This window comes from Notolabrus celidotus, chromosome 15, assembly GCF_009762535.1.
Source record: "Notolabrus celidotus isolate fNotCel1 chromosome 15, fNotCel1.pri, whole genome shotgun sequence".
NCBI lineage: Eukaryota > Metazoa > Chordata > Actinopteri > Labriformes > Labridae > Notolabrus > Notolabrus celidotus.
The window spans coordinates 17,362,701-17,606,689 of record NC_048286.1 but is presented as its reverse complement, the minus strand read 5'-3'; the positions used below and the strand labels follow the sequence as shown (position 1 = coordinate 17,606,689).

The following is a 243,989-nucleotide window of genomic DNA, read 5'->3' as shown; positions in this document are numbered from 1 at the left end:
CCATGCTGCTAACATAGCCATTGGAGGGGACACTCTGTATTCTTGCTTGCAGGACATCTAATTGCCAATAAAAGGGAGCCTTTTTGCAGAGCATCGCGGGAAATGGTTCCAGTCAATTGGTTAACAGGCGTGGCGCAATACACACAGCTCTTACTAATGTGCTTTATTACTATTACTCAGCCACATCAAAAAGTTTAATCACAATAAACATGTCTCTACTGAGACACATTAAAGGTGATCTCTCTATTAGAACATGCAATCAAGCACAACAGCTCCCGTGAGTTGTGTGTAATTAGTCCTGTGAGTGTGTATCCCCTACTGCTTACACACGCAAGAGCCAGGAGGTAATTACATGATGATGTAATCTGAATCTAGAGGTATGTTGTCATAAAGTTGTGATTCTGCAAAAATTTGTTTTGAACATTTTCAACTATCTATATTGGTTAAAGTGGGAACATGTTATGCTCAGCATAATTTTGAGAGAGGCATTCAATATGTCCTGATACAATATCTGCAGAGTTAAAATTGCTATTTTCAGTGTTTGGATTACCAAAAGTGCAGTTTTATATTTGTTTGACACATCTAAAGCATAGATATCTAACCTGGATTTTGAGACCCACTGGAGACGGAAACACATTTAATCCGGCAGGTAAATGTTTGAAATTGCTGCAAGTACAGGTCAACACATTGAACAGGGTGTGTATGTGTTCGATTATGCGTGCGTGGGGTGTGCATGTGTGTGTGTATGTGTGAAGGATACAGTTTGAAACACATAAGTTAGGTTATATCTGTGCACTACATACTTTCCCGGCTGCCGTCGGTTGTCTTGTAGGTGATGCAGGTAGTTGTCAATTTCAGCGATTGGCGGTTGCCAAGAGATGAGAGCACTGCGGTGATTCACTTCACTGGCTGTCAGGTTCAGTGGTGCGTCCATTAGCTGCCAGAAAGAGAGAGCAACTTCAACTTAAAAATCAATATAGTGGCAAACATGGGAGGATTTTTTGTTGGTGTTCTATTCTAGACAGGACTTAATTTCAAATATTCCACCTTTGCAGAAGAGTGTCATGTTCATTTAAAGTGTATGTTCTTTGAGGTGCGCACTTGTCAGATGGAAAGCCTTATGTTTGAAATAAGAAAACTGCTAAAATTTCAGTCACTCTGCAAGAACAGGTATAAGTTGTATATGTTTATGAACAAAACATACTCTTACTACTTGATCGACTTTAATAACCAATATTGCAATGTCCCTTCTTAAAAAATGCTAAATAATACAGTTTTGATATTCTAGCATAATACTTTCATGTCCCTACAGATATATCTCTCTTACTGCTCAGGTAATAAGGCTGGAAAAGTTCTGTTAATTTCTTGGAATATTTTAGTGAGAAAGGTTTCAAAAATTCACAAAGGTTGAACTTAAAGTTGATGGAGATCAAGGTTTGCAGAAAATGGGAAATTGCAAAATCTGAGAAAGATGACTGGTTAATTTATGACATTGCATTACTCATGTGAGTTCCACATCAGTTAAGGCAAGAGTGTCAAACACATCTCTAACCTAAAGTAATGAGCAAAGTTGCAAAACCAGTCTAAAAATGTGCGGTTCTCTCTAAGAAAAAGATACCAGCTCATGCATTATCCTCTTTCTCCCACACAGCAGTGAACCTGTGAAATAGTTCACATCTGAACACACATACAGTATGTTGTATCCTGCATGCATCTATTATGTACATTTGGACATGATTTACTGTTAAAAAGTCAAACCAGCTATATTTATCTGTTATATTGACACTTTTACATCAATTTTAAATGAATTCATTCCTTTCAGTTAAGCTATGTGTCTCCAAGGGTCGAGGCAAAAGCACCTAGAGCTATATACTTCTGAGGATACTCAAAAAGACAAACTACTGGTCTACTTCTACTGCTGCTCAATGGAGAGTGTGCTGAGGCACTGCATATCTGCTTGGTACACCAGTAGCTCTGATAAGAGGGCAATCCAGAGGGTCATTTTCTACAGCCCCAAAAAGTCATCTGCTATAGAAACAGCTGCCCTCTCCACTTCCTTTCAGGACATATACAGCACACACTGCCTCAGGAGAGCACACAGCATTCTCAAGGACTCATCCCACGCGGGAGTCACCTGTTTAATCCGCTATACCCTCTGTAAAGCCTTTCAAGGCAATTAAAGCATGAGCAGACAGGCCAAAAAATGGTATTATGCAAGAGTTATGGGAGCAATAAATGCGAACCCTTGAACACCTGAATGTGAAATATCATTTTTTTGTTTTCTCAATATAGGTGGTGTGGGAGTGCAGTGTTAAAGAATGTGCGATACCTCGTTTAACACAATATTGTGTTTTACATGCATTAGGGCCTGTGTCCACCAACAGCATTTCAGTGCCGATTTACAATATAAAAAGAATGCAGTTGTGCTTTCAGTGCTCAGGGTCCTAGGCGCAAAAACACCACACCAGCTGTTTTTTATTGCTGTGCTCTCAGTTGAAAATAGTTTAACTTTTGGACACTGCAGCACTCATCACTGTTGCTTCTCCCAACCAATCAAAATAAAGAAGGGACGGCAGGACATCTGACATCTACTCTGCTAACAGCAATGGCAAAGGTCTGTACTGATGAAAACAACAAGACCAGTTTTTTTTCAAGGGTATACATTCAAGGTATGAGCTGCAGCTGACACCAGGACACACTGCCTTTCCATTGTTTTTAGTTTATTTTGTGCAGTTTCTTATAGAAGCAGTTAAGCATACAGAACAAATTCAAACTGACTCAATGGCCTGGGATGTGGAAATTCCTTGTAGCAACTTTCGTAACCTTGCAAAAGTGAGCATCGCAGAGGAGTAATCTGAAATTGAGGTTGTGGGCTCTGCCAATGCAAAACACTGTGTTAATAGAAACAGGCCCTTATTGTGTTTTATGTGCCATATTGTGTTTTATTAGTTGTTTACAGTATAGTACAGTATAATTTTAATCAATTTATACCTAATTTTGTTTTTCTGTTGTTTTTTATTGTTTTATATCAATATTATTATTATTATTATTATTATTATTATTCCTATTATTATTATTATTATTATTATTATTATTATTATTATTATTATTATCAGTAGTAGTAGTAGTAGTAGTAGTAGTAGTAGTAGTAGTTTAGATTTTTACCTTTATTGATAGGACAGCTGAAGAGAGACAGGTAATATGGGGAGCAGAGAGTGGGGGAAGACATGCACCAAGAGTCGAACCAGCGACTGCTGCGATGAGGACCACAGCCTCTGTATGTGGGGCATGTTTAGACCACTAGGCCACAAGTGCCCCAGTTTTTTAAAAACATTTTTAATGCTATTTGCACTGGGTAGGGATAGCCATCCATTTTCACTGTACTTGTACAGCACAATAACAATAGAGGTTGGTCTGTCTGTCGATAACACCAGACATGAAACAAGAACTGTATGCAACGTGTTATTCATTTTCTTCCAGGTAAGAACAGACAGGGCAGAAGTATTTTATTAGATACCTTATCTAAAAGGCTTCATAAAAAAAAACAATAAACTGTGCTGAACTCAAGGTCTGGCCTTCTGCAGGCTTCTGATTATTTAAGAGTTAATGAGAACGAGCTGTGGCTGACTCACCATCAGGAAAGAAGCAACAGCAGCAAAATAATAAGGGCTACTGCAAAGCGCTGAAATCTGAGCTTTACTGATAAAAAATAACAACTTAGAATTCAGAACTTACATAAATGGTCAACAGGTAATATGCAGAGTGATAACGTCTGTTTTAACCACACAATATTAAAGCAGTAGGCCTGTATGGAGCTCAGCTGGCTGGAGAGACTTGAGCAAATCAGCATGTAGCTTGTTTCTAAGGTTGGCCTTTTTGTTAGAAAGTGGTTATGACCCGATCCTTAAAAAAACTCAACGGATATGTCTAAATTCAATTCAATCCAAGTAACTGTATTTGTTAGAAACTTTGCTTACAAGCATCAGTGGGTGTACAGTTCACATACCCAACAGCATACCACGCACACCACAAGAACACCGATCACATACAATGTGTAAAGATCTGTTATGTCAGTACTGCTGGAGGCTTTTTTAAAATAAATTATTTTATTTTCTATTTTTGTCAGTTGGACCAGAAGTGTGATACTGACATTTTTAAGCCATATTCACAGCGTGGGCAGCTGATATTATATAGTTCACTTACGTTAACAGATTACATGAGCAGATAATTGCTCCCTGAGTCATTGCTGGAATCATACCAAGAAAACTGAGATCAAATTATCTGCATCCAGTCTTACATCTGATCCATAAGGACTTCCACATCTAACCCAGGACTACTAGTATATGAATGTAGTCTTATTCCCACAAACCTACAATTTGTGTTCAGAAAAAAAAATATCATATCTCCTTGTCTTTCTGCTGTTTCTCCTCTGCTTGGGGAACCATTAAGCCCCTTAAAATTTCTTCTTGCTACTCCTTACAGTTTTTCACCTTAGGAGCTTTCTCAGTGCTTTGAACAAAACTTTTATCTTACCAAGATCTAGGCATAACTGAGGGTACATTTTAATGAAAACATTATGAATTTATGAATTTTCTAAGAATTCCGTCACTAGGAGTAACTCTCTCTCTACTAGGTAGCTTGATGGATATGGCCACTGGAGTGACTATTATATTTGTTTGGAATACTGGGCACATTTTTTAATTAATGCATATTTGATGCCGTGTTGGGAACTCACAGCAGCAGGAGATGTGACTCAAAACAATAAAGGAACAGCTCATCAAGTGCAATGTTGTGGCTAACTTGGGTGCTAACAGTTTTAAACAACAACACAGGTTCATGACATAGACTGTATAAATTATGGATGTAGTATCCGTGACGTCACCCTTCTGTTTATGAAGTGCTGTTTTGAGGCCAATAGGCGGCGGCAGCCATATTGCTGCTGTCGAGCGATTGTGACGGAAAGAGGCGGGCTTTGAGCCTCCTAGCCAACAGCTACAGTGTTCCTGCCTGTCAATCAAGTCAGCTGTGCCTCTCATTGGAAGACTGGTAATCTCAAAACCAGAAAAAATTCACCCCCTGTACAGTGTGTGCGGATCGAGAAATTAGCTATCCAGACAACACTCGTCTTTTGTACCAGCCTGTAAACATGTTTATTTCTGCTGTAAAGATCAGCTTTTTTGGATTGGTGTGTATGTGGTTTCCTGTACTTCCCGAGCCAGCCTCAAGCGAATCCTTGATGAACTGCAGTTTTCAGCACTTCCGCATTGGACTCATATTTTTAGACCGGAGATTGCCGCTTGGTTCATGACACCAACTGAAGCAGGCTTTGGCTGTACTAGGAAGTACAACAGACAGATTTTTGCCTTTGATAATTCCATATGATTTGTTAATGATCAAATGTTGCCAGACTAATAATTTAAAGCATGAAACCAGCTACACACCAGGCAATTTGTAACCTTGTAAGATACAACACCTGGAGACTGAAAGCATGACCAACAGCTATACAGTTAAGAAATCAAAAATATCTCAGCACTCTCTCCAAACGTTAAAGTGGTAGAAAAGAGAAAGACCAGGTAAATAAGAACACATGAGAACCAGAAAGATTCAAACTTGTATTCCATGAGGTGGGTAAATGTCCATTTCAGTATTTGCAATCCCCACAGGACTCAAGGCGCAGCCACCGGGGCACTTGGCTTTATTTAGTCACAGAGTATCAGAGTCTCTAAGCATTCAAGCCCTTGATCATGGAGCCCACCCAAGTTTGACTGCTCATTACATCACATCCTCCAAGTATAATCTTGGTCCCTGCACGGCTTTAAAACAAGGCTTGATAACGGTCCCTTTGTTGATACTTTAACCACATCACAAGGAGACTCACCTCAGTTTCCTCACCTTACATCACCCTTTTTCAGTCAATATTTGATCTTCTGACATTCTAGCAGACATACCGACACTCTGCAACCTCATTTTAGTGCATGATAGAAAATAGATGACCTTCTATTGGGAAAAATCTGTTTCCTTGAGTTACATCATGACTCAGGGGCCCATTGTCAGCCAGTCACCCAGCAGTGCTCTGAGTGAGAGAGGCACGTGTGCTGAAACAAGTAAAGTGCTGCTCTCTGTAATATGAGACAAAGATATCTACCAAATCTCATCCCATTTCTTTGATTCCCTCTGTTTTTTGTTCCACTCTTTCCTTCAAAGGGAAACAAACATTCACTCCTATAAACAGCTTGAACTTTTAACTCCTCCTGAGGGCCTGGGGGGCTAACGGCTTAAGTGTTAGCCAAACATCTAGCCTTAAATTGAACCCAGACCTCACACACAACTCGGCACACACTCTCGTCTTGTGGTTTAAAACCTCTGGTGTGAATTGAAGGATCAATGACAGCTCGGTAATTAACAGCATGTTCCCGCCTTGATAACCTCCTAAAACATGTGGGGAGCCTTCACTCAGAGACAGTGATAGGCAGATCCACATTGTGCAATGCAGGGATTGAGAGAGAAAGGGAGTGAGAGAGAGAGAGGGTGAGTAAGAGTAGGAAAAAAAGGACCAGAGAGTGGGTAAACGTGACAGATTTTGTAGTGTGGTTTTAAACAAACAGCCGTTGCAGATTTTGTTTCGGCTTAATTTCCCTGCCTCCTCCTCCCCTGCACCTTCTCGTCTTTATTGACCTCTGCATCTCATTTCCTCTTCCTCTTCCTCAGCCTGTTTCTTCATATTCTCACATCAACCTGGGGTCTTCCTCTCCTTCCCTCTGCTCCTTATCTACATTTGTACTCGCTTCTCTCTTCTGCTCCTCTCGCCTCCCCATCCTTTGTCCACCTCTTCCTCTCCTCCTTATCTGACAGGCTGTCATTCTCACTCAACGTGCCAGAGAGAGAACAGAGTTTATCTTTTGTTCTTGTCCTCCCCCTTGGCATGATGAACACTTTTGCTGCATCATGTGCATGTGCGGGAAGGAAAGAGATTGAAAAACAGTCAGGAGGAGGGAGGGATACGAACTCCAATTCACAGAAACTGGTTCCAACAACCACCCTCATCGGGCCTGTCTTTCTTCTTTCTTCTTTCATTCTGGATTTTAATCAGCCTCCTTGTCCTCCTCTTTCTCTCTTCCTCCAATTATACCTTTGCACAGAGCGCTCACACGCAGGTGAGCGAGCAGGTGTCATCGCAGTTCCTGGCTGCTCTGATGCTCTGTCTTCAATCGGACGTGGTTTGAACAATGGGATTGAGATGAATAGGTTTGGCTACATCTAATGTCTCATTAACACTCGGTGTAAACAATGCGAGGGGGAAGACAAAATGTGCTCACACAGAGAGAGAAGCAGATGGGAAGGGCAACATGGGCAGCAGTAATTTGTTGTGGGAAGACAAGAGGGAGGAAGTTATTCTTTTGGAGTGGATATCACATCTCTATGCTCATTTGCAAGTGAATGATTCTGCCTGCATGATGTATAGGTGATTCTTTTGTTTTTATGAAGTCCATCACCAAATGGTTTTTGGATGGATATCACAGGCAGAATAATGGACTTGAAAAAACACCTTGTTATTATGTTTACAGTCAAAATAAAAGTTAGTTGCATTGTTTTATCCCCGCTACTCCAATATCTGCACTGTCAATCACTGTTGCTGTGTTCTTCATGAGAGAGAAAATCAAATCAATGTGTCTGATAAAGTTTGTTTTATGATTCAGCCCACTAGCTTACATTTATTCATTAGAATAAATGTTTGAATGACAAACCGGGTTTGATTTTGTGCTGAAGTTTCCCTACTGTGTCTTATAAAGTTACTTTTCTCACTTACATTTTTTTTTTACCCCAGAAACATGGACACACATCTTTCCCCTGCACTTTTGCTTGTTGAGTTTGCAACCACTCATCAAAGCAATTTGATGTCTTATGGCAAGTTTGCAGGCACAAGCAGTAACCTACGCCAGTGGTTCCCAAAGTGTGGGTCGGGGCACCCCGGGGGGTCGCAAGATGCCTTCCAAAAAAACCCAATACAACTTAGAATGGCATATTTATCATTATGGTGAAAATATATACAAAAAGTGTAGCTACATTTAAGATAAAACCATGTAAATATAAAACTCCATCAATTTATGTTCTTACTTTGATGCCACATGACCCCTGAGAACATCATGCTGCTTGTAGCCTTCTTTAAAGCTAGGGTTGATAGTCTCGGAAAACTAGCATGCATTTGAATGTAGCATTTCCTCAGGACTCCGTCTAACCCCTCCGCCCCTCCCTTCGGAGCTCCTCCAAAACGACGCCCCCGCTCACATACACGAGCGCAGCTGATTCATGACCATATGATATCATAGTGAAAGTTAAAAACACAAACAAACATGGCTACTGTTACTCACAACTGTCATGCTAGCATTATCCAGTTGTACTGGTGACACGATATCAGGAGAAAAGTTATAATATATATAAAACTGTAACAGCTCTCCTGTTTGTTAAACGTGTTCAGTGTAGATGTTCTTAATTCCTACAGTGTTGACAATTAGAGAAGGCATCAGGAGAGGTGTAGAGTGTGCGAGCAGGAGAGAGGAGAGACAGGCAGGAGAAGTTTTTCATTCATTCAAACATTGATTGTTGCTTTGTTGGTTGGCGTGCTCACGGCCGACAGGGACCGGTTATTAAAGCTCAACGTGTTCACAAACGGCAGGACGGGATTTGATTGGTTTAAAATTTTGGCTGGTGTTTTCCCAGGTTTACTCCGGCTGTAGATAGCAGCTTTTTTTTGCTTTGTTTTTAGGAACACATTATGTATTGATTGCCATCGGGACATAAAGATCATTTTAACCAGTATGACAAAAAGTGTATCTAAATCTGACTACCAACCCCAGCTTTAAATGGCAGAAATATGTAGTTTCTTAGATTGGCCAACTAGTTCTTTCATGTGGCTGTGAGCAACCTTGAACCACCTCAGGACAATGAGGGTCTTCTGTCTCTGGTACGTTTTGTTTTTTTTGCGGTCATGGAATAAAAAGTTTGGGAACCCCGAAACTACACGACTGAAAAATCAAGCCAGAGCTTGAATACTAAAAAAGGTAGTACCTTGAGTGGCCACCTGGGGCTGCCTGACTCCCAATTAAAAGCAGCTTGAATGCCATATGGTGCTGTAAGGAACTTTCGGTTTATGCTGATTTTGACGCCCCCTGTGGCAAAAAAAAATCCAATCATTTGCTGATCTTGTCCTGTACATGCCAATGTATGACTGACAAAATGTCTGGCCCTTCTTCTTTTAGCCGTCACTTACTTTGAATGAGTACAGTTTAAAATGAAAAAAAAAAAAGCTGCCTGGTCCGTCACTTGCCCCCTCACAGCGATTTCAGGGACTATAATTTAAATAAATACATTTTCAAACGTGTCTCTGATGCTCTTGTTTGCTTCTGTAAGTTATCATGAGGCATTAGTTTTTATTTAAATATATTTCACACCCAGTTAAAAACTCCTCACATGAGCTTTAAAATGCCAATTTTTAGAATTACATTTGCACAGCCTACAAAACATTCTTATTAACTCCATGGCTAAAATCTCTAGTAGGGATGAGGAGTCAGTTTCAATATAACTCACTGGTGTCATTTATATAAAGGTTTTAAGTTATGAATTATAATGGTGTGGTTTCTTTGAGTTAAGGGGGTGCTGCTGGCTGTTAGCCCGGTGCCACCTCAGCTTACTGAGGTCTCAGCAATCTTCTTTTATGCAAATAATGCATAAATAATAATGCTTGCTGTGCAGTTAATTGTACAAAAATGCAGTCCTCTTCTGTATAAGTTCTTACATTCCAGGTATGTTACAGCTATACCCGGGCTGTTCTATTTTTACTACTGTTTAAAAGATCATAATTGAAACTTTACTAGTCGGAAGAGGCATACAACCCCATTGTGATAACTGTAGAATCTTTACATGTGACATAAAATCTTACAGCCCTGGTGCTTAAAGTAACAGATGTATTTTATAACTGCATTCATCATACTATAAATACTACATTTAATATCCCATGATCAATATGTTTAATATAGCTGCAGGAGTTCTAAATATTTTGCCACAAAACAATTAACAGCATAGATTTTATGGTGACATAAGTATGTGAAAGTACATTAAAATGTCGAAGATGCCTCAATCGCCTGAAGAATGGAGTTAATGTTTCTGTAATGACGGCACTCTCAGCACTTGGTGAACAACTCTCAGCCAGAGCTCAGTGAAGCTGCCCGCAGCAAGGATCTCTGCTGCTTCAAAAACTTGCCAAGCACTTCTCAGCAAGTGGGCTCAGCTCATATCTGTGGGAATAAAGTCTTGGTGCTGCATACTACGGGCTTATAGAGACACCCGTAGCAAAATCCCTTATTTTCCACCCTGTAGCTTAAATATCAGCCTTTAGGGTGCTGCCTTACTCTGTGTTGAACTCTTGAGGCATGGGGGCCAGACAACAAAACAACTCTGAGCTGTGGTTAAGAGGCTTGGGAATCAAAAAAGAAATGCCACCCCCCCCCAAAAAAGACAGTGTAGTGGCTTAATTTTAGAAAAATAGGGCTAACTCCTCCCTCTTTCCTTTCCTCACCAATTCAAGTGAACTTATGGTTTCCATCTTAAGCCTTTGTCTGCTGAAGGTAGCAATGCTACAGGGTTGCGTTTGTCTTGACTAAAAGCTGTGTTGTAGGTTATGTAACTAAGCAGTAGTGCATTAGTATGGGGATGAAGGCGCAATGATAAAAGTATCTTGTGTGTATTTCAAATAAAAGACTAAGAAAGAAAAACCAGAGAGCAAGAGCTGTCACTAAATCTTTGCCTCATGCAGGTTTTTTTTTCAATCTGATCTTGATCTTTGTATTTTAGGTTATTATATTTATATTTTTTTGCTTTAAAGCCTTTAATGAGACAGTGAAGTGGATAGAGAGGAAGCTGGTAAGAAAGACTGCAGAATAACATGTGTCAAAGTGCTGTGGGTTGGAATCAAACCCAGGCTGTAAGCTATGAGTGCTATAGCTTCGTGCATTGTATGAGCAATTTAATCTTCTTTATTATCATTTTCACTCTATAGATGAACGAACTGAGACTCAAAGAGTCAGAGGCAAACAGAGGGACACAGAAACAGAGCAGCAGACACAGGAAGACGAGACGAACCAAAAGCTGGTGTAGGTGGCCAATCCAATCAATGGTTTCTTCCACACTGCTGTTCACAATGTGACACTTTACAATGGAGTGGACTATTTTACTGGTTTAACAGAGTGTACAGTTTTAATGAGCTTGAATGGTAAATGCATGTAGGACTGCAGCTCTTCATGTTTGGTGTGAATAAATACACAACAAGATACCTCTTGACTAAACAATATCTCTAACTGTGAGGATAAAACGAGACTAATTCCTTAAGACTCTTTAAAAAAAAGTAGAAAACATAAGTACTTTCAAGGCCAAGATACAAGTGTTGATTTAAGAATGACTCACAGGTTCAGTTATGCTTAAATGTTTGTGATGCTTTACATGTTTGTTCTGTATAAGTGCAGCATATATTTGAATAATATTGGAATAATCCTGAATTAAACAGACACAGAGCTCTGCAGGTGCCGCTTCTCGTCTACCTAGGAATTTGATCATCAGAAGAATAATTTCCCTTTCTTCCACTCAGAAGAGGACAGCGCAAAAGATTTGCTCCAAACCATTTGCCTGACTTAACAAGACGTGTTATGAGAAACAACAACATATCTGTCCTCTTTGCTCTCGACATGGTGTTGCTTATATCAATGAAATTTCCACATTTTTGGTTTATATTCGAAGCTAACCAAAGTAGAAATGCTTGACGAAAGTGAGGTACATGACGTACCAGGCAGAGCATCTGTTTCCAAATTAGGATTACCTAAAATTGCCACGAACATTTGCTTATGTATGAGTTACTGTATCCCTGCAGAGTGTTGACATGGTTGTAGGTGCACCTCATCCTCCTAAGCCCGATTTATCTTTTGAAGTGTCTGCAGCCCAGAGTTTGTTTCTGTTTTGAGCAGTTCATCTCTGCTGCAGAGCAGGACAGGTAGCTGAGGTACTCCTTTGGGGATGTGAGCTCCTCTGCTGACTGAAAACTTTTTCCTTTTTTTCCTGCATGATCTCAAGAAGAAAAAAAAAGTTGGTAGAGCTGCAACTCAGCTAAACTGGGATGTTTTCTTCACCCCTGACTGTCCTCTGGATGGAGCAGCGGGTGAAGGTGAAAATAATTACGGAGGTGGGTAACCTGGAGGTGAAGCCGGGAAAAGTTGAGTGGTGGGAGTTCATGAATCAAATCTTCTTGACGGCTTGTGTCAAAGGTCTCCGGCAAGATACTGACCCGTGTAGTAAGTCCAACTTTCAGTGTGTGTCACACAGAGATAAAAAATCAAAGCTCTTAGTGCACACTTTGTAGGAGAAGCACACATCTTAAGATGTTCTGTTAAATATCTAAGTTTAAAAATAATGCTGTACCTCTTACTGCTTGTTTTTAATGTATCTTCCTGGTGTGACATTTAACTGTAGATAAATGAACAACCTATATCAATGATATCAAAAGCTAGATAGCTAAAGGTTAAAAAAGAATGCTTTGTAGCAGTAGAGTTCATCATATCAGCAAAGAAAGCAACAGTCTCAACATTCACAACACTGAACAGAGAGAATTACTTCAGACAAATGAGGTAACAAGACGTGGGTGGTATGCAGATAGACTGGACACAAAACAAATCAGACATGTGTAGTGTACTGTTGATTAAGAAGAAAATCAGTGCTAACAACAACAGCAATACTACAAATTATGTTTACTGCCTGACATATTACCATTCAAGCGTGGTCTCTGCCTCTAGCAATTAGACCCATGCCCTCACCACTGAACCTACTAAACATGAAGCTTCACACAACAAACAGAAACAGTAACTAATTTTTTTTGGGACTTTGTCTCAGTAGCAGGTTGTGCTGGAGAAATAATTGTTTATAAATCAATCTAACTAACTAACTAACTAACTAACATTCAGGTCATATCAGCAGGGAATCCATCAATGCTTCACCGATCGTTCACTTTGACTTTGTTTTAGATCATTAAGTGGACCTTTAAAGACAGACAGAGACTAAGACAAATCCATTCTGAGAATTTGATTCATTTTCTATTGAGGTCTTTACAGACTCATTTATATAGCATTTCAGAACTTATCCAGCTAATGGTCAAAATGACAACCATGTGGTATTGACAATTTAAATTATTCTAATGCTAATTAGTGCTAATGCTTATGCTCCAAAATCTGTTTGTTAACATCCAAATGCAAACTAAAATCCATGCAATCATGAGCTGCAACTTTTAAATGTAAGTCATAGCGATGGTGTTTAACTGTATGGTGCATTAACACTTGATTCATCCTCTGTTTTAGAGTTATTCTAACTACTTTACAAACATGAGAATGGCAGATTCAATTGCATATTAATACAGGCTGAATAAAACCAAGCTCCCTGAGGTATCCCCCCTCCTGTGAGGCAACAGAGCCAAATGCTGAGTCACTGTGTTGATAACTGTACTGAGACCAGTTTCATAAGAGCCGCACATACGTGTTTGAAGGTTGGTGATGATGGTGCCGCTGGTGAGGGGTCCTTTGGTGGCATAGAGGGACACAGAGTAGGAGGTGCTTGGTTTCAGGTCGGACAGCTGGTGCTCCTGCTTGTTGCCTTCCACAAGGAAAGTATCAGCTGTGACTAAGAAACAGAAGAAACAGATATACATTCATAAATATCTACATCTTGAAGTGTTGAAACACTTTAAACTGATTGGCTCTGTATTTAAATAAAAACACATCGGCATGAGATAAATGGTAGCTGCTGAAGACAATCTGCAAAAAAGAAAGTTTTGACTGTTAATGTTGCAGTAGACAGCTAGGCAACAATACATATAATTATATATTGTTTTAAAAATGATAAAATACTCAGCATTAACCTGAAATACAAGACTTTAGCACAGATCCTATCATAGTGCATATCCCAGGCCTCATTCGAAGGTATTTTCATGACTAATATTTACCAGTGAATATGGACCAGTGAATGTGGATGTGCACTGCACCTCTCCAAAACCAGGTGCCCTACTTTCCAAATATGTAGACTGTTTCTCAAACTGAGATATCTGGCTGCCACTCACTCAGGTTGTAGTTCACACAATGACCCAGAGTGCTGAGTAATACAAATTTATCTGGATAACTTAAGGCATGGTTTAAACTGTAGGGTCATGTGCAAATGAGAAATATGCTTCTTGTAATGTTTTCTCTAGAGCGTTTATTACATTCAGTGGAGACTATAATGGTGGAGATCAAGTGTTAAATATCTGACTGCTGAATTTAAGAAATCTCTCTGCAGAGGCTAATGACCGCCAACACTGGGTTATGTTTGTTGGAGATATAAGATTCCTTTGAAACTTTTTATACTTTCATATCTCAGCTCTCTAACAGTGGATGTCAAGTTGAATCAGTGGCCGGCCTACGTACTGTAACTTGGCAGTCATCCAATTGGTTCAGGGAACAAATTATAAACCGACTCTGAGGGGCCGGGCAATATGGTTATCTTTTACCCATCTGGATATGGCTGTCAGGAGAGTGAAGACACGCGCTGCATCAGAAAACATATGCTGCGACAAACTGTAATGTTTGTGTCAAGGCTTAGTTGCTCATCCAGGCAGTATTATCTGATCTGAAAGCAAGACAAATGGATCCATACAGCCGCAAAGGATCACACTGAAAACCTTGATGGTACCTGATGGAGACGTCTCTGCTGTCAGCACTATGAGTCAGTGAGGAATCACTTATTTGATGGAGCAGAATGGATTGAGAACTGTTTGCAATTATAAGCAGGTAAGAAATTATTCAAGTAAACACTGCCTTTCATCCACACAAACTGAGTGATCTTCACAGCTGCATATAATGAAAGATGTATTGTTTGTTATTAACAGCTTTGTGGTGAACTTTATCTAAAGGAAAAAATAAACTTTATCATACAATCCCAGCCTGCATTACCATTATGTACTATATCACAGCAGATGAAACAGTTCAAGAGTAAAAACAAAAAAGATGAAGGGATGCACCGATTGTGAAAATCAGGGCTGAAACTGTTTGTTAAAATAAAATACCAGTGTTTTTTCATTACTTCACTGTAAATCTTGGTGTCTGTTTTTCTAATTAGGTGTGATGTATCTAAATTGCTCATTGTCTATCCTCTTATAGTGTCACTAGAACATGTCCAACAAACTGCATGTTGCTCAGTGATGGTGCGGATATTTTCTTCCATTTATGACCACCTCAATGAAAACCTCCTCTCTGGATCAGAAGTCAGGTGTATTAGCAGAGGTGTCAAAAGTATTCACATTCATTACTCCAGTAGAAGTATAGAGACTTAGGTTTAAAAAGACTCCTGTAGAAGTTGAAGTATAAACTCAAGCTTTTAGTAAAAGTGTAAAAGTACTGGTTTCAAAACTACTTAAAGTATAAAAGTAAAATTATTGCAAGGGGGGAAAATGCCATTAAGGACAAAAGCTTAGGCTGCATCACAGGGTCCTATAGTGCACTACTCACCTCCAAAAAACATGTTTCTAAAGGCCATAATGACTATAATGCTATATTAATATGTTAATGTTGAAATATAGGGTTGCACCTGTTTCAGCCACATTTATGCCCATTGAAAATGAATACATTTTCGTACAATGCAAATACATTAAAGAACCATATATATGTACTACTGAGCATTAACATGCTTCATGGAGCAGAAGATATGATGACTAGTTGCCTGTAAGTATTTTAATGGTGCAAAGAGTCAAACTTCACAGGCATGTTATCCCTTAAAAGCCCTTATTAGAATGTCAATGTACTTCAATGTGTTTTTTTAACGATGACAAGCCGGAGTGAAAACAAGCCGGAGTGAAACAGGAGTAACGAGGCTGTTTTTAAAATGTAAGGAGTAGAAGTAAAAAGTCGGCTGAAAAATAATTACTCCAGTAAAGTATAGATACCCCAAATTTCTACTTAAAGGCACAATGAGGAGTTTTTAACTGCCGAAAAAACAGACTGAACCTGATACTGATGCCTCTTTATGACCCTCAAAAGCAAACAAGACCATCTACAACAACACTGATACCTTCTCTGTTGTCATTTTATTGCCTGAAACTGCTCTGAGGGGGTAGGTGTCAGAACAGGTGATTGACATCTCGCTTTAGAAACACCCTTTGTTGGCTGTTTTCATTCTAAGTAATCACATTGTGTGATAAATCTAAATGTCAAAAGACAACAGGATGAGGTAATTGTCTGAAGACACTTTTTTTGCATGTACAGGACAAGAGATAAGAGGTATCACTTTGTCCACAAGGGGGTGCCAGAATCGATACAAGCTAAAAAGCTCCTCACAGCAGCTTTAAGTAAGGTAACAAAGTATTTGTACTTTGTTACTTGACACCTCTGTGTATTAGCGTGCTAGCATTAAACTGATGCTGCACATAAAATAAACATTGGTTACTGACATCATTGTGGCACATTATTTGCTGATGGGTTCTTATCTGCCAACAGGGCATATAAAGCCCACTATATATGCTCCCATGTGCATCCCAAGACTATCAAAAGCACTGTAAAAAAAAGTTGCATGATTGATCAGTTTAAAAGTGTGCTACATTTTGTACCTGAAATCCAGCTTGTATCCAGCTCTATGCTGGGATCAGGATAACCCTGATCAAAGTCATCCCCTTACTGCTTCAAATTTCTGAACAAAACAAATTGGTGCTTCAATCCAGATCAAAACCATAATTGGATTACCTGATTACCCATAATCCTATTTTTCTTTTGAGCAAACCATTTTCAGGTCTTGATCCAATCTGATAGTGCTTATCTGATCAGACTATGTTTCAATAGCTGAAATAGTAATCAAAGAGAAAACAGCATTGATAATTTTATCTATCCTGATATTTGTTTCTGAGTGGTGATTAATAAATGCATCCGGTCATTTTCTCTGAAGAGCTCTATAGTTGACAGGTTTTACATCTCACCTTGGTTCTGTGTGAGGGTCAGCACGTAGTTGTCCACGTTGGAGAGAGGGGGATTCCACCTCAGCAGGGCTCCTTGTGGAGTGATGTTGAGAGCTGTCAGCTCAGATGGCATGTCCATTGCTAGGATGAAAACCCAGAACAAAAAACACATCAGCACAATACATGGACATGAATACAACGTCAGCTGTAGAACACAAAATATACAATCTAACAATAAGCTATTGCTTCAGGTTTACTATAGATTTATCATCATTAGTTTGTTTCTGTCTTTTTTGATAGAATTTTCGAGGTATTTTGGAAAGCTTTTCTTTGGTCCACAAAACAGGATCCTGTGTGATAGCTGCTTTTAAATACAAAGAGGTTGTCCTTTTGTACAAACTGGGTTGTGGCACGATTCCAGAGGATTGTGAAATATGAATTGCTGCCAATAAATCTAGATGTAGTACAATTCAAATGAAAAACCATTACTCAACCCACACCTCTCTTACAATCACAGAAACTCACACACAGAAAGGCTTTGCATTCACACTGATTAATAATGAGTCTCTGTGCCGTTTTGATCACTGTTTCTTCCATTCTCACACACTTCAAAGAGAAATTATGCAAGCAGAAAAGCTGTAGAAAGGCTACAATATCCTCCCGAGCCTACACTTTCCCCGCCCTCTTCCTAATTTCATTCTCAGACTGCTGGACATGCCAAAATTGAGTTTGAATTTAATTATACCTTTAACCTCAGTGTTTCAACCCCAATTTCTCCTCAGGCGTGTTATTTTGGCACGGCAGAGAGCGTGGCAGGAGAACACAGAACACCGTGTGTGCTCCAAAGATCTGGCCAGATGAGGTAATTAATATTGTCCTGCCCTCATCAGAATAAAAAAGGATTGAGCTCATTAGGACAGCAGAGTGAGTTTGAGTCTTTCTTATCACTACGACAGATGAACAAACCTGATTAAAATCATTACTTTAAATGCAAAAAGGTTTAAGTGAATTTCATGGACGCTCGCCAAGTCAATTAGATCGGCAGTGGAGATGGAGCAAAGATCGGATAAGGAAAAAAATAAACAGGTTACCCTCCTTTATCAGGCCCAGTGATAATCCAATCATCACTCTCCATCTCCTGATTGCACTGCTGAATCACGGGCATGAGCCAACTACGTCATTGTTTTACCAGGATCTGTATCTGAAAGTCAAGCATCAGTACTTAAGATAATGCTTGGATTCAGGACAAGACTAAATGTTTTGAAAGGAAGAAAACAAAGGCTGCTCCAGGCTGTTTTGCTGTAACACGCTGATGGGAAGCACCGCACAATTAAACCTTCCTTGAGTGCCAAAAAAATACTGCATCTGCATTGCCAACATCTTTTCAGTAATTACAGGGAAGCCTAGAAATGTAGATAATGATCATGTGAATTCTCTTGCAGTAAAATACAGTCGTACATTACAGCACTGACTACAGAGAACCAAGAGGAGAGAATACTACAAACATAAGCATAAACACTGGTATGATCTTCCATATTGTTGTTGTCTTTTTAATTTGATGTTAGTTTAATTGTGCCTCTTATGCTAACTGAAGGTATCTGTCAGTGTAGTCTTTAAGAGCATCAAATATGCTGCCATTTAAATGAGAATTGATAGAAACATTATGTTTACATGTATAACTTTGTTTCATGTATTAAAAAGAACTTTGTGGGTAATTGTAAACCCCATATTTAAAAAGTGTGCTGAACAACATCTCCTTTTTTCACTAAACTTATTCTAGCTTGCGCAATAGGGAAAAAACACTTGATCAGTGTTTCTCTTTGGGAAGTTATCTCCAAAGAACAACATCTGCTACCTAAAAACCTGATGTACTACAGTTTACTTTCAGTAATAGCAATTTTACTGTGATGCTTAAAATAGCTTTTTCTATTATCACAATGTTACAGTTTCATTCAGCAGGCACTTTTGTCTAAAGTGACATAAAGCAGCATCACCAACAACATGATCATCATCTTCATGAAATCTTGATATCATAATCATCCAAGCCTTTGCCATCAACATCATACCAAGCACCAAACTACCAAGTGCAGATATGTTTAAATAGAGTTGTGACAAAGACTTTCTCAGAAGTAGGATGTGACCCTGTGGATCAAATGTAGCTGAGTAACTCATTCCACTACTGGGGACTGTAGAGGAGCAGGGTCTAGCCGATGCGTTTAAGTGTTCCCAAAAGAGCTGGGTCTTTAGAGTTTTCTTAAAGGTAGTTCAACAATCCAGGAGAAAACAGAGGAGAAGAGTCTGGTTTATGACGTAAGGCACTGTTGATATGGGGGTACCAGGCTAGTTTCATTGACAGAGTTGAGCGGGTAAGAGAGAGTGAAGACCTGGATGAGGGATTCCAGGTAGGCACGAGCCATTTTGTTGCTGCAAGAAGTGGGGCTTTCAATTTGATGCTGAGCGGCAACTAGAATCCAGTGAAGAGATATGAACAGTGGAGTGACTTGCTGTTTTGAGTTATACCAGACTTGCTGCAGTCACCTGCAGAGGTTTAACATATTCAGATCACTAAGATGAACTACATCTTTCGTGATATTGCTAATAATGAATAAATGGTAAGTTATTTTTGATAAGCTGAAGATATCAGATATTATCTCACTGATTCTGGTGAGAGCTCCAAGTCTCCTCTTTATCTGCTAAGCTAATGTTAGCCAATGCTAGCTTACCAGACTGACAAAATAAGCTGCTTCTTAACTCTGAATGCAAAATAACCAAAAGATTAAGATAAACATTTTTTTAAGTATACCTAAGCGATTCCAACTATGACTCAAACTAGCTTGAGCTGCTAGTTCGTAATTAATTTAATTAGCATTATTAACATACTTATTTTTAATGTTAGGTTGAGCAATTAAAACTACAGGGATGACTCGCTGATGGAGCCAGCTTGAAGAGGCTATTTAAGGAAGTGCAGTTTTTTTAAACACTTTCAGGTTGGCTTCATTTTTCTAATTAAAAGGTTGTGGCTTTTTATGACAGGAGTCTTCTTTATTCCTAAAAATACATATGCCATTTAAAAAAAAAGAAAAATCTGGAGATGTTTTTCTCTGTAACAGACCAGTTTTTAGAGTACTAAATTAACAGACCAACTTGATTTCATGGGAGAAAATTGGGTACAGGAAGGTTGTTCTGATAGAGCATTACCTGTTAAAAGACTTGCAAACAGTCAACTTCCCTTCTTCAGGTAAAAAAAGTAAAAATAAAAATAAAATCTGCAGACATTTTTCAGGTTTTTAATGCCAGAATCACACATCAGAAAATCTTCAGGAATAAATTATTCACACTGCTAAAAATGGCGATTTTAGAAACATCTCAGCTATGTTGGCCGGCCATGAGCTGAGGCTGCTTTGTGCAGAGCCTGTGGCCATTATACAGACCAGACTGTAGCATACTGTCAATTAGAAAGACTAACTGGCACATTTTACTCCCCAGTCTCTCTCTCTATCCCTAACCATTATTGTAGAAGGTGCACTGCCTCACTGTTCAAAAAGAGAACAGGTTATCAGTGTTAGTGTGTTCCCTGCATTAACCTCATGGCCCCTCTGAATGTGTTTGTCACACAATACCAACACGAGTGTAGGGCAGATAGAGCCATGCAAAAACATTGTGCCTGCTGAAAAGGCACAATGTTATTCTATCCCATGTAAGCGGTGCTGCCACAAAGCTACACCTACCAGTGCTGATTTTTTATTGTGAATGTAAGTAGTGGTTCTTTGTGTAATGCCATTAAGCGCTTGAACCTGAAGGATTCATTAAGTGAATGATGTGGAGATTCTCAGAGTGTAACCATTAGTGCAACATTAGCAGGCAGTCTGCTCCTTAAGTGTAAATTAGAATAAGCCTTTAAGAGAGTAAACTCTGGAGTCACTGGATTTTTTACATTATTGTAATTATTTGTTCAAAGTTATTCAGAAAATATGTTTAAGCTACAAATGAAGACATTTAGCTCGTGATTTTTTACTTGCTTGTACTCACTGAGCCAAGACCTTTTTGTTCAAATGAGCATTATTGCACCTTCTAGAAATCCTAATGTAAGTGGTCTCTTGCTGTCCCTAAGTCGACACTTGGACCTGAGACTGTGACATGTGTAGCAGGTGCCAGGCTGCTAATGTAAAAACTGCAGGGTTCCACACACCAAGGAGAGGTTCAGTCTAAACTGCCATGCTGTTTTTGGACAAGAAGAATAAAGGGTTTCAAAGAAATAAGCATACAGTCCTCTCCCTTTACTATTTTTCCATTTGAATACAGATCTTTATATCCGCTGATTTACTATTGTTGTTTTCCTGTTTTGCATTCAGCCATTAAATCTATACACCAGTAGGGAATTATTGCTAACCTGTAGTTCCATAAATCTTTTATTTATCAGGCTTACTTACTTTTCACTCTTGAAACAATGCTAATTATGATTTTGTTGACAAGTTTAATGTCCCATGCATTGGACAGGGAATTGTACTTTTCCTCTTCTATCTTCTTTTGACATAGTTTGAGGAAAATTACAGACGGGCAGGGACAACTCTAATAGCCTGTCTCTGAAACTACAGTTTGGGGAAGAGTGATACTTTACTAGGGGTCCTGACACTTTGCTAATGAGCACCCTCATTAGCCCTCTATTTAACAAGCCTTCATGTAGTCCATTTATTGTCAACCCTTCCAAATATATATTAAACCTGCGGCAACTGCTGTGTTGGAAAAATGAAATAAGGCTCCCTACTTTCTTACCCCCCTCTGAGGATAATTGATTACGGAGGTAAAGTAAGTAGTGACTGCAGAGTTATTGAAGACATTACATACTTTGCCAGGCAATGCTGGATAACTCTTGCAAATCTCCTGTTTACACATTGTTGTTGAACGCAGTACTGAAATGTCCCTGGTCAGACATTGTTTGATGTAAGAAAATCTTATTTACCATTTCTAACAAGCCTGACTTCGGAGTTGTGCTCTTTTCAGGGTTTCACAGCACCAATGGCTGTGCTCACTGTAAGTACACTGGGATTGTTAGAAGGGGAGCTGATAATAAGAGAAAGAGAGTAAAAGTGAGAGAAAGAGACTCATTTGGCTTCTTTTCGCTTCTCAAAGGATTCTTGAACCTGGCGGCTCCTGGTGACTCGGGTCTCATTGGCATGCAAACACGCCTCCTGCTCTCCTCTTTTCTCCTCTTTCCCCTGCTCCCTCGCCTCTCCCTAGCTCACACACACTGAAGATTATGCATACAGCGCTGGGAGAGTGTGTTAATCTTGGGTTAGTGAAATTCTTTCACAGAGAAGAACATCATCCTAAATTTACATGCATATGTGCAAGTGAGGTTTTTTTTGTTTTCCTTACTTGTGATTCAGCGCTAAGTTAAGAGGTGGAAAAGCAAGAGAACTTGAGAGTTCTCGCATATACAGAGAAAGTGGGGACAAAAAGTGGGGATAAACACACACAGAGAGAAGATTAAAGAAGGACAGAATGAGGCAGATAGGTAAGAGAAGGAGGACATATAGGTAGAGTAGAGAGGAGAGGAGGGCACAGGAGGAAAAAGGATGAGAGAGACCGAGAAGTGTGATGCTTAAGAAGAACAGAGGTCAAGCAAAAGTATAAAGAGATAAGCAAGGCAGGGAAGCAGGGAGAGAGAGAGAGAGAGAGAGAGGAGAGAGAGAGAGAGAGAGAGAGAGAGAGAGAGAGAGAGAGAGAGAGAGAGAGAGAGAGAGAGAGAGAGAGAGAGAGAGAGAGAGAGAGAGAGAGAGGGAGGTGGTGGTGGTGGTGAGGGGGGGACATGCAATTGGGAGTAGGTTACCAATTACAGGGTCTTAGAGAGGACAGTTTCATCTGTTGCAGCAGCAAAGATTGCACCTCAGCAATGACAGCTGCACCCTTAGATTTCCTCTGACATCTGTTTGGTGGGTGTGATTTAGTCTTTTTAGAACACATCTTCCAACGCACAGCTGTTATTGTTTTTGGGAAGTGTTCTGATAGTCCAGCAGAGAAGGTGAAACTCTTTATTCATTTTAGTTGGTTTTTTTGTAGGTCACTCACAGAGGGACGTTTTGGTTGATAGGAAGGGATGATTTCATATCAATACGATCAAAAATAGTCAACAGCATTTAGTGTAAATGTTGAATGTACTCTTAACACTAATGCAGTCTGATACAACAGTCTTTTAATAAACCATAAATTCATAAAGTTCATTATGCTCAGGTTTGTTTGAGAGATGTTTATGATCACTTGTGAGATGTGCACTGTGGTGCTGTTGAGTTACATGGCATCTTACTGTCATGTTTCAAAATCTTACCCAACCAATGTACGTCAGTGAGGGAAAACTGATCTGTTTATCACGACACTACAAATAAAATGTGTGCACTAGCCTTGCAGTGGTCATGGTTATAAAAAGCAATTTAGCTTAGAGACTGCAGTGGTAGGCAGACAATCTAATTCTAACACAACAGAGGTGAATTTCTAATCAAATCTTCTTCTCCTCCAATCTGCTACAGTCCATGTGACTAACAAAGCACCTCTGAGGAGATCAGAGATAGAGGTTTGTTGCTCTATCTCTGCAATGGGCATAAACAAGCAGATCCAGACACCTAAAATCCAGAACTATATCTACAATTTCTTCAGTAGTTCTTTCAAAAAACAGCTTGACAAATGCCAAGCAAAACAAGTTTTAATAGTAATAACACATATAGACATTTCAACCAGGCATGTGCACATTTAGTCGAGCAAACAGTTGAATATCTTCACCCTCACCCTGGTTAATGGTTATTGCCCTAATGCTGTAATGCTCTACTACCTGGGTGTAGGCAAGCACAGATGACAGATGGCATATTGTGGTGTGGCTCAGTTTGGCAGTTTTTCTATATAGAATATGAACAAAAAGTTGTATGTAGGCTATGTCAGGTTAAACTGGCATATGACTACTTGATGAGACATGGACATTAACCTTCAAGGAGGACTGAAGGCTGGGGGTGCAAGCTCTGCTAATCATATCCACATTTGATAAACCAATTTGACATGGTTCTGATTCTGTGATCCGTTTCTAGCTGTGATAAATAAATTGTGCTTAATTTGAACTGTTTTTCAAATATATTTTTTTCCTTTACACCTTCAACAACTTTCAACAACTAAGAAATCATCAATTATTTTCACCAATCTCCTGCTGAGATTTCATCAAATGACTTGGAGAGTGATGATCCTAAGAGCTAAGGAAAATAAAAATCATAAAAAAAAAGTATTTCTTGCCCATTCTTTTTTAGTTAAGTGGCCTAGCGATCTAAGCATGGCCCATACACAGAGGCTACATTCGTTGTTACAGCGGGAGCTGGTTTGACTCCCGGGCCTAGACCATTTGCTGCATGTCTTACCCCGCTCTCAATTGCCCATTATCTATGATAGGTAAAACATTTCCCTTACGGACTCCTACCTGTGAAGACTGCGGTGGTGACCACTTTGCTCTCTTGACTCCCTTGCACGGCGTTGAGGCTGATCTCGTACTCTGTTGCAGGAAACAGACTAGACAGGGTGAAGTTTGTCACATCGCTGTCAATCACCACGCTGTCGACTCGACCTAGAACAAAAGTAGAACCAACATCAGAACAGTGGATATCTTTTTGAAACTCACAGGGGAGGATATGGTATCCCACTCATCCAGCTGTAGAGCGTTTTGCATCACAGAGCAAATACTTAATCAACACAGAACTTTAATTTAAAATTCAATTAAATATAAGTGATAAAATGTTACAAGTGATTAAGTAAAACAGGGTGTGCAACAAGGTTCTTTGCTCCTACATCAGGGAGAGCTGCTATATGAAATGCCATGCTCATTTAACTGTAACATTAAAATACAGTGTGTTGGTGTGTCAGCTGATATAATTAACAGTGAATCATTCTACTGCCATGAACTGCAGTACCATGAGTTAAGAAAATACTACCTCTGGATGACTGGTAAGACAGTTTGTAGTATTCAAAAGGAGCCAGTGGTTTGATCCAAGAAATGGTCACAGAGTCTTCTGTAACATCTGACACTGTCATCTCCTTTGGTGGGTCCATGCCTGCAAGAGAGAAGACTGGTAAGAAGGTGTACAAAGGATCAATATACTCCACATTGGACAACCATAATGACTTCAAATGCTAAGTAGGGGCACATTGTCGGGTTTGTTATCAAGGAAAGTTCAGCAATTTGCAGAGAAAAACAAAAATAATCTCTGACCTTGAAAGCCAGCATTATTCAGTAATCCTTTATTTTTGTATTTTTAATCTCCTTTTCACTTTATTTCTATAAACAGACCTGTCCTTGGTCCATGGAGGCTTCTTTCATGCAAATTTGTAAAATAAATAAACAACAGATATTCCTAGAGAAATCTAACTCCGTCCAGCCAAAGAGCACAATGAGCAGCACTAGCACTGAAACCGAGCAGGGCGTACAGAGAGTAAACCCCCTCCCTCTCACTGACAATTTGTTTTATGTGTCTCCTGAGACTATTGAGCTGCCACGGAAAAGGTTAGAGCAAAAACAATGTGGTGAAGGAATTAAATTGATCAAATGTCTTCAGCTGCTGAAGAAAGAAAGAGATGGATAAAAAAAGTAGGAGATAAAGAAATCTTTTACATGTCTTTGTATGGAGAAAGGGTAAAACAGAGAGTGCTTTTAAACTAGCAATTCTTCTTAAAAAGAACAATGGCTGTTCACAAACTGAGAGGGCATTTATAACTCCAGGCCTTGAACTTATTGAAATTCAATGTGCATGGTTTACAGCAGGAGCATCTATATAAGTTGGGATTATTTATGCAGGCATATCTTGCTAATTATGTTTGTTTTGGAAAAGGTGGTGCCCAAGAATAATGGCTGAACAACTGCATTTTCTCTCAAAGGTTCCTTTGGGTCTGAACTAGGACAGTAATAGTATTGATTTAACAGAGATATCTACTGCTATTGACTTATCCCCCTGGAAGATCCCAATTCAATTTGCACTGTGTAAGCTAATAAAATAATGTGGCCCTCAGGCTGCGCTGCATCACAGGAGTATCAGAACTGACCACAGCAGCAGAGTGAGCAGAAGCCACATAAACCAAACCACCGACAGTGGCATCATTGGTTAAAACTAGAAACGCTGAACATTTCAAATGCAACAAACCTAATGCGAGGAATACACATAATTATACATAAAGAGAAAGAGTGCAGAATCCTCATCAGTGCTCATATTCACACATGAAAGATCAAAGCAGGGCAGATAGAATACTGCAGTCTAAAGACAGGTGCAAGAAGACTGTAAATCTTTCTGAAAATCCTCATTCAATTTAGCCCTCAAAATCTGCTTAGCATCAGGTGTGGGTGAAACAGAAAGAGAGACAGTGCTCAACGCTGCCAAGCTATTATATAAAACTGGCACAGTAATGAGATGACAGCATGCAGGTGTCCCTGGTACCAAGGCAGAGTTAATATGTCTATTGTTCAACACTGACTTTTGTCTTCTCTCTATTTGTTTTCATCCCACTATTATTTCTCATTTAATGATTTTCCTTTTGTGTCCGTTACTACAAGCAACAAGAGAACAGGTGATTTCCTTTTCTGTATTTGCCATTGTCTCTTTTTGAACAGCTCATTATACCAGACCTCTTCTCTCATTCATTCGTTGCCTGCACTTGAAAAGCACAATCACAATCAAAAACAAAACAAAACAAAACAAAAACGTTTCTGAGAGTTCCTTTTCACAATAAGCCAATTAATGAAAAATGTCATTTTAAAACTGTATGAAATGCTAACAAAGACAGAGAAAGGTGTGAGGACTCATTACAGCACAGTGGGAAGAAAAACAGTGTGAACAATAGAAATGAAAAGAAACAGAATGAGAACAAGTGTCAGGAGATGAAAGAAAGAGGAAGGCAACATGATTCACAACAAGAAGACAAAAAAACAGAACAGAGCAGAAAGCAGGAGCAGGCTGCTTTTCTCACACAAAATGATACAGTGCACTTGTCCTCCCCTTCTTTTACTTCTATCCCTTTGTCTTTGTATTTATTGGTAAACTATTTGCCAGCAGTTTCTCAAATAGCCTCAAAAGTCACAATTATGTAGGAGTGCACAACAAAAAATGAAACACACGGGCTGGTAGGGCTGCAATGTACTGAAAAAAAGATATTGTAATATTTCTCCTTTCTACAATATTTTTTACAATATGAGACAAAGAAGGAATTCATCCCAGCTAAACGCTCTGTGTTTTTGTGTACTTCAAAAAAACACAGAGAATGCAAAAAATGCACAGATAAATGCAACTTCTTACTTAACACATGATCAATGATCATGTGTTAAGTAAGAAGTTGCATTTATCAAATTATAAGTGATCGTCTTCTGCTGCTGATTCTCCACACAACACTGCCCATGTGCTCCAGGCAAAGACACTACAAGTAAACACTATGGTGGTGTTATCGGCGCAAGAGTACACTATCTTTAATTCAGTGTCATTTAATTAATCATGGTTGCATGCATGTTTAAATTTCCAGTCATGTGACAAAGATACAGACTGCATACACAGTGGTCTGTCAGATTAATTGAAGATTAATCTGAAATGCTAACAGCCTGACATTTTGCAGGTCATGTGACTGACATCCCACATCCTGTGATGTGATTACTGCACATATGCACATTGGAACTGCAAAGGTCAAACAATATGTTCAGTCTTAATGAGGCTAGTGACATAAAATGTGTCTATGTGGTGAACCTCAGTCATCTAATACCATGAAAACGTAATTTTTTTTTACAACAAACATGAAACCAAAAGAGCGACCTGTGTGCCTTTCCCATTCAGTCAATTTGCAGACAACACTGCAGTCTGTATAGACTCTAATAGTAATGATAGTTTTCATTGTACTGTCACATATGGTAAAAGATTTCCAGAGAGAAACCTTTTATCTTGAGTTAGAAAGTAAAGAAGACCTTAACCTTTGCGATCAAAAATCAGACAATTCATGCTTGAGTCAAAGAAGTCATACCAAACTTAAATGAATTCCCTTATGCTCACAATAAAGGGACTGGCAACCTGAGCACATGATACCTCCGGCCACTGTCAGCAGAAACATAAAAAATAAAAGGCAAACCCTCAAGACAGATCTCTGATTACTAAACTTATTCTGCTGTGTTTCTGTGCTAAATAAATGCAAGAACAGCATTTCTGCCAAAAAAATATTGATTTAAAATCACTTCATAGTTCCATTTCATATCATGATTTTACTCATTTAACGTTTCTGCCTCAAGGTACTGAAAAACAACCTGTTCCCAACCTCTACTTCTTTCAAGTTGGCGTTCATGGGCATTTCAGTGCCTGTAACTGAACAACCCATCCACAAATGTGATCAAGAAGATGACCGCTGAAACACTGAGTCAATGAATATGGTAGTAAATCAACCGGGAAAAGTTCCTGACAGCTATCATGCTACTAAAAGCTGCTATTGGTAGGAATGGTGTAAAAAACATTGCTTTCTTTCTGCTGAGTTTGGAGAAAAGGTTATAATGCCCATCGGTTCCTCATCGGTAAGTGGAGTAATTTGAGACTATTGTGAAATCTCTGCGTTTTCCAATGCCTTTGTATCAAGCAATGTTATTCCCCTCGTTCCCGTTATGACAGACCAATCATAGCTAATCTCAAATCCTCTGTCCTGATTGGTTAAGGGGTGGCCCCTACTACATCCTCCGATTGGTTATGACTGCACACGCCGATCTGTGTTGGTGGGCTAAGATGAAATCTGGCTGGGAAGGATAGTGTTGACATTTGAAGTCCCCCTCTCTGAACAGATGTTTACTCTGTGACTACCAACAGCAGCTTTAATCAATCATATGATTCTAAATACGACCTAGTTACAGCTTCTGTAACAAGTGTCATTATTCCTTTTTTCACCTTGAGTATTGGTAAAATGAACACTGTTGGTGATATGACATGCAAACTCACGGAAACTGTGATGATTAGCACTATTTTTGGACATTTTGCGACCAATTAGTCTTCATACTGTTAGGTTTATTTGTCCCCTTTCTGCATCATCTCTCAGTTACCTTTTACTTCAACTTTTCCATGAAACAAGCTGCTTACTTGTAGTGAGTGAAGCCAGAATGGGCTCAGAGGTAACATCCCCCTGTATTGTGATTAGACTGACAGTGTATGCAGTGGACGGCAGTAGACCCTGGACCAGTGACCTCGTCTTGGAGCCTTCCAGCGTCACCTTCGAGGTGTCGGTCCCGTCAGCAGAGCTGTAGCTCAGGATGAAGAGGTCAGCAGGCGGTGCTGGGGCGCTCCAGGCCACAAACACCGAGTCTGAAGTCACCTCTGACAAGTAGAGGTGTGTAACGGGCCTGATTCCTGGAGGAGCAGGGGGGTTTAAAGATCACTGGAGAGTTTTCAAGGACGGATAAAAAAAAAAGGCCAGCCACAAGATGGAAACAGTGGTGGAAAGAGAAAAATGAAACAGCTGCCGCTGTTATGAAGATGACAGACAAGCAATTCAGTGATGGATGAAGGCAGTCTTGGATGGTATAATAGATCGTTTATAATGCAGTTGAGGAAATTAGCCTTGGGTGTATTCTTGATGAGGAAGGTGAGTGTCGGAGCAGACCACAATCATGTGGAAGTAATGATTTAATTGGTCGTAAAAAGAGGGAGAAACTAATGAGATTAATCGCCATAAAAATGAAGATGTGATGGGACTGTACTCGGTAAGAAAATATGGGAGAGACGATGATGAGAGCAGATGCTGTTGTCAAAATGTATGACCTGGACAGGCGAGGATGTAATGAATATGAACCAGCGTAGCCGCTGACACAGCAACAAATGCAAGAAGATTTGAATCTAATTAGCCCTGTGAGGATGAATAAGTAGAAGGAGGACTGCAGTAACACCAGGCTGTCTTTTTTGGGCATCTTGGCGAGCTTTCTCTGCCATCAATCTTCTTTCTAAATATTAATTATAAAGTCTGTCATGTTTTTAGCTTGCATTGATTTTGAAGGTAGGCATTTTTATTGAGTGAACCATACTCCACTGGTGAACAATTGTCCTTGTATGGAGTAGATGTGACTGAAATCACATTAAACTACATGAATCCAAACATTGCTTTTTTAGCATATCAGGTCACAAAGTTCAATCTTATGCATGATACGTTATGATTATGTAATAGGGGCAGAAAATAGACCCTTTAAAGTTTGAATGAATATATAAATGTGCTACCTACCTAAAGTCATTTTTTTTAACCTGGCTGTAAATGAGATACATTTTGTTTTTTCCAAATTACATACAGATACATTTTGTTTTTTACAAATTTGTTCTAAAAGAAATTAAGCATAACAAGAGAAATTCCTTGGCTTTTGCAGCCAGCCTCCAGCGGACATTCAACGAACTGGAGTTTGCACTTCCACATTAGCTTCAGAGGCTGCAGCTTGGTTCCAACAAAAATAATCCCAGGGTTGCTTTAAGAGCCGTGTTTCTAAAGTCTTTTGTATTTTTTATGTTCTACAGCCATGTATCGTTTGTTGCAATAATACCATAGGTGGAACACAGGATCACTCTGCATTAAAGAAGCTCTACTTATACAAGAGATACAGAGAGGGAATGTCTCTGCCTCTTCAAAAACACTTTAAAAAGTTGACAGATGGAGTGAAACTTCAAAACAAAAGTGTTCACTGGTATGAAGATAATAAAGATAAAGTATCCCTCATTCTATGGAACTGTTCTGTTACTCTCGCAGCTGTTTGCATTATGTTTATATTAATACATGTTTTGCAAAGAAAAATATTGGTTGAAAAAATTAATACATTATTGAAAGGAGCTGTTAAAATTATATGTAAATGAAAACACAACAAAGGGATAGTCCTGTGGTGCTCCCTGAGTAATGTAGTGTGAAACATGAGTGTAGTGATAAATGAATGAATAATTAATGAGAGGTTCGCAGATATATTATATATTTATATATATATCAAATATACAAACTAAACTGGAGGACATGTACTGTAGTTCTTTAAAAGCAACTTATATTTGATCATAAATCAAGATCAGACTTTGGATTATTCTCCACATTTTTTTTCCTCCTGACAGGTTCACCTGAGCGCAGGCAGACAGATGTTGCCAATATGGAAAAGTGAACAGTGGATGAGAAGATGACAGGTAATTAATTATTTTTTCCTCTGGTTCTCTTGATCTGTCACTTTATCATTCTCTCATCTCTTTTCTCTCCAGATGGTGAGAGCGGTGTTACTGCAGGAGCCACAGATAACAAAAAAAAGATGATGAATGCGGTGATGATCACTGTGATGACGACGATGATGGTTATGAAGGTGACAAGTGCCTCCATGGTTAAAGTGACAAGGAAGGAGATGATGGTGACGATGATGATGACAGCGGTGGAGATAAGAATGACAGCTTTGACAGGCAGGTAAGCGCATGTCCATCATTAGGACAACATCTTTTCTGTAACTGAAAATCAGATCAAGCTTTCCTGTAAAAATAACACAGAACCAACAGTGTTGTGAGGCGACTGACAGACATCCGGCATCAAGTTGGATTGGTGGATACAAATGTGGACTTTGAAGTGATTGAAACATCATGCTGAGAGAGGGGTGAAAGCAGACAGCCTCAGGTGTGACAGCAAAACTGAGAGAGTGTGTAGTTGAAAAAGAATTAGAAACACAAATACCCAATTACTGAACACTTGTAACAAGCTCATTAGCTGACTTCAATTATCTACCTCCGCTGATTGCTTCTTCAAAGTCTTTAAGGTCCTCCATTTTTTTGGTTTGACTCACCTTAACTGCTGCCACACTTTACTTCATTATATTCACTGTTCACCTTCATTACAAACCACTGTTGTTTAAAGCAGTTCTCTAGCTCGATGCAATAATAATTTGATCTGTCATGTTTTTATCCGAGCACAGAAAACACTGGAGAAGGAATTTATCTTGGTTCTGTCTGATAATTGAGTGGATTAAACGGATGCCGTGCTGCAACCTTGATACGTTAGAAAAAGTTTAAACCCAGCTGATAAAAGCAAAAGATAAGAGAGGACAGCTCAGCATAATAATGTTGTGAAATAAAGTTGAGTATTATCTCTACCTGTGAAAGCATCTATAGTAGCTGCTGTGCTCTGCTGTCTTCCTCTTCTTGCTGCTACAGTGATGGTGTACTCAGTGCCGGGTTCAAGGTCTGTCAGGGTGGTGGTTGTTATATCTTTAGGCACTGTCAGCTGGAACAGAGAAGGAAAAAAATCCATCAACATTTTGAAGACATAATTAGTAGGATTCTTTGGTTGCAGCTTGTGAACACTACATTCACAGTTGACCTCTTCTCTGCAGCTCGACAACACCAGTGGTGCCCTCTTTGTTGTGTGCATAAGATCTACCATCTATGCTTTTTTGAGACCTGCCCTCACATCTGTCTTTCTTTAATTGGCTGGAGAATACATTAAACTGACTAAAGGTTGATGCCCAGGAACATCTCAGGACAGCAAAATAAGAACAGAGAGCCAGAGGGCACAATTTCTGCAGATACAAACACCATCTCACGCAGCTAATATGTAATAATAATGGGATGTTTGAGAGGGATTCCTTTTTAAGCCTTAGTTTCTACTGGTGTTCTTAATATAGATGGTTGTAGAGACGTGTGTTCAGTAAACACCTATTCCTGTTAATATGTGATATGCTGTATCTAGAATTAAGGACAGAGATCATTAATTCTATCTACTATCAATACTTTTCTATTATTGGGTTGAAAGACAGAACTCATGTTTCCAGTGATTGGGACATTATTTATTGTATTTTGAATATGACATTTGCTGTGAAAAATCTAACATCAGTGGTGTTAATGATATATCATAAGTATGGCTGTTAGTCTTAAAGTGTTTCCAGCTGTGCAAGTTTCTGTTATTTAAATTTGCATGCTATTTTTTTACTTTCAGAACACCACTGCAGCAACTTCCTCATTCCTACTGTTGCCATTACGAAATTACCAACACCACTGCACATTTGAATGTGCAATGCTTTTTCCTGTAACCCCTACACCCCCCCAAAAAAGCTCAGTTGATGACTTAAAAGTAATGTTAACTTTCTGTCAAAGTACTTTGAGTTTGAGATATCACCTTCCAGCTAAGCATGCAGATGCAGCAAATCGGTCAGCATAGCACTGTTTTGGAGTTCACAGATCTCTGTGGATCTAACTAAATAAAATAAATGTGTGCAATATTTTGTACATACATTCCAGCATATGTCTTAATGTGCAACAGTGTTATCCTTGATAAAGAAAAAAAAAGGAGTCTGAAAATGCAAAAAAAAACAAACAGTATAGACCCATATATAGTGTAATCCACTCAAGGTCAATAAATCTGATTCTGTACCTCATTGGTGACACCAGAGGAGGATGTGAAGGTGACCTTATAATGGTCAATGGGGCCCTGGACTACACCCCACACCAGAGTGATGGTGTTGTCCGTGGAAGCTGTTACAGTCAGGTCCAGAGGGACATCCAAACCTAAAAAAAAGAGGAGAAAAAGCTTGCATTAAAGCACAAGAGCTCTTTAATTATTTAAAATACATGTAAGAAGCAATAATGGAACTGCAGCAGGATAACTCAAAATGTTATATGGCATTTCTGATATATATTTCTTACTCATCTATGACAATTATGCAATGACCAAGTCCCTCAAGGTTGTTTGTAAAAACAGCTGAATGAAAACACCACATACTTGGAGAAAAATAAATCTGAAGAAAAACCCAGCAAATTGGTATTTACCTTCTTTATGTATTACTATTTGTCCAACATAGAATGTAAACTACACACAGGTTTTTGTTGGCTGCTGAATGTACAATCATGGTATTGTGTTCCTTGTAGTTTATATCACCTACTCATAACATTTTCCACATTGATTTAGTTGATGGAAACATGGACTGATTTACATTTAAACATCTCAAGGACCTGATTAATGATTGTGCACTTACAGAAATGTCACTTCTGTTCATGATTAATACCGTTGCATTTGTTGTGTTTTGATATTTGTCCTCTTTCCTCGACAATAACCAATTGATTCATTCTCATCTCATCCTCTCTCCCACTGTTTGCCTGAAGCCTACATGTTTTTAACTCTCCTTGTCAAATGTAGGTCTTTTTTTGAAATATACAGGCAAAACTTAAGCCATCGTTAATGGACCTGATGCTTTCAGCTTTCAACACCTCACACTTACATGCACATTAGCACTGCAGTGCACAATGCGGGACAGGAGGTGTTGTCATTTTATTTAAAGCCATTTTGGAAAATGTGATAGCTGTGGTGCTTTTTCAAAGTTCAAAGAGAGTGCACAAAAAAGTGGAGAGAAAAGAGCTTGTTTGTTAAGAAAATGGGGGTGTAATTTTGCAAAGTGCAGAGCACCTTCAGCCATTAAACACATTTTAACAGGAGGGAGTGTGCTTGACAGTCAATTTGACTGACAATTTGCATAGCACCTACATGCAGGAACAATTTGAAATGGGGAGTTTTTTGTTTTTTCTTTCAGCCAAACAACTCAAAACACAAAAAAAATTCAAATGGCTGATCAAGTACTGAAACAAAGTGAGGGATATTAGTTAGGTGATATGCGTTATTACAGCGTTAAAATTCTGTGGTGGGAACTTTGACCTTAGCTGGTAATATAAAACAGAGGCAAATCTCACTCACTAACACAAATCAAAACCTGATGGGTTAAATCCACAAGAATGGAAAGGGATCACGGACCAACAGCAGGAACTAAAATAACACGCAGCCCACTGAAAAGCTCACGTTTTGGGTGCAACACTGCTGTGTTTCACAAAGAGTGTCTTAGAATATCACTGTTTGTCTACAGTTATGTATTAACATCCTTCACTCACCCGTCCTGGCGTTCATTGTCGCTGGTGTACTCTGGTTGCTACCTTTCATGGCAGAGATTCCGATGCCATACTCTGTGCCTGGAAGCAGGTCTGAAGCACAAAGACAGACAGAAAACTCTTTGGTAACTTAACACACTATACAGCAGCATCTCATAGATAGTTTCCAACTCTCCTTCTCACGAAGTGCATGTCAGTCAGACTGAGTTTTTCATAACAGCCCAATTAGCTGTAGATCAGCAGATCAGTGATAAGGTCTTGTCAAATTTATATGTTTATCAGATGGATTTCTGGAGAAACCGCCTGTATTTTCAATCAATTCATCACGACTATGAGAAGTGATGAGCGATGGAAATGAGCAAGTGAGCGACAGAGATTATTGGGCGAGAGAGAGTGAAGGAGAAAGAGAGAGAGAGTGATGGAGAACGAATGAGACTGGAAAGAGCATCGATTGCAGAATAGCACGTAGACCTTTTGCTTCTGTTCTAACGCTTGCTGTGCCCTTTGCAACATGGCTTTTCAGGGGAAAAAAATAACATCCCGACCCACCCTTCCTTTTCAGCCTTTCAGTATGCCCACAGGACAACAAGCATTTCTACAGATATAATCAGCAGCCTGTCAGCTGAGTGTTTGCTCTGTAGATAATCCTGCCTTGTAAAACACACAAACACTCTGTGGCTTCTTCAGAACACATTAGATGCACAGGGATAATAACGACGGCATTAGGAAAAACATTTGGCCGAGCAACAGACTCATATAAGTGATGAAGAAAACAAGAAAAACTGACTACACAACTTATAAATAAAGAAAAACATCATAAAGCTCTTTCTAGTTTACCTGTGAGAGTGGTCTTAGTGCTGGCTCCCTCGTTACGTGGGACGATGACTTTATCATACAGGTCTCCTGCCAAAGTGCTGTACACCACCTGGTAGCCCTCTACCTATATCCAGAAACATATATTCAAATAATTTCAACATTAAACTGAAGGATTTTTTTTTAAACATTCCTAAAATGAAAAAAGACACATTGGCATTTTGAAAACCAAAAGACACTGTACATTTGACTTTGCATTGCTGATGGGATTAAGCCTTTATTATTTGCCACTGACTTTTTTTAAATTTACTTTTAATATATTTCTAATTATCCTTTTATTTTCTATGTTTTCTTTTATTTGTCATTTAATTGTGCTCTTTTATGCTTGTCTTAATGTTTCCTATGCTTTTAATGTTTTAATGTAAAGCACATTGAGTTGCCCTCATGTATGTAATGCGCTATACAAATAAAGCTGCCTTGCCTTGCCCAAATATCGGTCATATGATATGTCTTGCTGGAGCTTTACCACCCTTCACCAGCCAGGGCTGTAGCTTTGCTTAATGGCTACTTAACACTTTAATGCTCTGCTAACTAGATGTTAATAAGTACAGAGGGTATCTTGTAGCACTGAGCGGTTTGGCTCTATTTCATCTAGAGAATGGAGATAAAGTTGTGTGTAGGCTGTGATTGTTTAAACTGGCATAGAACTACTCGACAAGAGCAATGTAAGGACATGTGGATGTTAACCTGCAAAGAGGACCAGAGGCTTACTAGTCAGTTAAAGCTGGGGTTGGTAATCAGATTTAGATACACCTTTTGTTATACTGGTTAAAATGATCTTTATGTCCTGATGGCAATCAATACATGATGTGTTCCTAAAAAAGAGTGAAAAAAAAGCTGCTATCTACAGCCAGAGTAAACCTGGGAAAACACTAACCAATCACCGTTTTTTGGCTCCCCAAATTTTAAACCAATCAAATCCTGTCCTGCCGTTCTCCCCTCCTCCTGCGCGTACATTTCCCCGGCGTGCACTCCGAGTCCCCGTCTCATGCCTCTGCTTCCCCTGACTCTATTTACTGCCCCTCTCGCTCGTCCTCGGGCCTGTCCCCTCTGACCTGATGAGGTGCTTTGCTCAGGACTGTAGTCCGGATCAGTGTCTAAAAAGCTCTCACCAACAAGCAGAATAATTAATGACGTTAAGTAAGTCCTACAAAAAATATATATTTATTGTAGCGTCTGTCCGGACGCTGTAATGATGACGAGCCGATTCGTGAACACGTTGAGCTTGTCGGCCGTGATCACGCCAACCAACAAAGCAACAATCAATGTTTGAATGAATGAAAAACTTCTCCTCTCCTCTCTCCCACTCGCACACTCTACACCTCTCCTGATGCCTTCACTGACTGTCAACACTGTAGGAATTAAAAACCTCTACACTGAACACGTTTAACAAACAGTAGAGTTGTTACAGTATTATATGTGTTAGAACTTTTCTCCTGATCTCGTGTCACTGGTACAACTGGATAATGCTAGAATGACAGTTGTAAGTACTAACAGCAGCCATGTTTGTTTGTGTTTTTAACTTTCACTATGATAATGTTTTGGTGAGGACCGGTTTTGAATCAGTCACGATCATATGGTCGAGAATCAGCGGCGCTCGTGCATGTGAGCGGGGGGGGCGTCGTTTTGGAGGAGCTCTGAGGGAGGAGGAGAGGGGTTAGACGGAGTCATGAGGAAAAGCTACATTCAAATTCATGCTGGTTTTCCGAGACTACCAACCCTGGCTTTAATCAGAATTTAAATATCAGCTTAGAGGACTAGGGAGTTAGTCGCTTTGGAACATCAATAGTGCTAACATGCATTGAAGACAAGCTCTGTCAGTCTTGTTATGTAGTTAGTGAGGATTATCATCCTGAGCCCTGAGAGAATTATGATTCATCACTTTTTCAGTCAGTGTAAAACATTTTGAGTTCCTTGCATCCATTTAATCTGTTACTTTCTGTGACTGTGACGTTCCCATTATTGGCTTTTTTTCCCCTGCTCAATGCAGACTCACCTGTGTGTGATGATAAGGAACTCAATTTAACAAGACAGAAGTGAGAAAAGAGTAAAGAATATAAACCTGTTTAAAGAGGGGTGTATGCAAAAAAAGGTCAAGGAGGAGGAAATAAAGTGAAGGGATTGAGGACAAATTAGCTGTTATTGCATGAAAAGGCGGTGATTAACAATCAGTCTGTGAGATGAGGGGCACCTGAGGTTGTGTTGAGACCCTGGAAAAGCTACTTAGTATTCAGGTTAGTCTGCTACTATTATTCAAGAAACATACAAATAAAAAAAGACTGAGGATAGAGGAATCAACGTTTAGTGTGAATTCCTTACAGTGGTGGAAGAAGTGTTCAAGTGCAGTAAATTATCTTCTGCCAATCAGATTACAAAAATTTAGAATATATTTAAAATCCTTTACAATTTAAATAAAGTAAGAGTACCAAAAAAACCCACATACAGGTATGATAATTGAGTGGGCTGTTACTCTTTCACCCATTGATATCTTAAAACTAAATACAAACTTACTATCATTCATTCTTTGGTTTAAGACAAAGAATCAAAAGCAAAAAGAAAACTAAAACTTAACCCTCCTGTTATGTTGCAGGTCAAATTGACCCATTTTAAAGTTAAAAAATCTAAAAATAATTGTTAAAAGTATTATTTCACATTTCTAATGTCACAGTGGATGAAAGGCTAGTGGTATTCAGAGGTTCCTTCCATCTTAGGTAATATATGCCTTCCAAACCAGCTAAATACAGCATACAAATCTGGGCAGCATGTGACAGAAGAGGTGTCTCGTATTAATTTATCAACATCAATTCATAAAAAACAATAATAATAACAGGAAAATAAAATAAAATAAACAAAAATCTATGTCATGTAAAACTATTGTATTTATATTAAGGGCTTTTCAATGTACATTAAAAAAGGTTTTAACATGAATTTTAATGAAAAACGAGTGAGTTATCCTCATTGAACCATGATCTGTGAGAATTAAAGAACACCATTGCACTAAATATTGATTTAATGGTTAGTAATGGAGTTAATAATGAGATTTAAAAAATATTTATTGGGATTTTTTGGGTTCGGACACTTTTGGATCATTAAATATGCCCTGGTCAAGTTGACCGAGGAACATTATTGCCTAAGAAACGAACATAATAGGAGCTTTAAATAGCCACACTGTCGTTTGCTGTGTTAAGATGTATATTCCACTTCATCCAAGATGTGTGGAAAAAACAAAAAGTTAATAAAAATGAACACTTAATGCAATTTCGTTGGCATTTGCTCACCTCAGCCTCACTGTTATCCCATTCAAGCTCTAGGGTGGTTGAAGACTTGGTCACAAGCCGGAGGTTCTTTGGGGCATCAATCTCTGAGAAGAACGATAAAGCTGACAATGGTGGAGAAACTGAGACCAATTCTAAGGGATCGTGAACAAGCAAACATCTGCTGTACAGAAATCATCAGACACAGAGACACATACAGTTTGCTTGGTGTGCTCATGCGTATTACTGTAATGATCTAATGATGTAAGATCCTAAATGAACAGTATATCTACAGGTACTACAATTGTCATTCTTAATAATAATGTGATAATATATGCATGCCTTTTACTTTGGATGTAGCTTCAAGCAATGTCAGTAAAACTTATGAGAGTAATATTTCCACAAACAATGCAGCTTCTTCTGCACACACAAGAACAAAACAGAACAAACAGATGCTCTCTCCCAAAGCCAACATAGATAAACAGTGTGGTATACATTAGCCCATATGTCACCCACTGTTCTACCCTCACAGACAGGCACAGGACCACACACACCACCATCACCACATCTGCTTGCTGTCAGACCTCACCGGTAGTAAATTCAGTGGAAATAGATCCGCTCTCATTTCCCTTCCTCACACCGCTCACAGACACCTCGTATCGTGAGCCGGGACGCAGAACCTGAAGAGAGAAAAAAAACAAGCATGGACAGTTTAGTCTGTTTAATCTTTTAGCACGGATTTTTCTGTTTGCTTTTGTTTTATCTCCAGACACAGGAGGCAGGCAGAGATTAGATAATTTAACAAGCATGACAAGCGCACATAGACACAAACACTCTAGTAACACTTTACTTGGGAGTACAATGCAATAACACCACAGACATTTCACAGCCTAAAGATAAATAGTTTAAGCTGAGGGGACTAGCTGCTCTGTCCCCAGATGGCAGGTGAGTCTACATAATGTGTCTGTGTGATCAGATCTGTGATAACACAACATGATGAATTGAACCCACACCAACACTCACCTGCAGGGAGTACTGGCTGAGTGTGGGCTGCAGGCGGAAGGTGGTCCGCGGGCCCTCTCCTCCCACCAGGCCATAACGCAAAATGATCTGATCGATCTTTGCTTTAGGCAATGTCCACTCCACAAACGCTACGGTGTCTGACACATCCCGCACGATCAGCTGAGTAGGGCTGTCAATCACTGGGAAACAAAAACAAAGACATAAGACAAATAACGGAATATGTTGCTCATGTCAAAAAAAAGCACAGTCACACTGCGTGGTCTCTGTTTGTTGGCTGCTGGCACTTGATTCTCTGCCCATTTAAAACACAACCTGTGTTTACTTCCATTACTTTTTGAATTCACTGCAACTTGCAGATATCATTATCAAGATAGTCTGCAGATGTTTTTTCTCTATTACTTATTTGATCAGTAAAATTTTAGTAAACTCTCTGTGACATTGCCCTGAAGCTCAAGATGATGTAACCAATTATGCTTTTTGTTCAATCTGCAATTAAAAACCCAGCAATAGGCCCTAAGTTTGGCTAAGCTGGCAGAGTATGCACCCCATGACACAGGCTATAGTCCTCATTGCACTACTCCCAGGATTGATTCCTGGTCCCTCCACGATTTGGTGCATGTCTCGCTACATTAGTTGGTAAATGGAGTGTGCTAATCACGATTCGCCCATAACACTCACCATGTGTCAGCAAAGACTGACTTATAAGTGGATTCTGTACCAAACCACATTTGGGTCGCATTGATGATCTTATTCTAACATCTGCAAGAGTTTGATCTTGACCCTGAAGTGTAAAGTGGGACGGGGCTTCCAGCTGACCACCACCTCCTGATGAATTGGATCAGATGGTGGGGAGTCTGCCGAACAGAGCAGGAAAACTGCTGATCCTGGCTTGAGATGCCGGTGAACATTGGAGGAAGCCATTTGAGAGCCAACCAACACACCAAGACAGAGTTCAAAGAGGAGGGGAGGGCTCATTGGCTCATTGAGAGGTCTCTGGGGACGTTAAGAAGCTCCTCAGTAGTAAGGAACCAATTTAGGATGAGACATGGTACTGAAAAGGGGATTCTGACCCACTGTGAAACCATGGATCAAGAACAGGAATGCTGGTTCTCATCGTGGCACAGTGTGCTAGTTGTATTGCCTTAGCAGTGTTACTTAACGCGCCATGACAGTTGGCACATCCAGTCCACATGTGGACTCAGACAATATTCTCTGAGGAGTCCTATAGAGCATATAGCAACAGTTTTGGGTTCCAGCACCTTTACGACTAGCCATCCCATCCTAACATATCTGTATTTAGAGTGTGTCTGTCTGCTCCTTAGAAGAATATCACACACATTTCACTACAAATTTAACTCCGCCAGGGTTGTCCCCTTTCAACGTTTTTATCTTGTTCATGGTCTGGATCTCAAAGCACAGCCAGGGGGAAGACCGTGTTTAGTTTAGGGATCTCAGAAATGCTCCTCTGATTTTCAAAAGTGATGTGATTCTGTTGGCTTCATCAAACAACACACTCTCTCTGGGCCGATTTGCATCCAATGAACTGATGGTTCCCTGCCAGAAAATGGTTCATTGTTTTATTCTGGTTGGTAGTGAGAGGCTCCCAAGTGAATCAGTTCAAGTGTCTCAGGGTCTTATTCACAAGGAGCTCAAGCTGGATACACAGATACTCAGTCAAGGTAAAGAGGTGTTTGATAATGTGATCATTAGCCTTTTTTTACATCTTAATTACTTCTTTCCAACAGCTAGTGTGTGACAGCTGTTGCTTGAGCAGATGTCTCGGAAAGTCTCTTAGTCTCTCAATCAACATGTTTTCAAACAATGCCTATTCAAATAGACACAAGACTGAGTCAAATATTCATGTTTTAAACCAAAGCAGTACACTAAGCTGTGATAGTATAATTACCCTCTGCAGATGGCCTATGAGGAAAATGATGCAATGATACATTTACCACCTTGAGAAAAAAGGGTCACATGCTTATTTAAGACATTTTTAAGCATTGAGATGTACTAAATCTCAGAACAAAGCCTATATGTACTGCAAGTGCACTTTTATTCTTGATGTATTCAAAATTGGCCCCTTGGGTCCCCTCTTAAAAGCCTCTTGAGGAAGACAGTAACCAGTTGATAACCAGTTTCTACATCAGCTCTCCTCTCCTTCTGCTGCTTCCTCCCACTCCTCCTCCTGTTCCCTCGTCTCCAAGGAAGGATAAATCTTTCTTATGAATAATTGAACAACTTCAAATTTGTCTTTTCCTCCTTCTTTATCCAATAAGGTGTCCTGCAGTGGGCCGCCATGAAAAATTAATGCGTGTCATGAATTATTTATCAATACTTAATTACAACCTACCAAATGTATGAAGACTTGACAAGAAATTGATGGTGTTTTGACTGCAGACATCGGAGTTTAAATTGTTATGGACGAGGTTTGGATTGGATCTATTACAGCTGTCCGGATGGTGTCAGCTGGGTGAGGAGTTGGGGTGCTACCTCAGTGAGGTTTGCAACAGGAACATAAATACGTGGTAGAGAAACAAATATGTCAAGGTGACAGTGCCTCTGACTGGTTATTTAGCCCTGTGTGTGTATATGTGTGTGTGGCAGGTCTTAAAATGCAGGGAATAATACTCTCATTCAGTATTTAGACTATTTCCTGATTTAGGGGCTGACTGACAAAAAAACAATAGCTAACTGTTACAATCATTCCTTAAAGCTCCTGTCAGGAACTTTGAGCTTGTGTTGATTTTGGCGCCCCCTGTGGACAAAGCCACAACTCTGTTTTCTACATCTTTTGAATTGTGTTAGTATTTTTGTTGTGTTTTAAATCTCATCCTGCTTTCTCCAACTGTCAGACATATCACTTAGTGTGAATGTATGCTGTGGAAAATATAACAAAATAGCATTTCAGCACCCTGCACCACTTCATCTAACACCTATCCACTGACAGCTGTTCACAGGTTTTTTAATGAGATTACCCTTTGATCATGCAAGAATGACAAACATTTGTTTTTTTCTGACCTCAATTATAAGAACTGTCTGCTTTTCTATGAAATGTAATCACTGAAAATGAAATGGGATTTGCACTGTTGGTTAGAAAAACAAGCAATTTCGGGATATCACACAGGATAATAATGACTCGGTAATGTAGTAGAAAATAATAGCGGGTTGAAGTGCTAGTTTATTATCATCTGATTACACTTCATTTGTTGTCTTTTGTGGTATCATACGAGCAGTAGCAGTAACTGATTGCCTGTGTCTTTCTCAGTAAATGTATATGCAACTTTTCTTAAGGACCCTTAAAACTTGGTATCAACTTTTTACTTCTATGTTGCATTAAATGTTCAAGACTTAAGGAACAACAACTTGGTTACGTCTAAATTAATATTTTGACGAGTTCAACACCTTTGAAATCTAAGCTGATCTGTTTCTTTTGGACTTTATGGGTTTGCACAATAAGGTTAGATGGACAGCCGTACATCAAATTTAATACATATAAAATAAAATGGGATCAGATTTTGTTTCAAGTATTGTTAAATTCTAAAACATGTGAACCAATTACTTGCCTTTGTTTTTTGAGATCGACTTTTCACCAATGAGACGAGTAGAAGAACAAAAAATGCAGTTTGAAGTATGCAAAAGTGTTTAAACCTAAAAGTTCTTAAATGTTTGTGATGAGGAGGAATGATTTTGCTCTTAGTAAGAGAATGGCACATTCTGGTCTTGTCCCTTCACACTGGCTTTCTTTTCATCCGTCTGTTTCTTACTTCTGAACTTTTTTCAATCTGTCTGCAACTGTCAGAGAGATACAGTATGCTTTCATATGTTTTCATTCATATACCTAACGAAATCACCATTTATTCATCAGATAGAAGTGTACATATATATCAGTAATATTTGCCATATTTTATTTTATTATATTTTTATTTTATTCTATTTAATTTCATCATTAATATTACTATTGTTATATTATTTTTAACTAGGTAAGTACATTGTTGTATTCCCCTGTCCCGTGTTGTAAGCTGCTGTAACAAAAGAGTTTCCCAATGGGGTGTCAAATAAAGTATATCTTATCTTATACCCTAGTGTCAAGGCTTATCTGTACAGTTATTCAATAAAACGTACATGTTGAAAACGTAGCAGTGAATGGCTGGCTTCTGCCCACGTCTCGCAGTGCCACCAGGTTAACTGTGTACTCCTCTCCTGGTCTCAAACCGGTCTGCACGAAGGAAGTGATGGTGCTGGGGAGCTGTGCTGTCATCCCGCCATCATTATCCTGGTGAAAATAAAAAAACAGATTGAATTCATTCAATTGAAAGCAAATTTTTAGAGCTTCTCTATTGTTGCATAATTCAAATAAATGTCAGCTACTGTGTAGGCTAAACTTTTCTCAGTGGAGATCTAGGAAGTGATGGAAAATAAGTCCCAACATTAAGACAAAAACAGTGACTCATACAACTAAATTGCATGCAGTAGATTTTCTGAATTGTATGCAAGTATTCTTTGATGAATTTGTTACCTTGTTCTGGTTTAGCACACTATACTTCCAATGTATGTTTGCTGAGTCAAAATGGATATGAGTGTTTCAATTATACTTCTCAGGCCTTATTCTGCAGAGGCAGCACTCTGTACATTTCCAAAAGCCTGTCACTCATCCATATGGAGCCCCACTATTCCCAGCTGTTCTCAGAAAACCAGTGTTGCACATGCACTTTCTGCCAACAGACAGATGTTGCACCTACTGCTGCACCAAGATCCCCACAAGCCTGTGTTACACAAAAGCTCATATTACAACAGAACATAAAATAGCTTGCTACTTTCCAGAACTAAAACTGTAATTAGAGATGTAATCCATTTAATCACCTCCACTGAATTACCGGGGTGGGCAGTAACACATAACAGTTATGTTCCAATAACAATTGCTGTTCAATCTCAATAATGATACAGTGAAAAAGAGGCAGTGATACATTATTCAAGATGAATCACCATAACAGTATATTCCACTTCCATCTAACGCCAGTTTGCTCGTAATTAGTCATCTCTTCATCAGTAGACAAGGTCGCTTGGATGAGAAATGATGAAGGGTTTTGTTTGGTCCCTGTAGAGGTATTTTATAGCTGTCATTTTATTAAGCAAAGGGGGGACTGCAAAATGAGAATGTTTGATTATCTATTCAAGCTTCTTGGTCTCTGGTGTACCTTTTTAGGCAAGAAGAAGCATTATTTTATAGACCTTTTCAGGACTGTCGCAAAAAAAGAGCTCAGATTATTCCCCCATGGTTCATAGGCTGTAATAAAGTATTTCACATCTCATATGTGCTTTGATTAATAACTTCATAACTTTGCTACATTTAATTTTTATTATAATTTTGAAAATGAATAACACTTAAAGGTTAAGTTTGATGTAAAAATGTTCCTGCTCTTCTCTTGACCCAGTAACAGCACACTGAATGTATCCACTCTCTGCACAAGTTATTATTCACACATTTCCCAGAGAGACAATTGGAAAAATACAAAACAGATTATTATTTCTGTCTCCAAAGAAACTGTTGGCAGTAAGTTTTGGCCCATGAAGAGGGACAAGAGTGGAAAATTATTTCATTGTTTATTATTCAAAATAAATCTTCAGTGAGCTGTGAGCGCCAAAAATGGAATTGTGCTAAAAGTCGGTGGCAGACATGTGAAAACCAGGACAAATAAAACACCGGCACTACTAGAAGTAAGTGAGGAAATATATTTAGTAGTTTTGGTTTACTAATAAGACAATAGTAAATATTTTTTAAAGTCTAATATGCATTTATGACATGCCTGTCTGAAGAGCATGTGGTTTTATCTAATTCAGTCGCCTATTTTTTTCACTTAAATGCAGCTCAGAGGCTCAAACGAGAAAGAAATGTGATTTTAAATGGTTCATGAAATCTGCTTTGCTCCGTCTTATCTTCCCAGGGAGTGAAGAAGTAAGTGGCAAAGTGCAAATTGAACAATGAAGCAACACGGGAATGATTCACAACACTGATGAATAGTTAGCACATGGTAACTTTGTATGGACTAAAGCTTAATCATAAAGAAGATTCTGCAGATTTGCCTCATCATGTGTCCTGACCTCTGAGCACTGAACACTTCATGACTATTCAACATGAATCAGAATGGTGAGCTACTTCTGGGAAATCATGATCATTATGCGTGGACATGTGCATATTCCTGTGTGTGAATTTCATTTCATATGAAAGCTACAGCAGATTGTCCAATGGTCAAACTTAATATTTCTTAACAGACATGCATGCATAAAAGTGGAACAGCTATGGTGATAAAATAATAATCATCCATACAGTTAGAGTACTGTTTATGACCTTGACATGACCGAGAACGACACACACAAAATGTATAAATGTATTACTACCACAGGTCTACTGGCAGCAGTATTGATTGACTGATTGCTCTGTAGTTGTATTGATTTATAATGAAAAGCACATAAAATGTATTAGATGGTGCTGCAGGTATGTGCAGTTGCAGTATGCTATCATATGGGGAAGTCGGTTACATACTGGAGCTGTATCTAACGATGTTAACGTCAGGCCGCGAGCTCACCCTCTATGTCTCTCCCTTTGTTTCCCTTTTTTTCAGAGTAGTGAGTTTCCATGTTTGTTCGCATGGGCCAAAGCTTTCATGCCTGCTTCCATTACGAGATTGTCAAAATTCACAATCCCCATTGCTGGATTAAACCCACAGGGGGCGGGAATGGCAACTCATAATATGATTTCCCCCGTGGCTGGAGTGAGGGAGGGAAAAAGGAGAGCGATCGAGGGAGGAACATATTCGGGGAGGGAGATGGAGGAAGAGAAACGTGAAGGAGAAAGAAGGAAAGAAAGGGTACCTTCGGGGGTAAAGAGGAAAGTGTCAGCCACCAATTGGTAAAAAAAAAAAAAGAGAGAGAGAAAGAGAGAGAGAGAAAGATAAGAATGGGAAGTGAAAGAAGAAAAGAGATGACTTTGAGACTTGGAAGATTGGGAAGAAAGACAGAAAAGGCAGGGCTAAATTCAATAAATGCAATTAGGTAGCCAAGTGCTTTATATGTTCAGAAACTTTAAACTTAAAAGGGCCAAAAGGAATAAACACAAAAGAAGCATCTTAACATCAGATTTGAGACTTGATGTCAGGGTGGACCAAAGGATATTGCCCCATGAGAACACCTTAAAGGGGAAATCCAATTACTGTGAGAGGGCAAGAGATTAGAGTGCAGAGGGACCACAAGTTTACAGCGAGATTTAGAAAGAGAAATGTTTTGGCTCTCTTGCTTTGAACCCTGCCTTGCTATGGTTTTAGAAAGGGTTATTCTGGAAAAGGGTTTATTGGCTGATCCACCTAATAGCCAATAAGCTTAAGACAATCCGTCTGTCTAATTTTCCATGGCCCTCAAGTTGAGCTTACCCCAAAGAAAACCAAGTCATTTTTCTTCCTGTTTCTTCACACATGTTCAAAGTCATACAGAGTTGGATGGTGAGGAGATTTAAAAATAATTATTTTCAATCAAGAGTATTTTGCTCACTTAACAAGAAAAAGGAAAAAAGTACTGCTTTGTGTGTGGAGAATGAGCTTGTCTGTCTCCAGCTGATGATTCATTAAAAGCTTAAAAACTCTGTCGATCTTTTTCCCTCCTGCTCTCGTCACACAAGGACGGTGCACTTATCTTCCAGCGTGCTGTCCTGCACTCTTTCATTGGGACTGACAGCAAGCACACACACACACACACACACACACACACACACACACACACACACACACACACACACACACACACACACACACACACACACACACACACACACACACACACACACACACACACAAACACACTCAGTGTTAACACAGTTTTCCTCTACCTTGGGGATGAAGCTGATCTCCCATCCATCGAAGGAAAAGTAGAACGGTTGCCACCGGACCTCCACTGATGTCTCTGTGATGGATTTGAAGACTAAACCATCTGGATTGGAGAGATCTGGAGAGGAAGCCAGAGATATATTGTTGTTCTTCAGTGACCAACACAGTGTGTAAATCACTTCTCCAGCTCAAGTTCTTAAGATTTCTCTTTTAGTTTATGGTTTTATCCCATATAATGTATTGTTGTTTGTTTACTTCCATTATACAAGGTTAAATGTTTTGAGCATTTAAATCATCCAAAGTTATGACGTGCTCATGAGACGTTAAACATGAACAACTGCTTTACAGTGGGAACACTTTCTCAGCTTGGATGTGCAGCCACTTCGACAAAGCCTACACTTTAATTCAATAACATGCTAAAATGACTTTTTTCACGGGCAGCCAGGTTCTCATAACTCTTTCCAGATAATCAAATACTACACTCTATAATCAGGTTTAGCAAAGACAGCCCAACAAATCATACCATCACTGAAAAATGGTTACATAGAGCAAACTGCCCTAAATTGACTTTATTACTTTGAATTCTGCAATCACTGAAATTAAATTCACGTCACAGTGAAATGGGGTATTTTTTTTGCCAGCCAAGACTGAACTAATGGAAACACTGAATGCAGCCTGCTGTTTTAGAGTGGATGCAGTGTTACATTTGCAGAAGGAATCAGGCTGTTACTTTGTATTTGTGCTTCTAAACATAAAAATAATCATCCCAGGTAAATGGACTTAACAGTAACCCCAACCAGAGGTACACATTCAAATGGAGTTTAGTGTGTATTGGAGTATAAGTGACATAAGGCAGATAATACTTGTAGACATCCCTTCCAGCCAGCACGGAGGATGAGATGGTTAAGATGAAGTGAGAGACAGTGTGTGTGTGTGTGTGTGTGTGTGTGTGTGTGTGTGTGTGTGTGTGTGTGTGTGTGTGTGTGTGTGTGTGTGTGTGTGTGCATCCTTATGAATGGCTGCAACCACGTGGGAATGCTTTTACAGCTACATCACTGTGTGACATAGAAAGCAATTAATATAATGCTGAACTGATGTGCTATATTAATTCTTATGTTGGCCACGGACCCAACATGCTGTCAGGTGAGCATCCTTCAGGCTCCCATGAGGACACTTTGTCAAAACAAACCCAGAGGACTGCACTTACAGGTCGAAACAGTGATGCTGGCAGGGACGCTGATACTGTTGTTAATGACAGCGAACACATTGATGTTGTACTCTATGCCGGCTCCGAGGCCTGAGATAGAGCAGGCAGTGACATTCCCTGGAAGCCTTATCTCTAGCTGCACACCTGACAGAGAGAGGTAAAAAAGATACATGAATACATAACTTCACTTAATAGAGGCTTTTTAGGCTTTCCAGACATTTTGAATCGAACAAAACTTATATTATAACAATGAATGTTTTAACCGGCCAGCAGAGAGTGTACTTACCCCCAGGACTGCTTGGTGTGTATGTCACTAAGAAGTCTGTTAGCACAATTGAACCCTCCCACTCCAGGTCAATAGTGCCATCAGTCACGCCTCGTACTTTCAGGTTCATAGCGGGAGCCACTGGTGAAACAAAATGAATAATAAAAGTTAAACAAAATAAACAAATGCTATCTTAATTTAGACTTATTTCCAACCAACATAGAGCTGTACTGACAGAACCTTTGAAAAAAAGTCCCAAGATAACATGGTCACTTAACTAATATATGTTCAAGCTGGAATGAATGCGCTTGTTTTAGTGGGCACATCAGTAGATTTGAAATAAGCTTAATAGCTTCATCAACACAGTTTTGTTTCATTATATTGAAGTTGTTTAAATTCGTCTAAACATCATAAGTATTCAGGCAAGTGCTGAAACTCAATTGAATTGTGGTGAAGTTTTGATCATCTTAAAAGTCTCACTTAAGTCCAAATTATTGATCTGTTTAAGTTAAGATAGTATTAATTACTTCAATCCCCTAGTTCAATTATTTACTGTTTATGTAAATAAGAAAAAAAGAAGAAGACAACTCTACATATTTTACTAGTCAAATCTTGGACTAAACCAAAATTTGAATTAAGTTGAGTTCTTAGATCATCAAGTATACAAGGTCCAAGATTTTTCCCAGTGGTCCTTTTAGTCAAGAATCAAATACAATTCATTTTTCATAAAGATGATGAGCATGGCGTAAGTTGAAAAGGTCATCTTTGGAGCACCACACAGATCTGCAGTTAAATGGTTCAGTCCTTGAATATAGAGTAGGAACATGAAGGGGCCTGGAACGCTCCCCTGCGGGACTCCACGTTACAGACCGATGTTCAATAAAGACCTCAACACTCTTAAATACTTGTGTTAATTATTCAAATCTTTGGGCAGAAAATACTCAATGCTGTCCAACACCCATTAACTTCTTGAGAAGTGTGTAGCAAATTGTTTGTTTATTGTTTATAGATTTCTTGGGCTTTTTTTTTTATTGTTGTGGCCTAAAATGTCTGATTCTACAGCAGCTTTTCACAGTTTTTGTGAGTCTTTTTACTGTGTATTACTTTAAACATCAATTGCCAGCGACTTGAATAAATGCTCCCATTGGCTGATTGAGCCGTTTCTCTTCTGACATGACTTCCACTTGGTTTTTGTGTCAAAATGCAAAATAAAATGAGTTTAAATTAAATAAAACTACAGCAAAAATCCAGGAAGGAAATATTTGACACAGTGCATGCCACTTCAATGCTAAGCTATTTAAGCAAAAGATAGTGTGTCAATTATTTTTACATTGTCTTTTCTTTTTGGGGGGGGGGGGGGGGGATTCTGTGCTGTTCAAAAAACCATTGATAAAAAGCAACAAGGACATGTTCAAAAGGTCCTCAGGTTAATGGTAAGTTAAGAAGACAGCCTCTGATTGGTCAATTTTCTCTACACAACAAGAGTGTTCTTACATATTTGATACAACAAAAAGATACATCAAATATTCATTTTAAGGGTCTAGAATATGGAGGAACAACTCTTTCTGCTTTTCTCTCTGGTGCAGGTCCTGGTTCTTTATTGCATGTTTTCAGGTCACCGGTGGACCCTTCCATATACACAATATCAGGTGGGCTCCTCTTCACAACCAGAACCTGGCAGAGCAATTATTGCTTCTACAATGGACACCCCTCCTCCCAATGGCCCCTTCATGGCTGCAGGCACATAGTCCTCTGCTCCTGCAGCACCTGGCAACCCATTCATGGATGAAATCATGCTCCAATATTCTCCCATGGCATCAGGATCAGGGGGCCATGACAGAGAGTTATCATGGAGCCTCTATCTGCACCAACAGTGTGGATGGAAAATATACAAAATAGGACACCAATAAATGTCCTCAACAATAAGAGGCACACTTCAGTAATGTTTGTTTAATATTGTTGCTGTTTCAGGAAGTATCCCTACAGATTTAATTCATTATTTTTCATCCAGGCTTAATGACAGCACAGTTAATGGTGAAATGACTCTTATCAGTGCTTGAAACTACTGCAAATGCAGACAACATGGCTTCATCTGCTATCAACTCGCTCACTAAAAACAGTCTCTAAATTAGTAATCTTTAGACCAAAACAACAGGTTGGATTGCTCTTCAAATGTGCATTCAATCCTACACAACATACCAGTCTTTGAGGTAACAAGAGGCTGAGTGTTAACATAAGAGGGAGAAGCACTGTCATTCAATCCAGCTGAAGTGGAGATAGTCGAGCTATAAGCCTGAGAGGTGGAGTTGAATATAAATGTGGAGGCATAAACAAGAGTGTTTACAACCCCCATTGTCAAAAACAATGACGAGTAGGAGGGAAGACAGGTGAAGGACATCAAGAGGAGCAGATGAGAAGGCACAAACAGTTTAAGCAGGAGAAAGACGATACAGATTTACAGCTAGAGGACAGCATAGAAGAGAAAATGACCAGAGAGATGTGGTTCGGGACAAAACAGATGGTTATATGAGAGAAAATAAGCATCAAACTGCACCGTTACAGACGGAGAACGGAGTAAAGAAGCAGGCAGTGTGATGGTGTAATAAATAACCTCTCACCCCTTCATCATCTCTACATCCTGGGATACTGCACAGCACTGAGTCCTCCTCTGGGGAACCTTTGGACACTCTAGTAGCCATTTCAGCTACTTCTCTCACACAGTCGACAGATGGGCTCACGCTGCTCTGCAATTTGCTCAGTGAACCTGCACTGGGGACAACTCCTGCGGCATTCACTTAGCTGGATTTATTTTATCAATTAGACTTAAATAAGAAGGAAATGACTAATGAAACACATGAGTGATAATCCATGGGCAGTGATTCCCAAAGTGTGGGCCAGGTGGGCTGGGAAAAGTTATTTTTGTTGTCTCAAATGTTGTTCCTGTTGTTATCAGCCGGATAAAGGGAACATTTGGTTTTAATTCATTATTCTAATAATACAATCTTCTCTATTTCATGGGCTAGAACAATCTATACTGTGCATCCCTAATAAATATGTATCCTTGCTTTGTAATGTAGAGGACAATGCAGATTTTGATTGCGAAAGGTGGCTGTTAGAATGATATCATCCCCTCAGTTGAGATCAAAACTACCAATGAACACATAATGAGATCTAAATGAATGAAACAACATCCTCATAATTAGAAACCCTGCCAGGAAGGAGGGTGTATTTGGTTTGTGAATCAGACAAAGTGGCAACATTAAGTCAGTTAGTTGCATACATAATTGTAAATGGGGTTCTATCAGCTAATACAACCTCCTGCTCAAGGCACTGTGGCAATCAGTCCAACCAAAGACATGATAGGCCATCGCTGAAGTATTTTTCTTATTATGAGATAAAACTGTATCAGTGATTTACACACATAACACTAAAGTATATTTGCCAACCAGTTTTTGCATTTTTCTTTGTGGATCAGCTAAAGAATATTATCCAGGACTGAAAAACTGGAATGTACAACTCCCTGCTCCCAGAGAGAGAGAGATCCTGTGAACGCAGAGACTGAGTTGCAACATTTCATGTTCAGCACAGACCTTTTTTCTTATTTCAAGTGCATCTGTCAGTGTCGAAGTCAGTGTCGAAGTCATTTAGGACCGCATCAGTCTTGATAGTTTTGATACCTTGTCAAAAACAACCTGCTCACCTGCTAATGTTGACAAAGGACCACTGGATTAATGATGCTAATCCTGTGATCTTGAATTTGACATAGAGAATAACTCTGGGGCCATCCAAACCAATTAAAGTTTGGAGTGGGCCCCAGAGTAATTTCTGTATTACAGTGAGGTTCCTGTGGCACACTTAAGTTTTAGGAGAGACTGATCTAAGTGGGCTGATCTAGAAGTGGTGTGACTAAACCAGGTCTCATTTACTCCCATATAAAGTTAAGGGTCAGCTCTCAAGAGACCACTAAGAAAAGGGTACTTATAAAAAAAGTTTCATTTGAAACTTTTTACTGCAGATCCAGCACAGATGAAGAGGCACTGAGTCCCTCACCTTGTTGTTGTTATGTGAAAGGTCATCAACAAGCAGTTAATTTGAATGCAAATCATTACTCTATTGAATTTGTCACACAGGACTGGTTCAACCTGACACCCTATCAACATTTCCAAATTGCAGAGTATCAAGAGAGTCTTTGACCTTTGTGACTGGGACAGTGCCCAACTTCAGCAGTAGTTTCCAGCTTGTAAACTGACCTCTTTTTTCTTTTCTCGTACAGATTCAGTTTATTTTGCTCTTGGGAAGGCCTTGAGGTCTCAAAGTGGGCATTGCAGTTCATGTGTCTACCAGGTACAATATTGAAAAGGAGCAGAGGAAATGCAGGGAAGGAGGGGATATTTATCTTTACACCTGTATACATGCTGCACAAATATTCAATACATCATCATAAATGTGTTACATGCATATCTGCATTAAAATTACGAAAATACTCTTCATACTTCCAAGTTAATTCAAATTCTAAAGGTTCCTATCCTCTTTACTTATGGAATATCCCGGGGATTCACAGGCATGTTACTCTCCCAAAGTGTCATAAGGGTAACTTGCTGAAGGTTATTCATGATTCTTGCCTGCAGTCTCTAAGTCTCATTAGGTCTAATCAGTATGCTATCATATGCAGGTACAGCAGTATCTACTGAACCTAACCTGAAAAGGTAAAATTCAGTTTGACAATGGAGGTCAGTGCATCATCAGAGGACTAACTTGCCTTCAGGCTGATTTTTGTAATGGCATTTCTCTTGTTAATTTGTGTTGAAAGTGACTCAGCTGAAACTCTCAGTGTGACGTACAGTACTTTGGGGTTCTCATGTGAAAGAAAACAACTGATCTGAAAAAAAAACATACTTGTAATTTTTATGCAATTCTTGTTTCCCCACCTGCTCCTGACTGTTTACCTCACTTTTATCAACAGCAAACTCATTTCTCTGTTATGCTTTTGATTTAGTTTGAGTTTACACAGCCTCGTGACAAATCAGACAGTATCACAGAGCAGGTTAATCTGGCTGGATAATCTGGCTTTATGCTGCCCAGCATTGGTGATACTTAGATGTATTTTTGTCTTAACTGTCTAAGTGATGACAATGTTGTTGGGCACAATGACTTGAATATTTTATGTAAAGTTCCTTCAGGTCACCGCAGGCATCCTCCTGCTGTGAGCATTCCGGACTCCAGCTGATACGGACGTGCTGGACTCCAGCGGCAGCGGCTTCTACTACTCGTCTCATCACTATCACCGCTCCCTCTGTCTCTTATTCTCCTCTATCCCTCTTTCCAGACCCAACTCGGTCGAGGCATGATGGCTGTCTAACATGAGTCTGGTTCTGTCTTAGGTTTCTGCCTGTTAAAAGGAAGCTTTTCCTCGCCACTGTAACTAGCTAAATATTGCGATGTGCGATGCTCAAGGTGGATTCAGATGGGGTAAGACTGAGCCTTAGCCTGTCTTGGTGTTGGGTCTCTGTTCATAATTTGACATAGAGTGGTCTAGACCTCCTATGTTTGTAAAAGCGTCCTGAGATAACGTTTGTTGTGATTTGGCGCTATACAAATAAATATTGATAGATAGATTGATTGATTGATTGATTGATTGATTGATTGATTGATTGATTGATTGATTGATTGGCTAAAGCAGTGAGTTAAAGTAACAACATGCAAAGAGTGGAAAATAAGCACAAATGCACTGTACAATAACTACTAAAAATGATTTCACAGTATATTTAATATAATGTGGAGATAACATCTTGAACAACTATGGTAAACTGAGAGCTCAACATTACAGTTTATTGCAGAGCTGTGTAATGAGCTGTTCTCTGATGGCCATTAAATTTAGCAACAGTCTTCTGTTTCCCTAATGCTAACTGTGGCTATAACAAACACACCGTTGCTTTGGATGAAACTCTAATCAAAGACCTTAGTGGACAAACTGTAATCAAATCAATGCACAGAAAGAAGTCCGGGACATCTGATGTTGGTTTGTTGACGGTAGGCAAACCAAAACAGAAGACTAACAAAGCTGAGAAAAGGCAGGAGAGATTAAAGAGGCACAGTGAGAGCCTCGACAGAGAAATGTATTAAACTTAAGATGGTACAGTATATGAGGTACAGAAGCACAGAATGAGATACAGCTGTGTTTCAGGACTGCTCAGTAGGAATACCAATTTAAGTGACTGCCAGTAAGAATGCAGACAAACTCGATCCAGTGCTGTGCTGAATAATGTGAACCTGTTCACCTTGTTTTACTTCAAGTTGAAATGTTCAGTTTAATGTGAGTAATAAGAGCTCGCTTAGCTCATCTGAAGAAGCCTTTAAAGTGAACTGTTACTGTGGTTGAGGTTAGAACTGTTACTGTAACAGATCATTTTCAATACAGGAAATATAGTCATCTTAAAATCATAATATCAATAAAGCAATTTCCAAATGAATATTTAAAGTACAGTTGCTGACTTATTTTAACCCTCCTGTGATGTTCGTTTCTACTCTGGAACAGCAATAATGTTCCTGGGTCAATTTGACCCGGGGCATATTCAATAAGCCAAAACTGTCAGAACCCCAAAAAAAACCCAATGAACATTTTTTATTCTAATTTTGGACTCCATTACTAACCATTTAGATCAAGATTTAGCCCATTGGTGTTCTTTAATTCTCACAGATCATGGTTCAATGAGGATAACTCATTCGTTTTTTCATTAAAATTCACGTGAAAAAAACGTTTTTATTGTACATTGGAAAGCCCAGTAGTTTTACATGACATAGATTTTTTTATTTTTTTATTTTACAATTTGAATTTTTTTTTTATATGAAGTGATGTTAATAAATTAACACAAAAACCTCAGATCTACTCACATAACATGTATGGGGTTTCATATCGTTGGTTGACATGTACACTATTTTCAATGGAAACAAAACATCCACAGCCCATGCCACCCATGCTAGTCCTTTTATGTTTATTAATATCCTAAGAGAACAGATGTAGAGTCTCCAATGCTAAACTCTTCTAAGAAGAGAAAAAAAGAGAAGCATACCCAATACTGTTTAAAACCAGGGCTATATTTGGACAGAACAAAAAACAAAGAAACAAATAGTGTCATGGATGATTTGTCATGCAGGAAAAATTTGTTTCAATTGCTATTCAGCACAGAGGAATGGATCTGGATATTGAAGGACAGAGTTTCAGTGACAATCATGATAACAGTACGTGTGCTCAAGCTGCTGAGACAGACTGTGAATGGCAGACAGAAATATGTTGTATTCTTTGCCTGTACGGCTGTCAGTTTAAGTTTATGTCTGTGTTCGTCTGTAAAAGGAGCAGTGGGTTGTGTGATGTAGTGGAGTGCCACATGTCTGTCAAAGCCCTTTCCCATCACAGTTAAACACTTACTCTGCCTGTAATACAGCTGAACAGCTGACAGAAGCTCAACTACTTTAAACTGTAGGTTTTTAAATTGCTACTATTGACTGATCCCATGTTAAGTCAAGCTTGATTGACACAATTCAGCAGAAAAGAGCCATAAAATAAGGTAATAAAATCCTACATAAAAGCAACGTTGAGATACAAAGCTATGTGAGGAATGTAAACGTCAGTTATCGCCGCTGCCGGGCTCAGGGGATGTCAACAACGTGGAAATGTCAACCCTACTTTTCCACTGTAGCATCAGGAGTTATGGAAATGATGGTGGAATTCCTCTGCTGTCAAGATGAAATGACTCCTCAGCACAAGTTGATCTCTACTTTGTGGGTGGATTTATTTTCATGTAGAGATATACTGTATCCTATCCCATGCCTGAAATATCCCATTTAAATTCCACAGTCTCCATTATTCTCATAGTAGGGAAAATATAGGCCTCCATAATTGAAGCAAAAAAATACATGCAGCTTGGTTCAGCTTTTGATAACATGGAGCACTTAAGCCTGTCACCCTACAGGTCTCTGGTAATTGAACTGCTTCGTTTTGTATTCAGCAAACTATCCCCTACAAGCGTTGGCTATTTTAGCCTCTAATTGCAAAGAAATACGAATTTTGGACTCCCTCATTTAGTAAAGATATTAGAAGGGAGGGCAGAGAGGGGAAATCAGCCTTTGTAATATGATTTGCCATCCCTGCCTCTCTGTTGCTCTCTCTTCTGTCCATCCTCATCCTTCACTTTGTTGACAGCTGCCTCAAATGGCAGAGGAGGATTTGATAGTTTGGCACAGGGAGCTGAATCTGAACAAAGGCAGACACGGCTGTCTCAGCTGTAGCTAATGTGACAGTCCTCCCCCACCACCACCCCCCGTGCGGTGAATGTGACTTTTGACAAATGAATGCTGTTACACCTTCTGCTGTCCAGCGAGTCACGCTCCCCGCCACCTGCATTTGAAGCCCAGGGGGGGATCTTTTTTTTATTTTTCAGGGCTGCATGTACACTTAAAAATGACTGGGCTGAAAGCTAACCGCTCCAGCAAAGAGAGGGAAGAACTTTGCATTTATAAATCTATGGGACAAATTGGACCTGTTCTCTTGTTCTGTATGACTCCCAGAGGAAACCATATGTCATGGGGCATCAATAAGAGGAAACTACACCAGCTGTAACATGAATAACTTCCTTTATTCTTTGTAAGACTTGGATGATTAATTAAATCTTCTGCTGTATTTTTTATCCGTCTGAAAACTCTACACACACTCCCTGGCCAAAGAATTACAATCACTTCAGAGTGGGTAAATACAGCAAGCTTAATGTTTGATGTTTCTGTTAAGCTTTGTTCAGTTTTAAAGATTAGTCTCTAAATCAAATGATCAATCCAACTACCGGGTCAGATTTTGTCTTCTTTTGGGATTGTTTTCATTAGTGTGGTGATGTTTTGCAACTTTAAGTGCCAGTACATAGGAAAGAGGTGCAATACAGCTAAGCTTGGAGCTTATCTGCTGCTAGAAGCTGGCTGTCTTCAGACTACCTTAATGCTGGTTATCTGACTATTGAGAGTGAGTCATCATTTTAGTCTGTCTCTGGATGAGTGTATTTTTGCCTTGTAGAGAATCCTAGCATTCTTTTTAGCACTTTGATTTCAATTTAACAGATGTGACAAGAGTAGCCTTAGACTAGCTCAATCCTATCGTTTAAGGATGCTGATATTTTAATCCAGCCTTTGTATCATCTAGAATGAATTATTGCTTTGTCCTTCTGTCAGGTTTGCCAAAGAAGAGATGGTTCAGAACAGAGCGGCTTGTACTTTGACTGGACTATGTAATTATGAGCCAGTGCTCATATATTGTCCTCTATTCATTATCTCCTCATTCAGGTTAGAGCAGTTTTAAAGATGGTGCTACTGACTTACAGAATAAGTTAGGTTGAGGTATTTGAAGCAAAACTAAAAGCCCTACTTGTTTACCATTGCACATGACTCTGGAGGATATCAGTTAATTTCTCTGATGTCTTATCTTGTGGTGTGGTGTGTTTTTATTTTTCCACAGTGTTTTTGTCATGAGTTTCTTTTGCAAAGAGATCTTGGGATTTTCTTTGTGCTGTAATGCGTCATTGATTTCCTGTTTATTTTGTAGATTTGCCTTGTGTTTCATCACTTGTTCTCTTCTTTTCTCTCTTCCCTAAGAGTTATCGTCATGTCTTCCTTCAGTTGTTTATTAGTGATCCTGGTTTTGTATTGTACTCCTTGTGTTTGTGTATTTTCTCTCATTATTTCTCAGTCAAGTCTTTAGTGTTTTATCTGTTTTATTTTGTAGTTCTTGATCCCTGTGTGTCTGGTTTGGTTCTGCTTCCTAACCTTGTGTTTCCCTCTGCTTTGATTGCCCTAATTAGTTTCACCTGTGCACTGTGTCGACACCTGTTGCTCGTTACCAAGTGTGTATTTAGTCGCTTTGTTTCCTCCCATGTGTTGTTGGATCATTATGGCTGTTTCCGAAACGGCCTGCTACATACTACTTACTAATGTAGTAGGCAGTAGGTATTGCCTACTACATACTGCATTTGAATTTAGTATGTAGTATGACTGTTCTGTCCGATCTGTCATGCAGCATGCTGAGCCAGACTTCGCTGGATTTCCGGTTTCGGAAAGCGGAAGTAAACAACGGTGAAGCCGATAAATAAAAAGCTTATTTAGCATCCATTTATGATTTAAAAAGTTAGGAAGTGGTTTATATGTAATTTGATAACTTTCACAGCACCCAAAAACAGATTTCCTCCCGTCAAAAAATGAGGAAAAAGAAAAAGCAGAACGAGCGCTGTGCATTATGGGAAACAGTACGCGAGGAAGACTGGTCCGATGCACACTGAGATATTTTCCCGAATCAGTAGACATCCGGGGAGTTTTGGCATACTGCAGATTTTGCTCTTGTTCACATACTACTTACTACATACTGAATTTTGGACATATCAGTACGTACTGCTAGTATAGTAGGCGATTTCGGAAACAGCCTATGTCTCTGTTCCTTGTGTCTTCCTGCCCTCAGTATTCCTTGTGATACCGTCTTGTGCTGCCCGCAGTTTCTTTGTGTTTGCTGTTAGTTCTTGGACTGAAATGGAATCTTTATATCTCTGCAGATGGGTCCCCTTCCTTTGTTTTTAAACCAATGTGACAATTTTATGTAGGGTTTAACAATTTTATTACTTACCTTTTACTATAATATTGATTTAAATGTTGCTTTATTATTTTAGTAATTTTAATTGTTATCTTATTCTATTTCTATTTATTCATTCATTTATTTATTTGTATTTATCTACTCAGTTTTATTGATATTTTTACCCTTAGTTTGATGTTCAACTCTTATCCATACCCTTTTTAAATCTATTTATTTTAACTACTTGTGTTCTTAATTTTGATGCTTTAACTTATTTTAATTACACATGTTTTATTTTTTGTGTGCATTAGTCTCTATTTTATTTTATTTTATGTTATTCTTTTTTAAAATTATTATTATTATTATTATTATTATTATTATTATTATTATTATTATTATTATTATTATTATTATTATCATCTTCCCCTAATAGGTCTTGCCATTGATTTATTTCTGGTTCTTTCTTGCTTTTCAATCGCTGTAAAGCACTTTGGGTTTCATTTGATTTGTATGAAAGGTGCTATATAAATAAAGCTTGATCGATTGATTGATCAAATTTTAATGGTTTTAGTCATTTTTTTGACATTTTTAACTTATGTAAAGCATTTATAAATGTATTATATCATCATTTTTTTAATAATCCATCAAGTAATTAACTAGTAAATGAGCCAAGTAACAACCCTAAGTGTACATTTTTGTTTTCACTGTTACATGTAACAGTGTGCTGATTATTGACGCAAACATCTTCATCTTTAATGCACACATGATGTTTCAGGTGGACAGGAAGTGATGGATGGGGTGCTTCAAGCAATGATTGGCCAGGAATTGAATAAGTGTCCACTTCTTGAAACAGAGCAATTCAGTTTCTTGTTAGATTACTTGTGGAAGGGAGGCTTCCAGCGTGCCATCCAAAACAAAGGTTTGTTTTGACAGGATCCAGGTCAGCCACAGCAATTAAAACTAAATATAGGATGCACTCTGCCTTGAACAGAATGTTTACGGAATCAAAAGCTAGATTTCTAGCTCCAAGAGTAGTTTGAGGGTGCAACTTTAACTGTTTATTGGTGTTATTTATCAAGTAGTACGATCTTTTTTTTCTCTTGTAAGTAAACAGAAAGGAGAGAAATATCTTTCTGCCCTCTCTGAGATCTCGCTGGACTGTAATCTGGAGAAGTGCCAGCAATTCATGAACAGAAAATGTGCCCCCATTCCAGTGAATCAATCTCGCCAATAGAGGCACTCCATCTAATGTGGCAGCTCTAATTTCAAAAGAAACCTGCTTCTGCTCGAGAACTCTGACCAAACCATGTGCAGGTCACAGTGTGTCGTTCTGAGAGCTGTTCAAGCTGGATTTCTGCTTTTTGGACCTGGTTGCACTGAAAGCAAGGGTCAAAAGAGGACAACGTCCAAGTTCAGAGTTTCTGATTCATAGAAATGAAGCACATATTGCAAAAACTACTTTTTGTACAAGAGGTTGAAACTGACGTGAAGGAGAAAAATTAAGTGCTTACCAGAGTTGCAGTCATCTCCAGCAAAGCCATCCTGGCAGATACAGAAGCCATCCTTGCAGATTCCCTTCTTGCTGCAGTTGTTGGCACAGTACACCAGCGAGCAGTCCTCTCCCACATACCCAGGCCGGCACTGGCAGGTCCCGTTGATGCACAGCCCCTGGTCAGAGCAGTCATTGAGGCACCTCCCCACCATGCAGTCTTCCCCGGTGAAGGACTCTTCACATACACACTCCCCGTCGATGCACAACCCGCGGCCTGAGCAGTCTGAAGGGCAGCGCGGCTCAGAACAGTTGTCGCCTCCAAAGTCACGGTCACACACGCACTCGCCTTCCACGCATACCCCCTGGCCAGAGCAGTCATCCGGGCAGCGAGGTTCAGAGCAGTTTTTGCCGCCCCAACCTTCCTCACAGATGCAGCCGCACAGGTCAAAGCTGAAGCTGCCATGGCCGCTGCAGCCTGGGACAAAGTCTAAACGACCTAGAGAAAATAAGTATTCAGTACTATCTGACATAATGGTGCTTACATAAAGAGAAAGCAGGGAATCAGATCCTTCTCTATGCTGTTAGAATAGGTTGTTAACATGTTTCCATATTAAATTAGTGCTATATGAAGGACACCTAAACAAATCAGTTACAGAAAAAGAGTTAAGAGTCCTTAACATGTTCTTTATTGAGTTCCAATATCCCCTTGAAACCCAGAAGTGTTGCATTATACTAAGAACTTATTATATTAAAAACTTCCACTTTACTTCAAGAGACATTAATTAAAACTTGTACCAATACATCTGTTAATACCAATAAAATATAGGCTTATCACAGATATATAGATAAATCTTAGGGGAAGTTGGCAAACCACCATTACTGCAGTAGTATCTCCCTGTAACATCTGCAAGCTCTCCAAAGAAGTCAACTCATTTCTTCCTCTACCATCACTTTCCATGCAACATTACTTTTGACAGTGATGTAAACAACATCAAGAAAAACATGTAGAGCTCTCAGCTGCTCTCATTTCTTATTACAAAATCTAACTTTAAAAAATAATAAACTTTACTTCATAAAGATTCTGAGAGATGAGACTTCACAAAGATTCCCTGGCTGCAAAAGGGACTAAGATATTCATCCGAGGTGGATCAAGAATATTGTAATTAATATATTATCAGCACAGATCAATTATCATCACAGTAATTTCTCTCTCTCAGAGTGACCTGTGGATGTAGCATGTTGTTATTCATCACTGGAGGATTAATGACATGATCTCAGATATGATGTTCCTTTTCTGGCTGGCTGGCTGGCTGGCAGTATCAGGTAAGAGCTGCATGTAACCAAGGTTACTAGTGATAGATGATGTGATGGTTGAAGGCAAGTGTTGATCAGTTCAGCTGACTGGCCAGTGGAATTGCACTCTATTACACAGTGCTTTATCACAAATATGTGGTGGAGGGTCAAGTTACTGAGTTGCCTCTGCAGTAGTGGCGAATACACTTGAATGCAGAACACAGAAGCTGGTTGCTGTGTGTATCTATTGGCGTGTATCTACTTTCCGAAGAGCATTGATTTCCCAAAACTTAATAATAATATAAGCTCCTCCCAAAAAATGTGTAAACTTTATTTTGGTCAATTATTTCTCCTCTTTAATAATACCAATATGTGTTGTAATTGATATTGCTGGAAAGCCTGCTTAGTCATCTTTACAATGAGGTACAACTTGTGACAATTGTGGATTTATGGAATGAGCATCACAGCTAAACGTGTGGGTAGCGCCCCAGAAAAATGTGCAAAATGCTCCTGTTGGTATTCACTCTTCACTCTCTTCATGAAGCATTGGTGAAGTTTTTCTTTTCAGCACGGCCTTCTTTGACTCATTGTTTACAATAATCTCAGCATTCTCTGAAGCCCAAAGCAGATAATAGTCTTCTCTACAGTGGGTTGATAATGCAAAATGATGTTGCATATTTTTTAACATAGTTTTTTTGTTTGTGAAAGGAGCTGTCTTTGTACCTTTGCATAGCCATATTGGAGAAAAATGGTGCACACAAAAATGTTCTGTGGTATCATTATACCTCAGAAATTCACAACACAGACAGTGAGTGTTATGTCAGACCCATCCTAAATGGGTGGGTCCCTAATTACACCTGTCTCATTTTGCGCATTTGCATCTAACAGCTGACTGTCTGAGCTGAGCTTTTCATACTGACTCAGATCATGATGGCTGGAGAAAATCAGTCTCTTCACAGAGACGGAGCGTTTTCAGAAAATATCTGAACAGGTGATGGTGTCAATGGGGCAGATCCTTTAGCCATAATAAGTCCTATAACTATCCATTTTTGTCTCCTCATATTACAATGGCAGCGTCTCCTGAATAGTGAACATGATTTTGAGCTGTAGCAAAGGTTTCTCCACACTGCTTAGACCCAGACAGTGAAGCAGAAAAAAAGTCATCCTCCAGCATCAATATTCTGCTGTTGTCTCTTTCCTCTTCATTCACGGTATAAAGTGTTTTTCCTGCCTGTTTTACCTTCAGTGCTTTTTTAAATCTTTTTGACACATGAGACAGCTTGTTTAGATTTATTTTTTCTTTCAAATATTTTTTTATACATTTGCTTTCAGAAACCTAATGGTTTATGACAGAGGAGTTTTTTGTGCAAATACTGTTGGTAAAATGGCTTATTTAAGCGTAAAAAAACAACATCCACAAGATTCATCCTTAGGAGTTTTTGTCATTCATAAATGTAACTCACCCATAGCTGAACTCTCTCCACAACATCCAGATCCACACTGAGCTCTGAGCATGGAGACTTCTTTCTCCAGCATCTCTACTCTGGTGGCAAGCTGCTGGATGGTGGTTGAAGCTGGACAGCCGCACGCAGCTTTTGGGATGTTGATGCGGTGAGTGAATGTCATCTTCAAAGAAATAAAAGATTACAAAGTTATTCTGACATCAATAAAATATGTCAGGGAAATTAATAATACAGCTGTGGGAAAATGTGCATATTTTACTTTTATCTAAAATGTATTTGTTCCAAGTATCAAACACTCATTTATAGCCCTGAAGTCTGAGGAAGTGTCAGAATAAACAGAATTGACACTTCTGGTTCTAAGGGAAAACAAAGGCTGTGATCAGTTTTCATTATATAATAGAAGGTTTCAAAATCATTGAAAACCTCTTACAATCCTCCCGCTGCATAATCCAACTCTCCTTAAATGTAGTAATGAATTTGTGTGACTGTGTGGAACATGCTTGGTATATGTATGAATAATGGAGGGTTGGATGTTGTTTGTTGCAAATGAATTAATTGTGTACAACAGTGCTTGCTATAATTATTCTGTAAAGGTATTTAACTTATATTCCATATGTGTTTTAATAATTTACTTTTGTAACCCTGGAAATCCATGAAGAAGAAATTTAACTCTCATTGACTTCAGATTTTGCTCTCAGTGGTCCTCATTTATGAAACCTGCGTACGACCGAAAACAAGGTGTACGACCATTTCCACGCTAAGGTCGGCATTTATCAATCTGGCGGAGGATACGCTCATATACCACGCCAGGTCTCAGCTCGTGTACGCAAGTTTTCATTTCAGTGTGGAGCGCGGTGCAGCAAAGTAAATCTGTCTGTGGCGGAGAATTAGAATGTATTAGTACAGTGCATTTTCAGACAGACAAACAGAGGTTCATAGATCAATATTTAGTTAGTTAAATTAAATATGACAACTAAAATGTATTTTGCATTTCGCTCTCGATCGATCTCTGTAAAAATGCTTTTGAAATGACGTTCAGCTGCGCGAGCTGTCAGCTGATTTCTTCCTATAACAAAGGTGTGTTTTCTTTATCCATCCATCCATCAACACTCCCATGTGCACCGTTACCTCTCTATAGAAAATATTGTTGGTGATTTAAACAGATAAACAAAATATTGTGAATTCAGCGGAGGAAACTGAATTAAACTTTTAGTGTTTAAAATAGGTTGGGTTTTTTTCCAAACCTGTCGGCACGTCTGGCTGTTTACATGGGCCACTTCTAATAGGAATAAAAACCTGATCAGAATCATAATACTTCATGTAAACATCTCAAACACAACAGGTTGGTCCAATCAAGAGGGGTGGTTGAGGCTGTTGGATATTGAGAACGTTAACCATGTAAACCGTGTTCTTATTGCTGACGTGACGAGTTTACACTTTTGTTATTATTGGAATCAATAGAAACATAGTGGGGGCAAAGCAAAACTGATATGAACTTTAAAAAAAAGTCAGGATTATTGAACTGTGGTCCAAAAAGTAAAATAAATAAATTAAATGGAAACATCCAAAATCACAGACCTGAGAGAGGAGGAGAATGTAATCTCTGGTGCAGGGGTATCAGATGATCAATATATAGAGGTGTGTAGCGATGATTATTTTTTTAAACTTCACTTGCAACACATTTGGTACAATGACGTTGGGACAGAGGTGCTTGTTGATAACAGGACCAGATGGAGGAACTGTTTCTTCTGCTATTTTTGTCACTTAATATCGGCAGAACAACTTTGTGCATGTCAAAATGGTTTCATTCAGATTAAATGCTTGATGCATGAACACATCTTAGTCAAATCACTTTATTAAACATCCAGGAAAACATAGCTAGAAGCTCCAATCAAAATAATTTCAAGCAGATTGAAGAAAATCTGCACTTGTTACCTTATTATGTAATTTATGAAAGGGAGATGTGTACCATGTATATGTCAGCCACCAAAGACCAGGAGTACAGAATCACTTTGATTAGTTGTCAGTAAAACAACTTGTCACTATAAAAATCAGCCTAAATGTCTGTGTGTGATTTAACAGATGCTGTCTGTTTTATTTGCCACATAAAGGATTCTAAATCACTCCTGAAAGTCTCTCACATCTCGCTCTGTGTGATCTGTAAAACTTTATCACCAGCCAAGCTTAATTTCTAATTAAACCAAATGAAACAGCAGAAAAATCCACCTGGCTATCAGCATCCAGTGTCTGCTCAGTGTACTCTGTTTGTCCAGCTGGATCCATCGGACCCTCCATAGGCGGTCTGGATCCCAACTCACCACGAGAACCTGTGAATCAAAACAAAGAAGTCTTTTGAGCTTCTGAAAACAGCCTGCTTGTGTGAACAAAAGATACCTCCAGGACAGAAGACAAGACGGCTACAGTGAGCTTGAATCCAAACACTCAATCGATTAGAGGACCTCACCATCACCTGGGTCAGGCGGTGCCGAGCCGTCCAGGTCCACAGAGCACAGAGACTCAAAGGGAACATTGATGTTGTAGACATGGTTGAAGACCAAGGGTTGCTCCCGCAGTGTTTGATTGGCTGGGGAGGCGGAGGGGAGCTGATCCTCCCCTGAGGTCTGTCTCCTCACTCTAGTGGTGCGAACCAGCTTGTTGTCTCCTGATGGAGCAGCATGTGCGGCACCCTGGAGTGCCAGACAGTATGAAACACAGACAAAAGGTGCACATGGTCGCGTATTAAGAGTTTCCAGTTGATTTTGTCCTTTATGTTTCGTGTTCACAGAATGATGAAGTGAAGCCTCAGAGAAGAAGCCAGGGGGCTGACACTAATATACTGTAAATGAAGGATTTTCTCACAGAATGCAAAGCAGACAGGACAATTTTCACATTAAAGTGACAGTAATTTGCTTAAAGATGGATACAGTATTAATGTCAGATGTTGAGAGGAAAGTGAAGAGAACTCCTAACATTTGATAATGCGTGTTAATTTAAAAGAAAATTACAGATAGATTGAAAAACACAGGCAGAAAACACAGTAGTATCTAAGAACTGTATTTATGATATCTACTTTTATATGAAATATATATATATATTAGGGGTGCAACAATACGTGTATCTGTATCGAACCGTTCGATACACGGTTCGCCCTATGAACCGAACGATACGCAATTTTATATTCATTTTATCAACTTCAGAGGATCTGCGCTCGACTCCTCCAGGCTGCATTGTCGAGCGCAGGTCCACTGAACTGCGCGCTCCTCCCTCATTCATTCAGTCCAAGCTGGTCACGTTTCTTTTCACTGTGCTTCATCTGGAAAAATATATTTCACCATAAGATGGTCTGCTGGGTTCATATGTTCACGTATGTGTGTGTGAGCGCGCGCCCGAACGAGAGGGAAGCACGAGTGTCCTCTTTGGTTGCAGAGCAGAGTTGTTCCGTGGTCCTGTAGTGATGCTAGACTGGGTGATGTGGTTTTAAAGTTCGTATATGCATTACTTGTGGTCTTATACTGCATGCTGTGTAAGACTTCAGCCTGATACCAAACAGTGTTTTCCCTGCCGTTATATCGGGGGCGCACCCGCCGGGTCCCGCCCCCCCACTTGGAAGTCAAAGCAGAAGTGATTTAAGGTTCCCTCTCTCATAGATCAGGTCTATACCTTGTTCTTTTATTTAACAGACTAAATATCCTTATGTTATTTATCTTATTTACATGATGGGATGTCATTTCTGTCTCTACATGGTTGCGCGTTCACAATTCTCCTCTGCGCTCTATCGCGCACGGCAGATGCGCACGCAGACAGACAGACACACAGACACACACATACACACGCAACCTCCCCATGTACAGCAGAACATGTGTCAGGTGTAGTTGCCCCTGATACATTTAATTTAATTTAAAAACTGCTTTTGAGCTGAAACAAATGTTGGTAATATCAATAAACTACAAGTAAAAAAAGGCATGGAAATTTCTCTTTTTCTGTATCGAAAACGTATCGAACCGTGACAAAAACGTATCGAACCGAACCGAACCGTGGATTTTGTGTATCGTTGCACTCCTAATATATATATATATATATATGGTAGATTTGAGTTACATCTGCCTAAAATAATGTGTTGTTTTTTAAAAAAGGCGTTTACAACTTTATCTGTAATGTTGACAGTCTAAAGTATTATTAAAGACTAGGCTGACCTCAGTTGCTCTGCCTGGCTCTTGAACGTTACTTAAGAAGTTCACGCACCTGCAACCACAGCCAATCTTACCCCAGCTTTGGTTATGTTTAAGAAACACTTCCGTAAGCTCTTTATCCTAAAAGCCTTTCCTCTGGTATTGGTATAAGTGAGGCATCAGGGGTGCTGCAAACTGGACCTACTCAGGTCGTCAAAAAATTTAGTCTTAAGCACGTCGATTCAAAGAGATTCCTCAGGAGGTTCCTCGGTTTCATTTCAACTGGGCTAAAAAGCCACAAAAGCTTCTTCAGGCTGAAACAAACGCACAAACAGTCTTTTAATTAGGAGATGAGTGGTCAAAACAATAAGGGCTCACAGTGCAGAAAGGTGAGTAAAAACAGAGGTAAAGGACTGAAGTATTTGCTGCTGTTTGAACTCAACTTTGCACTATGAGCACTTATTGTTTTGACCACTCATGTCTTAATTAAAGAGACTGTTTCTGCATTCGTCTTTTGTGGCTTCATCGCCCAGTTGAATTAGTGTTTGGATACCGCCTCTGCTATCTCGTTGGTATAAGTGAGACAACTGAGAATAAAAAAGGCTGTGCAAGAGAAGCAGACGACTATTTCCATGTCAGAACAATGTAACACTTAGTTCCAACTTTTTTCAATTCATACTTTTAATACTGAGTCAGCTGGCTCTACATTGCAGAAGAAGAACACATCTGTCCAGTGATTCCCACACAGAGATAATACCTGGGCAGGACAACCAAGCATATTTTGACCGCTCAGGTATAATGCTGACTATCGTTCCATTTTTATTTTGTTCTCCATATAAGACAGCTATCTCTTGTGTTGCTCTCTGCTCCTCACTTCTGATTACCTGCATCCTCTCCAGGTGACCACAAAGAGAGAGAAGAAAATAAGACATCTCATGTAAAATATAAACCTTCTCATACCACTGTTTTAAAAGTTAAGTGGCTGCTGCTGCTGCTGCTGTTGTCCTGAATTACTTTTAGATTGCTGCGGAACTTTTTGTCATTAACAATCTTGTCCACACGCTGATCACCTGTTGTGCTGGCATTATGTTGGGGCGAGACAAGCAATTTAGACACCCCCTGCTGCCAACCCCCTTCTACAGGTGCAGTGTGATTCTGTAGGAAATAGTGCTGTCTCTATAAATCCATGTGTTTGAGGCTCATCAGCGGGACGGACTGGTGGCTTTTTACTTGAAAGATGCAGACTTAGCCTTGGTCTTTATGTTGTAGTCATCTGTTACAAGCTTAATAAACATAACCACTGTTTTTTATTATTCTTTTCATTATTATTTTATTCTTATTTTTTTTATTCTTATTTTATATTATTACTATTTTTTATTTTATAGTTGTCTTTTTTATATTTTAGAATAAGAGTTTTGACAGATGAAATGTAAAAGTCAGACGGTTGGGTGAATGAACATTGAAATTCTGTGATTGGTCATAACTTTGTGTGTATAATGTGATGAGATAATAACACTGTAGAAAAGGAGGCATGGGAAAATAAGGTAGGCAGTCCAAACAAACACTTTGTACTCAAACTGGCCAAGATCATGAGTGGACTTGTGCCCGGACTCAAGTGATTAACATGGCAGCCAAATTAGCAGATTGGAAAATAAATAATTGTCAAAAAAGCCCTGGGCGGCTTGTCACAGTAAAACATTTTTTTTTAAAAAGGACAAGAGTCCTCCGTCATAACAAGCTTTACCTGTAGAGCCAGAAACAGAGCCAAAGCCAGGATCCAGCCTGTTATGGGCACAGTGGCCCTGAGACGCTGCTGTTTCAGTGCCATGTCGGGAAGAAACCTCAACAGTCCTGTCCACTCACACCTGCTGAGAAGTGAGAGAAAAAGAAAAAGGTGTAAGGAGGTAGTTTAAATGAGATTTCAGAAGAAACAGTCAGTGGTGGTTTTATTGCATGAAAATGTGCCTTTTGAGAGTAGCTGTTCCAGTGTGGATGAAAGCTTGATAAATATTATGATGCATCTGCTCAAATGTGTCTATGTGTGTTTCTGTGTTTGTGAGGCGTTCCCCTACAATCAGCTTATCCTCTGTAAATGGTAAATAAATGGCTGTGTTCTCGTGTAAAATAATTGCCTTTACAGAGGAAAGGAAAATCTTGAAGGGATTGTGGATCTTACTAAAAACCTTTGAATGTATTTCACTGTGCAGCAACAGATATTTGATTTTCCCACTGGGGAGGAATACAGAATTATTACTCAGGGAGAGAGTTGATAGATGGATTTCAGAGGAGACATGGTTTTGACTGATGCTGCTGTAATCCTCTCTCTGTTGAGAGGGGAAGAGAAAGTGGAGGGGTGGTGGGGGGGCAGTGAAATAAAAGCTGCGAGAAAGAAAAAGTGATGGGGATCCTTCATGCTGACTGTCACACATCAGCGGAGGGAATACGCTGCAGAGCTGAAGTTTGCTTTTAATACGGTTATTTGAATGTATTGAGTTGTGTCAGTACAAGTGAAATCAAACATCTTACTCGGCCTCTAAAGATGTTTTATAACACATGTGGGGACAGCTGGTTACACAAGACTGCAGCACAAATATATGAGTGGTATGTTCAAGAACAGTTCCCTCTGGTTATAGCATGTTGATGTGTGTGTTTATGTGGGCAGAAAGGGTTTAAAAAAAACATCTCTCAGATGAGCCTGCATTCAAGAGCCTCTTTTATCACAACAATGCACCTAACGTCGGCCGAGCAGGCTATTGCGCTCAGCTGGTGCCTTTTGTGAGAGGCAGATGGAAGGCTTCTTATCACACCTAACTGACTCCTTTCTTTTCTTTTTTCTTATTTTTTTGATCATTTAGGGGGAAATGTTGAGACATCAGGGTATTTGCACATAAATGAGAAACTGAGAGACTCTCAGTGTTCGAGTCACGTGTCCTTTTAGGTTCATCTCATTGCTAGAAAATAAAATGGCTTTGAAAATTGATGCATAGTCAATGTCCCAGACTTTCCGCTCACTTTCTGAAGATTCTTCACAAATGCAGTCGCATTACATTTTTTTTTCTTTTGCACAACAGAGTGCAGCCATCATTTCAGGACAGAGCCAAACAACCTGTGTATGTGTGAGAGTGTTTGTAAGCTCATAAAGGTTGTTGACACTTACAGTTTATCATAAAAGACCAAAAGGGGAAAGATAGCAGGTCATATGTTACAATCTACGGCATGCCTCACTTCAGACAGTGCCGCTAATGCTTTTAAAAATGGCTCTGGCCTTGCTGGAATCGACTCCCAATGCTACTCCAAAGAAATGGAAAATGTTCTACTTTGAAAGCTCCCCTGAAGCATGCAGCTGCTGTCTGACACGACACGAGCCGTTTAACCGGTGAACGAACGGAGGAAAAAGCATGCAGATGATAAAGGAGCGAGAAAAGCCGACTGGAACCATCCTGTTCACAGTCATTAGCTGAAGGAGTGTCCCTTTAGCTAGCTTCATGGATCACATGTCTGCTTCTAAGATGTGATGTTGATAAATGGCATTACAAATATGTTTCACTTCATGTAACAAGCATGATGGAAAACAGCTCTGGAGATCAACCACTGCTATAAAACTGTTTTTCTCTCTAAAGTCAAACCAATAAGATTCTATTCTTCTAGAAGTCTGTACAGGTGTTATCATTTAAAGCTCTATGCTGTTCCCATGCCTGACTTCCTGTCCTGATCCATGTGCTCTGTTGAGCCCGACACGTGCTGAATGTGGGCCCCGTGGGTATTTTTGGGGGAGCACAGCTGAGAGACGCTTCAGGGACAAATCTGGGATGCTACGCAGCACTTTCTGTGAAAACACGAGCATTGATCAGAAGGGGCACATATCAGCTCTTGAGTGTGAGGTGAACACAGAAAACTGTGAGAATCAGAAACTTAAGAATGGCTACTATACAGATCTTGCACATGAAGTTAAAATTTATAACTAAAAAAAGTTGAATATCATCTTTTTGGCTAGCATCGACACATGTGCACTCTCCCCGCAGAAATCAATGAATCTGTTATAACCTTTAACTGGATCACAATGTCAGCTAAACTCAGTAAGACTCTATTTTGTACCATTGTTTAGCAAACTTCTTCTCTATGTAAGGGCAACAGAGGTAAAAATAGATGTATCATGACATTAAAGTGTCATGCAATCTTTTTTATCTCACTATAGAAAAGAGATAAAGGTCTCTTGCTGTAAGGCATACTGCTTTTAAACATCCACCAAATATAGACCCGTACAGCCACACAGCCCTTTGCATAGTCTTACACTGGCAGTGATAAAAGTTTGAAAGAGGTTCAAAGTCACAGGATTATACTTAAGTCATTAGGTCACGGTGCAGGCTGATGCCCACGAGCATTTCCATGCACGAGGAGAGGAGGTTTTTCATGGAGGCTCAATTAAAGACAGACTTTCTCACTCAGAGTGAAGAGATCCGTGTGCTTCAGGCAAACTGGCTTCGTTTACTCTCTTTATTTCCAGGAGAGGGAACACTCACACTAGCACGTCAAGCACTGAAACCAAAGAGTGATGATATGCCTTCAAATCTAGAGTACTCTTGCATATAGTTTTAACCACAGGTGATGCAGAGAGCAATAGCAGGTGAGCACAAACACTGACACTGTGTCGTGTATCAAGTGATCCAGCCTTTATTTTAAAATGAGTCCAACCTGCACTGATGGTAATTACATCTGTCAACACGCGGCCTCTCGATCTAGCAATGATACTGGAGGTGTAGATAGAAAAAGTAAACACAAAGGAGTCATTTCTGTGTGTTCATGCCCCCTTGGTATTAACAGCCAAATATGAAGAACATCCAAAATATACATTTAATGACTCTCAGACTATCTTCTGAGACAAAACTGCCACTTTCTGTATTACCTGGTGATTTTCTTGAGAGGAATTGTATGAGCTCAACTCCTGTGGGGCTGAAATGAAACTGCCTGTTCCAATTATAATAAAAACCATCAGGGCCCTTTATGCAAAGAAAAAAGGGTAAAACACTGAGCTCGCACAAAGGAGGCCACTCCGCAGAAATATCTCAACTGTAAAAGAAATCATAAAACCAGCATGCTTAAAAGTTTGATGTTTAAAAAAAATTTACTTTGATCTTGTACGTCTAACGTTTTCATCTCCGTTAGATTACATTTCTCTGTGAGATGAGCTCTTGCTTTTTTTTTGTCCTGAATCTTTGTAAATCTTTCTCTTTTATGCACAATGTGGTTTACGGGCAGGTGAGTCGATATGAAAGGAGAATTGAATTTAAAAATGCACAGTGTAATTACACCGAGATACTAATCCAATCTCTGTGGATGCTTCAAAAAGAGTATTTTTTATCACGCACATCAGAGGTGGTTTTGGTCTGTGGACTATCAAGAACTCATTAAAAAATGCAAACTGCAACTAAGTTGTATTGTCAAAAAAATATAGGCTGTAATGAAGGGGAATCAGCTGTTCACAAGAGCTGCTACATTGTATTTAAATAACTTCAAACAAACACAGGGTACTTGTACTAGTGTTTATCTGAAATAACTTCAATAGGCTGTAGCTTTATTTCACTTGCTCATAATATTCAGTTCCAGCTCAGCCTCACTACGCTTCCTGTCTAAATAAAGACGATGTCAGACAGTGAAATAAACATCATTTCACATTGGCTATTTAATACTAAGCTGCTTCCTCTTTTCTAATGCTCCTCCAGCCATAAATACATTTACAGTCTATTACCAATACATTTGTGACTCCTCTTTCTCAAATATCCCTCAAGGTACAAGAACAGTAATGCCTAAACACAAACAAACACACACACACACAAAAATACATGCCATGCCCAGAGGGATGTTTTTGATAAATACACTAAAGCAAAAGTGGAAAAATAGAACAAACATGTAAACATATTGAAGACGAGGTCAAAAATATGAAGCTTGATTTCAAAGAGAGTGGAAGAAAAACGTCCATTTATCAAATACATCTTAAATGCATATAAAATATCAATCTGTCATGGGGATGATTCTGTCATTAGTGACTCAATTTGAATGAGAGAAAGTATCAAGACAGACATGGAGGGAAATAAATGCTGGTGCAACAGCATTATTTTCAGCATAAGTGGCAAATGCTTTGGTTTCTTATCCTGAGTTAAAGCTGGGGTTGGTAGTCAGATTTAGATAAACGTTTTGTTATACTGGTTAAAATTATCTTTATGTCCTGATGGCAATCAATACAAAATGTGTTCTTTAAATGGAGTGAAAAAAGGTGCTATCTACAGCCTGGGGGAAAACCAACCAATCCCTGCCATCAGGAGCCAAATGATGAAACCAGTCAAATCCCGTCCTGCCGTTCTGCCCGCCTCCTGCAAAGTGTACATTTCATGTTTGTTTGTGTTTTTAACTTTCACTATGATAACGTTTTGGTGTTTTCTTACTGCTGAGTGAGACATGAGTTGACGTAGTGCAAAACACAAACGATGTGCTGAGGGATTGTTTTGAATCAGTTGCGAAGCAGCTGCACTCATGGGGGCGTCGTTTTGGAGGAGCTCCGAGGGGAGGGGGAAGGGGTTAGACGGAGTCCTGAGGAAACCCTACATTCAAATTCATGCTACTTTTCCGTGACTACCAACCCTAGCTTTAAATGCTACATAATGATGCTGGTTGGAGCTCTCTCTTCAACATATTGTGTAACAGTAGTAAGAATGTTCCCAAGTGACTAATTTCTCAGTTGTTTGAACAGAAATTTAAATCTTGACTCATCGACCAATCTAGAGTTAAGAAAACACTCATAAAACAGTCAAAACTGAGCACAATTAATTTAACATGGTTAAACACAGGATCACAGTCTGCGTTCAAACAATGTCACATTGGTTTGCAGAGAGTGGCTAACACTAGCAGTGCTAGAACCACCTGCCTTTAGTCCTTCTTGCAGGTTAACGATGACATATCTGTGCTGGTTACACATTGCTCCAGTCAAGTATTGTTAGCCAGTCTAAACAGTGCCCAGCAATGAGATGCCATCTGTCACCAGTGCTTGTTCTATGTAGTAAAGCATCAGAGCATTATGGCACTAGCCAATAGCTGGAGCTACAACCCTGGCTAGTGGCGGGTAGCTACTCCACAACTTAAACCCAACATTTGATCGGCATTTTGGGCCTGAATTAAAGGTGACATATCACACTTTTTTCATCAATATATATTGGTCTAAGAGGTCCCCAAAACGTGTCTTTAAAGTTTATGTTCAAAAAACCACTTTGAAATCAGATTTTGGCATGTCTGAAAAGCCCTCTTCTTCAGTCCTCCTCAGAACAGTCTGTTTTCCCTCTGACCACGCCCCCTCAGGAAGTGGATGTGCCTCGGCTCTCCAGCACGTTGATCTACTGTTTACATGTTGGCTGAATATACACACTGCTAACAGACCACGCTACTTCAACCCTCTGAATCTGATCCAGAATCTGATCCTGACGGAGAGGCGCCTGTAGCAGGACCTTTCTGAACGATTGGACACAGATTTAGTGTTTCTTGTTGTTTTGTTTGTCAGTACGTCGACGTGTCTTGGTACACAGCTACGAACATGTAGCTATGTGGCTATGCTAACTAGCGCTAGCACTTATCCATGATACATAAAAATCAACCACTAGATTTTCAAATCTGCAGACGTGGGGAGTAAATCCGACCCCTGCCAGAAAGGCAGCAGGACCTTTCTGAAGGATTGGTCACAGATTGAGTGTTTCTTGTTGTTTTATTTGTCAGTATGTCGACGTGTGTCTTGGTACACAGCTACAGCTACGACATTTAGCTATGTGGCTATGCTAATTAGCGCTAGCACTTTTCCATGACAAATAAAAATCATCCACTAGATCTTCAAATCTGCAGACGTGGGGAGTAAAACCGACCTTTGTGTTTATTAAGACAGCCTACAACTAACATGCCTCCCTCCTAAGCTCACATGTGTGCAGGTAATGAAAAACGGAGGAGAAGTTGAGTTGTATTTTATACAGTCTATGGGCTGAACAAGCTCCGAGCTCTGACTCTGCGACAGACTGGATATTGTTGTTTCGTAACAAAAACACGGAAGTCTGAAACGGCTCGTTTCACACACATTTACAGAAAGATGGAGAAATCAGAACAGGGGCAGAATGGATTTTATTCATTCTCGGGGGGTTTGTAGACATACCAGGGAAACATATTTCAGGTAGAGAACCATTAAAAAGTCGATTTTGCATGATATGTTACCCTTAACAAAAATAATAATAATTTAACTGACTCGTAATTGCTGATTTCAAACTCTGTTGTACAACCAATGGGTGATGTCAATGAGATTACGTCCATGATTTACAGTCTATGGACAGACCCTTTAAAGGTCCCTGCTATACCAGCTTTCATGTAAAATAAGGGATATACTACGACGGACCAAATATTGAAGTTTTGGTACAAAGCCCTGTGAGGACAGCCAGCTGCCACCTGATGTTTAACTACTCCATAAGGATGATATGAACAGACTCTCTAATGTGCATAGGGACAACATTTTCTCCCCCCCCCCCCCCCCCCCTGGTTCTATCTCTGTGACCTCTGTCCAGGCTAAAAAGTGAGCTCTTTTGAGTAGAACACACCAAATAAACTCCAGTGTCATACAGAACTGTTTCCATGGTACACCAGGGAAGCTTCATTTTTCTATAAAGAACCTGTTTGGTACTATAGAAACTTAATATAATCCTTTACTGTACTGAGAGGCTGAGTAGGAAGGGCTGATGGTAACAATCAGGAGTGCGATACAAATTTCACTTTGGGGATTACTGGGATTTGTGGTAGCAAACACCAGGTCAAAAGCTCACGCTGCAAAGGGGTTTACACAGCTTTGTGGCTCTATCTAGCAATGCTCATGCTTATGAAAATATCCTGATTTAAAGACTTACTCATTCTTTTTTGTGGATTATATACTGGTGTACTTAACCTTAAGATACGCTCTGTAAACACTATTATACTAATGTGTGAGAGAGGATAAGACTTTTTTTTTCTACAGGAAAAAAACATGCTCTTCTAAGTATAAATTCAACAATGTGCTGTGGATGGTGGATATATGATTATCATATTTCTGTTTCAGTATCTCAGGTCTGAACGTACCGTGGATGTCACTGTCAGGTTTCTTCATTCATTCTGAGATGACTCAAAGCTGTTTCCTTATATGTGTCTCTTCCTCCCAGCTGCTTTCCCCTGACCTTTGTGCTTGAAAGGTTGTTGTTTTTATAAGAAATAACATTTAAAAAGAGCTGTCACTGACCGCGTGACCACTATGTTCCCTGCAAAGTCAATGCCATGGGCTGCAGCAATAACAGCTTGTCTGAGTATATCCCCATATTGCTGATTTTAATCTTTAGTCAAGCACTTACTGAACCTTTTGACCCTGTCTGCATACTAAATATATTCAGCTGTAGTCACATTACTCACTGTTTAGTCGGGCCGGCGGCTTGAATAAATAAGTTTAGCTCATAAAGTAGCCACTGACTGTAGGTGCCCTGTTTTTTTATTTTATTTCAATTCTGACTCAGTATAGTGTGGCTGCTACTGTCACTCAATAAAGTGCAGGGAATGACCAGGTTTAGAAGTGGCAGCATGTTCTACAGAATACATTGTCAGTTATTTAAAGAGATAACAATACAATAGTCCATTTGTCAGTCACTACTCTCTAAATCCCTACACTGTCTGTGACTCAAAGCTCTTCAACTAATGGTTCTTACTGAACAGGGATGGGACAAAATATCAATATGGCAGCATATTATCAACCTGACACATGTAATGCAGTAGTTATGTCCCTGGCCACACGTATTGATATTTCAATTGAAAATAACACAACACTTTCAACAGATCTTCCTTCCAATTAAGATTTATCCCATCACTACTTCATGACTACTCACGGTGACGTCAATGACACAGTCTTGAACTTTTCATTTAAGAGGCAGTTTCAGTTCAAGCTCCAGTAAGAATTCTTGTTTTGTGTTGATTTGGGCACCAAACATCTTACCTCTTTGATAAATTTGGTTTTGTCTCACTCTGTAGGGCTTCTATTTCCCATGACCACCTGCTAACCATATATTATCCCTTATGTATCATATCATATCACATCACATCACATCATATCGTATCGCATAACATTGTATTGTATCATACCGCATTGTAGTGTATAGTATCGTATCATATCGTATCGTACCCATAGACTGTATAAAATATGAACGTAGTATCTGTGACGTCACCCTTCTGTTTCTGAAGAGCTGATTGAGGCAAATCGGTGGCGGCAGCCATATTGCTGCTGTCGAGCCAGTGTGACGTAAAGAGGCAGAGTTTGAGCCTCCTAGCCAACAGCTGCAGCGTTCCCGCAGTCAGCTGTGCCTCTCATTGGAAGACTCGTAATCTCAATATCTTCGAAATTGCCGCATTAGAAAAAAATTCACCCCCCGTACAGTGAGAGCAGATCGAGAAATGAGCTATCCAGACTACACTCATCTTTTGTACCAGGCTGTAAACATGTTTATTTCTGCTGTAAAGATCATCTTTTTCCCATTCATGTGTATGTGAATTAAGGTACTTCCGGAGCCAGCCTCAAGCGGATCCTCGATGAACTGCAGCTTTTAACACTTCCGCATTGGACTCATATTTTTAGACCGGAGGTTGCCGCTTGATCGTACTGTATCGTATTGTATCGTATCATACCGCATCGTAGTGTATAGTATCGTATCGTATCGTACCGCATCATATTGTATCGTATCATATTGTATTGTATCGTAGAGAGTGTGAATGCGAGAATGTGTATTCAGCCTGCCCTGTCAAACACCATAGAAGTACATTGTGCGCATGTGTGTTGAGCATCTTCTTGAGTTGACGTTAAGTGTAAACAGCATTCTTTAAACTGTGTACAGAGTGACAAATTAAATACTATTGAGTGTAATATATTTGTACACCCTCATGTCATGGTATAATGATAAAGAACTGAAAGGTCTCCTTCTAAAAATCTAATCGAACCGAATGGTACCACCCAGACTTAAACAAAAACAGTAGCCTGCTGTCTTGACACTTGCGCAATACATATAAACAACAATCGCCATGCTCAGGTACGTCTGCATTTCCCAAAAGTTTGTTTTTGCTGTCCACACAACAGAACAGTTTCAAAAACCTCTGCCTTGGAAAGCATTTTTGAAAATCTCAGTTTACAGGGATCTAAAACCTACATTTTCTGAAATATCCACATACATGTGAACGAGGTATAACATTGCCTGTACTAAAGTGAATGAAGCCTCTGAATCTAAAAAGTAAAGCCGATCAGGGAGTGTTATAACCATGCAGTCTTTGCAATGGGCAGCAGCAGGGAGGGAGACCCGACAAGCTGCAGAAATAAGTCTTTAGAGTCCAATAGAAGATAAAACAGGGTGTGATTTACTTGTGACTGACAAGTTGTTATCACCATGACCACTCGTCAGTAAATGGGTGTAATGATGCTTGTCCTCCCCCAGGCCCTCCCTCTGGTCCAAAGATGGTGCCTTAATAAACAGGCTGGCTCGCCAAAAAATGCCAAACCAAGATGGTGTGATCCAAATGCCAAACTAGAGGTTTAAAGATAGTAGTTCACAAAAAAAATGAATGATTTCAAAGTTTCCAATTCATCTTAATATGAGAATATTGACAACTATAGAGCCCTAGGGTGTGCAGAATGTGTTATAACAGGAAATTGATTTTATGGAATTGAGTAATTGCTTTCTTTTACCATTAGGAAAATAGTCACTAGACGGAAAACACAAGTGTGGAGTCTGTGGCTTTTATTTTTTCCAAGGGTACTAATGCTTGAGCATGCATGAGTTATTTCGAAGACTTGACTTCAAATTCAGATGTTTTTTTGTATTATGTTGTGTCAGTTAAAGCTACTTTTTGCACTTTCTCAGCAGGTTACTCTTCCGATTTCATTGGTGGTGTGAAGAGAAGTCTTTCACGTATTTTTGTACCAAGCAACAAAAGGATGACAGCTTGTTATTACCACAACAGTATTAACAGCTGCTGTGAGCGCTACCCCCTCCATCATCCGCAATGATTTTCTCACCACGGATGAGTGAAAGGACCCATGACTTGTGGGAGTGAGTTGTGCTTGCAGCTCTTCAGTGGAGCCCAGCCGATGGCAGAATTCACAATGGGTCATGATGTCTCTGCACCTGTGGACTTTTTTTTTCCCACAAAAACACATTGTACAGCCTGCAGTTACACCTTGAAGAGCAAATGTAAATGGCTTGGGAGATTTTGTGGAAGACAAATTAAACAACAAGACCAAGAACACAATAAAACACACAAGGAAAAATCCACCAAAAAGAAAACAAAATGTGTGCAGGGTGTGCTACAAAAAAAATATTCCAGGGGTTTTAATTAATAACCAAGTAAACAGGAGAGCTGACGAGTGGGTTCAAGAGACAGAAAGAAAGCTGAAGACGAAACAGCCAAATGAGCCTCTCTAATCCAAGCAGCTGCATCATGAAATCGAGAAGCAGCCACTGAATGCCTCCCTGCCCACACACTGCTTATGATCACAGACTATCTCTGGATAAATGTGTGTGTGTAGGTGTGTATATATATATGTGTGTCTTAGCAGTAAGGGGACCCATAGGAGATTAGCATCCCCATTGGATTATGGAAGGGATATGCGAGGGAAAGCTTCATTAACTTTCACTATGTGTGCGTGTTTGCGTGTGTGTGTGTGTGTGTGTGTGTGTTTGCTTGTGTGTGCGTGTTTGCGTGTGTGTGTGTGTGTGTGTGTGTGTGTGTGTGTGTGTGTGTGTGTGTGTGTGTGTGTGTGTGCCCATTACTTTGCATGGCCACAGGGCTTTTTAGACTGTTGCCTCCCCACTAAGTGCTACTAGACAGTGCTTACAGTCTGCCCTGTGGAAACATGTTTCGCTGCGTGTATGGGGTCTCTTTCCTTCCTGCAGCCTCGGCTTTAGGGGGACTCGTACTGTGACAACAGATAATTCAGTCTCTGCAGAAGCTCTGAGAAACTATTTTTTCATACGTATGCAGATGAGAATGTCCTTTTTTTACACCTGACACATGACTGTGTATCAAGATGCACGGCATGTCTCCACGTCCACCTTGTACTTAAGTAAAGCCAAAATGCCCCCTGACATCTTACGCTGGTGACTTTGGCTGTTTTCGAAACCACCTACTATACTAGCAGTATGTACTGATTTGGCCAAAACTCAGTAGTATGCAGTATGTGAACAAGAGCAAAATCTGCAGTATGCAAAAAACTCCCCGGATGTCTACTGATTCGGGAAAATTTCACAGTATGCATCGGACCAGTCTCCCTTGCGTACTGTTTCCCACAATGCACAGCGCTTGTTCCGCTGACGGGGGAACTCAGTATTTTGGTGCTGTGAAAATTATTAAATGCCAAGTAAACCACTTCCTAACTTTTTAAATCATTAGTGGATGCTAAAGAAGCAGTTTCGCTCTCAGCTTGTCCGTTGTTTACTTTGGACCGGAAATCCAGTGACATCTGGCTCAGCGTACTGCAACACAGATCAAACAGGACAGTCATATTACATACTAAATGTAAACGCAGTATGTAGTAGGCAGTTTTGAAAACAGCCTTTATTTTGAAGTTGAAGGTTGAGAGGTAAAGATCAGCTGGTGGAGCCAGGGTGTAAACATCACTTCCGCTAACTGTAATGCACATGTAGCTAACGCACTAGCAACATGGCAAAGATCCCTCAAGTCCACCGTCCCCAGCAGGATGGCTTTTTGTATCTTCAAGCCAACACAGTTATGGCAGTTACGGTACCGTTGTGTTGGTGTTCTTTGTCTCCTCTCCACTCTGCTCTAATATAGCACGCACAGTATCCCTGGGCCACATTTGTCAAAAGAGGTGTCATGGTGTTACTCCTCTTTTTACACAATTAAATAACTGATTAAAACATAAACTAGCATGTTAGAGCTAACTAAAATGAAGAACCATGTTTGAGAAAAATGTTTGACGTGTATTATACTTTTTAAGTTTGACCCATGTCCCATCTGTTTACATAAAAGAGGCAGGCTTTAAGATCCCTACTGCAGCCAGTTAGTAGGGGGAGAGCCAAATACTTTGCCTTCACTTTTGGGGAGCTGCCATGTCATCCATCTTTCTAAAGTCAATGGTGTAAATGCAGCCAACAGGCTCTGAGGATGCATTGGGATCAGGCCACATTCAGGGTTGGTCTGCTAATTTTGTCTAATTACTGTCAGCAGTGTGAACACAAATATGTCTCAGGACTGCTTACTCTCAGCTTAATGTAAAGGGCGATAATTAGGCCCTACACTTGATGTTTAATTTTGTGTCATTTAATGATTGCGTGTTGTACAAATCTTTTTATTTTCTACACATTTTATGTCATGTGCAAACATTGAGCATGCCCAAAACACAGGACAATCAGGCCCTGTGTTGATTCAATAAAGGAGTGTGCATTCAACTTCTCAGATTGTCTTCCCAAACATGGACATGGAAAAGTGTGACAAGTGTCTTTGCACTTCATTTTATCAGTTGTTTTTTCTTTAGCAGCCAAAAAAGTGAGATAAAGCAATGTGTTTATTTGCTTACAGATCAGGAAAGTGATATCTGATCACAAGTGGTTGCACGAGAAGTATTTGGAGATGCATGTTGATACCAGGAGAGAACACCCTTCCAAAGAGCTGTTGACATCTGATCAGATCCCCAAGGCTATATTTTAATACCGGGTATAAACAGGCTCATCCAAAGCACTTTAAAACATTTGCCTTGTGTAATCCAGCTGTGACTGTGATCTTCAATACCTCTCCAGCTGCTGAGACACACAGAGAGACACTGTGATCTGTATACTGAAGCATCTAGCACTGCTTGTAGTTGAAGATGCTGCAGGCTGGATGTTGGTCTCAAGCCTGAATTCGTACCTTGGGGGCTTGAAAGATCCATCTGCTCAGATCGTGCCCTTGCTCTGTGGCATCTCACAGCTGTGTCATAATGTGGGAGCCAGGAGAGAGGAGATTGGCAAAGTGGACACATTTTTTGCAGTACTCGCACTCTCTTGTCTCCTTATTCACCTCTTTTAGAAAATCACCTTTGCTCTCTCCCGGTCCATCTTCTCTTATTTGCAGCTCTCCTTTTCCACTTTCTCTAGTTGTCATTTTCACCATCTTCTTTTATCTCTCTGAGAAGGTTTTCATCTACTCTCCTTCTCTTCGGATTTTCTTTACCCTTAAAACACATTTCTCCATTCTGCAGTTTAAATCTGTTCTTGTGCACACGTGCTGTTTAACGACATTTCAAAGGTTAAGCTCCCGCCTGAGCTTCTTACTGTACAAATGGACATACTGAATGTGCTTACTACTGTGAGTAGCTTTCTCTCTCTTTTTTTCTGGCAGCAGCCCTGTTTTCCCTCCTTACTTGCCCTATGGAAGTAAAGCCACAACCTCCATTTGCACAGGTTAATGTGCAGCAACCTCAACATGACCAAAGAACCAATACCAGGCCTTCTTATATTGACGATCTCTCTCTCTCTCTCCATCCTTACATTCCTTTTTATTCATACTCTGTCCCTGTTTCTGTTAAAGCTCTCTCTGCCTCCCTCCCTCCCTCCCTCCCTCCCTCCCCTTCCACCCTGTAAATTGGACTCTGGCAACATTACGATGCTTTTCTCATTATTCCCATCACTCTGGCCAAATTGCCTTGTCTTTCAGGACCATTGGACTCTGTTCATTGGCTTCCCCTCCAGCCAGAGAGCTACACAAGTCTTTTTCGTCTGTTTCAGGGCTGTTTCTGAGTAAAGACGGGACCAAGAAATGGATTCCATTGTACAGCGAATAATACAACCTCAGGCTGCCTGACGACTGTTTGTTTCATGCTGCACACTGTGACTGATTTATCAAGCACTGTGTAAACTAATTTTCACAGGAAATGCTGAGATCACAAGCAGTTAAGAAGTAACAGAAAGTATTGGATCCCTTGAAGGCACTTTTTTTTAATTGTAATTACATTTTCACAAGGAAAGCACGTTGAGGGCAACCCCCACACTAAAGTCAGAGGAAAAATATACACATTATTTTGCCTGCTGATTAAATAATAATGTCCCCTGTCTGGTTTTCAGTGTTTTTTTCTTGTATTGCTTGAATTATAAATCAAGAACATATTGTTAACATCACCGTCCTTCAAAGGACCTGCTGATTAACCAGAAGTAGCCTCAACCCCTACGCAGCATGGGCAGATGCGGACATGAGCACCACATACTTGTGCGTGGATGTGTCCGTGTCGCGCACCTATATTCTCCTCCGAAATGCTTGAGGGCAGTGCGGTCTCTCTGATAGCCGGTCGCCTGCTTCCAGTCCCGCTACGATCTCTGTTTACTTTTCCACAGCGATTCAGAGCGTGTTAAGTTAATCTACAGCTGATACATGTTGCTGTTTATCATACAGACATGATTACATGAAGAATAGAGAGGAGGAGATGAAATACACGGCCGATGTGCGGCAGATGAGCAGGGATCCCTGAAGTGCTGTAAATGCGGGAAATACAATGCCGCCGAGCGGACCAATCACAGGGCTTGCGGTCCGCAACGATTCTACCCATAGTTACATTTTAGAGGAGGTGCATGTCAGCAACGTGCGTAGGCTTCTGCATAGGTACGGCAGCTATGCTACGCCGTCGGTTCGACGCAGAAGTGTAAATCAGCCTTAAGACTCAGTCTTATCTCATCTTAATCCACCATGAGCATTACACCTCGCAGTATCTAGCTAGTTACAGCAGCAAGGATAAACTTCCTATTAACAGGCAGAGACCTTGAGCAGAACCAGACTCATGTTAGACGGCCATCTTTTGTAAGGTGACCTTGAGTGCTAAGAAAGGCGCCTATAAATAAAATGCATTATTATTATTATTATTATTATTATTATTATTATTATTATTATTATTATTATTATTATTATTATTATTATCTGCCTCGACCCAGAGCACACTCTTGTTTCTTTTTCTCAGTTTGACTTTGTTGTTTTTCTTTAAATTTTCTGTTGATGGACATCCTTGAGTTTGAACTTTGTTAGAGTAAGTTTAGTTGGACCTTTTACACTTTTTGTTGATTAAATACTATGTTTGAAATCTGCATTTGGGTCCTCTATTTTGTGTTTTTCTAATCGTGAAGGGTATCTTTAGAACTCTATTGGTAAAGTTTTGAACTGAGAAGGAAGTTAGCAAGTGGGAGAAGCATTTCTTCTTTTCTTTTTACATGTTTTGTACTGGCTGATACTAGATTATCAGAAAGGTGAATGTTTACTATTGAAATCATACTTTGGACAAAGAAACTCTTAAACCAATCTGTTACTTGTAGACAAAAGAGTATTACCAAGTGCATATTTACAAGAGGTGTGAAGATTCACTAATCCAAATCGCTAACGGTCTTAACGTTAAAAATCTGAGTGCACACGCCCATGGAACCCTGGATAGGCAAAAATGGCATATGAATCTGGTTGACTGAGGATTTGCGGTGCAATTTCTCCACACCGTGCTCATCATCTTCAATCTTTGAGACTGGGTTATTGATCTTTTATCTTTCAGATGTAACCTCGACCCAGGTGGCTGGTCATATAGCATTTGTTAGCTCAAGCCAAGAAATCAATAAGGCCCAAGTTAGGCAAACAGATTTACATTCCAACCCTGAGAAAACTTTCTGAAAGTCTGCTTGTCAGTATGCTTTGGAGAACAGCGATTATTGGCTCTGGCTGCAAGACAAATTTCCTCTGATGAAGACCCAATGACAAAACCAGTCCTCCAATGCTAGCATTAGCAAGCAGCAGCACAATCAGACCCCTATATTAAACACTTTTTCCTGCCTGTCTACAGTCTGTAGGTCAATAAGTCAGTCAATACAACATGGCCTGTTTTGTTGCGAAGGTTTTTATGACCATACTGTGTAATTCGGGGTGATGGCTTTGTGACATGTTTTATACATCAGAAAAAAACAAGTATTAACAGCATTAACCAGGTAGTAATTATGCAATCTAAAGCTGTATAAGTAGTATAAAAGCATGTCAAAGAAGCATGCCGTTGCTCTTTTATAAAAAATAAATCTTCTGTGGTATACATGGTCAGTGAACTGAGCCTTGAACTACTTTTTTCTCAATAAAGGCAACGAAAAAGAGCTTTTTATGAAGGATAACGTTGTGAGATGAGCAGCTGGCATGTCTTCTTTCTGTATCATTCTGTGAATGATGACAAGTTGATTTTAAAAGTAAATGAATAAATAAAGGAAGTTTTATATTTACTAGAATATTCAGCCATCAGTAATTGTATGAAAAAAAAAGTACGGTGCAAGATTGCTATTTAAAGACTGTAACAGAGCACACTATGGTTAAGGTCCTGTTTGATAACACTTAAAATCCACGAACTGATGAAATAATAGAACAGAGTAATGGAATAATTTCCTGAAATTCTCAACTCAGATTACATGTAGCAGATATTCTGTACCGAATTGCACGCTCTGTGGAATGAGCGTGAGGAACAATCGTCTTAGCTTTCTGTGAGGACAGGGTTAAGATACGTGTTTTATGATGTGCTTAAGAGAAGAAGTGATGTTCAACATTTAGATGTTGATTTTTGTGATTATGTATAAGGAGTACACTTAAGGAAGATTTTGTACTCATTCAGTCAGGGCACTTCTTGCAGCCTGTTTTGAGTGACCAATTACAAGTGCTCTGACTAGTGCTGTCAAGCGATTAAAAAAAAAGTCAAATTCATTACACTTAATTGAAGTGCTAATAAAAGCAATTTGTTGTCTGCAAATTGCTAACCATGTCCAACTCACCAAATCATAAGGAATGCAATGGTGAGTGAGGGATTTTGCGTTAGTAATGAAGCAAAGAGATGTATGATACTCTGAATCAAGGGGCTGTAAAGTGGATGAAGATGCATGTGTGCACATCACCATAATCAATCCAACTTAAATGTAACCTAAGCGCTGAGAGTAAAGCAGGATTTATTTCTAAAACAAAAGCCAGTCTTCACTTTGAGCTTTTTAATTATAATAATAATATGTACGTTAAACAAAAGCTTGTCTATCCGCATACCAGAGTACTTCAAGTAGTGTTACATTGTTCAACAGTGTGATAATTACATAGTGTGATAAATAAATTAAAACTGCAGTGTGCAAATAAGTGTGCTTTACACATTAACTGCATTTGCAACACGTTTGTCCTGATTCCAAAATAATAAATCATCAGGTTTTTCCCTGCACTACATTGGCGCCAAATAATCTTAGGGTAGTCGATAGTCATTAAGAGCTATATGAAAGCATGGTCAGTGTACTCAGGCCTCCATCAAAGAGGTAAAATGTAACTATGTTACAAGAGAAGCTGAGAGGTGCTTGTTTACATAAAATATTTGCTCTTATTATTTTGATAAATTAAGAATTTTGCGATGTATTTATTGTGAAGGCTCATTTCATGGTGATTGTGAAAAACAATGAATTGCACAGCTCCATTAGTTCCATCCCAAAGGATGAACAGTGGAGGTTGGGATTTTAAAAAGATGTTGACTCAGAGCCATTAGTCTAGCCTGATTCAGTCTACTTTAGGGTGGTCTTTCCTGCATCCCTGGTTTGTCTTGGCAGGAAGATTATTGGTGTAATTCACATTTAGAACAAAGGGATTAAAAGAGAGCGGACCTAACAAAAGAAGCATTCAGACAGACAGAATAATGGGATACAAGTGAGTGAGATAAAAAGAAAAGACGGAGACACAGAGAGTGGACAAGAGACTTTTAGATGAAGGCCATAGAAAACAGAGGCAGGGATGGATGGATGGATGGATGGATGCATGGATGGATGGATGATAGAGCGTGAGTGGACGCTTAAAAAATTCAGACATAGAAGGTAAATGCTGAAGTCCTTTTGAGCTCAACCAGCTATGAGTCAGGAGGAAGTGAATGGATCTTTTTTTCTCGCTCACTGTCTGCTGCAGCTGAATACCCACTGCTCTTCTATTCTCTCTTGACACAATACATGGCTTTTAGCAAACTCATTTTCCATTTCTAAGCTGCCCGCTGGTCGTTTTGGAATGGACAGAAAGAATGAAATAAAAATGAAATATAGCAAAGCTTGAAAAGTATTTGTAAAGTAAATCAAATGTTGCTTTGCATTTCACAAAAAAGTACTTACAGCCCATGCAGGGTGCATAAAAATATGTTCCTTTTCTCTTACTATCTGAATATGTGCACTCTGTCTCTTACTGTTGAGTGTTTCTTAGGGCCACCTGACTCACCGGGAACTTCCACCAGATGTGTGTTTGAGCTGACACGTTGTACTCTAGTCAATGTGTGTGCATCCACTGGCTCTGCTGTGTTGCGTATCTGCCCCATCTTAGCTCTGTCATTCCAGAACCCTCTGCAGCCAGATGCCTGAGCATGGTGCGTCATTTCAGACACAGACACAACATTAAAACATCTGGTTAATTTATAACTTCCACTGCATCAGCAAATCGTCATAATGAGCAGAGCCAGGCCTGGAGTCAGCAGGTCAGAGGGTTTTCAGAGGCCATTGACGACAACGTGGACGAGGAGAAGCTCATCATGGAGGTGGAAAACAATTGATTTGTAATTACGACTGGAAATCCTCCCTCGTGTGACCTCTGAATATGTAGCCAGTGGGTGTTTACAGTAGCATGGAGCTGTCATGCAACCAGTGGATATATCTGTTCAATAACCCGTTTTGACTTTTTTTACAGTGTTTTATTGGTTTAGCATCAACATCAAGGTCCTGTATCAGCCTCCATGAGTCTTATGATGCAGCTGTAAGAAGCTGTTATGTTGAAATGTTAAAATACATGCACATTTTTCAGAACTTAAAGTATTTACTTGACTTTTAAACATTTCAGCCAACAGTTCTTAAAGCATATCACCTTTGTTTTAGCTACATCACATAAGCAGGTGAAGGATTTTCAGATAATGAGTAAAAGTCGAAGGAAGCTAAACTTGCGGGCCCTGAAGCAATGCCAAATATTACTCAAGAAACACCTGTATTTGAAGGGAAACTGCTTTATTCATTGTTTTTATCAACTCTAATTATTGGGTCAATTTGTGAAGGGGTAGACAAGTCCTCTGAAGGTAATCCAGCTCATTTTACAGCCAGTACATATGCACTGTTGCAGCTGGAGAAGGTCAGAGGAAAGCATGAAACTTCTTTATTTGTTGTTTACACATGAGGTCATTTCTAGGTTGCCTTGTTTAGACAGAAAGAGACCTCCCCCACTACTTTTCTTAGTACACAGGGAAACTGACGGAGCGCTGGATTACCGCATGCAAGGGCTGAAGTCCTCACCTCAGTGAGTTTGAATCCCACCCTCGGCCCTTTGCTGCATGTCAGCCTCACTCTCCTCCACAATAATGCCTGTCTGTCTTCAGCTTTTATTTACTATCTACCTATTTTTATCTAAAATTTATTTTACCAGGGGGAAAAACAAATAAGCTGGGTTAGATAAAAGTTATTTTTTCATGAGCCTACGGGCCAAGACGGACATCAGCACAGTTAAAGTTTTCGACATAGAATGAGCAGCAAAATAATAACATAAGGTACAAGCCAGATGTGCCTGCCTTCAAAATATTCTAACCCATTTTAAAAGCATCCAATGAGACCAGTCAATCATGTTTCTGGTATTTTTGTAATTTGACCTGAAGATCTGAAAGAGAAAACAAAAAAAAAACAGGAAAAAACAAAAAAGATTAAAGGGGACATATCACGCTTTTTTCATCAATATATATTGGTCTAAGAGGTCCCCAAAACATGTCTTTAAAGTTTATGCTCAAAAAAACACTTTGAAATCAGATTTTGGCATGCCTGAAAAGTCCTCTTCTTCATTCCTCATCAGAACACTCTGTTTTCCCTCTGACCACGCCCCCTCCGGAAGTGGATGTGCCTCGGCTGTCCAGCACGTTGATCTAATGTTTACATGTTGGCTGAATATACACGGCTGCTCAGAGATCGCGTTACTTCAACCCTCGGAATCTGATCCTGACGGAGAGGCGCCTGTAGCAGGACCTTTCTGAACGATTGGTCACAGATTTAGTGTTTCTTGTTGTTTTATTCATCAGTATGTAGACGTGTGTCTTGTTACACATCTACGAACATGTAGCTATGTGGCTATGCTAACTAGCGCTAACACTTATCCATGATAAATAAAAATCATCCACTAGATCTTCAAATCTGCAGACGTGGGGAGTAAAACTGACCTCTGCCAGAAAGGCAGCAGGACCTTTTCTGAAGGATTTGTCACAGATTCTGTGTTTCTTGTTGTTTTATTTGTCAGTATGTCGACGTGTGTCTTGGTACACAGCTACAGCTACGACATGTAGCTATGTAGCTATGCTAACTAGCGCTAGCACTTATCTATGACAAATAAAAATCATCCACTAGATCTTCAAATCTGCAGATGTGGGGAGTAAAACCGACCTTTGTGTTTATTAAGACAGCCTGCAACTAGCATGCCTCCCTCCTAAGCTCCTTGTTAGCACACATTTGTGCAGGTAATGAAAAACGGGGGAGGGATTCGGTATTATTTTATAAAGTCTATGGGCTGAACAAGCTCCGAGCTCTGACTCTGTGACAGACCGGATATTGTTGTTACGTAACAAAAACACGGAAGTCTGAAACGGCTCGTTTCACACACATTTACAGAAAGGTGGAGAAATCAGAACAGGGGCAGAATGGATTTTTTCATTCTCGGGGGGTTTGTAGACATGCCAGGGAAACATATTTCAGTTAAAGAACCATTAAAAAGTCAATTTTGCATGATATGTCACCTTTAAATTACAAAAATAAAAGTAGAGGAAGTTTTGAGCATTTGGGTTAAGAGTTGAAGTTTACAGCCTAGTGTTTTTTGTTTTTAGAGGTAAAGAAGCTAAAAAACTTGCATAAGAAAGTTTCATTTTCCAATTTGTCTCTGCTCTGTGCTACCTGCATAAAACACATCAAACAGCTTGTCAGTGCCTGGATTTGACATGCACTCTCTCCTCTTCCTCTTCACTTTTTTTTCTGCTCAGTCATGACCTTAAACAGAAAATGAACAAAAAAACTTCAAAAACCTTCTATCCGTCACCTCATGAGCTGTTGCTGTCTGTTGGTCCCCCCTCCTCTCTAGCAAGCCATTCCTCCCCTTTCATCTTCTCCTTTCAAAGGCTTCAGCTGCCCGTCCGAAAGTAATGACAACACATTCTCCTGTTCATTTCATACACACAATAAATACATGGAAAAAAGAAAGGAGCCTGCCTCTTTTCACCTGTGCTGGATGTCTTTCTCTCTGTTCTGTAAAATAAGGTGGGTTGAAATGATATGAAAAAAAAAAAGAAGCAGTCACAATTCAATACCATGAGCTGGGTTGAGACGATAAAGCCGCCACGGAGGATCAAAAGGATTGACACATTGTTCTGTGCGGCTGTCTGTTCGATGCTGCGACAGCGAGGGAAGAAGTGCTCCGGGCGCTCAGGAGGGATTGTATTCAATTACCAAATAAACAGCTCAATGGCACAGAACCTCAATAGGTGGTTATTTTAAAGCCTGCACAACATAATGCTTTATTGACAGGCATTATTATATGAATCGGCTTGTTTCCCTGTTGCCATCATCCCCGACTTCTGTTGAAGCTATTCTCAAATGTTGAGGTGTTCTCTGACTAGGGGAAATGTTTATTAGATTCTGCAGTGACATGATTATAAAACGTCACCAATTCTGCAAACAGGCTTTTAATTGACTTTGATTTTAGTAAACAAAATCTGTATCTACATCCCCTTCGTTGTCCTTTCTAATGAAGTTGTTTGCCCTCAATTAAATAAAATGAAAGAGGGAAAAACCTTCTTACATACATTATCTGTCAAATACTTCTACTTGTTTACCAAACAGTAACACACTCAACAGACTGTAGCAGAATACAGACTCACTGCCATCAAATGTGTAATCAAAGCACACTGCATCAGGTAAATGCCCACAATGAGAGGGTACAGAGTAGTTATATATCACTAAATATGTTTCAGGGATTAATGTTATATTGTTATTAAAAACAGTTAAATGTCTCACCCTTAAATAACTAAAATACTGTATTTCAACTTTTACATAATACTCAGTTTTTCCCAGATAGAATTGCCTGAGCCTCCAACTAGTGAACTACAGATACATATATAATTGGAATTGTAGGGCTTGTATTATTGATTAAGATATAAACTGCAAGAACAGACCGTTAAGCCATTCAGATAAATATGAAGAGAGATTGAACATACGCAAAATGAAAAGTTAAAGATGTGAAATGTGTGGCAACTAATCTGACTGGTCAAGTGTCCAGACAATCAAATCAAAAGCTGTTTGATAAGGAACATTTACACTTTAGATCTCAATTGTTCTCAAAGTGTTTTACCTCATTCGCTCAAAAGCTAGATCGTGTAGAGGACCTGACCTTATCTGACTTGATTGGCAACTAGTGCAAAGAAGGAATGATCCAAAACTTTTATCCATCAGTCTAAAGACACATCTTGGATGGGTGCCTGGCTGAATGTGAGATTTTAAGCCTTTATAAGCCAAAGCACAGCTTGAGATCCAGAGGTAGTGTTGGTTTGGTCCACAGTCTTGACAGATGACTGCGGATTATAAAGCTTTCTTATTCAGAGTCTCAGCAGATCCTTCAAACAACCTGTCTGATGAGATCTGTGATGAGTTTCCACCTGCTTTTGTGGATGCAGCGATGAACTGCTTTCACAGACGTTGGTTTATGGAAGTGGTTTGAGTCCATGCTGTGATTTCCACGACAGAGTCATGTCTATTTCTAATGCAATGCCACCTGAGGGGCCCGAAGATCATAGCCATCCATTAATGGTATTTGGCATTGTCTCTTTTGTACAGAGATGTCTCAAGATGCTCTGAGTCTTCTAATGATACTACTTTAGATGATGAGATCCCCAGGGTTAGGGTTAGAGTTAGTCTTTGCTATTTTATGCTCGGGAAGATTATTCTAAACTGATGAACTATTTGCTCACACTAATAGTGAGCAGTGAACTTCTTTCCATATTTGCTTCTAAGACACTCAGCCTCTCTTAAATACCCTTTTTATACCCAGTCATGTACCAAACCTGTTGCAAATTGACATGACTAGTTAGGAGAAATTCTCACAGGGATTTTTTAAAATGTGTTTTTAGCATTAAACAACTTTTCATCTTGTTTGTTTGTTTTTGTTTTGTTGTTTTTGTTTGTTTTTTCTTCGTTAGTTTATCTGTATGAATATGTATATACATATCTATATGTCTATACACAGTTAATCTATGTTTAATGCCAGGTGTTGGCAACACTACTCTTGTTATAAAAAAACTTTTCAGTGTGTTGTTGCCCCTGTCCCAGTGTTTTTGAAACGTGTAGCTGGCATCATACATGACATGACCAGTCGGTTGCTTGATTAGTTGGTCGCTCAGTTATTTTTCAACCAAAGCATTATTCGTCCGACAATCGCACATGTTATTTGCATAGGAAAGAAGAGCCTAATCCATAATGTGCAGGGGTGGAAGGAAGACCTAATGTATGAGTCAATTTTTATTTCAGTAAAACGTAATGAGGTTGAAAATAAAGTCTCATGCTTCAAAAAGCTTGTTGTATTCATCTTTGAGTTATTTTACACTATCAGCCAGGGTGTGCTAATTACACTGTGACTGATAAAGTAGATCAAGAGATGACGTGCTTCCTTTTTTTCCCCAACGCCCAATCGATTGGTTAATGAGTGGGTGTAGATTCAGCAAACCTCGTTTTTCTTTTTCTTTGTTGACTAAAGCCCAAAAAATTAGCATATCTTTTTTTATAAAAGATAAAATGTTTCAGTTTCAACATCTAATATGTTGTCTTTGCATGGATTTGAATTAAATATAGGGTTACATTATTTGCAAACCATCAACTTTGTTTTTATCAAATTGTATATAGCTTTCAATTTTTTTTTTAATTGTGGTTATGTCTTTTGTTAACATATTTTTTAAGTTTAACTTGTATTTCATGCAAATGTTTATGAAAAATATTTATATGTACTTTTTTTTTTTACAAACACATAAACAAACTATGTTTACTAATAGTGTAAAATACCAGTATATCTTCTTGTGGTAAAAAAAAAAACAACAACTCAGGCTTCCCTATTTTCTTTTAAAGGATAGTTCAGATTTTCTCGAGGTTGGGTCAGGCGATTAATACATCCTGTATTGATCGCTCTAACTCAGGGTCAAATTGAAAAAGCTTCCAGTACAGAGGGAGGTAAGGTCAGATTGGATGGGTCGTTTGGCTGAATCTCTGTACTGGGACATCAGATGGTGATGCTATCAGTTCCAGGAATAGCCTGTTGAGGTGGAGAAACAAAGGTCTGCATCATTAGCAGAAATTCTGTCACAATGACAGAACGCTCCAACACTTTTTGGCAGCTTGGTCTTAACAAAGCATTTTAAATAATTAGTAAAGGAAAAGCTATAAATAGTAAACATATTTTGGATCACAGCTTGTGTGCATTAGAGTTAATTGGACCTTTCTTTGACACAGGGAGATGTTATGGGGAAAAAAAAGTGAGTTGTGTGGAAAACCTAAAACCTCCTTGATGGTGTGGCACCTTTGATAGCGGAACTGCTCTCTACACAGAACCATAGTTTCAAAACAATTAATGTTTCAAACTGTACATTTTGAAACTTTAACAACACCCTTCAGTGCTGAAGAACAATATATTTTCAAGGTTCATTTCTAACTTCTATAATCATCCGCTGAAGCCTTAAACACCCAAGTGACCTCCCAGTGACATGCTTTGTTCTACATGAAGATCCTTGTTTTTTTATATTTCATCTCCTAATAGGTGCTTGTTTTGCTATATCTTTGAGTGTGCATTAAATATATTCATGTTTTTTTCATAGCTTAAATTTGTATATAATGGATGCAAACATAAATAGGGTTTGCAGGGAGTAGGGATCAAACAATACAACAGGCGTAAGAAAATATGGGAACAAATAAATAATACTTTGAATCGGTGAGATGAAAAATTAATATCTTCTTTGAACAGCAGGGGGCACTATATGTCCTTGAGTTCTGTTGGTCAAATGTATTACGTCTTTTATGTCTGGAGCTGAATAGAGGTGTAAAAAATGGCAGCAAAGTAAAAGTGTTTTTACCGCCTTATAATGCGTTTTTTGTAGTCATATAGGACTGCCATCCTCTATCAATAAACACATGGATGATCTCTCTCTTTTGTAGCGAGGACAGCACATGTGAGTTTTTCAAAATACCAGGAAAAACTTTTATCAAAATGAAGGATTGTAAAATCCTTTCTTTGAGGTGACCAGACTGAGTACGAGACTGATTTTTATTTGGTCAATCATAATGTTCAATTTTCATAATTAATCACTGTGATTGATCCTCAGGTTTTTGACCCTGAGTGGTGCCCCATTGATTTATACAAGGAAAATTATATGAAATATTAATTTCATTATTAAAAACAAAAAATATAGATTTTTTAAAAAAATATATGAATTTCATATTTTAATTACCCATACAAACTGCTACACTATCTCTCTTTTTTTTTACTTACATCAGAAAACATATATTCACACCTGATTAGTAGATTACGACACAGAAAGACACTTACAGTTGAATTTTCTGTTGGTCATTTAATTTACTCCCCTTTAAAAGTAAAAGTATGTTTGTTGTGTAAACAGGAAAGAAAGCACCCTATGTTTACAGCAAAATAAAAGCATCACTAATTACAGGTTTTTGAAGCAATCTACTCTAAAGCTTGAACATAAACAGGGTTACTTACATTATAAAATTGTATCATAAACTCATCAGCATGAGTGGTATCATATCATAAATTCAGTGTATAGCTGACTCACTACAGTGGAGCATTGTGCTAAACAACTCCACAAACAACAAACAACTCTTTCTACACAATGCTGATTCAATATTAACACGATTTCAATGTCAAAGGCTGAGATATTGTTTATCATCTTTACCTTATGTTTTTCCATCCTATGGAATGTAAAAAATGAATAAATAACCTCACATACTTCACAATGTTGTCTGTGGAGAAGAGGAAAAACTGTGACAACAAGACGTATAATCCATTATAATCAAAAAGCTGTCTCTGGCAAACGTCAGGAAGAATCGTGACATCTTATCTCCCAAGATATACACGATGAAATCTGTCTGCTGTCGAGCAGAAGAAAGAACAAAGTAGCTATATGAAAGAAGTCACATTCAAAGGTTTCAAGTGGGTCTCCAGGGTCTGTCTGTCCTTGCTTTGCAGTTTATAGTCTTCTGTTTCGTCGTGTTTCAGATGATTTCTGTGTTATGTTCTCACAGTGTTTACTCCCAACAGTGGAGACACTCTCCCAAACTGCTAGTGTATTAGAGTCACTATGTAACACTTTGGTTTACTATGTGTGACAGGGCTGTCTCTACAGAATATGTCTGGGTGTGACCAAGTTTTACACAATTCCTGTCAAAAAGCTCCCATTTCTGATCACATGCATCCAGGCAAGATCGTGCAGGACACTCCTTTTTACATGAGGAGCTGTTTGTCTGCTCCTCTTCTGGATGCATCGCTGTCCCTCTGGCTTTGCTGCCGTAATCAGGACTGACACAGGCACAAGGACCATAATCCCCATTGATTAGAAACCTGAGATCAAAGGCTTCCACTGCTGTCGCTCTCACCTCCTGTGTCTGCTCAGTTTATGTTGCTTCTTCCTCTGCCTTTTCCTTTCTCTTCCATTTCCTTGGTCCCTGTTCACATGTGAAAGTCTCTGTGTGTACATGAATCTCTTGAGTTCACAGTGTCACCGCCATTTGCTGCCATTTCCATCATGCAGTCATGTTTCCTTTTATCTCTTGCACCTGTTTCAATAGCTTCTGCATGTTGACACAGAGGCTTTTACTCTTGTAATAACCAGAAGCTAAGCTCAAGCAAAACACATCAGTCGGAGTGAACCGGCTTATTCAGAGATAAATATTCTTCTGCATGCTTGACCACTTCATGTTTAGTACTTTAGTGGATTCAGAATCATGGCTGGAGCTGCAGGGAGCTCGATTCCTTGTGTTTAATGACTGTGGGGGACTTTTAAACAAACATTTAAAGCATTCAAACAAGAACAGTGCCGCAGATTTGGCATATCAGTTTTCTTTCTCTGCTTTGTTTGGCGTCACTTCCTTTTTGTTTCTGCTGGAGTTGCTCTTCAAGTGTTCCATTTAGGGAAGAAGATCATACACCCCAAACCAGCGTGTCTTATTCATTCAATTCTAAATCCTTACTGGGGAAAGCAAATGTATTTGCAGACATACAGCTGGAAGGATGTGCTCTTTTGTTAAAACTCATATAATTTATATCAAAACATACACAGGGCACGCTCTACCTGAAGATCTGAGGGCTGCAGAGAGCATAAACATTTTTAAAAACAAAATCAAGCCCTAACTTTTTAGTCTCACTTTTAACTGAGTTTTATTCCTAGCAGTTTTATTTATTTATTTCATTATGTATTTATTTATTTATTTATTATCTAGTTCAAATTTGTGTTACTTTTATTCTACTTTATTTATTTATTTTCTTATTTATTTATCAGTTTTGATCTTCTGATCTTATTTATTTATTTTTGTATTTATGTATTTCTGTATTTATTCATTTATTTATTTATTTATTTATTTATTTAAAGAATAGCCTCTTATTTTATTTTAATGGTTTAATATTTTAGTGTTTTATTATCTTAGAAATGTATTTTGTTTTAGTGATTTTAATTTCCTGTGTTGAGTTTTAACATCTTACTTTACCTCCAGTGTTTCCTCATTAAGATATGAAGAGTTATTTTTTATTGTTTTTATTACTGTTGTTGCATATATTGTGTTCTTAACCTTAGGATTGTGGGGTGAGTTTGGGGTCAGGGTCGGGGCTTGGGATGGGATCTTTTTCTTAATTTATTCTATATTAGGTTGTTTTTATGTACAACACGTTGTGTTACAATGTCATTGTATGAAAAGAGCTTTATAAATAAAGTCTGATTGTTGATATCTGATCCTGCATCGAAGCAGGCACCATTACAATGAAACTCAGTGAAGCCTGCTCATGTCTCCAGGTCAAGCACTCTGGACAATGGTTTGATGGTTCCACATGTTAAGACTCTGTTGTGTTCCTTACATGTGAAAAAAGTGGTGCATAAGAAGAGAACTGGATGCACACAGGTATCATATAGGTTCTACTAAACTGTGCTGCGGTAATTTATATGCACTCTGTGATGCCATTACTTCAAAGACAGTGTGACAAACAATGGTCATGGATAATAAACTGAGAGCTCCTCATCATAATCCTGTTTAAACAACTGGCAGCTCTGCAATGATAATAGGAGTTCTGAAGCATGGGGAGTACCCCAACGACGACACCTGCTCCTCTCCTGATAAACACTGTTCACATTTACAATCTGTGGGAGCTATCTCGCAGGTCCAGTGTCTCAATAAGCACAGAGGGTCGTTGACCTGTTTCCTCAGATCCCAGGGCTGAAAATGTAATTAAGTGATGAGCATAACCTTGTTGTTTCGCCCATAAGTAATTAGGTGGTGAAGTGCAGCGAATTCCTGTCTCAGACAGTGTGGATGCAATGTACAAAGGCTGAAATCTATTCCTCATGAAGAGCTGAGACATTGTTTCTATGGTAATGAAATGGGTACTGACATGTAATCCTACATGTGCAGTATACGACATGTAAGGGCTGGCAGCAGGTGGTTATGCAAATTAGAATCCGAACAGGCTGAGCAATTTCCCGGTGCAGAGCGTGCTTATTACCTCGCTACAAAATATACAGATGATAGGTTGACACAAAACCTGGATGAACAGGTTAAAGATGAAGATCTTTGCCAGATCACTGACATTCATTCTAGGCTGTGAAGGCCAGCCTAACATTTTTTATTGTGTGTTTACCAGTTTGGAATGCTAACAGAAACAACCATTTTTGCCCCAGTGTCAACAGGCAGAGGCAATGGTGATAGGATGAATTCGAAGTCTTTCTTTGTACTTTTATAATACATTTCTAACTTTGAAGTCCGGTATGCATTTTCAGCAGGAAGCAAACATGTGCTTGTGACCATGAAAAGGAATGCACTTGACCAAGTAGTAAACTTAAATGTCGAAGTAAAGAAATGCTTTGATGAAATAAAGTTGACTCTTCTCAAGTTTAAAGCTTGCTCCAAACAGTTTCAGTTAAAATTGTCATTCGCATTTTAGGATTGTAGGTGTTTCCTAAAAGCGGCAACCTCCAGTCTCAAAATATGAAGCCCATGCGGAAGTGTTATAAACTGCAATTCATCAAGAATCCGCTTGAGGCTGGCTGCAGAAACACCGGAAACCACATAGACACCAATTCAAAAAAGACGATCTTTACAGCATTAATAAACATGTTTACAGCCTGGTTCAAAAAACGGTTTGGCTCTACGTAGCTCATTTCTGTATCGGCACACACTGTACTGGGGGTGAATTTTTTCTAACGCGGCGGTTCAGAAGATATTAAGATTACAAGTTTTTGCCCAAATAAGGACATGACTGACTTGACTCTCGGACGGGAACACATAGCTGTTGGCTAGGAGGCTCAAACTCCGCCTCTTTACGTCACACTCTGCCTGGTTGAGTTCCGAATTTCCACCGCCGTCGATGGGCTTCAAAACAGCGCTCAGGAACAGATGGGTGACGTCACGGATACTACGTCCATTATTTATACAGTATATGGTTTCCTCACAGTCTTGAAACAGTAATTAAGAGTGCTGTTAACTTACAGTCTTTGCCATTGCCATGATATCCCTCTTGCAGTTGCCATGTCATTGAATTGTCATTGCCGGGCCTTCTTTGACCCATCTAGTAAAGCTCAGTGTGTGCCTCTCTTAGCTTTTATTGAACATCAGAAGAAAACATCTCACTCTATTGACTGGGGTTTTACAACTGAATATCAGCATGAACCACTCTTAAACTTTAACTGATTTAATTGATTCACAGTGGACCAAGAAATTATGAAAACATGGGTAAAAAAATGTTTTGACTCATTTGAGTTTAGTTTGATGTGAACAAAGAAGAACAATACTCATTTTTTTGCAGGAGGAAGGTGTGGGGGTATGTCCAGTTTGTTTGAATATATGCGGTATCAGTTTTTTTTACCTGTACAAATGTATGTTTAGCAGTGCACAAAATAATCTAGCTGTTTGTCCAAATCATCAGACCTTTTGTGTAGACACGTTGTAGACACAGGGGATGCAGAAAAATGACAAAAGCCCGCCTGTATAGGTAATTTCTGACTCATCTTAGGGAAAAGGAAAAGAAATGTCTTCATGACTTTTGTTTTACATTTAAAAAAAAAGTTTTTTTAGTCCAGAATGGCAAGAATCAGTCACTGAAGTCCGCAAAGTATTTGTCTTGGTTTGATGCTACAAGCTCGACTCTACATTCAGACACATGTACTGACAGAAAGATGAACAGAAGTATGTGTGTATGTGTGTGCTCGACTCAGTGTGTGTCTACCGTGTGACAGAATAGTGACAGTCCGTTTGTGTTCCTATCAGACAGCCAGTTACGGTGATGAATACATACATGGAAATTAGTCCGAGATGAGGGCTAATTGTCTGATTAGATGTGCTTCAGGTTGATAGATGCACAATAAGCCCGTGCACAAAAAGCAGTCATTAAGGGACATTAGACCATTAAATTGAACATTAGAATATAGCCAGGGGGAAAAATATGGATGTTCATTAATGCGCCTCCACACGTAGGAGCGAGTCTGTGTTTGTCTGTGAGCGCATTACCTTTGCTGTGAGTACTTTGTTCTCTTGTTGCCAGTCTCTGTCAGACTCTGCACCTGTCCAGGAGAAGAGAGGGATCAAATTAGCATTACAACAGTTTTACTATTCAACAGCTTTCTCTTGAGTTAAGAATGCCTGGAAAGAATCTGAAATTCAAATAGCTTAGCGGTAAAGACACTTATGTCTTGAAACCTCTAACCTGGCAGAGGTGCTTATAACACCCACACAATAGATAACACGAACAGGAATATGTACAAGCCACAGGTGGAAACATACACAGGAGCCTTTTTTATTTTTTTCTAGCAATGGACAAAATTATTTGCTTTGGGGGCAAACACCACCCCCAAAGCTTCTTTCACCGCTATAAAGGAACAATGGGGCACTGCAAGCAAACTTTTGGTGCATACCTGCAGTCACACAAACAAAAGCGCACACATGAGTGTTCAGCGGACTGGCTGCGCTCACTTTCCCCTGTTGGGAAAGAACAGGAACACATCGAGACTCTTCAATCCACATGTGAAAAGGGAGAAAAAAAAAACATTTGGCTTGTCTGGTGTGCTGCCATGGCCTTTTTTTCCTCAGTGCAGCACACCTCCTGAGGCAAGCTCACACATGCACGCCCACGCAAACACTATAAAACCAAGCCCTGTTTGCTCTGGAGGGTGTCTCGCTCACCCTCTGAGAGATGAAATGACATGCTCTGCTGGCCGGGTTGTTTTTGACTCAAGGGAGATGCAGATTTGCTGAAAATGGTGTCATTTACACTTGGGCTTCCTCCAACAAAGACGGCTGATTAAATAAACAAAGGAACTTGGCATCAAAGTAAGACCTCAAAATAAAGTAAAAGAAAACGATGCTTATCTCTGTTTGTCCTCTTTGTGATGGAAATCAGCAAGTAAATTCACACTGTAAACACATTCAAGCACAATATTTGATCAAATATACATGGCGATGTATTTATGGAGGATTTTACACTTTTTTTATGAAGTATGCAGACTATTTACTGCTCAAACAAACCCCAAAGGGACAATTTTGGACTGTGATTACCCTATACAAACAAAACAAATAATGCGCTGACTCACTTATATTGCAGGATTAAATGTGTTATTGTGGTTTAGGAATAAGTAGGATGACATGGCTTATCAGTAAAAGCAGTAAGCTGCTTTTTTCATATTTGTTGGTGCAAGATTAACAAAGAATCGTAACTGCATTTAACGTTTGATTTTGAAGCTCCTTCACACAGGGAGAGGGGACAGAGGCAATCCTGACAACAGGAAGCAAAACAATTAAGCTGTAAAATTCAAACCAAAACAGCCTAAAAGAGGCTGAAAGGATATTGATTTCAGAGCATTTAGAACATTTTAAAGACAGAAAACAATCAAGACTCAATTTGGAGGAAAACATTGTATCTGAAATATGTTGAAGGAAACAAGAAACTAACCTGTATGAGAAGTTTTCCAACAATAACAATTCCCACCTAAAATTCCCCATGTTTTAATAAATGAGAAATTCAAACACCCTTATTTCTACGTGCTTCTTGTGTTACATCATGAAGATGTAAAACAAATACTTAAAGATAGAAAAAACACTATGAGCATTCTCATTTGATTTGTACCATCTATACACATAACAGATGTTCCATGAAATCATCTAAACATCTGTTGTCTCTCCAAACTCTCGCAAGCCTTCAAAACTACTCCAACACTCTGATATTGTCTGCATGACAAACAGCAACATGTATCAGCCGTAGATTAACATAACACGCTCTGAATCGCTGAGGAAAAGTAAACAGAGATCGTAGCGGGACTGGAAGCAGGCGACCGGCTTTCAGAGAGACCGCACTGCCCTTAAGCATTTCGGCGGGGGAATTGTTGCACATCACAGACACAACGACACACAAGTATGTGGTGCTCATGTCTGCGTCATGCCCCTGCTGCGTAGGGGAGATGCAAAAGTATAAATCAGCCTTAACAGATGCTCCTGTTTCCTTCCTCAGATGGTTGTGTAGCTTTAGAGTAACACAGAAGAATGTTGCTCTAAAGAATGCAAATCATATTATGTTACTTCAGTTTATTTGCTTGCCCAGCATTAACTAAAAAGTGCTGCTTTGGCAAAAATCTGAGCATAAATAAAAACGTTGCATTACAGAAACAATGAATGTGTGTGATAAATGATTTTCATTTTGGTTTGATTCCAACCAAACAAAAAAACTATGTTTATTCAGCATGTGGGAGCTGGGATCAAACCCCCAACCTTTCAAAATCAAAGATGACCCACTCTACCCCTGAGCCACATCTGCCTGTCAAAATGGAATGGAAGTCAATTAGAGAGCTGACATTCTCATTTATGGAGAGTTCTATGACTCTTGTGTTTGTGCTCATTATGTTTTCTCTTCTCGCTGTCCCTTGTCTACTCTACTATTACGATGCACAGTCATTATCCATCCACTGTGGTGCTATTGCATCAAATAACTTATTAAAGCTTAACTTATCTTAAAAAAATATAAATTAGAAATAAATCACCATGATAAGAGATAGCTTTAATGACAGAAACTATACTTGAGACACATATTTCAACGTATATTTTGGTTTATAGATTGATCCAGGTCCCATCTGTTAACATGGAGGATGCTTTATAAATTGCTGTCTATGGCAACCAGTCAGTAAAGGGAGCTCTTCATCTTTTGCTTCACTTTTGGGGAGCCGTCACACTCCTCATCTTTGTTTACCATCTATGTGATGAGCTCACCACTTTTCAAAAAGATGCCTCTTGCATACAGACTTTTTGGGTATAACAAAACTATAATACCATCTCCTGAGTCTCCAACAAACATTATGCTAATTATTATGCTTATTCATAAAGCACCACATTCATCTTTACAGAGGCTTCCTGGACTACATAAATCACGGGTTATTAAATCATGGCTTATTGGCTTATTGAATTGAGGAGTAGTGAAAAAGTGTATAGATCAGTGATAGATTTAGTTGGGATGGCCCACAGCCGTTACACACACTCACACAGTGACTCTACAGTAAGTTTTGGTCTTCTGTGTGTGTGTGTGTGTGTGTGTGTGTGTGTGTGTGTGTGTGTGTGTGTGTGTGTGTGTGTGTGTGTGTGTGTGTGAATTAGGCTCGTCTATCAGTGTGCAATTTTTTTTTTATCAGCGGACCATCCCATTTCCGTTGTGTTGATGCAGCAGATGGATTTCCTCCCACTATCCATTCATCACCTGCCACACCAAAACCTGCCTTTGCCCCCTTTCCTCCAGTGAAAAATTGGTGTTGTACCATCTTATTCCCCTGGGAACTTTACAGCCATTTACTGTGTCATCAGACAGGTTTCATCCAACTACATCAAATAAGCTTACTTAAGGATACATGTGAGTGGAATTTAAAGGAAACATTGAATAAACAAAAAGAGGATCATTTAAAAGAGTTGTTGAGTTTAAAACAAAAGAACATGATGATCCAGTTGTTTTTTTATTATAGTGTACAGAGGTGACATACATTCTCTGTACGTTTTTCAACACAGACAAAGCCCCATGTTATAAATTATTCCATGCATAATTATTTACTTGATAAAGAGGGATTTAATTCAGGGAAACAGCATTCATAACTCATGCGCACAGCAATGAGGGTAAAGGGACAAACATATCTTTCCTTTCTCGTGAGGCAATTAGTCAACAGTTGAATTAATGTAGATATATTTCAAACGCCAGGATTAATTTAGAAATTGCTCTGCTGTGTCAATAAAAATAATGAAGCTTACACTTTTAGTGACACTGTTGCTGCAATGAGCTCATTTATGGCTGTGAGGGCAGCTGAATGAAACATTTGTTATCTGTGCAGGGAAGGAAATGAAATTCTAAGTTAACCGCCCTCATAAGAGAGCTACTGCTGCTTCCATCAGTAAGTTCAAACTTGAGTTATGGTTGAAAAATGTACCTCTTCAAAAAAAAGGAATTACAACAATTCTTAAACTCTAAAACTTCTGGTTTTCATCAGTTTGATGATTCTAACTCTCTAACAAAGCCCAATACTGCCTCCTAAGCAAGAAGTGCTTCTTTCAACATTTGTGAAATACATTTATTACACATAGCTTCAGGCCTGAAGAGTAGAAGAGCTTCATCTCACACATGTAAAGGCAGGGGTTCTCTGACTTTTTTAGCCTGCTACCCCGCCAAAAAGCTGCCAAAGACTTGAGACCCCCACCATCCCTCAAAGTGATTAAAAATGTTGCTTCATACTTCATTTAGCTGGTCTCCTGTGCTGCTATAAATTACCTGCTGCTACTGATGCTTTTGTTAATTAGTTGTTAAATAAACCTTACCTTAGGAGTCATCAAGTAAAGGCAGAAAACTAATGTAACATTGTTTATTTGCAAGGTTTTATTTAAAATTGAACTACTATTTTTGTTGATAATTTTATAAGAATGGGTAAAATATGCCATTTTACATTACTTAAAGCTGGGGTTGTCACTAAAAACTAGCATGACTTTGAATTTAGCATTTCTTCAGGACTCCGTCGAACCCCTCCCCCCTCCCCTTGGAGCTCCTCCAAAACCGCTTCACAGCACATCGTTTGTGTTTTGCACTACATCAACTCATGTTTCACTCAGCGGTAAGAAAACACCAAAACCATAGTGAAAGTTAAAAACACAAACAAACATGAAATGTACGCACAGGAGGCGGGCAGAACGGCAGGACGGGATTTGACTTGTTTCATATTTTGGCTCCTAAAGGTGGGGATTGGCTGGGGTTTTCCCAGGTTTACTCTGGCTGTAGATAGTGGCTTTTTCCACTCTTTTCTAAGAACCCATTAGGTATTGATTGCCATCGGGACATAAAGATAATTTCAACCAGTATAACAAAAAGTGTATCTAAATCTGACTACCAACCCCAGCTTTAAAAGAATAACCATTCTGCATGACATCTCACAACCCCCCAGTAGAATCTCACGACCCCCACCATCCACACAAGTTAGAGCACGAGGTCACAGAGATTGATCAATGCCATCATACATAAATTCCATTCATTACGAAGCATCACATCTTAATGAGGGACAAATAAAACCTGCATAGACCTGAGCACAGCGTCACAATCACATACTGTATAAAAAATGGACGTAGTATCCGTGACGTCACACATCTGTTCTTGATAGCTGTTTTGAAGCCAATTCTCAGTGGGTGCCATATTGGAAATGCTGAATATACAATGAAACTTCATGAGAGCTAGAGTGAGGTAAAGAGGTGGGCCTTTAGCCTTTTCGCTAACAGCTAAAGAGTGCCCGGCTGTCAATCAAGTCAGCCGTGTTCTTATTTAGGCCAAACTCGTAAGTTTAATATCTTTTAAATTACAGAGTTTAATAAAAAATCCACGCTGATTTAATCTCTACAATTTCATTATGTCATGATACAGATACTACATTAACACACACACACACACACACACAGACACACACACACACACACACACACACACACACACACAAACACACACAGTAAGAAGACTCTAGATAAACTGCCACAATGACACATACAAAACAAAGTAGACATACACCACGCTTCAGGTCTCTCAGGGTTCCCACTCTTTTCCAGAGATCATTTTCAAGGACATTTCAAGGACATTTTCAGTGACGATCAAGCTGGTATGACAGTCGAAATTTAGTTCCTAATTTAGTTCCTAAATAGTCTAATAAGTTCCTCTCAGTGGAAGTCTACATTGAAAGACATGCAGTCTATGGCTATCCATGAAATCACCTCTTACATTCTTAAAAGTTATGGCAAATTGATTATAGAATAATGCAACTGCAGATGTACAGCACTTCATTTTATTAGTGCAACCAAGCAATAATGATGGGGAACTCTCATCTCAGCTTTCTCTCTTCTCAAAAAATATAAATGAGCTAAGTAAAAAACAAAAGAGCCAGCAAAGGACTCTGGAAGCTGCCTTACTGAAATAAATAAATAAGAATAATAATCAGAGGATCAGAGCATTAATGACCTAAATAGATCTGAATGACAAAAAAGGCCACAAATGTTGAATGGGGATGTGTTTTTTAACCTTGTTAGATCGCACACAGTCATGTTGGAATCATTTTCCAGGACAATCTGTGATTTTCCAGGAAATTTTACTTTTTCTCCCATTTTCCAGGTGTTTTCCAGTACTGGAAAACTGGTCAAGTGTTTTCCAGGTTTTCCAGTTTTTCCAGGACGCGTGGGAACCCTGTCTCTAACACAACAAACTTGCTGAATCATTTCTCCTTCATGTTCTTCATGTTCGGCTGTTAATTGTGACAGCTATCGATCCCACAGAGACAGACAGGAGTGAGAGACATGCAGGGAAACAGAGACAAGGGGACGGACAGCCTGAGAGAAAGGCGACAAGAGAGCATGCAGATCAAGAAAATGAGTGGGAGTGTTAAGAGTGTGGATTCACAGGCTGTCAGATGAATCCCCGTGTCAAATGACAAATTAAAAGCCTTTAAATCAATTTTTTGCTTCGCAGGTTACAAAGTAAAAGCTTTGTGTTGGTGATCGATAGAAAAACACACGCTGGTGCTGTGGTAATGGAAGATCCATATTGATCTAAGAAGTAACTACTTCCATAATGCACCTGTAAAGATTAACAATTTCTAAAATGAGTGCTCATTTTTTATTTTGTCATATTAAAAATAACGCAGCAGTACATTTGCACAATCTAACTAAAGAATGTTAATCACTCTTAATTATGTGATGCATTTATCTTTAAAAAAATGTAAGTCATGTGTAGGATATCATTTCTCAAAACTGCAATAATACCTCAACATCCTGTTTAAATCATAGAAACCACAAGTAGCTCTAAATGCAGAAAAAAGCAGCGCTTGAGAAACAGATGGATGACATCACGGATACTACAGCCATTATTTATACAGTCTATGGTCACAACACACTCTGCATCGCAGTTTGTTGGACATGGGGCTGCATTGTGGCAGACTAGTCGTAGTGGCCATGCTGCGTGTAAAATGGGCATCAGAACTGGGCCATGGACCAATGGAAGAAGCTAGCCTGTAGAAACAACAAAATCAACTGGTTGACTTTCCCCCTGATCTCAGTCCAATCAAGCTTCTGTAGGATGTGCTTGACAAGTCCCAACTCACAACTTCCAGGACTTAAATGGCATGCTACTAAACGCCTTGGTGCCAAACACACCCTCTGAGGTCCAGAGGAATCCATCTCTCATCAGTTCAGGGCCAAAACAGTCCTGAGCTGATGAGAGGGGGAGGCTCCACAATACAAGGCAGGTGGTCATGATGTCATGTACACTGCAGCTCTGGAAGAACCCCACAGCATAGGACGAACACTGCCTGTTGATTTGTTGTCTTTCTTTTCTCTCCAGGATCCGCTCTCTGAAGTTTTTTTAGTTGTGTCTGTTGGTGTGTGCAGGACGTGCAGGATGAGGAGTAATTATGATTGTGAAAATATGTATTTCTGTTGGCTGCTGTTTTACCACACCACTTGCAGGCAACAAGACACTTCTACTACTACTTTTGTTGCCAAAGAAGCACAGACATTGATTTCTCCATGTGCCTGTAGCTTGGCAGTTACATGGTATCGATCATTTTGTTTCTATCTTTCTACTCCATATATCCAGTGTTTATATAGTCTAAACCTCTGTGGAGTGATTTCAGTGAGATGTGATGACAGTTTTCTCTAAAATGTTCCTCATATTACAGGAAGAATACTCCTTGCCCATGTTTTCATGCAGTTTTCCAGTTGTGTAGTAATAATGATAAAGAGGACACTAAAAGCACCAACTATAGCAGCACATATTGATTATGGGCTTTACTTATTTTTATGGATGTAAGGATTCACTCAACCCACGATTCGATTCGAATCCCGATTTTTGGTTCCTGATACGATTCACTCACGATTCTCTAACGATTTTCAAGAAAACTGGAATGAACTCAAAGTTTAAATAACTATTATTTCATTTCAACTCTCAGACATGGACAGTTGCAATATATATATTTTTTCTCTTATATTTATTTGTAAACAAAGTAATCCCTTTTCATTTTGAAGGTGTGTTGTAACTCAAATAAAACCACTGCACACTTCTTTTCAGTACCTTGCAAAAAAACTAAAAATGACCGTACAAAAATACCTTGCTGGAAAATTTCAGAACAATTATAGAGAAATGGAAAGTGAACAATCCCCAAATGAAAGTATTAAATATTAAAACAAATAAATCTCTTTAAATTAGGGACGTAAATTTCAAGTATTCTCCTTGATCTATCTTTGGAAATTTTAACTATCAATTATCGTTTAATCATTAAAAAAACGTAAAGGTTTTCCATGTCAAAAACAAAGCCAAACGCGTTATTTCCCCTAAATCAAATTTTCTTTCATGACACAATGTAACTGACGGTAATAAACAGCTAAGGATCATATTGAGGTGTTCAAAATGTTAAAACGCAGAATATCAACATGAGGAGCAGGATTATAAATAATCTCTGCGGACGCATGGTCACATGTGAAGACTCAGACTTCAACATGTGGATTTACTGCAACAGGACAACTGAACACAATCATATTTTAGACTCACAGTGTCCAGATTTCTGTCTACTCGTTCTTACCGAGAAAAATAAGCATGTAAACGCGGTCATGTGTCAGCCGTTCGTGGAGACCTGTCACTCAGCTGCAGCCCCCAGCTGAGCGTCTCTGCTGTGTGCAGTCAGCTGATTCACATCGAAACATGCTTTAAACTTAAAACACTTCCACTCAGCAAGTGAAGAGAGAGCAGCGCAAGAGACTTAAAGGTGACATATCACGCTTTTTTCATCAATATATATTGGTCTAAGAGGTTCACAAAACATGTCTTTAAAGTTTATGCTCAAAAAAATACTTTGAAATCAGATTTTGGTCTGCCTGAAAAACACTCTTCTTCAGTCCTCCTCAGAACACTCTGTTTTCCCTCTGACCCCGCCCCCTCAGGAAGTGGATGTGCCTCAGCTCTCCAGCGCGTTGATCTAATGTTTACATGTTGGCTGAATATGCACGGCTCCCCATAGATCGCGTTACTTCAACCCTCTGAATCTGATCCAGAATCTGATCCTGATGGAGAGGCGCCTGTAGCAGGACCTTTCTGAAGGATTGGTCACAGATTTAGTGTATCTTGTTGTTTTATTTATCAGTATGTCGACGTGTGTCTTGGTACACAGCTACGAGCATGTAGCTATGTGGCTATGCTAACTAGCGCTAGCACTTATCCATGATAAATAAAAATCATCCACTAGATCTTCAAATCTGCAGACGTGGGGAGTAAAACCGACCTTTGTGTTTATTAAGACAGCCTACAACTAGCATGCCTCCCTCCTAAGCTCCTTGTTAGCACACATGTGTGCAGGGAATGAAAAACGGAGAAGTTGAGTTGTATTTTATACAGTCTATGGGCTGAACAAGCTCCGAGCTCTGACTCCGTGACAGACCGGATATTGTTGTTACGTAACAAAAACACTGAAGTCTGAAACGGCTCGTTTCACACACATTTACAGAAAGGTGTAGAAATCAAAACAGGGGCAGAATGGATTTTTTTCATTCTCGGGGGGTTTGTAGACATGCCAGGGACACATATTTCAGGTAGAGAACCATTAAAAAGTCAATTTTGCATGATATGTCACCTTTAATGATGTTGATCAAGCAGAGTTTAATGCAGATAGCGCCTTCTACTGTTTAAAAATAATATCCTGAAACAAATTATGTTGAATCGATTTTAATCCACCCTTATTTGTATCGCTACGTCCCTACTTATTTACAAAGGTATGTGTTTTAAATAAAAATGTGTGCGATGTAAATAAGTCATGCTGGATTTGAAATATAACATATGTTTGACCTACCACTGCACAGGTAGCAATGAGACCCCTAAATGGTCACAGTGCTCTCTGTACTGCTATCGACACTTTATATTATTCACTGGCATGATAAGTCATGTGTTCAGTGTTTAAGAAATACATTGTTTAGATTTGTGGTAAATGGCTGACCAGCAGAGAAAAGAAGACAGGAAAACATTAGACACTAGTGAGGGGTGTTAAAACCATAGACTGTAAATAAAAATGGACAGCGTTGCTCCGCCTTTTCCCGTTGTACAGTTCTGAAGCCAAAAGATCCCTCTCCTGGGCGCAGCCATTGTGCAGCCAGAGCCTGTGAAGCCTTTGTAATAAGCTCCGCCCTCAAATGAATGGGGAGACAGATGTTTTTACCTATACTGCAGCCAGCCACCAGGGGGCAGTCACACTGCTGAAAGCCTCACCACCAGGGCCGTATCCGGCACGCTTGGTTAAAACACACAGACAGAGCTGAGTGAAAGAGACATTGACCAAATTGAAGAAAACAGACACGATGCAACCACAAGCCATAACCTGGTATGGCCTTTGGGTATGGAGGAAAATATGTTGCAAAATGCATGAGCTTGTAGACTTGATGTGAGAACCTGCAGAATACAATTTGAGAACTTGTGGATCAGAAATCTGAACCTGTATGTCTCATTTTTCACTTGTAAAAAAAATCCACACACATGTGAGCTGAATTTGAAGTTACAGAAAAAAAATAACTACATGGGAGTTTGAGGAAAAAATGTGAACTTGTATTTTGAAAATTTTCATTTGTATAAAATATTCATACAACCTTCTTCTGAATGTGAAGTCACACAAAAAATATTCACACGTGTAGATTGATATTTACAACATCAACTCTGTGATTACAGCCTCTCGAATCGATCCATGTAACTTCACAAATGTGCTTTCTCACATTTCAAAGTGATGAATCTGCATGCTTGACTTTTGCAACACCATTTGTGATAGTGTGGTGCAAAACAAATTTGCATTTGTAGCTGTGGGGCAGTGGTAGGGGGTGGTTGAAATGCAGAAACAGGTTTGAATAGAATCCCCCCCCCCCCCACTGCAATGACAGAAACTCAATCATTTGACATAAATACAATATTTCCATTGTGATTAACCTTTTTTTTTTATTTGTTTGAGATTTGACAGGCATCTATTGGCCAGTATCTCACATTGCAAATAATTTCTGCCTACATAGTGGCAAAAAAGGTGCATTTTCTCTCATCTTCTCTGGAGGTACAGTAGGGAAACATTAATCCATACAGAAATCTTAGAAACCAGAAAAGTAGTTTAACAATAAAAGGCTCGTCAAATTAGGTCAAGAAAATGTCATGCTTACAAACAGCTCTTTTAAAAGCACTCCAAGCACAAAAGCTTTTGTGTTTTTGGTGAGACCTGATCTCACTGTGTCTCATCCATTCAGCCACATATGATGCATATCACACACTTTACAATACACACAGCTTTCACACTTTTCCACTCAGTCAATCTCTCTCCGCATCTACCTCTCTCTCTCTCACACACACACACACACACACACACACACACACACACACACACACACACACACACACACACACACACACACACACACACACACACACACAGATTTATCTGCCTTTAAAGACAGCCCAGTCCAGGTCAGAGCAGAGTAAAGAGGTTAGAGCTGCAGGTCTGGAGGAAATCCAGGAGGATGATGAGGATTGTGAAGAGAGCGTGAGAGAGAGGTGGGCACCACTCAATCAATTCCTATTGACTCTCTCTCCAGTGAGAACATGATAAGCTATGCGGACTTGCGGGATATAACAAGCCTGCACATTTCTTTATATTGAAGGAAAACAGCCAACTGGGGTTACTCTAAATGCTGAAATTGCTCTATGGTGTGTTTTCTGACTGTTGGAGCATTTGATTAAATAAAGATTTTATGAAGCAATGAGATTCTTTTACAAGCTAATAATAATCAGAATCATTTCAAAGCCTTAAATTATACTCAGCTAGATGCGAAGTGCTGTGCGATATACGCACAGCTGCACCCTTGTTATGCCCTTGATAAACACTTTGACATACTGAGTCAACATCGCTTCAGTTTAACTGTTTTAGTCAATTTTCCTCACCACAGAACTTTTATTGAGAGCAGTGATTCAGGAGGAAGAATAAACTGGACCTCAGCAGAATCAGGAGTTAGAGCTCTGTGGGGATCAGGGTTTACGCTAGCCGGTGTTTACCTATTAGCCCGTTTCACATGCAGTTGTCTAGCATATAGAGATATCATCAGCCAAAATGTCCGGTGGTAAAAATATCAAATATAAATAACCATATTGCTCATAAGTTGTTTTTTTTTAAAGTTGTATTTTTGTGCGTTTTGCCTTTATTTGATAGGACAGCTGAAGAGAGACAGAATATGTGGGGAGTAGAGAGCGGGGGAAGACATGCAGGATATGCCGGGAATTGAACTGGCGACCCCTGCAACAAGGACTGTAGCCTCTGTATGTGGGGCACTTTTACCGCTAAGCCACCAGTGCATAATTTAAGTTGGGGGTTTCCCTCTAAACTGCACGTGAAAAAGTGGACTAGTCTTATATTCAGAGTCTACATTTTTACATATAACATTTGGTCATGACCGGGCCTTGAAGCAGCAGATTTTTTGGAGTGTCACCCAAACACCAAACGTCACGTTTACTGATTAACGGCGGCACAGAGAAAACAGTCGGACCTGAATGCTAAAAATTCAGGAAAACGCTTCTCTACTGATGACGGACGAGCAAAAATTTGTTATGATCATATGCTTTATGAATGGTTTAATCAAGTTCAGCCTCCTGGCATGATGAGATATGAATATCAAAACATATTTGGTGTTGGCCACCTTCCAAAACGCTTGAAATGGGGACAGATTGCGTGCACGTGGATTTCTCCCTTCTGCGAAGTGTGCATAGGACATTACCAAACATTCACCCGTTAATTGCATGTAGAATTCGGAGCGGAGTTGGATGCAGAGGCGCACGGCAGACACCGGACAGACATGGCAGGTCACGCCTGTTGGCACCGGACCAGAGGAGGCTCAGGTTAGAATAAAAGATCTCACAGGATGACGGACAGAGGATGCTCTGCTGCCTTACATCTTTACTACAGAAATGAGACTAAAATAAATAAATTCAACATGCTGCTCTCACACTGCCCCCATTTGACAGCTGCACAACATTTTAAGGTGGAGCCTTTTCTTATTACTCAGTGCATGATTTGACGTCGTGAATCAATCAAACCACCTTAAAGGTCAAAATGATTACTGTCCAGTGTTCGTTCGAATCATCTTTCGTCTTTCTTGTATGACATAAACTTTAGTGCTCATTAGATCATGAAGCGCTCTATAATGTCCCTGTGAATGTAAACCAGATTATGCAAACTGCACTTTGAGAAAAGAAAAGTCCAGGTGTGCTGGTCCGTTGCACTACAATACAGTCTCTCTCCCTCCCCCTCTTTCTCAATGCAGCAGGTTGGCATTGACGTGCTGTCCCCCGGTGCTTGATCATATCATTTATTAATGGATTGATTTCAAATTTTAAATGTGATTTTTTAGGTCACCAAGTCAGTGTTTTTTAGTGTTGTATTGCTGGTAAATGTAAGTTATTAAGAAGATATGGCTATTCAGAGTGTATGTCTGACAGTTGTTCTATATGGGCGCAATTCTGGAATATCACCGGCCAAACTGGCAGACGTAAAACAAAGCTTACCGTAAACTCTTAAAGACTCTTTATGTGCACAGTAAGGCAAGGAAGCCAAATGAAGCTACAAGGAGGCATTTCAGTGTTTCAAATGTGTTAAAAGTTATGTATGCAAGTTGAATTTTGAGCAGGTTAAAATGTGAAACCCACAACAAATCTGGCAATAATTTTATAAATTAGGCCCCAGGAAGGTTAATGGTATTCTAAATGAAGCATGGAGAGAAAAAAAAAAAAAGAGAAGCAGTTTTGCATTTAAGGCTTAGAATATAAAGTTACATTTAAAAATCAGATGGTTAATAAAACATACCTCTTATTAAATGTTTTATTAACCATCCTTGAAAAATATTTTAATGTTAAGGTCGTTGCCAATGTGACCAGAGAGGGATGGTTGCTCATTTAAGTTTAAAGATGGCTGACTTAAACATGTGACTTGAGCTTTTGACAAACTTTGTGCTGCAGTTTCATGTGGTGATTTTCACAGTAAAAGTATATTGTATTGAGAGGTAATGATTGACAATGTTTTTTATTGTTCATGGATGCCAGATACACAACAATAAACCGGTCGCCCATTTCCTGCATGTCTTCCCCCACTCCCCACTCCCCACATTTCCTGTCTCTCTTCAGCTGTCCTATCAAATAAAGGCAAAAAGGCCAAAAAAAATATAACTTAAAAAAAAAAAAAAAAAGATTCCTATAACGTGATTTTATCCAATAAAAACAAGCGATAAAAGTTGCTTTCTTTAAATTATCAAAAAGCCTACACAGTCCAACATAGTAGGTAGTGATACGCAAGCAATCATCAGAAGTCGTCAACACAACTATTATGTACTGTAGGAATACGAAGCAGCATTAGCCACTCTTAGCATTAGCACTAATAAAATGGTGAGTGCCGCAGCGATTTGAAAACTGCAGGAAGTATGCTAGAGACAACCCAAAGCTTTAGCAATTAATGACAAAATCACTGAAGTTACAGCACTTGATGACTCTTCTCAGCTAATGGCATATTCGGAGCAGCATCCCTAGTCACCGCTAAACATATTCACAGTCTGATCCAAATTAACATCAGTGACATAAGTTTTACCACTGCCATATGGACTTCTGATGTTACACTGGTGAGTATGCATTCAGTAGTTTTACACCCCGAGGGCTGGATAAAGACTTTAAACAAGGTTGCATGCACACGACTTCCCTAGTTTGCATTCAAAGATTTAAAAAAGATCAAAGAGTCAGAACTGTTTTTGTAAGTGTCTACAGTAGTGACCTCAGTCAGGATTGTGAATATAGAATTTGCAGCTTTGCTCAGAGTTCCAGTTTTGCTCAAAGGAGGAGAGGCTGGGACGGGTGACAAGAAAAACTGATGAACTGGTGGCTCTATGGAAGAAATGTATAACTTCCTGAAAGTGCAACATTACTAAAATGATATTAACAATATTGTTCTTTGAAAACTCGATATATCTTCAGCTCTTTTATTGGTTTTAATCAATATCATGCAGTCCTATCACTGTTGTATATGTATGTTGTATTTTTACTGTGTAGTTCTGCAGCATAGCTTGAAACTGTTAAGAAGCTGTTATGACTCTCTGATTTGAGTGCAAGGTACTTCAGAAAGACAGATGCAGGTTTGGTTTTGGAGAGTGCTGCAGATGAACTCTAATCTTTTCTTTTTGGGTAACAGACTTTCTTATAATCTCAGGAGATGGCTCTGCTTGCTGATGAGCAATACTGCTTTTGGAAAGTAAGAGGAGGCTTTGATAAAAGTTTTTCTATTACCTCAGTTATTCAAGCACAGCCAGTGAATCAACTCTGCATGTTTCATCTATTTCCTGGCACCTATTCATACGTTTAACAGTCCTCTGTTTGAATCCTGATTCATATTTAAGCAAGTCAACCGATGGCAGGTTCTGTAAGAGATGTTAAAATTACAGCGATGTGAGGGTAAGATGTTTGCTCTCTAACGATAAAACTATACCGTGTGAAGAGATTGTTGAATACTAAAATGAGAGAATACTATCACATGTCTAAAAGAGAATAAGCTTTAAGCCTGCTGTGGTCAGTGTTACTACTATTAAACAGTGTTAAGACAAACACATTTACATTACCTCCCCATGGCTCCAGCTGTCACTTTACTACTGACTCAGTCAGGCCACAATTATGAACATGTAGTTCATGCTCTGTAATGTGGCCTAAGCAATAAAGAAGAGTAACCCAAGACTGCCACCAGCTCCTGCTTGATCTTCTCTGTTGAGATTTATGCAACATGCTTGCATCTGGCAAAAACAACTGATCAGGAGGGCTCCAGCATGCCGGATCAGAGACGCAGTCAGAACGCAATGGAGCGGATCCCGTGGAAGTTAACACATTGACTAGAATAGAGACCTATTAACTCCGGTGCCGTGACGGATCAGAGACGGATCGGAGACAGACCGGACATGGATCCGGACTCTATGCCATAAGATGAGTTAACCCATATCAATGTTAACAATAAGAACCACAGACAGCACAGATATGTTGGAATATGGATTAAGTCTCAGTGACGTCACACATTAGTCTCTGAGTTTTGAAGCTGTCTCCATATTAGAAATGCTGACTCCACCCGAACTTTCAGTTGAACTAGCAAGAGTCAAAGAGGTGGAGTTGAGGGACACCTTTGGGAGGTTTTTGATTCTCATGAGTCTTTCCCTCTTTATCTAACACAGCTATGACGTGCTATTTCTTAATATAAGACAATTGCCATGAAGAACACACCCTTGCCAGGGATGTGGCTCTAATCCCAGGCTAACTGATATCATGTCAATGCACAGGAAGAAGTCCAGATATTCGAACTTGGTTTGTTTATAGTGGAAAACCAAAAAACACAGACAGAGATAACAGAGAAAGACAGATCAAGATGTTAAAGATGCAAACAAAGTAGGCTATGACGGAGAAACTTACAAAGTAGAAGATGTGGTTTGAAGTGAATGAAGGCCCTTGAAATTATCCTCACTCTTCTCCCCTGGATATGTCACTTTACACTATGTCCTATGTTATATAAGATGCATTGCACCTGGTGGACCCCTCCATTCTATAATGTGGTTTTAAATGCTGCAATAACTTCATGTTCAGTGCAACATTTTCTCTCATTTCAGCCACAAGTCTCATAATAACATACTTTCAGATACAGAACATGCAGTGTGACTCATGACTCTTCAAATACCATGAAATGTTTTTCTTCCATGGACGTGATGTCAGACAGTCTGGATGAGTTACAGAGACATCTCCGCTCATGAATTTGACCCAACAATTTAGCAAAGAAAGCAGATTCAAAATACCCACATGTTATCTTGTGAGAAACAGATGAAAAATATGGACCTGCTTCTCTTCTGCCTTGAGTTTATTTTAGCTCTTCCCACATTCTCCTGAGCTGCCTATTTCTGTGCCATCATCTTGCTTCAGTGGTATTTGTAAGACGGAGAACAGAGATCAAGAGCGCGTCTGCATTGATTCTTTTGCTTTGTTATGACACTAAATTTTGCTTCAGTGCACTCTGCTGAATGAACAAACCACATGTGCTCTCTCTCTCTCTCTCTCTCTCTCTCTCTCTCTCTCTCTCTCTCTCTCTCTCTCTCTCTCACACACACACACACACACACACACACACACGCAAACAAACTATGATAGATAGCTCTGAGCACATAACTTGATACAAGATAATAAGTTATTTTGAGACTATTGATTCCTGTGTTACGTAATGAAACAAGTCTCTTTCAGAAGCATCACTGCAGCAATCAATCTGGCTATGCACCCCATTCATTGCATCCTAATGAAGAGATCGATTCATCATCTGAAATGCTGACTACACATAAATACAGTCATTATCCAGAGAAGAATAAAAGGAAAATAAGACAAATATGACAAGATAACTACTGTGGGATGAAAATGTTTTCTATGCGAGGTTTAGGAAGCACACAGCTGCCCTGAATATCATCCATCATCCCAACATCTCGAAACAAAGATGAATACATTATTCTATTTTTGGGGATGTTTCTCTACATAGCGGGGTCACAGTATGTGCCTCCATTATATTGCAGGAAAATAATAGTCTGGTTCATATGTAAGGCAGTGAATTATCCAATCAGCAGGGAACGTCATTTACAGATGGGGTCACAAGTAATGGAAAGTCATTTTCACCGGGGGCTGTTTTCCATGTAGGATAGCAGCGTTACCGCACTGCCAGCTCAACTAGGACAAATAGCTGCCTCTTGCACAAATCACTTCAGTAACCTAGACTAAGAAGCCCCAGATGAGGGCTTTGGATGCTTAAATGTTTCCCCTGACCATAGACAAAGTACTGTGAGTGGAACATAGTGCAGTGCAAGACAAGAACATCCTGTTTTATACCCCACTGTATTTCTGATGAATCGGCTGCTTTATTTTTTTTTTCCAGTCAGGTGGTTTAGTGATGCGCAGGTTTATTGATTTAACATTCATCAGATGTCAGCGGTGATTCTATTTAGGGCTAATGTCCAATAAAGGAATAACCTCTCAGTCAGAAAAAAAGGACCCAGAGGTTCCCGATACGTAGGGATGGTTGTGTGTATGTCGGAGGCGGACTTTCATACATCAGGGTCCGGAGTTTGGAGATTGTGAGGGAGGTATACAGTTGCTACGCTATAACCTATCAACAGAGATCCAGCGTACAGTCTGCAGGCATATGACACAAGTTTTGGAGCAGGTTTCTGTTTGTAGCCTGTGTGGTATTGTCTACGAGTGTTTAAGCAGACTTTAATTAATGCCTGGGAACATACTCTAAGTAAGTGCAGCTTACTCATGCCAGCTGCTCTCAACTTCAACTCCCATCTTGCTTGTGAAGTCACTCAGATTGTAAACAAAGGCAACCCCAGGAAAAGGGAGTCTTCATCGGTCTGCCTGAGCTCTTTTTACTTTGTCAGGATGTCCAGTGAACTTGAAATTTGTGTTGCTATAATATTTTTTTGATTTTTTGATTTGATGTCTTTATTTCACACATGTAAAAGTAAAATAGAAAAAAAACATACAAGTAGAAAAGAAGAAATAGTTATGCAAAAGAAACAAAATCAATCAGTTCCATTAGGAAGCAGTGAAACAATTTACTTTACATGTGCGAAAAGGAGTATGAAGAAGTTAAAAGTTATCTAATGCTACCCCTTCATTACCAATTATCTGGCAAATCTTCATATTTACACCGACAATCAAAAGTAAACCCTTCATGATTATCAACACTTGTCTTCCTCCTTGAACCTCATGAAAATCATTTATTTATACTTCTTCTTGAACTGGATTATGTTCTGACATTGCTGTAGCTCCATATTGAGACTGTTCCACAGCTTTACTTTAATCTTTAATCTTAACTTCCCTCTTAAGTTATAACCCCGCTCTCTTTCAAAGAATAATCTTTGAATATTTCCTGGAAGGAGATTTTTCCTTGCCTTATACACAATTTGTGCAGTTTTAAAATCTACAAGGTCAAATAATTTCAATATTTTTTGATTTGAGGAAAAATTAATTTGTGTGTTCACGGAAATCAACACTGTGATCTATTCTGATGGCTCTTTTCTGTAGTACTGACAGTGCATATGTTGTTGTTGTTTTATTTTGGATTGCTGAGTCACCCAGCTGCACCAACCAATGTACCTTCTTGGAGACCAATAAAGAAACCTTGAACCTTGTCAGGGAAAATGTCATGCTGTGAGAGGCATGTGTGAACAAGCAACTTCAAAAAAATTGGTGGCGGAGCGTATTTGAAAGAGGCTTTGGTCTCTGTTGATGAAAGATTGACAGGAGGACCGTTATTTAGATGATGACTTTAGGGGATAATGTGAAACAAAATAAAGTCATTTGCATTGTAAACTGAGCAAACTGCAGAAATCAATAAAATGTGTGAATGAATCGTACAAGTTAGAATTTGGGAGCATTAAATAAAACAACAGGAAAATCAGGAGGCAAATTAGACTTTCTTAATCATGTTTTGTTCTACTTGTCCTGAAACTGCAGTTCCCTATGTTTGCTGCTTGTTTGAATCATTTCACTTGTGTCATTTACAATATCCCACTTATTCTGTGGTGGAAAAATCAAGGTTTGGCTTTAATTAGCTGAGCAAGTGATGACCTAAATCACTGATGAAGACATTTTAGAAACAATGCAAACAGTGATTCATTGAATTCCAGTTCTTGTTCTATCAGTCAAGGCCCTTGTGTAAGTGGTGCTATAGGAAAACAAGGGGGGAGAATCTATGTCAAGACCCAAGAGGGCCGGAGGAGACCCACAGTTACAGACCTACAGCTGCGCCTTTAAAGTCTTTTCTATTTCTGTGTACATCCTCTCAAATATGATCAGCATCAATTAGCATTTTACTTTAGCCTACGTCAAAGCATGTCATTGTTCAGAGTGAAACTCAAGCTTGGTCATTCATTAGCACTTTCACTTTGATTGTGGAGAGATTAACAGTTTAGGTAATAGAGTGCGTTTACTGTTAAAGTGATGCAGGCTAATGAGCTTTTTCTTCCACCTCACAAATGAAGACAGTGCTGCATTAACAGTATACTGGGATTTTAATTAAAAAGACGAATTAATCACATTTATGTAACCTGAACTGTCAGGTGTTCATATTACTGACAAAAAGACAAACCAGAGATAATTTTGTCTCTGGGGTCTCCTCCTTGTTGATGCCCAACTTCACATTCTTTCATGTTAAACGTCCCCTTCCTATTGGCTATTATAAGCTATTTTAGTTTAATTACTAATCACTTTGGGTCATTTTTTTGTATAAAGTAGTCTTTTAAACTCAATCAAATTAGCTAACCAGCTGCAAAAAGGCAAAACAGTGTTTACACAATATTTGAGTGGTTTTTTTCTTATTTGTCAAAAGCGCCCCACGAGTCTTCATGCACCTCTTATCCACAGAGGAAAAAGAATAAAGTGCGTGCAGTGTGTGAGTAAATAAAGCAAATTAAAGCTTCCGTTGAATCAAAATTGTGAATGGCTTTAACTAGATAATGAGAACCTCTTAACAGTTCAGCAGTAAAGCAAGTAATTGCTTTTTCATGGGCTCAAGATTCTGAATTTATATCATGTGGTGAGACTAACAAAATCCAATCACATGGATAGCAATTAAACTCTTCAGTGAACTTCTGACATGGTTCAGTTCCTAGGTAATCACATAACTTACTCTGATCCATACTTAATTACCTCCCTGGAAGTCCATGATGTTTTTGGGTGTGTAGCTTTGTCAAGGTTTTCTTGAAGCCATTTAAAACTGGCGTGTACAGCACCTGCAACTGAACATCTGAGTACATTTCTAATCAGTTGTAGTTCTTTCACTTGTAGTTCTGTCTCTCAGGAGTTATTAGCAACCAAGGCTCAATGTGCTCTAAAAGACAACTTTCTTTAACAACTCGCACTTACTTTAGAACTGAAATGACACATTCACCTTGTAAAAAGAGTGTCACACATTTTGAAAAGAAGACGACATTCTGCAGTGTTAATGGTGCGAAACGGTTTTATTTTGTGCTCCTCTTTCCAGCTTTATTCTATCTGTGTTATTCATTTATAACATACATAATGACTGATGAGAGACTAACACCCTGCATAATCAAACTATTCTAACATTCCTACTTTGTGTTGTCTTCTGACTCCTCTCTGTCTTGACTGTAACATCTACATAATTTAAGTCTGTCACTTGAAATACTCCACAAGTATTTAATCACAAAGTCTTAGTACTTTGTACCCCACGTATGTATGTTTGTTTAACCGTCTAGAAGGAGAGAGATATTCAACTAAAAACTGATGTCTCTAATCTACAGAAGCAAAAGAGACTAACAAGTCATGGTAGAATGTTAAAGGTGAAATATTATGCTCTTTTTCATCAAAATATATTGGTCTAATAGGTCCCCAAAATATGTCTTTAAAGTTTATTGCTCAAAAAACACTTTGGCAGATTTTGGCATGCCTGTAAACCCCTCTTTTTCAGCCCTGCTCAGAACAGGTTGTTTTCTGTGTCTGTGCCTTTAAATGAGAATGAGCTCTCTGACCACGCCCCATCAGGAAGTGGCTGTGCCCTCGGCTGTCCAGCACGTTGATCTAATATTTACATGTTGGCTGAATATACACGGCTGCTCACAGACCCGCGTCACTTCAACCATCTGAATTTGATCCAGAATCTGATCCTGATGGAGAGGCGCCTGCAGCAGGACCTTTCTGAACGATTGGTCACAGATTTTTTTTGTTTCTTGTTGTTTTATTTGTCAGCATGTCGACGTGTGTCTTGGTACACAGCAACGAACATGTAGCTATGTGGCTATGCTAAGTAGCGCTAGCACTTTTCCATGAAAATTAAAAATCATCCACTAGATCTTCAAATCTGCAGGCGTCGGGAGTAAAACTGACCTTTGTGTTTATTAAGACAGCCTACAACTAGCATGCCTCCCTCCTAAGCTCCTTTTTAGCACACGTGTGCAGCTAATGAAAAACGGAGGAGGGGTTGAGATGTATTTTATACAGTCTATGGACTGAACAAGCTCCGAGCTCTGACTGCCGTCACAGACCGGATGCCGTTATGACGTATGAAAAACACTGAAAACTGAAACGGCTCGTTTCAGCACACATTTACAGAAAGATGGAGAAATCAGAACAGGGGCAGAATGGATTTTATTCATTTTCAGGGGGTTTGTAGACATGCCAGGGACACATATTTCAGGTAGAGAACCATTAAAAAGTTGATTTTGCATGATATGTCACCTTAAATAAAAGGTAGCTTGTAATTTGTTTTATGAACACAGAAGATGCAGTTTGGGACACAGAGACAAATGGAGCCAATGTTTACCCTTTTCCTGGCAATTTTTAATATTATAGCTAGTTCATAGGACATGGGGGTAGGGGGGGTTTAATGCATGACAACTCCAACTGCATGTAAAGGGTTTCGGTTAGCATGCTAAATCATCAGGCTATGGATGTTTACATATTGGATCCTGTCCAGCAATATTAGCAATGGCAGCAGAGCAGGTGAGAGCCACTTTAAGTTACCGGTCTCTACAAGGAAACTTAAATGAGTCAGTGAGCTCTTTTAAATCCCTTCTTAAAACATACTTTTATTGCAGAGCCTTTCCAGATTTTATCTGATTTTTTATTTTTTATTTTTTTTATTTTAACTGTCTTAAGAAATAATTTTAAAATAATTGTATTCCTTTAGAGTTCTTTTGGAGGAATTATATGTATTTTAAAATATGTTTTATTTCTTTATCCTGTATTGTGTGTTTTTATGATCTGCCTGTTTTATTTTGCTGCCCATGTAAAGCACTTTGTAACTTGGTTTTTGAAAAGTGCTCTATAAATAAAATTATTATTTTTATTATTATAAATCATGAGTGGTTGTGATGATAGCAGCAGGGTTTAAAGTTGTGACATATGTTTATTTTCAAAGGTGTGTGAACCGCAGCGAAGAAGGAGAGCTGGATGAGGACAGTTTCACGTTAAATCGACCGCAACAGGCAGATAAGAATACGCCGCCATGGAACGCTAATAGCCGTGGAATGACTGGGACTATTTAAAAAAACTGTGTGCATAAATCACTTTAAATCAATAAAATAATCTCTTAATCAATGTTTTTTGACAACGTGTTTGTATTCTAAGACAGTAGCCGGGTAATAAGCGTTCGCATCGGGGTCTTGTCTCACCCTGTCTAGATTATTTTTCCCATAACAACCTGCTAACCACACATTATCCCTTACTTAGCATCTATATATTGGCATATTTCAATAGTGTCTTTATTGAGCATATTCATTAAGAAGCCATACCACCATGAGACAAACAAAATACTGAGAGGTTAAGCTTTGTTTAGAAGTAAGTTGCACTGTACATCTATCGAAATGTGATATAAACAATGCAGACATCACAGTGTTGCTAAAATACTCGTATTGTTCCACAGAGGTAAAACTGACGCCAAAAAAAAAAAAGAAGATTATCATATGCTGTTTGATGTTATGAGTAGTAGAATACTGACATTATAAAGTGATATTTGACTTTTTAGGAACTCTAATGGTCAGGGTAGCCTACTGCACAGTGGGACATGTGATTTTAATGTTTGGGGCTTGGGAAATAATAGCTTTCTGTCCTCTGTGTATCGCCAGAGCAGGGCTGAATACCGGCAGGATCCAACAATCCTTTTGTTTCCTGCTGTGTCCAGTTTTGATTCGGTCTGAGTCACCCTGCGACCGCTTCCGTCTGGTGGCCTGTTCAACAGTGAGAGCAGATTGCATTATTGGACTGGTCACAGCAAATGGTTGCTGCTAACAAGTGGCTGCCCCCCTCTGACCTCATCTTTGTGAGTGTGTATTTTCCTGTATTTGCCCGTGTGTCTATTTGTGTGTTTTTGTGTATCTGTGTGTTTGAATGTGGTAGTGTGCGTGACCCTGAGTGACTTGTTTCCAATAAGGAAATGAAATCCATTGTGGGCCCACCCCCCCCTTTCCTTGCAAACCATTTTCCTTTATTACTTTACCTGCACTTCCTTCAGCCAGTGGGTGTGCTCCCACGCTGCAACCAACTCCCAGACAAGCACCGGCAGCATCTATCTTGTCGACAGAACTGCTGAGTGGCTATTACTTCTCAGCCGACCACATAAAAACCACAGCAATTAAACGCTATTGGGCCATTCGACTTTGCCTTCTCGGAGAAAAAAAAAGGGAGTGAGCGAGCGAGAGAAGAAAGGGAGAGAAGAAAGTGGGGGTGAAAGCAAGAAAAAAGAGAGACCTCAACTGAAGCTGCTTAAAAGACAGACAGATCTTTATGTGGGTAGTTTGAAGTGTAAAAGAAGATTGTGAAAGTAGCTGTGAAATTAAAGTTGATGAATTACAGTACCTGTCCTCGAAAGGATATGAGAGATCTCCTTAACTAAGGTTTAATGGGAGGTAAAAGTAGACAGCAGCATGGGAGTTTCAGAAAGGTCTCCACTTTTAACTAGATTTATAGTTAAAGTGATTCTGCCGGAGCTGCATTGTTATTCTGCCCTCGAGAAGGAAGCTTAAATCATATTCTGTGCTCCTCACAAAACTCAACCGAGAAACAGTTTTTGAGTTACAACTTTTTGAATCTATTTAGTAAAACTGGAACAAATGGCTAAGACAGGCCAATGCTGCTGGGGAACGAACAGTAGTATGATGTGCGTATTGTACCAAGTGAACAAGGGCACGGATACAATTGTATTAGATGCCAACTTGGATTCAAACTGATGTCGTCCATGAGGCTCGGAGGGGATTCTGATTATATTTCAATGCAGCTTAGACCTCTTTGAGTCTTATAAAATAACTCCAGAAAGTTCTATCCAACTTTCAATAAGTACCTCCCAGGCATTTGAACTCTGTCCTGACTACAGAGCTTCATAGTCAACCACTGCAATGACCACACTAGCAAATATGACATGCTAATGTGACACTCTGTAATCTTAAGAATTGATTATTTGTGCATTAAAGCTATTGCAACATACTGTAATTTGCCATAATAAACAGTGGGGATTGTATGAAGTCATAGGCTTGTGATATAATGTCCTTTACTGATTTTTGCAATAAATCGGGGACTGGGAAAAAGTTGCTAGGGAAAGACCATAGACTGTATAAAATATGGACGTAGGATCCGGGACATCACCAATCTGTTTCTGAAGTGCTGTTTTGAGGCCAATCGTCGTCGGCAGCCATATTGCTGCTGTCAAGTGAGTGTGACGTAAAGATGCAGGCTTTGAGCCTCCTAGCCAACAGCTACAGTGGTCCCGCCTGTCAATCCCATCAGCTGTGCCTCTCATTGGAAGACTCGTAATCTCAATGTCATCGAAATTGCAGCGTTAGAAAAAAATTCACCCCCCGTACAGTGAGCTATCCAGACAACACTTGTCTTTTGTACCAGGCTGTAAATATGTTTATTTCTGCTGTAAAGATCAGCATTTTTGAATTGGTGTGTATGTGGTTTCCGTTACTTCCGGAGCCAGCCTCAAGCTGATCCTTGATGAACTGCAGTTTTTAGCACTTCTGCATTGGACTCATAGTTTTAGACCGGAGGTTGCCGCTTAGGAAACACCCTGGTTTTGGGCTACATGTCAAAAAAATGATCTGGTACTTTTAGCCTATAATGGCTTTTTATCATATCAAAGTTCTACAGAAAAAAAAGTTGTTAACGTGCTGACGGAAATGGGTGTAGGAAGGAATCCTAATAAACATTCTTAAATAACAATCAGGCTCTTTGACAAATTCAAAAGGTAAATAATCTAAAGACTCAGTTAGCTCTGGGGTACCCGTAGCCTAGAGGTCTAAGCCCATGCACCATATACAGAGGCTATAGTCCTTGTCGCAGAGGTCGTAGGTTCGATTCCAGCCACGACCATTTGCTGTATGTCCTCCCCCTTTCTCTGCTCCCCACATTTCCTGTCTCTCTTCACCTGTCCTTTTCATTAAAGGCAAAAATGCCCAAAAATACAACTTAACCCTCCTGTTATGTTGCGGGTCAAATTGACCCCTTTTAAAGTCTATTTTGGGAAATATTTGCCTTCCAAACCAGCTTAATGCAGCATAAAAATCTGGGCAGCATTTGATAGAAGAGGTGCCGTGTTAAACATCAACATAATTTCATAAAAATAAAAAAATAAAAAATATAAAATAAAATAAACAAAAATCTATGTCATGTAAAACTATTGTATTTATATTTAGGGCTTTTCAATGTACATTAAAAAAAGTTTTAACATGAATTTTATTGAAAAACTAGCGAGTTATCCTCATTTAACCATGATCTGTGAGATTTAAAGAACACCAATGGACTAAATCTTGATTTAAAAGGTTAGTAATGGAGTTAAAGAATAATGTGTATGGGAATTTTTGGGGTTCTGACACTTTTGGATAATTGAATATGCCCCCGGGTCAAATTGACAGAGAAACGAACATAACAGGAGGGTTAAAAAAAAACTGAAAAAAATTAGCCTGCTATAAGTTAAGTGATGCTATACAGCAGAGTTTCAGGAGCAGGACCACACTCCCTCTACATTTTCTTTCTATTACTTTCTTTCAATCTATACATACAGCTCTAACGAGGGGATCATCATGCCCTGGAGCTATTGTGGATCCCCTAATAAGCTTCCCCAAGCTAGCAACAGCCAAAAGTTCAATGTCAAATTCAGAATTACTATTCCAATAAAATCAATAAATCACTGTCACATAACATCCTGTTGATGGTGTGGTCCTTGCTAGTGAAATAAAGCACTGAAGCATTTTGTTCCCTCCTCCCCGTCATGGAAACTAGTGCCTTTTCCTGCCATTATTTTTAGTTCACCATCATAAACTCAGCAAATCCTTACTAAACTCTGAGCAAACAAAGCTGTTGTTTTTCTCACTGTGATGTAGTAGGAGCATTACTGCCAACAATACAGTCAATCCTGCTACTGTTGTTGCTGCCACAATGGTGGACTGTGCCCATTCATCACGGCCTGTCTACATATTCTCCAAACAACTAAAAATAAACGTCTCCAAACTCGCAGTAATCAGGACGGGGATGTAGGTGCACGGCACAGAAAAAAGCATGACGAGCGCTGAACTTACACTGAAAATTACAAATGGCCGCCTGTCTTATTAAGCAAAGCAAATTACATTAGATTTCCTTCAGAAGCCTAATATAGATGCTGCACTGCAAGGCCCTTTCTTTAACAATCAGCCCTTCTATCCATCTTTCTCTTGACGTATGCCTTACTTTCTCTGTGCACCTTTTTCCACACTGTCTTTCCTTCTTCTTACCCCTCTCTCACCTTTTGTCCCTTTTCTTTTCTGCACTTCTGTTTCCGCCTCTGACTGAGTCGCTCTGTCTTTGTCACGTTCCCTCTCTGCTGACCAGACAGATATATTCAAATGGAAGTTAAGGACAGAGCGTTGCATTATTCAAACCTCCCACAGGAACGAGGGAAGGTACCAATGACAGGCAAAATTCCCATTAAAGCAGTCCATTTGCTGAGACAACAAATCAAAAGGCTGCTGTAAGCAGGTAGCAACAGTAAGAGCAGAAGTTAACACACTCACAGGTGTGAAAGATACTCCTTTAAATTCATATTTACTGACTAACCAACTTTTTTTTTACCAAAAATCATCCTGACAGTGTATCAAGAATGACACCTTTGAGTAGTAAACATCCAGCTCAGAGTTACTGGAGGCTAATGAGGGCTGTGAGATCATGGACCAAAACTGAGCATCCACTTAGCTGACAAGCACTGAGCCTGTGCTGAACCCAGAGAAAATACCTGTCGCATCACAAAACAGTATGTGCAAAAACTGAAACTGGAACCAACATCCCCGGTAGTGTCAATCTTGCCCACTATACTCTGATAGGCGTCCTCAAAACATATAATTTGTTGTGTTTTAATCACAAAATCAGAATCAGGCTATTTTTTTTTCTGAGTTGGAATTGCATTTAACCTGAAAGAGTGAGTGTGGTGTTGCCTGTTTGAATAAAGTCTTACTTTTTACACCAACTGCATTCTTTTTTCTACATTTAAATAACAGAGTGACTCTTTGGGGTACACAGAGTATCTCCTATGCAGCACTTCACGCTTTTTATTTTTTTTGCCAAACAGCCCTTTTGCAAATAATAGTCAAATTTAGATGCTAAAAGTTTTATCACTAAAGTTGTAAGTTGTTGCATTACATTGTAGAACAACAAAAGAATATATGCAAAGAGCAAGAAAGAACTTTGTACTTTTAGTTTCATGTCCAACTGGCCTGAAGAAGCACTTTTTAGTGAGTGTTTACTTCGCATTCTTTTGCATTTGACATATTGTAATCTCAACATTTGCAGCGTGAGCATCATTTATTAATGGATGATTAATGTCCTTATTGAATCACGGCATCAACCAGCATTTTGTTACTAAAACATGGAAGGAGTCTTGCTGATAAATTGTAGCACTCTTTCTGACCTTCTGACATAGCGATCTGTTTAGACCGCAGAGAGGGAAATCTTGTGATTTTTATCCTATGAGAACAAACAGTTTGCCAATAGCCTTTGGCTATCTCCATGTGCAAGTAAGCACAGTGTTGCCCCCAGCCAGATCGATGTTTCTCAATTAAGGTTCCTGGGCCAAAAGGAAGGCAGGCACTTAACTATTCGTCAGCAAACCAGACCAATTCTCATTTAACCCAGGCACATATTAATATGCAGAAACACACACAGATACACACACACCTTAACACAAAAAGACAAACTGATGTTACAGACGTTACCATCACACAGACGTCAACAGCCCCGTGGCATTTAGCACAGACGTCAAATAGTGTAGGGCCCTGCTAGAAATCAATGAGCATTTGCAACGATCAATGGAAGGTTTCCTATGAGAACTAATTAGAAAGGCAAACATGCAGCGCCGCCTCCTTCCTCCTCTCTGCCCACCGCTGTGAGTTACAAACCAAGTGCTTCTCCGCCACAGGGTCAAAACAGAGTTTGAGAACTGAGATATTTGAAGGGAAGGATGAAACACTCCTGAGGTAAACCCAGGGATACTGTGTGATCAATAAACTTTGATGCTGGGCAGGTTATACACAATTCTGAGAGTTCTTTTCATAAAGACCTTGGTAATAACTGAAGAATGGGCTTTGAGACGGCCCTCTGATGATTATCACCAATCTTTTTGTTGCTTCATATCCTCCTGACACTTAAAATACTTCTGATAAGTCTGTTGACAGAGACATAGACTTCTCCATTCATTTAGGCTTGAGTTTGAAAAGTTTTTAATATTTTTCATTTCTGTTTCCTTCCTCTGAGTTATTAGTCTTTCAGCAGAACAGAGTCATATGAATTAATGAAGATCACAGAATAACACAGGTAATGAGTAATCTTCATTTCATTGTGTATCACACAGCTGTCTCTACTGTTTGAAGTGTGAAGTAGTTGTTTTTTTTACTGTGTTGGATAGATGCTCACTTTGACAGAATTAAAAGAAAATGCCTACACTACAACATTTCTTCCTCTGTCTCTCTTCACATGTCTTTAATATTCCCAAATAGCTTCTGATCTCATAACTACATTTATGACCCACCCATGCCAGACAGAGGATATCTGTACAGTAATATGAAGTGGCATTACCTTATCTGAGTGGGCTACACAGTAAATGTATCACATGAAGAGTATCAGAGCCTCTTCATCATTGCGATACACTGTGCAGCACTCAGTAACTATCTGCTTTGGTGCTAATGTTGCTTAAAGGGGCATCCAGGGACACGGACAGATACAAAACAGACCCTTTCTTATGGAAAATTAAAGAGCTTCACAGAGGAAACCCAGACTATGATAGTGTGAACTGCTTTCAGAGGACATTAAAGACGATCATGACTGTGTGCAACGAAAAGCAAGAAGGATGGGTCTTCTTTTCTGTCTCTCAGTCTCTTCGGGTGTCATATTGTGAAGGATTTTGTTTGCTATGTTAATACATCACCTGCATGCACTGTTAACGATGCAAAATGAAGGCATTTCATTAAGGACAGGAGTAACCACCATGCACAAATGAACACACACATACAGGATACATACCAGAGCGTATGAGTACGAGGAAGCATGAATCTAAAAAAATGCAACTCACCCTGAGAGCACCTGAGCCGATCCTTTTGTTGTTACTCCTCTGGGCTGCAGCTGTCAACAGAAGGAGAGAGGTTTGAGATGTTTTAAACATGTGATGTGTTTGGTGCTTTCCCAGGTATTTAATTTCAAGTCATCACACAGATGTGGAAAGAACAAGGATGCTGAAGTATGTTACACTCTATTTTATCAAAGTGGTACTTCATTTGGTTACAAGCTCCAGAGATACTCAAAGAAACGAATGTTAAAGAGTGATCACACAAAAACTGCATCCTCTCCAGACACTACAGTGTGTCTTGTAACGTATCCCCTAATGACCTCTAACTCCAATGGTGCTATGCAAACAAAAAACACACTTAGGACTTCATAAAACAGTAAGAAGAAACAGTTAAAGACCCATTAAAAATGGGGGTTGGACAAAAAGAAATGCATGGTAATGCTGTATTTGTTCACAGCTGCCAAGTCCTAATATTTTAATATATCAAATGCAAATAAAAAGTAATGCCTTAGGTAGCTGAGAAATATTTTTCAAATAATTTTTTTTCTGTGTGTAAATTAAAGAAGTTGACTTATTTGGGATTTTTTTAATTAGAGGTGTGGCATAAAACTGAAAGAATCAGGGAATATGATGTACATGAGAGCTCGCCTCACTCGCCACCCTCCAGGGTGGTATCAGCTGATGCTAAGCTAATGCTAAATCCTCTCCGATTTATTTTTAAGCAAATGCTGGAAACACCCAGGTTGTCAAAGCCGAAAAATATACAGAAATAACCTGATCCATCACCTGCTTCTTGTGCAAACACTTGTGGCCATTAAGTGTCATGAAAAAAGGGCTAGTGTTACATTATAAAGAGAATTGAATCCAGGTATATGATGTTATTTCACTGACAGCCGCTCTGAAGCTCTCTTCAGAAATATGAGTACAGCAGAAGGTGTTTGCTTTAATTTGGGACGTGGAAACATTATGTATTATGTGGCAGATAACTGGCAGCTGCTATCCCACGTCCCCCAGACGAGAGCAGTCACATCACAGAAGTCACACTGGGGCAAACTATTCCTGTAAGAGTACAGTCATCCTCACATGTTTGCACTCAGTTAAGTTCAGTAATACGAATTGTTTTTCATGTGTTTGAAACGTCTGTTACAGGGTTTTATCCCAGTGTCTGTCAGTCTGTGTGCTTGACTCGTGTTGTTTAGAAACTAAAATGAGTTTGCCTTTGTGGGTGGACATCATAGTTCAGTGCAAAAATTGGAGAAATCGCAATATTATATTGCAATACTAAGGATACCGGAAAATATCTAAAATTGCAACAAATTTGTGTCATGATAAAAGCACTCTGATGATATCATATCATGGTGCTGCTGATCATTCCAGCCTCTAATATAAAAGCATCAGTATTAACTCCAGTCTTTTTCTTAACTGGCTGAAAACATCTTACTAGAGCTTTAAAATCCAACAAACATACTCTGAAATAGGGATGCACACAATTAATCGATTATCGATTAATTGATTGTTAAGAAATTACTCGAAACACGCATTTTTGTTTTAAATTTTCCATCACATGGAACAAACATCATGTGGTCTCATATTACACTCAGCTATCAGGGAGGTGTTTTAAGTTTAAAGCATGTTTCATGTGAATCAGCTGTTAAAGATGTTGCACACAGCGGAGACGCTCAGCTGTGCGTCAGGTCTCCACATACTTTTTAAAGAGGATCAATACGCAACTGCTGCCAACAACGACACAGACAAGAAGGGTTGACAACTTTAAACAGGACATCTCCCTACCTTTAGATACAAAGCCAACAGACTGTTGGGAATTGCTAGTTTACTATGTTTGCACACCAGCAACATCAGAGCCGTCTGGGCTTTTCTGCCGCTGGACTGATTATGACCCAGTTGTGTCCCGACTGACACCTGACTGCATACACGTGTTTATTTTTCTCAATAAGAACGAGTAGACAGAAAACTGGACACTGTGAGTCTGAAGTACTTTTCTGTTAGTATTATGAGCCTTCACTTTATAAGACTATGTCCACGGAGAATATTTTTATGAACCTCATCTTTGATAATCAATGTTAAGCATGTACCCGTATTCAATACCGTCAGTTATATGAACTTTGTTGCTGTAGAAAATATAATTTAGGGGGAAAAAACGTATTTGTTTAATTATTTAATAATAGTGTTTTTTTATTGATTAACCGATAATTGATCGTTAACATTTCAAAAAAATCGATCACGGAAAATACTTAAATGTACATCCCTACTCTCAACCTTTTGTTTAATCAGGACATAATCTCTGTATATGAAGAACATTGGAGGATGCAATGATCTATGTTCAACTTGTTTTTTTGTAGCTCCCACACTCAACAACCTTAGCATCACATTCCCTGCGAGGTAACACTTGTGTCTGACGACATGCAAGCACACTCTGTACTCTAACATGTTTCATTTTCTGAAGGACATTATATATGACTCTCATCTTACATTTGAGATATGATCAAGCCCTTCATACAGATTCTTGATAAAAGCAGGATGTGTGTATGGGTGTGTGGTGGAGCTAGGATTGCAGGATATAACCTTTCCTGTTGCATAATGCACTCGTCTTAGGCGCTCCTCTCATCATCCTAATGAGGCTGCCACATTGTTCCGGCGCTCTGACTTCCAATCAGTGTTTGCTTAAGTTCAAGTGTTTGTTAAATACCAGTTAGAACCGCCTGTGTCACTAACTTTATGTAGGCAGGTAAACACATGGGCACACGCGTAAACAGCTGCAGCACTTATCAATCCCCCTGAGTGGGTTTAACTGAGCCTGAGGTCACACTGTGGAGATGAATTCTTGTTCAACTCTGTGTCCTCATGTGTTCTGAAGCGACAGTCAAAACCTGACAGAGACAGGTTATATTCTGCATCAACATAATATGTGGAATGATTGCTGGAGCATCCATTTTTCTATGCCTCTGTGTATTCACAAGGTTAGACTGAAGTCAGAATAAAAAAAAATGTTTTTCTCTCATTAAACAGAAAAAAAACACAACCAAGAATAATTAAACAAGCTGTATATTCACAAAGAGAGACACAGGGAGGGTATTAGTTTGCATTAAAGCAAGAATAAACAGATCATTCAAATCAAGGTCAGCAAGATGGGAAGTTTTTCAGCTCAATGCTTTGCAAATATGTGGAGGTTTTTGCAAGAGATGAATACAGGTGTGCTACAATTGCAAATAATAGGCTTTAAATGAGAAAACAAAGCAAAGCGAGGCAGACAGAAGGAGGTCCATATTGAGCGCATCTGATTTTATCAACAGTATAATCTCACCAGAAGATGGGTAGGCGAACACGTCCAAGAAAGAAAATGCTGTAAAGAAGCCAAACTAAAGGCGACAGGCTCTGGGTGTTCAGGAAAAACATACAGTTTTTTGAGAGTTCACACTGTACTGAGGTTGCTCTTTGAGTGACAGCTCCCTTTTTATTTTTTTTAAAAGCAAACGAAGCCAACGCGTTAACTCTGCTGAAAGTAAGAGTTTGAAAACAACCAAGGCTTATTCAGAGGGATGAAACCAAAGAATGTATTTAAAGCTAGATGGTGATACATTTTTTATAATCTAGGTGCTTTTAAACGTCATTTAGGAGTCAGTGTTTGAAACACTGTCTGTTATCAGGTATCTGTGTCTTCTCTAGCATATGTGAATTTCCATTTCATGTTTTCAGAAGGTGGGAAGTTGCTTTGTTGATTGTGTTTAGGGTGTAGTGCTCTAAGTGCCATCAGCTGAAGGTTTGTACAGCATTTTAGAAGCTTTTCCTGTTGAATTCATTATACCTAAATAAACATTTATAGATCCTTGAAATTGTGAGTATAAATTAAAGGCACAATAAGGAGTTTTCATGTTGTGTTGATACTGGTGACCCCTTTTTACAAAATTGGTTCTGTATGGGATAAAGACTGCATTTCCCATGAACGCCATGACCCACTAAGATATAGCTCTAGACAAAATGTGCATTTGTTGTGAAAGCAGGTGAATGGAACAGATATTGATTGTGGTACTACTTTTCTTTGTTCCTTAACTTTTACAGGATGCAGAGAGATGAGCTAAGATTTTGTTTTTTTTCTCACAAGAAATGACCACACATACCAGTTTAACATTACACCTAAAAGCCCAGTGTTTGGAGCCTGTCATGTCTTTTAATGACTCATTTGTTGTCCATGGACACCACACTGGCTTTGTTTACAGTGGTGTTTTAACTATTTTTGTTCCTGTGTGTGTCCAGAGATCCTACTTGTAACCATGGTCGCATTGTTTACATACAAGATCAGCTGTTAGCAGCCTGTAGCATGTTGATGCTAAACGATGCTAGGCCCGATGTTCCCTGTGAGCTGAGGAGAAGGAGGCAAGGAGGACGTGCTGGTACTGAGGTGCGAGCTGAGAAAAGACGAAATCGACCTGTCCTTCCACCCACCGTTATGGGGAATGTAAGATCTATCTACGATAAGGTGGACGAGCTGACCCAGCACCAGAGGGAATACTGGCAGAGTAGCATCATGCTAACAGAGCTAACACCGGACACAAACGACACATTGGAAGGATTTCACCTGCTGTGGGCGGACAGGATACAGGAGAGGAAGACTGAACTAACTGGTGAAGGCCAGCTCAGTCCTGAACCCTGTGGAGGTGGTGGCTAACAGGAGAATTATGGCCAAGCTAGTCTCTGCTGGACTTCTTTTATATATAGATATATAGATATATTCTTGTACTGTACACCTTCTTGTTTGCTGCTGTAACTCCATGAATTTCCCCGTTGTGGGATGGATAAAGGAGTATCTTATCTTATCTTATCTTATAATGCGTGCTCCGTTGTCCCAATAAATGCCCATGTAAGGTAAATGTAAGTTGTCCTCAAAAGCAGTGAAGTTTTCACACGCTGGCATAAACATCTGTCTGTTTAATATGTGATGTTTGACGTTTTTGCCACTATTACCATAAAAAAGCTCTGCGTCTAGAGCTTGATTTATTCCAGTTTGGTGACACATCAGACACAAATGGACTTGTACTCTTATAGCGGTTTTCTAGTCTTTCTGACCACTCAAAGCACTTTTTACACTACTCATCACATTCACCCATTCACTCACTGATGGTAGAAGCTGCTACAGTAAGGGACCATCAGTGTTAGCTAATCTCATTTGTTCACATTCACACACCTCTGAACAACAGAGGGAGCAATTCGGGGTTCAGTGTCTTGCTCAAGTACACTTCGAACCGCCAACCTTCCAAATTGATAGATGACTGACTCTACCCACTGAGCCACAGCCGCCCACCGTCTGTCCAGTGCGCCTGTCACTGCAGGTACATTCAATGACCGTCGTAAATGTGAAATACAGCCCTTTCATGGCATTTTTCTGTGAATCAAGAGAATCAAAATAGTGGTCACATCAAGAATGCTTCCTACAAACAACTGCCAATAATTTAGCATATTTACTTGCCCCTTATATGTTATTGGGGCTTTAAAAAAATCGCAACTTTCCCTGCAAATTTTTTCAAAAAGCTGTCGCAAAATCAGGCTTTTTGGGCTGCAACAATCACAAAAAAATCCTGCAAAATCCTGGACAGACTGTAAAGAATAACCAACCGTGTCTAATAATCTCATTTAACTACAGTATGTAGGTCAGGAACAATCCCAGTGCCTTTAAAATATGAAAAATAAAGTGTCAAGGATTCCCTTATACCCACAGCAATAAATGTACATTTGTCACTTATTTCAGCAGCTGTACCCCAGGCTTTCTGTGGCTCCTCTCTGAAACCATTTATTTGTATCTTCTGACAGCCAAACACTTTTTATTTAAACGACAGCCTGGCTTGCTGTTAAAGCGATAAAATCCACCTGTATCCACCATCATTTCAAAAAGTGTACAGTTTGTTGACACTGAAGCGTTTTCTTATTTAAGCACCTTAAAAACAAAAAAGTCAAATTTTCCAAACTTTCCAGATAGACCCCGTCTATTGTTCGGCTGCATGCAAGATGGCATTGTTCCCAGCAAATCTGTCCCTGTCTCTTTGTTTGTTGAGTTCTAAGAAAGATTAAGAAGAGCGTAAAATATGACTCGGGGAGACAAAGACATGAGGAAGGGAATTTACAGATGGCGGGTTTAAATTATAAATTCCTTTAAAGAGAGGGAGAGAAGATGTGACAGTGCTGACATACATCGGCTGTCACAGCAGACTGTACCTTTACAGGGACAGGGACAGTGTGGGTGTGTGCGTGTGCGTGTGCATGTGTGTGTGTGTGTGTGTGTGTGTGTGTGTAAGGTGGGGGGTGGGAGTATTTTCACGGCTTTCAACGTATCACTCATTTAATCCTGCAGACGTTCGACAGCTTGGAGGAGAGACAAAGACAAAAATCAGAGATAAAAAAAGAAGAGGGTTGGCAGTGGATGATTTTCACACCATCAGAATCACTAGAAACAGAAAAACGAGTGACACGCCTGAACCCGGGGATCGTACAACGGCGCTTCTTTTGGCTCCATCAGAATCTGGCACTGGAAGAGGACAGCAGCTGCTACATGTGCCACACTTTACACATGTACTCAGTGTGTTTGATAGCTGCCAAAATCACACACTGGCACACGCTAACACTAACAGCTCAAGTCACAAATTGCCTACAGGACAGTATGTGCTCTGAGGAAAGGAAAGAATGCTACCGAATCAAATGATCATACACACACAGTCCACTCAGAAATCCCCTGCTTTGGTCACTGGATGAACGGTTTGAGTGTGAAGAAAAATATTAAGAAAGCACCGATGTGATCTGTCCCTCCAACAACTTGAGGACAATTTGTTTAAAGGGAGGACTTTTCTTCCAAAACCTGATGGATAAACAAATTTATCAGGAGACAAATTTAAAATCATCTTAACCATAGAACACTATCGCTAAAATGAGTAACACCATAACTAACGCCGGGTGTCTTTTACCCAATATAATATACCCAATAAAAATTACTTGTCATCAAATTATACCGAAAATTCCTAAAACGAAAACGATGAAACTGGAAACTTGGTGTTCGGTCCACCCATTCCTGGGACATTTGAGACTTCCCTGGTGAAGGCACAGTCTCCTTGACAAACAAACAGCTGCAGGAGAGAGAAACAAAAAATAACTATTGCCGGGTGAAAATCACCCAAACACGTGCCTGTAGGAAAAAGCAGGTTTTGGAATAGGGAAACACTCACGCCTTCAAAGAAGTCAAAGACGATGCTGCAGCTACCCAGGGACCCATGACACTCAGACAAATGCAACATAATGAAAATCATGTAAATGTGTTTGCTCGTGTGAAAATCACCCGCTGATAGTGTTCTGGGGTTAATGTTTTATTTGCACTACCTCTGTTGGCCATAACACTTTAATCTTGATTAATGTGTTAATTCTTTAAAATCTGGTACTAATTTTTTTTTATCCCATATCCTACTTTTAGCCCTTTTTCTTTACTCTAGTCCAGGTTTTCCCAAACTTCTCAGCCAGTGACCCCCAAAATATAGGTGCCAAAGACTTGCGACCACCACTGTCCCTCAAAGTGATTTAATGTGGCTTCATTTAGCTGCTCTGCAGAAAATGAGTCTATATGTATGAGCATGTGGTTGTGTTTCCTGTGCCGTTATGAATTGACCTACTGCTACGGATGCTTTTGATAATTCACTGTTCACTAACCCTAAACTTAGGAGTCATCTGGCAAAAAGAAAGGCTGAAAACTCATTAAATTTTTTTTATTTTCAGGGTTTTATTTAAAGTTTAGCTACTATTTGTGTCAATATTCTTTACTATAATGGGTAAAATGTATTATTTTTAAATAACTTAAAAAAAAAAAAAAAAAACATTCTTGAAGACGTCTCACGAACCCCCATTCTTGTCTCGCAACCCCCCAGGGGGTCCCTACCCACACTTTGGGAACCCCTGCTCTAGTCCACACTCCAATTCAGTAGAGGGGGGTTATGCACCTTAACACTTGTTCTCACATGTCCGAAAACAAGAAGTCCCTTTTTGCAACAAGTAAGATAAACTTTGTACCAGACGGAATAATAACATCACTTAAGTACTTTGAGTTTGAGCTACAACCTTCAAGCTAAGCATACAGGAGCAGCTAATCAGACTGATGTCCGCAGGAAACTGTGTCACACAGGCCAGCAGAGCAATACTTTGAAATGTGCTATCACTAAAGGAGTTTATTACAGCACTTGTTAAATGGGTGGCAACTGACTGTCCAGTCAACATTGTCGAAAGACTCTGGTCTATGGGACATCCTCAGGTTAGCCTGCTGTGGTCAGTCATATACCTTTCTGTCTCAGGTTACAATAGTGTCATGCATACATGAAAAAGGGAATAAGTGAATAACTGCACACTATATTGACAATGACTGGATATTGCATTCCTCTGCATTAGCAGTTCAACATACAGAACAATACTTGTGAAACATGTACCCAGCATTTCACCGACGTTGCAGAGCAATGGGCCCATGCTATTGGCACAGACGAACAAATGCTGTGCATTGTTCAAAGTTTACAGTAGTCTATTGTTACATCAGTCTGTGACAGTGGTTATGAGAATACAATGACAAAATGGCTCAAACCGGTTGAAGCACAGTCCAGCAGCAAAAATGCAACAAGTACGAGCAGAGAATGAACAGCCGGAGCCTCTAACCCAAGACGTTTCCACCAGATGGAACTCCAGTCTCTATGTGATCACCCGACTGCAAAGAAACAAAGATGTACTCACATGCACTTGATCTCAATCAGCCACGAAGCATTCAAACCACGCTGACGGATGCAGAGTTAGAAAGAAGAAGCCTGAGACATTCCTGAAGCCCTGCAGGTATGCTATTTAAAACAATCACTGTAATATCATCTTCTGAATCTGATGCAACAACAGGAGGCTCATCTTTTAGGCAGCTGGTGAGCAACTGGTAAGACTTGCTTTAAATTGTTAATATCATGAACTTAATGGATTTTTAAACGTGATTAAAAATGTGAAATTTTGGCGATTTATCACGATCAGTTGACTCACAGTCCTAAATTGCGTTCATTATTGCTTTTGTAAAAGCCACATTGAGTTGAACTTATAACAGTTTGTATCGTCTCAAAGATAAAATGAGCTCACACATTGCTGATAGAAATGAGAGATGTCACAAGGTTCTCCATCTGAACTGAATCCATCTATTACTGTCATTACCTGGATATTGTATATAAATACACAAGCACAGGGATGTAAGCTACTTATTTTGCTAGAATATATCTGACTTTAAGTGTGACGACTTGCTATGTCAAAATATGTTTTATTACATTTATCTAGAAATAGGCCTTCAACTGATAATGCATCCCATATGCCACAACTTTACAGCTTATGGTCTAACACTGTAGAACATAAGCTGCAGATTATGCTGCAAATCAGGCACCTAAAATAGAACACTACATAAGTTTTGCACTAAATTCTACTAGATCTCTCACTTTCTGTCTCTTTTTTTTTAGTCACTTTCTCTGCCCAGCCAGTCACAGCAGATAGATATCCACCAATGAGTCTGATTGAACTTAGGATTTCTACCTGTTTAACGAAGTTTCGCCTTTCCTCTGTTGTATTGCTTGCTCATTGGGTCTCTTAAATTAACATAACAAAGAGAAAGTCTAGACCAAGCGGCAACCTCCGGTGTCTCAAAGTATGAAGCCCATGCAGAAGTGTTACAAACTGCAGTTCATCGAGAATCCGCTTGAGGCTGGCTGCAGAAACACCGGAAACCACATAGACACCAATTCAAAAAAGACAATCTTTGCAGCTTTAATAAACATGTTTACAGCCTGGTTCAAAAAACGGTTTGGCTACAGTAGCTAATTTCTCTATCGGCACACACTGTACGGGGGGTGAATTTTTTCTCGGACGACGGTTCAGAAGATATTAAGATTATGAGTTTTTGCCCAAATAAGGATATGACTGACTTGACTCCTTGACGGGAACACATAGCTGTTGGCTAAGAGGCTCAAACTCCGCCTCTTTACGCCACACTATGCCTGGTTGAGTTCCGCATTTCCAATATGGCTGCCGCCGACGTTTGGCTTCAAAACAGCGCTCAGGAAAAGATGGGTGACGTTATTTATACAGTCTATGGTCTAGACCTGCTCTATAACCTGCCCAGTAGCTCAGTTCTCACAATAGCAGCTCAGTCTGTGGGAACCTTAAATTGGGAACCGAAGAAGTGTCACCAGTTAAGTCCCAGTGCAGACAAAAGTGTGAAAACTTAACTGCCAGCTGTAGAGGTGTTGGTTCACTTCTTGGGCACTGCTAGGTTGTCCTTGAGCAATGCACATAAACCCCAACTGCTTGGGGCTCCCTTCCATGAGCCCCTCACTCAGACACTCTCATCTTTATTTAACTCAAGTGTCGTCTGGGGCTATTTAAAGAAAAATAAACTGATTCTTGAATTGAATTTCTTCTTAACTACTGATTTCCAACATGGCACTGACACATCTTCACAGTGACAAAAAAAAAGAACCAAATAAAGGTCAATCCTTGTATTATAGTGGCTTTTATTTGTGCTTTTTCACCTTTCTTGCTGTTACCTTCCCGGCCTTTCCTCTTCTCTAACTAAAGAGCACAGTGCCGCTGAAATGTCACGGAGCTGAAAGTATACTGCACTGTGCATATTTCCTCGGCCAGCTCCGGACCTTCTGACAGACGACAAACTCCTCAGCTATTTGTCCTCATTACAGAACAGCCTCCGACTTTACACCTTAATTCCCCTGCCTGTCTCTCAGGGGTCCCTTTTCTTGCCACTGCCTGGCATGAGTCATTTTTACGACCGTTTCTTTAGCCCCCGTCGGCCCGGGCCGCCTATGCTTAAACCCAGCTAGGCGAGTAAATCTGCCAGCTTTAATTAAAATAGCTTCTTTTGTAGCGCCTTCTCTCCCTCCGTCCTCTTGTTCCTGATGACATAATGGTGCTGGGAACTTCCTCTGCTGCTCTGTCGCAAAAGGCCTGACCCTTCGTGGAAAAAAATGGAGGTGTTTAGCACTATTTTATGATGAGTTAGCAAAAAGTAGGCCACATCTCATCCTATCATCTCATCTTTGAGCTTCAACCTGGTTTCCTGAGTGATAAGATAATTATGCAGGGTGCAAGGAGAGGTTCCACAGATAAAAAGGGTGCACATTAAATCAGTTATAAATATGTAATAGAAATCAATGAGCAAACACACTCAGAAAGGGGTTTAATCTATATGAGGGCAACTTTCCATAAGAATAAGTTTCCTGCGGCGTGAAGTGACAAATAACGACCTTGTTGTCTTTCAAGGTCAGCCTTTCTTGGCGGAATAACGATTTGTGAAGCTGAATCAATGAGGCTCACTCAAGCCGTTTTCCTACAATATTGTTCAGGGACCAACTTTGGGGCCATTGATTAGCCGATTTATAGCTCACATCTGTTCTGCACTCTCTAAGAATGTAGAGCCGCTCATTACGGGAGGAAAGAGGAAAAGAAAGGACGGGAGAAGAGAAAAGATAAGAGGGGCACAAAGGTTTCCTGTAGCAGATATTTTTTAAATACTAAGATAGATATTCTGCTCTAAAGTCTAAACATGTAGGTACTGCAGCTCTTTTATTTTCACTGTTTGCATAAATATTTCTGTTAGAAAACAAGAAATAACATGCTAAGTCATAAAAAAAAGTGCAGGGTTATGAGACCTTTTTTTTGTTAGAAGTCACAGTAGAAACTGCAGGGTGCTTGGCAGACAAAGTGACTGTCTGTACTATCAAGATCTGATTCATTATTCATTCATTAACCCTCCTGTTATGTTGCGCGTCAAACTGACCCTTTTTAAAGTCTATTTTAGGCAATACATATGCCTTCCAAACAAGCTCAATGCAGCATAAAAATCTGGGCAGCATGTGGTAGAAGAGGTGTCGTGTTAATTTATCAACATCTATTCTATTTTTTTTAATTAAAATAAATTAAACAACATTCTATGTCTTGTAAAACCATTGTATTTATATTTAGGGCTTTCCAATGTACATTAAAACAAGTTTTAACATTAATTTTAATAAAAAAAGAGTGAGTTATCCTCATTGAACCATGATCTGTGAGATTAAAGGACACCACTGGGCTAAATCTTGATTTAAATGGTTAGTAATGGAGTTAAAAATTAGATTAAAAAAAACTTGGATAATTGAATATGCCCTGGGTCAAAGTGACCCAGGAACATAATTGCTGTTCCAGAGAAACAAACATAACAGGAGGGTTAATACAATGACTCTGTATAACTGTGTGGAAGACATATCTCAACTCTTTCCTGATGTACAAAAGTGAAACCAAAATACCCCCATGATGGGCGCTGAAATCTTGGACTGGTGATATGTATGTTATAGGAGTCTGAGTCTGCACAGAAGAGATCAGCTGTTACTGTTTCACTTCTTCTACTAACAAATACACACATTTAACTTCATGAGAGAACAAAAAGTAGTCTTCTTGTGCTGGTTTGAAGCAGATGTTACAGTTATGAAAAGTTTGAATACTTATGTGTTTGTGTTTGTTACGCTGTCAATCAGTGCGTTATACCTCTATTTATAGCGTCAAATAGCTTCTTAAAGCTGAACTCTTTCAGAAGTAAAACTCTTGGACATAAATCAGTATGATAAGCTCTAATTATAGACAGAAACCATGTTGGAGAAAAATGTATTTGACGTGGGATTTGATTTGAAAATTGAACTCGTGTCATATCCATTAACATCAAGGAGGCTGACTTTGTGACCTATTCTGCACTCAGTCTGTAGGGGGAGCTCCAAATGGGGGAGCTGTGATGTCATCCAGCTTTTTATATAGTTTATGATCCAATATAATAAAAGGTTGAGAGTAGTGGAAGTTGTATTATAACTATGCATGCACTTAAGGTTCTTTTCAATGAGCCATGTCTTAAACCAACAATTTAGAAGACCTCAATTAAATTAAAGATTTTCATAGAGTTAGAGGTTATGTCCGAAAGCTCTCTCTCAAGTACTGATTGAAAATTCTCACCATCCCCTTTCACTTCATTTCTTTCTCCTCTCACAGCTCTACCTTGCTCCTCTGCCTTTCTTCTATTTTCTCTTCTCTACTTAAATCAAGCTGCATTAATACACCAGCTTCCCTCTGCCTTCTGTCTTCTCTTCCCTTGTCTTATTTCTTCTCCTTTCTTATCTGCACCCCTGAAGGGCTTGTCTGTCTCCTAGCCGGTTGAAGCAGGGCTTCCGCTGGTCCGCGCCTGGCCCCTATTATCAGAGCATGACAAGAGGCCGCAGTGTCAACTTGTCAGCCTAATAAACATCCTTTATAGCCCCCGCCTGGGTGTGTTTGGAGGGGAGTCAGCCAGCCACCAAGCAGTGGACGATTGATTTCATGGATTCCACATAGTGCTCACACTTCCACCCGTCTATTATGCAGCAGACAGGCTGCAATTGTTTTGCCATGCACGGCCATACTTATGACACTCATACTCCTGGAGGCTTTCCGTTTAGTTTCAGTCATGGTTGCAAAGAGAAAGCAGAAAGAGAAAGAGAGTTAGAAAGCAAGAGAGAGAGAGAGAAGGGGAATTAAAGTCATTTTCAGCACAGGTCAAGTATGGCAGCACCCAGGGCAGCAGGGCATTTAATCACACAGGGCCTCTCAGACCTTAAAGGAAGACTTTTTGTAACCTTTTGTTTTCCAGGTCGAGGTCAATAAGGCTTTCATATTTCCTTTTTCTCACCAATGCAATTCCTCCTTTTTTTCAAGAGGGGGAAAAGTGAGGGGTCAGACAGCTGTTGAGCAAGGCTTTCAATCTCCAACAATAGCAATTACACTTTTTTTTCCCTCTGTCCTGAAGCACTTCAGCCATCCTGAGTAGCGGACAACATTAACTTTTCCTGGACTAAAATGAGAGGGACAAAAGGTTTGAGAGAAAAAAGGAGAGAAACAGAGAGAAAAAGAGGAAGGTAAAAAAAAAAAAAAAAAAAAAACTGTGACTCTTGAGATTAAGTGGATCAGCAGTTCAGCACCATGGACAGCGACATTTCTTGACTATAAAAAAAGAGCAGAGTTGGAGCCAGACAGCCCAAATCAAAATGTGTCTCTTTAACCTTTGTCCACTGGAGTGTTATAAATATTCATAACAGGTGAACAGGGAGATATGTCACCTTAGCAAGCAAGCAGCGTAGGCTCTGACTGAAAGTTCATTTATACCAAATATGGCTGTGGATATTTTTTTAAATATGCATCTGATAGTTCACACATAGCATGGAGCAGGTATGTGCTCTTGTATGTTTCACGCTGTGAATCAGACAGCAGATGTTTCCAGCGTTTATTATAGATGTGAAAGCCTTTGATAGTCTTTTGTCTTTTTATAGTGTTATTGCATTTGACAGTAAAAAAGAAGAATATCTCTGCTAAAGGCATAATGCATTGCAAGGCAAGAGCTCTGATTTAGTAAATATTTACAAAGCTCATTTATTGATCTGTGGTCAGTGACTAACAGATCACCTTGGTCTTCTGTTTTAAAGAACGTGGATGACAAATAGAATAAATATCCAGTGGTTTGAGGAATAAAATCTATGAGACAGGCCTTTTGGAGCGAGTGGTAAGCCACTCAGTATCATAAGCAGCCTATCAGGGACAAGCAAGCGGAGGTCAGACTCAGTGTAATGCAGCTTTGATTGTATTTTCCGTCTTTTGAACTGGCCGTCTGTCACCGTACAATGCGATCAGCAGTGCTGCAGGAAAAAAGCATTACAGAGCTTTGTGAAGCTACAGCAGCAAGGCGGCAAACCTGCCAACCCGTAAAACTGTCAGAGTGACCTTCACTCACCCTCAGTATTGATGGTCCAATCATATGGAGAATATGAATTAGTACCTTCAGGGATTCCTTAAAACAGGACATAATTCTTAAAAATGTCTGAAGAAAGAAGAATAAATCATGTTGTGACTTCACGGCGTCACCCAGAGAGCCGGAGAAGATGAATTTCAAAAACATGTTTTCCTCACTTATCCCCACTGTACAGCACGCTGTGGTCAGAATTGTGATTAGAACATCGACAGCTAACACTGAAAGCATAAAAAGTGTGTATGCATCGTCTGTGTGTGGTTAGACACTTTAGAATACAAATGTTAGGCGTTGGAGTGCTGGTTAAGATCGTAAGCATTTTTCTTGTATGTCCAAGGCTCCTCAAATTATTGGTGCTCCTCTGAGAAAAGCACAAACACAACTTTGCACTTTTTTTCTCAGCATATTTTCAGCTCCAAGACCTCTGAATGATCTGTTCTTAACCCCCCTTAAGGCACTCTAAGGTTGAGCCTCTTTTTCTCACATCTTTGTTCTTGATCCAAAACCTGCTAGACAGGTGGAATACCAAATGTTTGAAATGTACCTCATTTCTCAAGTCTGTCAGACTGAATGCCAAAAGCAGTTTTGTTTTGGGCAAATGCATGTTTGACGTGGTTCATCCCATTTGGCTATTTTTCACTCAAATTTTTGATTTGCACACAAAAACCTGAGTTGAACAAAGACGTGATGTGTTGATGAGAACAAAGATGAAGAAAAAATTGGACTTCCAACTATACTCATCTTGACATCACACTAGTGTTTTTATGACGCAAACCTGGCCACAGTTTGGTCAGTTTTTTAAGAAATGTAGAATTAAAAACAAAACAAGGAATACTTCAAGTAAAATCAGAGCATGTCTCATGCTGCATTGGATTATGTGCCCTCCGCTGTATGAAAGCTTTCTAAAAACACTGCCGGTGGCTCTGCTCGCTCTGCCTCTTTGTTCTGCTTTCTATTCACCGTCTTTCGCTGTTCTCACTATAAATAGATGTCAGTGCCCATTACTGTTCCTGGACTCCTAAAAGACCCTGTTGTACTCTCCAAGCTCTCTGTGTCCATCAGTATCTCTGCTTTCAGACATGTATGTACCCTAAAGACTACAATATTTTACTTTTATCATTTTGAGTTCTCTAAGTAGCGTCACCATCACTTAGGAGTGGAAGAAATGTGATTTTTTTTATTTAGAAAAAGTTGATAGAAATGAAGAATAGGCAGTTTCTACGGTGTAAAAGATACAGGCGCCGTTAGATTTTATTGAAGAAATCTGTAAAAGTCAGTGAGTATGAGGAATGTGGCTGTTTTTAGATGGAAGTAAATCCCCATCTGGCAGCAGCATCTGTTATCTTTATGAGCAGGTCTAAAGAACATCCATAACTAAAGTCACTCTAAAGATTTCTCTGCAATAAAACGGAACAAAAGTTATTTCTGACTCTGCTGATTGAGTATTTCATGCATATACATACTTTCTAACTTCCAGTAGCAGCAGGCATTTCAATGTCCTATGTCTAAGCAGGAAACTTCAATGATGTGGAGAAAATAGTTGCACATTTAATTCAGATTTAAAATCTCATGAGTCTATTCCAAACTGATCCATTCTACGTACAAGATATCTTTGGGGATATTTCTCATATGTTAAATGCAAAATTAATACTATTGTTGAAATTAAATTACCCTCAGATTGTTTTAGCAGTCGTACTTTATATAACCAAAGAGTAGAGGTGGGAGATATGGCCCCAAAATTACATCACCATATTTCCATATTTCAAGAACATTTGTGCTAACGATATATCTGATGATAATTTCTATCAAAACATTAACTTTTCTGTTCACTTGTCACTGTCTGTGGATTCAGAAACCTACAAACTACTCATTGTTTTTACCAGCCAATTATTTTAAACAATAACATTGTAGTAATAATAATAATAATAATAATAATAATAATAATAATAATAATAATAATAATAATAATAATAATAATAATAATAATAATAACTGATATTTATATAGCGCCTTTCAAGAAACCAAAGGTTGCTTGACAGGGTCAGGTAGGGGGTCTCGGGGGTAGGTGGGGATATCTAATGGGGAAAGGCTTTGAGGAAAAGGTGCGTTTTGACTGCTTTCTTAAAAGTGTCAACATTGTGTACTTGCGTGTACTATAATAAACAAGGCTTTTAGTAATGAAGTAATATTTAGAATTTTAATGATAATATTTCAACTTTTTAACAAATTTCTGACCTGCTCTTTGCTCCGCTCAAAAACAGAAAAACATTTTTTTTTATTTTGGTTTATTAGTTTGAGGCTGGTTAGTGCCTTCATTGCAGCCATGTTCTACAAGGCTGATTTATCTGAAACTAAAGCTTGACTGGGAGGATACAAAATCATTTTATTATCTTAAAATGATGTCACATGGGTCGCAGCTTGAACCCAATATCATTGTGTTAAGGCTGCTAATGAATTCACATATAGTGCGAGTATCTAATCTGTTTTGAAAGTTGATGGCGTTGTTGTGTAAAGTTCTTGCTGCTGAAAACATTCAATTTCCTGATGTGGCTGTTTCATAAAAGGGCACTAACACAACATACTGAATGAGGACTTTTATTGTGAAGAATTGTCAGAAAAAGCATGTGTGCATCAACCCGAAGCTACTTTCAGCCATTTTCAAGAACTCCATAAAGACTTTACTGTCGCTCCTACGACTATGAGTCACAGCCACTGCCTCCTTCTGCTTCTTTAACCATCAATGGCTTAAGAACTGCAGGTAGAACAGTGATAGTGGGGATATTAGTCCCTGCTGTGTTCGTGTGGTGTCAAACCGAGTTGAGTTGTTCCAGCACAGAGCCGATGTTAAAGCCCCAGACAGACCCAAAGAGAGTGCAAGCGAACACACCTACGTATTGCTGCTGTTATCAGCTGACATGAAACTTCGAGCCGAGAGGAAACAAGCTCTTTCACTGTAAACATTAACATCAGCTTTAACACAAGGAGGAGGCGGTGCTCTTTTGTCAGAGAGCATGTGGGTCCTTCTGGCTCTGCTCTGGAGCGTCTTTCTTCATCTCGTCACTCTATCATGAATACCACGATATGACACTTGTTTATCCCATAAAAATGTATACCTGTATTATCATGGACGGTATGATATGGAATAGCCCTACCACAGAGAGTTCAGAAATGAGTCTATTCAGGAAGATTTACTAATATATGCCCAAAATAAACAGATGTATAAGGTTCTAAAGCGCCCATGTGGATTTAAAAAGCCTCTCTGCTTTATGTATTTACTTTTCCAGCTCAAAGTTGTTCTTCTATGCTCTTTGTCACAGCACGATGAAGGGACAGCAGGCAGCGAGCCTGCATGGCACAGTACTACTCAAAACCATTTGCTTCATCTCCTGCACAAAGGCCGGTCTCTTATGACTCACATAATGAGCTTTGATTCTCTAATAGAAAAGAAAAGATCAGACCATGACAACAGTGGATTTGCATTACAGTGTTGAGAGGGAAAGCAACAGAAAAAAAAAGGAGGGGTAGCTGCAGTGGAGAATGAGGAAAGGCTTGGTGGGCTGCGGGGTGTGTTCCTCTTGTAATTGATTCTGAATATGGTGATGCATTAGCTATGATTCCAGGGTACATGGGTTGAATATAAACAAGTAAATAAAACATGGGAGTCAGAAAAGCAGCACATGAGTCACAACACAAATGTGGGAGTGAGTAGTGAGAAAATTGAACACAGGAAAATAATCATCATGTAAATGTTTTGTGTACATTGAATTTGTATTTTGACAGCGTGTCAGTGTGAAATGTCAGCGTGACAGTTTGGTAATCACAGTGACAGGGGCAGGATATTGGATTTAAGTGAAATGCATATTAATTGACATACTCATCCATCCAGTTTGTTAGCTACTCCTCGCGTGATTTAAATCAATGTGTAAACCAAACACACACTCATGCACACATATTCTCACACACTCTTGCCTGCTCATCAACTTGGAACTGAAACACAGAATTTGCCTTCAGTAAAAGAAAGATTCTCTCATTTCTGCCAAATATGCAGCGGCGACGCAGTGACCGCAGGTTCATTTATGTTTAATCAAATGGAAAAATCTTTGTCTGATGCTTTTCATGTTCTTCATGACTTTCTCCCGAAATCCAGATGTGCTCCACTTCTACGTTTCACCTCTCTGTGGTGAAGAAGTGACAGCGCTGACATCACTTATTCACCACACAGCAAGAGGCCTCCCATCACAGCCGTGAGTCTTCAACAGGGTGGCCTCAGGTTTTCACTTCATCCAGATTGAGGTCTTTTAAGTTTAAGCAATTCAAGGGAAATGCATCAACATCTCATTAAAAAGTGAAAGTTCAAACCACAGAGAGGAGGACAAAAACAAAAGGATGAACACTAAGAGTCGGTATCATTATTGTTTAGGAAGTTACGGTCTTAAAACAGTTTAACTTTGACTTATGATGAAGTTCAGGGTGTAAGACGAGCTTTAATGCATTTTTTTGCCCCTCTATAAAGTGAGCTTGAATTTATGTATAGACTGTTGCTAACATTAAACTAATATAAAATGCTGAAAAAGTTTTTTTTTTTGCCTTGACTGAACAGTGATACAATATGTGCAAGGTGGAAAGTCAGGGGAAAATGCAGCAACGGGTTGTGGCTTTGAGTCGAACCAAGCAGCAACCTCCGGCCACTAGAATTGAAGCCAATGCGGAAGTGTCAAAAACGGCAGTTTCTCCAGTGTCTGCTACTTTGTCAATCGAAAGACACTGTACGGGGGGGTCCATTTTTTCATAACGCTGTAGTTTCGAAGATATTACGATTACAAGTTTTCCATTTTGGGAGGCACAGCTGATTTGATTGACAGGTGGGAATGCTGTAGCTGTTGGAGAAGAGGCTCAAAGCCTGCCTCTTTACCTCACACTAGCTCGACAGCAGTCAGGTTGAGTTAAGCATTTCCAATATGGTTCCCACCGACGATTGGCTTCAAAACAGCACTTCAGAAACACATGCTGAAGCTTCAAGGCCAACTGGCAGCTCACAAAACCATGGTGCTCAAGTGACCGCTCTACTGTGCATAGCATGCTGGATATATTGAAAGTGTACCAGTCTATTGCCTCTTCTTGACATCCTTTCACCATGTTGGTTTGACTGACAGGACTTCACAATGTCAGGTAAACAAGAGACCAGTCGACATGGTTAGCACAAGTCTAGAGGAATAGGCAATGTGCTGTGGTTCTGTCTGTACCTCACAACCATCAATTCTACTACTTATAGATCAGGGGCTCCCAAAGTGTGGGTCAGGAACCCCTGGGGGGTCGCGAGATACAAATGGGGGGTCCTGAGATGTCCTCCAGAATGTTTTTTTTTTTTTTTTCAAGTTATGTAAAAATAGTACACTTTACCCATTGTAGTAAAATTATATCGTCAAAATAGTAGCTAACCTTGAAATAAAACCTTGAAAATAGAAAAAGTAATGAGTTTTCTGCCTTTCTTTGTTGCCAGATGACTCCTAAGTTTGGGGTTATTGGCCAGTTAATTATCAAAAGCATCAGTAGCAGCAGGTTAATTCATAGCAGCACAGGAAACACAGCCTACCTATGTAGCCTCATTTTCTGCAGACCAGCTACATGAAGCCGCATTAAATCACTTCAAGGGACAGTGGGGGTCGTGAGTCTTTGGTTCTTATATTTAGGGGGTCTCTGGCCGAAAACTTTGGGAACCCCTGCTATAGACAACAGGTTCAACCTTCTTCCCTTAGAGACCCCAAAATAAACTGTGTTTTATATACTGATGCCACTCATGTTCCAGATTTGATGATTAACTCTCTCCAAAAGTGACGTTCTCTACTTCTTTTCATTGAGTTACATTTATTCTAATGAAAAGTCAGCAATGTGTCAGACATCTGATGGGCATGCCTCATGTTTATAAAGGTTAAGTCGACATTGATCAGTGATTTGTCAACCAGTCACTTCTTTCAAAAAGGGTACGTGAGGTGTATCCATTTTAAATTTACTAAAGATTGATGAATGGGTCTTCTGACATTGTTAAACTAGTTTTATTGATCTGAACTGTTGATTTCTTGACTGACAGGATGATTGATGGCTACAGGGTTGAATCAGGTTAAGGTTAAATTTGGCTCTGCTTTAGGACAGAAATACAATGAAACCCTGCCTTATGTCAAAAAACAGACATTTCCTGAAGAAACAACACTCTACGAAACAATCCCTGAGCTAGACAAGACAGAACTTGATTTGAAAAGTACTGTCTTATGTTTGCAGTTTTACAATCATCAGTGTTATTAAGGCCTGTGTATTTCACTTAAGCCATCTGCTTCATATCCTGCAACTTTCTCCAAAAAAATGCAGCAAAATACAATGAACTAATCCTGAACAGGCCACCTCTGTTAAGAGCTTAAATTAACCAAAGAATGGCTTCAAAGCTTTATTTTCTACTGCCTGGCTAATTATTTGTGCCACAGGGACATTTTAATCACCAATTCTCCAACAGCATCATTTTAAAGGTCCTTTAAAATTAACTACATGTATCTGGCTCAAACCTCAACCACCAAGTACAAAAACAAAACAAAAAGGAGTAACCAGAGTGAGGCAACACGGACTCTGGTCACACGTGGATCCTCTGAGAGCAACACTGGATCAATGAGAGTGCTTTTTGTTTTTTTAAACAGCAGGGCCTGTCCTCCAGCCAGGGGGAGAAATGATCTATGTAGATCTCATTAGCCCCCTATGATGACAGATGTACGACCGAATGATTAATGGCCGGCTGGAGGAACAGGGAATTATTGACGTGACCTTTAGGGATGCCTCTGTTCAGGAGCGAGCCGACCGACACGTCTTCCACTGAGATGATCTACTTTGACATTTCCATCTTTTTCTCTTTTGCCTCTTTCTGTCTCACTCTCTCACATTCTCTTGAAAGCATTATAATCCGCCCTGTTCTCTTTAAATTTGAGAAGAATATGCCTCTGAATTGTTCAGAGTTCTAATGCTCTGTTCAAGAATTGATATTACTCTCATCTTATAACAGTGCTCTCTCTGTATTAGTCCATATTCATAAAGGTCCATAAAGTTGTTAAATTCAGCTTTAATGAGACGTCGCTTGAATAGTCATCTGGCAATTGGATTTTACCGACACATCCTTTGTTGGGGAAAAAAGAAAGGAGTGAAAGTCAATAACGGTAGCCTGTGTCATCTCAGCTGATGAGGTTTTAATGATGGGGAGCCACACAGTCACCTTTTCACAACCCCAAGAGATAAAGGACCACCGACGGTGAGCAGGAACGCTGAAGGAATTCATTTGACATTCATTGCATGCATGCGTGCGTGCGTGCGTGCGTGCGTGCCTATGTGTGAGTGTGGTGGAGGCAAGGAGGTCCGGTTAGGTGATAAGGAGCTGAAATGTAAAGAAAGGTGGAGAGGTGTGTGAGGAGGAAGCAATGAAAAAGGGAGGACACAAGAATACCATGTCTTTTTTTTCTGAATGTTTCTATTATGTACAAGAAGAAATAGGCAGTGATGGAGACTTGAGTAAAGAGGTGGAGTTGGTGAAGAAAAAGTAAGAGACAGGGGAAAAGATGTAAGGGGTGAAAATAAAATGTGAAGAGAAGGTAACAGATGGCGGAAAAGAAGGGCAAAAAAGATGAAGAACTGTGAAGCAGTGTTAATAAAGGAGGAGTGGAGAGTGGGAGTGTTCACCGATCAAGGCGGTTAGGGCCCTTGAAAGTAATTGCTACAAAAATACGCAGATGTTTGCATTTTGCCTGAAGCTCATGCTTACTTCAACACTTTTTTCTGCTCCTCTGGAGGTCCAGATCATAATCGATTGTGGGAGCTGCTGCCTTGATTTATCCAGCTCACGCTGAACATCCTGACCTGTCTGCCTTACGAGGAGAGACTCAAGAGCAAGAGGGACATTTATTTGGCTTGAGATTCTTTCAATACTTTTTAAAAATTCAATGTGTAGAACAGATGTGTGATTGTGGATATTTTTACCCACATTGCATCAGCTCTGTGTGTTTTCATGAGCACGAAATACATGCTAAATCTGAGGTTACTGATGCACACTTGCTTATTGATCATATAATCCTAACTTTAACATGATGCTGATTTTAAAAGGTTGTTTTTTTGCAGCTTACTTCGACCGGTTCCAAAGTTGTGTCTTCATTAAAATGTTGCCTTTTTTTGCTCACCACAGCTCTCTTGTAAAGCTTTTGATCATGCAGCACAGCTTAACAAGCAAAGAAATGTCAAGGTTACAAGGAAAAGGTCTGGGACAAGCAGATACTGGGGGAGCATGTCAAGGGTGCGGATCACATTTTTGCTCATCCTTTTGTGAAACCAGGTGAAAAATTAAACACAGCAAATGAAAGAGGGATGAAGAGGAGGAGAAAACCTTCCCCACACGTCAAGAGGAGCAATATCAGGAGTGTAGTTAGACAATCCCTGTTCAGACATGCTTTTTTTTAAAGACTGTTAATGCAGGTTTAATGGTGGGAAATTGTAATGAGGCTGTGTGGAAGATGTTCTTAACTCTTTTAAAACTGAATAAAAATTAAATTAGCAAGTTCATCCATCTGTCTCTTACAGGAAACAGATCAGAAGGATGTCTTTCACCGTTAACTTTAAAGTCACTTGATTGTTGACTCTTCTGTAGGCAGTTTACAAAGTTGAAGTCGTGATTGTTTTTTTTACTTTGTATATTATTTGCTCTGCAAAACAATGCACACTATTCCCGTCATCGTTCTTTCAGACAAAGTGTTGTCATTGTTGTCTGGTCTCACAGCTGTGCACGTGCATGGAGTATGAAAGTCTTCTCAGTGATGCATTCAAGGACATCTGGCAAATGGAGGGCTTATAATGATGATTACACAAAAGAAAACTTTGCTTTGCTTTTGCAAAAACAATATAAAACATATTGAGCCGATGATGCTCAGTGAGCTGACTTATAGATTTAAACATCCAAAACCTTAAAAATGTTAAACGGATGTTAAACTAAATGTTTGAAAACTGAATTTGAAGTTACTGAAAGGATACTTTTGTGTGTCGCAAAATTCTCAAGGCGTTCTTTCAGAAAAACAAAAATTCAAGCTCACAGAAGAAAGGGTTTATCTGATTGATTTCTGCAGGTGTTGCTGTGATGTATTATGGTTGTAAACTTTATTTGAAGTGTATTTCTATTAAGCTCTTCTCATATCCAGTCCCAGTGGCCATCGCCTTTATTGACAAGCGATACAGGAGTGATATGCCATGTCCTTCAATATGATGGGAGGCCTGGGGTTTACAGGAACTCTGCCAGCATGGACACGCATCACAATATTTCTGATGTTGTGCAATTGAGTGCAGGTCCCAGCTGTGTCATATCAACATCCCTCTCCGTCCATCTATCTTCTGCCTCTCTTTCATTCCCGATTAAATAGAGACACAACAACAAAGCACCGAGGAGTTGGTTTCATCCGCTCAGGTCTGGAGAGTGCAGCTTGATGCGGCGAGGGCTTTCATTTTCCAAATGGCCCTAAGAGCAAGTGTTACTGTAGATCCGCTGTCAAGCCTTTGAAAAGAGCCAAGATAACATCAGCAGAGCTGGTTAGTTGTGCGCTCCCAGTAGTCTTCAATCAAAGGACCGCAGTATGTCAATAATTCTCAGAGAAATGTTTTTATGTTCTATGTTTCTTTTATGTCTTTGTTTACATGTGTTGTGAGTCACTGTGCGTCTGGGGGTTAAGGGGCTTATTGAGAGAGGATTCTGATCTTTTGCTGATGACAGGCACACACTAAGAAATAAAGACATAGAAGGTGGGAAGTGCAACAGAAAGATCCCTCCTCTGTAAAATCCAATAACCAGGAATGGAAATGCAGGGCAGAGAACAAAAACAAGTTGTCCCAGTCAATTCTTTTCAGACAAACAAGAAACAGCTTAGAAAGAAAACTGGTCAGCTAAGTGGATCCTGTAGAAATGCTATATGTCTACTGCAGGACTCCATGGTGAGTAAGGCCACTTAGAGGAATTGAAGTCATGGTGAAAAAGAGTATATTGACCTAATTGGTAGGTAGGCCTAAATTTAGCTATTCCATACATTTTCAAACTATTAATACATAAAAAAATATCAGCATATTCTTGTGTTGTTGGTAGTTGTAATTATAATTTAAGGATTGAAGCCAAACCGCTCTAATTTCATCACCATTTCTGAGACTTGACCAACAAACTACAGCGCAGAAAATGACAAAAACATGTTCTCTATAGAGGGGCTGGGTATTGGTAAAGACCTCACCGTGATACGTATGAGGATAAATGGGCCCACGATATGATCCATGTTGTATACATAAAATTGCACTGTATATGATTTACTGAAAATTAAACAAAAGGCTGAGAAAATGACGTGCTGCTACTTTTTGATGGAGGTTGGCTGATATTATAATTTCAAGATACGATGACGAAATATAATACCGATATCTTGTTGTTGACGTTTCTTTGCATTCGATAGAATACAACAACTTAATTATGATAACATAAATTCTCCCATGCACATTACAATCTCGTGAAAATGGTTACATTAGCCAGTAAAATGATTTAGATCGATATTCAATAAATTAAGGAAATAGAAAAATATGGGTTTTGCTATAGATTTCAGAAAATTACTGATATTTATGTTAGAAGCAATATTAAACTGCATTATTACATACACAATAACAGAATATATATAAAACTGTAATGTAATATGCTGTCATTAAGCACAGATACACAAAGACATCAGCTCATGGTGTTTATTTTTAAATGCAATTAATTGGGCTACAATAATCTGTCTGTCTGTACGATTCAATTCAAAATGTCCATTCAAACTTATTTAAACATAGAGTAGTCAAAATACCAGAATTTTAAACTTTGGTTTGATCCTAGTAAAAATCAACAACGACAACGACAACAACAATGATACCTCTTCAATACAGCAGCATCAAAAAAACAAGTCCTGAGCTCCCAAAATTGGGACATAATCATTTTTAATTAGCAGCCTGGTACAGAAAAAGTCTCTAAACACAAACCAGCTCACCTGAAAGACTGTTAACAGTAACAAAAGACAGAATGGGGAGATTGTTCCAAAAATATGCCTTTCTAAAAACTTCCTTCTGTTATCCAGTTAGAAAATCTTAATATACAGACGCAGACCCCCACACACTTCTCTCTTCTCATGTTATTGTGTTTACGTCATTTGTCTACATAAGTCATCGTGCAGAGCTCTGAAGCTCACAGCTAATAGTCAGAGAGTCAGAAGGGGATCAGGGGACATCGCTGTCCCTCTGCTCTTTGTCCCTCCACTACAGACACAAATGTAGCTTGTTTATCTTAATGATGCACTAAATAGACTCTACAAACGCCAGTGTCTGTCTGTCTGTCTGTCTGTCTGTCTGTCTGTCTGTCTGTCTGTCTGTCTGTCTGTCTGTCTGTCTGTCTGTACGGTGGTTGTGAAAGCTGTAGGAGAACCGCAGGACAGTGTAGATTGACAGCACATGGGGTGCAGCACAGTTGCATACACGCAAAATCCTGCTCTGTCCTGCACATTTGTGTGAAGTTGTTAGTGCCTTAATTGGTTCTTTTAAAGCAAAATCAATGCGGAAAAATATTGTAAGCAAATACTGCAATATATTTTGCTGAACAATATTTTTTCACAGTCCTTCGTGTTGCGTGATCACTGGCTAACAGTTTAACAGTATGTAATAAAAACATTCACAGTGAAAGCAGTCCCTTATTTTCAAAGCAGCAGCATCAGGACATGTTCATTTTGCATTAGTAACCACTTGTGTAGGAAATAAGAATCCTACAAGTGAATGTCGAACTACTATTTACTTTAAGACAAAGGACAAAAAAAAGTGCCCTTAGTTTGTAAGAAGAGCTCTATAAAAAAAGGTGACAGAAAGAGCTCAATGGAAACAGATAATGTATCATATTTTTATAAATCTAATTATGTTATTTAATACAGCCATTAATGTCCATCTAGTGCTCTGCCTCCTTTGACAATAAGCGAATAAAAAGTGGACGTTGGGTCGAAGCAGATGATGAATGGCTCATCTGGCTCCCGTGAAAGGTCAGAGCTCTCATTATTTACAACAGTGGGTCTTTGTCATGGCTCTCTGACAATGACCTTGTACATGCAGGCCTGTCCCTCCTCCTGTCTATATAACTGAGAGTACAAGTCTTTATTTTCTCTGTTCACTCACAAACACATGCTATGTCTAACACATATGTAGGCTATCTCCATGCTTGCACATATGCAAACCGTTAAAACACTGAGTAGTGAGGTTCTAAGGCCAGTGGAGTGACCTTGGTCCAGATTAGAAATGGTCCTGGAGGAACAGACCTCGTATTTAAACCCTCTGGGAGAACCTCAGTGTATTGTTGTTATTTCATGAGTGCACTCGGGTAAACTACAAAGGGATTTTTCATTAACATTAAACTATGCATGTTGATTGACAGCAGTTAAAAAAATGACATACAGTAAATCTTTTTTTTTAATGTGCAACTGACCTTTAAAGTGATGCAGCTAGGTGCCACTCCTGCATTTCTGACATATTAATATCTAAGAGGACACAGTAAACTCACAATCCATGTTTCCCCGTGACTCGCCTCATAATACAGGGAAATTTACAGCTCTTCACTACGCCCTCGTGTGTCACACAACAAACACTTGCACAGTTGTGTACAGTACAGACAGCTGGAGAAGCAGCGTCACTTGCACACAGGCTCCCTCTCTGTCCCTCCTTCCATCAAACATTAAAGCAGGTGTGCAGTGGAATAAAATGCCATTTATTAAAGTTGTATTTTTGGGGCATTTTTGCCTTTATGGAAAGGACAGCTGAAGAGGGACAGGAAATGTGGGGAGCAGAGAGAAGGGGAGGACATGCAGTAAATGGTCAAGGCTGGAATCGAACCTGCGACCTCTGCAACGAGGACTATAGCCTCTGTATGGCATTGGCTCCCACATGTCCATCACCCTCTGAATCCTTCGTCGTTGTTGTGAGGTTGTAAATACTTCCCTTGGAGTCTGTTTGGCCTGGCTGGACTTTTTTCCTCACATCTCTGTGCATCTTTCTGGGTTGACGATATGCCAAGTGGCTTCTCATATTCCTTGACGTGTTGGTCATCAAGTATATCAAGGTCTGGAGAAACCAAATGCTTACATTTTTCTGGTTCTAAAGCTGCTGGAGCATCCATAATTTCAAAATCGTCTCTCTGTCCTCCCTTTCCACCAACGCCTGTGTCCGCCATTTTTGCTGTGCTAGATCTGAGGTAGCGAGCAGAGGATGATGGGCACACATGGGAATTTGGTGTCCAGCTAGTTCCAGCTTCCTTCTACTCTACTCCCCTGCGGCTGAAACAAAACTACACATTTTTTTTGAATGATCACTCACACTGTCCATGAGAGGGTAATATCGAGACACTTCTGTTTTCAAGATATCTTGAAATTAAGAATACCATTATGAGAATTTGTTGTGGACTCTACCATCCTGAGGGATCTTTATTTAAATTTTTTTAGTAAGTTGTATCTGTGTTTAAATTAGCAAAAGGGGTGTGACATCAAAGCTCCACCAGCCAGATGGCCTCTGCGCAGGCCATGGCTCCACTAGCACAACATGTTAGCGCACATTGAGACCATCTTTTGGCTTCATATCTAGCAATGGGGGGAGATAGAGGTTAAGTGTGTATTAACATACAGTTAATTGTTATGGTGGAAAGAGTCTTCATGAACGCCTCAGTATAGTTCTTTAATAAAGTCTAATCTGTTCGGTAATTTTGACATTATAATGAAAAGGGATTCTTTTTGTTTTTAGAGGCTGTTGCAACCAGGGGTGCAGCTCGCTCGGCTGGAAGTGAGGCTGCCACAAAAACTGCTCCCCCTGGTGGCTGGCTGCAGTATAGGTCAGAAACTCCATCTCCCCCATTCATTTGAATGGGGCTGCAGTCAAACTTTAAAAAATAAATACATGTCGTACAAATCCCACATCCATATGCTGTGGTGATATGTAGTTATTATTTGACTGTTTTGTGTTCAAGGCTTCTTTTTTCTGAAAAGTTTCTTTTTCGTTAGTTATTAGAGTTTAAAAAACGGGGTTTTACTTCCTGATTCACTTTAATTGACAGCTGTCCTAGAGAGAAACTCCGTAGGACCTCGTGACGGTATGCTGTAGGGCGGAGCTCATTACCATGGCAACACAGAAATGACCTTGGCAACCATGGTGGCAACAGAAATTCCCTACTGCGCAGACTCTGGTTACACAATGGCTGCGCATTCTAACAGGTTTTTTTGGCTTCAAAACCGTACAACGGGAAAAGGCGGAGCAACACTTTCCATTTTTTTTATGGTTTCTATGGTTGCAACTACAACAACCACAGACCCATTGGGCTGAAAGTCGCCAGCTAACATGGTCATCGTTAAACCAAAACCCTAGAATAGTTTTAGAAACCACAGCATCTTCCAACCCGAAGCTTCGCATCTGTACCCACTTTGTGCTTATTAATAAAATATTAACAACTAGTTTAACAAACCAGTAATTCCTGTGCCAACTAGTAAGGGTGACAACATTTAGTTATTTGACTAAACAACCCTAATTGAAATAGGTTTCATAATTTATATTTTGCGGCAACAGTAGCAAGATGAAATGTCAATCAACAGATAAACAGCATAGTGTTTACTCTAGATCAGCCCTATTCAATTTGCGGCCCGCGGGCCCGAAAGCAACTGCTGAGTGATTGTGACTTGGGTCCAGCAAGAAAAACTTTTATTTACTGTTTGTTTTTTTGATAATATGTGACTGTCTCAGATGGGACCAAATATGGACAGGGACAAACTGTGTTTTCTGTTATTTCAAAAGAAGATAAATACCTCAAGTTCAGAAAAGCTGCTGTTAAGTTACTTTTTTATGCACTTTCAGATGTGACCAAAACAAAAGATGGTGCTCCTAATCTGCAATTTGTTTTTTTTTTTGGTTCATATGCACCTTAACATGTGCTTGCATTTACCTGTCAAAATGTGTTGAAGTTATATGTTTGAAATGTAAAATTTAAAGAAGCAATATTTCAGCATAGGTTTAGTTTAAGTACTGCTCTTTTATTATGTTTATGCCCTTTTGGATGTGGCAATACGTTAATAAATATCCAGTCTGTTTGTTATCTTATCTATTTGTTTTTCTTTTAAATGGTTAACTGTGCTCACCGTCTCCTAAAAATGTTCGTTCCAGCTCATGTCCTTAGTCTGAAAATCCGGCCCAATCAAATATTTAATTGAATAGCCCTGCTCTAGATGTTCCCTGCATCCAAGGATCCTGACAAATACGTTGTACAACAATGTGTCAACATGTTTTAATGAAGAATGACATTTAGGGGTAGCTTTAATAGAGAGTTATTAAATGTTATCAGAGGAAGAGCTTTCTGCACGGATGAAAACATGTATCACTTCTTGTATAAAACCACACCAAGGGACAATTCTGATTAAGGTCAAAGCCACTTTTTGAAATCAATCTAACTCAGGACAGTAATATGGACCTTGGCTAGTTTGAAACACAAGGTATCAATCATTACTGCTGTCATCGCTTTATATACTGCGGCTGACGACTGCTGATGATTCATGATAATTTGGGGATTTGTCTAATGATACTGCTGAAACAAGCAATCTCGGCAGACTGATGTGGCTCCCTGTCATTGTCTCCAAGGCCGCCGCGGTTCACATGGGCTGAATTTTCAATGTCAAAACGTTAGCTGTTGTTTTGATTTGGAACAAAACATGTCCTTGGCGAGTTATATCCTGCAGCGGCAACCTTTGGATTTATGGGTTGCGTCCTGCTGCCTGCAACACTGAAAAATGGCAAATCAGCATATAAATGACTGCGTTATTGAGAGCGCTAAGAAAAACAGCAACCCACAAAGTCCATTATATTAATTGGAATCGCCCTTGCCATTGCAGGGTAAGACTCTAGTCGGACTGGGGTCGAGCGGTGATAAATGAAAGGCCGGACCATGAATACAGCCTTGGCCAATGATAGAGCAGAACGTGTGAACAACTGCTCCCTTTTGTTTATGCTGACCTTGTAATTAATCAGAGGGGGGCAGGGATGAAGGAAAATGTATAAGAGTCGAGAGGGAAGAGGAGGGTGAGGTGGAGGAGAGGGAGTTAAGCCCTCATAAGAACAGACTACACAGGGAGATCCTGAGTAAACACAGACGAAGTGCGCAGTGCTTCAGAGTGATGTTGATAGAGACATGGAATATCACAGGGATCAAGGGTTTTTCATTTTAAATCTGGGCAGCTAAGAGGGACGGGGGTTTAGCTCGAGTTTGTTTGTTCCCACAGAAAAAGGCAACTGTGTTTTTTAGACTTACTGGTACAGACAGCAGTCTCACACTCCAGTATGGTGCAGATACCTTTCAGCTGTTTCCAAAACAGTTTACCTGCCCTTTTAGGGATTAGTTCAGGAATACATTAACATTTATACCACGCTCACTCATTCATTAAAACGCTCAATGAAGGGTAAAGTGGACCCAAATTTAAAAATGTACATACTCTAAGCAACAGGCAGAGCAAAGCTAGTCACAACTCCAACAAGTCATCCAAATAATACCACTAAAGGTGCATTTCAACCAAGAGTTCCAGGGTCTTTTAGCCACCAGAACTACTTTCCCCAGAACTAAAAGGTTCCTGTGACCCCATTGTTGTCTGCGTTTCGACCGCGGGCTGAAGTCCCAGGTAGATTGTGTGAATCAGGCCAGTGACGTATGGAAAAAAAAACATGATATTAAATAATATTTTGAAATCTTAATAAAAAAATAAACTAGTATGCATTCCCAGGAACTCCCTCTGTGTTTCAACAACTGTGTAAGCTCCACAAACATCGTAACGTTCAACCGAAAGTCACAGGACCTTTAAAAAGTACTACCCTCCAAGCAGGGGTTTTTCAGGGGGGGAGATTATCTACCCCTGGTTCCTCCAGTCAAAACGCACGTAGTCTAGGGGTAAAGTCCCTAGTCAGGGGGGAAAGCTCCTGTGGTGGAAAAACGCCTAAAGATGTTTGTGTTACTGATTTTTGTTCATCTTAAGAGGTTAATCTCATTGCTTTAAAACAATAAGTACTGCAAAATCACAAACATAAGTTGCACCAGTATAATAAGACGCATTCTGTTTTTGGGGGTCTTCCAGAGGGAAAAGTGGTTTTGTTTGATGATTCCATCTCATTCAGCAAAGTCCACAACAGGCAGTTTTAGTGAAGCTGTGTATTTCTGTCCGGTACCATCTGTTTTTGCCATGTGGCACTCACAATCCTGCTAGTTACCAGTACAGTAGTTGAGCTCACAAAGCTGTGCTGTTGATAATTCTGTCTGGGACTCGTTCACTTGGGGTCCGCCCACCTCTGCTCACTTTCATGAAGTTTTTCATCAATCAAACCAGCACTCCACAAGGTTTGTTTGCATAGTTAGTTAGTTAGTTAGTTGACTGTATGATTATGACATAATGAGGGGAACAGCTTTTTGCCAGCCTGGCCTATGTTGATGTGTGTCTTAGCATGAATAGGGGTGAATTATGAATTAAAGAATGTTCAAGTTTATTTCTTCTATTCTGCTTTGAGGTGTTGGGTAGATATGTCCATTTTAGAATTAATTTTAAGATTTTAATGTTTGTTTTTAAGTCACTAAATGGTCTGGCACCTCAGTACATATCTGACCTCATACACATCTGCGCCCCCTCTAGAGCACTGAAGTCTGCTGATCAGATGCGTCTTGTCATACCAAAAAGCCGACAAAGGGCGAGGGCTGATGGAGCTTTTCCAGAGGTAGCTCCTAAACTGTGGAATGAGCTACCCACCCAAGTCAAAATGGCCCCCACCCTGGATACTTTTAAATCACGTCTTAAAACTTGTTTTTACTCCTTGGCTTTTAATACAGCATGAGAGTTTGTGTTGGTCTCTGTTTGTCCTTTAATGCACTGTATTTTAAATTGTACTATTATTTATTTCTACTGTTTGTATTTGTTGTGCAGCACTTTGGTAACCTTGTTGTTTTTAAAATGTGCTATATAAATTAAATGGATTGGATTGGATGTAACTATTAGTCTTAATTTGAATAACAGGTGAAGGAATGGGTGAAAAGTTACTGGGTGGTTTTATTCTGCACTTTTTCGACTGTGTCCCTCCCTCACCTTTGAAATCAATATTCCACGTCTGTCAGGTGATAATCCCTCCTCACTCTTTCCCACAGGTTACAGCAGCCTATCATTAATTATATACTTGCTTCATTTTAGGTTTAAAATAATAATAGTTCTTGGAGGGTGTAACATCAATTTTTATCAGTTTTTAATTCTCAGACCTCTGCTCCTGCTGCTTGAATATGCAAAAGGCAGCGTCATCTGTTTTAACTAATCGTTTTTTTTCTTTCCACTACCTCAGTGAGGAAATATGAGAAAGCTCCAGTGGAGGACAGCCTTGAGCAAATCCAGCTCACAACATCAGACTCCCAATTAGACGTATTAATGTGACCCAGAAACATATGAGTTTAGCTTATAAGTAGCTCCTTGTACAGTATCTTCAATATTCAGGGTTATGAATAAAACAAACACAGAAAAACAAACCGATGATGTATGCAACACAAACCCTACGGCCTGTTTATTTTGAGGCCTCCATAATAAAATGCATTAACTTACAAGGTTAAACATTGAAATATAGCCGCAGATCATTTGCATGTGAAATAATTGGATATGGCTTTGCAATTCTAAAAGTTAATGGGTTGTTGTTCTGTGACCTGTAGACTTACCACCAGACTACAAAACAAAGAGAAATTAAAAAGAAAGTTTAAAAAAAGCAAAAACAAACAAGCTTATTACGTCTGTGTTTTTATAGTTGCAGGTTTTGATGAGCGCTCTAAACAGATGACAGCCATTCTTCAAAAAGGTACAAAGAGGAAGATAAAGGTTTATTCAGCAAACAGATTTATTTCATCTCTAGTGAAATAAAAAAAAACCTGAAATATGGCATGGCTTTGCAGCAGGGCTATAACTCAGCCACGAGGAAACACACTCATGCAAAAATCGGATGCATCACAAGAATTTATAATCAGCCACAGAACACCGGTGATTGATAAATGTAAAAGTTTTGTGAGAGCTGCAGTGTGGTTTCCAGCACAGACGTTTGACAAACAGTGTGACGGTGATAAAGTTGAATAATTGTGCTCGGCAGTAAAGCAAAATGTCACCCTCTGATTAACTTTTCAAAGTGCATCTGGTAAAGAGAAGTCTCCACGCAGGGCTAAATCAGCACACTTCACTTTTTTCTTCTGCACATTTGAACAGTTACTCCACGTCATGCAGAATTCCGACAGTTCTTAGAAGAACTTGTGCAATTTTAATGCATCATTTATCATTCATTTTTAACTCAACGGCAGAGGCAATCACATTTCACCCTCATGCATTTAATAATCTAGCTTAACATTTTAAAAGGTACTTATAATGGAATCAATGAAATCAAAGATACAGCTATTAAATCAGTCAATCTTGGCAAGAAGAAGCCATTCCTACACCCCTTTGATTCAAGTTATTTGAAGAATCTTTATTTTCCAGTGTACAGCACATAACTTAGGAAGAGCAGACATTTATTTGTTAAGACACAAAATCTTTTTTTTTTTCATGAGACCGTGATAACAAAAGTCTCATGTCCTGAGGGTCAAAACTTTTCTAATATGGTGAACTGTTAACAATAAAAACTTTATTATTTGTATTGACAAACTGTCAGGGAGCCACTGCTATTGCAACGCTATTAACAATTTACTGGCTCAGTGAGTTGGATTCCTACCTCTCACTGTTTGCAGTCTCAGTCAAAATTAGGCTCAACTCTAAGGCGGACTTTGTTTCAGTTCCCCACAAAACTTTGCCAACAAAAAAACAAATCCAAGCCGCAAATGCTGGAACAAACTTCCGCAGGTTTTCACATTAATCAAACTTTGTCTTGAATCGGCAGAATCCATTTCTGCAGCCACTCGTGTGCATGTGCTTATTCTGTGTGTTTCCGCATTCTTTGCCAGTTTGTCTATATGAGTGTGTGAGTGTGTGTGTGAGTGTGCCTGTGTGATGTCCACTCCAGCCAGAGTAATGGATCAGCCCCATCTGGCCCTAACACATGGGCCAGACTGTTGGACCCGTCAGGGGATGAATGTGCTCCTGAGACGGTGTCCGTGTGTGTGTGTGTGTGTGTGTGTGTTGTATGTGTGTGTGTTTGTGGTTGTGTTTGAACCAGAGGCACAGGCTCTGAGTGGTCAGCCAGGATGAGAGGCTGAAAACTTGCACCTGTTACTGCTCCCAAGAAAGTCCAGTGAGAGATTGCAGAAAAAGAGGAGAGCTCCAGCAGAGCAAAGGTGTGTTGAGAGAGATAAACGGAGAATAAGGTGAAAGCAGAGTGAAAGATAGAGGGAGAAAGAGGAGGAGGAGGATGGGAGTGTGAGCAGGGCTTGTTTGCCCGTCTGTCTGTGTACTTGCCTCTATCTCCCTGTTGTGTGCTTTGTGGATCACAACAACATGATCAAGGCCCAACTTTATTATGGTGGCAGCTTCTGGCTACAGTTAAAAAGACTGATCAATTTGGCTTCTCCCTCCAACGTAGCCCCGCCATGCTGCCCATGACTCCGCAAAACATTCAGCTGCTTGGCAGCATGGAGGGGGCTGGCGGGGACAAAAAGAAGCGAATTGTAGCTTTGCAAAATGAGGACTGTAGCCCAATGAATGAGCTCATTTTCTGCCCCCTCGCACCGTCTCATCTGCACTGGCACAATGCAGCACTCTGATGTATGCTCCAACACAGACATATCCAACTTTTCTGCAAAATGATTACCAATTTCACTTTGTAATATTCATAAATTCATAGAATAGGGCCTATAAAACAGAAGGAGGACTAAATATTCACAGCTTTTCTCAGATGATGATTTAAATGTAAATGTCTCTCCACAGCATAGGTTATCCCGGCATTTTTGGGAAGAGCGGACTCGCTTGAGAATGCAGAGCTCATAAAACTTGGATGGAAAGAGAATCACTGCTCATTTCTCATATCAGGAGTACAGCAGCTGACAAAAATAGCCAGGTGGCACCACCACTTTAATAGACTTTCTGCCATTAAAATACAGCATCGTGTTAAATGTTGCTTGCACAGAGCAGTGCGTCACTCTGCCTTTCAAAAGCCTAAAAATACACAATGCATCACCTGCAACAAACGCAAACTAATCTCAATGCCTCAAGTCTCTGTGCTCCAAGTCCTGCTCTCCTTTCCCTGTGCTAAAAGGTAATGAAACTTACACGATCGCTTTAAACTTACACTCATGGCTGCACACTCAGACACACGCACAGCTCCTCCTGCACATCAAACAACCCCCTTTGGGCAGACTGACAAAATGGAGCTGCTCAGGTGGAATGATTTACCTGTTGAGCAGAGCGATACGGTTTTGAGAGCTGACATTTTTCACTGGGGACTGACACCATCTCCCAAAAAGTCATAAAGAGACCCAGTAGCATCCGGATAGAGATCATAGCTCATTTCTACGACTTCGTCCAGACGCACTTTACGATGTTTTCTTTAACACTGTTGGAATAAATTGCCCGACATAAATACGTGTATACTGCAGGGTGAACGCTGTCAAAGGCTAGGCAGGAACAACAACAGTTCACACTTAATGTTACATATTTAATGATGTTTTTCTCTTAGAATATGGGGCCCTCACAATCTAGTAGCACTCTGTGATGTGTGATGAATATTGCTTTGGTAATATTTTGTGAAAAAGACTACAACAAACCATAATCATGACAACCTTGTCACATTTAAAAGACACAGTTTTATCCTCTTACCTTAAGTTATTACAGACCCGAGGCCCATTTTGACAAGATGCACTAATAAAATATGAAAAATTCATACTTTGCATCGGCATGCAAGTGCCCTGAAGGCATTAATCGGCAATGAGCAATTTGTAAAATGGGGTGCTCCCCTTTTGGCAAAATGCACATTAGAAGTTCTCAACAATATCTGATACTTTTATTTCACTGCTCTGTTAATTGCTACAAAAACACTTAGATTTATTTTAGGGGTCATGGAAATGGCTACAGTGGAAAAAGAGAATTATAGTGTTTTATACTTTTTGTTTAATTAACTGATTTAAATTTTATGACCTCTGAGCATAAGAAAGCTAAAAATGCGTCCTGAGACGGGCATAAAATCCTCTTTGATAATAGAGAAATGAATTATTCATTTTCACTGTGGTGAAGATACAGACTCATCTCAATAAACTTCACTTGGGAAACTCTTTGAAAACTTTAATTAATTCAGTTAATTACTATTAAACTAATGTATTCCTTCTAAAGCAACTTTTTGAAATTATTTAAAAATCACAGATGACTTAATGTAATCATCAGCCAAAATGTTTTTCTGTACCGCACTGCTTACTGTTCCTAGTTTGTTACATGGTTTGGGTTTGGGAGGTTTTCAATGAAGCTGAGAAAAAAGTAATCTTTTATACTGAGGTATTATCTATCTGTATTTAATACTTGATTCTGATTGGTCAAAGCCCTCTTAACACTGGTAATTAACTCTCTACAGCAAAAGTGATGCAAGGAACAAGCTGATCATGAACGTCATATCGAATCAATTAGCAGAAAGGAGTCAGACACATTTTACCTCTGCCTGTTGACACTGGCAAAAATTCTAGATTCGGAAAGCATCTGTAAAGAATATCACAGATATTTTTGAAATTACTTTAATTTATTTAACACAGAACATTAGAGTTGGTATTAATTAGGGATGGGAATTTGCAGTTATCTTTGTACTCGATTACTCAAATTATCTAATTAACGACTACCCGAGTACTCGCAATTATAATTTTTTTCCATCTTTTCCACTCTTGTAGTTGTTGTTCTCCGTGATGGTAGCTTGTACTCCGGCTTGACAAACGCGATCATCTCTTTGAAGCTTTCTCCTTCCACAAATATAATGGGATCGTATCTCCAGTTACCATTTTGGTTATTAGCAGGCTAACCTTCTCCGCTCTGGTTTCGTAACAAGGACGTGTGCTAATAGGGCGAGCAAAAGATGTGATGCGAGACTGCCTGTTATCTGTCTCCGCTGTTTTCTCCTTGTTCTTTAAGCGTATGTGATTAAGCATCAAACCAGTATTTGTTTTTGATTAAATCTGACTCGGTGTGTACAAAAGCTGAAGCCGTGGCCGGCGAAGTCAGACGTTTATATCCCATTAAATATGTTCCTACCTAGTATATTCAGTTAGGCGGGAAAAAAAAGCACATGGTCACACGTGTAACACTGTATGATATCAAGTTATGTTGCCAGGTGCGCAAGGAGCAAAATGCTACTTGAATAATGCGGTCAATGGAGAGTACTCGAGTATTCGTACCCATCCCTAGTATTAATGGCTGACTAGATAAAATTAAAGGGGGGAAACAGCACAAACAGAGAGTGAGGTTAGACACGATGTAGGTTTTGGCAGTGTGGAAGGGAAAGTGACAGGGCAGAGGACCTTCATCAGGTGCTGCAGTCATTTTATGCATAAGCTTATAATGAAATCAGAAACCGTGGATGTTTTGACTTAACAGCGAATGAAATGTGGACTTTCGCTCGGCCCACAAGTAGACTGTTTAGAACATACCTCTTCACATTGGGGTCTTACTCACCTTGTTGGTATTCTAATTAGCATAACTTCACATTATCTCCTGCATAATAACTCCAAAAAGAACCTGATAGACTGAACTCCTACTTTTCAGACGTTTACATAAACATTATGTATTAAATGCAAAAGAAAACAATATTCGTGCTCAGATTAAATTTTAAATAAAACACACACAAAGGACTTAAAAAGCCTCGAGCACTTTAAGAACATTGTGTGTAAATCCTGTCGCTTTGAGAATTCACATTAATTTACGCTTCACAAGCTTTGTAACTTTTATTGCAAAAAAACTAACTGTGAAAAATGTATATCCCCCTCGCCTGAATTTATCTCCAAAACCTAAAGAGCAAGGTTTTTATTTTCCTGCAGCTGGACCTGACTTTGTGCATCAGCATCAGGATGTCTCCTTACTGCGGTCCTGGCCAGTGAACTGTATTCAACTCTCATGTCTCTCACTGGGCTTCAACCTTTCCACTTAACCCTCCTCTTGTGCGCAGCCTCATGACCACCACACCGGCTAAATTGTGTCTCCTTTAACCCTTCAGTAACCGCACCAGTAGGAGGTGGAGTGCTTTCCCGGCTCCAGTCCCAGCCAGAGACGAGACAGGAAGACAGTCAGAGAGAGAGAGAGAGAGAGAGGGAGAGAGGCCTGGGCACACTGTTGCTGTCACAGGGCTTTAGAAAAGGGCCAGTTGGACTTGCTGACATGACTTGGCAGTATCTGATTTGTTACATGATTTGGCCACCACGGCTGCAACAGAGCCTCATTTAAATTTGTGTGTGTGTGTTTTTGTAATCCTCTCGCCATCCTGGTGTAAAGTTCAGGGAGGGTTTTTTTCTGAGTTCGTGGATGTTTCTAGGGATGAGCTGACATGTTTTTCTCCTGGCAAGTGCTCTCAGTCAATCTGGAGAAATGATGTCACAAGTAGAAGAGTGTAATGTTTTCAGAGACAGTGCACTGATGCTGTGTATGAACCCTGAGTGTTAGAGTGTTAAAACCCTTTTTTTTTTCATTTAAAACCCTGTTCAAAGACTTTCATTGAAACATATTTTTTGTTCATTTCTTTCCTCTTCACGACCAACTGAGGCCTCTGACATCTGAGTGGTTTACTAAACAGATAACTTTTCAATGCAAGAAGATCTCAAATATACAGGTGTGACTTTTTAGGAATAAAAGAATGAACATCACTTCTTCAACCAACGCTCTCTTTTCCATTAGCACTTAAATGTTACACAAAGTGTCCCGCAAAGATGAGCCTGACAAAAGTCTGAAGAGTTCTTATGTCCCTTTTCCTAGCTCGGGTAAGATTCTGAATATTTCTCACTAGGGATGGGTACGATTACTCGAGTACTCGAGTACTCGCCATTGACCCTATTATTCGAATAGCATTTTGTTATTCGCGCACCTGGAAAGATAATCATACAGCGTTACATGTGTGACCATGTGCCTTTTGTTTTCGCCTAACTGAATATACTAGGTAGGAAAATAACAAACGGGATATAAACGTTTGACTTCTCCGGCCACGGCTTCAGCTTTAGAACACACCGAGCCAGATCTCAGTAAAAAAAACTGTTTTACAGCAGCTACGGCAACACTCTAGGGACACATTATTCAACCCAAAGCGAAAGCACAACAAACACAGAACCGTCTGCGACACCTGCGGCATGTCAGTTATAAAAATGAATGTCTGGAAGTGCTTCGAAAAAATGATGAAGTTAATGAGCAGTGCAAGATATGTGGCGTTAAACTTATAGTCATGGCCAAAAGTTTTGAGAATGACACAACTATTAATTTTCACAAAGTCTGCTGTTTCAGTTTTTATAATGGCAATTTGCATATACTCCAGAATGTTATGAGGAGTGATCAGCTCAACTGCAATTAATTGCAAAGTCCCTCTTTGTCTTGAAAATGAACTTTATCACCAAAAACACATTTCCACTGCATTTCAGCCCTGCCACAAAAGGACCAGCTAACATAATTTCAATGACACACAGGTGTCACACACATTAACACAGGTGTGGGTGTTGATGAGGACAAGGCTGGCGATCAATCTGTCATGATTGAGTGACTGGACACTTTAAAAGGAAGATGGTGCATGACACCATTGTTCCTCATCTGTTAGCCATGGTTACCTGCAAGGAAACACGTGCAGCCATCATTGCATTGCACAAAAAGGGCCTAACAGGGAAGTTTATGGCAGCGAGTAAGATTGCACCTCAGTCAACCGTCTATCGAATTATCAAGAACTTCAAGGAGAGAGGTTCAATTGTTGCCAAACAGGCTCCAGGGCGCCCAAGAAAGTCCAGCAAGCGCCAGGACCGTCTCCTGAAGGTGTTACAGCTGCGGGATCGGGCCACCACCAGTGCAGAGCTTGCTCAGGAATGTCAGCAGGCAGGTGTGAGTGCATCTGCACGCACAGTGAGGCGAAGACTTTTGGAGGAAGGCCTGGTGTCAAGGAGGGCAGCAAAGAAGCCACTTCTCTCCAGTAAAAACATCAGGGACAGACTGATATTCTGCAGAAGGTACAGGGACTGGACTGCTGAGGACTGGGGTAAAGTCATTTTCTCTGATGAATCCCCTTTCCCATTGTTTGAGGCATCTGGAGGAAGGCTTGTTCGGAGTAGACGAGGTGAGCGCTACCATCAGTCCTGTCTCTTGCCAACAGGGAAGCATCCTGAGACCATTCATGTGTGGGGTTGCTTTTCGGTCAAGGGAGTGGGCTCTCTCACAATCTTGCCTAAAAACACAGCCATGAATAAAGAACGGTACCAGAACGTCCTCCGAGAGCAACTTCTCCCAACCATCCAAGGGCAGTTTGGTGATGAAGAATGCCTTTTCCAGCATGATGGAGCACCTTGCCATAAAGCAAAAGTCATAACAAAATGGCTCGGGGAACAAAACATTAAGATTTTGGGCCCTTGGCCAGGAAACTCCCCAGATCTTAATCCCATTGAGAACTTGTGGTCAATCCTCAAGAGGCGGGTGGACAATCAAAAACCCACAAATTCTGACAAACTCCAAGCATTGATTATGCAAGAATGGACTGCCATCAGTCAGGATTTGGTCCAGAAGTTGATTGACAGCATGCCAGGGAGAATTGCAGAGGTCTTGAAAAAGAAGGGTCAACACTACAAATATTGACTTATTGCATGAATTCTGTGTAATTCTCAATAAAAGCTTTTGATACTTATGAAATGCTTCTAATTGTATTTCATTATACCATAGAAACATCTGACAAAAACACCTAAAAACCCTGAAGCAGCAGACTTTGTGAAAATGTAATATTTGTGTCATTCTCAAAACTTTTGGCCATGACTGTACATACCATAGAAAAACTAGTTTGATGATTAACCACATACGCTTAAAGCACAAGGAGAAAACAGCGGAGACGGATAACATGCAGTCTCGCATCACGTCTTTTGCTCGCCCTGTTAGCACATGTTGTTGTGATGAAACCAGAGCGGAGAAGATTAGCCTGATAATAACCAAAATGGTAACTGGAGATATGCTCCCATTAAGTTTTGTGGAAGGAGAAGGCTTCAAAGAGCTGATCGCGTTAGTTGAGCCGGAGTACAAGCTACCATCACAGAGAACAACAACTACGAGAGTAGAAAGGATGTCTGAAGAAAAGGCAGCAGAACTTACTACAATTCTGGTCTGGTAGGTCCGTGTCCGACTGACTTTTATTTATCTATTTTTGTTTATGGTTAAAAAAAAATAATAATTGCGAGTAATCGTTCATTAGGAAATTCGAGGATTACGGTAAATTCCCATCCCTATTTCTCACTGAACTAATCAGGATATTGTTGTTATGTTTGAACAAACAGAACACTAGATAAACAAAGAAAAAAACATGTAAATGCAGTCGGCAAAAAATGACAAGTGGGTGTAAATACATGACACAAATACCACTCATGCTAAGAAATAACCGAGGTCTGAGCATTTAATCTGAAGCTTTTTTAATCTACTTCACACAAAAACAGGGCCAAGGCTTCACACACTCACACACTCACACATACACACACATACTTGATGTGCCTACATAGCTAGCTAGTTTACAGCTAACATCTGGCTGTTTGCTGTGAGTAAACACAAATACACACAGTCTAGTGGTCAAATTTGCACAAATAATTCAAGCCAACAAAAGATAATTGCATGCACCTCACATGAGCTCACCCTTCTTTCACTGCGGGAAGGCTGTAAAGATTCAGCTGTATCCAAGACAACAAGATGCTGAGAAGTTATTCATGCATTTATCTCAGCACATCCTATAATATGCTGCATTTCCAACTGTTTTAGCCATTGTGCATGGCTCAGAGTCTTTGGGGATTGTATAAGTTCTTTTACCATCACATGATTTGTAACTAGTCCTCTAATTAGCTTCTTGGTTCATTTGCAGCTGGTTTCCATAAAAATAAAAAAACAGCCCAGAAAATGAAATCTAAACTCGTTTTTGACAACACACCTAAATATTAATCCCTCCAACCAAAGTTGGAAGAGATGAAAAATATGTGATCACTTTTAGGAAAAAGAAAGACAATCTATTCATCACTGAGTGGTGGACCAATGTTGGCTTCTCTTTTCTTTTTCTTTTTTCTTAACATTTCAATTTACAAACAATAATCATTACAACAGGTATATACTGAAATCAAACTTGACTTTTGTTTAGATAAAAGCAGCATTTTTTTTTTTTTTTAACTCCTTCAAACTTCCCCCATCTCCTCTGTTGATACAGAAATAAAAAACTTACAAAGAACCGTACAATCCTGATTGAATACCATTTTGGCCACATGTTGAATCAGGGAGCACAAAGAACAGCCCAATATACATTAAATAGTTGTATAGAAATATAAATTATTGATAAAACATCTAACAAAAGTGTGTTCTGGTGCCATGTGTAAACAGTCTAAAAACTGCAGCCACAAACTTATGTACAGTCAACTCTGGTTTTAAATTATTAACATCAATGTTGGCTTTTCAATGATCAATACCAATACCGATGATTGAGAACAGGTTAGACGATGGTTAATGATATCACATATTGCTGTTTGTGTTTTTTTGCATTTAAATACTATGAGATCAAATACAACATTTTAAAACAAATAACAAACAAAATTGCTGAACTTTAATAAATGGTGTTGGCTCAGTGACATTTAGCTGCAAAGGACCTCCAGATTTCTGATCATATTAAGCTTTGGAAAGCTCTAGAAAAGGCGTTAAGTCTTACCTTTTTCACTGTGGTAACATCACAAAAAAATCAAGCATTTCCCACAATTCCACAGCAAATGAGATCTGCCGGTAGAATGCAGAACTGCCAAGACACAAGGGGGATCGCTAACATTGCTTGACAGCAGCCACACTGATGAGGCTGCAGCGGGCTGCCTGCAGTGTCTGCAGACATTAGTTTATTTATACATTCATTTATTTTATGAGTCAATCAATTTCTAAAACCACTTCCTATAACTAGCTCACCTTCCTCTATTTGATTTCATCTTTCACACTATATATCGTGCTCATATGTTTTGTTGTTTTATTATCCTAGACATATTTTTCTGGTCTAATCAGACACCTACTTGCTGTTTTGAGTCTGCAGTGATTGCCTTTTATTGTTTGCACTTGTTTTAATTACCTGTTTTGATTTACTGTCTCTTCAATGTATTTTAAAACACCTTGAGAGGCCCCACAAATAAACTGCTTTATACGTAAAGTTTTAGTACATCATTAAATTTGCATTTACATCTCTTTTTTTCTGGGTACAGTAGCAGCAAAAGAAAACTCCACGATAGTCTGTCATACAGGAAGTGTTGGTGGCAAGTGTGTGTGTGTGTACATTTGCATTTGTGTGAGTTCTGAGCAAAACAACACCACACGGATGTTCACATCAGCGATGACAAATGACAAGACTAGTGGACATTCGGGTCACTCACACTGTCTGCCACACACACACACACACACACACAGACAAACACAATTTTCAACCTCCACTGCCCTTCATCTGTGCACTGACACCTGTTCCCATGACAACACTATCAATAGAGGGCAGAGCGGGGTCATGAAGTCACTCTCTCTCTCTCTGTCTCTCTTCTTTGTGCTAAGGTCCTGACATTTGGAGCTCTGTCTTGCTGTGTACCTGTCCATTCTTAAGCTGCTCTTTACAGTTGTGCGTTTTCTGATTCAATAAGTTACTCATGCTCGGTCTCTTGTCCAATCATACTCATGCAAAAAAGATTCAAACCATAGATAGAGTTTTGAAGCCAGGCGGTGGCGGCGGCCATATTGGAAATGTGGAACTCAACCAGGCATAGTGTGACGTAAAGAGGCGGAGTTTGAGCCTCCTAGCCAACAGCTGTGTGTTCCCATCCGGGAGTCAAGTCAGTCATGTCCTTATTTGGCAAAAACTCATAATCTTAATATCCTCTGAACTGTCGCGTTAGAAAAAAATTCACCCCCGTCCAGTGTCTGCTGATAGAGAAATTAGCTACGTAGAGCCGAGACGTTTTTTGAACCAGGCTGTACACATGTTTATTAATGCTGCAAAGATCGTCTATTTCCCATTCATGTCTATGTGGTTTCCATTTTTTCTGCAGCCAGCCTCAAGTGGATTCTTGATGTATTGCAGTTTATAACACTTCCGCATGGGCTTCATACTTTGAGACCGGCGGTTGCCGCTTGGTTCAAACCAACAAAACTACAATGAAAATAGGAGTTTCAAAAAGTTGAAGGACATCATTTAATTAAACTAGGCTTGTTGACCCAAAGCTTGGTGTGAAAGTTGAAAGTTTAATCCTGAAAGAACAATTTGAAAATTGACTAGAATAATAATTACCAAGCATGCACTGCACAAAAAACTAAACTCTTGTTGCAAATTTATTTCTAATCACAAAAATCTCCACTAATTAGAACTAGCATTTTCCTAATAGCATTACCGCATACTCATACACCATGGATTCAGTAAATGTCAACCCAGCCATGAGCAACGAATTAAGAGAAACATGAAGGGATTTATTCAACTGGAACTCGACTTATTGAAATGAGTTAGTGGATTAGCAGAGATGGGCATAATTATGAAATGAATGCAACAGCATAATGGGCTCTGGCATTTAGGACAATGCACCGCCCCTCAACTAGAGTCTGTTAATTAAAAACAAACTTTGTGACAAGAACTGAATGCTCTGCTCTGTTTTCTATATGACCGCGTTCTAACTTAGCGGTGGACATTTTTTCAATCAATCTCATAATTACAAGATACACATTTTCACAGTGCAGTCAGTATTCTGAATAGCTGCATCTGGTAAAAAAAAAAAACTAAAGGGGAGTCTGAATAGTTTCAGCATTTGGAAAACAGCATGTAATCAACTTTCATTCCATGGAAAATGCAGATGGATAAAACTGTTGGGGCAGATCTCCACAACGTCAGCAGAGTCAATCAATCTCAATCAGCCAATGACAATCAGCACAGGAGTGCCAGCTTCATCCCATGCAGTATGCAAAGTGTGAGCCATAAATCTAGAGATGGTTAGAGACTTGTCAATAATAATGTCACTTTTTCTTAACAAGGAACCAGTGGTGTGGCCTTAGCTAACCCAATTTAATACCATTCCCATCGGTATACAGCACAGTTGATCTGAGACACACACTTTGTGGGAGAAAATGCCAAGGGCTGTCAGACAGCCACCATGCCTGTGTGTCTCTGCCTGGGGAAGGGCTGCCGGGCCAAACCTCACTGAATGGGTTATTTCTGAATCAGATTTTTTCTCCACTTCCACATTCTCTAACTTTTTTAAAAAACAAGATGAGTACGGCTTGTTTACAGAGGAGAATCAAAAGAAAACCTTCAACCGCTCCTCTTTTTCCTCTGTATAATGTGTTAATTAAAGTGAAGTGGTTTGTTCTAAAAAGGATAAAAACAAATAGCTGTGAAACAAATGACTGATTGTTAATATTTGGTTGCTGTGCGATAACAAACCCTTGTTTGAAATGTCTTTGTAGTCTAGCATTATCAACGTTGTTCAAATAAAGTGGAGTAGTCTGTGCATTTACTGATTATTTGATCTATCTTTGTTATCTTTTAGTCAAAATAATTGATGGAACCATCACTTTAATTACAAATAAACATATGCACAAAATGTTTGAAGAAGATTCATGAAAACAAAAAATGAGCACTAAAAAGAAACTGCTTTTCTACAAAGGAGGCTTAGGCTATCTTAATTATTTCCTTTTTAAAATGCAGCTTTAATGTGTTTATATGCAGAATGTCAGTGGAATACAATGTACAACATTTCCCCCAAAAAGAAGTGAAGTTGAAGTTCGAAGTAGCAGAAAATGGTAAGAACTAAAATTGAAGTGTCCTTGATCACTTTTTGTGATGGGCTCTTTTTATGATGAATTCATCCTTTTTTTAAAGAAGAGGTTATTATGCTCATTTTCAGGCTTTGTATTGTCTCTCTGATACCTCTGTAGCAGCTTAAAGCAGAAAAAAACGAATTGATTAATCTCAGAGTGGTGTTTTTAAAAACATTCCCATTTCAGCTTTCTTCTAAAATGCTTAATTTTAGCTACTGTCTCTTTAAGCCCCCCTCCCTCACTCCCTCCTACAAGCTCACTTTCTTCTGATTGGCCAGCTCTCCAGAAGCCTCCTCCATTGTTACCATGCTACAGAGTCATTGCCATTGAGTTAAAAATCTGAAATATAGCCATAAATTTCAGACCTCAACTCTGACCCAGAAAGTTCTTCTGTATATTAAGTACTTCGTTTTTTTGCTCTTTTACAAAGACTCCCCAATGAGTGACATCACAAATTGAGGGAATCTCGTATCCTCCTCCCTTAATTAATAATGTATGACATTTTGAACAAGTACTTGTGAGAGGCCAGCAGTCACATCGTAAGAATACTCGGATAACGAATAACCGGAGCTGGGCACGCGTTCATTAATCTGTTAATCACATTTTCTTTTAGTTAACATTTAACATGGCCGTTATTCGAAAAAACAATTATTAACATATTTTATTAACATTATTTTTATTTGAAGGATAATAAAGTGATTAGCTTTGGATTTTAGGACGTCGTTAGGACAAAACGAGACAGTAGTATCCGTCAGATGTCATCAGTTGCTTGTTTTGGTTTCAGTAGATCCCCATCAACACGTGACTTGAATTAGCTCACTACAAATCCACTTCATGAGCAGGTTCGCCTCAAATTCAGGTAGTAATCCTAATCCAAATTTGAGTGTTTGATGTCTACAGAAACCAGAATGCTGCAGCAGTAATCCTGCATCAACTTTTAAAATAAAACTGGTTTTAACGTGACCTCTCAACTTAGTAACAACTCTTCTCCCCTCCTGTTGCTGGCACTGTTACTCATTTTAGTAACAGTTAACATATTTTAATTTTTGATTACATTTTATCAAACTTTGTCCATATTTAGCATAGAAATCCAAAACCTTCATTTACTAATTGTTTTTAAAATTTGAAAAAGCAATCTCTTTAAAATAGATGTTTTTTTTGTAAATATTTACTCTAATTCCAAATGTACCATATTACTTTCTGCTGTTTGACATCTAATGACATTATTATACATTTTTGGAAAATGTTAAGAACTGCAATTGTGTTTTTTTTTGACATTTTAAAAAACCATCAATCAAATAATATAGAACACAAACCACATGCTTGCAAGCTGCAGCTCTTATCCATTTGTAGAGATATTGAAAACTTGGATGTTGCAGTTTGCCATGTTGACTTTTTGATTATATATGGATCAAATGTGTGGCTCTGGTATAAACTTGTATTTGGTTTTTCAACATGGCAAAAGAAGATTCAGACGAAGAAGTGAGCATCAAAGTAGACTAGAGGAGACATAATGATGGCTCAAATAAAGCTCTTGACAGAAGAGGTGTGCTAATTAATGATGCATCCTGCCTTAAAGGCTCTCTACTAACAGCTGAGGAACACATCAGATGGCTGCCGTGTAATGTCATGCTATCATCCAGCTCTGCAGCACAGTTTGATTATCTATCAGTGTGAAGACTCAGTTGTTTCAATGACATGACTGCCCCCCTGCTCCCTCATGTCTGCCAAATGAAAACAGAACAGTGCCATCCCCAGAGGAGCTTAATGATCCACAAACACACACACATCCACACGTGCAAACACAGCAGGGCCTGCACACACACGCTAACCCACACACAGACAGCAGCTTATTGATCACTGTCAGATCTGTCTATAGACTGGAAACAAGCCTCTGAGCAACACAAAAATTAGGACACTGATGATTTGTTAGTTAGCACAGTCAGGGCTGACACCCACCCACACACACATTCACCACAATGTCCCTCATTTTGGCACACTTACACATATTCAGAGAGAAGCCCCAATAAATACCCTCAAACACACTCACACACACACACAGAGAAATGCAGACACAGTAATTGACTGATATGGAACAGTGAACAAGGAGTTTTTGTCTGTTTTTGAATTATGTCTGGTGCTGGACAATTCTGGATGAGTCTCTGGCAGGAGACACAGTGCGAGCTGTCTCAGAGAGAAAGACAGGAAACAAGGGAAAGAAAAAATCAAGCATGGCAACTAGAAAACATTCAGGCGGAGAGGAGTGAACCGTGTGAACCTCACAGCTCTCGCCCCAGGTCTCTATTGTGCCCCACATGAGTCCAACGGTCGGACAAAGCCATAAAATATGAACACACAAGCAGTAAATGAAGCGATTGGTCTCAGCCAAAGTGGAACCAAACAACTTCAGTAGTCTGGACGAGGCATCTCCAGTTATTTGGAAGGGAGCTGGATGAGCCCGCCTGCCGGTCTGGGCAAAGAACTTACTGTGACACTCAGTGTGAAAGAAGGCGCCAGAGAAGTGGAGAGAGAGAGAGGCACAGAGGCAAAGAGTTAAAGAGTGAATGAGAAGAAGAGGGTGTGAGAAAGAGAATAAGGACAGATGCTGTCTCTGTGACTAACACTGGTTGTAACTAACAGCTAAATGGCACAAAAGAACAAGGGAATTAGTGTCTACGTTCAGAAGCACTAACAGGTTATTTCAGGTGCATGCGTGAGTCAGACAGTGTGATTAAAAAAAGACAAACCAATTATCTAAATTGGCCGACAGGACTGAGCAACAAATTATTACATTATCATTACTCTTTTTTCAGTTCCTTGCTTTTGCAGTTTACAGCAATCTTTTTCCGCTTAGTTTTTAATTCCTTTTTTTTCCACATAGGGTTGTTAGCTCTCCACTCTATGTCTCTAATTTTGTTTTTTGACCTTAATTAAAAAAGAATAAATTTCACAGCACAAGGGCATTAACTCAAGTAATGACTTCTATCCTAAAAAGTGTACAGAAGAATAACAAGTATAAATCTTAACGCCAGCCAGTACTGCACAAACAACTCACACCGAGCCGCTCCGTACTTCAACCTCTACTGTTGAATGAGTTCAAGTCTGCTATCATGAATCACACTAATCATGTGCACTTTGGTAGCTTTATTTCAAACTAGATGTTATTTTTCACTACTGTAAGGGCTAACTACTTAACGTTGCTATGCCAAGAGATCTCATCCCCGTTCAACACAAGTTAGTAAGCTCGCCAGTTAGCAGATAGCGGATGATTCAGATTGCTTTTTGGCATGTATGATACATCTAAGGTGTCACTTTTGTTGTTTTATGGTAAATGATCACTGGTATCTTAAGCCTGCAAAGACTAGTTGATTGCTGGCTTCAACAACTGCCTGTCAAAGAGGAAATCTTCAGTTGGGGCACCAAAAGATATGTACTTTCACAACATGCTTGCTCCAATATGGCTTTGTGATCTCTTACAAACGGGCAGTATTTGTGGGTTTGAAGTGTATACTGTATAATCAATGGACGTAGTATCTGTGAGGTCACCCATCTGTTTCTGAAGCCCTGTATTGAAGCCATAGACTGTATTAATAATGGACTTAGAATCCGTGACATCACCCGTCTGTTCCTGAGCACTATTTTGAAGCCAAACGACGGCGGCAGCCATATTGGAAATGCGGAACTAAACCAGGCATAGTGTGATGTAAAGAGGCGGAGTTTGAGCCTCCTAGCCAACAGCTATGTATTCCCATCCGGTAAGTCAAGTCAGTCATGTCCTTATTTGGGCAAAAACTCGTAATTTCAATTTCTTCTGAACCATCGCATTAGAAAAAAATCGCCTCCCGTACAGTGTGTGCCAATAGAGAAATTAGCTACCTAGAGCCAAGCCGTTTTTTTAACCATGCTGTAAACATGTTTATTAATGCTGTAAAGATCGTCTTTTTTGAATTGGTGTCTATGTGGTTTCCAGTGTTTCTGCAGCCAGCCTCAAGCGGATCCACGATGAACTGCGTTTTTTAGCACTTCCGCATGGGCTTCATGAGACCGTAAGTTGCCTCTTGATTGAAGCTGATAGTTGGCAGGTGCCATACTGGGAATGCTGAACTCAACCCAACATCTATCGAGCAAGTGTGAGGTAAAGAGGCAGGCCTTTAGCCTTTTCGTTAACAGCCACCCGTCAATCAAGTCAACCTTCCCCCATTTCTGCCACAACTCGTAAGTTCAAAAATAACGAGTTATAAAAAAATTCACCCACGTTCTGTGTGCGCCGATAGAGAAATTAGCTGTTCAGACACAAACCTTTCATGAACCAGGCTGTCAACGGGGTTTATTTCTGCTGTAAAGATTGGCTTATTTGAATTGGTGTGTATGAGGTGTTCCGGTGTTTCTGCCGCAAGCCTCAAGCGAACGCTCAATGAACTGCAGTTGTAGGCTTCATATTATGAGACCGGAGTTTGCCGCTTGGTTTTAAGTTGTTACATTATGAAATGTTTGTTGTAGAGTGACGGATGTTTCACTCTTGGAAGCCATCAGCAATAATGGTTTATCATCACCTAGCAATACTCACCCATATACCTCTGGGAACAGATGCCAAAATCTCTCTAATCCCACTGTGGCAAGTGGTTGGCGTCAAACGATTTCTACACAAGACTTCCTTTTCCGCCCGGTGTTTACGTCTTCAAAATCAATGCCGTAATTTCTTGAATTGCTGTGTCCCCCTGGAGTAGTGCCCGTTTATCTGTTTCTGGTGAGTCTCAGTTCAACAGTGCTCAAAAGGCAGCACACTGACATCAGCAGTATGAAAATAAAATAATGGTTTGTTTGTGACCGGAGCACTTTCCATGCTCACAAGCACAGATTCTACATAGGATCGGTAAACAGAGATTACCGGTTCATAACCCTAGCATTGTACTATTAACCTAACCTTGTGTGTCTGAATTCTATGTCATGTTTTCAATCCATACATACACACACATTAGGCTGGTGGAGGGTGAGTCCTGTTTGTCGACCTGATGGGGATTCTTTGCAACAGACCATATGACACAACTGTCAGAGGTATTGTCTGAAAAGCCTCCACAATTTTTTATACATTTAACTTCTATAGTCATTTTCATAATGTAATTTGAAAGTTAATTCCCGAAATTATACTGTGCCTGCATGTTTATCATAAAGCTTCATTTCGTGATCCTGTGAGGGAGGAAGAGGGGGATGTGTTGGGGATGCAGGGAGTAAGAAATGAAACAGATCAAGATAAAAAAAAAGCTGGCCCTCGAGGTGTGTGAATCACAGCTTTGAACAGGAAAGATAGAGATAAAGCAAAAACATGTGAGTTAAAAAATACAAAAAAGATGACTCCATCCTTCCAGAAGGCTCTCTTTGCTGTAACATAAGATGAAGTTACAGAAACGGAATAAAAGGAGAGAAGGACATCTATACTGTACATACAGAGAGAGTGACCAAACACTATGTGTACCACTGCTTTTAAGAGCAGTATGCAAATTCAGGAAAAGTTGGTTGAATTTCTCTTTCTCTTTATACCCTTATATCAAGGCCTTTTATCTGTCCACCTTATTCGAGAGTAGAGTCTAACTGTTGTGTAAAATCCTGTTAAATAAACACTGTGAAGGCTCACATTCAAGATCTGGAAGGAGAATGGAATGGATGATGTGTTCCAAGTGCTCCTCTTGACTCTGTTGCATCAGCCAGAGCGAATCAAAGGCCCCTAAAGTGTCTCTGGAGAGGGAGTCCAACACATAATCCCTGACAGGTGATTTTCCGGAAGAGAAGTTATGCAACCTTGAAAAACACACACTTTCCCTCCAAATTTCATTTCATTGTCTCCGTGCAGCCATGGCCTTTACACCCCAGCAGGTTTTGAATGCTCCCTGATTGCACCTTTGTGCGGCTATATTGAAAATTACAACTGGTTCGGGCAGAATCAGTGACCTTTGAATTAGTCTGGAGTGCATGAAGGATGAAAGGTGGCAGGGAAAAACTGTATTTTCCCGGGCATGCGACTGTGAATGCACGTGTAAACAACCTGTGTGTATTATGCATGATCCAAATCCACAACAAATAGGTTTTAACATGCAGAAACCCACATGGGAGACAATGGCGGGGGCACCATGGTTAACAAATGGAGAATGCAGGATCTGCCATGTTCTGGTAATGTGTGATTTCACCCAATTTCAAGCATGGCTGCCTCAATAAGATTCCTGCATCCCATTTAAACGTTCCTCCAGAAATAACATTTATCCAATTTGTTTCATGGCTTCCTGCTTCCGTGCTCTCGTCTCACACATGCCCGTGGCAGCCAGCTCGAGTAGCCCGGATTGTCAAGAGTAAAGGCGGGCTTAGAAGAAAGGGAATATTTGGTCCACTTTGGGAAACTTATTTGTAAGGTAATCCAGCATGACATGCCTGGATAATGGCAGAAATAGGATATTTATGATATGTAGAGACTTGAAATTAAATGTACTACTCACAGAAAGTATTACTCAGTCATGTTTTCGGTTTATCTTCTAGCAGTGTGAGGGCCGGAGCAGTTTGTTTTCATGTGTGGCTTAAAGATTTTAGGCGTCTTCTTGACTCTAATGAATCATGCAGGTAATGGTCATGCTCAGGTTTTTAGTCGCCTCTGGCCTGCTGTTCATCCTCCCTGTGAGAATAACACTTCTCTGCGCCAAACACCTTTTTATTCAGCATTTTTCTCTGGCACTTCTTCCTTTTGAATGACCGTGGATGGTGCTGCTGGATGCTTTATCCAGGCACGGGGCCTATCTCAGCAGCAGCACACGGCGGAACACACAATCCATCCAGCTAACAACTGCACGTCTCCCTATTCTGCTCAACTCGCTGCAGCGCTCACGTTGCTAATTAGAAATGAACTGGGTAATTAACCACCTTGTCTCATTGTCTGGAGATGGAATATTTTTTCTCCCACCATGCATTGCTTTTGTTGTAAACTTACAATGACAGCATTTAGATTTTTTTGTTTGTTCGTTGTCGTTTTAATTTTTTGGTGCATCCCTCGGTCCAATTTGCATTACCGACAAATCAAAAGACCCGACAGTCAGCGAAGTCTCAAACTCGGGATGGATGGAGATGAGGCAGGAAGGAGACAAAAATGTGAAAGCTTATTATCTGTGATGGTCGTCTGGCTTATCGCAAAAACACAGCGCTCTCTTCTGACATGACTACGTATCCATCTGTTTACTGCAGATATTTTACCACAGCATGGGAAACAAACGCAATTCTAGTGCATAACAATGCGAGAGAGACAAAACGAGCGGATACAAGCCTTGGGTGCGTTTGCCATGTGAGGGAATAGAATGGACTATTATTAATCCCACCCACAAAGGCAACAGGTGAAATAAAGCATGTAAAGTTTGGAAAACTTTCAATTTGGTCTTTTTTGTTTGGCTGCTGTTCTAAATAAAATCCTTTTGCAAAGTTACAATACAATTCAAGGGTTTACGAGGCGCTGGTGGCCTAGCAGTCTAAGCACCCCACATACAGAGGTTACAGTCCTCGTTGCAGGGGGCTCTGGTTCGATTCATGGCCGGTCGACCATTTCCTGCATGTCTTCCCCCGCTCTCTACTCCCCACATTTCCTGTCTCTCTTCAGCTGTCCTATAAAATAAAAGGCAAAAAGGCAAAAAAATTTTTTTTTTTAAATGTAAAGGGTTTGGTTTCAAGCATATCTTTAAAAGTGGTTAAAAAGACAGCTGTCGCCATTTATCGTGTATGTTGAGGAACTGTCATTCGAGCAACTTAGCCTCACAACTTGTCTGTGTGAGGTGGTAATTCAACCTGTCTTCCAATGTAAATGTCAATGTCCCTATTTCCCAAATAACCTGTGTTTTCTTGTTCTAATAATGAGTACCTTAAAGCAATTTTATTTATTTATCAATTATAATTAAACTTATGCATTTTCATTAATATTTTCTTATTTTGTGTAATTTGTTTTATTTTTAAGGGCCAGTTGCAGTTTTGGCAATACTACTGTATTGTTATAAAGGAATATGTATAAATAAATTGTTTAAAAAAATAAGAAAGAAAAGTTTTATGTTCATGAACACTTTTGCCTTTGATGCTGTTATAGGGCTGGGCGTCTGCTTGTGGATGGTTTACCTACTATGCACTTGATTCTTTTGTAACCATACAGACTTGCTTGTTATTATGGATAATGCTCACCGATGCTCACCAGTAACGGGAGTGTAATGAATTACATTCCTGTTACTCATTTTTTTTTACCTTGATATGTCACTTTCTTGTCTTGTTTTACAACCTTTCCAAGTGTCAGGTGGTTTGGTGGATGTTGGGGATGTACCAAGCGGCAACCTCCAGTCTGAAAATATGAGTCCAATGCGTGAGTGCTAAAAGCTGCAGTTCATCGAGGATCCGCTTGAGGCTGGCTCCGGAAGTACTGGAAACCACATACACACCAATTCAAGAAAGGCGATCTTTACAGCAGAAATAAACATGTTTACAGCCTGGTACAAAAGACGAGTGTAGTCTGGATAGATCATTTCTTGATCGGCACACACTGTAGGGGGGTGAATTTTTTTTCTTACGTGGCAATTTCAAAGATATTGAGATTACAAGTCTTCCAAAGAGAGGTACAGCTGACTTGATTGATAGGCGGGAACACTGTAGCTGTTGGCTAGGAGGCTCAAAGCCCGCATCTTTACGTCACACTCACTTGACAGCAGCAATATGGCTGCCGACGACGATTGGCCTCAAAACAGCTCTTCAGAAACAGATGGATGACATCACGGATCCTACGTCCATATTTTATACAGTCTATGGGATGTACATGTACTTACTTGTTCAAACATGAAGAAAAAAGTATAAAGTTAACAAAATAAATATCTTAAAAGACAGCTTTCATCAGTCAGTATGCATATAAAGAAGGGCTTTCAGAACACAGAAACATTGTGGGATAGATAAATCTGATCATGCAATCATAAAGGACAAGATGTCAGTCTTTGGAGTTTTATGAATCTAGTTTGATGTAAAATAAGAGAAAATAAAAGAAAACTTCTTTTAAAAAAAGGATAATCATCTTCTAAAATCAACTATGAGAAATAAATGTGTTGTATAGATTTTTTGAAACTATTCACTTGCTTTTAATTTCACTCACAGGAGATCAGGGCCAAATGTTTTCAGCAGAGGACTGGCAAAGCAGAGCAGTAAAAAAAGGTTTGTATTTTGAGAAGTGATAAAATGAAGTGAAACAATGCCAACAATAGTTTCGATATAAAGCCGGCACAGCGATTAGACGGGTTGCTCTAACGATGAATGTCTTTGAATTTGGCTGTCTTTGGTTTGTGAAGAATCAGTTTAGAACTGCTATCTTTTTGGACACATTCTGAATGTGCCACAGACTCTCAGACAAGTGATTGCAAAAAAAAAAAAGTGGGGGAGATGTCTGTAACAGTACCAAAATAAAATGTTCAAGCAAAAGAAAAACATTGAAAGACTCAAAATGTACTATCACCTAGAAATATCACTGGATATGAATTTTCAAAACACAGCACATCCTGAGAGCAAGTCTTATCAGAGCTCAGGCAAACAACTCGTATATCATTTCTGGACTGCCCTGACCTTGAAAATATTCAATATTGTCCATTATATTTTGAATACTTGAGTTCTCTTGCGTCCATGCATTGCTGTTTTTGAGAGGGAAAGTATCATACCATCGACTGGCAAACATATGTTTAAAGGACACACATAATAAAACATGGGCTATGGTTGATATATAGGGATATGCTGCATATATTGAAAGGATGGTGACACCTTCTACCTATACTGAGTTACTTTGTGTGGTTGGTGTGGAAAATTCAAAGAGCTGTAAATAAAGTACAAGATCTGCCTCATGTTTTTGCTTAACTTTAAGCATAAAATTACTACTGTTTTTAAGAAAATGTAATAATCAAGCATTCACAGATTGTCTTTTAAAAGTCACTTAGAGAAATGCTGATGAATTTCTTATAGACGTTATGTAATCAGTGTTTTGAAACTTTGTGTTATTGATTTTTGGTTCCATGTGTTTGTGAGAAATTTGTTTTTGTTACCATTATTTTGTAGTTTAATGCAACTTGTTTATTTCTTATTTTTTCTATAGATATTCTTGTTAAATTCTTGTACTGTACACCTTCTTGTTTGCTGCTGTAACTCCATGAATTTCCCTCTTGTGGGACGAATAAAGGAGTATCTTATCTTATCTTATCTTATCTTATACCTCGTTGATTTTGCATTTTACATTTTATTGCATTTTGCATTTTACTTTTATTTGGATAGGAGAGGACAGGGGATAGAGCATGAGACTGGTGAGAGAGTGTGGGAAAGACATGCAGGAAAGGGGCCACAGGCTGGAATTGAACCAAGGCCAACCGCTATATAGGCATGCGACTTAACCATTAGACCAAGCCTGCACCCTCATTTCTGATTTGTATAGCTGGCTGCTATTGTATTCTGGTTTTATGGTTTCTGTGTGATTTTAAATATTATTATGTATGTTTGTTTGTTTGTTTGTTTGTTTTGTTGTTTGGACCCCAGGAAGACTAGCAACCACTCTGTGGAAGCTAATGGGGATCCTAATGAAGAATAAATAATAAAGAATGTTTACTTTTCTTTCCTCCTAGTTGTTTTTTACCCTTGGTTGATTAGCTCTTAAAAGGTTCTTTGGGGATTTAAGTGATGAGGCTTAAAAAGTAACCAGCCAACACCAGCAGCAGCCTTTCACAACTCAACCCCACACTGCTCAAACTTCAGCTTTGTTTTGCCATGATCATCATCATGATCACATGGGCAGCTGTAGCTCAGTAAGGTCAGTTATCTATTCATCACAAGGTTTGTGCGGTTCGATCCTAGCTCCCCCGGTCAAATGCCAAAGTGTCTTTGGGCAAGACACTGAACCCCAAATTGCTAATGAATGGGATGAGCCAAGTACTGGTGGTTGGTAATACTAATGGTCTTCTACAATAACATCCTTTGCAATCAGTATTTGAATGTGGTGTGAATGGATGAATGTGATGAGTAGTGCAAAAGCGCTCAGAGTGGTAAGACCAGAAATTAGTTCTATGACTTAAAGTCTATTTGCCATTCTCCTAATCTTCAATGGTTGACATTGATATTACAAGAGTATAGAATCAAGTATTTTTTTATTATCTTAGTGTTTTTAAAGATTTGTCTTGTGAGGTTTTGGCCTTATAGAGCAGTTTTTGTACAAGTTAGTCACACACTCAGGCACCATGCACACATATGCAAGCAGAAGATCTTTTCCACAATCCTGTCAATCATTTCACACTGTCATGTTGATCAACTAGCAGAATGAGAAGCTGCTTTTCTAAACATAGCTATTAAATGGCTGTGTTGAGTACTTTATTCTGATTGGTCATTCCATAGCAACAGTTTACAGCAATGGTCTGTTATTTGTTAATAATTGATTGATTCACTGAGTATAAAAAGTGGGATAATGTATAGCAGACAGCAACAATAACTTCTTGAACTTTAACTGTTGAAATGACCGACACAGAAAAAGCTCTCATCAAGTCTTTAATTAGGAGAGAAAGAATATAAAACATTTCTGCCTTGCATTCCATTCAGACTGTCACAAACCAGTGAAGGATTTTTCAATGAGCTTTTCTGATCTGTGTCCAAAAAGCTTGATTAGAACAACGTTCTTTGCCAATTCTGTGCGGCAGAATAAAAGCCCTGAAAAGTGACTGTAAACTGTGACAGAGGGAAGAGAAAGAGGCAGGAAATGTGCGGGACAGACAGACAGACAGAAAGAAGGAGAAAAGAATACTTCATTGTGTTTGCTCTCGCTGGGTGGACAGTCTTGTGTAATGAGAAATATTGACACTGCCAGTCTTTTGGTCTTGTTAAAAAAGAAAACCATAATGCTCACACAAAGAGTGCCCCTAAAATCCCTCCAACCAATGAAAGGCCTTTACAAGAAAGGCAGCGCACAGAGAGAATGTGTACGCATACACTTCGGTTAATCCCACTGAAAGGGAAAATGAATCATTTCACCTGGAACGTACACGAGTATAACTCAAAATCATCTCCTAATAAGTCGGTATGTAGTTCAAAACAAGAAAAGGAATAGCAGAGAAAAGGATATTCTCCTGGGGCTCATTCTCCTTTTTATGGGTTATTATGTTGGACAAGGCATTTAAAAACCTGAAGTAAAAGTTTCTTCACCTCATCAGAGAAAAATAATTTCAAATCAAAGTCCTGCCATTTAAAATATCACACAGTAAAACAACTGATTTATCAGAAAATCGTCGGCGGGAGCCATATTGGAAATGTTGAACGCAACCTAACTGCTGTCGAGCTAGTGTGAGGTAAAGAAGCGGGCTTTGAGTCTCCTCGCAAACAGCTACAGTGTTCCTGCCTGTCAGTCAAGTCAGTCATGTCCTTATTTGGGCAAAACTCATAATGTTTATATCTTCTGAACTGTTGCACTATAAAATAATTCACCCCCCGTACAGTGTGTGCCGACAGAGAAATTAGCTACGTAGAGCCAAGTTGTTTTTTGAACCAGGCTGTAAACATGTTTACTAATGCTGCAAAGATCGTCTTTTTTTAATTGGCGTGTATGTGGTTTGCGGTGGGGGCGCTCCAGGAACTGCAGTTTATAACACTTCCTCATGGGCTTCATATTTTGAGACCGGAGGTTGCCGCTTGATTGCAACAGATCACAAATCTAACAATTCTGATTGAATCATACACCTTCTGATCCTGTAAACACTTGACGTTCCTTAACTACTCGCTGCATCTCAAGGCTCAATGAATCACGCTGTGTCCATTCATCTCTATTCTATTTGTTTTTTCACTCTATGCACACTGCCACAACTCCAATACATAACACAAGCAGTTGCATGAACCCAAATTCCCCTCTTTCTTTCGAAAAAGCTTTTGTCAACACGTAACATGCACATTCATTAGTAAACGTGTTCACTGCCTGTTCATGCAGACATGTGCTATATGTGCTATTAAGTCTAAGCCAACAAACAGGTAGCTTGTTGAGAGGCTGTATCTTCAATTTTATAACTGAGTTATACAGAGCTGAGCATACGGCTATGTTTACAGCTACAACTTACAGCATGCTGTGGTACAATGTTAGTAATGATGAGCAACTGATTGTTGTCACACGCAACCTCCAGCAGATTCTAGCATGATATGTTGTCAATGCAGACTCAATGAGAGTAGAGGAGAAAAATCAAGACATACACAATAAAATATTTACATTGCATGGCTCAATTCAGCACGAAAGTCAAGCAAAACTCACTTAACATCATTGCATTAGTACCACCTCCACTGTGCCAACGCGTAATACACTGCTTTCTTTACATTGAGACCAGCAATGGAATTTATTGGCAATAAATGTTCAACTGTGATCAGATGCACCACTAGTACTGATGCTTTCAAGTAACTAAAATGTTGATTACAGACATATTTTTAAGTAGAATAGCCAGGATTCTTTTTTTTTTTTAACTGAGAACTTAACACTGATTATGAGATATTTTTAAATGTGTAATGATGCATGTCCCATAATAAAGGAAAGGAGAGAAGACACATACTTCATTAATCCCCATGGGGGAAATTCATTTTTTTCCACTTGTTTTATTTTGATCATGCTACACACGTAGTTTGATATATACATACAATCTATGCAAAATGTGCTATGGACTTGCACTTAGGGAGAGATGTCAGAGTGAGGATGCTGCCAACAACCAGCGTAGCCCCAGCAGCTTGGGATTCGGTGCCTTGCTCAAGGTCACCTCGGCAGTGCCCAGGCAAGTGATCCAGCACCTCTCCAGCCACCAGATCACTTGCCAAACTTTGTCCATACTGGGACCCTCCGGTTCCCAAGCCAGGTCCCTATGGACTGAGCTACTGCCGCCCCCATCAGCAATGAGATATACATATCTATATTGTAACTTTTAATGGCTAGAACCACAGCACTGCCAGATGATTGACAGAAGGTTAAAAATGGGCCTTATTTCACTTTTACCATAGCAACGATTTATAGTGAGTGATACATCTGACTGTGAAAAGAGATTTATCGGAAAAAAAGATTATTTTCACGAGTGAAGAACAAGATCAATCAAAAGAAAAGAGGTACTTTGTTGAAAGGGGAATTCAGAATCAACATTAAGTCCAAGTTCCTCTCAGGAGCTTAAAATGATTTGACTATCAGATGTACAAAGTGAAATATTTATCCTCACATGAACTACTCTCTACTTTCTTCAGATAAATGCAGTACAGTTTCCCTCTTTAGTTTGAAGAACTCAAGTGGGGAACATGTGCCTTTAGAGAACAACATACCTTGCTTTGTTTATCCCCTATAAAGCACATTGAGTGTACATTTGCATGAAATAAAATGAATTGAAATTAACTTCAATACTTAAATCACACCACTCCACAATTTTACATCTTTATTCTTCAAAAATAAACACTTGCTAAAACAATGATTCAAAATAGTGTATTGTTTTTTGGCTGCAATAAAAGTACACTTAAGAACTGAAAAAGAGCCAAGGACTCGTGAACAGAACGTTCTGGCAACTGTGTATTTGTTCGAGTTTTCGCTCTACGCCTCAGAACTTCGTTGCCTAAATTTAGCATTGGTATTTTAAATCGGCCTGACTCTACCTCCGATCACGGATTAGACACTTAGTAATTTCAGCTTTATATCCCTCTGAATCATCGTCCTTTCCTCAAATAAAAACATCTTCTCTGCCACTCAGCACACGTGGTGTTAACTGAGTTTTAAGTTTCTCTTGCTAACAAAATATCACTGCATTATTCATCCCTTTTCCCCCACATAGCTGGCTTTCATCTTGAATTTTGTTCTGACTCTCTGTTTGTGAATGGTAAACAGAAACTACACAAACAGATTTGCTTTTAGTGAGGTTGGCATTTGCACACCAAAACTCAAACAAAGAAACATCTCTGAATGCCAAGTTGCATGCGGATGAAAATAAGGGTCTGTTTCTGCTGTGGTTCAGCTTCGGCAATCTTCAGTTTGCTTAAGGGGAGTGGCCCTGTTTGGACAGATGTATACTTTTTCATTTTAATGCAGCAGAATCTCTCATTTCAACAAGTTATCCTTTGGAGAGAATGTATTATTATGTATTGTCATGACTTCTATGCTGAATGTTATTTCTATTTTAAAAGAAATAAGAATGCTAACCTTCATTGTAAAAAGGTCAGGACCAACAACTGTTTCCAATCTTTTGATCTCAATAGATAGTGTTATGCTAGGGTGCAAATATGCAAGTCATGGTCAAGACTGTGAACACCTTTTCTGAAAAGTTTGGGGAAGTCTTATTTTGTGTTATGCTTTACAAAAGAAGCAGCAAGCTCAAGGTTGAAACTCTTGCAACACCTACTACCATTTTATGCAACGATGAGCCAACACAGCAAATCAAAGTCTGCATGTTATGCCAGTGAGTTCATTGTTGTAAATCACAGCCACTATGAATGAAGCAAAAAAAATCCACTCTCATTCTGTTAATGAAAACACTCCTATTCACCGAGCCAAAGTCAGACTGAATATTACGAAGCAAAAGTTTGGAAGGCACAGTGTGTCCATCTGTCACTCCATGCTTCAGGGATGTTCTGTTTTTAGACCTGGAAGCTGAAGGAGCTGAGAGCTGTTTTTCAAAACCATGTGGCCTTAAAAGACCACATTGTTTACAAGAAAGGATAAAGAATATTCAGTATGAGAACGTTTTTTTTTTAATTAGTTCAAAGACTACATTTCCCAACTGAACATGGTAACCTTGTTCTTTGTTCTATAGACAGGAACCCATGAGGAGGCCAGAGACTCTCAGCAAGATGATTCAATCCTTCATGACACGATGGCACAACCATTCTCCAGTAATGAACAGGAGACGTGTTGAGAACAAGTCAATGAGATACGTTTACCACACAAGTATGACCACACTATCATACAGGCAGAACATGAATCAATTAAAAATAACATGAGCTTGTAAAAGATGTGCGAGTACAGCTGAATGGTTCTGTGTCGCCTGTCATAGAGTGTTTTTTAGCCTTGAGTGTCTCCACACTTTGAGAGATGTAATTTACCGTTTTCAAATCGCAAAAGCTTCAACATCAGCCATCACTCAGACTGAACCGTTAACATCACATCCCCTGATAATTAATCATTTACCAGTAACATGTGGCACTTTAAAGCACTGGACTTGTACAACAGGAGTTCAGCTGTCACTGTGAATAATTAGGTGATGATCCGTGATGACTGTGGACAGCGACAGTGTTGAATCACAGCGTTCATAGAGGCGCTCACTGCTCATTTGCTGCGTTTAAGATGGTTACCAGCAGGGGTTTATCCTGCTATGGCAGACTTATGAGACATTTTACCGACAATAGACTTCCCAGGAATCAGGTGTAGTGGTTATGATCTTTAGAATAAAACATTCTCTAAATTGAACTGACAGAATTACCAAGCAAAAAACGATATCTATGGAATCATGTCTTTTCAATAAGCTGATACTTTAGGTGGATTTATCTTCTACTATGAGACTTAGCTGTTGTTGCTACATAAAGAAACCTGTATGAGTAGCAACAACAGAGCTGCAGCATTGAAAAACCTTACATTTTCCAAATCTGTTCAAAATTCACATTTTTTATTTCTATTATAAAGCTGCTGTTGGTAGGAATGGTGAAAAAACTGTACTTTTTAAATCAGAAGTATGGACGCATTTTGGTTTTGCAGTAGACAAAAACAATCGAGGAGAAAGCATGACGGACATGCAAAAAAAACTGTTTGCAGACACTGCCAGACCGTGATCGTCTACAAGTTGGAGAATACAAGTAATATGAGAAGCCACTTGATGAATCATCCTCCTGCAGACGTTTTCAGTGGTGGACAATAAGGGTGAAGGCGCTTGAGCCAAGTTACAAAATTCCAGTCAGTTTAAAGACACTCAAATGAAAGTTATTTTTTAATTTGCTTGTTACTTGAAACACTGGATGTGCCTGCACTGTTCTTTGCACTTGAAAATACCTGTGATTAGAAAATTTGAACATTATGTTTGTGTTCAATTACAGTAAGTGTGTTTATCCTTATCATTTCTGGCACTTCATTTTCCACACTATGACATTTTTTCAAAGTCATCTTATCTTTTGACAATACTGCAATAATCCTGTACCATGGCCTTAAAGGTGACATATCATGCAAAATGGACTTTTTAATGGTTCTCTACCTGAAATATGTTTCCCTGGCATGTCTACAAACCCCCCGAGAATGAAAACAATCCATTCTGCCCCTGTTTTGATTTCTACACCTTTCTGTAAATGTGTCTAAAACGAGCCGTTTCAGACTTCCGTGTTTTTGTTACGTAACAACAATATCCGGTCTGTCACGGAGTCAGAGCTCGGAGCTTGTTCAGCCCATAGACTGTATAAAATAATACTGAATCCCTCCCCCGTTTTTCATTACCTGCACAAATGTGTGGTAACAAGGAGCTTAGGAGGGAGGCATGCTAGTTGTAGGCTGTCTTAATAAACACAAAGGTCGGTTTTACTCCCCACGTCTGCAGATTTGAAGATCTAGTGGATGATTTTAATTTGTCATGAATAAGTGCTAGAGCTAATTAGCATAGCCACATAGCTACATGTTCATAGCTGTAGCTGTAGCTGTGTACCAAGACACACGTCTACATACTGATAAATAAAACAACAAGAAACACAGAATCTGTGACCAATCCTTCAGAAAGGTCCTGCTACAGGCGCCTCTCCGTCAGGATCAGATTCTGGATCAGATTCAGAGGGTTGAAGTAACGCGATCTCTGAGCAGCCGTGTATATTCAGCCAACATGTAAACATTAGATCAACGTGCTGGAGAGCCGAGGCACATCCACTTCCGGAGGGGGCGTGGTCAGAGGGAAAACAGAGTGTTCTGAGGAGGACTGAAGAAGAGGACTTTTCAGGCATGCCAAAATCTGATTTCAAAGTGGTTTTTTGAGCATAAACTTTAAAGACATGTTTTGGGGACCTCTTAGACCAATATATATTGATGAAAAAAGCGTGATATGTCACCTTTAATACTGTGACGATATCGTACTGTGAGATTTTGATATCGTTGCATCCCTACAAATGAGGGCTCCAGCCGTGTTCTTTTCCGTGTGGGCAAAGTAAAGGAGGAACTCAACAGAAGTGTTACAAACACAACCTAAAAAGAGTCCTTGAACTTTAGCCATGAGTGTCTGCTCCACATCGACACAAGAATCTGTTCTGCTGTGGACTTTACCGACTTGAGGGGTCTATGACTGTATGTTAAAATGCCTGTGGTGGTAAGCAACAGGAGTATGATGTCAGTTCCCCGGCCTCCACCAGCCAGATTGTTTCTGCACATGCATTGGCTCCACCTGCACAATATGTCAGGGGCTATTGAAGCGGTATTATGGCCTTAAATCTCACATGGAGGTGCAGTTTCTATATTTGTATACAGTCAATGGTGACAATTTAGTGGTGAAAAAAAAGTTTTTTAGTTTTATTTTGGATTCAGGAGGGACATGTTGCAAACACAAGTTCTGTGAAACTTTAACTTGTACCTTGTACAAACTCTCTCATATCTAATAGTGCCATAACAAATAACATACACACGCATTTTATAATGTGATGCCGGCTTATTTTGAGGGTCAAAAACAGAGCTGATGCCAGACTTCAAGCAACAACTAGGGCAAAGCACAGCATACATGAATCATCCCGCTATTGATTTTAAAATGACTCTGACTGAGATGACACATTTGCAGGCTGGGGTAACTCTGGTAGCCAGGTGTGGCAGCACAGAAATATACTGTCTAACTAAAATACAAGCACAAGCACCAAAAGTGAAAACAGCTTCCTGCTTCTTCAGCTCTCTGGTGTGTGTTTGTGTGTGTGTGAGATGCTTGGTGTTGTCTGCCCACACAAGTGTGAATTACAACACTGGCAGAAATAGAAGAGCACCTACACAAGCACATATTTGCATAGATACACTCACTACTACTAACAGCATTACTGCATTTATTAAAGAAGACACTTGTGCTGCTCTTGTTGGTGGGATCTTGTTACTGTAAAATAAACCAAATTTTAAGCCTGATTATTACAGCTATTGCTTTAGTTCTGAAAGTGAGCCCAGTGGATACAAAAGTGTCCTGAATGGTTTGAGAAGTATGCTTAGTTTGAAATTCTTACACACAACATTACACCGGCACACACAGTCATAATCTAGGACACACTTTCTCATTCCCTTCGATCGCTCTGTCAATTACACAGAGGAAGCCAGGGGAGGAAGAAAATGAAAGGAGTCAACAATGCATGAAACATCGATGTGTCCAACCACCACTGTCTGTTTAAGTGGAATTGACTTCTGCTCATTTCCCAAATTACGCATATCTGACTGGCCCACCGCTGCAGGGGCTACAGGAAGCACGGGGACAGAGAGGTAGTCTCTCTCACACACACTCTCTCCGTTTCTCCAATTCTCTGCAGGGAATCAATGGTGTCTGCTTAATTATTGGGTGAATTTAATCAGCAGCACAGCAGTACTTACTGCCTTGTGACCCAGTAGCTGTCAGAATGTCATTCAGTTTCCAAGCGTTAGTGTTCAAATAGCACCGTAATAATTAAGGCTACGACAATTTAATTGTTCGGCAGGTGTGGAGGCAACAGAAAAACTCCCCTTACATCACGGTGATTCTGTGCTCAGCTATTCACCAGCAGTTCTTTTCACACACACTGCACATGCAGTCATTGTTTAGGTGAATGACGACGCAACAAATTCGACAAATCCCTATGACCTCGACAGCAGTGCACCGATTAATGATGCGTAATGTCTGGATTAGCGTCTCAAATCACAGTTAATTAACATGTCTAGCCTGCTGAGATGTATTTTGATGTGTCAGGGTGTTATTATCAAGATAAAAGGTTAAAATAATTTGCTTCAGCTCATGTATTATACCCATCAGAAGTGCTTACTGCAGTTCAGAATTTTGGCTCATGACTTTTTCCTCTGCACTTGCACATCTGTTTGTCATGCAGAGACAACAGTCAACACTGTTAGAGCACAGAGCTGCAAAGGTCATGCAGCTACGTGTTACATAAAGCTTCATTATGATTGAAGAAAATATTTTCTTGGTGTGAAATCATACACGTGCAGGGCGTAAAATTAACACCCGCCAAGTGCCAATGGCGGTTAAAAAAGTAGTTTGGTGTGTAAAACCAAAACACACATTCGCCAATGGAAAATGTTATATTGCATGTGAGGGCTTGTTTTCGTACTTTCACCCATTTCTGCCGACTGTCAGGCTATTTCGACCATCGCGAAGCGCTGTACTTGTGTTGTGATTTGGTACATCGGGAACGGTGTGACGTCAGCTACTGGAGTTCTATTCATTCCCTTTGCTTGAAGAAGCACGGCGGGAAGAGTGTTTCGAGGAAGATGTGGTGGCACATTCCTGGTAAATTTCTGGAAGTCACTAACCAATGGCAGATGAGGTAAAAAGTAAATTATACGCCCTGTACACGTGTATTCAGATGCCCTCAAACTTGATTCCTACTTTAAATTGAAGCTTAAGGTGTTGGCTTGAAATATGTATCCCTCTCATTTTCCAATTCTTTGTAACAAAAAGGCGATTAACTATCAAAGACACTCTGACACATTGTGACAACCAATCCCATCACGGGGTTGGTTGTCACACACTATGGGGTTGTTTGTCACAATGGTATTTTAATGGGAAAAATCTTTTAAAAAAGGTAAGAAGGCAGAACTAAATTTGAAAGTTTAATTGCAAGTGATAAGCCTACATAACTTAATGCATTTTAACATAAAAGGAAGGAACATGAACAGGAAACACATCTTTAGGCCAGCCTATATAACAACATAAAGAACAAAACAAACAGGCCTAACAATAATGGTCTTCTCAAGTAGGCTACATGCAGTCACTGTCTGAGTTACAGTGATGGCAAATGTAGGGTCTGCACATTCCAACTAGTTTCAGCATGCATGATTTTGCCAACATAGGGGTTGAGAATGTGGCGACCAACCCCAACTGGAAATTTTTGCCAGCATCAAGGCTAACAATCATCTAACAACTACTGAGCTAGCTAATAAAATCTTAAACTAAAGCTTTCCCCTCACACTTTGTAAGGGTAACGCTTGTTTTGTTATAAACCCGTCGTTTAAAAGCCTAGAAGAAAAATACTGAGGAGCTGAATATTTACAATTTGACATGAAAAACACAAAAAGTCCTCTCACCTCAAGTTCAGCTGTCTTACTCCAGAGAAGACTATTTAGGTGAGCTCTGATCCTAATTCTGGAAATGTCCATACCCCAATTTGAGAGACAGTGCCCTCTGGTGGCGAGATATAACAAGTGTGCCAACCAACCTGTGTGACAACCAACCCCGTTCTCCCCTACTGTCACATAGCTCAACAGGTTAAAGGCATATTTGTTCTTTTTTTAAGTGAAGATGTGTAAGGCAACAGTAAGTGTTTTACCAACAGAGGATCAGCTAGGCTACCAACCTCTGCAGCTGGTGTCAGGTGTACTTCATAATTTGGCTAATTTTAGGAAAGTCAAACTCAAAGATTAATTTCAGTGAAAGTGTAAACTCTATTAAGAAATGTTCAGTATTCACTCATTTGTTTTTGCACTTTTCACATAAGAACCTCATTTATGTTCCTCCACCTGCAGAGCACTGATAAGCTGCTGAAGTTTATGATCCGCAGTAAACAGCACGCCTTCATCGCTGTCAACATCGCTCATTTTTTAGTTGGTTGTAATTTTTCGTCTCTTTCAAAGCCTGCAAACCTGAACAGCCAATCAGTGTGCTGCAGGCAGAGGAACACATCTTGTGTGTGCACATAGTGTAAAAACAAATTAGGAGTATGGCAGCAAAGTGGAGCACTGACATTATTCTGAATACGGAGGAAACGCTGACACTGATGTTTGGGTCAGACTTGCTTAAAATTAGCTAAATAATGTGATTTAAAAGGCCTTGCTGGAGCGGATGATTGGCTGGCTTTTCTCTGCCCTGGAGCAGCTGAGCTGACTGGGATTCCCTGTTGGTGATACACCTACTATTGAGAAGTATCTGTCCATCAGGAAACTGCAAATAAAATGAGGGTTGAGGTAGAGAAGGGAAACGACAACTGATCCATTCTCCCTACAATTATTAACAGAATGCCATCATTTCTAACCCATTACTCAGCTAAATCAGTCAGAAACCTGCAGCTTGAACTGAAATCACATCATCATGAGCTCAATATTTTTGTTTTGAGCACAAAGTTGACAGTAAATCTTATCGCTATTTTCAGGAAATTAATAGTAAAGCATAGTATGTAGGCAAACAGTCAAAATAAACTGAAGTGTGGCTTCAAGTTCCATGTAGATATCTGTGGCTGGAATATATTGCACATGAGTACCTGAAGAACAAAAACTTTTCCACTGAGCTGCAGCAGCCTCTTCATGACACATTTCATCTAGACTCCAAAACACTCAGCTCACTCCAGTGGGGAGCACTGAGATTCTTGGTTCTGCCTTCAATGTGGTTCCATTTCTATTTTTTACACAGAAAAAAAAGAGAAGCACTCTGTCCAACCCGAAGAGACACATCAATCCAGGAAAAAGTTGCTCTAAACTGAAAGCCCAAGACCTACCCTACTTCAAGCTGAACTCTCTATCACTATTTTTTTTAAGCTTAAAGATAAAGTTCTACAGTTTGGGGAAAAAGCTGAATATTTTTGTATTTGGTAAGCAGGGAAATGTAAAAAAAAATCGGCAAAGGTTGAATATTTCTTCATAACCAACCCTCTGAAAGAAAGCGAAAAGGTCTGTTTCTAAAAATGCTCTCTAAATATGATACACCGGTTTTCTGGGTAGCTAGAACTCTGCTCAAAACAAAATATAAAGCATATTTGGACTTTAATAAAGATGTTGGGATGAATGTATTCTCAACATTAGCAAGCAGCCTCTTAGTTTGAAATCATGTCTGAAGGGGAGTCTACTTGTTTAAACTTGTTGCTTTCTTTCAAAGTCTCATCAGTCAAACTTTCAGGGGAGAAAACAACAACTTATTTTTTCCTACAAGCTCTATTGAGCTCTAAAAATACTTTAGAAATGTTTTTCCATCATGCTTCAATTTTTAGATGTAGCCTCAGAATCCAAATTCTGATGGTAAAACATGGCCTGACAGTGTGCAAAGGAAAAAAATACTGCATCCAAATCATGTATCATGCTTTAATGGTTACAAAGCCCCCAGGGCGCCTTAATGGATTTCATCTCTATCCTATGAAAGTAGGTTGAAAAATGGTTCTCATCACTCTCCAAAGGGATAGATATTGATTGGAAGAGATCAATAAAAAGTCTGTAGAGTATGGGCGCAAACAACAATCAAAATCCAGAGTATGTTTTTAGTGTGAGAACTGAAACTCTGCATTGATTAATGTCAGTTCATTTCTGATTCCAGTCTTGAATGTGAAATTCTTTGAGAAGCCGCGATAGAACCAAAGCAGGGGTCATATCTTCTTCTGTGAGCCAAACCACAGCAGATTGCACTGGCCATGGAAGCACATTGTGTGCAAACGATAAAGTTGAATTTTGAAATGAATCTCCCCATTGATAGCACTCCACACATTGGGCAAAAACTGTTTGACAGCCAGTGACATTACAGCCTTCCTTTTTGTCTCTTTTAATCAAAGCTGGGCAATTCTGTTGTAAAATAAACTGAAAGAACATTTCAGAGCTGGCATATCACCATGCAACACAGTTTGTCCAAAATAAATATACTTGCAGACTTCATTCACTTTCATATTTCTTTTGAAATCTTGACAATCCACAGAGCTGGGTTATTCTTTTTTCCTCTATTTTATTTAAGAAAGTTATTTTGAAACACTGGAAAGCTACATATCCACCCTCACTCAAGCACTGGAGTAATGAACTGCGGTATTATTTGAAATTGGAAAAATCATAAGCCTTTGAAAAAAACAAAATATTTCATTTTGAAAACATATGGGGTAAAGTATTACACACACTTAGCTCCTAAATAACTATTTTCTTTCTTTTTTACAATCCTTATAATTTAAGTGTCTGTTTTTTGTATTCAATGCTGCTCGTACGTGCCTTAAATTGCCCCCCGGGGACTAATACAGTTTTTTGAATTGAATTTGAATTGAATTGAATAAGTTCTAGTGAGAGTAGTGCAACATTTGATTTGTGATTGAATATTTTTGTTATTTAGATCTATTTTTTTTTTCTTAACAGCTAACATTTATTCAAAGAAGAAAAATATGAAATTATAAAGGTTGAGCTTGTCGGTGTGACGAGTGAGTTAATGTCTGTATAAGTCCTTTTTTTTTCTCTCTCTGTTCAGTTTGTGGATCTTGTTTTTGTTTGCTTGTTGTTTTGTGTTACTGTCAATTTAATTGTCCCCTGTGTTTTATTGTTCATTTGTTTACAAAAAAAAAAAAAGAAATCTTGACAATACTGATGCTCATGTTTGATGAGTAATTAGCATCACAGACATCCTCCTTCATACCTGTGCAAAGCCCAGTGCCTCTGTCTGCTCCCGACCATCCCTGCATCATTTGACTGTTCTTTCCCTCATGTGACCTTTACATAGTGTAGCTATAAGGTCCTTTGCTGGCTTTGTGTTGGTGGTTTTAAGGTCATTTTTGATGTTAGCTGAGCACAACCCCTTGGGCTATAGCTTAGCCTAACGATGACAGGGCTGGGCATGCTACCAGGGGACATTGCTGCAACCTTTTGGTAAAGGTGAAAATTCATGCATCGAATTCAGACTGTTTGGTTGTGATGGTGACAAAATATTGATAAATAAAATGTGTATCCCTGCCATATGGTATTGAGCACAACTCTGTGTTGCTTAGCTGATTCAATTATAAGGTATATCTTGTGGAAACCAGCCCATAAAAGCTCTGTTTTGCATATTAAGTGGAAAATCTAATATATCTGAATGAATATTCTATGGAAGTATGCAAAAGGGACAACTGGAGCAGTTATAATTGCTCTGTGTGTGCTAGGAATGAGAAAAGCTTTCTGTATGAGCTATGGACAAATTAAGTTAATGGCACTATTTTAGTAAATGGCAGACAGATGGAAGGTTCACAGTGACAAATATCTATCTCAGTTCTTCATCACATGTGCAATTAGCTGCCATGTGAAGATGGTGGCGTAACTGTTTTGTTTTAGCCATGTTTTATTTAAAAAGTTTATTTCTGGGGTCAAATCAGTCTGTATCCTGGAGCGACAGCAAGATAAGAGCGATGTTCCTTTTTATGAACAAAGTGAAACCTGACCACAGAACAGCAGAGGGGTTGTGTTGTCGCCAAAAGGTGGGAAAGAGGCCAACATGAACTGTGACACCTCAGGGAGTAGAAGTCAAAACAGGACAGTAAACGTTGGATAAAGCTGCCTGTCTACTCTAGGATTTAATTTCCATGATATGAGTTTAGCGTGATACACGGTTCACTCTGCTGAAGAGCTGCCAACTGCCCACAGTCTGATGATGACATAGTGCAGAGAACCTGCACCAATTCCTCAAACTACATGTCATCCAGCCCATGCACATATGTTCCTCTTAAAAGAGAAGGCTTAAAATGTCACAACTTCAGACTGGGTTTTTGGTGGAATCAACAAACAGGATTACTTAAATCATAAAGGAACACTGCAGCAAACACACAGCCTAGTCGTCTACCTGGAGAAAATAAATGTTGTACCTTGAACACTGAGCTCGGTAAAGATACAACTTGGAGTCAACTCAGACTAAGTGAGAAAAATGACTTGAACATGAATTCTTAGCTTCAATGAAAGCAAGGTTTATGTTCTAGAGCAAAGACAGAGAAACTGGTACTGTACACTGAAACCGCTTGCTAAAAAGGATGTAAAAACATAGAAGTATGAACCTAACAAAAAAATCTTGACTCATGGTGCACTTAGTGTTTTTTTTTTTTTTGGTAGACTTCCATTTATAATTTTGCTGTCAAAGAAATTGAGCAAGAAGTAACTTTCAAAGTGAAGTATAAACACAGCTTTTTATTTCCTTTTAATAAAAAAGATTTAGAGACAAAAAGGGACTGGGGATGATTTGCTATATACTCATGAAGACTTGACTTTGCTTGAAGGGACATGGGACAGTAATTGTTCTCAAATCACTTTAAACCAAGATGCATTTCTCCTTGACGCTCAAGCATACACCCCATGTATTGAGGCTACAGTCCTCGTCACAGTGGTCGCTCACTTGACACCCAGCCAAGACCCCTTTGCTGCACGTCATCTCCCACTGACCCAGAGGCATCTTTACTCATTCAAGGGTTTGCTTAGCCCCAACCAGTTTGGGAGAAAAAAATGCACAGTTGTATTCAATTTTTAACCCTTCCATCTGTTTAAAATAAAATTTGAACACTAAGGGAACAGTTTAATAGTGCAATTTGTGGGTTTTAGTTGCCTCATGTATCATGAGGAGGAGTAAAGACGGCATCTCCCAATCAAAAGTAAGAATGTGTTTATAGGTACAGCGATATCTAGCAGTCAGATTCTTGTTTGAAAACGTCCCCTGCTCACCCCTCCTATCAGTGAAGCAATGGTGGACTTCAAGGACAAGAAGCTCCTGTGATGCATGATAAGTATGATCCTCCGTTTGTCAAGTTTTTACCATCAAAAACGTCTACCAGTACAAATTATTTTGCACACAACAGCTCCTCTTCTTCATCGTTCAACCAGTGCATTTTGTACAGCCACTCACCAAATACAAAAATGCGTATGTTATAGTTTTTCCTTTCTGTGCCACTGTAGAAAGATGGCAGTGCAAGATGACCACCTCCGTGGAAGGGGACTCTCTCCTTAGCTCTTCCTTTGAAGTTATCGAAAACAAAATTATATTTAGTTTCTACCATAGACTGTATGAAATAGGGACGTAGTATCAGTGACGTCACCCATCTGTTCCTGAGCGCTGTTTTGAAGCTAATCGGCGGCAGCAGCCATATTGGAAATGCGGAAGTCAACCAGTCACAGTGTGACGTAAAGAGGCGGAGTTTGAGCCTCCTAGCCAACAGCTATGTGTTCCCGCCCGGGAGTCAAGTCAGTCATGTCCTTATTTGAGTAAAAACTCATAATCTTAATAACTTCTGAACCGTCTCGTTAATAAAAAATTCACCCCCGTACAGTGTGTGCTGATAGAGAATTTAGCTACGTTGAACCAAGCCGTTTTTTGAACCAGGCTGTAAACATGTTTATTAATGCTGCAAAGATCGTCTTTTTTGAATTGGTGTCTATGTGGTTTCCGGTGTTTCTGCAGCCAGCCTCAAGCAGATTCTCGATGAATTGCAGTTTATAACACTTCCCCATGGGCTTCATACTTTGAGACTGGAGGTTGCCGCTTGGTTTCTACCAAGTGTGTTGTGCTAAATGCCACTAAATACTGCACACTGCCCCTTTAAAGGATGCGCACATGTTGGCTGAATATCAGTTTTGGCTGGTATCGGCCCCTTGATCTTATATTGGGAAAATACTCACAAAATAAGGTGCTATTGACCAATGTCCATAGCTAATGTTTCTCTACTGTTGATCGTGATCAAATGTGAAAGAAAACGTTGACATTGTGGGAGTCTCTGAGGGAGATCAGCATCATGCAGTTTGTCAGACATGTTCCAGAAACATTTCAAGAGGAAGGACTGCAAGTGAAAGTTTTAATACATAAAAAATAAGACGCATTATGATGGACAGTGACCCCTGTTCACATTTCTTTCCATATGGATGATCCTTTGAGCTTTGACCTTTCCCCTCCTGTATAACAGTCAAACAAAGCCAAATCGTATTTTTCTTTAAGGGCACATTTATGTGTGAATTTTCCCCCTGTGTTCTTAAATAAAGGTTACATAAAGACAGAACATTTAGATAAGTATCAAAATTATACCGTGTAGCAGCCTGGACTGTACAGCTGCAGATAATCCCCCAGTCAGCCAGGTATCAAACATTGTCAGCCTCTTACTGCTGCACAGTGTGTGTATAAACAGAGCCAGAGCATATTTACCCTTCAGCTAAAGGTGTCTCTTGAGCCGACATGTTTGTATATCTGAACATCCTTCACAGGTTGCCTGGAGGGGGCTCACGCCTGAACTTTAAGCTTTTTACTTCACAGCAGGGGGAGAAGAGGCAACTAGTATCGCAGGTCATCTGGAACGTTTCCTTTGCTCGCAAGACATGCACGGCGCAATGTGCACATATGTGATCACACACGGGCCCATCCAAACACACAGGTACACACCAGTACCCAGGGACCTGCACTGAGCAGTAAACATCATGAAAAAATACATCTGAAGGAGAGGTTGAAAGAGATGGAAGACCTTTACAGAATATTTCCCAGTGCAGACACTCAGGTGGGAGAAGCAGGGGAGAGAAGAAGAGAGGGGGGAGACAGAGGAGGTGTGCTGAGAGAATGTGAGGAGAAATAGGGAAAAAGAAAAGAAAGGGAGAATCCCAAATGTTAAGCAGCAGTTGAGGAGGAACAATTCCAGTTTGCATTCAAGCTCCTTGGCTAATGAGGATCATTAGCATGGCCTGCCTGGCTTCTGTAAAAGCTGTGGAGGGCTGGACGATGGGGGATAAAAATAAAACCTCTCAAGCATTTCCCCACAAGATTCATGAGGCAGGCGCATGTATTAAAAATATAGCACATGCCGGCTGCAAAAAGGTGCTTCTTAATGCAACACCAGAACGCAGATACTTACCCCACAAGAACGCAGGGCTGAACTCTGACCTCTGTGGATTCTGTTTGAAGCACAGTGGTAAGAGAGCCAATTTAGATGCATGTGATTGCACAGGTTTGAAATAAAGACCATGGTGAATATGAGTCTCCTGTGCTCTATGATATGTTATAAATCAGAGGCTATGATCAGTTTAAGGATGCTGTCCCATGTGGGAAATTTGCTTTACAGGCCAGGAGTTGGAAAGAAGAGAAGAGGAAAAAATCCCCCATTCAGCTTAGATGACTGTAAAGCTCTCCTATCTTACACATATTTGCTCCATTACTTCAAGCGGGCAGTTCACATTTCTTCCCATATTTATGATCCTTTGAGCTTTACCATTTTCCCTCCTGTTTAACACACAGTCAAACAAAGCTCCCACGAGGCTCAAAAACCAATCCAAGCTCCTGTCCTGCTCCTGTAAATCATTCATGATAAACAGTACACATCGTTCTCCAGCACTTCCAACCACTTTTACAGCATGAGTAATTGAGCCGTTAAATCAGAAAGCATCAAAACAGTCTGAAGAAACAAAAAAAAAATCTTCATGAGTGGTCCAAAAGACGGCAGAGGCTTGCTTGCTTTCTTGGACATCCTGCCATCGATCCCAGTTTTTCCTACCTCAGCACTGTCAATCTACACTGTTGGCGGGGCTGCGTACGTGAAATTTTTCACCATCTCGCTGTATCAGGAATTCCAAACAGGCTAATACTGCAAACCTGCTGTTCCATCAGCTTTCAATTCAGAGCGCTACGGCTTTCTTTATCCATTATATTCCACTAAAGAGGAGAGAGACCCTCGCACACTGCGCTGTGTGAGACTCAAGGCAGTCAGACAGACAAGTGTGTTGATAAGATCAGCATAATTGCCACATTCATCCGTCTTCTGTTAATAAAGTGCTTTGTGGCTGAAAGATCAACAGTGGAGAGCTGTGATGTTCACTGATGGTATTGTCTCCGGCGATCTGGGGTTATGATAAGAGCCTCAACAGTTAGTGCACAATATAGATTACTTTTGACAATCATTTTATCCCAAATGGGCTTCAGTAGCTGTACTCTAGCTCAGCCTAACAGATGAAGCAAGGCCTGAAATTCGTTTTTTCAGATGGGGGGAAATACCTCCCTGGTTGTTAGTTACTCAAGGCAAACACAATGACATCACTTTTAGAGTTCAAATAATCCATTCTTTAAATCCTGATAATTTGCTGAATTTCAACTTTTTTTGCACAATTAAAGGTGCTGTGAGGAACTTTTGTTTTGTATCGATTCTGGCGCCCCCCCTTGTGGACAAAGTGATACCTCTTATCTCTTGTCCTATACATGCAAAAGTAGTGTTTTCAAGTAAAGCCTCATCCTGTTGTCTTCAATAGTCAACTTTATCAGGCAATGTGATTATTTTCCATGAAAACAGTCAAATAAAGTCTGTTTCTGAAGCAAGATGTCCATCATCTGGTCTGACACCTACCCCCCCAGGGCGGTTTCAGGCATTAAAAATTACAACAGAGAAGGTGCCAGTGTTGCTGCTGATGGACTTGTTTGCTATTGAAGGTTATAAAGAGGCATCGGTATCATTTTCAGTCTGTTTCTCAGCCAGTTCAAAACTCCTCACAGGGCCTTTAACTACATATTAATCGTATTTTTAAATGTTCAAAATTCCCATACTTTTAATTTCTAAACAAATTCTGAGAACATATTAACCATGTAAAGCAGGGTGTCCAAACTTTTTTCAAAGAGGGCCACATTTGATGTTGTCAGAATACCTCAGGGCCATTGGCTCCTACTGAGACTCAGGAATCATAAAAGTTATATATGAAATCTCTATTTGATAACAATTATTTTAAATTTTCTCTCAATAAATCAGTAACTAGGTAGTCCTCAGTTCTCCACAAGCCACGTAAACATTAGAAAACTTTATCTTCTTCTGGAGAAGAATGTTTCTCATTAGGGTCGGGCAATGTGGGAAAAATATTGTATCATTATTTTTCTATGGCAGGATCATGATCTGGATTTCATCACACTTCTTTTTCATGTTTTTTTTAAGACTTTTCTGACCAACATTTTAAGAACTAAATAATTATTTTCCTGCGTTCTGAACAATTCTTATGCACCAAATTTTACCTTTTCTGCACAATTTCATAAATTTGATTTTGTCTTCTGCCCTCTTTAGTGTTAATGGAGACCATTTTCACATCATGATAAAAACCTTAATTTGAAAACCTGTCAACTTTAAGAGTTCTTGTGTTTGTTCTTTATTGCCGACTTGCAGAATTCCCAGTGCTTTGGCTTTAGACAAGTAGTCCATATGAAGCTTTTTGAGATGTTTCTGGATTGACTTTAGTTTTGTGTGTGCGCTTTAAAGAAACTGCAAATGTACAGATGACTCAGGATGTGATTCATTTCTGTGCTATAAATAACACATTTTAAAGGTGACATATCATGCAAAATGGACTTTTTAATGGTTCTTTACCTGAAATATGTGTCCCTGGCATGTCTACAAACCCCCCGAGAATGAAAAAAATCCATTCTGCCCCTGTTTTGATTTCTTCACCTTTCTGTAAATGTGTGTGAAACGAGCCGTTTCAGACTTCCTTGTTTTAGTTACGTAACAACAATATCCGGTCTGTCACGGAGTCAGAGCTCGGAGCTTGTTCAGCCCATAGACTGTATAAAATACAACTCAACTTCTCCGTTTTTCATTACCTGCACAAATGTGTGGTAACAAGGAGCTTAGGAGGGAGGCATGCTAGTTGTAGGCTGTCTTAATAAACACAAAGGTCGGTTTTACTCCCCACGTCTGCAGATTTGAAGATCTAGTGGATGATTTTTATTTATCATGGATAAGTGCTAGCGCTAGTTAGCATAGCTACATAGCTACATGTCGTAGCTGTAGCTGTGTACCAAGACACACGTCAACATACTGACAAATAAAACAACAAGAAACACAGAATCTGTGACCAATCCTTCAGAAAGGTTCCGCTGCCTTTCTGGCAGAGGTCGGTTTTACTCCCCACGTCTGCAGATTTGAAGATCTAGTGGATGATTTTTATTTGTCATGGATAAGCGCTAGCGCTAGTTAGCATAGCCACATAGCTACATGTTCATAGCTGTAGCTGTGGCTGTAGCTGTGTACCAAGACACACGTCTACATACTGATAAATAAAACAAGAAACACTAAATCTGTGACCAATCGTTCAGAAAGGTCCTGCTGCAGGCGCCTCTCCGTCAGGATCAGATTCTGGATCAGATTCAGAGGGTTGAAGTAACGTGAACTCTGAGCAGCCGTGTATATTCAGCCAACATGGAAACATTAGATCAAAGTGCCGGAGAGCCGAGGCACATCCACTTCCTGAGGGGGCGTGGTCAGAGAGAAAACAGAGTGTTCTGAGGAGGACTGAAGAAGAGGGTTTTTCAGGCAGACCAAAATCGGATTTCAAAGTGTTTTTTTGAGCATAAACTTTAAAGACATGTTTTAGGGACCTCTTAGACCAATATATTTTGATGAAAAAAGTGTGATATGTCAGCTTTAAGATGGAAGCTTGCGGCTATGAATAAATGGACCTTGGGCCGCTATTGGCCCCCTGGCTGTACTTTGGACACGCATGATGTAAATCAAATCTTTCCAATGTCTTGATTTTGGAAGTCTTCAATATTCAAATTTCAAAATCAGCTGCACTGCATCTGGAAAACGCTGTAGTTGACTTTTTTGATTTAGTTTCATCCTCTGGTCTGTGGTGATTTGCAAAAACAGTGCTCTGGCAGCTCTTGTGATTAGGCTGCCCACTGACATCAGTCTGATTAGGTGCACCTGCATGCTTAACTCATAGGTGGTAGCTCATATATAAAATACTTTGAGGAAATTTTACCACAAATTTAATTTTCCTTCTGACTTTTCAACTGAGCCATCTGTACGTTTGTACAGTGAAATGTGTCAATATGCCATTGGAGTGCTGCACAGATTCACAATTTTATAAAGTAACACATTTCTCAGTAAGTGGGGAGTTCACTAATGTGAAGTTGTTGTGGCAGAGGGACCTGGGGACAAATATTTCACAGGAGAAATGGCTGGACATTTTGGCAGAACGAGCTCCTGGGAACTTTTTTGGAAATATTCAAAAACTGATAAAAACACTGGAACCAGAGACTAAATGCAGTATACTTTTATTTAATGGACTGGATTTCTTATATTTGGATTTCTTTTTATAAGTGATTATTTTTTTTTGACTGTCTAATCTCATTTTTTATATGACATTTAGTTTTTCAGGTGATTATTCACTAATTTAAACAAACTTAAGGACATTATATTTAGTTTCCACCATAGACTGTATAAATAATGGACGTAGTAACCGTGACGTTACCCATCCGTTCCTGAGCGCTGTTTTGAAGCCAGTCGGCGGCGGCAGCCATATTGGGTATGCCCACGCCAAAACAAGACTCAGTCTTTGAAAACACCCTGTACTTGTTCATATGTTTATATGTTTCTTAAAAATTCAATAGAAAATGTTAATGAAAAGGAAAAAAAAGTGAAATGTGTCAAAAGTGCAGTGGCGTCGTTATTTGCCATCACAGGGGAAGCAGGAAGCAGGAAGACAGCTTAACTACCGTGTGCTGAAGGGGACGAAATTGCATGCTGTTCAAGAAAAATCAACCTATTGTTTTGTGGACTTTCAGACAGCTCTAGTTGTTCTATAAAAGTTAATGTTTCAGAACAGATTATTAAATATTTTGATGAAGTATTAGTATCATATTATTAATTTAGAGCAATTCTCCATAATGTCATAAGAAGTGTGATAACAGGAGGTAAGAGGACACAAAACAAGTGGGAGATAAATTTTAAAAAGCAAGCAAGAAAGAAAGATGGATGTATAAAAGCAGAGGAAGGTAAGAGTTCAGACAATTGCTCAGACAAATGCCTATGTCTGGCTCCTCTACTTCAAAGCATAAATCAGAGCAGACTGCTCAGGATTCATCACACAGACTGTATGATGGCAGAGGAGGCCATTGAGGTGCTTCTTTAAAAGATGAACCATGGGTAGAAGGACAGGGAAGTGCTCTATTCACTGTTTTCTCTAAGGTTGAATCCTCTATTATACAAGCATGATGTTTAACTAGTACAACAGCAATAACAACGCTCACAGCCGACAGGAGTGAGAGTTGTTCTTATGTTAATTAACGAATAAGGAAGAAGACTTCGCTTGGGTGATGAAAGTGAGTGTTTGAAAAACAACTGGAAGAACAACAACAAACTGTTCAACTTCTCCCTCCTCCTGCAGTTTCTCCACTGCTGCTTTAAGTCTGTGCAGTATGAGATGGATGTTGCAGCTGCTAATGAGAACTGGATATGTCCACATTTAACTGTCTCCCTAACGATAAGTAATGACGTAGCTTAGCTAACACAATTAACACCAGCGCAGGGGAAAAATAAAATACCCCCAGAATAGTGTATTATGTAAATTATTAATTACCACAAAGACGATTCCAATCTTGCTCAGCTGCCCATTGGCACTTGAATAAATGTGAATGATTTGTAAAGATAGAGGAACATCCAGGCGCCGAAGGAATGAGACAAACTCAACAGATAGCACCTACACCTGAAGCGATTTATAGAAACAATTTGCATTTGCAATTCAGCCACTAAACAGGAGCTCTTATCCAGAGTGACTCATAGCCAAAGCAAACAGGCGTCTCAGAACAATGACAGCAAAGATTTGAATAACTTTGCATTTGGTTTTAGTCAGTAAGTTGTCCCTACTATTGCATTTCCATAAATCTGATGTATAATGTTAAACTGTTATGCATGTCCCGGAGAAGATGCGACTCTCTGGAAAAGACTGGATGTGTCTCTGCACCGATACATGTGGTTAAACATCTAGAGCCACGGTATAGTAATCTGTGTTTAATTTGAATTTCAATCATCAGATTTCTGCACACTCCTGCACTGGATCCACTGAGGGATGCATGTTTCATGAGCAGCCGTTTCCACAACTGCAGTTACACTTGAACAAATGTCTCCTCTGTGTATTTGTGAGTGTGTTTCTGCATATATGTGAGGGAGGAAGACAAGAGTGTGAGTAATGACCAGAAAAAAAGAGCCAGTGAGAGGTAAAAGACAAAGACGGAAAGGCAGAGAGAGTCCGGTGTTTTCCATGAAGAGGAACAGAGACGGAGAAAGAAAGCGATCTCTCAGATTCGGTGTCTCGGCTTAATGACACAGGAGCCACATGGGAGAGAGGGAGAGCCGGAGCTCCGTGCGAGAGATATGATGAATCCAAAGACTGATAACCTCAAGTCTACCCACTCACACCCTACACACACACACACAGTCATGGAAACACTGCCTCTGAAATTAACTGCTCAGCTCCTCTGTATACAAGGAAACTGAATTGGTGGTTTTCTTTCTGCTTGTGTTTCATTTTTTCCTGCATTTTTCTGCCACTTTGTCATTCTCTGTCTCTCTCTCTCACTCTCTCTCTCCTCTCAAGTGAGGAGTTATCTCTGCAGCTTCCAATATGGTTTCAATACCTACCACTGAATCCCCCACAACCTGCTCCCCTGCTGTGACCATGGACAATACGTCTGGCTGACTTTGACAAATTAAACCAACTGGATGTATGGCAATAACCTTCACAGGATGACGTGGAGGGAAATGGGGATTGGGGAGTAGGGAGAGGAAGGGAGACTGAAAAGAGGACTCATACAGATGGATGATGGGTCATATCGAGCATGGCATGGTATTTTCCAAACCAGGTGCAGCATGCGTGTATAGACCAGTGATCTAAATGTCACCATACTTCATTATAAGTCACTGAGGCTGCTGGAATACACTGATCCATCTGAATCAACAGAGCAAGAGCGAAGTTTTTTTTTCTTGTGTAAAAATTTGCATAAATCCACAATGCTGAAGGCACCAACTGTGTTTGGATGTGCATATCAATCAATTAGATATACACAGTATAAGACAGAAAGAAAACTTTAAAACTATCACAACTTTGTTTCCTGGAGCAAAACAAGACTGAAACTTCCACAGTGTCCTCAAGAACCAGTTTATTCCTGTTATTTTGGTTTAGTTTTTTAAAGTGCATTTCTAAAAAAAAAAAAAAAAGTCAGCAGCATCAGCACGAGAAGATAATCTTTAACTGCATAAATAACTCCCAGAATATACAACACATGACTTAAATAGATAAATATCACTGTTACTACAGTTGTGATGAATTGCCATGCCCTGGCATCAAGTACTCCACTTAATTCTCTCAAAGTGAGCTTTTATAATGACCTCCATTAATTCGCCCAAGTGGCTACAATTCAGACATGTATCACCTGTTACTACAACAACACATAGATTCTACCTACAAAAGCACATACACAGAAACACACAAACCAGCAGGAGGGGGGGTCGTTAAGCAGCTATTGTTATGTTCCTCTCTGCTCAGCATGATAACGGCTTGATTGATGCTAAGGTTCCCCACTTATTCACCTGGCAATGACTACAAATAATAAATACACACTGCCTTGCAAATGTTACACAAACTCCATCCTTAGAAAAGCAAGAGAATACATGTACAACTCTGCAGGAGTAAAGATGCAAGGCTCACACACATATAAACGCACTCTTGTGACAAAGCAAATTGCACCTGCTGGGCGTCCATAGACGGAGCACAAGTTGACTCACCTGCTCTGAGTGACCAGCTGAAAGCTTTCAAATTGGCCTCAGGTAATCTTCTTCCAGTCTCGCTCTCCTCACTCTCTCTGTCCCTTTGGCTTTTCTCTCTCTCTCGTGCTCGCTCTCTCTCTCTCTGTAGCAGTACACGGACGTCCGATGGGCTGCTCACCCTTCCTATGTGGCTTGGCGTACGCACATCGATCTCTCAGCCAAGTGGTACGTGGTCCTGCTGTTTCCAAAAGACTCAGATGTGCTCTCTCCTCTCTGCCGCTCACTCTGCCTCACACGGCTGCAGAGGGAAATATGAGGACGGGCAGCGTGGCTGAGTGCTGCTGCTGCTGCTGCTGCTCCTCGCTCTCTCTCTCTCTCTCTCTCTCTCTCTCTCTCTCTCTCTCTCTCTCTCTCTCTCTCTCTCTCTCTCTCTCTCTCTCTCTGGTTGTCAGCTGGTCTGATGCTCACTCCTACTCTCTCTTCCCTCTGTCACTCACATGCTTGCTGTACTGAACTGCATGGTATTTCACTGTCTCTTTTTTGCAGTTTCTCCACTCACTCCCGTGTCTTTCTCTCTCTCATTATTGATCTAGGTATCCATGTCTTTGCTAGTGCAGCCTCTAGTGGCTGCTTTCTCTTCATCCTGCTCACATATAGTCAGCATTCAATTTTACCCTGAGAGAACATGACGGTGTGCTGTGAGGGCTGTGCTCCTGGATATAAGTACACACCAACATCACCTGGAAGAAAAAAATACACATGCACAAAAATTACCATACAGCAATACAACTGAGAGACTGCATGTCATGATTATTCTTATCGTACTCTGAGGAAAATTTCCATTTTTATATGCAGTACCCTCTGATGACTGAACTATATTCTATACTCTGTGCAATACACTGTGCAATATCCCTGACACTTAAACATCCTGTATGCAATACCTTCATTCCTAGTGCTTTTGTACATAGCAAACTTTAACTATTCTGCGTTTCTGTATATACTTATTATTAATCCAATTTATATTATCTCAATTAATATTTTGACTATTTTATACTGTATTACTATTATTACTGTTATCCCTGACCCTTTACCCCTCAAAAGGCTGTGCCTTTTGCCAGGTCGTCACTGGAAATAAGAATTTGTTCTTAATGACTTACCTGGTTAAATAAAGGTTAAATCAAAATAAAAAATGTATATATATGAGCATTCTGATTTGTAATCATTTATAGATTATACAAATTTTAGTTTCAATTTTTCATATAAGACTTTAATATTAGTATTAATACCTTAATACTATTTTCTCCCACTTATTTATTATCATTATTATTTTATTTTGTTATTTATTTATGAGTGTATTTTCTGTTATCATTATTATTGTAGCCCTGTGATAGGTTGGCGACCTGTCCAGGGTGTACCCTGCCTTCCGCCCGAAGCCAGCTGGGATAGGCTCCACTCCCCCGTGACCCCTAACGGGATAAGCGGTCAAGATAATGGATGGATGGATTATTATTGTTATTTTTTGTAGTTGTTGAATGGGCTTGTAATGGGTGGTGGGGAAGGGAGTTGGCATTCAGATGTGACAACTGATGTCTAGGTTGTATATCACAATGTCAGTCTAAAATGTTGAAAATGTTCTATTAATAAAGTTGAAAAACAATAAAATAAAGTTTTCGTATAATAATTGATGTGCTATACATTGTAGCAGAAATTATTTTATTTAAAAGGCTAGTTTAAATGGTCAGTAGTAATACAGCTAATAGTGTGCAAGTGACACATTTTGAACTGACTGGTGACATTTTATTTAAAACTTTTGAGGTTTTGTGCACTGAAGTATTTTATTGTACAATTGTGACATAACACCTGATCACCTGTTTGGATGTTAAGCTGAAGATTGAGAACAGCTTTCCAATGCTTTTTAAGTTAAAGGCTCACGTCTGCTGTGTGAAAACAAACAATCTAGCTCTCACCTGAAGCTAGTCTAACCCTTATCAAGGTAGTGGTGTTTTAGCCTTAGCTAGCGAGGTCAACAAGGCTCGACAGTGTGCTAAAGACAGATGATTTATTAAGTTAAGGAAAGTTTAGGTTTCATGTTCAATGTCCGAACAATTACAATACCATGGTGAAGTATGACGCTCTTTGTGTGTCCGTGGTAAGTAGAGGTAATAAAGGGCTTGAAGTGACGTAAATTTACCTTACTCACCGACGTAAGCCAATTAATTTCACGCCGTCTATATTACTTCAATTAATTAACACTGAACGGTGTAAAATGTGAAGAAACTCACCGTGCACAATTTGGATATCTCGTCCATCTTTTGGGAAACAGTTCGATAAAAAAAAATACAACACTACTGCTCTAGTGTGCGAGTGATATACTAAAGAGAGGTGAGGTGTCAGGGAAACTTTGAGATGAGACGGGACAGTGAAAGGTATGGTGGCCCTGAAGTGCAAATCACAGGAGGCATTCAGAAAACACAACAGCAATTAGGAAAACACTACGGGAATTCAGGAGACAACGGCAATTCAAAAAACACTACAGCAATTCAGAAAACACTACAGCAAGTCAGAAAACACTACAGCAATTCAGAAAACACTACAGCAAATCAGAAAACACTACAGCAAGTCAGAAAACACTACAGCAAGTCAGAAAACACTACAGCAATTCAGAAAACACTACAGCAAATCAGAAAACACTACAGCAAGTCAGAAAACACTACAGCAAGTCAGAAAACACTACAGCAAGTCAGAAAACACTACAGAAAGTCAGAAATAACTACAGCAAATCAGAAAACACTACAGCAATTTAGGAGACAACGGCAATGCAGAAATAACTACAGAAAATCAGAAAACACTACGGCAATTCAGGAGACAACGGCAATTCAGAAATAACTACAGAAAATCAGAAAACACTACAGCAAGTCAGAAAACACAACAGCAAGTCAGAAAACACTACAGCAATTCAGAAAGCACTACAGCAAGTCAGAAAACACTACAGCAACTCAGAAAACACAACAGCGATTCAGAAAACATTACTGCAATTCAGAAATAACTGCAGCAAATCAGAAAACACTACGGCAATTTAGGAGACAACGGCAATTTAGGAGACAACGGCAATTCAGAAATAACTACAGAAAATCAGAAAACACTACAGCAATTCAGCAGACAACGGCAATTCAGAAAACAATACAGCAATTCAGAAAACACTAAAGCAATTCAGAAAATACTACGGCAAATCGAGTCATGTCCCCTGAGGGTACCTAATTCTTCCGGTTTGGTCAATGTTGTAGTGTTTTCTGATTTGCCGTAGTGTTTTTTGATTTGCAGTTGTGATTTGCACTTCGGGGCCACCATAGAAAGGGCATAGTCACAGTGCTCAATACTGCTACCAGTGACTGGAAGCTGAATTGCATCAAAACAGTTGTTCCTGTGCCTCTTTATTTCACCAAATGATATTCAAGACTGCTTAGTTAACGAGTTTGAATTCTATTTGCTTGGCATCAGGGAGGGAGCTAGACTCTCAGCGCAAAGGAGACAGAGCATCCTCAAGGGGCCCTTCTGATAGTCAAATTCACAAATGTAAAATATCCGATATATTATCTCCCCTACCGATCAATAAAAGCCCAAATTCTCACTTATTGATCCAAGACAGCCCATAAAATCTCCTGCTGTGACCTCACATCCCAGCTGATAAAGGGAAAAGCCCAGACCTACACCTGCTGAGCTAAAGCCCGAGCTTGAGCGCACCTGTTAGGAGCGAGAGTGACGCAGTAACATGCAGGCATAGTTCCAACACCGATTCTAATAAATATAGGCACCAGGATGTAAATTTTTAGTAAAGTATTTCCTGTGATCGATCTTTGGAAATGTTAACGATCAATTATCGATTAATCATAAAAAAAAACTTTAATGTTTTCCATGTCAAAAACAAAGCCAAATGTGTTTTTTCCCCTGAATCAACTTTTCATTCATGACACAATGTATATAATTGACAGTATTGAGTAGCTACGGATCGTATTGAGGTGTTCAAAATGTTAAACACGCTGAATATCAACATGTGAAGCAGGCTCATAATCTCCATGGACACACAGTCATGATAGTGAAGGCTCAGACTTCAACATGTGGATTACTGCAACAAGACAACTGAACAGAAACATATTTTAGACTCACAGTGTCCAGTTTTCTGTCTACTCATTCTTATTGAGAAAAATAAGCAGTGCTCAGGTGTCAGCCGGGAGCGTGGGTCAAAATCAGTCCGGCAGTGGAGAAAAAGAACCCTCGTGGAGATCTGTGGGCATATGTTGAGCATGGTTGTGGTTTGCCGAAGCTTAAAGCATTTCATGGGTCCATCTTTAAACATAAGATAAATAATTTTGAATGGTCATGCCATATGCGTTTTCAGGTGTGTTAGTGTGTATATGGATTTCTGGGGATTATTAACTGAAGGACAACGAGAGGTTGCTTTAAATTGAAAATAGTTGCCTCTGTGTGTGTGAATGTTTTTTAATTACACTGACTGTGGACAGGGACAGACATCGGCTGTTCCAGTTCTGTCAAAAAAAGGGGCTCAGTAGGGGGCCCGTGCTGAACGTGGGACCTGGGGCCGCCGCACCCTCTGCCCCCACGGCTGCTCCGCTTATGCTTGGCATATATCTGTCCTGGAATGGTAGAGCTTTTTTATTTTGTCACCCCTGACTGACGAGTGTATTTTGAAAGCTTTTTGGCTTAATGTAGTAGTGTTAGTTGTCCTGTTCTGTTCTCAGAGAGTATCTTCACTAACATATAAATCAATATTCATAGCATGAAATCTATCAATAACGTGTACATTTTTGAGAAAAAACTGTCTTCCAGAAAAAATTTAAATAAAAAAAACAACACTACTTCACATAAAACAATGATGTTATGATCCTTTGAATCATTTCATTTTGCTAACATGTTTGTTGATGTGTCTGCCAGATTCATCAAATATATAATATATAAAAATACAAAATATAAAATAGCAACTTATATACTTGTGTGCACATGCATGTATATTAAAATGTGTGCTTACAACCATAAAAACCATACAAAAGCCAGAAAATACTCACACCACAGGAGATTAACAAGAAATACCTCAGGCTTTACTACAAACAGTAGAGTAATTGTGAGTTTTTGCAGTGAAGAACAATGTGTGGGCAGAATGTTAAAATGCTGGCCTAGATAAAGATCTATAGGGTTGTATTATCCAGGTATAGAAAAAAGAACTGATAACTTCTGTCACAGATGATGATCACGCATCAGAGATGATTGCAGGGATCATCATTTTGAGCTAATTAGAAATGCTCAGCAAAAGATGAAGACAGTTATATACTTTCACCTTCAGACCCAAAGAAATGTGAGATAGGTCAAGTGTTTCTATCTGTTACAGTGCTCACATGTGTGTTTCATTTTCAAAGCTCTATTGTTTGAATTCAGTAGGAGAGTCTTATACATTGGAAAATGTGTTTCTTTCATAGTCCTTTAAGCAAATTACCTTACAGTAATTATGTTTAAAAGTCTTTTTTGCCCCTCAAATGACCACCAATATGTTTTTCATTTTTTTATAATAGCTTTATTGAATAAAATTCCCTCTAATTTAAATGTTTTTCAGAAACTATTTTGAAAATGGACACATTTACAAAGCATAATGATGGTAAACATCTATATATCTAAAACCCTCGGTCAATAATTCAGTATGGGCATATTTAAAATGTACAAATGTGCAACAAGTCATAAAGAAAGCGTGATAGTGATACATAAATGGCTGTTTTATCCATGCCTCAAATAATGAGAAACCCTCTTCAGGTTTTTTTTTTCAATTGAACATCATTTTTTAGCAAGATAGGGTTCAGTGTTTTGCTGCACATGTTTGCAAGCGGATTGAACCATCAGAGATTTGCAATAGTATTTAGTTTCAACAACCACACCTCAATTAAAATTCACATACAGAATTAACTTTATCTTTGCAGTATTCAAATATTAAGAAAACGTTCTTGCAAGGAGATACTGAACTTGCAAAACCCAAGACAATTTTCTTTGCGTTCAAAGAAGTGTTTACAACTTCAGGAGATTTTCAGTACAGCACGTGATAGGATGATAGAAAGAGTTAACTCAGGGACTCAACAACACTCCATACCGATCTCTAATACATCAGATTGTAATGTGATGAAAAAAATGCAGGGACAGACCAAGCTGCCAGCTTTTTTACACAGAAAGTGCAGAATACAGTTTTTAATTTGAGAGTAAAAACTCAAAGTTATTCCCAACATTTTAACTGCGCCCATACATTATCTGTAACTTTTACCCTGTTCGGGGCCCAGTGGGGCAGGACAGATTGCAATTCAATCACAGGGCTGACACAGACAAAAACCCAACAGACCTACAGGTGATTCAGAGTAATCAGTTAAGCTTACAAGCATTTCTTATGACTGTGGGAGGAAGCCAGAGTACCTCGAGAGGTCCCAAGCAAACACAGGGAGAACCAGGACAATGAAAGACCTCTGCATGTGACAATCCAGGAAACCTTCTTGATGTAATGTGACAGGCAGTACCATCTTGCTCAAAACAGAATAAACCTGTTGAATCGCTAATTAAGCTGCTGGATGAGGTGCTATCAGCGTATCAAATGACTGTTATCAGCTCTTATCAAGAGCACAGATATTAGGCCGCATAGGGTCTACACTCTATCTCTTGAGTAAGCAATTATCATCTAGAGATATGGAGAAATGACCTGTGTTTACATTAAAGCTGGTATGTCTAGAGGCTGGTATATTTATAAGGAGAATAAAGGAGCAAGGAAGTCCATATCAGGAGATGGTATGGGGAGGTCAAACATACAGAAATTCTAGCCAGGAGACAGGAGTTCACGTCTTGTATGAGATCAAAGATCAGAGTTTGGTTACTTTAAACTCTTACCAAGAAGTCTGCTGCCAAAACCAAACCAAAGTAAACAAGTTACACAATGTTCTTGGTGCATGCAGCTGGTGCTGTTTGAAGAATTCTAGCATTTTAGGGTAATGATAATGATTGCTGTCATTTTAATAGTCAGATAGAAATCATTTCTAAATGTTTATTCAGATAGCATCTGAATTGGGTGTGTCGTTTAATTTGAAAAAAATAATACATCCGTCTTTGTGAGAAAATTGGTATGCCCAGGTTCTTTCCTAGAGCATGCTGGTCCTTTTTAGTAGTTTGCCTCATGATTTTTGGGAGATTATTTAGTGTGTCAGCTTCATCCACCCTCAAACCCTTCAGTACAGGTCGTATATCAGTTTAATTTCCCAAAGCAACTTAGAAGATTTGTTGGAGTCAAAAGACCTGCACAAAAATACAAAGATTAACCAAATCTGAAAAGATTTGCTTCAGGGATAAGACTAGCTGTAGTGCTATATAATAAACCGATATACTGATATATTGTTTCTCATTCTGGGTTGTAAATGACAACTATGATTTTGAAACAGAAACAGCTATGTTTATTATTATATACAGCCGGTTCCATGCAAAAAGCAATAAAACAAGCTGCCATGTGCAGAACTCAGCACTCTCTGCTGCACCACTGAGTTTCATTTTATTTACCTCTTGCAAGAAACGATCATGAAGGAAATGTAATGAAATGTAAAGCTGATGATATTTTCCATATTGTATGGCCATTCATTACTTCATTGTCGTTTATGGGCTCAGAGAAAGTGAACTATTTCATGAAAATTTAATGGTTAGAAATGATTTCAATCACATTTAGATAAGCACAGCCTGTGTCTGTGGCCTCAGCTGCCCCCAATATTCTTCTTTCTACTGTGTTTTCAAACAAGGCTAAACAGGTCCTGTTCTTTATTTATGCTGCTGTGCATCTTCCCAAGCAAAGCTCCGGGCAACTCTGTATTTACTTCAGATTGATGCTGATCTAAATAAGGGTTTTAATCTCTTTTTTTTAACAACGATTTTGGTTGCACTATATATTCTGTTTTGCTTTTCAGTGTAAAAGTGACTGTTTAGTAACAAGTCAGCATGCAGCCTATATTGTGGATGAATAATGAAACTGTAGTGTGAGATGCTAATTCTATTTCACAGCCTCAATAGTATTTAAGCTGTAAACCTTTGTTGAATAAAGACCTTGGACTGTCATATAGCAGTGAACATCAACAAAAGAAACACTAATCAGTTCTGTCTCTCTGAGTTTACAGACTTCTTGTATATGTGAGGATCTTCCACAGGATCAGGGTTGCTGTCTGGTGATAAAAACTCCCACACCTAAATCAATAGGGCTCTCCCAGTGTTTAACACAAGTACTTGAATGTGCCAATAATGCAAATAAAGTACGTCGAGTGTACAAAGTTTGTAAAGGTGAAAAAGGAGGATGCAAATGTGTGAACAACTAGCTAGCAAGTGGGAAGTTTGACTGATGGTCGACTATATGAAGGGATGCTCAGTTTGATTTGACTTCATTATAAAACTACTTGTAACACATGCACACATATTAAAAGGAAAAGAGGAAAAACTAAACCCAATATAAAATCCAGCAGACAAACCAGAAAGAAAATACTCAGTCAAACTAAAGACAAGAATCTACAGCGCTGTGAGGTTAGCTTGATTGTAAAGAAGGCATGCTAATATGCTACCACAGAAATGTATTGAATTGAGTACAATGGCTACACTGGCATTCTTTAATCCTTTACCTGCCCGTAATAAAATGAAAATACTAAGAACTTGAACATGGTCAACATTGTTGGTTAACCCTTTTAGTATGCTAACATTTACTAATCAGTGCTAGCAAAGGACTACTGAGGCTGATGGGAAAATCAACAATGGAGTTGAAGTACCGTATCTTCTTTTGTTGTGGGAAATGTACTACATTTAATTGATTTACATTATTAAAGGCAACTGTGAGGAACTTACGGCTTATATTAATTTTGGCACCCGCCCTGTGGACAAACAGGTCTTTGGAACATTTGTAATAATCACCCTGTTTCCGATGTGTTTGTATGGATAAATATGTCAATAATTGAGAGTATTTACCATGGAACATAACTTTCCATTGCTGTATCAGCAATGTAAAGTTAAGCAATTGCCAGTAGTTTCAGACATTTAAAAACTGTATAGCTATATTTACTCATCTTGACACTCTTGTTTGCTTTATTAAGTAATAGGGAGACTTCAGTTTTCATTTCAGTCTGTTTCATAGCCAGTTAGAAACCCCACACAGGAGCTTTAACTATGTAACATATAAGCTGGGTGGATGCAGGGCCAATAAAGAGATCATTTCATTTCATTTAAGAGGTCATCTTTCAGGTTCAAGTTGCCAGATAGACAAAAGATGAGGACTACAGCTGTTGGGGCATCAGTTTGTGTGCTGTAGATACTTTAGGAAGAGAAATTTCAGAAAAGGGAAATGGGTCTGAACATCTGTGACAGGAGTTAATTGCAGAGGGGGGACATCTAGCCTCTAAATAAAAAGGGAAGCATTCATTTCTTCACTTAATTAAACATGAAAACATTCTTTCTTTTTCCAATTAAAGATCCACTGAGCTGGCCGACTAAAGTAATCTCAGGTGTCTGCACACCTCATTTCACTTCATTTTAGCAACACACCAGCACCAGAAGAGGGGTCTGTCACTGACTATTTGTCACTGTAAAACAAAGGAGGGAACAAGTTACTTAGATGTTCAGGCTGTATATTTTTAGTCAAGAAAACCAACACAAAGGGTGCTAAAGCTGAGTGAAGATGGGCAGGCATGGAGCAAAAACATTGAGGGTCACATTTACACACACTGTTGTTTTATCTGTACCATTTATGTGTGTCTTTTAAACAAAGAAACAGTGTTTATGCTGTCAACACTACTCTGTTGAGCACAAATTAGACTCAGATCATTCAGATGAAAAGCACCACAAGTCCACAAGCTATTTTAGAGTGGTGTGTTAAAGGAACTCTGCAGAAGGTCCAAAAACACTTCTTTGACACTGGAGACACTAGGTGCATGTGGTAGGGCATCCAGGCGCCGACAGAGTGTAAAACCACATAACAGTGTCACCCACTTCTTTTCTGTCATGGAGGAGATTTTGCAGCATCTGTACCAGTCCAACAAGGTTCAGCAACAGCTTTTCCTCCAAGCTGTGAGATTCTTTAACATACTGCCTTTCTCCTCCACCCCCACCAGCTCAGACTGATTCCCTCCTACCTATTAGATATCTCTCATGTCCTTCACACGCACTCTCACACAAGTATACAGTAGACATTCACTGACAGTTAACACTGGACAATAATCACTGCTGTGCCTTCTATTGTATCAACCCACTTTTTTTCTCTTCAACACATATTTCAAAGGACCATCCTGCACTGATATTTTTAACCAGACTATGCTGCTCATAACTGTGCCTTCTTATTAAGTTTCTTATTTATTATCACAGTGCAATATTGCAGCGACAACACATATTTATAGTCAGACTGTATTCACACAAACAATATCTGTGTACCATAACCATTGGAAACCAAATGCACATCACCTTGCAGCACTTCTGTTGTTTTGTGTTCTTTCTTTCTTTTTCGGTCTGTTATTAATTAGCATTAGAAACACAATTTCTTTCAATTGTATACTTGATTCAATTGTATGAATGAAAAAAAGTTGACTTGACTTTGTTTGCAGGAGGTCACACTGAGGATTTCACCATTATTCTAGCACCTTTAGTTCTTCATTCTGCAAGCACATGTTGAAGAAAGTCTTTATAAAAAAAAAAAACATCAATCCACTTACATGCAACTAATCAGTCCACTTATGTGCAACATCTTTCTCTGTTGTAGGGCTTTGCAGTGATTTGTTTGATTTGCTTATCCAGTTTTGACGTCATATCAGATCAAATTACCCACATGTCAAGCTGACACATCAACCCCCAATTTTAGAGAGCTACTGGATTGGTAACAAAGGGATTTCATATTTTCTAAGCTTTTTTCTCACACCTGAATTTGTTGAAAAGAAAAAAGGGAAATTAAATTTCGCATTTTAGGTTAAAGACCATGACGCTGACAATTGACAAGATAGATTCAATCAGAACAGTTATGAAACTAAGAAATATGCAGGTTACAAGCAGGCTACATTCAAATCTTTGTTCTAAAAACTGTTTGGATCAGGGCATGTTAACATAACTGACCATTTTGTTTTTACTACATAAACATGATCAATAAAGACCTCCAAAAAAGCTTTTATGAAGGAAAACAATAGCCCAAGGGCCACTTATTAGATTTCTCAAGACTGTTGAGTATCAGCGTGAGTTAAGTATGCTCAGTTTTTAATGATAATTATAAATGAAAAAAAAAATCCTACTTATACATTTGACAAATCAAGTGTACAAAGAATTCATTCTATATGTAGTTATAATAAAGCAGGAGAGTTTTTCTTCTGTTATATCAAAAGTCATCATGAAGCATTTACGCATGTTTCTTATACTTAATTTATGAAGTGATATCAAGTGAGGCACAATCTTTTATCATCAGGGATCTTATGATCAGAATATGAACAAACACTGTAGACGGATCACATCATGGGAGGTACAGATTTGAATGTAATGACACTAATCATGTGAACATAATTGAAATTCCACACTGGCTTGATGACTGAATTAATTTGCAATTGAAATGAATAAAATGACTACATCCTTCGGAACAGAAACGCCAGCACATCCTGTTTCTCATCTCTGTCTCTACTTTTCATCTACATTAACATAATATGATTCCATAAATACCAGGAAAAATAAGCAAACATGTGACTCCTATTGCCAACAGAACAAAGTCTTATATGCAGGATTGATTTTAACAGAGGCTGAAAACCAGACTAGAAGTGGAAAGAGTTGAAAGTGAATCCCTTCTCATTTATCCACTAAACATGTCTTCTTTCAACCTTAAAGTTACTTTTGGCAACCTTAACACCCTCCGTGTTAAGGTTGCCAAAAGTAACTTTAAGGTTGATTAAATAAGAACATTACCCGTTCCTTGTTATGTCCTATCTGTTCCTGTTTTACCTTGAAAATATCTTCTTTTCAATCATGCTTCTCTTCAAATGTATTGAAAGGCAATGAGAGTAGTGCCGTGCCAGATGAGTGAGATCTGGCAGTGCCGTGCCTGTGAAGTAGTCTTGGCTCTGAACTGACTCCTCGTCAGCTCCTCAAGAGGTGCGTTCGTGGCATTTCCTCACATCTATTTTTAACTAAGAACAAGAATGTTCTGTTTACTGCAACAGCAAGACAGTGAGAGATATTTGAAGTTTCTGTTGGATATAAGTAGTCATGTAAAGCTGAATTGGTGAAAGATGGTCTTGACATGTAGGTGCAATGATAGTTTGTTTACTGTCATTTATCAAACCATATTGTACAACAGCTAGTTCTGTTTTAGTACTCATTTGATTACTCAAAATTGTTCATCAAAGGCTTGACAACAGTTGTGATGGGGGTTCTAAATGAATGATTACGGCCCCTGTGAGGAGTTAAGCTGCTCAAAGCTGATACCATTTTATTACCTACAAATGCAAACAAGACAAGAACAAATATATTAAGAACAGAAAACTAAAGCACGGAAAGGCAGCTATGTGATGTGGTGAATAGAACTGATGCTTTTCAGTGAAATTAGTGTTTTGGTTTTTTTTTTTGGTCTTTTCAGTGCACCATTTTGATATGGAAGTTTAAAAGCACAGTATAGTGGGATTTGAACCCGGAACTATCCGATTAAAAGGTATTTGTCCTATCCTCAATACCACAGGACTGCAGCGATGAGCTTTCTTTTGAAGGTGTTTTCATTCCACGAGTTGGATATTGTACTTCAAAAGCACAGTTCAAACTACAGTGTGAAGAAAGTGTTTCAATTCCGTCTTCTGACGACCACACTGAGGCCTCTTAGTGGACAGGTGGAGAACAGCGGGGTGAGAAAGGAGATTAGGGGACATGTTTTTGTTGTAACAATCAGCATGTAGCTTAATGAGTCCTCTTGTCATAGCTGTGTTTAATCACCAAAGGTTGCCTGTCTCTGTAAGCCTTCACAACACTGCTGTTTTTAGCTCTGCAAGCTCTTTCTGGTATGTTAATTTAATTCATCTTGAGAAAAAAAGGCCAAAGGGTTTATGCTCAAACAGAGTGGAAAATATTACAAATAATTGAGCCTCCACACCTTTCTTTATTTCATCATTTCTTGTTCTTCTTGGTACATTCAGACTGTGGAAGACATACCAAAAGCAAATTAGGTGACCATCACAATGTGGTCAAGGTCTTTTCCTCTGTGAGCCATTTCTGTATAATTACACTGATATATATTCAAGGAAGGCTTTTATGAACTGTAAGTGCAGAGGCAAGCATATGTATCCGTGTGTGTTAGTGTTTATGCTTGCACTCCTATTCTTTTCATTGTCTATTTATAGGATCCTGGCTCTCTACATGGGAAACAGGTAGGACTTTTTGGATTGTCCTCAGGTTAAAGATTGCACAGGGTTGTTTTAAGAGATCATAACATTGTTAAAATTGTTTCTGAGTTTTCTTCTTTTTTTTGCTGGAAAATTAAATTCCTCAGTTTTTTTCTATGGCCAGTGTCACCTGCTCAAATTTTCCATCGACTTTCTATTTTTTTTTGGAAAGCCAATCAGTGTCAGTGAGAGCAAATTCATTTCATATCATTTTTATTAAATTGAAACTTTCACTTTTTTAATAAAAAAGTAATTACAAATTTAACACTATTAGCAGCAATGTCATTAAGGGAAGGTCCTTAAAAGTGCATTCATGAAAATGATAACTGCATGTGTCAGGAGAAACCATTATTAGCAATATGTAAAGCCTGGAAGAAACTCTTCATTGGAGATTTGCGTTGTGTGGGTGTTTGCTTGTGTTTATGGTGCACTTTTCTTATGTAAATCAGTTTGCACTGATGAGCCCCCTGCATGTATTGTTTTTCTATCTTGTAACAGAAAGAATAATATGAATGTATGACCATAAACATGTAAAAAAACATGTAAAAAAAACTATTTGTATGGTTACCTAGAACCCAAATAAAGTGTGTGATTTGGTGTTGATGATAGATCAGTACTAGTGGCAGTCTGACACTCTGCAGCTTCTGTCTTCCATGAATCAATGTGTTTAAAAGGGGGACTGTAGCTTGTGGTGTGAAGTCCAAGTGGTTGGAAGACAAGAAAAGTGCTTTATAAGTGTAATACATTTACCATTCACCATTTTGTCAGGTGTGGTTACAACCATTAGAACTGTTATGGATGTTAAAAAGCAATTATAGAGTTAGTAGTGTTCATTGTAGTTCAATAGAGAAACTAATGCACAGAGAAAAAACATCTGAACATCGTTTTTTTCAAGAAAACAGCTAACATTCACCTCCTTTGCTCCTGAAATTTAAATGTTAGTAGTTGTGCCCCCCAAATTTTACATAGTTGCTTGTTCATGAGGGGGTTGATGGAAGGAGGGGGCTTGATCACAGTACGTGTCCTTAAATATGTCCAGCTGCACTTTCACATTATCTCACTCTGACTCTACACAGGAATCATACTAGTGAAGTGAAAGGGGAAGAGTTTTGTGCATGTGAGAATACAGCTGATGTCTTAAATCAAAATATTCCATAAGGTTCTCACAGATATCAGAATCTATATTACGAAGAGTAAACTAAGCGGCAACCATAAGAAAAAAACTCCTATCAGAAAAACAGCCTTCTCTCACAGTTACAGCAAGTCTACCCTTGAGAATTAATAAGTAATGAATTTCTAGTTCAAGACACATATCTGTAATAACTAGCAGAGCTTTCAATGTTCAGCATTTTTTCTCAGCAGGTTCTATGCTACTCCAAAACCATGGATTGACTGTATTGTTTGAACTGTCTTTCACAGAGTTGCTCTTATAATTAGCTTTTATCATACATGCTCTTCATATACGTTTCCTTTTGATCTGATGTGTTAAGCAAACATACTTTTTTTCTTTATTTCCTCTTTGATAAACGTCTTTTGAAAAGTGCTGCCTAAATACGAAAGATAACGTTCAGTAGTTGAGAAGTCTTCGGGCAGAGTGAAGGAATTAGGATCAGACTGAGCTCAGCCTTTTCTTGGAGTGAAGGACAGGACACTAGTTTCGAGCTCCTCTGAGTCGACAGCGACTGTCACTGAGTGTCAGTGTGCAGCCCACTCCTGAATGTTTTATCTGCCTGCTTGTGGCTCAGCGTGTTATATCCGTAGGTGTGTCATTTCTTTTTGTGCCCTGCAGATTTAATCCTCTTCTTGCTCAGAGATTGGTTCTCTCCATTCTTTTCCCATCAAAGTACAACTTCAACTCTTTGATTTGTTTACCCCTAAACTATCATGTCTGCAAGAGTTTGCAATTAAACCGACTTCTGAATGTTGATATCACTCCAAAGATTTTCCTATGCAGTATAAACTGAACCCCTTAAAGATAATGCAACTTAATTTAAACTTGACATTCTTTTCTTTATTCTTAAGAAGACAAAGTGGCATAGAGGGAGATTTTCAGAGCCTGAATGCTGGCAGAGTTTGCTAATAGAAGGCTGTGTGGCTAACTGAGAGTCATGGTTAACTTAAGACACTTAGAAGTAGTGACTTTAACATAGCTACCTGTACATCAGAAATAATACAATGTCATTGTGTGTTTGCACAGTAAGGCCTGCCCCTCTGATACGTTCATTGTCATGTCTAGATTTGCAGCATCTTTCTTTTGCATGTGTTTTCTTTTTTTGAGTGATGTGCAGATGTAGAATGAACTTCGTGACACTGGCTTGCTCGTATTTTAATATGTTTAATTACAACAAATAGCACCAGCATCAGTAACAAGCATCGCGACTGCTTGGAGGACGATTCGGCAAAATGAAGTCTCCTCCTGACGGTCTCCAAAGGCTGTCTTATAAAGGGTGAAGGTGTCATCACAACACACACATATATGGACATCTCAATACCAGTTTAACATTGTTATTTTGGACTTCATCTCTGAGGACCTTGTAGTGACAACAGTCAAGATGCCAACTGTCACAGTCAATCACTTGTATAGGCAAGGTGCTCTTTTCTTAGAAATTCCTGAAGCCTCCTGGAGGTATTTTAAACAGCATAGACTAACAACACATACTTTATCTTATGTGGTTAAATATCAGACACTTTAAGTGTTAATGACTTTACATCATTTTCAGATTATTCTACTGTAATGAAGACTGCAGTGGTGGGATGTGGTGTGGGCTCATCTGTAGGGGATAAGTTTGGGAGTGGCTTGTGGGAGCAGTGCTGGAGTTAATTGGCTGAGGTGTTACCTATTGACTGATTACTCTCTGTCCTCCTGCAGCAGCATGCTGGACCTGAGACTCACAAACAGAGAGCGAGCAGAGGAGCAAGGCAGTGCTCTTTGCTGATGAACATTTTGTGTTAGACTTAAGTGAAACTGAACTCCTTTTGAATCACCAGGATTGTTTTGAGAAGATAATTGTGTTTGTTTATGCTTTTCAATTGTGTGTAAATTATTTAAAAGGAACAATTGCCACATAATGAGCAGTATGTCTGTTGTGCTGGGAGGAACACTGTAGCAGTCACACGGATATCCTCTTCTTACATTGTAATATTTGCATTGGCTCAAGAGAGTAAAAGATGTATTTATTGTGCACACTCACTTTCTGAAATGAGAAAAGCAAATGCACATTAAAGATCTGAGACAATGGCAACCTTTTCAGAAGTTTGTGAGGGTGAAAAAGAGCTGCATGAAACAAATATTTTGATCCATAATCGGAAAACATTCTGATTTATAAACTCCACTGAAGAGACAACTTTCAGCTCGATGTCAATGTGTTTTAGCTTGAATTTATGAGTATGTCAGTGTGTGTATTACCTGTGTGCACCTGCTTGCACAGGTTTCTATGCAAATAGCAAACCTCAGACCGTGTCCAATTAAAGTGCTCCTTCTCCGAGCTCCTGCTGTGTTTCCTCTGAAGTCCACAATGTTGGCAGCAGTAGCAAGCAAGAGGAAGAGTTTCTCTAACACAATGACTTTCCCTGTTGTTGACTTTTCTGGAAGAGGCTTTTTGAAGTTTCATTCTTTTTATTTTTTTTGCCGACTTTGCAGCTTCACTTTTCACAGTCATAGATGTACACAAACAAGTGCAGATTCGCTCACACAATTATTCAAGACAGCAGACAAAACACAAATAACTACATGCTCACAGGACACTTCTTCTGGGTTTTATTTTAGAGGACTAGGGAGAAGAAAGAGATGGACACAAATAGAGAAGGAGAGAGACAACGACGAACAAGTGTGGATGTGAGGAAGGAGGGTGAAATTACAGAGAAGCCATCAGTCAGTCTGAGGCCACACAGGATTTGGTTTCTGTATGTGGAGCAGTGAACTGTGCTGAGGGAAAGCTTGAGAGCTGATGACAAACCGTGAGCAGGCCTCTCTGAGGGAAAAGATGAAAACATTGACCTTTGACCCCAAGACTGGAAATCACAACTCCAATAACAAGAGATCTGATGTGTTAGCCACATGTGTTTGCCTATAACTCAACACCAAACTCTGCTCTGCTCTTGACTGGAGAATCAATTACTAAAAAAAGACCTTGAAAAATTATGCAAATACAAAAAGTATTGTGCTCTAGTTTAATTCTGTGGCTTGTCAGCTTGATGTTAAATTAATAAAACATGGAAATCTGCTTCATTTGTTTTACTGTTCCCAATTAAAGCTGGGTTCAAATAAGATGTATGACATTACCCCTTTCTAGAAACTAAAAGTAGGACAATTGTGATTCCTCCCCATTTCTTGGGAGCCTTTTTATCAAGGGCAAAAAATGTGTGACAAGTTATTTATCTATCTATCTATCTATCTATCTATCTATCTATCTATCTATCTATCTATCTATCTATCTATCTATCTATCTATCTATCTATCTATCTATCTATCTATCTATCTATCCATTCATTCTTCTTTTAGGGGCTCTTAGCCTTCATTGGACAGGGTGGCCTGAGAGAGACTGAGAATGTGGGGAGAGTGGGGGATGACAAGCAATTAATCCTGTTGGGAGCAGGAATCAATCCCACTACCAGTGCAATGAGGACTGCAGCCTATGTACATGGGCGCCCACTCCACCAATTGAGCCACATTTGCACCTCAAGTTGTTGATTTTAACTTTCAAAACTTTTGAAACATTTTGTGCTGTATTTATTGGGCTGCAGGACTTCACCAACCACTGGGAACCAATTAATTTTCATATATCGTAATGGTAATTTACCTGCCTACCCGCAAACATACTAACTCTTACACTATTTACCCATATTAACAGTTTATTCAAAGCAAGACTCATTGTACTTTTGACCCTCCTGTTATGTTCGTTTCTCTGTAACAGCAATAATGTTCCTGGGTCAATTTGCCCCAGGGCATATTCAATTATCCAAAAGTATCAGAACCCCATAAAATCCCCAAACACATTTTTTTAAATCAAATTTTTAACACCATTACTAACCATTTAAATCAAGATTTAGTTCATTGTTGTTCTGAAATTCTCACAGATCATAGTTCAATGAGGATATCTCACTCATTTTTCAGCAAAATTAATGTTAAAACTTTTTTTTTTATGTACATTGGAAAGTCCTAAATATAAATACAATAGTTTTACATGACATTGATTTTTGTTTATTCTATTATACATTTGATTTTTTTTTTTTCTGAAGTGATGTTGATGAATTAACACGACACCTCTTCTGTCACATGCTACCCAGGTTTTTATTCTGTATTTAGCTGGTTTGCAGGGCATACATTACCTAGAATGGACTTTAAAAAGAGTCAATTTGACCTGAAACATAACAGGAGGGTTAAAGAGTTTTGAAAATAATATTCCTGTTAATGCAACCAGAGTTATACAATAAGGCAATGCAGGGATGCAAAAACCTGCAGTTCCTCTTGTGTCCACTTGAAACTGGCTCCAAAGCCAAAAGCCAAAGAAACCAACTCAACACACATGTTAAACTGAACAATTTTACAGCAAAATTACACATGATTATTGATGATTCATGATTCAAACTGCGTCGACAGAGATCACTGGGGGACTACTTCCATGTTTAATCCAGCCCATGATTAATATGCAGAAATCATTCAAATAAAGGAGCACGAAACATTAACAGTGTTAAACTCCTTTCAGCTGATATTTTTTCTTTCACATTGCATATTCTCACACTAGTTTTTTACATTTTACCACAAATCCTCTAACCTACACCAAATAAACTGCCCCCTCAGCTGAAGTTAGCTCCGCCTAATCACATCCCCAGATTCCAGTATTACCATAAGACAAGAAAACTCCCTGAAGAAACTCTTCAGAAATCTGTCTTCTTATAGTCATAAGTCCTACAACTAAGTGAGTTGTAATTTGTGTTAGAACATACAGAGAAAACTGTCCTATATATAGACAGTGGGGTTAGTTCTGTCAGTTTCTCTCATACTTACTAGACAGTCCTTAATGTGATCAATGAGTAGTGGTTTATATAAGGAGAGGGAGCGATTATACTAGAGACACACACTTATGTGAACATAATTTCCTTTAGGTGATTGGGTGATGATCTCACTGATGCTGTCTTCGAGACAACTAAACAGGAAACACGAGACATAACCAGCATAATGCATTCTGCATGACAACAAGGGGCCCTGATTTCCCCAGACTGGTTGGGAAAAGATATTATTTATAAGATTGCTTTCACAAATAATCTATCTAAAATGTTATGCATTTCATCTTTGCTTACATAATCCTTTAAAATTGAAATGTATTCAATCTATTTTGTATTCCTACCACAAACAGAGATTGTAATGTATCCCGAAATCAGTAGTTTAGTGATTGCTAAGCTGCACATCTGTATTCTGATAAAATGAGCTAAATCACTGCTTATTACTGAAAATAAGACAAGAAAGAGGATGAGAACAGAATAATGAGGAATTAAAATATGACTCAATAAGGGGAAAGAGAGAGAGAGAGAGAGAGAGAGAGAGAGAGAGAGAGAGAGAGAGAGAGAGAGAGAGAGAGAGAGAGAGAGAAGAGGAGAAGAGAGGAGGGCAAAAAGGGAAACAGAGGGAGAAATGGATTAGAAACATATAGGGGCAAGAAATTGAGGGGGAGGGGAGGGAGTGTAATATATCAGTGGAGATATGACAGGAGAAACAAAAGATGAGTGGACACAGCTAGCAGAAAATGTGATTGTGCCAACCTTGTGTTCTGGAAATTATGTTTGTATATGAAAAAACTGCTTTTCTAAAGAGGAGATGACAGGAGAGATGCAGGAGATGAATATGGCAACGGCTAAGAAGTACAAAAAAGAGCTATTGAATGGGGTTAGTAGAAGCAGCTCACAAAAAATACACTTAAAATAACATGGGCTAGTTTCAGCATTGTAGAATTTGTGCAAGCAAAAATGTTTGAATGAAACAATTATAAGAGAATTGTGTAATCATTTTCAATTTTTATGCTTTACTTTCATGGAAATGTACATTCTCCCTTTCAAAGCAGTGAGTCCAGTTTATTGGACAGGCAGGGAAGTGCATGTCTGAGTATGTCTGTGTGTGTTTGGAGAGAAAGAAGAGAATATCAGAAAACATATTGGAGAGGAAAATACTTGAGAGCAACATGAATGCCTTTCTGAGCAGCTTAGTGATGTGCCAGAGGAGAGAGCTCAGAGAAAATAATTGGATTTCATTTTAGTCCACTGGAAACAGAACCCCAATACAGATGCATGCGGTCTCCTTAGAGTTCCTGCTACAGGTATCATAAAGGCTGAGTAATGTCTGAGTCCCCCTAAGATTAAAAAAAAAATACAACATGTAGAGGCAGAAGAATTGAAAACAGGAAATACTTGAATGCTTCTTGAAAACAAAAATCCTTCCTTTCTATATCAGACATCACAGAAACAGAGAGTTTTTGAGATGGTTGTGGATCACTGAGGCTTTAATCTGGCCACTCCACTGACTCAAGTTTATTTGTTAATGTTTCCTCGTATTAAAATCTGCTGGTCCTCAGTTCCAGTGACTAATTCATTCATCACAATGAGCTCTTCTTTGCTTAACAACACCTGCTGTTTACTCTGAAAGCAGCCTGGCTGTTGATGAGCTGGATTAGTATGTATTGAGAATCTCTGTATTAGCTGGAGAGCCATTTTCAGGCTTGTTATTATGACAGGATATTCAGAGGACTACAATATCTGCATCAAAAAAGAAGTCTTTTCATTCAGATTATCCTCGTTGAGAGGTCATTCATTTTACACACTGCTTACACAGTGATTTATTCTGTTATCAAATTGAAAACTAGCCTGGAAAAGTAAGTAATAGGAAGTAGCTGTTGAACAAAACCTCCAACATAAAACAAAATAAAAACAAAAAGTTGTGTTTCCACTACAGGAACTCTCCCGAGGAACTAAGGGCTTTAAGGGGTACTCAGTGGGTTCCCTGTGTCGAGCCCCAGAGTCCCAGGAGCTGCAAATAGACAATGCTTTAGGGTACAATCAGGGACTCTGAGGGGGTATTTAACACTTCTGATTGGTCGAACACTTGCAGCACTCAGATGCCAGCAAACAAGTGTGTCTCATCTTCTCATGTGTTTAGATTTTTGGGGAATTGGGCTTGGGTAACCTGTTAGTTTCTTGCGAAGTGGCCCCCTGATGGTTCTGGTGACTTTACGAGGAAATGCAGCATAACAAAATATTAATAGATAGTTTAAAAGAAGATGTTTATGTTGATTCGGGTTACATTCAATTAACAACTATTAGCCAGTTTCTCAGAAGCAAACATGACAGCATTGTGAAGGTGTCATTACCAGATTTTGGGGTATACATAGCTTCTTGATTTTAAGAACTGAAACACCAAAGCCAATCACTTGTCGTTTTTTTTTAGGCCAATACGCCAACATACTAACTCTTACACTATTTCCCTATATATGCAATTTATTCAAATTATAGAATTGTTTTGTTTTAATGAAACTACCCGTTAACTCGAGACAGTATGGTAAATAACTTAAATATATTGGAGCCAATTTCTTTCATTTAAATCCTGCAATAATCCCACAATCTACTCCTGCCAACACCAAAGGTTATACCTCCTGCTCTTGTGAGATTTGTGTTGGGTATGTTATGGTTTGTAGTAAATTGTGGGACACAAGAGCGGACCCAGCCAGGCTGAGTTAGAGAGGGTTTATTGGAGGGCTGGGGACTGGCAAAAGGCGAGTTGAAGAATCCTGGCAGTGGCACTCAAATACCAAACTGAGAACTCCTGGAGTTGAGTAGACTGGGTGAAGCACTGACACGAGGAGCTGAGTCTCGCTGTTATCTGAACACAGGGAAAAAACAGGTAGCTCTTGGAAATAACTCAAGGAGATAAACTCTGACTAAAATGGTACAGAGTACTTAGCTTAAACTATAATGCTAAAGTAGAAGGAATAATCTGGTAAAGAGAAGGGTTCTTGTACTTGCAGGTATTTGATAGTGTTGCCAACTCCTCAATGAGAAAAGTAGCTACTGGCTGTCCTAAAAGTCGCTAGAAGTCGCTATTTGCATAATCTAAATTGTAATGGACGCTGCAGGAGAGACGTCTAATGTTGAGGGAGAGACAAATAGAGATTAAAAAACACCCTAAACATGTTTACAACTATACTTAGGAGCCTACAACAAATCAAAGTAAAACATTACATTTTTCAACCATAACATGTGCAAGATATTTATTGTATACAATCTACATTAACTATCTAAATGGACCAAAAAGAGACAGTAGGCGGGATCAGCCAGCTGTGTCTTCGTGCATGTGTAATACATTTGCAGTCTGGATGTAGAGGGGTGAACTCGTCCTGCTCGGAATGCAGGAAGGAGGGACTCACAGCAGCATCCACTTCTTGTTGAGTAGAGTAAGAATGATACATGCTTTCATGTCAGTCTTAAAAAGTATCCATTTAAAGGTGACATATCACGCTTTTTTCATCAATATATATTGGTCTAAGAGGTCCCCATGCCTGAAAATCCCTCTTCTTCAGCAGTCCTCAGAACAGGCTGTTTTCCCTCTGACCACGCCCCCTCCGGAAGTGGATGTGCCTCGGCTCTCCAGCACGTTGATCTAATGTTTACATGTTGGCTGAATATACACGGCTGCTCAGAGATCGCGTTACTTCAACCCTCTGAATCTGATCCAGCATCTGATCCTGACGGAGAGGCGCCTGTAGCAGGACCTTTCTGAACGATTGGTCATTGATTTAGTGTTTCTTGTTGTTTTATTTGTCAGTATGTAGATGTGTGTCTTGCTACACAGCTACAGCTACGACATGTAGCTATGTAGCTATGCTAACTAGCGCTAGCACTTATCCATGATAAATAAAAATCATCCACTAGATCTTCAAATCTGCAGACGTGGGGAGTAAAACCGACCTTTGTGTTTATTAAGACAGCCTACAACTAGCATGCCTCCCTCCTAAGCTCCTTGTTAGCACACATTTGTGCAGGTAATGAAAAACGGAGGAGGGATTCAGTATTATTTTATACAGTCTATGGGCTGAACAAGCTCCGAGCTCTGACTCCGTGACAGACCGGATAATGTTGTGACGTAACAAAAACACGGAAGTCTGAAACGGCTCGTTTCACACACATTTACAGAAAGGTGTAGAAATCAAAACAGGGGCAGAATGGATTTTTTTTTTTCATTGTAGACATGCCAGGGACACATATTTCAGGTAAAGAACCATTAAAAAGTCAATTTTGCATGATATGTCACCTTTAACACCAGAAAAAGTCGCTAAATTTGTCGCTAGTTGTTTTTGGAAAGAGTCGCTGAAGAGGTCTGAAAAGTTGCTAAGTTTGCAACACTGATTTGATACCACCAGGTGTCTGACTTTAGCAGCCACACTCTCCAGAGACACAGTCGCACATATACAGACAGAGAAAGATACAAGGAAGGAGACCCAGGAGAAACACTGGGATCATTGCCGGAGGTGTGACAGGGTCTGGCGAAACCTCAGTTTCAATGCAGCCTTTAAATAAATGTGTACGAGCGTTAAACAATTTCTTTAATATCTACTGAAAGTGATTTTTGAGAGATTCTCAGAGTCAGGTGTTTGTGTTTGAATCTCTAATAATGTTTCTCTTCCACAGCTTGTTTCAGTTTTTTCCACTTCTGAAGATAAAAATGGTATATCATAAATATTAAAGTAACTGCACAATAAACATTAATAGCAGAGTGTATAAATCCTGCTCCCCATTCTCTAAAGAGACTGCTTTTCTGTGCACAGCAGAAGAAAAATATCTAGTTAGAGTTATTGGACATGAAGTGGCCATCTAGGGACACGCGCATTTTTACAGTCTATTAATCTATGAATAATTAAAGGCTCTCAGTAACCCCCAGAGGAGATTACAGCACTTTGTCTTTCAATACAGTTACTCATTTAGTGTTGTACGGCAGTTTCTATTGTCAGGAGGCCCTGAGTACAAAAAATGAACACCTGCACTGCATTTCACACACAGCTGAACAAAATAGGTCAAAAAAAGAGGCTTCAGACTCCTGATATTTGTGCTGTTTAATTGGAAGTGACAGAAATATGCAGTCAGATTACACTCACTTGTTATTTTTATTCAAAAGTGGCAATAGATCACTTTCCCTTCAGATTCCGTCTCTGCACGAGAGATTTTTCTGCACCTTTACATGAAAAAGTGTTGAAAATAATTTGTCATTATTCTGTCACAGCTGTAATTCAGCAGGATAGATGATACACAGAACTTTTTTTTTTTCCAGCAGTACAATGATGTCCAAACAGCAGCTGTTATTGCTGCTGTGCTTTGCTTTGAGATTTCAAATGCTCACTCGCTGCATAGCTGACGGTAAACAAGTGTGCGTCTATGTTCAGATGATAAAAACAAATAGTTTCCTATCTCATCAAAGGCCAGAAGAATTAAAATGGATTCACAGGCAAGCGTGAAGTGTCTCAAAAATACAAACATCCTGTATTTTCTCAACATTAACGGGGTCTGTTTTATTGCATAAAAAGACTCTCCTCCACTGAGACAAACCTGACTGCTATTTCTGCTTGTTCAGACGTGAGATATGGATTTAATGGTTGTAAGGATTTTGACTTTGTTTGTTAAAAAAGTGTTCTAATTAAGACAGAACAATGATGGTAAAGCAGTGACATGCATTATCTAAAAAATAGGAAAAACAGACAGAATAAAAATAAGACTCAGAGAAAGAAACATGAAAACGTACAACCCGTGTATCTTACATTTTTACAAATTAAGGTTCCTTTTCTGTTTTCAGCAACATTTTCAAGATTAGTCCAAAAGCTCACAGGTAGACAGTGAAGACAGCTGTGCCGCTGTGACTGTAATCAGTGTTCTGTTAATAATGTAGATTTTAAAAAGAACAGCAGCATTGTGGATCAGCTGGAGGCAGGTGACTGAATTGTAGATTACAACCAGATAAAACAGATTAAGATCTAAATGAGGTAACTTCCCAAGATGATAGATATATGCTTGGAATCTTTTGATTTCCAAACAAAATGTTGGAGTCATATATCTCTCTGTCTTTGATCATGCTGGATAAACAGCAACACAGCTGTCATGAAGAGTAATGAAGCCTGATATCTCAGGTTTAGATTTTTGGTGCTGATTTTCCTCTTTTGAGACCAAAGTGGCCCTTCAGCCCAGATTTAATCACACAGGACTCTTTCTTAGATAGATTTGAATAGATTTAGTCCAAGATATGAAACAAATCCCTTAAATAATGCTTTTTAAAATGATATCGTACTGTTTACTTGGGAAAATGGATCCAAAATATGCATTTGAAACTCTACCGTCTAATACCTCTGTTACAGATGGTATGAACCAACATCATATCAGCCAGACAAAGACACATAGCACAACAGAGTCAGCTGTCTGAATAAAGGCCGTGCAGGAGAGATGGTTAGTCCAGAATGTGGGGGCAGAGGGTGGCTAACTTTGTAATTTAGTCATTCAGCCCTTTGACAAAATCAGAACAGAAAAAGGTTTAAAGAATATGATTGGTACTTTCGCCTGCCAGAACTCTACAGGAATGTTCCATACATAATGACTCCTAACTGAATGCGAGCATTTTCAATAGTCAATGGACTGCACTTACATAGTGCTGTTCTTGTCTTGAGGGCACATGTCACATTCACCCTTTCACACACACATGTTCATGCATTGAACCCATCAGTATCAACTAATCCCCCAGACACATTTTCACACACTGCTGTCTATGCTAGCCAATTGGGGGTGGGTTGGGGGGTTCAGAGGCTCAAGAACACTTAGTCATGTGCATTGCAAGTTCTGGGGATCAAACCACCAACCCTCTGATAATGGGGACAATCAACTCTAGCCTTCAGCCACAGCCACACTATTCAGAGGCTCTAAAAATGACACCAAGATCAAAGCTTTAGCCTGTGGTGTGAGGTAGAATGAGTACTCACATGGTTGACAAAAGAAGAATACCTAATAGTTCTGCTTGGAAGGAGAGAAAAGAAATATAAAGGTATTAATTAAAGTTATAAAACTTGACAGCACTGACATTAAGAACATCAATCAAAGTGACTCTTATCTCTTATATCTACATTACAATTTAGCAGTAAAATGAAACCGAATACAATCCCCACTAGGTTGGTCTGCCTGTTGGCCCAGTGGGATGAACACTTGCCCCATTGTCAAACACTGCAATGACCCTTTGGTTCAAATCACACCTGCGCTGGATATCAATCACATTTCCAGTACCAGGCCTGTGTATCAAAGACTCCATTCACAACTACAGTTCAGTGCAGAATATGGAGCGCTGCATAGCCAAGGATAAAAAAAATTGTTGTTCTCACAATGACCATTGTATGGATTACTAAAAACTAAAAGGTACAATACCTTAATTCTGAGCTTTGGGAATGCTGATTATAAGTTACCGCCTGATGCCAATCGTGGTGTGAAACTAAACTTAACTACATCTCCTGGCTCCAGCTCTGTAATTAGCGTATATAACTTGGATTGTTATCTATAGGCAAAAAAGGAAATAGTTGTATTTTTTGAATTATAAACTTTTCCTTATCCTAACCACGACGAGGAAAATATCAATTTAGTCTGATCAGAAATGAGCCTCTTCATAAAAGAGAAATATTCCATTTCTGAGCAGCCTCCAAAAAAATCTGTAATTTGAATTTGAACAGCATCCCTACACCACACACATATAATACCAACCCCTTTCATCACAGCAAAATGACAACACTCTGTTCACAGTGTGCAAATAATGGAGAAATCAGGACTCTCTTCGCAACAGAGCTGAGACAACTCAACATGATTTGCATTTCTGCTAAAGTGCTGACTGAGGCTTCATCTCTTGAGAATGCACTAATTTGTCTGCATCTGTAATTAGTAAAGAAACACACAGAGATGTGCAGAACTTGATAGAGAACCTGGTTGTTTTGCTTGTTGCAGAAATCAGATAAGTAAGCCGGAGTCAAAGTGAGAACGTGGGCAGTGTTTCAATGTAACAGATGTTGAGAGAATCTAAAACTTTCTCATGCAAATGAGCGCCTTACCTAGCCACAGTATGCTAGCTGCACATAATGAACAAACAAGTACAAACATTTGCTCAATCAAATCTAAATTGTTCTGCAAATTTTATTTTTTGTGAAAAAATGGCAAAAAGGAGAAAATATGGACACATTTTCAAGATAACCAGAAAACATTTCAGCAAATACTGTTTGTGATTTTTGTTTTTAGCCAGTAGGGCTGTTACTGAAACTGAGATCTAACAGCACTCTGATTCCAGCAGTGTTGTGATGTCGCCTCTCAGTGATTTAGTGTTGAAGGGAGCAGTCAGAATATCAGCCGCCATGCTGTAATGCCTGAGGGCTTTTTCCACTCAGCAGCGGCTGACCATGTCGATGTGCTTGGCCTCATGTACCCCTCTCAAAGCAACTAAATTTACAGGACAAACTCTCTCCACTGGACAAGCTGAGCTGAGTAATCCATCACAAGTTTGAAAACCTCGACAACAGAGAAAGTGAAGGGTCTTGCACATATAAAAGCTTTGTCTTGCTGCTTTCAACAAGACAGAAAACAACTTATTGACGAACCAGTTTGGAGGACCCAAGGAGTCATTCTACGATCTGAACATTTACTTATGCACTGTCCTGCCAAGAATTTGATGAGAGATTTAATATAGCATTTGAATCGTATGGTAAATAAACAGCTTTGCTGAGCAAAAGCACCGGAAACAGATGGAAAACGCTTGTCCGAATGTAACGAAATCCTCCCTCTAGTACTCCTATAAAACTACGATACGATACGATACGATGTACTTTCTTGTCCCCGTAGGGAAACTTGTCTTTGACATCAGTGCTGCACATGTTACCTGCTCCTTCAAAAATCACCACAATGACACAAGAACACATAAATAGATAAGAAAAAATACAATAAATAGTATACAATCATACAACACACAGCATAGTCTTAAAGTGAGAACACCATAACACTGCCCCAACCCTAACAGGCTATTTACTATTTAAAATTCTAATAAAATTTCATACAGCTCATACAGAATGCTGCTGCTCGAGTCCTAACAAGGACCAAAAAAGTAGACCACATCAGTCCAGTTCTTAGATCCCTACCCTGGCTTCCTGTCTGTCAGAGAACAGACTTTAAAATCCTGCTGATGGTTTATAAAGCACTGAATGCTTTAGGCCCAAAATACATTGCTGATCTGCTCCTACTTTATGAACCACCTCGACCTCTGAGGTCATCAGGTACTGGTCTGCTTTCAGTTCCTAGAGTCAGAACGAAACATGGTGAAGCAGCGTTTAGTCATTATGCACCACATATCTGGAACTCCCTGAAAAGCTGTAGGTCTGCTCCAACTCTCACCTCTTTTAAATCAAAGATTAAGACTTTTTTATTTGCCACTGCCTTCCTATCTTAGCTTATTTTAACCCACTTTAAATTAAAATTTTAATGTTATTTTTAATATATTTCTAATTTTCCTTTTCTTTTCTGTTTTATCATATTTGTCATTTTAATTGTGTTATTTTATGCCTGTCTGAATGTCACCAATGCTTTTAATGTTTTAATGTAAAGCACATTGAGTTGCCCTCGTGTATGAAATGCGCTATACAAATAAAGCTGCCTTGCCTTGCCTTGCCTAGAGATTGGCACAAAGGAGTTTTTAAAACGATTTACTAATAGGCCACTTTAACCAGTTCGATTCACATAAA

At 39.4% G+C, this 243,989-nt stretch overlaps 1 protein-coding gene across 1 annotated transcript; it reads right to left on the bottom strand.

The window, feature by feature from the left end:
• Window positions 1–808: 808 nt before the first annotated feature.
• Window positions 809–215,608, bottom strand: tnr (tenascin R (restrictin, janusin)). The gene is made up of 26 exons (XM_034702911.1): window positions 215,591–215,608; window positions 215,440–215,505; window positions 214,784–214,976; window positions 131,441–131,490; window positions 101,250–101,302; window positions 70,154–70,274; window positions 66,705–66,927; window positions 66,467–66,567; window positions 64,241–64,403; window positions 61,504–61,980; window positions 49,417–49,536; window positions 49,131–49,274; window positions 47,926–48,041; window positions 44,172–44,322; window positions 40,050–40,228; window positions 39,616–39,706; window positions 39,051–39,151; window positions 35,737–35,839; window positions 34,903–34,992; window positions 33,398–33,531; window positions 32,122–32,251; window positions 24,967–25,086; window positions 24,459–24,602; window positions 17,027–17,146; window positions 13,567–13,710; window positions 809–937 (listed from the first exon to the last, which is right to left on the bottom strand). Exons 1-26 carry the CDS (start codon window positions 215,606–215,608, stop codon window positions 903–905), a joined length of 3,387 nt encoding a protein of 1,128 aa, XP_034558802.1. The 3' UTR covers window positions 809–902.
• Window positions 215,609–243,989: the final 28,381 nt, after the last annotated feature.

What these genes read in the sequence shown, in the direction of transcription:
- tnr (XM_034702911.1), bottom strand. An exon ending in TCGGCTCAGGTGCTCTCAGG is followed by an intron (nt 101,303 to 131,440) that starts GTGAGTTGCATT and finishes TCTCCTGGACAG; the next exon opens with GTGCAGAGTCTGACAGAGAC. An exon ending in GACAATGAACGCCAGGACGG is followed by an intron (nt 33,532 to 34,902) that starts GTGAGTGAAGGA and finishes TCTTTTTTTTAG; the next exon opens with GTTTGGATGTCCCTCTGGAC.